The sequence below is a fragment of the Typopeltis vanoorti genome, chromosome 3 (assembly GCF_054136105.1).
Source record: "Typopeltis vanoorti isolate ZY-2024b chromosome 3, IOZ_Tvanoo_1.0, whole genome shotgun sequence".
NCBI classification, from domain to species: Eukaryota; Metazoa; Arthropoda; class Arachnida; order Uropygi; family Thelyphonidae; genus Typopeltis; species Typopeltis vanoorti.
Genome location: NC_143551.1, coordinates 121,137,662 through 121,397,641, shown reverse-complemented (window position 1 = coordinate 121,397,641; position 259,980 = coordinate 121,137,662). Strand labels below are relative to the sequence as shown.

General features: G+C 36.4%; 1 protein-coding gene across 1 annotated transcript; it reads left to right on the top strand.

Annotated features, from left to right (window-relative positions):
• The first annotated feature begins 56,342 nt into the window (after positions 1-56,342).
• On the top strand, positions 56,343-259,176 carry LOC150108524 (cAMP-dependent protein kinase catalytic subunit alpha-like). The gene is made up of 11 exons (XM_090415947.1): positions 56,343-56,388; positions 59,032-59,079; positions 85,468-85,529; positions 125,223-125,351; positions 141,151-141,234; positions 164,741-164,823; positions 185,712-185,838; positions 206,078-206,173; positions 236,938-237,060; positions 254,191-254,355; positions 258,825-259,176. The coding sequence occupies exons 4-11, from the start codon at positions 125,289-125,291 to the stop codon at positions 258,963-258,965; spliced, it is 882 nt and encodes a 293-aa protein (XP_090272073.1). The 5' UTR covers positions 56,343-56,388; positions 59,032-59,079; positions 85,468-85,529; positions 125,223-125,288; the 3' UTR covers positions 258,966-259,176.
• The last annotated feature ends 804 nt before the right edge of the window (positions 259,177-259,980 follow it).

Sequence of the window (259,980 nt, the reverse complement as noted above, 5' to 3'; positions counted from 1 at the left end):
AACTGGTATCGAATCAAAGATAGCTGACTCAAGGCTATCACTAATTAAACGGCACTCAGTGAAGAGACGGCTCAACAAGTGCGGTCATCTCGTGGTACCCAACACAATATATTTAATGTCGGAAATAGTGTGGGTTCTACGGTCGATTTTCTTGAATTTACGGACGAAAAACCCGAGTTTCCGGGAGAAAAAAGCCGATTGCCCATGCCACAGATAGACTGACTCGGGAACCGGTCGAAAAAAAAAAAGCTTAGAAACATTTCCTCTAGTCGCCTACTAGACTGAAACCAAATCTTTCATCGAACGGCCAAGCGCCATTGTGTGCAAATGCCACATCCAATGAACTATACAGGAAATGCAATAATAATAATAATAATAATAATAATAATAATAATTTTTTTTTTTTTTAATTTTTTTTTTAAACATTTTATTATGTCTCAGTATAAATTACATACAATAATAATATTTACAATATTTACAATAAGGTTTATACAGAATTTTTGAATTTAGAATATAATAATAATAATAATAATATTTTTTTTTTTTTTTTTTTTTTTTTTTTATAAACGACTTATTTGTTTTTACAATGAAAATGATAAGGTTTACTATCACACAGAGTATCTGCACACACACAATGAAAAACATATTATCTTTTCTGTACAGTACGAAAATTCGATATACAAAATGCAGAGTACATTTTATAAATATGAATATACATTTTTTTAAACTAGCTAAATATGGATTGGCACCAATGTGCACACAATTCGTGATACAATGCAGTAATGCAGCGTACACACACAATTCAATAATAATAATAATAATAATAATTTTTTTCTTTTACATTTTATTATGTCTCAGTATAAGTTACATACAATAATAATATTTACAGTATTTACAATAAGGATTATACAGAATTTTTTTTATTTTATTTTATTTTTTTATGTCTCTGATGAATTGCATACATAGTTGCTGTAGTAATTATATGTATATAATATTTATAACGCATTACAAGTGTGTATAACAGATACTTGCAAGTTAGTAATTTTCTTCCTCGAAGCTTAGCAGAGCTTATCTAAGGAAGATAATAGATGGCAGAGGGTGGTGGTTTCATGGTTGTGTTCCTATAGTGGTCACAAGCCAGGTGTTGTTTTTACTGTTTGTTGGTACGTGCTTGAAAGACTTCGTCTGCTATTACAGTTTAACTTCTTTTTTTTTTTTTCTTTTTTTTTGTGCAAATAGGGTTGGATTTAGACATGGTGTGTTTGTTTCTTTGTGTTCTTGTAGTGGTGGTTTTTTGAGAGGGGGGGTTGTCGTAGGTTTGTGTGTGTGTGTGTATGTGTGGTGAGGGGGGGAAAGAAACAGGAATTGCTCTAATTTTCATTCTCACTATAATATTTATATAGTGCCTGTTTCAGCTCTCTGTATGTTCCTAGGTTTTTGTTGTTGAACGGCAGTTTGTTTATCATGTCAGGTACGTAGAAGTTTCGGGTGGCCTTGCCGTGGTGATTGTTGTACTTATATGTTATGTAGTTTGTTGACTGTGGTTTTGTTATTTGATATGTTGTTCTGGTTACTCTATATGTTGGGCTGTAGTAGTGTTTTAACATGACTGTGTAGTGGCGTAAGTGTTTCACCTTAAATATTTTGTGTTTTGTCCATGCTTCCTGCATAAGAGTGGGTTGTTCCCAGAATATCAGTTTTATCATTTTATCTTGCAACCATTGTAGCCTGTTAAGTCTGTAGTCTGCGCAGAATGCGTATGATGTGATTGCATATCTTAAAATGTTTTCACATAATGCTTTATAGATTAGTATTTTTATGTGGGTTGGGGCAATGTCTTTTAATCTGTATAGTTTGCTTGCTATTATCCTAAGCTTGGTATGTAGGTAGTTTGTGTGGCTATTCCAACTTTGATCTGCATCGAAGTGAAGTCCAAGGTAGCGTGTTGTTTTCACCTGTGTGATGTTTGTGATTTTAGGTTCTGCACTTTGTGTATAGGAGGATGAATGTTTGATAGTGAGGTATTTAGTTTCTATGGGCAGGGTTTGGGGATTTTTGAATATCATTAGCTTTGTTTTTCTAGTGTTTATATATATGCCGTTTTCGGTTAACCAGTTAGTGATTTGATTGATGTCGTGTTGCATATTTTTGTAAGCGATTTTTGCAGTGTTGTGAATGGATACTATGGCAGTGTCGTCTGCATACTGGAAGATTTTACTTTTTAGGGGGAGTTGGCTTATGTCGTGTGTGTATATGTTAAATAGAATGGGAGATAGGACAGCTCCTTGCGGTACTCCACAGGTTACATGTACCTCTTTGCTGTGTGCTGATCCTATACGTGTGATGTGCTTTCTGTTTTTCGTGTATGCTTTAAACCACTGGAGTAGACGACCTCCAATTCCGATATGGGTAAGTTTCGTTAACAAGGTTTTATGTTTAGTGTGTCAAATGCTTTTGTTAGGTCAATGAATACCACCAATGTTATTCTGTTTTTATACATTGCAGCGTTTATTAGATCTGTGAAATCTTCCAGGAGTGTTGCTGTTCCTTTATTTTTTTGAAAGCCATATTGTGTTTTGGGTATGATTTGAAATTTTTCAACGTATGTGGAGAGTTTCTGATGTACAATGCGCTCCATGATTTGGTTGATTACAGGCAGCGTGGCGATAGGTCTGTAATTACTTATTATGTTTCTTTTTCCCTGTTTGTGTATGGGTGTGATTAATGCAGTCTTCAGTGTTTCAGGTATGTGTCCCGTTTCGAAGATTTTATTTAACAGTTTTTGTATAACTGGAAGTAGGTCGGTTGAGTGTTTCTTGATGTCTTTTGGTCTGATTCCGTCTATCCCCGGTCCTTTGTTAGGATTAATTTGTTGAATTGCCAGTGATAGTTCTTCTTTTGTTACTGTGGGGAACCACATCGACTGGGTTGCTCGTGGACCTAGTGGAGAATGTTCGTTTGTGTGCGGAAAGGTTGTTTCTTGTAGCTTTTGGACAGAGTTCACGAAGTACTGATTAAAGTTGTTTGCCAACTGTTTGAGGGATTTGGGGTCGCAGGCAAAGCTGTGTTTTATTGTTTCTGTGGCAGTGGTTCTGTGTATACTGTGTAAATAATAATAATAATAATAATAATAATAATAATAATAATAATAATAATAATAATAATAATAATAATAATAACAATAATAATAATAATAATTATTATTATTATTATAATTATAATTATTATAATAATATAATTATTAATATTATAATATTATTATAATAATTATAATAATAATTATAATTATAATAATAATAATAATAATTATTATTATTATAATAATTATAATAATTATAATAATAATAATAATAATAATAATAATAATAATAATAATAATAATAATTATTATTATTATTATTATTATTATTATTAATGAAGCCTATGTAGCTCAGTGGATGTGGCGTCTGCACACCATGGCGCTTAACCACACGAATGAAGATTTCTTGGTTTCGAATCTAGTCGGCGACCAGAAGAAATTTTTCTAAGCCTTTTTTCGACCGGTTCCCGAGTTAGTCGATTTCTGGCCCGGTCAAGCGCGTTTTTTCTTCCAGAAACTCGGGTTTTTCGTCCTGTAAACTCAAGAAAATCGACCGTAGAACCCACATTATTTCAGACATTAAATACGAGTGTTAGGATTAGGGAGCACGAGATGGCGGCACTTGTTGAGCCGTTTCTCTTCACTGCGTACCGCTTAATTAATGATAGCCTTGGGCCATCCATCTCTGATTGGGTACCAGTGGAGATTGAACTGCCTACTCAGTCTCCAAAAGTTAGATAGGGATAAAAACGGCTTTGCCTACTCCCTATATACGGGTAATAAAAAGGCGCTACCTGATTTTTTTAAATTATTATTATTATTATTATTACATGACCTACAACAACTCTCTACATCCCCACACCTTTCAACAACTCATACGGTTCTTTTGTGAGATCACATCAGATATCCATGCAATTCAACAACCTACCAAGAAAGTTAAAACACTTAGATAACTACAGAACATTAAAAAACGAACTCTGGAAAATATACCAACAAAGTTAAGAAACCATTAACACTAATATACACATCACAAATCACCAGCATCCAATGTCTACATCCCATACATAAACAGTAGCAACAACAACACAAATAGTGAAGACTAAATCCCACTCTCTTCATAAAAGCTAACCCAAGCTTCGAAGTAGGTGGGATTAACTTGCCTCACTCATCTACAAGTAATCCTTATAAGCAAATGCAGAAATTTGTATGTATAATCACTCTTTCTCAAACTTAAAAAGTAATAAAAAATTATACAAAAAATTCTGTTTAATCTTCATTGTTAATATTAGAAGAACATGTGTTGTAAATACATAATATAAAGGCAAAAAAGTATTATTAAAAATTTTAATTGAAATCCAATTAGGAATTGCAGCACTTAGTGCTGAACTCTGTAAAATTATAAGGTGCAATGTCACACAAGATGTTTATTGTATGTATAAATATTTTTTAGCAATTATTATTATTATTATTATTATTACTGGAAACTCCAAGGAGTCCTTATACTCATCGAGGGAGGTCGTAAACATCATGTCAAGAACCACTCAGCATTCGCACAGTATCTATCATACTTTGCTTTGAACTCATTCAAATTCATAGCACCCACAACTGATTCTGGCAGCTTATTCCACTCAACCACCACCCTCCGAGTAAAAAAACGAGTTCTAACACCCTTGCTAACTACAGTCTTGCTCAGTTTCATGGGTGGCCACTAGTTTTCCACCACCAGATCGGTTCTGAAAAATGTCCTCTGAATTAATCGCGTAAAATTCCCTCCGTAATTTGAATGTCTCAATTATATCACCCCATTTCGCCTACCAACTAATTTCTGTATCCCACAGCTCTGCAACCTGTTCTCGTAAATTTCATAGACCAGCTGTCATCTTGGTCACTTGCCTATGGATCCTTTCTACTTCCTCCCCATCAAGAAGAAAACCTGGCTCAAAGATCTGGCCAGAGTAGTGAAGATGGGGTCTTATTAAAGCTCGATAAAGAGGAACAATAACCTGCTTGTCTCTGCTCGACAAAGTATTCTTCAGTAACCAAGTGATCTGATTTAGCCACTTTTGCTATATGTCCCCTAAACTTCAACTCCCTGTCCACCAACACTCCCAAATCTCTGGCTTTGACATTTTCTTGGGCTACAAATCCACCAATGTGGTATACTGCTGCTAATTATTTCACCCCAAGATGCATAACCTTAAATTAACATCCATTCTACTTAGCCCATTCTGACAATCTATCCAAATCATCCTGCAAAAAATTTTGACATCCTGTGCATTCATTATTGCTCTATCCAACTTTGCATCATCAGCAAATAAATGAACAGTTCCTCTCAGATCCTTTCCTATATCATTAATGAACAAATTAAATAGCAGTGATCCAAGAACAGAACCCTGTGGCACACTGCTAGTCACAGACCTTCTTTTGGACTTTACTCCTGAATAAACTACTCTCAGAAATCTCTCTGTCAACCACCCAACTATGTATCTCACCAATCCTATATCCATGCCCATGTGCTGCACTTTTCTGATTAGAATTCCATGCGGTATCCTGACAAAGGCCTTAGCAAAGTCCAGCAGTATCACTGTAAACCCACTACCCTTATCCAGTTCAGCAGTCACTGTATTATAAAAAGTGAGCAAGTTACTTAGGCACGATCTACCATTCAGAAAACCATGCTGCACACAATACATTATCCCATTTCCATCTATCCATTCCTGTATTTTGCTCTAGACTAATTTCACCAATACCTTGACAATGACTCCTGATATGCTGATCGATCGGTAATTTTCAACAACAAACTTGGAGCCTCCTTTATGCAATGGAACTGTTTTCCCCTCTTTCCATACCCTCGGGACTAACCCAGAGCTGAACAATATGGTCAAGGGCACTAACAATTCCTTTGCCGCTTCACGTAAGACGAGCTAGTATACCATCTAATCCCACAGATGTATTCACATTAAGCTTCTGCAATATGCTATTCCCCTCCATTTTATTCACCTCTATTTCTGTATAAACCATTGGTTCCCTCATTCCTGCAATATTACCTCCTGGATGATATACTCTTGCAAAGTGTTTGCTTAGTAATTCTACTCTTTCAACTTATCCAGTTACCTCCCTACAATCGGAATTACTTAAAATCATTCTGACATATACATTTTTTTCTTTTACTTGCAGCATATCGAAAGAACTGTTTGCGATTATCTTTAGTTTGCGTAGTTAATTTCATTTCAAAATCTGCTTTTGCTTTTCATACCACACTAGTTACCCATCTGGCCTATGCTTTGTATTGTTCTTGTGCCTGCAGGTCACCTTTCTCCTTAAATTCCCTTCACAATTGTTTATTTTATTTTATTTTATTTTTCTTTTTTTTTTTTTTTCTTTTTTTTTTTTGCAGCTCAAACTTAATGGTGTTATTCGTCCATTTAGTTATTTACTCTCCAGACTCTTGGTATGCAGTCCGCCATTACTTCCCTCAAACGCCGCTTTACCCATGCACTATGAATATTCAGTCCTTGCAGTTTTACATGCCATGGCACTGATCCAAGCTATTTCCTAAACTTGTCATACTTACCAGCCCAGTAAGTCCACATGTAATCTGTCTTAATTGAAAATTCCACACATTTAGCCACCTCTCAGGCCAAGACCTTATGATCACTCTCACCAATTGGTGACAACGTGGTCATATTCGTTATAGTTAAATTCTCAGATGCAATTACTAGTAATTGAATAAATAATAATAATAAATAATAATAAAAATAATACTATTTACATTAGAAAGTAAATTATACTGAATAAAAAATTATATTCTTGCCAGAATTCTCTACATAAAATTAAGCAAACAACGTTTGTGCGTGAAGTATCATCACCACTATATTTCTTGTATTTGGAAGCCAATGAATTTGAATTATTTTCCTCAATATATCCCACTATTCTGTGCAGAGTGGGATATCGAGGATATTGAGATATTCCTTTCAGACATCTATGTTGCTATGCATTATAGATATGCAGACCAGTTTCGAGTTTTATTGAGGTCTCATCAGAGCTAGCCAGACTCACGAAAATCGTATTCTTCGACTCATCCATTCCATAGGATGTTTCTGATTAGGGCACCATAATTAGGGATCCCACGAATAAATGGGTCTACTAGAGTAGCGGCCGGTGAAAAGTTTAAGTGGGGGTCTGCATATACACAATAAAAATAAAAAATATTAAAAATAAAAAAATAAAAAATTATTTTTTTCCCTAATCAGTAACCAATTTATTAAGAAATAAATTAACATATTAAAAAATTGCTTTTTTAAAAATATTTCATCCTCACCATGAACAAACACCAATAATAAAAGTTTCGTATCTCACAAAAATAACGGAAGCACAGATACAACTGAGCACATACAACGTCTATAGCAACTGAGCTGTGAAAGCTCCAGACTAATGTTCTCTCTAATTTTTGCAGGCTGATGTGCAGATTATAAACATTTCGCGTGCAAGTTTCCATCGCAGATTCAATGCATGTGGTCAGAGCCAGCGCTAGGGTCTTTGCCGCTCGTGTCTATCTAAGCACCCCTGTAACGATCCGGGCGTGTGTGGTTTTTTTACGATAATAAAAATTTAAATTATTTGAAATTTCTTAAATAAATTTTGACAAAATAGCAACACGTTGGTTCGCTAAATGTAACCAACTGGGGGTGTTGACTAGGCAGGATAATCGTTAAAAGCCCGAATATTCAAAAAAATTCTCAAAAGTTAAAGGAAATTTTGATAAAGCCACTTCACTTTAATCGTTGAATATAATGATACAGGGATTATAGCCTTCTCAAAAATTTTTACTAAGTTTTATAAGTGGAACTATCTTTTAGGAAAATAAAAGAAACTCAAGATAGATGAGAAAATAAGAAAAGAATTCAGAAATAATTAGAACATTTAATATAAGTATTCAAAAAATAACATCCTTACAGAATAACAGAAAATAAATTAAATTACGTAAATATACTTGAAAATTTTTTTAATTAAAATTTTAGGGTTTTTGATTTCATATTCACAAAATTAGAAATAATGGTCTTAACGTCTAATTCCGCACATATATCATTTTCAATAGCTATTAACACCAAACTAACAAGCCTTTTTTTTTTTTTTTGTGACATACTTGTTCTTATGTAGGTTTTAATCAATTTCAACTTGGAAAAGGAACGTTCACCGCTCGCTACACTAACAGGTAAGATTAATAGTATTCTTAAAGCAATTGAAAAGTTAGGGAAAGATAAATTATTGGACACAATAAAATTAAGAATATCGAAAGGGTTTGGAATATTTAAATAATCCTTCCGAAAAATATCCCGGAAAGCACATAACTCGTCATATAGTTCTATTGCATTTACATCTTTATTGTCGCCGTCCTTCAAGAGAATCTCTAAATCGTCACAATTTTTTCGTAAATCTTCTTTATTAATTTGTAGTAATCTATACAAGAAATTGAAATTATCATAATATGTTTTTAGTTGTTCAAACCGTTCTATTAAACGTTGCAACGTCTAGAAGTGTATAAAAACACATCCACTCTAAATTTATTTTCTGGCGATTGTGGCGTTTCGTCATGATGCTCGTAGTCAAATTGTCGGACTTCCGTACCAGTTTTAAATTCTTGTTCTCCGTCCTCTTCACTCAGTTCTTTTGCCGTTTTAGAACTTCTTTAAAATTTGTATCTAATCGATACTCTTGTAAGAATATTTCTAAGTTTTCGATAGATTCTAAACCAAGTGTAATGTTCATATTTTTGTCTTGAAGCATTTTACTCACAGGGTTTATTCTGTTAAGTAAATCATGCCTAGTTATAAGAGAGCAAATAAATTTGTAGTCCTTTATTTTAGCACATAATGTTTGTGCTTCATGCTGAGTTTCTTTATTAAAATTTTCATTATTTAAAATTTCAAAAAGTGCATCGTAAATTTCTCGTAACTGATATCTTAGAGAGCGGATTCCCATCGTGTTTCTGCTGGCTGTTTCAATGTTAATTTTTTTACGAACTTTAAAAGGATTTCCCAAGAGAATGAAAAGAAATTGTATATTTCTTGAATAATTGCAAAGAAACTAATTGTATCTGCATTCACTTTGGCTACATCGTTAATGATCAAATTTAGAGTATGAGCAGCACATGGCACGTTAAAAGCTCGAGGATTTTTGTTTAAAAGCAAATTTTGGAGCCCATATTTTTTCTCTTTCATATTTTCCCTTGTGTCATACCCTTGACCGCGCATGTCTTCAGTGGGAATGTTTCATTTTTCCAGTTGTTCCATTATTGTTGCACATAAACCACGTCCTGTGGAATCTGATATATCTGCAAAACCTAAAAAGTTTTCCCTGATCTTGACAATTCCATTCTCAGAGGAAACAAAGCGAATAATAATGGTCATTTGTTCTGTTTTACTTACATCAGGTGTGCAGTCTAAAATTATGGAATAATATCTAGATTTTCGAATTGATAATAAAATTGTATCCCTGATTGCGTTACTTAAAGTTTCCATTATTTAATTTTGACTGTCTTTACTCAAATAGTGTATTCTATTGTTTCGTTGTAGGGCCCTTTCAACATGATTTTCCATAATGGGATCAAACTTCGCAAACAGTTCGACTAATTTTAAAATATTGCCGTTATTCCTTTCATATAATTTATCAGATGATCAGATGATCCGCGAAAAGCTAAGTTTTGGCTACCAAGGAATTTTATAATTTCAGTCAAGCGTTCTAAAACACTCCATTGTTTCTTTTCCATTGAGTCTGGCAATTAATAGTAGTATTGTTTTTTAAATTTTTATCAACTTCCTTCCATTTTAAGAAATTTTTCATGTGAGTTAAACTAGTCATGTCTATGCAAAGTTGTACTTACATTTCTCCAATCGTTATAACCTTCTACAAGACTACTTGATTCGGCAGGTGCGAAAGGTTTGCAATAAAAGCAAAAAACACAATTTAAAGTTTCGGAATAAATGAGCCATGTTCTTGGCACGAACTCACCGTTTTTCATTTTTCTATTATAATACGTGTCGCCAAATTTATAACCATATATATCTCTGAGATATATTATATTTTTCTTTGAACAGGCCCCATTTCGATTAAAACAACTCGTAATTTTTCATCAATATTTCCCCATTCACCTGGATCTTCTAAATTTACAGAGATTAACAATGTGTTAGTTTCGTGGTCAGCTACAACTAAATCTTCTAGCTGTTTTTCACTTAAATCACACGTCTTGTTATCTTGCTCATCACACGTCTTGTTATCTTGCTCAGTAGTTTGCAATAGTACTTTCATGCAAACTGGATGATGTGCACGGTTCTTCAACTCTGTTTTCTGATGTATCGAGTTGGTTACAATCTGCATCAGAATATTTTAATATTTTGACAGATTTATTAAGAGCCCCAGTTTGTTTCTTAACATCTGCTTCTTTCGTAGCATGACGCTTACGATTTTGTGCGCCGGATAACTTTTTTTTTTTTTAATTTTTGATTCCATTTCTATTTTATACCCACAAGAAATTATTACACAACACGACACAGAGACGAAATAATAGCCCGCACTGCGCTACTGTCAGTAGCCTACTCAGATGCATACCATATGACTGGTTAACTAGCAACAAATGTTTTGTATGAAAATTCGCTTCTGCGCATAAAAACCGTTCACCATTTCCCTTTAGATAGACTGCAGCAGACACAACATTCTGTAAGCAAGCATTTAGCCTGCCATCACTGCAAAACTGTAAACAGCCGGCTGATCAAAGAGGCGGCAATATACAATTTTTTTTTTAATTTTTATTCGGTGTATCCAGCCTTATTTATTTTAATATTGATCATTCTAAGAATTTTTTGTTTTCATGATAAAAATTTGTTTCTTAAAAATGAACTTATGAACTGTACCCCGGCGGCAACGCCTCCTTCGTAGAGGCGCCCGCATGCTCCACATGCCCGCTTCCGTCGGCCCTGCATTTGGTACATTGTGCTCACAACTAAGAAAGTCCCAAGCCACAAACTTAATCTGATATGCCTGAAATTGGTGACAAAACCTTTGTCAAAGTATATTGTACGTTGCATCTAAATATTTTTATAAGAGCAACCTAAATGTTTAATACTTCAGCTACTTAAATTCTGCATATACCTACAGTTAATTAAAAAAAAAAATGTCCAGCTGTTCAAATTTAAACAAGTCTTCCGTTCTTTTTCTGCTTGAATTTGTACAGCGATATTCTAAGGTTTTAGCGCACTAAAATCGCTAACGTAATATTTTTATATTAATGGTGCCTCTTTTCGTCTAGCTATATATAACTTGTAAAAGTATGAGCACTAACTAAATTTGCTTAAATCCTCGTGACAACAAAAATCCATCACCTTCTGCACGACTTCAAGTGAGTGTAATGTTTAGACAGCAGATAAACACTAAACAAACATGTTTCTACAGTTCAACCAGCTGAATTGCAGAAACATAGTTGTATAGTGTCAACTGTCTAAACCAGGGGATCGCCAAAGTTATTTGCCCGTCGACCGCTTCAAGAGTTTCTTGACTTTTTATCGACCCCTATATTTTACTATTAGGTAATTATAATAGGACAAGCAAAAAAAAAAGACGCTTATGTGAGTTTTTAGATTGTTTATTTTATAGTTACAGTGTTTATTGTATGTATAATATAGCATATATTATTATATTACTATTACTACTACTATTACTATCACTATCACTAGTAATATCACTGGTATTACTACCAGCGCTGCTCAACTCTTCAACATAGAGAAGTTTAGTTCGTGAATGAATAACGATTGAATTATAATATGTATGTTGATGAATTTTAGAACATTAACGCTCACTTGTATGTCGATGCGAAAAAATGAAACTGGGATCGAATACTTGTAAGTATCAGTAAATAAGAACCACGCACGTGTTGCAATCTCGCTCCCACTGCGCCGGCCGGCAGGAAGCACCAACATCCGTTTATTGGTAAATATGTCATTTTGGCCTACTTGATTGGCCTCAGTAACTATTTTCATGACCTTACTCCATCTTACAGGTCCTATTCATGGACCTGTAAGATGGAGGTACTAATCCCACGATTCACTCTTAATTGCGTTGTCATTCCCTCCATGTCTTTTGTCATGGAGGTAATCCAAGTTAACCGAATTAAATATTACCCATACAATGATGTCTTATATTTTTCTGTCGATCCCTGAGCCCAAATCAACCCCTAACAATATCATATCGACCCCTTTGGCGACCACTGGTCTAAACAGTACACTCACTTGAAGTCGTGCAAAAGGTAATGATTTTTGTTGTCACAAGGATTTAGCCAAATTAATTTAGTCCTCGCAATTTTACCAATGTGCTTTCCATTATGTGATAGTAAGGCAATTAATGTGAAGTCATTAGCCTCTAGTACAAGTAACCCAGTCGTGAAGAAACTCCACATGCAAACTTGGTTTGCTTGCACTTGATTAAAGGATTAAAACAAAAATATAATTTCTTGGCATCTTTATAGTATTACCAAGTAAAAAAATATTTCAACATATCTCTCTCTGATATTCAGTAATTCTGGAGTGGAGACATTGGATAAACTACTAAATAAAATAAGTGACAAATATGTTTTATTATATAATTCGTTTAAGAGCCTGTTTAGCTCAGTGGATGTGGCGTATGTCTGGAACCTCGGTGTCCTCAAATATAATTATATTTTCCTTATTTCATTTAAATCCCTTGCTGTGAAAGAAACGTTTGTAAATCTTAAAGAATTGGATGTATGTAAACGTAAATGCAAAATTCTACCAATATCTAAAAATCGTAAGCTAGATATTATTATACACTGGTTATCCCCCCAAATCCCAAACAGACTTGTGTCAATGCACTTCGAAAAATTTGGAAAAATCGAATGGATTGAACAAGTCATCAGTAACACCAGGGACAAACGAGTGGGCACATGTCCTTTCCAACAAAAGAAAAGTAACAATCACCTTGAACGAAGGTACCAAAACTGAAGAAATACCGTATGTCATAAAAGTTCAAAAAATGACGGGAATAGTAATCATCCCAGGAGCCCCCCCCCGCATGCTTTCACTGCAGGAAGATTGGTCACTTAAGAAAAGAATGCAGTGCTCCGAAATGCGAGCAATGTAATCGAATTATCAAATTGGCCATAACATGAAAGAATGTCCTGGGCAGACATACGCGTCGACGTTAGCCAATCGAACGGCTGTAGACCAGTCAAGTACACAAAATGAGCTGGAAAAAGCAGACGATGTTCAAGAGAACAACTTAGAAGACATGCAACTGAAAAAAGTAAACGAAAAAAATACATCCGAAGATATTAACAAAAAAATACCCCCAAATAAGCAACAAGAAGAGGGAACACCGTGTGTTACCTCTGAAGAAAATATATGTAGAGAGAACATTACAGAAGAAAAAAAAAAAAAAATGCCGGAAAAGATGAACTGCAAGAAGCAACCTCTCAGGAACAAAACTGCAGAGAAGACATTGCAGAAAAAAAAAAGAATTTGTCAAGAAGAATGATAAAGAGGAGCTTATAAGTCCGGAAAATCTGGGGCGAAATAAAAAAAAGCCCAAGTGCTTTCACCCCAAATAGAATGAATAAAATTAAATTTACGCCTAATGTAAAAGCAAAAAGAGAAAAAGATAAAGTAAAAACTCAGAGAGGAAAGATCTGCTGATTTCGAAAATTATGAAGAAACCAATTAATATAGTGAGCATTAATTGCAATGGGCTAAACAGCCAGCAGTCACAGAAATTATTAAGAAACATGATACATCAGAACCACACAGACATTGTAATGCTACAAGACACGAGACTAAACACTGACTCAGAAACAGAAAAAAAATTTCACAGAAGCCTGCAGTGTCATTACTACATCATTGGCGAGCCAGCACAAGGTAATGGCATTGCAGGATTATCAACACTCATAAGGAAAAAAAGCAACATACAAATAATATCGCACAGCACCATAATAGAACACAGAGCGCTCGAGGTTGAAGTGGTCTGGGGAGATCAAATAGTGTCGTTAATCAATCTACGGCCCTACTAATCACAACAACAAAAAACACTTCTGGGAAACACTTGGAAATAAAATGCTAAACATAAAAAATATCATAACAGCCGGAGACATGAACTTTACTGAAAACAACAATAGACAAGGAAATTAAACACACTTCAACAAAGAACAACTTCACACACATAATACAACGATGTAATATAAAGGACACATTTCGCATACTATATCCTACAAGGAGGGAGTATACACATTTTTCCCCCACCAATGCCTCACGGCTAGACCGAATATACATAAGCCAGCATCTAAAGTCCACTGTTAAGGAATTAAGGAAGTTTGCCATGCACCACTAACTTTTAGTGACCACCACTTGGTCAAGGCTAAACTGTCCCTGAGACCTTAGACAGCAACACATATACTAACAGAAACTACCCGCTATGGAAACTAAATAACAGCATTATTAACACAGATCAATTTACATCGGAAATTAAACAAATACTAGACAATATTAAAAAAATAACAAATGTAACGGAGGCATGGAACAAATTTGAAATACAAGTAAAAAAAAGCCGCCATAAAGATAGGGAAACAAAAAAAAAAAAAAATACAACACAAACAAAGAAAAACTAAACATAATTAAAGAACTAATGCAGAAGTACAACACAAACAGAACACTCCCAGAAAATAAAATAGCCATTAATGCACTCAAAGCAAAATTAAAACAAATTGAAATAAAAGAGGCTGAAGGGGCCTGGGTTCGCGCTAAAATAAAAACAATGGAACAAGATGAAGGAAGGACCAAAGCTGTGTGACTCTTTGAAGTGCAAAAAAAAAAAAAAAAAAAGAAGAAGAAAGCGCAATTTAATAAAATAAAACACGAGGGGTTAGAAATCGAGGGAGATGCAAATCTCCTCTTTCCACTCACAATACACGAATACGTTCTCTGAAAAAGAAAATGACGAAACAGAAACACAAAACTTCTTGACACAACTACCAAGACTCACAGACAAGGAAGCAGAACCAATCACGCCAACCGAATGCAAGAAAATCATAAAATCCCTATCATTACACAAATCCCCAGGACCCGACGGCCTCACTGCGGAGTTTTACAAAACGTACTACCCCATGTTTGAGACACTATTTGTGAAAATGCTATCCGAAATACACAACTCGGAGAGCATCCCAGAACATTTCAACCTCGGCTACATAGCACTAATACCAAAAAAGAAAGACACAGCAAACAATGAAGAGACACAATGGAGAGGAATTACACTCCTCAATACAGACCAAAAAATTTTAACTAAAATGATTTCCGAAAGAGTGCAGAGACACATAAACCAGATCATATCCAAATCCCAAACCTGCGGAATAAAAGGCCGAAAAATAGAGGACAATATCCTTCAAATTCGATGTATATACAAGCACAACCAGGCAACACAACAACCATGTCTACTGGTAGGTCTCAACATTGAAAAGGCCTTTGACTCAGTGAGTCATCATTATCTACGTCAAAGCTGCAGGTTTTGGGAAAAAATTTCAGAATCTGATTTCAAATATTTACACCACAGCAGAGTCTCGCCTAATCATAAACAAGAAACTGTCTGCACCAGTCAAAATTAAATGCTCGGTCAGACAGGGAGAGTGTCTCTCTATGATCCTCTTTGGTCTCGCCTTAGAGCCGGTGATACGAGAAATATCGAAGCATCCCGGCATAGCGGTCACTCACATAGGAGGTGAAGGAACAACAAAAGTGCTCGCCGACGATGTAACACTAACCGTAACTACAGCCGAGTCCTTCACACTCGCATACAACATACTCAAAAAATTTGAAAAAGCGTCAGCACTCAAAGTAAACCTGCACAAGTGCCAAACGATGTTCGTCGGCAGGTGGGTAAAAAGGCCTACCGTGCCGAACGACATAAAAATAAACAAACATCTACCACTTCTGGGGATCGTCACAGGGGAACAAATCCAACACAACACACAATGGGAGCTTGCACATACAAAAATAACCAAGAAAATTACACTGATGAGACACAGACAACTATCACTAACAAGTAAAGCTAAAATATGCAATCAATACTTACTGTCTAAGATATGGTACCTCATGAACAATACTAACTACAATGGTCAAGAAGTAGACAGAATACACAGAGAGTGCGCAAATTTCATCTGGGGTTCCAAATACGAACCCATCAGATGATCCACAATATTCCATGACATTGAGGCGGGAGGACTCGGCTTAATAAACGTACACCTAAAAACTCTAAGTGCGATAACAAAAATCATAGAGAGAGCTTACACAGAGGAAAAAGCATGGAGCGCATATATAATACATTATATGCAGAAGATAATGCCCGACGAAGTAATATGTTCCCTTCCGCGTTCGAGTGGCAAAACACCAAGAATGTTCCACGAGATTGCGGAAGGTTACAACTTTGTTAACAAATACATAGGAATAAACGAATTCTTGAAGATGATGCCTAAAGCAGCACACATCAAACTCACACGCACAATTATACCAGCACCACAATACCGGGAGATTGAAAGAGGGACATTAAGACTATCAAACGTACTTAAAAAAGCTTTCAATCTGCCCACCCAAAATTAAAAACATCATTCTACTACAAAGTACACCATGCTTGTTTGCCCACCAAAATATGGTGCACAGCGAAAGGGTTCCCTCGTCAAGGCCCAGCAAGATGTCATTTTTGTCCCCAACCAGAAACACTTTACCACTTAATGATGTGCTGTCCTCACACCTCCCGAATATGGAACACGGTTCAAACATTCATAAAACACAAAGAACCCTTTACAGAACACACATTATACTGGTTAAACGAAGGTAACATTAACACAACTAAAGCAATCATCATTATAACAACCATGTACTCGATTTGGACATACAGATGCGACAAAATTTACGGAAGGGAAACAGGACCAGACATACTCAGGAAAATAAACAACATATTAAAAGAAACAATCACAGATACCATAAACAGAAACAAAATAACAAAACACCAATGGCGGCAAATAGGTCTCATCTCAGAATTCGAAGAACAACTGCAAATCATAGAGGACCCACCGTAAATAAAAAAACAAACAAACATAAAACACACATATACACGATAATATAAATATACATAAGTGAAAGAAAAGCGTATTGTAAACTTTTTTCATTAAACTGTATAACCACTTGTACATTAATTGCTTTATGCTATAATTAGTTGTAGTTCTGTGCATAATATTTGTCACCTATAGAGGTTGTAGTTTAGTTTTATGTATCAAAAATGTCAATGACAGTCTATATAATGGAAGAACTTGATGACATTTTACTGATCCGGTGGGTAACTCAAATCTCTGCCAAAATGTAACTCTCTCTCTCTTGCTATGTTAAAACAAACATTACATATGTAATATAGAGAGTTGCAATCTCAAAGTGATAATAATGAAGGAATAAACCATGTAATGATATGCAAAAACAAGTTTTAGTAATTATATGTTAAGAATATTTATGATATGTAAAGTAACTACATGTGTATGTATAAATGTGGTATATGTAAATAGCACTTAACACTTCATGATAAGTTAATAATGTATAATCCAAACTATATCTGTATAATCCACACTGTATATGTATAATGTACAATCCAAAATGTATATGTCAAGTCAAACATAACAAAGGTCTGTAAAGAAGTGTCTCCGAAAGAATAATTATATGTATTATAGGTAAAATAGTCATATGCATAGAAGACGTAGTATATGTAAAGTAATAATAGGTATATATGTATGTATATACATATGCGTATATGTATAAATATGTATATTTATATATGAATATTGTCAGATTAGTTAACAATATAAAATCCATTGTTGTATATTTTAAAACAAACCTTACATAGGTTTAAGGAAAAGTGTCTCCTCACAAGAGATAATAACATAGATCGATTCCCATATGTAACTGGAAATATACCACAAAAATATAGGAATTTCATTATAAAAAGAAATATGGAAATAGAAACGTGACTGGTAACTGGTAACTTAAATTCATAATACAGAATTCCGTGGATAGTAAAGTTATGTTACATTAAAAGAAAAATACTGCTCAACTCATGTAAAACGGACTCTAGGAAGAAGCAGACACTGAGCAGATGATGATGTTAAAAATAAGGAAAAATAAATTGTACATAATATATATTATTAAGATATCAAGAAATATAAATCAAAATGCCAATTAGAATAAGCATTCTATGTACAAATGTATATTCTATGTACATATATATTGTAAATAATTATATATATTTATTTTGATTGTACATACATGCTTTAGGGTTAATAAAATATACTCAGTGGATGTGGCGTTTGCATACAACAGCGCTTGGCCGCACGAAGGAAGATTTGGTTTCTAGTCTAGTCGGCGACTAGAAGAAATTTTTCTAAACCTTTTTTTCTACCGGTTCCCGAGTTAGTCTATCTCTGGCACGGGAAAGCAGGTTTTTCCTCCCGGAAACCCGGGTTTTTCGTCCTGTAAACTCAAGAAAATCGACCGTAGAACCCACATTATTTCAGACATTAAATATATTGTGTTAGGGTTAGGGACCACAAGATGGCGGCACATTTGAGCCGTCTCTCTTCACTGCGTACCGCTTAATTAGTGATAGCCTTGGGCCATCTGTCTCTGATTGGGTACCAGTGGAGATTGAACTGCCCACTTAGTCTCCAAAAGTTAGATAGGGCTAAATGGCCTCAACTACTCCCGTATACGGGAATAAAAAGGCGTTAGCTGATTTTTTTTATATATATATATATAATTCGTTTTTTCCATACTCTAAAATTATGACTGTAGCCAGAAGAAGGCTCGTTTGCATGCTCCGCTATATCACTCGATAATAAACTTAAGTTGAAGTCTACTTGCCGACTGGAGAACCTTTTTCCAAGCCTTTCTATGACCGATTCTCGAGTTAATCGATATCTGGTACGGAATGGGTCGTGTTTCTCCCATATACTTGAGTTTTTTTTGTACGGTAAAATCAAGGAAATCGGCCACAAAACTTGCACTATTAGAGACGATAAGATTATCCTGTTAGGGTTGAGTACCAAGAGATGGAAGCTCCTGTTTGCCAATGTCTTCATCGGTCGCCACTTATAATTAGTATAGTCTTTGGCCAGTTATCTCTAAATGGCTACCGGTGGAGAATGAACTGCCCCGGTCTGTCTCCAAAAAAGAAAGATAGAGTTAAAAGGCCCCTCCTAATCTCTATAAGAAAATAAAAGCATTATCACTTTTTTTTTTTTTTTTGAAATTAGAAATTTCGAAAGCAAAAGTATTGTGCTCACAGTTCTTTTATAATAATTTCGTGGATTGCTCAGTATAGCTGAGAAGTGCCGTTTGCAACCGAGCCCCAGAAAAAATAAGTTCTGTGTGTGTGTGTGTGTGTGTGTGTGTGTGTGTGTGTGTGTGTGTGTGTGTGTGTGTGTGTGTGTGTGTGTGTGTGTGTGTGTGTGTGTGTGTGTGTGTGTGTGCGTGTGTGTGTGTGTGTGTGTGTGTGTGTGTGTGTGTGTGCGTGTGCGTGCGTGCGTGTGTGTGTGCGCGTGCGCGTGCGTGCGTGTTCTTTTTAACAGGTATGTGCACACGCAGGTAAAGGGGATAATGCTCCATACCCATGAAGATACTGAAAGCTAAATCCATACAGAACCGCAGAACTAACATCTGATTGGGAGTATATTAATACACTTGTTATGCATTAAAACAAAAATATAATTTCTTGTCTGGTATAATAATTTCTTATGTACTATAATTATTTCTTTTATAATAATTTCTTGGATTGCACAGTATAGCTGAAAGAAATTGCCTTTTGCACCCTCTGTGCTAGGGGCCCCCGAAAAAAAAAATTAAGTTCTAGTCTAGTCTAGTCTCTGACTAGAGGAACGTTTTCTAAGCTTTTCTACGACAGGCTCCCAAGCAAGTTAGCCGATCACTGGAATGGCAAGCTGGTTTTTCCTCTGAAGACTATGGTCTTTAGTCCTGTAAACTGAATAAAATAGACCATAGATCTCACACTGTTTCAGACAATAATGTATTGTGTTGGGGTTAGGTAAAACTGCCCACTTAGTCTCCAAATATACAGGGCTGAAGCGGCTAAAAGGGCTTGCTTACTTCTTATAAGGGAATAAATGGCATTAGCTGACTTTTTTTAAAAAAAATTTCATGTCTGGTATAATTAGCGCTAAAAAAGTGTTTGCCCTAATTAATTCGCAGGTCTAGTCTAAATACTCTTTTAATGCTTACTTCTGAGAACTGTTGGCAACATCTCCATCATTAGTTGTCACTAGTAGCTAACCGCTTGATATTGATGATTTACAAAGCAGCGTGAAGAGAGCACGCACACAGCTACCACTATCTCAAAATCCTAATCTTTGACACTCATGCTTTTTTCTTAAATAGCACAGGTTATTATTATTATTATTATTATTATTATTATTATTATTATTATTATTATTATTATTATATAATGATAATAATAATAATTTATTTATTTTATTTATTTATTTATTATTATTATTTTTGTGTGTCTCAGATGAATTGCATTACATAGTTGCTGTAGTAATTATATATATATATATAATATTTATAACGCATTACAATTGTGTATAACAGATACTTGCAAGTTAATAATTTTCTTCCTCGAAGCTTAGCAGAGCTTATCTGAGGAAGATAATAGATGATAGAGGATGGTGGTTTCATGGTTATGTTCCTATACTGGTCACAAGCCAGGTGTTGATTTTACTGTTTGTTGGTACGTGCTTGGAAGACTTCGACTGCTATTAGAGTTTAACTTTTTTTTCTTTTTGTGCAAATAGGGTTGGATTTAGACATGGTGTGTTTGTTTCTTTGTGTTCTTGTAGTGATAGTTTTTGAGAGGTTTTTGAATAATAATAATAATAATAATAATAATAATAATAATAATAATAATAATAATAATAATAATAATAATAATAATAATAATAATAATAATAAATTCTTGAGAAAGTCACAGACCTCATTATATGTAGCACAAAGTGCTGAACATAGTAAAATAATATACTGAATAGATGAAGATGATCATTGTACATATGTAAATATTTGAAAGAACAATAAAAAAAAAAATTCTTGAGAAAGTCACAGACTTCAAAGTCTATACAAATAAAAAGCTCGGAAGATATAGACAGGTTGCCAGAGTGAAACAAAAGACTCCAACTTAGTTCAAAAAGAAGATCTCAACACAACAAAAATGAATGTGAACCATCAGATAGATGTAATTACACCAGAATACATCAGTAATTGTACTTTCGAATCGCTTGATGCATGGAAACAAAACACAGTAGAAGCGAGAGGTCTCTCAATCTTGCATATTAACATCAGAAGTCCGAAAACATTGGTTATTTTTACAGGCTTATCTGAGGAATTACACTGATATTATTGATATATTGGTTCTTACAGAAGTATCCATAACTAATGACGAAGCGACTGCTTTCCAAATTCCAGGCTTCCAACAACATAGATCATGCCGCCAAACAAAAATAGGAGGTGGAATATTAATATTTATCAAACAAAAATTAATAGCAAAAGAAACGGCCTATCAGTTTGAGCATGCTGAAATCCTCTGCCTCGAAATCACTAATACCACTAATACACAGCATCCCATAATACTAAATGCTATTTACAGGCCACCAAACCAAAACATGATAAAATTCTTGCACGAATTCAACTGCTGGCTTTCAAGCCAAGAAATATGCTTATGCGAACACCTAATGATAATCGGCGACATAAACATAAATATTGCAAACGAAAACCAGAACAACACTGTACAATACCTAGACACATTATCCATGTATAATCTAATACCAACAATAACATCATGTACTAGAGAAGAAATATTCGGAAATACTATCACTGCCGCCTGTCTAGATCATATAAACGTCGGAGCACTACCAAATAGTTACTTCATCAGTCATAAAGTGCAAAGTAGCAGACAATTACTTCACTGCTCTAAACCTGCACACCAAGACAATATCCATGCAATATCCCACAGAAGAAAAGCGACAGAAAACAATAATAGACGAAGAAATAGTCAACCACGAAATAAGAAAAACAAACTGGGATATCAGATTCAGCAGATTTCTTATACAACAACATTAAACTCACACTGGAGGAAATATATAAGAAAGCTACAAAGAAAATCCGAATTCGTTCAAAAACAATACAAAATCCTTGGATAACACAAAACTTAATAATAGAAATACACAGAAAGGACGTTTTATGGAAAGAATTAAAGCGATATCCAAATAACACAACTTTAAAAACTGAATATAAGATAACAAGGAATCGCCTTACAACACAAATCAGAAATGCAAAAAGAAGCTAATACAGAGACAAACTGACCTCTGCACAAAGCAACATGAAACAAACCTGGCATCTGATCAATGAGATGCTAGATTTTGTTTCGAACACCACCGCCTCCGAAACCATATAACACAGCTTCAAGAAAAACGCAAAACCTATCCAACAACTAGCAAATGACTTTAACCAATACTTTGCAGACTCCATCCAAGAACTGCACAGAAATATTCCCCCAATCACAAAACGAGACCCTCCACTTGAACCACAATCAAAACAGGCATTATGGTTTCCAACCATAAAAGAAGCAGAACTTCTCTCTGCAATAAATCAAATCAAACCAAACAAAGGCCCAGGAATAGATGGTATCAGACCTAAAGATATAAAGCAACATGCAAGTAGTTTAAGTCCTATCCTACTAAAACTAATAAATAAAATATTTAAAACAGGACAGATACCAAGTATGCTAAAGATCACCATAATCACACCCATATACAAACAAGGAAAAATAAATTTATTCAGCAATTACAGACCCATAGCAACATTACCAATTATCAATCAAATTATGGAGCTGATCATACTGAAGAAACTCACAGCATACACTGAGATCTTTAATATTATCCCCAAAACACAATATGGTTTTCAGAAAAATAAGGGAACAACATCTCTCTTGGAAGACTTTACAGACGTAATTAATACCGCCTTAGACAAAAACAAAATTGCCATGGTAGTCTTTATTGATCTAACTAAAGCATTCGATACACTTACACATCAAACCTTGTTAGAAAACTGAGGCATGTTGGAATAGACGGGCCTCTTCACAGGTGGTTTACAAACTACCTTCAAAATAGAAAGCATATCACACGTATCGGGTCAAACCGAAGCAGAGAGCTACCAGTAACCTGTGGAGTGCCACAGGGAGCTGTACTCTCCCCAACTCTTTTCAACATTTACACGCACGATATTAATCAGCTACCACTCAAAGGTAAGATATTCCAATACGTAGACGATACAGCAATAATATCCATCCATAATAACGCAAGCACAGCCCAAACAAATATGCAACATGACATAAATCTGATCATAGACTGGCTCACGAAAAACTCCATACACCTAAACTCAGAAAAGACAAAATTAATGATATTCAGAAATCCACTGACACGACCAGTTGATAACAAATATATAACCATCCAACATCTACTTTCCAACACAAAAAACACACAGAACAGCAAAACCACTACAATCACTCAGGTTGAAACAACACGATACCTTGGAATTTACTTCGATGCAGATATGAACTGGAATAGCCACATAAACCATCTACACAACAAACTCCGAACAATAAGTGGCAAACTCTACAGGTTAAAAGACATAGTTCCTATACGCCTAAAAACACTAATATACAAAGCACTATGCCAAAATATACTAAGATACGCTATAACAACGTATGCTTTTTGTGCACCCTACAAATTAAATAGATTAATGTCGCTACAATACAAAATGACAAAACTGATCTTTTGGGAACAAAGAGAAAATAACGACCTTATAAACATTGCAATGTCAGAACACAAAATACTGACAGCAAAACATTTATGTCACTATGCAGCCTTGCTAAAACATTATTTCGATGCTAACTACAGGACAGTTAGAAATACATACCGTATAACAAGACCTAGGACTACCAATTATATCACATATAAATACAATAATCACTACGGAAAGGCCACGCGAAACTTCTACATTCCAGACATGATAAATAAATTACCTTTTGAATACAGAAACCTTACAAACTACAATAGCCTGAAAAGAGCTGTAAGGATATACTATGAACCAGAAACACGCACCCAAAATACCATACAAACTTAATGAAACACAATATATTCGTTCAGGCTTCCAGTTCAGCGATGCATCAATGCATTCCAAGTTATTGTGCGTGCGTGCGTGCGTGTGTGTGTGTGTGTGTGAGTGCACGCTCGCGAATTTCTCAATCCCAGATTTCGTAGCTTTCCAACTCAGCAAAAAAAAAACAATTTATAATAACCAACTAGTGTCATCCTCAGATAAGCTTACATATAAGCTTCGAGGATGAAAGCAAAGAAATTAGTTCTCATCCAAGATGTATCATATGTAACCAAATGCATGTAATGTACGTATCACATGAAAAACCAATGTATGTAACATATGTATTATATATAAACCAATGTACGTAATGTAAGTAACATATGTAAACAAATGTAAGTAATGTATGGTATGTAATCAAATGAATGTAATGTATATAATAACTGTAACAAATGTATAGAATGTAATAAAAAAAATAAATAAATTAAAAAAAATTATTTTAAATGTAAATAAAAAAAAAATTATTAATTCCCAACACAGCAAAAAAAAAAAAATGTGTGTAATGTATATAATAACTGCAACAAATGTATGCAATGTCATAAAAAAATTCTTTTAAATGTAAATCATGAGTTTAAACTATATGTCTGTGAGAATTAGGAAATATAATATTTAGATTGCATATGTGTAAATACTGTTGTATAATCACACCTTTTCAAACTTGAAAAAAAATAGTAAACTACAACATGTAATATAATACTACTTATGTAACTCTGAACAATATAATTGCAAATTATTATTATGATTGTTATATAAAAAAAACTGTTATCATCATCATTACTATTTAAATCTCATTATATGTAGCACAAAGTGCTGAACCTTGTAAAATAATATACTGAATAGATGATCATTGTACATATGTAAATATTTGAAAGAACAATAAAAAAAAATCATTATTATTATGGGCAACTCCAAGGAGTCCTTAGACCCATTGGGGGAGGCCCTAACATCATGTCAAGAACAACTATTCAACATTCACACAGTATCTATCATTCTTCACCTTGAACTCATTACAGTCATGGTACCCACAACAGACTCTGGCAGCTTATTCCACTCATTCACCACTCTCCAAATAAAAAACCTAGCTCGAACATCCTTGCTAACCACACTCTTGCCCAGCTTCCATAGATGGCCCCTAGTCCTCCCACCACCAGTCCTATTCTCAAAAATATATTCTGAATTAAACTTATAGAAATCCTTCAGTAATTTGAATGACTCAATCATATCACCCATTTTCTGCCTATCAATCAATTTCTGCAACCCACAAATCTTCAACCTGTTCTCATAAGGTTCATTCCATAGACCTGCTATCATCTTGGTCACTCGTCTCTGGATCCTCTCCACCTCCTCTCCATCAAGAAGAAACTCTGGCGCCCAAATCTGGGCACAGTAATCTAGATGGGATCTTATCAAGGCTCGATACAGAGAAACAATAGCCTGTTTGTCTCTGCTCGTCAAAGTATTTTTCAGCAACCAAGTGAGCTGACGAGCTGATTTAGTCACTTTTGCGATGTGCCCCTAAACTTCAACTCCCTATCCAATTATATTATCCGTTTTTCTAGGATACATGGTCAAAATAAGAATATTTGAATATCTTACTTTGTCGACTAATACGGATGTGGCTATATATATATATATATATATATATATATATATATATATATATATATATATATATATATATATATATATATATATATATATATATATATATATATATATATATATATATATATATATATATATATCGAAAAAAGAAAACGAGGGAAAGGCCACAGAAAAAGTATCTCTAGTGGACCATTAGAATTGAACCAAGAAAGTTTTTCTACTGGTGACATTCAGCGTTATTGCTATAACTGTATATCCTTAAGCAGTCATCTTTAGAAAAAAAAAAATGGCTGCAGAAAAGAGAAACGAATATGCTTGAATCACTGTGATGGAAAAATAGATGAAACGAGAGTTAGAAAACTTCTAAAGTTAAATTATAGCAAATATCAATTCAAAAAGAATTTGAAAGGCAGGGTTGAATAATGCATCAACTGGAAGTAGAACTTTAGAGGGCTAATGTCAACTGGCTAAAGAGTGACAACCACATCTCACGATTACATGAGACTTAGTTGATGAAAAAGTGATAAGATGGTGTTTTTCAGCCACAGAAAATTTGGATATTATACTCTACAAGAAATAATATTCTTGTTTCAGTCCTACACCAATGCTCAAACGAAGTTTTCAATGAATTACGATAGACTAAGATTGTTGATTTCGCATTATTTGGCATGATATCCATACTGGAAAAATATCACAGCAAAGACAGTCACGTAGACCTTCCTCAATTCGATGCAGGTCTCATCAGTGGGAACCAGATCGAGGAAGACACCAAGGAAATTTCAGTGTCGAAGTTATACATTTTCTACACATAAGTAGCAAAGTGGTGAATGGTTATATTTACAAAACTGTGGATTAGATAGCTGTAGAAAGCTTTATAACCTATCTAAAAGTTTTACTTTTAGATAGGTTATAAAGCATATTACACTTGAAAAGAAACTATTCTTATTTAAGTCCTTTACCAAGCGTAAGTAAACAAAGTTTGCAGATGAAGCATCTTCGCGATTAGTCTACTTGTTTGCAATCATTGGGAGCAAGATCCCAATGATTACATCTTGATGAGGCCAGGCTGGGTAATTAGCCTTTATGTGGTATTTTTGAATTATAGGATACTGAGGCACTGGATGTGAAGTTAACAGCTTGGGGGGTAGACGTCATGATACGTCATGCACAAGCATTGTTTGATTACTCTGATAAATTATTTAAAAAGAATATAAGAAAATAATACAATTTTTTTATCAAGCACAATTATTTTAAACAGCTTTGAAAAATATCTTAAATAATGGAGTAACCAAATGTAAACGTACCCCTGGAGATTGTAAAAGGATGGCAGAAAATAGATGTGCAACCTTATTAAGGAAGAGATCCATAACAAACAGATTATATTGAACGAATATCTTGAAAACAAGAGTGAGAAGAGTTATGAAATATATAAAGCGCAGGGACGAAAAGGTGAGTGTATTGTATGGAATGTTAACTTAGAGTATTAAAAGAAATTTAATGTGTAGGCAACCTCCAAAGAATTTTATCATTATGCTACAAGTAAATGAAAGCATGAAGGTGTAAGAATAAATTTCCTAAATCTACACAGAACCCTTGCATAAGAAAGAGATGGGATGGGAGCATACATGGATTACAATACAAGGGGGGATGGAGAGATAGCGGCGAAGGATTCTAGTGGTATTGCATAATATGGATAAGAATTCTTCAGTACGGATAGATATGATATCAGCACACATGCTAAAGGAATGTACAGTCGAAACCACTAGGCCTTTGACATATTTGTATAACTTGAGTCCTAGTTCAGGAAAGATTCCACATAATACAACGACAGCTAAATTGGATAAAGGTAATAGATTTACAGTGATGGTCCTAGACTTTGCACAAGCATTTGACAGGATATCACATGGAAATCTAATCAATAAACTGCAGCACATGATGATGGATTTAGGGTTCATGAGGTGGAAAGAGAATGGTTGATGGAGAGATATCAGAAAGTAGTTTATTTAGGAGTAAAGTCCAGAAGAAACACTGTGACTATCGATGTGCTACAGGGCTCTGTTCTTGGACTGATACTGTTTAATTCGTACATTATTGAAATAGGAAAGGATATGAGAAGAACTGTTCAGTTGTTAGATGCAAAATTGGTCGAGCAATAGTTAATACAGATGATATTAAAATTTTGCAGGATGATTTGAATTGACTGACAGTCTGGGGAAGGAACAGTGGATGTCATTTTAATGCGACAAAGTATAAGGTTATATATTTTGGAGTGAAAAATTAATAACATACCACATTGATGCATTGATGGAACTGTATTTCAGGAAATTGACGAAGCCAGAGATTTGGGAGCGTTCATAGATAGTTAAAGATAGGACACTTAGGAAAAATTACTGAAGCAGCTCATTTGATTACTTAGTTACTGAAGAATACTTTGATGAGCAAAGACAAGCACTTATTATTCCCAACCTGACTACTGCGAGCAGATCTGGTCACCTAGGTATCTTGGCAATGAGGAAGAAGTGGATAGGATTCAGAATCGAGTGACTATGATGATAACATTAAGTTAATACGAATATGGATATATGGATATTCGTATATATGGATATACGAATACGGATACGAAACTCGGTTACAGTTTCGGTATCTTGGCAATGAGGAAGAAGTGGATAGGATTCAGAGTCGAGTGACTGTGATGATAACATTAAGTTATATATTTTGGAGTGAAAAATTAATAACATACCACATTGATGCATTGATGGAACTGTATTTCAGGAAATTGACGAAGCCAGAGATTTGGGAGTGTTCATAGATAGTTAAAGATTATAGGACACTTAGGAAAAATTACTGAAGCAGCTCATTTGATTACATAGTTACTGCAGATTACTTTGATGAGCAAAGACAAGCACTTATTATTCCCAACCTGACTACTGCGAGCAGATCTGGTCACCTAAGTATCTTGGCAATAAGGAAGAAGTGGATAGGATTCAGAGTCGAGTGACTATGATGATAACATTAAGTTAAGGGGATAATAATTCCCTCATTATTTTAAAGCCGGATACGAAACTCGGAGATCGAAATCTAAGAGTTTCATGCCGAAGAACTATCGGCGAGTCCAAGCGTTAGTCAACACCTAGGTAGTATAACACTAGAGCAACTCGTGTCAAAGGTGGAGCAAGCTCTATCCCTATCCTTAATATTTTCTCATAATGTAAAACGCAGCTCCTAGGAGATGTATTGCTGTTTTACATTATGAAGAGAAGTCTCTACCCAGACCGGTTTAGACCTTTATTGAAGTCTTATCAGTGAATAGGTAGACCTGGAATACCAAGGTTTAAGTGAACCGAACTTACATATACCCCTACTAACGAATTGCCAGACCGGTGTACCCATATATTATTATTATTACGATAAAGAGCTAAGAGGCTATTTTTCCGCGGCATTAACTCTTAGAATTCGATCTCCGAGTTTCGTATCCGGCTTTAAAATAATGAGGGATTTATTATCCCCTTAACTTAATTTACACCGCCAGAAAAATAGCCTATTGTCTCTTTATATGATGATAGCAGTTCAATGGAATGAACCTTATGAAAACAAGTTGAAGATTTATGGGTTACAGTAATTGGTTGACAAGCAGAAAATGAAATTGTGTGATTTGATTGAGACCTTCAAATTACTGATGGGTTTTTACAAGATTAATATACAGAGGAACTTTTTCAGCACAGGTTTATTGGTAAGAGAACCTTGTGCTATCCCTGAAAACTGAGCAAGAGTGTAGTTAGCAATGGTGTTAGCTCTAGATTTTTTGCTTGGAGATGCAGCTTCGAGAGAGGCGAATGAGTATAATATGTTGCCAGAGTCTGTTGTGGATTCCCTAATTGTGAATGAGTTCAAGGCAAAGAATGATAGATGCTGCGCAAATATTGAATAGTGCTTAATATGATGTCAGGGCCTCTCTTCTTTTACTTCTGCTCCCATTTCTATATGGGGTCGCTGTTCCACTAGTTTCTATTGTAGACTGCATCTTTGTCCAAGTTTTTTTCCTTCAGATCTTCCTCTACATTATCTTTTCATCCCTTCTATGGGCTTCTTCTTCTTTTCCCTCTTTGTATTTCCATCAGCATGATACTACGTCCATCATATTTTTTATTTCGCCTCATTACATGTCTATACCATCTTAGCCGTGCTTCTTGTATTTGTTTGTAGCTACAGTAACCTTTATAGTACCTCTAATGTGTTCATTCCTCAACTGGTCTTTCCTTGTTACTCCACACAGATAGTGAAGCTTCCTCCTTACTGTAGTATTAATCTTACTTTCATTTACCTTCTTCATAGGCAATGCCTCTCTAATCCATATAACACTGTAGGTCTCAGTACTGTTCTGTATATTTTTCCTTTCAATTTCACTGGAAATTTTCTATCACCCAAAATTTCAGACATTTTCCAATTTTTCCATTCTGCCTGAATTCTGTTAATGACTAACCTTTCCTCTTCACCTTTCCTATCCACTACTAAACTGAATATCGCAGAAGCTAGCTAATGGCTAGCTTCTGAGATATTTTAAATCGAGGTTCATTTCGCCAAGCTATAATTAGCCGTTAGTAACTCATGGTGGGTTTTCGAAGCTGCACCTCCTTCAAATTTGGAAAATTGTGAATTATCTGGAAGGTGTTTTCTGTCTATATTTGTTCCGTCCCTTATGTACCTTATTATTATTAATATGTATTATTTTGTAAAAAAAAAAAAGATCGTTTTTCCAAACCATATCCTTTAAATTTTTAACTCTGTCCGTTGGATTTAATCGTCTAATAGATCTGGCTTTTTTTTTCTTTTCATTTTCAGGCAAGAAAAATAGCTTACTTTCTTCTTCTTCTTCTTCTCCTTCTTCCACTTCTGTAAGCATGAAGCAACTAAGGCAACGAGATCGATGTATTCATGTCTGTTAATCGCATTTGTTCTTCTGATCGGTGTGCATGTGTTGTAAAATAAATAACCAGAGCTTTCGGAAAGAAAATTCAAAAACTAACTAAGCACAGGTCTCTTTAGTTGAAGTGTCTTTATCAGCATTATTTGCGAAATAGGAATTCAATCCTTTTCCACGAAGATATCATCGCTTTTTTTTTCCTTTTTTTTTTAGTTTTATGACATATATACCCTTATGGGTTTCACAGAATATTATGACAGCAGCTCTTTCATAAATGATTTAATTTTTAATGTAGTAACATGAAAAAGTTACATGATTATAACTTGCTATCAATAATTTCCCACAAATTAGCATATTATGTGCCAAAAGTCCAATATTATCCAATATTATATTTCATCCAATCTTTATATTTCTCTTCCCATTCCCGAATTTTATTTTTAACCACTATTACCAAGTTACTAACTGGTCTGTAATTTGCTACTTCTGTCTCGGAGCCACCTTTGTGTAATGCACTATCCTACTATCTTTCCACTCTTTTTGAGCATTGCTAAGACTGAAACTTAGATTAACGAACTTCGTCAGATGCACTGCCAGTTTTCTTACACATTCTAGTATCACATTGACCAACATGCCGTTTTTAACTACTATTCTATTTACATTGATATTTTTTTAATATGCAGTTCATCTCCATTTCTCCTACCTTCAATTCTCACATTAGTCTTCGTCAACTAAATAACTGCAGAGTCTCCAACTGAATGATACACCTTTGCAAAGAGATCACTTAGTAACTGAACTAAATCTTCTGCCACTTTCCTACCCATGGTTTGCTCTCAAACAACCCTAACCACATATAACCACGTATTTAAATGTCTTACCCGTTATAGAATTCATCGGCTTAATTCGGATTAACATGTTATTGGTTCTTTTACGATTACAATTGTTTCTGTTTTCTTTGTTGATATTTTCATGTTAATATTGCTGTAGATCTGTTGTAATGTAAATAACTGCTTTAGGAAGCGTCTTCATTGGGGCTAAGTAATATGTAGTAAATCATCAGCATATCCAACCAAACATAATTTTCTTTGGTCCGTTTAATTTCTTTGTTTCTTAAATTCTGTTATTACTCCATTCCTAATCATGTTAATTAAAGAAATGCATAAAGATTCACCTTGTCTGATTTTGAATGGGATTTTCTGCATGCTTCTATCGAATCGTCTATTACTAACTTTTCTCTTATAATACGTAATATTAAAAAAAATGCCTTCTGCAATATATATGAACAGTACTACATTTGGTTGCCGTTCTCTAGCCAAAAGGATATGGATTTAATCCTGCCATGGGCATGAAGGTTTGTGATTGTTTTACTATGTGTAGAAAAGCATCTGAAACCTACCATCCCTCCTCTAGCAGAGGGCGTCAATCCCTAAACCCAATAAGTTACAAGAGTGACCATGTAGTGTCCAGTGACGTCATATTTTAATAACTAACTACATTTTGAACTTTGAATGAAATTCTCTAGAGGGCGTGTGAAAGGTTTATTGTTATTTGTCGAACACAACAGTAATTTATGCTGTTGAATGTTCGGTGCGTTGTTAGATTAGCTGTATCAAGGAAAAATGTTATTAGTGAAAATAATTTATGAATGTTTTGATTTAATTGTACTTTATTGCAGTGATTATGTTGCAAGCATCAACTGAAATATATATGCTCTTAATATTAACAGAGAGATTAATTACTTGTTATGAGCTTAAACTATTCTAAACTTAAGCGAATAGAGGGAAACCATGGGAAATAGTTGTTCTAGGAATCCAAAGTCAGAAGGTGATGGTAAGATTTATTCACAGTAGCTTAATATAGAGTCGAATTTACCCTTTATTTTTAGCATTTATTATTTAAATATTTCAGTTAAACGTGGATATCATAGCCGAACCAGTTGCCATTATTAATTCACATGTGAATTAATAATGGCAACTATCTTTTATTAAAATTACATTTCACCAACAAAACAGCCACTTCTTTCAAACTGTAGTCATGACGGTGCGAAATAGCCCACAAATCATATATCCGAGGAGTTTATTTTGCATTGGAGAATATCCTTGTAAAAAATAGTCAGTGTGTCTCAGCAATGGAAAAATATAGATTTTTTCATTGCTGAGCATATTTATTTTGCTTTATTTCTCTACGGTACCGGTCAGTGCAATAATAATCGGTTAATATTAGCTTTTAGGTACCTTTCACAAAAGACTTTCAGTAATTCCATATCTTCCAGCAGAATATAATGAAATTCGATAAGATTTCCTAATTTTTTTAATCAAGTGTCATTTTAATTTTGCTTTCATTTGAACTATTTGCAGTAACACATGGCCAAACAAAATTATTTGTCTAGAATATAAGCTAAAAATGATTGAAGCTCAACACAACGCGTTCCAATTTTGGAGAAACATGTTGGATTTTTACAGTACTGCATTTCGGTAGAGTGCTTTGAATGACGTAACTTTCTCGCAAGCGCCTTTGATCTGGAGGACAGCGAAAATGTCGACAACTGAAAATCCTACTCCAGACATTTCCAGGCAGTATTTTATGTAAACTTTTTAAATTTTTGCTTGCCTTCTTTTTGTGCACTGGTTAAGGTATTCTCTGAACAACAGACTGGGGTTGGAATTCTACCATAGGCAGAACGAATGTTGGTAATTGTCTTTAGAGGGGGGGGGGATGAATACCATCGCACAATATGGGACCACTTTCTTGTTGATTGGAGCCCTGAAGTGGCTTGAAAAAAGTTCTATATTCAGTCTTTAGAGTGAGGCTTGAGAGCAACAGTGACAGTGACTCACTTTGTTAAACTAATTCATTAGTTGACCTCTACAATTTCCTGCTGCTGCATGGCTATCAGTCACCTATTTAGAAAAACTAATTATCTGCTAATGCCTTTATTTCTCAAAAGGCAAAGAAGAAGCTGCTTATCCCTAATTAACTTTTGAAGATTGCAGGCAGTCAAACTGCATCCCTAGTCAATCACAGATAGCTGGGCCCAAGCCATCGGTATTTTCAGTGATTTAATAAGCAATGAGTCAATGGAAAGTTGATTGAAACATCTGCCGACATCTTGTGGGCCTTAACAATGAAACAGTGTTGGTTCGACATTCGATTTTCTTAAGTTGCTGGATTAAAAGCCTGAATTTTCAGGAGGTAAAAACTCTACTTCCCCATGTCAGAGATAAAAAAAATCCTCTTTACGGTAACTAGAATTGAACTTATAATTGTCTTTCTTCAAGCAGCCTAACCCTATGAATGCTAATACCATTTCCACAGTGCATCGCATTCCCTCTACCGAAAAATATTTCAGTTATCTAATATTCGGTTATACAGCGTTTTGTGATCCACCATGAGGGCTTAACATTAGATTTTAGTAAGTCGGAATCTTTAATTTTTTCAGCTGTCATGCATCTTTAGAACTATTATCTCTTAAAACTTCAAACAGTGTTGATCACTTAGTGTCTGTACTAATAGTATCTACAGTAAAAATGCAAATTATAATAACTTTTGACGCTTAGAAAATGAGATTGCTGCCTTTAGTCATTGACCTGAAATGTTAACTTCACCATTTGTAAAAATTTTTATTTTTATTTTTATTTATTTAATTATAAAAAAAAAAAATCAAAAACTCAGCTAGTGCTTTTATTTCTTATAAGGAGTAAGCGAGGCCGTTTTAGCGCCTAACTTTGGGAGACTCTGGGCAGTTCATTATTTATTTATTTTAATCTATTTTTGAAGTGAGAACCACTAAATGTCTGTCGTTTACACTCTTGTCCATTTATTTATTTATGCTTAGGGCTATATGAAACTGGTTAGTGAAGAGTACAATCACAATTTCCAGAAACAAATGATGAAAATCTTAACATATAAAAGTTCGTTACATAAAAGGCACAACCAGCTTTCTAAGTCTTTCCTTTAAAAAAAAAAATAAATAAATAAATATAAATAAAGCAAGAGTAACTTGTCATAATCAACCAAGGGGCAATTATCGTCCTACTGTAACAGGTATGACAAGGCTACATGTTCTCACAACATAAATGTAGCTGTATCCTAGGTTTAATTAGAGAGCAGTTGTGTCTTGTGTGAGAAAACTTGATCCATTAGAGGGGCCTATTTCATACTGCATCATCTTCTAACATGAGCAGGAGTTCTGTTGATACCATGATGAGGACTATGAGAGTGACTACGAGAATAACATCTTCGTGGTGAGACAGGACCGTGATCTTCTGTTTCCTTCATAACCACCGCCACATCAACTACAGGTCAAGGTCCAGGCTGAAAAATCAATTTAAGGCATCATCCGTCACTTTGTGGATGCCCTGTAGGCCAACACCGTGAAATTGGCGCTTTGGGCAGTCGTACACAATATAAGTAATCGTCTGAGCCACTGGAGAACGATCACAATAAGAGTGACCTGACAGCCCCATTTATGTAGAAGGTAGCCACATCTGCCCTGACTAGTTCTGATCCTGTTTATTGATGACCAAATCTTCCTAGAAAGATCAAAACCAGGCTGTGGAGCACAGGGATCTTCTACCAGGAAGCCTTTTTTTGGTAAGTTGTTGGACCAGTGTTCTCTCCATATGTCAGATCTCGATGGCAGCGCAGTTGCAGAGAGTTGTCCATGAAGTTGTCCAAGTTGACTCTTGTCCATGAAGATTAGAAAATCGATATTTTAGGGAGGGATGGGATGAGAAATAGTCCTGTAGGACGATGCTTGTTTCCTGAGGGCCTTGTTATGTGCTGAGTACAAAATTGACATTCTGATGTTCCATCTCCCAAACTGTGCTTCAGATCAGTGGCGCACCCAGAGGGGGGCCAAGGGGCCCGGGCACCTCCCCCAAAGAAAAGGAAAAAACACTAGAAAAATTTCCAAAAATCTTTTCCTAATTAAAATTCATTTTTTTTATTTATGTTGTGTGCTACTTATGAATTAGCGATCACTGCAGATGCTCAGTTATAGGTCGTATGCGATGTGTAGTGTGTATTCGCAAAACGTCTACTCAACTCGCCCCCCCAAAGGTTAAATCCTGAGTGCGCTGCTGCTTCAGATAACGCCTGTTGGCAAAGTCAGCGCCATGTCATTTCCAGATTGGCCCTTTTAAGGCATAACAGTTGCTCGAGAATATCTCATAATAATCATTATTGTATTTCACACCTCCAGGGAGTCCAAACACTCATCGAGGGAGGACTCATTTACAACTCTGTCTCCACCACTCAATGAGGACTCATTTACAACTCTGTCTCCACCACTCAGTCCACCAACTAACCTCAACTACGCCAACTCCATCTACCGCCGACCGACCACCACCACCACCACCACTATTAGTATTTCCACAGACAATCACAAACATCCATGCCTGTGGCTGGATTCGAACCCGCAACCTTTTGGTTGCGGGTTCGAATCCCGGTGGTTAGCTTATCCACTCATCATGACATAATACGTGTATGCAGGTCCGGATTAAAGGTTGTTGTGGACCTTAATCTACAGCTTTTAAGAGCCCCTCTGCTGAGTAAATTGTAGGTAATATACTGAGAAGGAAACTCCTTGTGATGGCAAATGGTAAGCTGCAGCTTGTGTAGCTTTATGCGTAAATTCTGCCCTGCGGCTATCAGTGTCTATTGAAATATTATCGTAAATGTACCCGTTATCGCACCACCATTCTGAGCTCTACATCTAGATTCACACTTATGTTATTTAGCATTTACTTTATCTTGACAAATATCTTCAGCTTTCTGTAAATCGAATTGACAAGCTGTAATACGCTGCCCCAAACCACAAATCAGCCGTGATGGCCACCTTTCTCTTTAGAGAGAGAGTGCGGGGGGAGGTATTCTGGCAGCCCAACAGTAAAAGTCAGATCATCTCGTAGACTACCTTCAGTGTAATATATATATATATATATATATATATATGTGTGTGTGTGTGTGTGTGTATGTGTGTGTGTATGTGTGTGTGTGTGTGTGTGTGTGTGTAGAAAGTTTTTTTACCTTGGGTATATAGTATATTGAACATACCAAGCAATTTTATAAGCTAGGTTTTAATCCTTTTTCCCAAGTAAGCAAACAGACAAGTAAGTCAAGTTTGCGCCTCTGCACGTAGTACAAGTTCGAGACAACTCGTGGTAAAGGTGGAGTAAGATCCGATCGCTTTCCTTAGTATTTTCCCCTAATGCAAAGCACATCCCCTTGCGGAGATGTATGATGCTATGTATTAAAGGCAAGGGCCACTACCCAGACCAGTTTCTGGATCAGTACATCGCTTTGCTCTGCTATAATCACTTCGTCTCCTTTGTTGCCATTCTCTTTCCGTCCTTCTACACCCTGCTTCTCAACCTCTCTCTCTGACTCTTAGTGGTACTAATTTTGTAAACCGTATGCACTCGTATTAAACAGCAATCGCTCCAAATGACCAACAACAAGCCTATTCAAATGCATCCCATCAGCTTTGATCCATTCTAACTTCCCTCCGCCTGACGCAATTCAGCCATCTTGTCATTCAGTGGCATTGCTCTCTCTTTCTCATTTCACTACTGTCATGTTTGCTTCCCACTTTCTCAAAGCCACTATTATCATTCACATCCTGCAACAACTTATTCAAATTCCTTTCCACATTTTTTGTCTTTCTATTCAAGTCATTGGTGCCCACCGCCACAACCACTAATTCTGACTCCCATTCTCTCCTTATATGCAGAACATCTGATATTCGTTTTATTGTACCACCTGTAAAGCATGTCTTGAGCACTTTATTACCACACCTTTAATGATTGAGTCACCATATCAAGCAACCCAATCATCTTCAGATACCTGCTTCTTCTTAACCTCTTTGTCATTTACATCAGTTATCTCTTCTTTAAACATTCGATTTCCTCCTACATTTAACCTGACTCTTTATTAACTCTTGGCTGAGCTCTTCCACGTCATTCTATTATTACCGTCGCAAGCACTTCCATCCATTTTCTAAGTATTCTTGGTAACACCATTCTCATTTTTGGAATCTCCTAGCCTTTCGTCACACTTCTCATATATCATAATACGTTCCTTTTTTATCGTTCGATCTAACTCCGTAAACCTTTAACGTTTTTGAACGCATACATATAACATTTCTCGCCTTATCCACTGCGAAAAGTCCAGGGATATTATTTGTCTTTTCTTTCTTTCTTCTTCATCCCCCCCACCTCGTTCTTCCTGTTGGTATATGAGTATGTTCGCATGAAGATATTCGCCTGTAGATATAACACGTAAAAACTCACTCTATAGTGTATCCTAGGAGGAATCTGACTTCAAGTTATGATTTCTTGTGTGGTTTAAAATAAAAATTCATATCAACACGTGTCCGAGTATAGAGGTAAGACAATCAATTCTATAAGAAATTAAATATTTCTTATAGAACTGGAAATTACAAAATATTTTATATTGAAACGGACTCTTAAATTCGAAAATCAGTTATTTTAAAATCAATAAATCATCAACAAAATGCTGCATGAGCTTATAGTGGTGGAGCTAGAGCATTTGCTGCCCGGTGCGATCCCTGAGTTTGCCGCCCCTCTCAATACACAACAGAAATACTACAAAAAGTCCAAATGTGTATAGGGAAATAAATTAAAACACTATTTGTTTTTGAAGTAAAACTTTAATTTCAACATTCTTAAATGTTATATTTCTTGCTTTTCTGGCAATGACATTGCAAAATCGTCGCTGACATTGGCGAATTCTATTTCATAGTAATATAGACAATTCTTAATCAATTTTATTTAGAAAAATTCCTCTCACAACTAGCAACACTTACAGCAATTGTGAGGAAAATTTGCAGTAGTATTGCAATATTTGGAAATGAATTCTCGAGACTGAATTTTAGAATTAACTGCAAAAGTTCAAAGTGTCGCCCGGGGCTCCCCCCCCCCTCCCTAGCTACGCCTCTGCTTATGCGTATACCAAAAGGTAGACAAATGAATGGATCCCAGAATCGATGTCAAAGTTAAACATTTCTTAAAAGTATTGACAAAGAAAGTTAATATACTTTGGACATGTAGAAAGAATGGAAGAAAGACTCATCTCAAAACAGTAATACAGAGTAAAGTTTCTGTAAAAGGGGAAGCGGTGGACCCTTTTTTGAGATGGATGAATAGATTCTGTCTGGAGTGTCTTCGGAGAGTTGAAGCAGCAAGAAAAGCCTAGAGGAGAGAAGCATCTGGAGAGAATTTGTGTGAAACATCACCAAGGTGCGGAGTGCCCATATTTCACTCTTCTGATATCCTGGGAAATTATGAATATAGATGAGTTTATGACAGCTACTTCTCTCCAATGGTCTAGAAATCAAGAAAACCACGTGTATATCACGTGATTGCTGTCACCTGGGGGGGGGGGCATGATGCTACTAGTTGATTGACATTATGTTTACGAGGGTGTTTGCTTTTTTTTTTTTTTTTCGTGTAAGGAATAATGCCTTGTGAAAGCACGATCTGTTTTTCTTTCTTTTTTTTCGCGGTTTTTAATGGCATCATTTGTGATATTCCTGTAGGTGTTTTTGTGTCGGCAGGTAGTATATTCATTTCACTACTTTAAACAGTGGCGCACCCAGGATTTAATCTGGGGGGGGACGAGTTGAACGGATAAAAATATTTTTATCCATTAACTACAATTCATTAAATTTCATTCATTAAATAAAATTCATTATGTGATTATAAAAATTTATTTAAAGAATAAAATCAAGTTTTCTTTTCTTTTTACAAAGCTCTTGAATTATTTCAGTCGTGGTTACATTAATCTCTCTGTGTATATACAGCAAAGCCAGTCCGTTCAATCGTGATTGTGTCATGGTAGATCTTAAATAAGTTTTTAAAAGGCGTAAGTTAGAAAATGACCCTTCACTGACGCATGTTATTACCGGAAGCGTCGCAAATATTTTTAATAAGTTATAGATGTTAGGATATATCATTTTGTCACACTTTGAAACTGCATCAACGGCATTTTTGCATGGAGCTATTGCAAACGGTTTTTCAAATTTCTTATACTACAACTTGAATTCGGCGTTCAAAATTGCTGGATTTGTAAGGCATTTATAAGGCAGATATAAGGCAAATCACCGGCATAAAATTCACACAACTGACGAAAATCTTCCATTGCACTTACTGTTGGAGCATCTTTTCCATTTGGTAGAAGAGAAAAGAAAAAAAAAATCAAAATGTTGCTGTGCCGAGTGAAACGTTCCTGAAGTTGAGTCAATATTTGATCAATAAATTGAACGAAAATAGTTCTCCTGAAATACTCTGAATATGGTTGATTTTGATGTTCTCTACCTCCCCTCAAAGTTTTTAAGTAGAATTTTAAACCACCCTGTATATACAGGGTGTCCCAAAATTCACGCAAGAAGTAATTTTGATAGAAAACACAGGTTTTTATTTAAAAATTGTAATTTCTTATTGATTCATAAAGTATACAGTATAGGGTTATGCATGGAATAGCATATCGAGTAAATGGCCTCCACGGCTTTACTGGCACATACGCACCCTTTTGTCGAAATTTTCCATGACCGTGTTGCATAAATGTGGCTGAATTTCGTTGATACAGCGCTCAATTTCCTCCTTCAAGGCGTGGGTGGTCGTGGGCTTGTTGGCATAAACCTTAGACTTCAAAAAACCCCAAAGAAAAAAGTCCAACGGCGTTAAGTCACATGATCTGGGCAGCCAATTCTGATCACCAAAACGGGAAATTACACGACCAGGAAATGACTCACGCAGTAATTGAATTGTTTCTCGGGCTGTAATGCATGTGGCACCGTCTTGTTGAAACCACATGTCGTCCACATCCATATCTTGCAATTTAGGCAAGATATGGATGTGGATTATCATGTCGCGATAGCGAGCACCATTAACTGTTATTGCCTTACCCGCCGCATTTTCGAAGAAGAATGGACCGATGATGCCTCCAGCCCAAAATCTGCACCAAACAGTGACACGTTGTGGATGCATTTGTTTCTCAACAATCACTCGTGGATTTTCTGAACCCCAAATGCGACAATTTTGCAGATTAACGAAGCCATCAAGATGAAAATGAGCCTCATCGCTGAAGATGATTTTGTTCGAAAAATAAGCATCACTTGTTGTTGTTTCATAATCCATTCAACGAACTCTATTCGCTGTGTGTGGTCAGTAGGCTTCAGTTCTTGAGTCAATTGAACTTTGTAAGCATAAAGATGCAAATCTTTCGTGAGAATACGCTGCAGAGAGCTTCTCGAAATGCCCAATTCAAGACCACGGTGCCGAATTGATGTTCCTGGACTCTCAGCAACTATCTCACGAACTGCTTCGATGTTTTTTGTTGAAGGACGGCCAGAGTGTATAAGATCACTAATTGATCCAGTTTCCTTGAATTTTATAATTAATCTTTTCACAGGTGATGAAGTTAAATCACTATTCCGACCATATTTTGTACGAAAATTGCGAACTGTAGCTGCCACACCTTCATTATTTTTAAAATATTGCTTAACAATGAAAATGCGTTGTTCTTTCGTGTAGCGCTCCATTTTTAATAACCCTGAACTGTCAGCTGTCACGCTGTCTTTTTTTTTTTTTTTTTCTCGTTGGCAACACTTTACCGCACAAATGGCGCTAAATTTATATATATATATATATATATATATACTAAAAATAGTGATCAGAGCTTATTCCACCTTTACCACGAGTTGCCTAAGACTTGCACTACGTGCGGGTCACCCAGACTTGCACTACTTGCAGGCGCAAACTTGTCTGTTTGCTTATTTGGGAAATGGATTAAAACCAGGTTTATAATTAAAATAGCTTGGTATCTTTAACGTATATTATACTCAAGGTAAAAAACTTTCTACATATATATATACATATACATAAAAACCTCGCTTAACGCTATTCATTAATCCAATTAATGCGCGCTAATCGAAAGCACGTTAAGCGAATACAATAGACAATAGGAAATATTATAATTCATACATCAGTTAATGTAAATTTGAGAAAAAAATTACAGCATAAGCTATAGTAGAGGACAAAAATCATCAAAGTTAATAAAAATCATTTGCTTAAATTTTTATTTAATGTCTGAACATTTGATTGAGCTACTTTAAAAAAAAAGTAAGTAAAGATGTTTGAATCATGCTCGACTTTTCATCTTGTTATGCAATTTGCGATAGCTGACGATCGCTTTATCAAGATTTCGGCGGACTTCGAAGCTTCGTTCCATATCAGGATCAGCATCAACCAAAATTTCCTTAGCATTAGCTCAAGTTCTTTTTCATTTAGCTTCTTAAGGTCGTAACATTCTCTTCTTGTTCGCACTTCTTATCTTCTTCTTTATATGCACGCTGTTCTTCTACTTGTAGATCATTCTCTCTTAACTGTTATGAATAGGAATCGAGCAAGTTTTTCACATCTTCATTATCCAGTTCATTAAATCCAAGTTCTTTTCCAATTGTGCTGATTTCTTCAATAATGTTAGATCTTGGATTTTGTGCACGATAAATTAAATAGGCTTGAATTTAAAGTTGCCTTCTGCGTTGCCTCCTAATAAAAGTGTAAGACGATCTTTAGATACTTTGTATTCCGATTGAGATGCTTTAGTTTTAGCTAGGAAAGTTTTTGTTGGCATGTGGTTACAAAAGAAACCAATTTCGTCGACGTTGAATGTTTGCCGATCGTCATAATCACCCTCTTGAATTATTCTTTGCAATTCTTCAGGAAACTTGGCCACAGAATCTTTATCAGCACGAGCAGATTCCCCAGTTATTCTTACGTTATGCAGTTAGGTTCGATTTTTAAAACGTCAAACCGTCCTAAACTCGCAGTAAAGCTTTCACATTCCTCTTGAAATTTGGTCTCTTTCAATGAGGTAAAAATATTGAGAATTTTTGTCTGAATATTCCCTGTACTAAGGGGTATTCAGACAAAAATAGCAATAATAAACACAATATAACAACAACAACAACACAGAGCAAATCACCGCACCCACTTATAAAATGGAAAAAAAAAAAGAAAAAAAAGGGAACTAACGCCGTAAACAGTTCCATATATTTGTTTCGTACCGAGAAGCATAAAATGTCAAGAGAATGGTCGGAATCATCTGCAGCAGCAACTTTTCCTTGTTCTTTGTATTCTTTGCTCTTATTTAATATAGTCAAAACTGTGGACTCGCTGTGTCCCAGGTCTCGCACAATGATTGTATTAATATACTAGCGCCACTTTCATGTCTCATGTGTCCACTTGTTATTTGTTGATGTCAATGGCATCGGTATGGTTTCTTGCTTATCGGTATTTCAATTTTGTCTCCTATCTGTTAATGTTTCTGAGGGTTTCCTTTTGATGTCCACGTCAATGCTGAAATTTCTTCAATTGAGGTTTTCGTTTTTTCTTTGGTTATTTCTGCAGATGATTCCGACATTCTCTTGACATTTTATGTTTCTCAGTACGAAACAAATATATGGAATTGTTTACGGCGTTAGTTCCCTTTTTTTTCTTTTTTTCTTTTTTTTCATTTTATAAGTGGGTTTGATGATTTGCTCTGTGTTGTTGTTGTTGTTATATTGTGTTTATTATTGCTGTTTTTTTTGTTAATTTTATTATATTGTTTTTATTATTGTTATGTCTTTATGTCATTTGTGGTTGCTGTTATTTAATTTTTTTAAAGGTTGATATTGCTTTCTTATCGCCATGGTTAATTGTCACGTGATAGCCGTCACTCCGGGTGAAGCCGAAACTGTTTAGCTATATTCACAGTTCTTTGGTCATTTCAATGTGGTCATGAGTCTCCGTAGCTCAGTCGGTATAGACGAAGCTCTTTGGTCGGAAAGACCTCCTGGGTTCGATTCCCGTCCTCCGGAACCTTAGAACGGGAATCGAGCTGATCTCTTTCGACGAAAGGTGAGTTAGCTAGTTTCATACGAAGGTATGGGTTTTCTTCACCCGGAAACTCGGGTTTTTCGTCTCCCAGAACATGCAAACCGGCCTCGTGAACATGCACGGATTACAGTCAGGAATACTTAAGACCCAGCCATAGGCCTGATTCGTCAGCTATGCCGGTTCCAAGCTCGGATAAAATTAGGGGAGATTGAGATGGTGCTGTACCTCTCCGTAAAAGGGGATCACGACCGTTGTATCATCATACGAAATAAATAAATAAATGTGGTCATCATTGTTCAAAATTATCTGATGCACTGCATACCTATCATTAATCTCCTGTGCGTTTATTAACGTTAGCCTTCATGTAACCTAAGATATATCTGTATCATTATGGAAATACATAACCGGTTGTGTTAATAAAATGTTTCTTTAGGAACATCTGAAAGCACCACGCAGATCAAATCGCAGAAATTAAGATGTTTCTACACTAAGACGATCATAGAACATGTATAGTCTGATTAATTGGTTGGTAACAATCTCACGCCACACATTTACTGAAAACAGGCGTTGAATTACCCGTTTCATTTGTTACAAGATTTTCACAAGCTCATAAATGCTCCTGGCAAGAACGTTTACCCCATCCCTAGTAAATGTTGCTTTATAAATAAAGGGCATCTTCGACAAAAGTTCATTCATGGATCATCAATTTATCTTTTCAAAGTGCTATGCTTCTTGAAAATTGTATATAAGGAGAACGGTGTTATAAAAGAAGATGTATGTAAAACGATGGTACACGAGGAGAATGCTGACCAGAACAGGACAAGGGTCGGAAAAGAAAAATGATCAACATGGTATAGAAGGCAAAATCAGATTATGAGAAGAAATTAGCAGAGAAGTCCAAATCCGGAAAGATTTGGACTTCTCTGCTAATTTCTTCTCATAATCTGAAAATAGTGAAGTTACTGATTGGCCACTTTTTCAAGTGCATATCATTCAGGTGAGATTATAGTATTTTCCTGACATATATGACAGTGACTGAAGTGAGAATAGAGAATGATGAATTGGAGGTGCTTAGGGTATTGCAGAATCTCAACGTAAATACCGCCGTGGGATTACATTGGATACCAGTTCACGTTTTACGAGAATGTGCAAGATAACTGGCAATGTTTCTAACCAGGCTATGTAAGTGTAAGCTCTAGCAAAAACCCAAAGCAGTGGAAAGAGGACAAAATAATTTCTTTGCATAATAGGTTCGGGGAAATTTGATGCGGGGGGGGGATGTGTCTGCAGGAAAATTATTATAGACCAATAAATATCTTAGTAGTCGTAAACACTGGAAAAAGTGTCAAAGAGGAGGTTTAGGAATGGGTGGATAAGAATATGATAAGCTATGAGGGATAGAATGGCTTTCTAAATGGTGGATCACGCTTTAACTAGTTATTAACTCTTTTTTTTATATAAAGGGACAGCTGAGTTGGATAAAAGGAATGGTTACATGATGATGGTAGTAGCTGATGGACAGACACCAAAAAGTGATATATGGAGGAGAAAGCAGATGTCTAGTGGTATGTTTCAAGGCTGTGATTGGATCACTGCTGTTTAATTTGTACATAAATAATACAGGATATAATTTGAATGGAAATGTTCAGTTGTTTCATGATGAGATAAAATTGGATACGGTAATAGTAAAGCAAAGCAATGCAGAGATCTTGCAGGGTGATTTAAATTGGATGTTAGTATGAACAAAACATAATTGGCTTCAGTTTATTGCAGAGAAATGAACAGTTATGCATTGTGAGACAAATATGAGTAGATTATAAGCTGTTCACCACACCACTATACTCCAGAAAATCCCTAGTTTCATCAGAAAACTGATGAAACTAGGGATTTGGGGTTTAGTAGATAGAGAGTTGAAGTTTAGAGGACATACTGCTAAGGGTGTATAGGTAGCAAGCAGAGATAAAGAAGTTATCATTTCTCCTTACAAGACTTTGATATGTCCATATCTAGATTATCGTTCTCAGGTCTAGTTACCTTGATTGCTTTGTAATGAGTAAGTAGTAAGGATCCAAAGATGTGAGTAGCCTGTGGATGTTCCCTATGAAGATAGATTGAGAGTTTGTAGGTTGCAAAAGTTCGTTGATATGCAGAAAGGGGAAATATGATAGAAGCATTTAAGTTACGTAAAGTTTTATAGGAATGATGCGGGGAAATGTGTCGTCAGTTAGCTAAAGAGTGAGGGAAGGGGGGGGGGAGAAGAAGAAGCGCTCATCCATGGAAGTTTAGTAAGAGTGTTATTACCAAGAGCTTGAGGTCTAGATTTTTCTCGTGGAGAGTGGTGAATGAATGGATTTCTGGAGTCAGTTGTGAGTACTTTGTCTGTTAATGGGTTCAAGGAAGGATACCATATACATTGTGTGAATAGTTTGTATCTCATACAACAAGCCTCCAGACTTGTTGTATGAGATTGTATGTAAAATAATAATAATGATACGGTGCTAGCCCGCCCAAAGAAAGAGCGTCATAAGTTCTATTCTACTCGCCGACTGCTGGAACTTTTTCTAAGCCTTTTTTTCGACTAGTTCTAGAGTTAGTCGATCTCTGGCACGGACAAGCGGGGTTTTTGTTTTCCCCGGAAACTAGGATTTTTCGTTACTTAAACTGAAGAAAATTGACCGTAGAACCCATATTATTTCAGACATTAAAAATATTGTGTTAGGGTTAGGGACCACACTAGCCGTCTCTTCTCAGCATGCCCTTTAATTAGTAATAACATTGGGTTTGCTATCTTATTGACTACCAGTGGAGATTGAATTGCCCACTCAGTCTCCAAAAGTTAGATACGGCTAAACCGGCCTCGCTACTACATATAAGGAAATAAAAGCCGTTAGCTGCATTCAGAGTTTTGTTCTAGTCGCCGATTAGAGAAGCTAATACTAAGAGAAGCCTTTTTGCGACCGGTTCCCGAGTTAGTCGATCGCTGGGATGGGCAAGCGGGTTTTTTTTCTCTCTCCCGGAAACTCGGGTTTTTCGTCCCGTTAACTCCAAAAAAAAAAAAAAAAAATCGTTCGTGCATGCAAATATATATGATTGGAAATAATTGATCATATATGTACATGCATGGATGCATATTTATAGAGATAAATAAAAGTGCATTATTTTCTGGTTAGCATGTAGAAGCGAATCATGCGCCCACGGACAACCACTCCATGTGCACGTTTTACATTTTAACCTTTTTGATGGGGGGGGGGGGGGGCTTTGTATTGGTGTTTGAGAGGAATTCATTATGGTTTTTATTTCAGTAATTTCCGTCTAATTTTTATAATAATAATAATAATAATAATAATAATAATAATAATAAAATTCCATGATTCATTTTGAAAACTGGTTTTATATGTTTCTTCCTTTCTCTATTATTTCAGCTATAATGATATTAAATAAGAGTGATGATGTTGGATACCTGGACAGATCCCACAGTTTATTCATTTCCATTCTAACTTTTTCATTGATTTTTACAGCTATTTCGTTGTTTGATACATATTAGTTATTGCTGTGAGTAACTGATTTGCAATGTTTGTCTTCTTATGATCCGAGCACCTTAAGACTTTGTTAAAGGCTCTCATGTAATTTACAAATGCTGTGTGTATGGCTGTGTCGAATTCATTGCTTGAGGATTTTTAATGTAGATGACGAGTCAATACATGATCGTCCTTTTCGGAAACCAGATCATTCTTCAAAAATTTATTTTGTTCTTACACCATCTACTAATAATTGTCTGGACACTTCAGCAATTTACAATTGATACCAGCAGGTGAACCCTTTGAGGGAGACTTTCCACCAATCTACGACAGACATCAGGTGGAATTTGTCTCCATTCCTCCATCAAAGCAGCATTTGTTAGAGCACCGAGTTCAGCAAAAGATCTAGAATGTGCTGCTCTGTACCTTAATCGCTGCTCCAGTTCGTCCCACAGGTGTTCGATGGGTGGAGGTCAGGACTATGCGCTGAAAAGGGCAGTCGTTTAACACACATCTCTTAATATCATTCCATAATAACACCTGCAGCTTTGTGGAATGGGATATTGTAGTGTTGAGTGTAACACAGATCCGTAAAAACTCTGTGTAGGCGATACCTGATTATCCAGAATATCAAGGTACTGGCTATCTTCATGAAACCACGAACAACGGCCTGGTGGTCCCACTCCAAACCAGCTGAATGCACCCCACACCATTACTCCTCCACCACCAAACTTTACTGTGCATACAACATGCTGTGGTAACAAGCGTTCACCAGGCTGCCTCCACACCCACACCTTGTCATCAGACTGGAATCAAGGTTTCACCTGTTTCCAGTCTGATGGCAAGGTGATTGATACATGATTCGCTCCAGATTATCGTTTTCCACTAGTCATTTGTCCAGCTAACATGCTCTGCACAGGCCAGATGAGCCGCCTTGTTCGTTGCTTGGATGCCGCTGCTCTTCCGTGGAAACCCAGTAAATGGAGTTCTTTTCGTACAGTATTAATGCTCACCATGGTGATACTGGCTCTGGAACTCATTGTGTACAGTCTGTGCGCCTGTAGCCGTTTTTTGTGTGCCACCCATTTTTAACAGCCTCATGTTCCTGTCATTCGGCGTCTGCTCTGGGTGTTTTCCTGCACTAGTGTTTCCAAAAACATCTCCATTTGTTGATCACATTGCCAACAGTTAATTTTGGATGCTCCACTTGAGTGGGAATGGCACGTATGGACCCACCACCAATGCGACAGCCCACGATGATGCCTCTGTCGAAATCGCTGAGTGCACGTCGTATTGCCATACCAGCTGTGTTCAACTGCTACGATAAAATACTGCTTCGTACATCGGTTTGTGTGTTATTAACAAATATGGAATGTTCTATAACTTCAAATAACAGGAGTGTCTGGACAGTTATTGGGTTTTATTGTGTTTTTTTAGCTCAGAGTAATATAGTATATTAGTGTAGATTTTCGTGTTTTTAGGATATTTAGTATCTTTATAACATTTTTATTGTGATATTGTCGGCATGGTTACCAAAGCGACGAACGATGGCCCGCGATTTGAATTTGTGAATATTCATTGCACTGTATGTGAAATGTAATCGTCGAGAAAATTAAAGAATATGTGGAAGGAAATTGAAACTGGAGAAAGAATATTAATTAAGTGTATTAAAAGTGAATTTCTGGTAGGTGACGAGAACGCAACAAATACCGACAATAAGATGGAAAATGATGGATGTTAATGTCAAACGTGCGGCCGAGGAAATATAGGAGAACGAAATGGATATTAATAAAGAACTAACGCGCTTAAATGTTTTCCTTCCTAGGACAAAGTGCGAAATTGAAAAATTGCAGAAGCCAAGAGTTAAGAAAGGCTGAAAAAAGAAGGAAGCAGGTGATCCGAAGGAATAACAAAGAACGACCGAACAAACAAGAAAAACAAGTTAAGGAGAAAATTATGTATGGAGACTTAATGATCAGTCGAGTACTTAACGAAAGTGTGACAAAATCGTGTTTTCAGGGTGCAAAATTTCAAGACATTAGCCACGCCATCCGGATGCAAAAAGGAAAGTCGAAGGAAATGATTGTCTTGGTTGGTACAAAAGATTTGATAGGCGAGAAGTATCTTATGATGGAGGACGGAGTTGTTAGAAGAGGCAAAACTGAAATGCAAGAAGGTGAAGATTGTAAACCTCCTACCACGCTGTGACGGAAGTGAACTGACGAGGAGGAGGAGGGCATTGATAGTGAATGAGTCTATATGCAGATTGTACAAAAGGAATTGTGTAGAATTTGTGGTCTCTGTTTACCTAAAGAAGGATGTATACAATGCTAATGGACTGCATTTAAATGTTTTTGGTGTTAGGTGTCTTGAGAGAGCTTTGTTCACCGAGTATGAAGTTCATATTCAGGGAAGCTTAAACAATTAGGGTGGAGCAAGTGAGTTTATGTGAGGACACCCGTGAAGTGAGTGTGAGAATGACCAAATGAGGAATCTAGTCTCTCAAGCAAAATATTGAATAGTGTAGTGAATTCAGAAAGTAAAGGTGGGTGTGGGATTAAAGGGATGCTGACGTTTCTTTATACTAATGCCAGAAGTATCAGAAACAAGAAGGATGAGTTTTTGGCAGTGGTTAGTGCAACCACGCCAAAAGTTATAAACATTAGTGAAACTTGGCTAACAGCAGATGATGTAGTTACAAGGACTGAATGTGCAAGGTTTAGTATTTTCAGGGAAGATAGACAAGATAGGATGGGGAAGGAGAACACTGCTGCTGATGATAGCAGGTGAATTGCAACCAAAAAGAATAGGAGACAGACGGAAGGGTGGCTGTTCATTTGAAGTAATGTGGTATGAGATTAAGGTCAGTATGACAAAATGCACAGTTGGTTGTTGGTATTGGTCAGGGAGTACCACACATGATCTGGAAGTCATACATCACCAAATTAGTGTAATGAGAACAGGTCAGGTGATTATTATGGGGGACTTCGCCAATGGAGATATAAACTGGAAGGAAGGAAGATCACATGACAGGAAAGAAATAGAATTTTATACACTTGCTGAAAGATAATGACTTAAGGTAGCATGTGATTGAGGGAACAATGGGTGGGAGAGTATTGGACCTGGTCATAGGATCAGAAGCGCTATCCATAACAAAGGTAACAACATTGCCTCCAATTGGTGAACATGTGATCTTGTCTTGGGAGATTGTAAAACACGAGGAATATTCAATCAAGGAGGGGGGTATTTGTGGAACTACAAGGTAAGTCAGTGATTATGACATGCTTAGGAAGAAGCTTAAATCTGTATCATGGCATAAAACACTGAAGAGTAAGGATGTTATTAATGCATGTGATATGGTTAAGGATTATCTAGAGGAAGCGATATTAAATTGTATACTTTGGGTAAAGAGCCTGTGTAGCTCAGTAGAAGTGGCGTTTGCACTCTACAGCGCTTGACCGCACGAAGAAAGGATGGTGGTTCAAATCTAGTCGCCGACGAGAGGAAATTTTTCTAAGCATTTTTTCGGCCGGTTCCCGAGTTAGTCGATCTCTGGCATGGGCTAGCGGGTTTTTTCTCCCGGAAATTCGGGTTTTTCGTCCCGTAAACTCAAGAAAATCGACCGTAGAACCCACACTATTTTCAGACATTAAAAATATTGTGTTAGGGTTAGAGACCACGAGATGGAGGCACTAGCTTGCCGCCTTCTTCACTGCGTACCAATGAATCATTGATAGCCTTGGACTAGCTATCTCTCTGATTGGCTACCAGTGGAGATTGAACTGTCCACTCGGTCTCCAAAAGTTAGATAGGTTAAACGTCCCCGCCTGCTCCCTATACGGGAACAACATAGGCGTTAGCTGATTTGATTACTTTGGATAAGAAGAGTAAATCGGGTAGGAGTTAAATGGACGAGAAATATCATTAAGCACGAGCTGCAGAAGAAAATGCTCTGGAGGGTATATAAAGAGAAAGGTGACCAGAAAACTCAGCAAACACCTACGGCAAGAAAGGTGACCAGCATGGCACTCAAGGCAAAATCGGATTATGAGAAGAATCTAGCTGAGCAGTCCAACGGAAATCCCTAAGGGTTCTTTCGTTATGTGGCAAGTAAGAGAAATAATGACGATGGAATATTGAGCATAATGAGTGATGATGGTCACGAGGAGACAGAAGCAAATAAAATAGTTGAGTTCCTGAGTGACCATTTTGCAAAGATATATCATCCTAGTTAGGTAACTGCTTTAACCTATGTGACAGACACTAATGTGGGAACAGAGGTGGATGAATTGGAGGTTCTTAGGATATTGCAGAATCTCAATGTAAATACAGCTGTGGGATTAGATGGCATATCAGCTAGGGTTATCGAGATTGTGCAAGGAAACTGGCAATACTTTTGACTTGTCCATTTAATTTAAGTCTCAGGCTTGGTAGATTGGCAAGGAAGTGGAACGAATGCAAAATAAATCCTTTGCATAAGGAGGTTCTAAGACTACCAATCAGCATCTCATGCGTGGTGGTAAAGATATTAGAAAAATTGGTAAAAAAGAGAATTCAAGAATGGGTGGATAAAAATATGATAGTGTATGACGAGCAGCATGACTTTGTGAAGGGTCGGCCTTGCCTTAGAAATTTAGTCTGTTTTTAGAATAGAGTAACAGCTGAGTTCGATAAAGGAAATAAATGGCTATATGATGATTTTTCTGGATTTTGCAAAGACATTTGACTGAATATTACATAGAACTCTGTAATGCAAATTAGAACAAATAAATGGGATGAATATGATATTGGTTATGTAAATAAGAAGATATGAAAAAGTGGTATATGGAGGAGCAGAATGAAGGTGAAAATATGTGACTAGTGGTGTGCCACAAGGTTCAATGCTGGGACCATTGCTGTTTAATTTGTTCATAAATGATAAAGGAAATAACCTGAAAGGAAATATGCAGTTGTTTGCTGATGATGCGAAATTAGGTAGAGTATTAGTTAATCAAGGCGATGTGGAGAGTTTGCAGGATGATTTAAATTGGCTGTCAGTATGGGCAAAAGATAATGAGTGTCTGTTTAATGTGGAGAAATATCAAGTTCTGCATTTTGCGAAAAATAGATTACAAGGTGTATCACATTGATGTCACTGTACAGAAATAGATAATGCTAGAGATTTAGGGATGGTGATAGAGAGAGAGTTAAAGTTTAGAGGATATATTTCTAAGGTAGTCAATAAATTACTTGGCTATTGAAGAACACGTTAACAAGTAGCGATAAGGAAGTTGTTATTCCTCTTTATAAGGCCTTGATATTCTAACATCTGGATTACTGTGCTCAAGTCTGGTCCCCTGGATTTCTTGGGGATGAGAAAGCGATGGAGAGGATTCAGAGGCAAGTGACCAAGATGGAGAATAGCCTGTGGAATGTTCCCTATGAGGATAGATTAATGGTGTGTAGATTACAAAAGTTGGTTGACAGGAGAAAAAAGATTGGGATATGATAGAAACATTTACGTTACGTAAAGGGTTTTATAAGATTGATACAGAGGAAATGTCTCAGCACTTGACTAGAGGGACCAGAACAAGGCGTCATCGCTTTAAGTTGAATAGAGATGTGGTTAGTAGAGGGTGTGAGGACTAGATTTTTTGTTGGAGAGTTGTGAGTGAGTGGAATGGGTTGCCAGAATCTGTTGAGAGAGTGCTTTGTTAATTGGTTCAAGGAGAGGTATGGTAGATTGTCTTCCGCGATGAGTCTTCGGACTTCATGGAGGTTCCCGTATGATGAAGATGATGATGATAATAGTGTATGATTTAAGATTTCAACTTAATATTTGTGTATATATCTTATAACCAATATTTAAAAGACTTGTTACTCTATAGTTTTCACAGGTGCACTTATCGCCTTAATTGACAACACGACGTTTCATCCTAATTGACAGGATTTCTTCAGGTGTAAATCAGGGGCGAATATTCCAGGTGTGCTAAGTGTGCGGTGCTCATCCACCGAATAGCAATATCATGGATATTATATTTCTCAATTTATTCCCGTTAATGACTCTCCTAATTGTTCCCTGGCTTCTCGCGATTCCAAAAATTAAGCACAATATACTAATGCTTCATTGCCCTCACCTCTTCATGAGGGCAATGAAGCATTAGTGCTTCATGAAGAGGACACTTTTCCAAGTGTAAACATTACATCATATTAGCGTTAATAGCCCTGGTGTGCTTTCAAAATACGTACAACTTTGAGCCCTTTGAAAAGATGTAAAGAGGACTCAGCATGTCAAATTCTTAGCGTTCTAGTGGTTTTAAGGCGAGGAGGGTGAGCTCAGAGATAATAACACTTAGCAGCTGTGATTGGTTATTGTGTTAACCAATCCAATTCAACGTTGTCATTTGTAATGAGTTGCTGTTTTTGTTTTCTGAGTTTGATCTGTTTTGCGTGAGTGAAGTGTGAACTAACGTGGTAGGTAAGTTATATTTATATATAATATAGGCAAGTTTTTAATATATAATTTTCCCCATGTTTATAATGGGAAACAGTGTTGACGATCTACTGAATGTCCCGTTTTCTGCCAGAACTTTTGTGGATTGTATGACTGTACTCGAAGGTACTAAGCATCGTCCTCCTCCTCCTCTTCCAAATTTAAGAGTATGCACAAAGATGCAAAACTGAGTGTATGAGACACCTTTATTTCACAATACAGTACAATAGAATGGTTAACCGGATGTGAAGTACGGTCAAGACTTTTTTTGTTGGCTTTGTTTATTATTCTCCAGATAGAAAGGCGTTTGGAATAAGCATGGATATTCTGACATTAACCACTTGACAGCAGCAGTGCAAAAACATGAGCGATCCCAATCACATGTTCAATCATTTTTAAATGTCAAGATGTTTGGGAAAAAAAAATTGACACTCTCATTGACAAACAAAGAAAAATTGAAGTTATCCGTCATAATGAACAGGTAAAGAGACATTTTAAAAAGATTAATTGATGCTGTATGCTATTCGGCTAAGCAAGGGCTTCCTTTCAGAGGTTATGATGAGTCTAAAGAGTCAGCTAATCGAGGAAATTATATTGACTTTTTGAGTGTGTTTCGTGAGTCTGATCCTGTTTTAGAGTCATTTAAAGGATTCGACTGTATTTCAAGGAAGTTCTTCCACAGTACAAATTGATATTATTATTGCTGTATCTGATGTGGTTAAAGATGCTATAAAAAAAAGAAAAGAAAGAAATTGCTACCGCTACATTTGTGACCATTATTCTCCATGAAACATCTGATGTCATGTCAAAATCGCAACTATCAATTGTTTTCTGTTTTGTCAATAATTGGCAAATACACGAAAGGTTCATCGGATTGTAGACGTAAATCATGATAGAACGTCTAGTGGTCTTTTTAAACATGTCATAAAAGAGTTGAGGAATTTAATATCAAGGACAAGTTATTCGGACAAAAGTAGGATGGTGCGTGCATGTGTAATGCAATGAGTGGCTATATTAATGGCTTACAGAGGAAAGTTATCGAGGCATATCCTTTAGCAATATTTACACATTGCTATGCTCATGTTTTGAATTTAGTTCTGAAGCAAAGCATCTCGAATATCAAGGAATGTAGATTGTTTTTCCATACTATCAGTGCATTGGCGGCATATTTTTTCTAAATCATCGAAAAATTAAATGCTTTGTAAGATTTTGTCGCTAAACAGTTACCCCCCGTCACACCAACCAGATGGAACTTTACTTCCCGTTTAACAGGCACACTAAAATGTCACAGAAATCAACTCAGGTGAATTTTTTGAACACATAGTGGATAATTCTGGGGAATTGGACGTAGATGCTGTAATCAAAGCTCGTGGTTTTTTTGCAAGATTTTCAAACAATTTTGTTGCTAGAATTTTTTTCTGTTTTATTTGGCTATACTGAATAATATACTGCAAACTTCATAATATAATATGTCATACTCTTCTAGAAAAAAGTGCATGACACTATGAAGCAACTTAAGAATGACAGGGTACATGACTTTGATGATATTTGGGTTTCTGCATCAAAGGAGAAGCATGCAGTTGATGAGTTGAGACCTAAGAGACGAAAAGAACCAAAAGAGACGGAGAAGAGTGTGCCTTCGATTATGCCAGGAAATAGTCGACTGTTTGTGCCTGGAGATGGAAGAAAGATACTCTTCACTTTCGAAACTTGAATTTTTTCAACCCCTTTGTAGTGAAAGATATAGTCAGTATGCGAAGACGTTTCCTGATGGTATTTTAGAAAACTTAAAGTATTTCTATGGCTTAGTTGTTGACTACATTAGCTTGAAAAATGAACTGAAAGTACTATTTTCTTCTGCAGAATTTGCCAAGAAACCACTGCATCACCTATTAAAATTCATGCAAGAAAATCAACTTCAGGTCGCATTCAAGAAAATTTATAAGTTAGCAGAACTTATCATGTCGATTCAGAGCGCTACTGCTACAGCCGAGCGTTCTTTTTCAGCTATAGAGGACAAACACAGGAAAGGCTATGCCGTCTAAACTTAATCGCTATTGAAAACATTGATGATGGGACTGAAGGGAAAACCTTCATTTTATGATGATGTGCTAACAAAATTCCTAAAGAAAAACAGAAGGTTGGAACTTGTATAAATAAAGTAAGTAAAACGAGTTATTTCAGCCTTTCAGTCGGAAAAATGATAATTTTCTAAGTGATTACTTGGGAAATTTCCGATTTCTGTCTGAATTATATATGACTAAAGGGCCGCCGAGAGAAATTTTCGGGCCCGTGACAAGTCTGTGGTCCGGGCCCCACTTAAAAAAGTGTATCACTTTTGTTTATTAAAAAAAGTCATATAAAACATTAAACATTTATTTAAAAAAAGTGTACAATAAATTCAAAATTCGATACATTACATACCATACAAAATACAAACATTAAATAAAAGATAATTTTTAAATTTTTATTGTTTATTATTAAATTTTTATTATTTAAATTATTCTTTATCTTCAAGGTATAAATTGTCCCTAGTGCTTATTTCAGTGGTCACTTCAGAGTTAGCTGCTGCAGGTCCAGGTGAAGAAGATTTTTTATTACTTTTGTCAGCAGTTAAACTATTAGCACATTGTTTACTTGAAATTTCAATATCTTGGTGTTCTGTCTTCCAATATTTCAGTAGTAAATGCTTGTTTTTTTAAATCTTCTTTTGCCTTCTCACGATCCGTTTTCTCCTTTCGTTTTTGATTTCCAGATTTATGATGATACATTTCTGTTGGTCAAGTGTAGCTCAGTGGATGTGGCGTTTGCACACCACCGCGCTAGGCCGCACGAAGGAAGTCTTGGTTTCGAGTCTAGTCGGCGACTAGAGGAAATTTTTCTAAGCCTTTTTTCGACCGGTTCCCGAGTTAGTCGATCTCTGGCACGGGCAAGCAGGTTTTTCGTCCTGTAAACTCAAGAAAATCGACCGTAGAACCCACATTATTTCAGACATTAAATATATTGTGTTAGGGTTAGAGACCACGAGATGGCGGCACATTTGAGCCGTCTCTCTTCACTGCGTACCGCTTAATTAGTGATAGCCTTGGGCCATCTGTCTCTGATTGGGTACCAGTGGAGACTGAACTGCCCACTCAGTCTCCAAAAGTTAGATAGGGCTAAATGGCCTCGCCTACTCCCGTATATACGGGAATAAAAAGGCGTTAGCTGATTTTTTTTTTTTTATATAATTTTAATAATTAAAAAATCAAATTAATAAGAATACTTACTTTAATTTTTTAGTGCACGGCCTACAATATATACAGTTGCATACTTTACAAACAATCACAAAATCTTCGTCTATCAAAATACTAACAAGAATGAAGTGTTCTGGCAGGGCACATTACTGTGAATGCAATTACTAGCTAGTGCTAGTGCATCCGACTGCAACAACCTTGCACAAACATCACCCGCTATAACTACTGCGATTCGCGTCGAGAGAATCATTATCTTCCGGACACTCACGGTGAGCAAAAGAGCGTAGCCGTCTGTCTAAAATAAAACACAGTATCATTCTCAATATGCCATTATCCTTTATCATTGTTATATTATTATGAGAATTAAAACCATGCATTATAAAGACAGTTGTGTGACACGGCGGGGCCCGAAGGTCGGGCCCTTTTCGATGCTGGGCCCGTGACAAAAGTCTCAGATGTCACCCTCCCCCCTCTCGCTGGCCCTGTATGGCTGTATTAAGAATTGTATTAAAATTCAAATTATACGTGTCTCACTCTGGTATTTGCCATTGATAATCTAACCTCACCAGCACTGGCCCGAGCAAATTTTTGAGTGTGGGATTTTTTTTTCCCACCCTTTGGTCGAAATTGTATGTGTATATATAAAAATTATATATATATAGTGAGGGAATAAATAATAAATAAATAAATTAAATATTTTTGTTTATTATATAATGAGAGTACATAATTTTAACATAATTTATAAATATTACATAAATCACATTAAATATGACAAAACAAATATGAAAACATCAAAATTGAGAATTAACAATTTTAATTTCAGTAGACTCTCGACTATCTGGCCTAATGTGGCAGAAGGGCCACATCATTTCAGCAATAAATCTATTGCTGAAATATCTTTTTTGATCACCATCAGACAGAAAAATTTCTAAGTCGAAACAAGCTTTTTTTACTGCATCAAATTTTAAGTTACCAATGTTAAAGAGAAACCCAAAAATTGATTCATATTTATATAGCTGTTCAAATCTCTCAGTAATTGATGTTATTGCTGAATCAAGAATTACATTAAAAAATTAATTTGAAACTGTTACTCAAAATTAGTAACTGATTCGTTGGGACATTCATAATCGAATTGAGTTTTTACATGTCAAGTTCGTGTGCTGTCGTTAGTTGAGAAATCAGCATTTAACCCAATATTTAGAGCAAAGTTATGGGCATGGTGCTTAACTTTCAAAAAATTATTTTCGCTTTTGTATGATGTCAAGAATTTTTTCGTCACATCTAATGATTTCAAGGCGTCCATAATATAGCAAGAGATATTTTGCAATTGTTTGCTAGATGCATTGACTTCACATAGAATGTCATGCCAAACAAATGTGCCAAATATAAACTTAAAAGAATTATTTTTTTTTGCTAACGAACTAGCTTCCAATTTTGTTTTAATGCCTTCTTGCCCAATTAAGCTGTCATCTTCTGTGATGAAAATTAAAGCTGCATGTATTTCTTTTACTTGATTTCGTATTGCTTTTACAGCTTCAACGCGACTTTCCCAGCAACCTTTTTACTTTAAAAAGGTTTTAAAGTAAAATTTTGGATGTGGTTTAGAGGAACATCCCATTGATGACTCGATGAAGAAAAGAAATTATAGATTGACTGAATAATGTCAAAAAATAAAACCGTATCTACATTGCAGCTTGCTGCATCGCTCAATACCAAGTTCAAGGAATGCGTACAACACAGAACAAAAAATGCTCTAGGATTTTTGTTCCTTAAAAGTGCTTGTACCCTTGCATTCTTCCCCTTCATATATGACCTGTTGTCATATCCCTGACCACAGATATTTTGAATATTTAAGTTTTTTTCCTAATAATTTTAAAATTACTTCAGCCATACCACTTAATGTTGTATTATTAATTTTAATAAAATCTAGAAATCTTTCCTCTATTAGTATAATATCTTGGGTTTCTTCATTTTTTTTCTTTTATAGAAACATATCTTACAATTAAGGACATTTGCTCCTGCCATGAAATATCAGGTGCAATCAACAATTATTGAAACATACTTAGCATTCATTATTTTAGATACAATTTTTTTAAATTTCATTACTCAATATATTAATGATTTCATTTGGTATACATTTCTCTAAATAATGAACGTGAATGTCATTGTTTTTTATGTGTTCTACATGTTTTTGTAATATGCTGTCAAATTCGGTGAATAATTCAATCGGTTTCAAACATTTTCCATTATTATTTATATATAGAATATCTGAACTTCCTCTGAACTCTATGTTTTCTTTTGCAAGAAATTTAATAACTGATATTATACATTTTAAAACATGCATCCAGTGTTCTTGTTCTTTTTTGAGTAATTTTAGCTGATGTTGATCAATTGTAGTTTCATTTTTTAAACGCTTTTCCAAATCAATACGTTATTCGAAATTATTAAAATGTTCTTGAGATTTTTCATGATGCTGAAAAACTTGAGGCATATGTTTCAAATCATTATTTCCTTCCAAAATTAAGTTCATAGTTCGAATATTAGAAAATAATTTGCAGCAGAAACAAAATACTACATTTTTTGAACTTGAGTAAATTAACCAAGATCTTTTAATGGTTTTTCCGTTACTCAAAATCCTATTATAATGTGATACATGAAAATTTCTATTATGCTCATTGCATGGAAAAAATTCTCTTTTGATTCAGCAGGAGAACCTCATTTTACTAATATATCAATTATTGAATTGGACAAGTTTTGCATAAAGCTGGATCATCAAAAAGCTTGTAATTTAGTGTTGAGGTATTTGTATTTGAAGTCGAAGCTATTGGGATGTTTCTCAAGAGTCTGATTATCATCATTTGAATTTTCAGACTCATTGTCAGTGGGGGACGCCACAGGAATGTCGCTTTCACTGACTCTTGTTTCTGATAATTTCAAAAATCTCTGCAATTGATTTTCTTGCTGAGCTCGAATAACTTCTCATTTTGCTTGTCTTTTTCGGTGATGTGACCAGAAAGGGTTTTCATTTTGTTTCTCTGGTATGCCATTTTTGTCTGTTTCTGAAATCATAAAAAAACTTTATTTTTTTTCATAAAGTATGTGCCCAAAACAAAGTAAAAAATTTAGAATTCAATTGTCATTTGCCAAGTCTTGCCCTTCAAAATTCACATTCAAAATTGAAATTATTATTATATTATTAAAAAAAAAAGAAAAAAAAAGCAGCTAACGCCTTTTTATTCCCGTATACGGGAGTAGGTGAGGCCATTCAGCCCTATCTAACTTTTGGAGACTGAGTGGGCAGTTCAATCTCCACTGGTACCAATCAGAGATAGATGGCCCAAGGCTATCACTAATTAAGCGGTACACAGTGAAGAGAGACAGCTCAAATGTGCCGCCATCTCGTGGTCCCTAACCCTAACACAATATATTTAATGTCTGAAATATTGTGGGTTCTACGGTCAATTTTCTCGAGTTTACGGGACGAAAAACCCGAGTTTCCAGGAGGAAAAACCCGCTTGCCTGTGCCAGAGATCGACTAACTCGGGAACCGGTCGAAAAAAGGCTTAGAAAAATTTCCTCTAGTCGCCAACTAGACTCAAAACCAAGTCTTCCTTCGTGCGGCCAAGCGCCGTGGGGTGCAAACGCCACATCCACTGAGCTACACAGGCTCATTTTTATTATTTATTATTATTATTATTATTATTATTATTAAACAAGACCTCATGGAGTCAAAGAATCAAGTTTAAGACTACCGTGTCTTAAACACATTCAAACTCCTTGCAGACACCACACTCTCAGGCAAGGCATTCCAATCACTCACAACTTTGCACGAAAACAACCTGCCTCTCACTCCCTCTTTATACAGTTTCCAGGGATGACCTCTGGTTCTCCCCTGATCTCCCACTATTCTCTGTAGAACTTCTCCACCATTGATCCTATAACAACCCCTTACCAACTTGTAGGTCTCTATCATATCTCCCCTCTTCCTTCTCTCCACTAGACTCTGCAAATTACATCTTTTCAATCTTTCCTCATACTCGACATTCCAGAGGTCATAAACTACCTTAGTCAGTCGCCTTTGGACCCTTTCCAACATCTCTTCATCCTTCTGAAAACCAGGTGACCAAATCTGGGCACAATAGTCCATGTGTGGCCTAATCAAAGCCTTATACAATGGAACAAGAATCTCCCTACTTCTACACGTCAGTGTCCTCCGCATCATTTCCAGAAGTCTTTGTGTTGTCTTCACAATTTTGGCGATGTGTCCCCTAAATTTTAGATCCTTATCCACTATCACTCCCAGATCTCTTATTTCCTCTACTTCCAACAATATATTCTCACCAAGCATAAATTCTGCATCTCATCTTTGTTTTCCAAATTTTAGAACCTTACATTTTGCAACATTGAACTCACATCTCCATTTGCTTTCCCAATCACTCAATTTATTCAAGTCTTCTTGCAAGGCCACAACATCTTCACTACTCTTTATGGTTCGTCCCAACTTTGCATCATCTGCAAACAACTGAATATCTCCATCCAAATCTTCGCCAATATCATTAATATACAAGTTAAATAGTAATGGCCCTAAAACAGACCCCTGAGGCACTCCACTAGTGACTTTCCTTTTCCTGGATATTGCACCCCCATACACAACTTGTTGATACCTATCAGATAGCCAGTCTCCAATCCAGTGCAGCAATGTAATATCCAACCCCATCTGCTCTAGTTTGACTGTCAACTTATCATGAGGTACTCTATCAAAAGCTTTTGCGAAATCCAAGTATATTACTGTGTATCCTTCTCCTCTGTCCAAGGAAGCAGTCACTTTATTGTAATAAGTAAGTAGATTACTAAAACATGACCTCCCTTTAGCAAATCCATGCTGTCCATCAAAGATTATACCATTGTTGTCAACTCAACACTGGATCCTAGTTCTCACAAGCTTCTCCAACAACTTAACCACAACACCTGACATACAGATAGGCCTATAGTTTGATGCTTGAGTTCGATCACCTCCTTTATGAAGTGGCACAATCTTGCCCTCTTCCACTCTTTAGGGACTTGACCAAGTGCAAGACTCGTATTAAAAAAAAATGTCAAGGCAAAATGATGCTGCAAAAAATATAAGAAGCATATCACACTGTTTCGTCTATCCAAATTCGAAGTGGAATTTAAGAAAACGAATATCGTAATATACACCTATGTTTCAGACTAAATATTTGGATAGATCAGCGTTTCTGAAACTTCAGATATCCTTGTACCCCTTCTTTAATTTTCATATCAAAATAATAATAATAATAATAAATAAATAAAAATATATTTCATTGTATATGTCTGTCTTATTTGAATTTAGATGTACATTTAAACAAAAAAATATGATTTTATTTTTAATTGAACAAAATTTATTATAAAGATACTATACATTTTTACTTAATATAAATAATTTATCATCAATGAGAGGTGAAATTGCTTATTTCTATATCTGCTATATTGCTTTCTTTTGTGCATTTTATAAATCCAGTCTTTAACCAATGATCCATACTTAAGAATTTGAAAGCTAAAAAAATTACCATATTTACTTGAATATAACTCGCACTTTTTTCCCAAAATTAAAGCTAAAAAATCATGGTGTAAGATATATGTGGGGATTTTCGGAAACTAAAGTTTTCAGAAAAAAAAACTGAAAATGGGTATGACTTACCAAAAAGCTTCTATTCTCCATCACTTCTGTCCTCAAGAGCTGTTTCCTTGTGTGCAAATGCAAGTCAAACTTATCTACCCAAATAGAGTTATCTTCTTTCCCATTTTATGAAGCAAAAATTACCAGTAATTTAAGACACTTGAGATACGTAATGAACAATCCTTGACAAATTACTAATGAGAAGTGAAAGATGTGCATGATTGTAGCCCAGTAGAGAAAGTGCAGCTATTAAGAAGTGCATATGATTGGTGCGGTATTATCAAAAGATCGCATGACCCAAACAAAAAGTGAGCTGACAATTGAATGGAAATGCTAATTCTCTTTAACCGATTTCCATAATATCTGAAATACATTCACTATATATTTCTTAGTTTTAACACGTTCATGACATGGTAGTGTCAAGCAAAACCATATGTTGCACGAGCAACATGTGGTTTTGCTTGAGTCTATACAGCAGTTTCTGTTGGAGGGAATATGTGATTCATTAGTTAGTGTTTATATCCTCAGTTGTCTCGAATTGCACTGTTTGTTGAGAAATATATTACACAGTCTGCAAATGTCTGTGAACCTTATTCAGTAACATGATAAAACTAATTGTTTTTTGTGTGTCTGCAGTATAGTTGCTGTTGTGGAGGGCGTATTGTTTAGTGCAGGGAGCGAGTTATCGCTTCAACATGAAAGTTGGGGCGATAGTGACTCCCAATTTAAGTAGGAGAATTAATGCATAATATAATTTAATATATATAGACTATAAAAGTTTATGAAATTCATATCGTATGATACTTTATGGGTTGTTTCCTTAAGTATCTAATAAGTGGATTCTAAAATGAAAAAAAGTTTGTTTATCAAGTGTATATAATAACATCCCGTCAATGTAATCTCCTGCCCCCATGTTTGTGTATATATATATATATAAATCAGCTAATACCTTTTATTCCCATATAGGGAGTAGTTCTGCATGGTTAGCCAAGTGGCTATGTTCTTTGCAATCATATGCTTGGAGAAGGAGTGTCCTAGGTTCGATTCCCGTCGACAACATGAGGAGCTTAAGGATCTTCCTAAGCCATAGCCAAGTTAGCTGGTCTTGGGCGTGGACAGTAGGGTTTTTTTCCCCAGTTTATCCTGAGGATTTTCCTCCCACAAAGCAGGCAAACCGGCCCCATGAACACACACTTCGACAGACATGGGATACTACCGGGAATAAGGAGCAACCAACCTATTCTGCGGGATTATTGGTTTTGGAAGCTTACGCAGTAAAATGTGTAGGCTTGTGCGAAAGCATAACATACAATGACGATGACGATAGGAAGTAGGCGAGGCTGGTTTAGCCTTATCTATCTTTTGGAGACTGAGTGGCAGTTCAATCTCTGGTAGCCAATCAGAGATAGCAGGCCCAAGGCTATCACTAATTCAAGTGGTACAAGTCCTGCCATCTCATATATCTAGCTGTAATACATTTTTAATGTCTGAAATAGTGTTGGTTCTATGGTCAATTTTCTCGAGTTTACGGGACGAAAAACCAAATTCTGGGAGAAAAAACCTGCTTGTCCATGCCAGAGATCGATTAACTTGAGAACTTGAGAACCGGTTAAAAAAGGCTTAAAAAGTTCCTGTAGACCAGAATCGAACTCATCACACCGCTCTTTCTTCGGCAGTCTGATGCTAAGTTTTCAATATTTTCTGGAAAGTAAAGTATAGTTGAGGCTGTTTTAGTCCTGTGTAAGTTTGGAAGATTGTAAGGAAGTATAATCTCCACCAGTAGCAGTCAGAGATGACTCGTCTTAGACTATCACTAATTATGAATGGCATCCAGTGAAGACAGGTAAACAAGTGCCACCATCTACTAGTCCGTAATATACTACAGCTTCCACTACTTGTAAATAAAGTAGTGGCAAGATGTGTACAAAATGTAAAATAGTTTGTTTATCAAGTGTATATAATAACATCCTTTCAATGTATGTTCTATATCTGTTTCCAAATTTGTAGGAGCTGCTGTATACTATCATCAAAGTGTTGCCTGTTGATATCAGTGATAGTGAGACCTACTGGTTGAAGAACCTCTTTCTTACACATCACAAAGTCACAGACCTCTGAGGGGGTGGGAATTCTTTCATTTTGATATATAAGTCAAAGGACTCATATCTGGTGAATATGGAGGAGAACGCGCCTGCATATTTAATGAGTTCTACATTTATCCATTGTTCTCAAGAGGAGTTTCCTAATTTACTTTGATATATTGCTTGTTGGATTTCTTGTAATGTTTTCTACCTGTATAATTAGTAGTAAGCATTATATCTTGTTTGTGTATAGATCTAGTTAATCCTATGGAAGTTGGAATTATTTGAAGAAAGACATTCTTCAAAACAATACAAAAAAAAGTATTTCAAACTCTTTATTTGAGCTATCATCTAACTCTTTATCCTGAGTTAGATGATTTCTGGCATATACCAGTGTTTTTTTTTTTCTCCCATAAATTCAACAAAATCGGCCATAGTACCCATACTATTTCATACAATAACATACTGTGTTAGTAGTATGGCCAGCTAGATATCAGCACAGATCTGCAATACTCTCTTCGCTGAATGCCATTTAAAATGAGTGATAATCTTTGGCCATCTATTTCTGATTTGTTAAAGGTGGAGTTTAACTACCATTCAGGCTGCAAGCATTAGGGTTCAAGCAGTCAGTTTCAACTACTCCCTATAGAAATAAAGGGCGTTAGTAAATTTTTTTTACTATTTTGTCATAAATTCTGGAAGAAGGATAACCAGATTTTTGCTTTGATTATTTCAGGTTTAACCTTTTCTTTTACTTTCTCACTAAACTATACTTTCTTCAAGCATCTAAGCAACAATTCATCTTACTCCAACCAACCATTCAAGGGCAGTCCATTAGGCATGTACAGATCCTTTCATCCATAAAATTCACTCCACACATCTACAAACTGTCCACCATTCCTCCTGCACCATATTCTCAATTGTCCTCTCACCATTGTTCATCACAGAAGAAAGTATTATCAAGAGTCTTGTACATAGAGCTCATAACATCTGCTCTTCTGATTCCCTTTTGTTAAATGAATTGAATAAAATTAAAAGCAATCAGATGTGTAATGGATAGAACAAACTACCATTCAAAAAAAGTATTAATAATTATCATCATTCTACCAAACTACAATCTGATACGAAAAGAACTTCATCTTACCTTAAAGGAACTTTGGAACAAATAGCATGCATTCTTCATAAACTCTATGTGCTTTCCTCAGACTAGCTCAGAAACAGTCTTCTTTCCTTCATCAATAAAGGATACATTACTACCTCTTTCCTTACCAGGTGTTTATCAAGTACCCTGCTCATGGCATCTTTGCTATTTTGGGCAAACTGGCTTCTCTTTTGGAATCTGACAAGTTTGGCCTTGTTTCTAATGTTATTGCTATCAGGCATAGCACATTCTTTGGAATCAGACAAAACTTCTTCATTCCAGAAAGTTCAAATTTGATCATCTTTCTTTGATATGCGAAATGCTACAAAATCGTCCGAACCTCAACTGATCAGACTGCATGCCAGTCTCCAAGTTTTGGGAAGTGATCACTATCGTTCATAATTTTTTTTAATTAATAATTGTTTTCATTTTTTTTACCAACACAAATTTTTACAATTGTTCCTTTGAACTCTAATAGTGTATTGATGTACTTCAGCTGCAACTGAGACACAAGCTAATATGTCCATGATTTATGACTTGTTATTGTGATTCATGTTGTTGGATTAAAATATATAAAATATAAAATATATAATATGTGTAACCCATGAAAGTTATTTAAAAGTCTTAGTGTGCATTTTCCATTAAAACTATTTATAATGTAACATTTGATATAATTGTAATTTTAAATGTAATTATGTAATAAACTGTAATAAATTATGTAATAAATGTAATTATAAATGAGGTACCCTCAGTCACACACCAATTGGTGAGAGTGATCATGAAGTGATTACCTGGATGGTTGCCAGCAGTGTGAGGACCTCTATGAGAAAAAGGGTATATGTGGAACTACAAGTACATGGGGGGGGGGATGATTATGAAGAGCTCAGGAGACAGCTTGCAGGTGTAGCATGGAATGAGGAGTTAGCTGGTAAAGAGATCAGTGCAGCTTGGGGGATTTTCAAGAACTATCTAGTAGAAGCAATGTCTAAATGTATTCCAAGGGTCAGAAGGTTAAATAAAGTAGGTGTGAAATGGATGAAACATGTGATACAGGGAAAAAGGGCATTATGGAGGCAGCATAAGAGAAGTGGAAATAACCAATTCCACGAGGACTACAAAGACCAGGCAAAGCGGGTAACTTGGTTGGTGAGGATAGCTAAAGAGAGGTATGAACAGCATTTAGCTAATGAAGCCAAAAAGAATCCTAAGGAGTTCTTTCAATATGTAGCCAGCAAAAGAAAGAATGATTATGGAAGGATGACATTGACTGGAGAAAATGGTGTGAAGACAACTGTTGCAGAAGGTGTGGTTGAGATACTTATTGAGCAGTTCATAAAGGTTTTCAATCTTGTGAATGTGACTTCATGGAGAGATTGAGAGCAGTTGATGATGGGGAGGAGAGAGACTGACTGTAAGTGAGCAAGAGTTGTATGGGGGAGTTGAGCAAACTAGATGTTAATAAGACTGTGGGACGTGATAATATATCACCACATCAGTTGATATCTGCCTTGACATATTTTTTTAATATGAGTCATGCACTGGGTCAAGTTCCGAAGGAGTGATTTTGAGAACTAGGATCCAGAATTGTGTTCACAACAATGGTATTATCTCTGATGGACAAGCATGGATTTGCAAAAGGGAGGGCATGTTTTAGTAATCTTCTTACTTGTTACAATAAGGTACCTACTTCCTTGGACAGAGGAGAGGGATACACAGTAATATACTTAGATTTTGCAAAATCTTTTGGTAGATTACCACATGATAAGTTGATAATCAAACTAGAGCAGATGGGGGGTTGGATATGTTGGATATTAGATTAGTGCATTGGATAGCAGACTGGCTATCTGATAGGTATCAGCAATACAAAGTATTGTGTATGGGGGAGCAATATCATGGAAAAAGAAGGTCACTAGTGGTGTGCCTCAGGGGTCTGTTTTAGGGCTATTACTATTTAACTTGTATATTAATGATATTGGCAAAGATTTGGATGAAGATATTCAGTTGTTTGCAGATGATGCAAAGTTGTGAAGAACTATGAAGAGTAGAGAAGATGTTGTGGTCCTACAAGAAGACTTGAATAAATTGATTGATTGGGCACAGGAATGGGGATACGAGTTCAATGTTGCAAAAGTGTAAGGTTTTAAAATTTGGGAAACAAAGATGGGATGCAGAATTTATATTTGGTGGGGTATATTGTCGGAGGTGGAGGAAATAAGAGATCTTGGGGTGATAGTGGATAAGGATCTGAAATTTAGGGGACATGTTGCCAAAATTATGAAGACATGGACTACTGTGCCCAGATTTAGTCACCTGATTTTCAAAAGGACGAAGAGATGTTGGAAAGGGTCCAGAGGCGACTGACTAAGGTAGTTTCTGACCTGTGGAATATCAAATATGAGGAATGATTAGATGCAATTTACAGAGTCTAGTGGATAAGAGGAGGAGATATGATTAAGACCTACAAGTTAGTAAAGGATTGTTATAGGATCAATGTTGGAGAGATTCTACAGAAAACAGTGGGAGATCATGGGAGAACCAGAGGTGATTCCTGGAAACTGTATAAAGAGGGTGTGAGTAGGGGAGTCAGCAGGTTTTTTGCATGCAGAGTTGTGAATGATTTGCCTGAAAGTGTGGTGTCTGCAGAGAATTTGAGTGTGTTTAAAGCACAGTATGTATGATAAAGGACCATTATATTATTCCAGTATGATAAAAGGACCTCCTAGATGAGTCTCTGACTCCATAGGGTCTTGGGTAATAATAATAATAATAATAATAATAATAATAATAATATCTAATTACATCAACGTGCAGTACTTTACATTTACAAACATTGAAATGACAGCCATTTTCACACGATCACAATTTTCTCTTATTCAAATCATTTTACAAGTACTGCATATCAGCCACATAATAAACAACTTGTATTATGAGAGTATAGACTGGAATGAAGAGACAGCGTTTGAGAATAAGGAAAATGAATTTGTCGAGTTCTTCAGACACAACAGTATCAAGCAGTATGTAAAGGAGGACACGTGAGAATCAAGACTTTTAGATCTGATCATTTCATCAGAGGATGTAATTGTGAGTGGCGTTTTATACTTCCCTTTAATTGATGGGAGAGTGATCATAAAGTGATCCTGGGTTGTGGCTAGAAATATGAAGACTGCTGTGAGGAACCAATATATGTGGAAGTACAAGGCTGGTGATTATGACAAGCTTAGGAGACAGCTTGGAGCTATAGCATGGAATAAGGAGTTGAGCTGTAAGGAAATAAATACTGCTTGAGAACTGACAAAGAATACATAACAGCTCAATGTGTGAATGTATTCCAAAGGTCAAAAGGCTGAATAAGTAAATGTAAAAATAGATGAATGAGGGGATTAAACACCAAATCTGAAAGAAGAAGGCACTTTGAAGGTATTCACAAGATTAATAACTATTGCATGAATAAAGAATATATTATTATTATTATTATTATTATTATTATTATATCAGGTGACTCCAGGGAGGCCCTAAACATCATGTCCACACAACTATACGACATTTTCACAGTATCTATCATACCTTGCCTTGAACTTGCTCACCGTCATAGCACTCACAACAGACTCAGGCAGCTTATTCCACTCATTTACCACTCTAAAAGTAAAGAACCCAACTCTAACACCCCTACTAACCACACTCTTGCCCAGCTTCCATAGGTGTCCCCTAGTTCTCCCACCACCAGTCCTGATCTCAAAAATATCCTCTGAATTAATCCTATAGAATCCCTTTAGCAATTTGAATATCTCAATCATATCTCCCCTTTTCCGCTTATCAACTAGTTTCTGCAACCCACAAATCTTCAACCTGTTCTCATATGGTTCATTCCATAGACCTGCTATCATCTTAGTCACTCGCCTCTGGATCCTCTCCACCTCCTCCCCATCAAGAAGGAACCGAGGTGACCAAATCTGGGCACAGTAGTCGAAATGAGGGCTTATCAAAGCTCGGTACAGAGGTACAATAACTTGCTTGTCTCTGCTCGTCAAGGTATTTTTCAACAACCAAGTGAGTTGATGAGCTGATTTAGCTACTTTTGCAATGTGTCCCCTAAACTTCATCTCCCTATCCACCAACACTCCCAAGTCCCTGGCCTCATCAATCTCCTGGAGTACAGTTCCACCAGTGTGGTATACTGCTGCTAATTTTTTCACCCCAAAATGCATAACCTTACATTTTGTCACATTAAATTGACATCCATTCTCCTTAGCCCAGAACTCCAATCTATCCAAGTCATCCTGCAAGATTTTGACATCTTCTGCATTCACTATTGCCCTCCCCAACTTTGCATCATCAGCAAACAAATGAACTGTTCCACTTAGATCCTTCCCTATATCGTTAATGAACAGATTAAACAGCAGTGGTCCAAGAACAGAACCCTGTGGCACACCACTAGATGTGCCACAGGGTTCTGTGGCACACCACTAGGTGTGCCACAGAACCGTCTTTTGGACTCTACTCCTGAATAAACTACTCTTTGATATCTCTCCATCAACCACCCACCTATCCATCTCGCAAACCCTATATCCATTCCTATGTTGCGGTTTACAGATTAGAATTCCATGTGGTATCCTGTCAAATGCCTTTGCCAGGTCCAATAGTATCACTGTAAACTTCAGAAAAAGTGATGATTCACTTTTAATGAGTCATCCTATTTCTGACCCAACATAATGTAACGTTAAAAGCCATGGATATGGACATGCTTATGCCTACCAGAAGAAAATGTGCATCTTGGTAACTCAGAACTGTGTCTGAACATTTTCTAGTAGATATTAAGTAATTTTTGAGAAACCCATAATTTAAATAGATAATGTTTGTGAATTATTTAACAAAGGAAGATTATGCATAAATGCTGAAAAGATGATATATGTATTGAGCCATGTCAAAAACAGTTCGGAGCTGCGGTGACCAATCGGCCGCCGCTATGTGCATGACGTAGTCACCAAAAGAGGGCGCTCACATTAGCTATATAGGTTTCAGAGTGGAATTCAATCGCTCTCTTATTTTCTGTTCCTGGTTCCTGATCGAAGTGCTGGATAGCTGTGAAGCTTGCCACCGTGCCCAGCAACATTTCCCATTGCTGTACGTGCCATGTCGACCATAGCCACAACTGAGGAATGTGGCCAGAGTTCCAGAAAAGGGCCGTTGGTTAGCCATGCCAATGTATAAAATCAGCGAAGAGGAGAACCTCTTTCAAAAAGAATAGAAGTATGTCGCAGACGCCATAAGAAATATACGGTGAGGAAACCTGGAAGTCTAGTTAAGGAAGTCCCAATAACTACCAGAAAAGCAAGAACAGTAAGATGCAAGCTTTCGTATTAAAATTGAATAATAATCAAAGAGGGTATAAGAAACAGAACGTTAATGAGCTCCATATAGTCAACTTCCACTTTGTATCTAAAGAACTGTAATCTTTTGGACATTCTGTCTACATCTAAAGAGCAAGTGACACCCTGAGCTTAAGCTGAGCTGGGAACCAAGGCTTCGGAGTGTTTATGTTAGAAGAAACATTGTTATCATTGTATTAAATTTGAATTTAAATATTAACTGAATTTTTGGGGAGGATAAAGCCTGAACATAAGAGAGAATATTATCTCATGTGAATTTTGCAAGATGGAGTACATCTGATATACTTCACACTAGGATTGTGGAATGTATCTATGTATATATATGCGTTATTCCTATATATATATGAACTGAGCAACTCAGTAGAAATTAACCGAGTCTGAACGTAGTTATACAAAGAAGAGTATGAGATTGATAGTGTAAGATTTTAGAGTAAACCTTTTGGATACATTAACTAAAAAGGGGGGGAAGTTCAGGCTCTTTAGAATTGAAATCTCTGACCAAAGTGTGTATATGTATTTTGTCTAAATAAATGTATTCCTTTAATTCAAACCTCATGAGTCTGTCATTGTTCTGAGAATTGAGTTACCACTTGTTAAATTTCGGACCATGCATAATTAGTAGGGAAATCCATTAGCAACTAAGAAAGAGGGACCACGGCTGCAAACCACTTGATCCCTATATTGTTTTTTCAGTAGTTTAAAATTGTGTGTCAGAATTCAGTTGCCGGCTGGCGCAGTCGACTTAAAAGAATATAAATTTGTCGGCAACGGAATAGCACAGAGATAAGTAAGATAAGTAAATAAATAATAAACTAATAATTACAGAGCAGTCCATGATGTAACAAAACCCATTACCCTTATCCAGTTCAGCCGTCACCTTGTTATAAAACTTGAGCAAGTTACTGAGGCATGATCTACCCTTCACAAAGCCATGCTGTCCCCTGTACAGTATCTCATTTTCATCAATCCATTCCTGTATTTTTCCCTTGACTACTTTCTCCAAAACCTTGACAATGACTCCTGATATGCTGATCGGTCAGTAATTTCCAACCATAGTCTTGGATCCTCCACAGAGATAAGTAAGATAAGTAAATAAATAATAAATTAATAATTACAGAGCAGTCCATGACGTAACAAAACCCATTACCCTTATCCAGTTCAGCCGTCACCTTGTTATAAAACTTGAGCAAGTTACTGAGGCATGATCTACCCTTCACAAGGCCATGCTGTCCCCTGTACAGTATCTCATTTTCATCAATCCATTCCTGTATTTTTCCCTTGACTACTTTCTCTAAGACCTTGACAATGACTCCTGATATGCTGATCGGTCGGTAATTTGCAACCATAGTCTTGGATCCTCCTTTATGCAGTGAAACTATTTTCCTCTCTTTCCACACCTTCGGGACTAAACTAGACCCGAGACTCAAATTAAACAACATGGTCAAGGGCACTGATAATTGCTTAGCCGCTTCACGCAAGACCTGTGCCGGTATACCATCCAATCCCACAAATGTATTCACATTAAGGTTCTGTAATAGACTATTCACTTCCACTTCGTTCATCACAATTCCAGTATAAACTAATGGTTCCCTCATTTCTTCAATGTCACCACCTGGATGATATACTTTTGCAAACATGTGCACTCAGTAACTCCATTATATCGACTGATTCAGTGACCTCCTTACCATCGTCATTCCTTAAAATCATTTTGCCGTGTACAGTTTTTTTCTTGCTTGCAGCATATTGAAAGAACTGTTTGGGATTCTCTTTTGCTTGCATAGCTAGTTTCCTTTCATAATCCGCTTTTGCTTTTTTTTACCACACTCATTACCCTTCTGGGGTACACTTTATACCGTTCGTGTGCCTGCAGGTCACCCCTTTCTTTAAATTTCCTCCACAGTTGTTTCTTTTTTTGCAGCTCAAGCTTAATGGTGTTATTCATCCATTTAACCCCTACTTGTTTTACTATTCGGACCCTAGGTATACAATCAGCCATAACCTCCTGGAAATGCTCCTTGACCACTTCCCATGCTCTATCGATGTCCAGCCCTTGCAGTTGTACATGCCATGGCACTGATCCAAGCAATCTCCTAAGCTTTTCATACTTGCCAGCATGATAATTCCACATATACCCTGTCTTAATTGAAAATTCCACACCTTCAGCCACCTCCCAGGTCAAAACCTCATGATCACTCTCACCAATAGGTGGCAACATGGTCATATTCATTGCAGTCAAATTCTGAGATGCTATTACCAGGTCAAGCACTCTCACACCCCCTAGTATTTTCAATTACATGCTGTCTCAGATAGTTATCCCTTAATAATTGAATAAAATCTATTTCCTTCCTCACATGTGTCCTCTTCTCCTTCCAATCAATGTTACCATAGTTGAAATCCCCCATAATAATTACCCTCCTTCCACTCATTTCATCAGATATATGCCTCCCATGATGAGTCTTTAGACTCCATGGAGGTCTGGTGTTAATAATAATAATCATGTGGAATGTTCCCTATGAGGATAGATTGAAGATGTGTTGACTGCATTAGTTGATTGATTGATATGAGAAAAAAAAGAGTTGATATGATAGAAACATCCAAGTTTCTTAAAGGGTTTTTATAAGACTAATGCAGGAGAATGTTTCAGCACTTGGCTAGAGGAGCCAAAAGAAGAGGTTAACCCTGGAAGTTGAATAAAGGTGTGGTTAGTTGGGTGTGAATACTAGATTTTTTGTTTGGAGAGTTGTGAATGAGTGAAATGGGTTACCAAAGTCAGTTGTGAGTCCTTTTCTGTTAACGTGTTCAAGAAGAGGTATGATAGAATGTGGAGATAATTTGGCTCCCCACAATGAGTCTTCAGACTCCATGGAGGTGCCCGTACAGTAGTAATAATAATAATAATAATAAAGAGAAGGGTAGGAGAGTGATTCAGTTGGTAAGTACAACAAAAGTGCCATTCCTGCAGAAATTAGCAAATCAGACTTAAGAAAAACCCTTCTGAGTTTTTTTCAATATGTGGCAAGTAGAAGGAAGAAAGATCATAATAAGATGCTGTTAATGGATGAAAGTGGGAGACTAGTAACTGCTACATAGGACCTAGTCAAAGTGTTCAGTGAGCAGTTCATGGGGTGTTTCATCCTCAGTGTGAAATCAGAAACTCAAGTGTAGAGAACGAAATAAGAGAAGACTTAATGGTGAATAGGCAAGAGGGTATATGAGGAGTTAAGTAAGCTACATGTCAATAAGGCAATAGGAATTGTGACGCCTCACCATGTGTCTTAATGGAATGTTCCAAGGAGTTAGTATCAGCCTTGGCCTACCTGTTTAACAAGAGTCTTGCAAGAGCACAAGTCCCAAAGTAGTGGAAAGAAGGCAAACTTTTTCCACTTCACAAAGGTGGTGATAATGCTAAGTGAACAAATTATAGGCTGATATGCATACCTGGAGTTGTAGTTAAGGTATTGGAGAAGTTGGTGAAATACAGAGTACAAAAGTGGGTTGATAACAGTAGTATTATTTGTGCTTGTCAGCATGGGTTTGTTAAAGGGAGGTTATGTTTTACAAACTTACCTATGCACTCTAACAAGGTGACATATGCATTGGACAAGGGAGATTCATATAGAGTGGTATACTTAGATAGATTGCCACACCACAAGTTAGTCACTAAACTGAAGCAAATGAGATTATTATTGTTATTATTATTAACATCTGACCTCCATTGAGTCAAAGACTCATCGTGGGAGGTACACGCTATTGCTCATCCAACCGTGCTTTAAACTGATTCACAGTGTCTACATTCACAACACACTCAACAAATGCATTCCACTCACCAACCACTCTGAATTCAAAGAATCTTCTCCTCATTCCTTTGTTGATACCCTTGCTATAAAGTTTGCAGCGACGTCCTCTTGTTCTACCCTCCCTCTCCCATTCTATGAAAAAACTTCTCCATGTCAGCCTGATAACAACTTGTGACTAGCTTATATATCTCAATCATATCTCCCCTCTTCCACTTATTCACGAGGCTCTGCAGTTCACATTCTTTCAATCCTCGTATTCCACATTCCAAAGACCACCGACCATCTTTGTGAATCTTCTCTGGACCTTTTCCAACATATCCTCATCACCGTGAAAACCTTGCAGCCAAATTTGTGCACAATAATCCATATGATGCCTGATTAAGACCTTATACAATGGCATCATAACCTCTTTATTTCTGCATGTCAGGGTCCTACACATCATTGCCATTACTACACGTCTTCACAACATGTGCAATGCGGCCCTGAATTTCAAGGCCTTGTACACCGCCACTCCCAGATCATTCATCTCTTCTATTTCCTTTAAATTTTCTCCACCAAGTGTATACTTTGCATCCCATGATTGCTTACCAAATCTCAAAACCTTACACTTTGCAACACTGAACTAATAGTTCCACTTACCTGCCCATTCATGCAATCTCTTCAAGTCCTCCTGTAATGCCATAATATCTACTTGACTCTGCATTGCTCTTTCCAATTTTGCATCATCTGCAAACAGCTGCATGTCACTAATTAAACCCATCCAAACATCATTAACATACAAATTGAACAAGAATGGGCCAAAAAACCTGACCCCTGTGTCACACCACAAGTGACCTCTCTCTCTCTCTCGTGATGCCACACCCCCATATACAACTTTCTGATACTCATCCGACAGCCAGTCATTGATCCAACTCAGAAGTCTGTTATCCAATCCTATCTGTTTCAATTTATTTATGGCAGTCTATCAAAAGCTTTTTGCAAAATCCAAGTACACCACTGTATGTGCATCTCCCCTGTCCAAGATATTTGCCACCTTATTATAGTACATAAATTAGTAAAGCATGATCTCTCTTTAACAATCCCATGCTGATAACCATAGAGAATATTTCTGTTATCAACCCATTTCTGTATCCTACTTCTTTCCAATATCTCTAGTACCTCCACCACAACTCCAGATATTCAGATTGGCCTATAATTTGAAGCTACAGCCTTCTCACCACCTTTATGCAGTGCAACAATTTTACTTTCTTTCCATGCCCTTGGAATCTGTGCTGTTATGTGACTCTTATTAAACAGGTATGCCAATGCTACTGCCAATTCCCTTGAGACACGTGGTGATATGTCATGAAATCCTATCACCTTATTGACAACAAGATTATTTATTTCCTTCTGTTCACTCACAATTAAGTCATCCTCTCTTATGTCCTCTATACTTAAGTTCCTCATGATTTCACCCTGATCAGGATGAAAAACCTGTATAATTGATCACTGAATACCTCAACAATGTCATTGTTTCTTCTACTTGCTACAAATCTAAAAAAAAAAAAAAATTGGATGACAGAGTAGTGAGTTGGATTGGTGAATGGCTATGAGATAGGTATCAGCAGTACCGGCGACAGGGTGTAGCATTGAGGCAGCCTGCCTCATGGCGTGGCTTAATAAGGGAGCTCGTTCAGCCATATTGCAGTAGTAGCTGCGTCGCTATGCTAACAATTTCTGTTGCGTAGTAAGTACGGAAAGAATTTTTACCAAGCTTAAACTGATTAAAAATTATTTGCGAATAGCAATGACCCAAGAAAGATTGATTGGTCTGGCAACTACATTGATAGAGGGGGACATAGCTTACAATTTAAATTTAGAAGAGCTCATAAAGTTTTATTGTGCAATATCCCCATAGAACAAACATTTGATTAATATTATTATTTAATCATTTTGCATTAATTTTTCTCTTGTAATAAAAGCAAAATTGCAATTGGAAATTTTCTTATATTGTTGTCTTATAATCTATCAGGGAAGATATTTAATTGTTTGCCTCAGTGTGCGATCTAATCTGGTGACGGTCCTGGGTCAGCAAGTTGTATATGCGAGGGCATTATCTCGAAAGAGGAAATTCACTAGTGGTGTTCCACAAGGGTCGGTTTTGGGACTATTGTTATTTAATCCATATATTAATGATATCTGGATAGACTGAGTTGGTAATATTCAACAGACGATGAAAAAATCAGAAGAGTAATGAGGAATCAAACAGAAGTTGTAGCCTTAAAGGAGAACTTGAATATTAATTATTAATTTTACAGCTGTTTTGCTGTTTTCGTTTAGGAGTGCCCTTTTTAATGTCATTGGCTTTTTACTCAGGAAATCTTAGGTTATTACAGATGTATTTTAGAGACAAATATATGCAGAATGATAGAGGAAGAAAATTCGCAAATACCTTTTTTTTTTGGATGTTGTTGGTTGTCTTCTTTGTGCATACTTCTACTGTTAGGCTGTTAAAAGGGGAGAGGGTTTTGAAAAAAGTGGGGTGGTTGGGGGCAATGTGGGAGAATTAATTTGCAGAAACCTGTTTTTTTAATATAATATATACATATATTATTAATTTTAAGAGCCCTTTTTTTGGAGGGGGAAGAGATGAAAGGGGGGTCTGAAAAATAGAAGTTGGTTTTTTTTTTGAGGAAGGGTAAGGATTTATGGGAAAAGGGGGTTCGGGGAGAGGGTTAACAGGGTGTGAGCCATTTTGACTGTGTGTCATCATCAGAACTTATGGGAAAAGTGTAGGCTATGTCATGTCGGTTTGGTGTTTCTGCCTTTGAAGTGTTTGTGTTAGCACCTGTTGGTCGAAGTTGTGACCTACTTTTTATGTTATGGAGCTTCCGACACTCGGAGATTTTGTAGGATCGTGGACATTGATTGAGGTTTCATCACATTTTATGGCTATTGTTTCCAATATTCTAAGCATTGTTTCGTTGTCTTGTCTGTCTATTATTATGGCCTTGTTGATTTGCAGGGTTTGTTTCTGTTCAAGGGCATGAACTGCTATTTCTTTTTTTTTTCCTGTACTTTGTATTCTATTTTTCTTTTTGATGTTGTGTTTTTTAGTGTTTAAATGTTCTGGAATAGGAATGTTACAGTCATGGAAGTGTTCTTGTAGTCTTGCGCATAAAGACCTGATAGTAGATGTTGAAAGTTTATTTTTCACTTGGTCAGACTATAATAAACTTAGTTTAATCCTTTATCCAAGTGTGTGCAAACAAAGTTTGCACCTGAAAGTATCTTCAGGACTGCGGTAAAAGTGGTACAACACCGGGCAACTCATTGCAAAGGTGTAGCAAGCTACCAACACTCCTATTGGCAGCTCCTATAAGAGGAGATGACCTTGCTAATGCTTCTGCCTGGTATCTCCATTTGGGCCTGGCTCCCACTGAAGAGACCTCAATAAAGGTCGAAACTAGTCTGGGTAGTGGCCCTTCCCTTAATGCATAACATTATATATATATCCACAAGGAGATGCGTTTTGCATTATGGGAGATACTGATAGGAGTGTTGGTAGCTTGCTCCACCTTTGCAAGGAGTTGCCCGGTGTTGTACCACTTTACCCCAGTCCTGAAGATACTTTCAGGCGCAAACTTTGTTTGCACACACTTGGATAAAGGATTAAACCAAATTTATTATAACCTGATAGTAGAATCTGTGTAGTAGTTATCGCAGTCTTTTTGGTAAGGAAATTTGTAGACTATATTGTGATGTTCTATAATTTTTTTGTGTGTGCGTGAGATTTAGTGGGTTTTAGAAGTGTTGCCAATTTTTGTTTTGTAGTGAACACCAGTTTATAGTTATTATGTTTCAAAATGTATTTGTAGGCTTTATATGTGTTCTGGGTGTATGGCAGTTTGATAACTTTTTGTGTTGGAAAGTTTGTTTTGGCTATTGGATTGTTCTGATGGGCTTTTGCTGTCCTGTTTGCATAATTTATTAGTTATGTAGTATAGTTGCGATTTTTAAAAATCTGTGTTAATTTATTTATTTCTGTGTTGAGATAATTACGGTTAGTTGAAAACTTGTAAGCATTTATAAATGGTGATAGGATGACCGATTTTTTAACTTTTTTTCTTCCTCTATCATTCTGCATATATTTATCTCTAAAATACATCTGTAATACCCTAAGATTTCCTGAGTAAAAAGCCAATGACATTAAAAAGGTGCACTCCTAAACGAAAGCAGGCAAAATAGCCATAAAATTAATAGTTTTTAAGAGGAGTAACATGGGAATTTTCCCAGAAATAATACCTATATGGACTTGAATATATTGTATTAGTAGATAACAGTATGGAACTGTCAATTCAATGTTGCAAAGTGTAAGGTTCTGATTGATGGATAGACAACAATGGGATTCAAAGTATACACTTGGTGGGGAAATTTTGGAGGAAGTTGAGGAGACGAGACCATGGAGTGGTGGTGGATAAGGATCTGAAGTTTAGTGGTCACATTGAGCAAAGTTGCAAAGACTCATCAGATTATGGCAATGATGCAGAGGACGTAACTTGTAGAAATAAAGAGGTTTCTGGTTCCATTGTATAAACCTTGTATTTGGTTCCCTGGTTTTCATGGATATGTTGGAAAGGTCCAGAGAAGATGGACTAGTAACTGGCCTTTGGGATGTGGAATATGAGGACAGATTGAGGGAATGCAGTTTGCAAAGCCTTGTGAATAGAGGAAGAGAGGGGGATATGATTGAGATATTTAATTTGGTAGAAGATTGTTACCAGATTAATGTGTGAAGAAATTTTTCATAGAATGGATGAAGGGGATAGAACAGGAAACATAACCTGGATGTTGTATAAGATGGGTGTGAGCAGGGGAATAAGGAATAGGTTCTTTTCATGGAGAGTCATTAGTCAGTGGAATACTTTGCCTGACACTGTGGTGAATGCAGATACATTGAATGAGTTTAAAGCATGGTTTGGTGCGCTTTGTGTACAGTCTTTGCCTCCCACAATGAGTCTTTACATTCTGTGGAAGTCTAGTTTTAATAATAATAATAATAATAATAATAATAATGAATGCTATCTCTGTCACCCTCAAATTTATCCCATACTTCCACATACTGAAGGTTATTACTCCTACATCCTAGTTTTCTTGCCATTCATAATTATCACTCTCTTCTCCTTAGGTGTCTGCTATTATACCTTACAACATGATCACAACTCTCTCTCTCTCTCTCTCTCACTTTTCCACTTCATTGTCTCTAGCAATACTCTCAAATCCTGCACTGCACTTTTTTCTCTTCCCAGCCTGAGTGACTGTTCTTATTGTTCCTTCCTTCTCCCACCTTCAAAGTTGTTTTCTCTCTCTCTCTCTCTCTCTCTCTCTCTCTCTTAACATCCTTCACTCATAGAGTACTTATACTTCATTATAACTTTTAACTTTCCACTGTCTCATTCATTTTCAAGTCCACTTTCACTAGCACTCTTTCTCTCTTGGCACTTTTTTTCTTGGCACTTGGCACAATTGTCTATTTCTTCTTCAAATTCTCCATCTCACTCTGCATTACATAAATTCCTTCCTCACCTTACTAATTCCTTTTTAATAACCTCATTCATTTTCATATCTTTCATATCAACTTCATTATCAGTAATATTTCATCTCTTTACCACATTCTTTCTCCTCTTTCTTACCAATATCCAACTGCACGTTGTTATTCCACCACTATCATTCCACATTCATATTGTTCCTCTTTTGCTGTATCTGTATCATATGATGTAATTCATGCTACTTAAGATTGCTTCTTCTGCAACAAGTTCATATGCTTTTTTCCCCATCTTGCTTATATGCTGCTGTTCTTTCACATTAAATGCTTTTACTTAATTAAAAAATAAGCACTTGTTCCCAAGTGCTTTTCACTTTAACTTTTGCTTCCTTCACCAACAGTCATTTGTACACCATGACTCAACAATTCAGACTCCATTTGAATAGGAAATTTAAAGATTAAAAGATCAACAACTAATTATCATAATCATTAACACATTTCATGAAAACTAAAAGTCTGAGTACACATGCTGTTTGTTTGTACTTTCTTAATGATGTTTTGTGTGCTTCATCTATGATTTATGCCAGTTGTTTGTATTCTATCATCAATGTATTATTTTTTTTATTTTATTTCCTGCCATTTCCTCTGTGATTTCCCAGGATTTCCTTTGTTGTTTTCCCATGATTTCCTTTGTTTTGTGGGAATGGAGTGTTAGAGATCAATCTTTTTTTCCCCTAAATTCAGAATAGTAAACCAAGTATAATAATAATCCTGGTGTTTAGGCTCATATGTTGATTCTACAGCATCATATATTGATTAAGGAAATTAACTGCTTAGATTTGATAATTAAAAATATTTAATTACTCATTCCTGTGTTTCACTGAAGTCAAATTGGCATCATCAGAGATTAATATAATGGTATTAGACATGTGCAAGCAGGCACACTTGAGTAACAAAGATGAAAACAGGGGAGATACAGGAAGACCTGGAGTCCCACAATTTTGCCACCTTTTGGCTTTGGTTGGGTGTTCTTGGCCATTGGGCTGACTATCTGCAGATGAGGGTTTTTGATATGAGGGGCAGTTTGAAACAACCATAGTTGTTTAGGTTGGGATAGTTGGTAAGAGTTGCAGTAGATTTAAGGAAAAGCCTCTTGAACTTAAATTTGTTTTGGTGGAGTAAGGTGGCTTTTTTCCCCGCCAGATCCTATGCCGGATATCCAGGGCATAGCTTACTAACCCTGAGATGCTGTAGTGCTGGAATCAGATGTAATTCTGGTACTCTGATTACAGATATTGGCTGTCCTACCTGTTTATTCGTTATAAAAAAGGTTGCAGCTGCAGGGTACCTGGTAAACTCCAGATAAATCCATAGGTTGTAGCTGGTCTTTGGAGGAGCAGATAATGGTTGCTAGCTTTTTGTGTGGTTTATAATTGGTCCCAAGATTATGTTTTTTTAATATTTTGGCCACCTTTTCTGAGATGTCATGGATATAGGGAATGGTGATGGATCCATCACCATATATCTGATGTATCCATATACCCCTCAAATGGGAAACCCTCATCTGCAGACAGTCAGCCCAATGGCCAAAAATATCCAACCAAAGCCAAAAGGTGGCAAAATTGTAGGACTCTAGGTCTTCCTGTATCTCTCTCCTGTTTTCATCTTTGTTACTGAAGTGTGTGCCTGCTTGCACGTGTTTAATACCATTGTATTAATCTCTGATGATGCCGATTTGAATTCGGTGAAATGTAGGAATGAGTAATTAAATATTTTTAATTATCAAATCTATGTTGTTAATTTTCTTAAACAATATACGATGCAGCAAACCATGTGCTATAACAAGCTATTTCTATAGTCATTAGAGAGTTTGCTCTGGTGATCATCTGTTGTGTTGACAAATTACTCATTGAACCAATCCCCACATACCATCTCCAGCAACTTAAGAATTCTCTTGAATTTTCTAGTATTTTTTGCTTCCTCAGCTAATCTTCTTTTCAACCTAACTTTTCTTTCCTCACCTTCCTATCCCCTACCTTACATTCTTTGCTCTACTGAGAAAGACAATTCTTTTTTACTTCTCTATTACATTCTCCATAATTCTTACATAATTCCATGATTCATTCCTTTCACGGGATTTGAACCTGCAGCCTTTTGGCTGGAGAGCAGATATGCTAACCACTCGGCCAACCAGGCTGACAAATTATAGCAAAGTGACAAGTGCATTGGACATGGGGATTGTATACACAGTAGTATATTTAGATTTTGAAAAGGCCTTTGATAGGTTGCCACATCAGGTTTGCATTTGGTTTGGTAATTGGCTGTCTGCTAGGTATCAGCAGGTTGTGTATGTGGGTGCGATATCCCAGAAGAGGAAAGTCACTAGTAGTGTGCCTCCAGGGTTATGTTTTGGGGCCATTATTGTTTAATTTGTATGTAAATGACATTGGCAAGGGTTTGAATGGTGATATACAGTTGTTTGCAGGTGATGCAAATTTGGGGAAAGCTATAAGAGGTAGAAAGGATGTTGTAGCCTTGCAAGAAAACTTGAATAGACTGGATGAATGGGAACGTGCATGGGGATACCAGTTCAGTTTAGCAAAGTATAAGGTTTATTAAATATTAAAATATTATTAAACAAGACCTCAAATCACAAGATAAAAAGTATAAGGTTTTAAAATTTAGGAAACAAAGATGGGATGCAGAGTGTAAGATTGGTGGGGATATCTTAGAGGAAGGTGGAGGAGATGAAAGATCTGGGGGTGATGTGGATAGGCACCTGAAATTTTGAGGACATTTTGCTAAAATTTTGAGAGCAGCACAAGAAATTATGGCAATGATATGGAGAACACTGACATGTAGAAGTAAGGATATTGCAATTCCATTGTATAAGGCTTTGATCAGACCACATATGGATTTTCTGTGTTGCCTGTTTTTCAAAAGGATGAGGAATTGTTGAAGAGGGTTCAGAGATGATTGACTAAGTCTGTTTTGAGTCTCTGGATTATTGAGTATGAGGACAGATTGAGAGAATGCAAAACTGCAGAGCTTAGTGGATAGATGGAGGAGAGGAGGATGTGATCAGGACATATAAGTTAGTAGGTTTACTATTTTATCAGGTTAATGTGGATGAGATTTTTCATAGAAAGGCTGTAGATAGGAAGAGAACAAGAGGCAGTCCCCTGTAAGCTATAAGCAGGATGTGAGCAAGGGGCAAGGTGAGAAGTAGGTGGAGTGCATTGCTTGAATGTGTGTGTCAAGTGCAGAGACAGTGAATGCATTTAAGTCATGGTATGATGAGCTATGTGTGTGTGTGTGTGTGTGTGTGTGTGAGAGTGGGACCTCCTGCAACGAGTCTCTTGATGCCACAGAGGTCTGATGATGATGATGATGATGATGATGATGATAATAATAATAATAATAATAATAATCATATAATAATTATTAATATATTATCATGATTATTTTTATTATTATGTGGCACCTTCAAGGAGTCCAAGAACTCTTTGTGGGAGGGCACTCTACTCCACTCTGCTACACACATCACACCAGCTCCCATACTACTTACTTCGCCAATTAACATAATAATGGTGTACTCCATCAACACCATCTATTACCTCCAACCACCAATAACAACAGCATTTTTTGTTGATAATTGTGTGTTCTCATGGCTGATAATTGTATACAGGATGAAAAACCTGAGTTTCTGGGAGAAAAAACCCAGCTTCCAACTCCATATGAGATTGGCTTACTCATCTTCATTTGGAAAAGCCCATATAAAGATTTCTCTTCTCATGATGACAATTGAACATAGGTCTTTTTCAATCTTGTCATTGTCTTTCTAATTATAGAAGTAATGCAAAGTGTTGCGTCTCTTGTGGTTTGCTGTGTGAACTTCAGACCTCTGTCAAAATTAGTGCAATTTCTGGCCTGGTAGGCCAAGTGGTAAGAGTACCCACTCTCCAACCAACAGGCTACTTCGAATCCCATTGTGGGAATGGATGTTTGTGATTGTCTTTAGGTGGAAGATGAATTTCATTGCCTGGTATGAGACCCCATCCTGCTTACTGGAATTCTGAAGTGGCATGAAAAAGTTCCGTGTTTGGTCTCTAGAGTAGGGTATCCAGACTATGTAAGAATAAATAAAAAATATAAATTTCATAAAAATAGAAAAAAAATTTCTTAGTCCACCCATGGTACAAAATATACTATAAGCTTGCATATAACCTTTCATGGGTGGGATGACATAAAGAGAAAAAAAATTCCAAATCAGTTCTACATCTTAAACTACAGTTCTAACAATAATACAGTACACAGTGTTTTTTTTTTTTTTTTTTTTTCACTCCAAGTTCAATATTTCATATTGCTGAACTAAAACTTTTTCCTGGATATAACATAATATTTAACTCATAGCTTTAGTTGTTTTGATTGTAATTCTAGCTATGCCAAGCCATGCTTGTAGCATAAAATTTAGATACATCCCACTTTAAGCCACACCATGTTCAAATTTACCCCATATTGATATTAACGATATACTGTTTTAACATAATATAATCTACTATATTAACAATAATAAAAGGAAAATGCTATCATAGTTGTGGGTGTAAAATAATCATGTCAGTTCTTCTATTTTATGCTCAACTGTGCTTCTTTGAACTTGGAAATATGGAACTCGAACTCAAATAACACATGGCACAATATATATCTTAATGCTTTTGCATCAAAATTTCTTGTTCATTTTCTGAAGTGATTTAATATTAAATTTCAAATTAATTTTTATAAATAGCTTTCAAGTATTGTATATAAACTTTTGCAGTGGAAGAGTACTTAGTTAAAGCCAGAGAAAAGTTTGAAACGAAATGGGCACAACAACTTACTGTAAGTTCATTTTTTTTTTTTACTCCAAAAAAACAGTAAGTGTAATTTATGTCACTCATAATAGAGTACTATATTCTCTGTTATTTGCTTTCAAACTTTAGTAAAAATTGTTATTTATTATTTTGACAAATGGTCCCTAGGGAGTGGAAGGAAGGCAAAGTAGTTTCTTTGCTTAAAGGTGGCTCAAAAACTGGTAGTTAAAAAGGACCAATCACCATCTCAGGAGTGGTGGTAAAAGTATTAGAAAAGTTGGTTAGAGACAAAATTCAAGAATGGGTGGATCAGGATATTAAAGGTCGATCCTGCCTTAGCAATTTATTAACTTTTTATAATAGAATGACATCTTAGTTGGACAAAGGAAATGGCTACACAGTGGTACTTCTGGATTTTGCTAAGGCTTTTGACAGGATATCCCATGGGATACTGTTGTGCAAGTTGGAGCTGATGGGGATGGATACTAAACTGGTGATATGGACAGGAGAATGGCTCAGGGAGAGATACCAGAAGGTGATGTATGGAGGAGCAGAGTCCAGGATGAGGCAGGTGACCAGTGTTGTGCCTCAGGGCTCTGTACTTGGGCCATTGTTGTTTAATTTGTACATAAATGATATAGGAAATGGCTTAAAGGGAAATATTCAGTTGTTTGCTGATAATGCAAAGTTGGGTAGAGAAATAAAAAACCAAACTGATGTTGAGAGTTTGCAGGATGATTTAAATAAGCTGGCAAAATGGGCAAAAGGTAATCGATGTCAGTTCAATGTGGAAAAGTGTAAAGTTATGCATTTTGGGATTAAAAGATTACCAGCTGTGTACTACATTGATGGAACGATACTCCAAAAGATTGATGAGGCTAGGGACTTAGGGGTGTTGGCTGATAGGGAGATGAAGTCCAGGGGACACATTGCTAAGGTGTCCAAGATTGCACATAGGATTACTTGGTTATTGAGGAACATACTAACATCCAGAGATAAAGAGGTTATTATTCCCCTTTATAAAGCATTGATACTTCCACATTTAGATTACTGCACTCAGATCTGGTCACCTGGATTTCTTGGAGATGAGGAGGTTGTGGGGAGGGTTCAGAGGAGAGTGACTAAGTTGGTAAGTGATGTAAAAAATGCTCCTACATTGATAGATTGAGAAGTTGTGGATTGCAGAGGTTGGTTGATAGGCAGAGAAGAGGGGATATGATAGAAACATTTAAATTTCTAAAAGTTTTTATAAGATTGATGCAGTGGAAATGTTTCAGCTGTGTGATAGTGATGGAAGAACAAGAAGTTATCCCTGGAAATTAAGGAAAAGAGTGGTTAACAAGGGTGTGAGAATGAGGTTTTTTGCCTGGAGGATGGTGAATGAGTGGAGTGCATTGCCTGACTCAGTTGTGAGTTCTTCGTCTGTAAATGAATTCAAGAAGAGTTGTGATAGATATTATTTTGATAGTCTGGGTCTCCCACGATGAGTCTACTGACTCCATGGAAATACCGGTAATAATAATAATAATAATAATAAATTATTTTAATAATTAATGCATTTATCAATACATATATCACTTTTATGTTTTGTAAAATGTTTTCATTGTGAGAAAAGAACAAGAATTAAAATTTCAGTACTACATCTTGAAATGTGTGTGTGTGTGTGTGTGTGGTAACAGTGGCCATCTTTTTAACATAGTCACAAAAATGCTAGGATAAACACTATTGGAAATTATTAAAAAAAATATTTAATACAAGTAAGGATAACAATTTTTCAGACTTTAGGAATTGAAAGGCAATTTTTATAATATAGTCTGTTTGATGTAGTAGGGTGTCAGCACTTTCTTTGAATTTATAAACCCTATCACATGTAGTAATTTGATAATGTTTTGAAGGATCCCATGCTTAGTGAGGTTCAGTTCATATTTTTAGTAAATATTTGTATTAATGAATACTATCATGTGTAATAATTTGGCATTGTTTCAAAGTATCCCATGGCTGCTAAGATCCAATTCATTTATGAGGTTTAATAATAAATTTAGTCTAATCCTTTATCCAAGTGTGAGCAAACAAAGTTTGCACCTGAAAGTATCTTCAGGACTGGGGTAAGGTGGTACAACACCAGGTCACTCCTTGCAAAGGTGGAGCAAGCTACCAACACTCCTATCTCAGTATCTCCCATAATGCAAAACACATCTCCTTGCAGATATGTATAATGTTATGCATTAAGGGAAGGGCCACAACCCAGACTAGTTTCGACCTTTATTGAGGTCTCTTCAGTGGGAGCCAGGCCCAAGTGGAGATACCAGGCAGAAGCATTAGCAGGTCATCTCTACCTATAGGAGTTGCCAAATGGTGTGCCACCCCTTTTTAATAAATTACTCTGGATTTAGAGAAAGATGTTGAAAGTTTATTTTTCACTTGGTTAGAGTATAATAAATTTAGTTTAATCCTTTATCCAAGTGTGAGCAAACAAAGTTTGCACCTGAAAGTATCTTCAGGAATCTGTAAGGAGATGTGTTTTGCATTATGGGAGATACTGAGATAGGAGTGTTGGTAGCTTGCTCCACCTTTGCAAGGAGTGTCCTGGTGTTGTACCACCTTACCCCAGTCCTGAAGATACTTTCAGGCGCAAACTTTGTTTGCTCACACTTGGATAAAGGATTAAACTAAATTTATTATACTCTAACCAAGTGAAAAATAAACTTTCAACATCTTTCTCTAAATCCAGAGGTTTAATAAGTTCGGTATAACTCTGATGTTCTGAAATGTTTTTCATCTCATCTACCTCTTGAACCAAAATATGATAAGTCATAGGAATATGAAACTTGATATTCATTAGGTTACAATAATGGACAAAAAATGTCTTTAGGAGAAGATAAGTGGTGGAATTAGTTGATTGGTTTAAAGGTAGAAATGAGTTGAAAACATATAAGAAAATTCTAACTAGTGGTGTGCTGCAGAAATGTATTCACAAGATTCTACAAAATTTGTTATTTTGTTATTTGTTAATGATATTTCATGTGGATTGATAGGAGAGTTAAATATCAGTCATTGTGTGGGCTGCAGCAAGTTAAGTAAATTTTAGATTTAAATGTGTTCTAATATTCTCTAAATTGTAGATTAATTACTGCTGTGAGATATTTGTGTGTGGAATGCAGTGTTTGAATAAATTTGTAAGGTGATATTATCATAAATTCGTTGTGTTTGTTAGCACACTGATACAACACAGTGGTGAAAGGAAAATCATTGCACAGGTCTGTGTGGAAGACAAATAGAGTAAATGAAGTGGATTTCTCAAAAATGGTGCAGTGCCATGAATGTGATATATGCATGGGAAGATGGGGCAGATATTATGTAAAAAAAACTGAATAACAGAAAAGAATGAGTGTGGGTATGTAGGAAATCCAATATTCTGATTCATAATGATACTTGCTTAAACATTAGTTTATATAGTTTAAATATGAGCAGGGAACATGGCATCATGACTGACACAGCAGTTGAAGATTGCACGAATGTTCAGAAAGTGTGTGAAAGTGGTAGCGAGGGAAAAAAGTTTGATTTATGATAAAGCAGGCAATAATGGCATTAAAAACAGAGTGAAATTAACAATAACGTTTGCAATGATGATGTTAAAAAACAGAGTGAAATTAACAATAACGTTTGCAATGATGATGTTAAAAAACAGAGTGCAATTAATGGTGAGGTGGAGATCTTGGTTGATGGCAAACAAGTCTGTGAGACTGCCAATAAAATAGCAAGATGAATGATAGTGAAAGAAGAACACAAGATTTGAAAGCTGAGTTGGTGAAGATGAGGCAAGAGATGAAGTGGATGCAGAATGAAATGAAGAGAATTCGAGATACGTATGGAAGAATGAAGAAGAGGAAAACAAATGATTTTGGTGTGAAAAAGGTAAACGAAAGACCCGCAAGTGGCATTGTATGGGGATTCGATTATTAGAGGTGTGATAAAATGCACGAGCTTTGTTTCCCTGGAGGTAAAATTAATAGCGTGACTAAGCAAGCAAAGCAGTTGATAGTGGTAGTAGGGACAAATGCCTTGACTGGGAACAAGGAGAATGTAAGATTGGATATCAGGAGGTTGTTGAGAAGGATAAAAAGATAATAGTATGATAGGAAACATAGTCTGTGTGCTGCACAGATATGACAGTGATGAGATGAGATAGAGAGCAAGAATTATGAATGATATGTTAGCAAAAATGTGTGAAGAGAAAGGAATGCTGTTTGTTAATATGTAGGATGAGTTTGAAGGAAGAATTGAACTGTATGACAGGACTGTATTTGAATAGTTTTGGGATGAATCATTTCGAGAGACTGCTGCTGGCAGGGAGATTAATGAGTGCAGAGAATGAGCAAGTAAGAAGTGCTGTGAAAGAGCAGGAGGGTAAGAAAGGAGAGATTGAAGTTGTGCTTATGAATGAAGCATTGGATAGCATGAGTGTAGAGAATGAGAGAACAAATGTACAAGACAAACAGGATAAAAGAGGAGTCTCAAGGTGGACAAGGGAAACACAGTGTGAGAAAGGTTGATGCCCCAAAAGGATGTGAATGCATGCGCGTGTGTGTGTGTGTGGGGGGGGGGGGGGAGAATGACCTGGGATTGTAAGGAAAACAGTTGGATTTGGAAAGGGCTCTAGGATGAGTAAGGAGAATAAGAAATGGCTAGAGGAAGTATGGAGAAGTTACGTCTAATAAGTTGTATCATTAAAACTTGTTATAGATTCAGAATGAGCTGTTATGTTACGAATGATAGAAATATCAGAAACAAGGGAAATGAAATTGTTGCATTGATTAAGTTTGTTCGTTCAAAAATTTTGAAATAAGTGAGACATGGTTGGATGAGGAGACCATCCTGACGGGAATAGACATGAAAGTATGATGTATTTCATTAAGACAGAAAGAGTAAAAACAGAGGTGGAGTGCTACTGATGATAGAAAAGAGTTATTATTATTATTTCACCCTCCATGTAGTCAGCAAATTCATTGTGAGAGGTTCATTCAACTGACAACGTATTTATCATACCGAATCTTAAAATCCTTAACACTTCTTGCATTAACAACACATTCTGGTAATACATTCCATTCACTGACAATTTTTTTAACACTTTAACTACTCTTTAACACTACTCTTTAATACCCTCTCTTCACCACACTCTTACATAACTTCCAAGGATGATCTCTGGTTTTTCCCCCTCTTGCCTTCTGCTCTTTTTATAATCTCAGCTGGATTAATCCAATAAAATTCTCTCACTAATTTAAATATCTCTCATATCACCTCTTTTCCTCCTGTTCACTAAACTCTGCAATCAACATTATTTGAACCTCTCTCTCTCTCTCTCTCTCCATATCCAGCAGTCCAAAGTTCTGATATTGTTTTAGTCACTCGCCTCTGTACCCTCTCCACTGATTCCCATCATTGACATAAAGAATCTTTATGTGATCTCTTTCGACGAAAAGTGAGTTAGCCGGTCTCTTAGAGAGATAGTTTTTTTTTAAAAAAAAAGAGCCTCCATAGCTCAGTCAGTATAGATGAAGCCCTTTGGTCTGAAAGACTTGGGTTCGATTCCTGTGCATGACAGGAGAAACCTTTATCTGGTCTCTTTCGATGAAAGGTGAGTTAGCCAGTCTCATATGGAGGTAGAGGGTTTTATATCCCAGAAACTTGGGTTTTTCGTCCCTCAAAACAGACAAACCACCCTGTAGAATATATGCAATTTGCAGACAAGAATGCTTGGAGACATAGGAGTAACTGCCTTATCCTCGTATTGTGGTTAGGAAATCTAAGGATACTTGGAAGGCCATGGGCGCTTAAGTACCTGTTAAAAGCCACTGATAGATAATGGATGGTTAGAGTACTTCTTATCATAGCAGCACTATGATTATGCAGCCTTTGCAACACTTGCAATATACCCATAGGCCAATATGCCAATAGGCAAGAGGGGAAAAACCAGAGGTCATCCTTGGAAGTTATGTAAGAGTGTGGTGAAGAGGGGGTGTTAAAGAGTAGATATTTTACATGGAAAATTGTCAGTGAATGGAAAGTATTACTAGAATGTGTTGTTAATACATGGAGTCTTAAGGATTTTAAGATTCGGTATGATAAATACACTGTCAGTTGAATGAACCTCCCACAATGAACTTCGGTCTACTGTTAACTCCTAAATCCCAAATCGCATCCACCTCCCACAGTGCTATACTGTCAGTGTAGCACACAGCCTTATATATCTGCACTCCAGAATGTAACACCTTTCACTTATTAATATTAAAACTACAACCCCACTCCTTTGTCCAAGTCAAAAGTCTGTACAAATCTTCCTGAAGGGAATTAACATCAGCAGTGCTACTTATAATTCTCCCCAACTTTGCATCATCAGCAAACAACTGAAGATCCCCAGTCAGTCCACATGATATATCATTTACAAACCAGTTAAACAGCATGGGCCCAAGAACAGAACCCTGGGGCATGCCAGTGGTTGCCCTTCTTTTTTGAGACACCTCCATCATACACAGCCTGCTGGTATCACATTCAGAGAATAAAACTCTGATCCATCTAACCAATATACTATTTATTCCCATCCTCTGCAGTTTGTACACCAACTTATCACGTGGTACTTTGGAGCTGTAACATGGAATAAGGAGTTGGGCGAAAAGAAGATCAGTGCTGCTTTGGTGATATTCAAGAACTATCTAATAGAATCAATGTTTAAATGTATTCCAAAGGCCAGAATATTAAATAAGGTAGATGTGAAATGGATGAATGAATAGATTAAGCATGTAATACAATGGAAAAAAAGGCATTATGGAGACAAAATAAGAGGCGTGGCAATAATCAATTCCATGAGAAATATGAAAATCAGGCAAAGAGGGTGACTTGGTTTGTAAGGGTAGCAAAAGTATAGCATGAGCAGCAGCTAGCTAATGAAGCCAAAAAAAAAAAAAAAAAAAAAAAAAAAAAATCGCAGGAAGTTCTTTTGATATGTTTTACCTTGATTACCTTGATGGCCCTGTGTTTCAACTCAGGATTTTTCCATGAGTGCAGGTCACAAAGATGCCTCCAACGATCTCGATCTTGAGCCTCTCTCTCTCTCTCTCTCTCTCTCTCTCTCTCTCTTCCATGTTATACCAATAGATTTTCACTAGTGGATCTTCCCATCTTGTAGGTGGTCTTTCTGGTTTTCTCTATATTCTTGGTTGCTAGTTGAGTATTCTATATGTCCATGTTATCTCTGAGTCTGGCTACGTGACGTGCCCATCTCATCTTGCTTTCATATACTGCAGTTACCACATCTTTTATGCTTGATCTCTTTCTTAGTTCTGTGTTTCTAACGTTCCATTTTGCTGATGTTACAAATCCTGCGTTCTATTGCACACTGAGTTATTCTGAGAGTCTCTTCTTCTTTTCTTGTCGTGTTCCATGTTTCTGATCCATATGTGAGTGATGGAAGAATGCTACTATTAAATAGTTTTGCCTTCACAGAGATGTCAAGATTTGGATCAGTAAGTGTTTCTTTTAGTCTGTTGAATGATAGCCATGCAGCTTCTTTCTTTCTTGCTAGTTCTTCAGATAAATCGTTATTAATTTTTTATTGTTTGACCTAAGTAATTGTAGGAGTCAACTTGTTCTATAGGGATGTTGTCAATACATAGGTGACTGTCACTTATGTAGGTGTTTTTGATCCATTTTATTTTTTCTAGATTCATTTCTAAGCCTATCTTACTGCTGTTTGTGTATATTTTTTCACCCATTTCTTCTAGGTCTTTTGGGTTGTGGTATATCAGTACTAGATCATCAACAAAAATAAGGATTTGTAGTTTTTCACCGTCTATGCTTATTCCTCCATTTAGATCTATTTTTTTTCAGAATGTATTCTCAAATACTGGTAAATAGATTTGGGGAGATCACATCAACCTGGTGGACTCCTCTCTTTATATCTATATTTATAGGTTGATCAACTAGGTTATTTGTGTGGTCTGATTTTTGTTAATTTCTTTTATCATGTGGATGTGAGTAGGGTCCACATTTATTTCCAGTAAGGCACTGATGACTACATTGTGTTCTATAGTATCAAATGCTTTTTTAAAATCAATAAAGAGGAAACATAGAGAGATTCAGTATTCTCTGCATTTTTCTGTTAGTTGTGAAATGACCTGGATATGATCTATTGTGGAGAAGCCTCTTCTGAATCCTGCCTGCTCTCTACTGGAGTTGTCTTCGAGAGTGTTTTGGATTCTGTTCAGTATTACTCTGCTCATAATTTTATATATCTCAGAGGGTAGACAGATTGGACGATAGTTTTTTGTCTTCCTTGTTCCCTTTTTTGAATAGAAGTATGGTTTTTGAGATCTTCCATTCCTCTGGAATCTTTTTCTTTCTTTCTTTGAAGTACCATGTGAATCTGGCAGCCAAGGCTTTGAAAATAATTGGTCCACCTTGTTGGATTTCTTCAGCCTTAACATAATCAAGTCCTGAGGCTTTACCATTATAGTTCGCCCATCGATTAGAGGTCCCTCGACACTTTTGCGCATGTCAGAAAAAGGCGAATCCATTCCGATAATAGGGTAGTCAATCTGTCTTCTGGGATGTGTTTGTTTATTATTACAGGTGGGAAAATTCAGCTTTTCTTTTACGAGCATTGTAGTTTTTAAAGTGTAACTATTTTGCTTGTATAACAGTTGGAAAGATGTACTTAGAGTATTAACAAAATTAAAAAAGGATAGCATAAAACAAAAATTTAACTAAGTTTATTTTTAAGAAAGTTTTCTATAAAATAAAAATAATTATAATGAAAAACAGAAATTTTTTCAAATGAACTTAGATATTCTAAACTTACAGTTGAGAGAACTAAGACACTTTAATGTCCTAAACTGATTAATTATTTATGACTTGTTGTGAGTCTTTTAACAAACCCATTCAAAAAAAAAAAGGTTGGAAAAAAATACCATTATCAAATCCTTTTAATCTTCGTAGTCATCTGAATCACTGTCCGAATCGCCATCACTTTCCTTAAACTGATCACCAAAGGTTCGCATAATTCTTCGATAATTCCATCTCCGTCCCAATACATATTTTCCAATGAGGTGACATGAAAGATATTTTCCCCAGTTTTGAAATGTAATACTTGTTCTGAAAGCTTAAAAAGTTTTGACATGTCAATATCTCCAGTTATGTTGCGATGGCGAATGAAACTTTTCACTTCTGCCCAAACATACTCAATAGCATTATTATCGCAATGATATGGTGGTAGCCTCAAAGCTAGAAATCCATGCTCTTTGAGCATTGTGTCGAATTTAAATAGTTTAGTTGTGGACGAGTTTCTTTTGACCAAATTAAGCAATTCAATTTTTTGCATATCTGGGGAATGAGAAATGTTATTTGCAGAGGGCCAATCCATAAGAACTTGCTTCTTATTAGACCAATTTGGAACTTTGTTTATCGAATAGAATGATATGAAGCGTTATCAATTATAACAACAGCATTTTTAGGAAGGTTTGGAATCAGTTTTTCTTCTGCCCACTTTTCGAAGATCGTAGAATTCATTTGCTTATGGTAATTGGCTTTGTATAGTAAGTTTGAATTCGGTAAAAAAAAACCATTTCTCCACCTGCATACAAAATTATTATGCGCTGCGAGGCATTTCCGGTTTGTAGCACTCCACATTCTTCTTTATACTGCCAACATTTTCCATAAGTTAAATTACTATCAATCCAAGTTTCATCTAGATACACAATTGGTCTTTTCTCCTCCCTGAAACGTCTTATTGTTCTCAAATACTACGTTCTAGATAAAACAATGTCACTTCGCTCCATGAGAAGTTTCCTTTTATCCTGGGACTTTTTAAAACAAAATCCGATTTCATGAAGTATTTTCCTTAAAGTTTCTCTTTTCCAAGGAAAATTAATTTTTTCTTTAAGCACAGGAATCAATTTCAGAACAGTTGGCACTCTTTTCTTGACCACGTAAAATTCGCGAATAGTTCTTCTTATAACATCTACATCAAAATCATTCAAAGCTACGGTTTCAATGGTTTTCTTTACTGTGGCGCTTTTTTTTAGGAGATTTAAATTTTGGCTTATCTTCACCTTTTGATTCCCTACGAATTCTTTTAACAGTCGACCCCAATACGCCTGCAATTGCACTTGCACGTGTTATGACTTGAGAATGGAGAACAAGGAGACGATTCTTTTTCGCAGAATGTCAGCACATTATTCAATATTCTTTTGCAAGAGTTACTGAAACTACAGTCAACAAGTTCTGTTGTTAAACAACAACAGAACTTGTTGACTGTACTGAATCCATCATACAAATTAATAATAAAAAAATAATGCGAAAAAGCGACAACAAAAATCAAGCTAGTACTAGTACAGCGACAGACAAGAAAACACGTGATTTTGCATGTTGGCAACCAATTCTTACATCCTTCATTTCTTTCTCCCCTTCAGCATGAATCGACTATTCTTGGCAAAATGCCAAGGAGAGATCTACAAACGGTGGGCAAACTATACTCATTTTCTTAATGGCATGTTCTATTTCTTCTGGAAGTAGATCAGGTATACTGCTTGGTTTTGCAATGATAGGGTCTGAAACTTGGCACTTAGTTGCATAGAGATCATTATAAAAATTCTGTACAATTTCTTCTATCCTTTGTCTATTAGTATGTTTTTCTCCATTTTGATCATGTAAAGCAGATGGAATTGACTGTTTAAAATTTAAGTCTTTCTCAGTTTCTCAAAAAAACTGTAACAGATGTTAATAAAGATGAAAGTGAGGTGAGAGTTGCAGAAGGAAATGAAATTGAGAGAACGAATGAAACTGGAAATGGCGTGATGCAGGAATCGAAAGTGGAAAAAATCGAAAGAATCAGTGATAGCGAAAGTTGGATGCATGTTGGACAGAAAGTACAGAAGCACAGAAGGATGAATGAGAGTGAAAGTGAGAAGAGGGGTGTTGAGGGTTAGAAAATTAGAAAGAATGAATGATACAGAAAATGTGACACGAGATACAGAAGTTGAATTGGATTGCTTGAGGAAAGAGACAAAATGGATGCAGAATGAAATTAAGAAAATTCAGGTAAAAAATATTAAAACTAATCATGATGGCACGAAAGAGTTAACAAAAGATGAGCGAGTGACGTTATATGGTGACTCCATTATTAAAGGTGTGCTGGATGATAGGATGCATGCATATGTTTTCCTAGCAGTAAAATGAGTAGAGTGATTGAGTCATTCGATATGAGGAGGGAGCGAGCAAAGGAGTTGATGGTTTTAATTGGCATGAATGATTTGACAGAGGACAAAGAGCAAGTCAGAATGGATGTCAGGAGGCTGCTTAGAAGGATAAAAGAGAATAGTGTGACAGGAAGGGTAGTCAGCACGTTGCCTAGGTATGAATGTGGTGAGATGAGGCAGAGAGCAAGGATTATGAATGATATGCTGGCTGAAATGTGTGAGGAGATGGCAGTACAGTTTGTTAATGTGTGGAATGAGTTTGAATGAAGAAGTGAACTGTATGGGAGCGATGGACTGCATTTGAGTGGTTATGGTGTGAGTCACTTGGAGAGACTGCTGCTGGAAGGTAGAGAAGTGAGTAGAGTGAGAGAGAGAGAGAATGAATCAGATCAAGCAGGAAGTGATGTGGAAGAGCAGGAGAGAAATACAGGAGAGATTAAAGAGGTGGTTATGAATGAGGAAGTGAGTGGCATGAGTACAGAAAATGAGAGAATGGGTGTGCAAGGGGAGCAGGGAAATGGGGAGGCTCAGGGTGGACAGGGGTACACAACGTGAGAAAGGTAGATGCTCCGAGAGGAGGTCAGAGCATGTGTAGACAGGAAAGAAATGGGATGACCTGAGATCAAGAGGAAACAGTTGGAATTGAAAAGGGTTTCAAATTGAATAAGCAGAAAGGGAAATGGCCCCAGTCGAGCATGGAGAGATCACATTGAGTGAATGGTATCAGTGGAACTAGCTGTAGATCCAGAAATGAGCTGTTGTGTTTGTATACAAATGCTAGAAGTATAAGAAACAAGGTGGTTGCATTAATTGCATATGTTCACAAAAAGATTGTTGGGATAAGTGAGACATGGTTGGAAGAGGACGACATCCTGACAGGAATAGAGATGGAAGGGTATGATGTGTTTTGTGAGGATAGAAGGAGTAAAAAGGGAGGGGGAGTGCTATTGATGATAGAGAAAGAGTTATGTCCATACAAAGTAGAGATGCAAGAGGGAAATAGTGCCAATGGTTTTGAGGTGTGAGATAGAGGTGAATGGAATCAAATACTTGGTTGGATGTTGTTATAGACCAGGTAATGTGGATGGTGGCGATAATGAAATGTATAATCAAATTAGTCAAGCAAATAAGAAAAGGGTGATCAGTATGGGCGATTTTAATTATGGCAATATAGACTTGAATGATGAGATAGCAACTAGAAGTAAAGAAAATGAGTTTCTTGAGTTTTGAGGGATAACTACCTCAAACAGTATGTAACAGAGGGCACATGAGGATTGAGGGTCTTGGATTTGGTCATCTCATCAGAGGATGTAATTATAAATGAAGTGTTAAATCACTCACCAATTGCTGAGAGTGACCATGAGGTGACCATTGGGTTGTTGCCAGCAGTATGACGACCTCTGTAAGAAAAGGGTATATGTAGAACTCCGAGGGGGAGGGTGATTATGAAGAGCTCAGGAGACAGCTTGCAGGTGTAGCATGGAATGAGGAGTTAGCTGGAAAAGAGATCAATGTAGCTTAGGGGATTTTCAAAAACTATGTAGTGGATGCAATGTCTAAGTGTATTCCAAGGGTGAGAAGGTTAAATAAGGTAGGTGTGGTCTTTGTAGAACAATTCCATGAGTTCTACAAAGACCAGGTAAGGAGTGTGACTTGGTTGGTGAGGGTACCTAAAGAGAGGTATGAACAGCAGTTAGCTAATGAAGCCAAAAAGAATCCTAAGGAGTTCTTTCGATATGTAGCCAGCAAAAGAAAGAATGATTATGGAAGGATGACATTGTTAGGAGAAAATGGTATAAAAACAGCTGTGTTGCAGAATGTGTGGTGGAATGAGCAATTCATAAAGGTCTTTCAATCTTGTGAATGTGACTTCATGGAGAGATTGAGAGCAGTAGATGATGGGGAAGAGAGACTGACTGTAAATGAGCAAGAGGTGTATGGGGAGTTGAGTAAACTAGATGTTAATAAGGCTGTGGGACTTGATAATATATCACTGCGTATTCTGAAGAAATGTGCCAGAGAGTTGACACCTGCCTTGATGTATTTTTTTAATACGAATCTTGCACTTGGTCAAGTTCCTAAGGAGTGGAAGGAGGGCAAGATTGAGCCACTTCGTTAAGGAGGTGATCGAACTCAAGCATCAAACAATAGGCCTATCTCTGTGTCAGGTGTTGTGGTTAAGTCGTTGGAGAAGCTTGTGGGAACTAGGATCCAGTTGGGTTGACAACAATGGTATTATCTTTGATGGACAGCATCGATTTGCTAAAGGGAAGTCATGTTTTAGTAATCTACTTACTTATTACAATAAAGTGACTGCTTCCTTGGACAGAGGAGAAGGATACATAGTAATATACTTAGATTTTGCAAAGGCTTTTGATAGAGTACCTCATGATAAATTGATAGTCAAACTAGAGCAGATGGGGTTGGATATTAGATTAGTGCATTGGATTGGAGATTGGCTATCTGATAGGTATCAACAAGTTGTGTATGGGAGAGCGATACCCAGGAAAAGAATGTCACTAGTGGAGTGCCTCAGGGGTCTGTTTTGGGCCATTACTGTTTTGTGACCATTACTTTAATCTTCACCTATATTAATGATATAGGTGAAGATTTGGATGGAGATATTCAGTTGTTTGCAGATGATGCAAAGTTGGGACGAACCATGAAGAGTAGTGAAGATGTTGCGGCCTTACAAGAAGACTTGAATAAATTGAGTGATTGGGCATGGAAATGGAAGTGTGAGTTCAATGTTGCAAAATGTAAGGTTTTAAAATTTGGAAAACAAAGATAGGATGCAGAATTTATGCTTGGTGAGGATATTTTGTTGGAGGTGGAAAAAATAAGAGATCTGGGGGTGATAGTGGATAAGGATCTGAAATTTAGGGAGCACATAGCCAAAATTGGGAAGACAACACAAAGGCTTCTGGGAATGATGCAGAGGACATTGACTTGTAGAAGTAGGGAGATTCTTGTTCCGTTGTATGAGGCTTTGATTAGGCCACACATGGACTGTTGTGCCCAGATTTCGTCACCTGGTTTTCAGAAGGATGAAGAGATGTTGGAAAGGGTCCAATGGCGATTGACTAAGATAGTTTCTGACCTCTGGAATGTCGAGTATGAGGAAAGATTGAGAAGATGTAATTTGCAGAGTCTGGTAGACAGGAGGAAGAGTGGGAGATATGATAGAGATCTGCAAGTTGGCAAGGGGTTGTTATACGATCAATGCTGGAGAAGTTATACAGAAAATAGTGGGAGATCATGGGAGAACCAGAGGTCATCCCTGGAAACTGTATAAGGAGGGTATGAGTAGGGGAGTGAGAGGCAGGTTTTTTTCGTGCAGAGTTGTGAATGATTGGAATGCCTTGCCTGATAGTGTGGTATCTGCAAGGAGTTTGAATGTGTTCGAGGCACGGTATGATGAGCTGTGTGTGTGTGTGTGTGTGTGTGTGTGTGTGTGTGTGCGTGCGTGCGTGCGTGCGTGCGTGCGTGCGTGCGTGCGTGCGTGCGTGCGTGCGTGCGTGCGTGTGATAAAAGGACCTCCCAGATGAGTCTTTGAATCCATGAGGTCTTGGGGTAATAATAATAATAATAATAATAATAATAATAGTCTTCTGGAATTCATTTCCTTAGTAACTTACACATCATTTGGTATTCTAGAAAATTTTCTTCAGTTCTTTTCTCTTTTTCATAGTTCTATAGGTTGAGGTGAGAGTCGTTCTCTTTTCTTTTGTTTCACAGGAATTTCCGATTTTTTTTGCACTTGTTGAATTTATTAATAAAGTCAATATAGTCATCATTTATGTAACAGTTCTTAATAGTCCATTCGGTCTCTTCTATGTACTTCCTGAACTTGTGGTAGTCTATTAGTTTCCGTTGTCTTTTGTGGTTTGATGTTGCCCTGATATGTTGTTCTTTTTTGTGGTCTATTCTTGTAATGACTATGAGGAGTCTGTCGTTGTTGAAGTATGTTGTATATATTGTACCAAATTTTGTACCAGTCCTTTACAGTCTGTTAAAATATAGCCAATTTAATTTTTTGTGTCTCCATTTGGTAATTACCAAGTCCATCTTCTTCCTGGGCATTTGTTGAAAAAAGTGTTCATGATAAAGAGTTGTTCAGCTGCAGCAAATTCAGCTAATCTCTCTCCTCTTCTATTTCTTTCTCCCAAGCCATGTGGTCCTATAAACTTTTCGTTTTCTTTTCCACATCCTATTTTGGCATTAAAGTCACCACCAATGAATGTATATGTTGACTTGTAATTTAATGCCTGTTCAAGATTCATGTAAAAATTTTGTATTTCTTGATTATCAGCTACAGATGTTGGCGCATAGCAGGATATTAATTTTATTGTGACACTTCCTTTATAATAACATTCTCTAATGAGATGATCAAAGCCAAGAGCTTTAATCCTCCTCTGCCCTCTGTTACAAATTTAATCTTCCTAAGGTAGTTGTCCCTCAAAAAAACTCAAGAACCATTCAAATGTAGTCGATCCCTCTTATAGAGTTCAGTTCTTCCTTCAAACTTACTCAACACATTAACAAATTGCACTCTTTTCTCAGCACTCATTTCTGATAACATATCATTCATAATTCTTGCTCTCTGCCTCATCTCATCCTGTCATATCTGTGCAAAACACTGACTACATTACCTATCACACTGTTATCTTTTATCCTTCTCAACAACCTCTTGATATCCAGTCTTACATTCTCCTTGTTCCTAATCAAGTCATTTTTCCCTACTATCACTACAAACTCCTTTGCTCACTCAGTCCTCATATCCAACACCTCAATCACTCTATTCATTTTACCTCCAGGAAAATAAACCTCGTGCAGCTTCTCGTTTACCACACCTCTAAAAACTGAATCCACATACAATGCTACTTGCAGTTCTTTCATTACTTCTTTCATTCTGACATCATTTGTTTTCATCTTCTTCACTCTTCCATACATATCTACAATTCTCTTCATTTCACTCTGCATCCGTTTCATCTCTTGCCTCATCTCCACCAATTCAGCTTTCAAATCTTGCATCATTTTTTCACTGTTGTTCATCTTGCTATTTTATCACTAGTCACACACGTCTTCACTGCCAATCCCACTTGCCACCTACCATTAATTGCAGGCTGTTTTTTTAATCTCATTATTGCCCATCATTAATTTCACTCTGCTTTTTAATGTCACATAAATTATCACCTGCTTTATCGTTGATCAAACTTTTTTTTCATGCAGTCATTTCCATGCACTCTCTGAACAATCACAAATTTTCAACTGCCATATCACTAATAATGCCAAGTTCCCTACTCATATATAAACTATTTAAACTCATATTTAAACAAACCTCATTGGTCTATCAGAATATCACATTTCCCATACCCATATCTAACCCACTTGTCCATATATAATATTAAAAATGAAAAATATGTTTATAAAGTTTCCTAGGTGGAGTCATGTGAAAAAGAAATGATATGGAGCACATTTATCATTTACTACCTCCTTATCTCTAAGAACAACAACAGATAATGCTGTGGTTGTAACATTTTACACAGTATTGATTAGAGACTACAAGTGATTCTATTCACAAATTCTGTTCTATTCTTACACACAGATAGCTTATCATTCCATGCCTTAAACGCATTCACATTCACACTTCTTCTTGTTCTTCATCTCAGCTTCATTCCCACTCAAGTAGGGTTCCTCAACAGAGCAATCACCTCCATTCGGTTCTCTCTATGGCTATGTTGCCCTCTAGTCTGAGGACTTGGAGGTCACTTCTCAAGTTGTCCAGTCATCATTATTTAGGTCTCCCAGTACCATTTGCCTGGTGGTTTCATCTCCAGCACTCTCCTTCTCACACAGCTTTTGTTTTGCTGCATCACATGATCAAATCACCTCAGCCTTGATTCTCTAATCTTGCCAGATGTTTGAGTTACCTTCAATGCTCACTGCAAGTCACAACATTATAATTTCAGCTATGTTCATTTGCTTCTCTCATCTCTTGGTCATCTGCTAAGTCTCTATATCTGCTATATCAATGCTGGTCTTATTGCCATTTTGCAGATCTTTCCTTTTAACTTACTAGATACTTATATCACACAAGATACCTGAAATATTCTTTCAGTTTATCCACCCTCATTGGATCCTCCTACTGGGTCCTAAGTATAGGTATCCATCACTTTGGACACATTATCCTAGGTATGTGAACCTAGACACTTGTGGCATGTCTGTGCCCTGTAATATTATACTCCCTGCTACTTCACTACAAGACATGTACTCTGTCTTATTTCTACTGATCCTCAAGCCACTATCTTCCAATGCTTTCCTCCATTATTCAAATCTTTCATCTGCTTTCTGCTTAGACTTTGTGCAAATTCTCACATCATCAGCAAACATCATTGCACGGGATGATTCAGTTCTTGGTTTCTATCAATACATTCAATAGCATGATAATTAAGAAGGGACTTGAAACTGATCCTTAATGAAACCCAACTTTTACTGGAAATGCCTTAGTGGTTCCTACTCCACATCTCACCCTTGTTTTTCTACCATCATACATGTCTTGTACAAGATATACACTTTTCTGGTAATTTTCTTTCTCATGCTTCTCCATATCTCTTATTATTATTATTATTATTATTATTATTATTATTATTATTATTATTATTATTATTATTATTATTATTATTACGGGTATCTCCATGGAGTCAGTAGACTCATCGCGGGAGACCCAAACTAGCAAAACAATATCTGTCATATCTCTTCTTGAATTCATTTACAGATGAAGAACTCACAACTAAGTCAGGTAATGAATTCCACTCATTCACCACCCTCCAGGCAGAAAACCTTGTTCTCACGCCCTTGTTAACCATACTCTTCTTTAATTTCCAGGGATGACCTCTTGTTCTTCCATCACTATCACACAGCTGAAACATTTCCCCTGCATCAATCCTATAAAAACCTTTCAGTAATTTAAATATTTCTATCATATCCACTCTTCTCCGCCTATCAACCAACCTATGCAATCCGCAAGCTCTCAATCCATCAATGTAGGGAGCATTTTTTACATCACTCACCGACTTAGTCACTCTTCTCTGAACCCGTCTCCACAGCCTCCTCATCTCCAAGGAATCCAGGTGACCAGACCTGAGCACAGTTATCCAAATGTGGAAGTATCAACACTTTATAAAGGGGAATAATAACCTCTTTATCTCTGGATTTCAGTCAGGGCCGGTGCGAGAGTATCTGACGCTCCTAGGCAAAGAAAATTTAGCTGGCCCTATACAATGCCTCTATGCAGCAATTAGTGCGTCATTTTTTTCGATACCAAAATTCGATTAGTGCACCCATATACATCTTAAAAATAAATTTTACAGATTTTAAAAATTTTGTCTACACATTTTTATGCCTAACTATTTTAAAAAATCACTCACCAGAATGAAATAATTTAGTTACCAATTTAAAACATTTTACAAAGTTATTTTTAATGGCATACTACACTACTTCCATGTACACTATGTATACCAGGGTTTCCCAAACTGTGTTCCGAAGAAGTTCCTGGAATTTGTCATTTTAGTTTTCTAAGCATTTTTTATGAATAAATATTTTATAGTGGAAATATTCTGAGGAGAATATTTCTGAGGAGAAAACCAAACTTTTCGTTAATTGTAGACATGTACTTGAATTTTTTATCAACAGATGCAATTGCTGTATCAATAATTGGAAAAATAAAAATCTACCTTAAATTTTTGTTTAAAATCTGTTATGAATTCATCCTCTTCTTCATACACAAATTGTTTCTTTTTTTTTTCTAAGTCTAACTGTTTCTTGTTCAAAATTAGGCATTACACCTAAGACCTCTGCGATTTTTTCCACATCTGTTAACATCTATTCAAATTCATCCTCCTTTCGGATTTTCATTAAGAAATTCTTTGTATCATTAATACAATTTATGACACCATTTATATCAAGGCTTGTATTCTGAAGTTGTTTACTTGTAAAGTTTATTTCAAAAAGTATATTATACCACATTACTAAGGATGCGATGAATTTGAATTTCCTTAAAGTTTTAAGAGGACTACGTGCATCTAATTTCATGTTATTTCCACTTAATCTATATAAACTATCATCTTGAGATATTTCTTGCAGTGCTTAGCAAACATCGGACAAATTATATCTTAGGGGCTTTAATGAGTCAATTCGACTCTCCCATCGTGTATCACAGACTGGTTTGAGTGTAAAATTACTTATGTGTCTTTTGAGGTATTCCCATCGACAAGGCGAACCGGAAAAAAATACATATAGACAATGTACCACATCAAAAAATGCTGTGACATCTAAAGTATTAGCAGTGCAATTCACTACTAAATTTAATGAATGTGAACTAAAGGGTACATACATTGCTCTTGGGTTAATATTTGAAATTCGTCACTGCACACCTTTTACATCACCTTTCATATTACTGGCGTTATCGTACCCTTGACTTCGTAAATCTTGTATTGGTAATGAAAATTTGTCTAGAGTTCCTAGTATTTCATTTGATAAAAATTGTCCAGTGGTATTTTTTATTTCTATAAATTCCCAAAAGTGTTCTTTTATAGAAACCGTGCTTTTACTAGTGTCTACGAATCGAAGTACTATGCTCATTTGTTCCGTGTGACCAATATCGGATACAGTCAATAATTATGGAAACATATTTTGTGGCAATAACAGATTCTAAAATTTTCTTTTTTATCGCATTGGCGAAGATGTTTATTATTTCATTTTGAATATCTTTTCCAAGATAATGCACATATGTATCTTTATCTTTTATTCTTCAAAGATGTTCATTCATTACTGGATCAAACTTGGCTAGAATTCGACAAATTTCAAAAATTTTCATTTCCATGTGAAAACAAATTCCTTTGTTCCTCGAAATGATAAATTTTGAATAGCTAACATCTGAATTTGTTTTCACATGGAAATGAAAATTTTTTGAAATTTGTCGAATTCTAGCCAAGTTTGATCCAGTAATGAATGAACATCTTTGAAGAATAAAGGATAAAGATACATATGTGCATTATCTTGGAAAAGATATTCAAAAGCAAAATGCAGAATCTGTGGATTTGGAATACTATAAGCACAAACGCTGCATTGTCTTGCCGTTAAATAGTCTTCGAGTATAATGAGTCATTGAAAATTTTCTATTATTGTTGTCTTTCGGAAAATCAAAATTATGAATCTGTTCAGGTCCATGTTCAACTAATAGTTGACGTAATTGATTGATACTGGAAAATTTTACAGGACACCAAGTTGCTGGATCATTATAATTTAAATTTGTAAAATCAAATCCTTTTATGATTGGATCTGTAGAACAACCAGCTTCAGAATCAACAATATTCATATGATCTGTAGATTTCTCCTTCGATGTTTTAATCCAATTTTTGGTATCTGTAGAATTCTCCTCCAATTCATTAATCAAAACTATAGACGAATTATCCAACGAATAATCTTCAAGATTTTCTTCTTGTATGCGATTATGATCTTCTTGGCAAAGATATTTTAAAAATTCACTTTCTTGTTTTTTCAAACTTTCTTCCTTTTCCGCTTTACGTTTGCAATATTGAAAACCCGATTTCTTTTTATCCATTTTTAAAATCCAGTAACTGAAATACTTATAAATAAAAATAAACTTAATTATAAAAAATATGAACTTTAAACTATTCAGTAATTCACAAATAAATTTTTATACATTTACTTAATGAAGTATTTATCAATTATATATACCTTATAAGTTATAACCATATAACTTATCTATCATACATTTATAATCTAATAATTCAACAATATCGTTTTCTGAACATAATTGACAAATTTCTCAAATGCATCTGACTTAACAAATTGCGTAAATATTTTTAATGCGTTTAAGTACAGAAAATGAGCGTTCACCACTAGCATTACAAACAGGCAGTGGCCAAGGCAGCATTTATACTTTTGGAGATCCGAGGCACAACATCATTATGAGGCCTCAAAAATAAGCACTTTTTTTTAGTTTATTGAAAATAAAAGTCAACATTTTCATGATAACTAATTTTAATAACACAATACAACATTGGTATACATATATTTGCATTTTTAAAAAAGTATAAAAATAAATCAGTTCAAATTTAAATTTAAAAAAATTAATAACTAAAAGTTTTTTTTTTTTTACTTTGGTTTTAGCAAATATATCTATAATATCATCATAATTAATCGAGTCCATTATATCTGATTCAATGCATAATAACGACAAGTCACTTGTTTTATTTTGGTGCAAGTTGCTTCTTAAATAATTGCATAAATAAGGATAAAAGTTTTTTTAAAAAAAAAAAAAAAGAAAAAAAAAGAATTTAAATGCAATCAAATCAAGCTTGCTAATCAAGCTAAAAATAGGAACTTCATCAACTGTAAAGTTCAGATATTCTCACTAAAATTAAAAATTTTGAATTTACGGTAATAAAAATTGTAGCAAAAATCATTATATTAATAGAATTACAACATGGATCTAAATATAATATAAAACGTTTCAGTTTGCAGTAACATGCACAGTATGCCTCCCTGGTTGACAGAATGGTTAACGTGTCTGCTTTCCAACCACCCAACTTTAGGTGAAAGGTAAGTTCTGTCGTCTAGTGCAAGACTACCTTACTTACTGGAGGCCTGGGATTCACATAAAAAGCATATAATATATATATATATATATATATATATATATATATATATATATATATATATATATATATATATATATAGGCAGGGCTGCATTTATACTTTTGGAGGCCCGAGGTGCAACATCATTATGAGGCACTCAAAAATAAGCATTTTTTTTAGTTTATTGAAAATAAAGTCAACATTTCCATAATAACTCATTTTAATAACACAATACAACATTGGTATACATATATTTGCATTTTAAAAAAAGTATAAAAATAAATCAGTTCAAATTTAAATAAAAAAATTAATAACTAAAATTTTTTTTTTTTCTGGATTTGGTTTTAGCAAATATATCTATAATATCATCATAATTGATCGAGTCCATTACATCTGATTCAATGCATAATAACGACAGAAGAGAGATAGTTACTTGCTTTATTTTGGTACAAGTTGCTTCTTAAATAATTTTTTATTCGTTTCAACATTGAAAATGAGTGTTCAGCACTTGCATTTGAAATAGGCATCGTCAAAAATATTTTTAAAATTGTTTCTATGTTCAGAAAAGTAGATCTTAACATCGTTTATAAATTGTACATATTTTTAATTGAAGAATTTTCTTCCTTTATCATTATTAAAAATTGCTTAACTTCACCAGTAAATTTTTCTGGATATCAGTCCCATAAGTTTGTAAAATTTTATCAATACTCATCTTGTACTTGTCTTGATCTATATCTTCCTTCAAAAAAATGTCAAACATATCTAATATGTCGAAATAGCTTTTTGTTCTTTCATTGATTTCCAAAATTAGCTTATCGCAAATGACATTAAAAGTGTTCACAGCGAAATTTTCTTTCCCATGTAATATAATCTCATTGTTAGATTGTGAAACTTCGTCACTCATTTTGTTTGGTTTTTTAACTCTTTCCTTTTTCATCTTTAAATTTTGTCTCATCTGTTAATAAATTCTCTTCTTCATTTACAGCAGCAAAACTATTTCTTATATCTAAAATAAAACTAATTAGAGTGTCACAAATTATTAGCTAAAAACAAATCCATATCTTGTAGAGATTTACTAATAGCATTTATTCGTTGTAAAATTTTGTCCCACATTTAAAATTGTTACAAAATTGAAAAAGTTAAAATTGCTGTTTCTGGTTTGTCAAAATGTTCAGCCAATGATGAGCTCTCTAATTTAGAAATAGGTTTTTCATGAGGAGAAATGGATAGTTCAAGTAATGCGTCTTTAATTTGTTTATATCCACGTTTCAAGGCCAATATGGCGTCAGCTCTTGCGGACCACCTCGTTTCACTTAGTCTTTTAACTGTTAAAGATTTTTTTTCTAAATGTTTAAGGAGTATACCCCATCTTCTTGTTGAAGATGAAAAGTAATTATATACATTTTGAATAAAACTAAAATATTGCACTGCTTCCGGACAAGATTCCGCGGCATAGTTGCTAATTAAATTTAAGGAATGACTAGAGCACGGTATATAATGACTACGTTTTGACTACGTTTTTTCAGCCTAGCTTGTAAACCTGTAGAGATACCTTTCATGTTGGCAGCATTATCATAGCTTTGCCCTCTGCACAATTTTATATCCAAAGATAATTCTTCTAATTTTTTTAATACTACCTCTTCTAAATATAAGGAATTATGTCGTGTAATTCTGATGAACCCAATAAATGTTTCTCTAATGTCAAAATTTGCAGCAACATACCTACATATCATAGCTAGTTGGTCATTATGGGCAATGTCTGCCGTTGAATCGAATATTATTGCAAAATAAGGAGCTTCCTTAATTTCTGATTTTAATATATCTCTTGTTTTTTTAGCTATTAATGCTATGAATTCATCACAAGTATGGTAAGAAAGATAATTTGATCTGCCAGAACCACAGTTGGCATACATTTTTATGTGAAGTTTTAAAATATCATCAAATTCACTTAAATAATGTAAACACGATAAATAATTTCATGTTCAAGAATCAGAAAAAATATCATTTGTATTTCCTCTAAATGCCAGCCCTAGTTTATTCAGTAACTTAATGGTAGCTATTATTCTTTTTAAAACCTCTCTCTCCAATAATTTTCTTCAGATTGTATTTATTTGGTCAATTCAGAATCAATTCGACTATTTACAGAACTTGATTTTCTTTTGCGATATGTGCATATCACTCGTATATGCTCAGTAGAATGCTCATGATCAAATAAGGTTCGTGTTATATTTCCCCAGTCATTAAAACCCTTCATTAAGTTATTATTTGACTTAGAAAACCATTTTCAAACAAAGCAGTAAATTGCTTTGCTGGTTTCTGAAAAAATTAGCCACTCTTGTTTCTCCTTTGTTCCATTCGCCTTTTTACAGTAAAAATGTGATATATTTACATTTCTGATATGTATTCTATTGCATTCTATGTATTATTTTCTGGGGCATATTTATTAAAATATGCTTGATAAACTGTTCATTAATAGTAAATGGCCACACTGCTATATCGGTATAATAAGATATAGCTTGCTTGCTGATAAGTACAGACTCCGATTGAAAATTTTCTTCAGAATCCTCTTGATTTGTTTCGTTTACTTCTTTCTCTCCTTCTATGTTTTCCACATCATTTTGATGTTCTTCATTTTCACTTTCATCTCCTCCTGATAATGATACCAATGTTTCGTTTTCATTCCGAGAACTATGAGGTACAATTTCAGTTCTCTGAAATTCTTCATTTTCAGAATGCAAGAAAGACAAAATTGTCCCCTTTTGACTATTTAGCTGTTTTTCATTTTCTCTAAGTCATTTTCTTTGACCAACTCCGGATTCAAATTTTCTTGGCATAATTATATGTATTAATCTATCAAAAGCGAAACAAATATTTATTAAATTCAAAATAAACATATAAATAAAATAAACAATTACGTTAAAAGCTTAAAAAATGCAAAAATAGAAACTAGTATCTTGGTTTTGTTAAAATAAACGAGTAACAGTAAAATAAGAATAATAATTAATTGACTAATATATTCTAACCGACTGCGACAACTCTTTAACTATACAATTAGGTATATACACTTGTATACAGTATTCTGCTTTACAAGTACTAGTCAAATAACGGTAACTAAACTATCAGGTTAATTACCGTTTTTTGGAATTTCCTTTACTGTTCTACGATATTTGACCATTTTTGGTGCACAATTTATTTATTGTCTCTTCCCAAAAATATAAATGAATTTCACATGTATACAATAAATATTAATATTTAAAAAATCTTGGTAATATTAAAATAGCACCCTTGTGAGTCATTTTATATAAATAAATGACTAACTTATATCGATGGATTATAAATAATTATGCAACTTCTATGATACTTTATATTTAATATTAAATTTTCTAAATAGTTTAAAATCTTTTAATGTAATTCTAAATATATATATTATTTGCACTTTTAAATATTCCATGTAATTGAATCATAATTAATTTAAGGAAAGATGTAATTAAAATCTTTCTCTGAAAGATTTCAATTGCAGTGTTGATTATTGATTTTGAGAACGTTGATTTTGTTTGATAAGCTTCATTGACAAGCATCATAGTTGCTACAAAAATTCTGAATACCGAAAAAATATTAAAAGGTATGGTAATAATTTAGTATGAGGATAAAATTTTTTTTATTTAAAAACAAAGCATTTAAATGCAATCAAATTAAGCTTGCTAATCAAGGTAAAAATTGGAACTACATGAACTGTAAAGTTCAGATATTCTCACTTTTTTTGAATTTACGGTAATAAAAATTATAGCAAAAATCATCATATTTATGGAATTACAACATTTATTTATTACAAGATTTATTCAACTCCAGCTTTAATTTTTTTAAATTGCAGTAATAAGCATAAAAATTCCAGCTTTAGTTAAAATGTAGAGGCAATAAATAGTAACGATAACTTGCTATGCTTGCTAACATCCACTTTTTTACTTGACATTTTACCCTAAAATGACTAGAATATTGATGCACAACAAAAATGAACTGAAAAATCAATTTAATTTATAAATAATAATAAACTTGAAATCCAAATGCTCTATTTATGTGATATAGAAACTGCTCTTGTCCAACTAATTAATACATATAGCAGCAGTACACAAAAAAACCTCTGTTGTCTCTGGAACGTGTTTCAAAATGATCACAAAAACTTTCTTTAACTAAAAAACTTACTCTGTTTACAATTTCCAGTTATTAAATTTCTAGTATACTTGCAAAGAGCTTAGTTAACTCTCTATTAAGTTACTTTTACAAACTGTATATAAACTTCAAATATGCCACTAGATTCTCTTAATGACCCTTCTTGTTACTGTTAATCTAAATCTTAATTATCCAACTTAAACACATTATAAGAGGAATTGTACAAAGGTATATAAATCTTACAAAAGCTCTGTATCGCACATTCAGTCAAAGGCCTTGCACAAAAAAAAGTTCTAAGGCAATTCTCTCATCTCAGATCTTGAGCTTCCTTCGGGAAATCTGGCTTCAGAAATATCTCATTGGGAAAATAGCAGAAAATAGCGAACTGTGAACTGCGCCCTGCAGTATTCATATACAGCTCCGGCAGAAAGCTATTCTCCCACAGTGAAAAGAAAAACTTCTGAGTGAAGGTACTTCAGGTAATTTGTCTCGCCTTTTCTCCTCTGCTTGGGCTCACCAAAAATGCTTGGACTACCGCCTCCTTTTTCTGCCGCCTCCACTAACTCGAATTGCCGCCAACTGTCAACCGGGATTCCTCTCAGGCTTGGAAGCTTTTCTACGGCAATTGGAACATCTTTCAGCAACTCAAAGTCTTCTTTTAAAACTGGAACCGGGAAGCTCCTCTCTGGCAGCATCTGGAAACGGGAAGGCTCTTCTCTAGACTTCTGGATCCGGGAAGCCCTACATGCTTGGCTCTGTCCCCTTTTATTATGCCTTCTCTGAGACCTTGCACGAAGTTTGTACCCCCCGAAGAATTCGGCATGATTCTTTTATCTTAAGTTTCAAGTTCAGCCCGCTCTTTGTTCACTTCTGTGCCTTCTTTTGATTGTAAGTTGCCGACTATCGGAAAGTTGTTTGAAACTTTCTGACTGACTTCGGAGGTGTTTACGTGCAGAGCTTGTAAGCCTTTCTCATACACACAAAATTTAATAAATAACCTTTCTAATGCCACCATGTAGATCTATTACATACAGCTCCGGCGAAAAACATTGCCTTTGTTTTTAACACTCTAACATATTCTTATTAAAGTATATACAGTTAATTTCCAAAGGGCTATTTACAAAAATATCTAATACAAAATATACAGAGACAAACAAGGTTATTTTTTACAACATTCTTATGGGACTTGACCTAAGTAAATATTCGATGTAATGTGCTTTGGAATATTTAAGCTACAATCGGGTTTTTACAATTAGTCTAAATAGTCCAGCGAAAACCATCTGTGACAAAATGAAACTAGTTTATTTATTTAAAAATGCAAAAATACAAATTTATTAAGTATATCTTTATAAAGTTCATAATTAAAAGGACGACTCTAATAATAATAATAATAATAATAATAATAATAATAATAATAATAGATTTCTACAGATGTGTCTCATCTTGTTTTGGAATTATCAAGTTATTCTGAAGCATTATGAATTTTGCTATTTTATTATTATGCCGCTAATATTTCTTCAAATGTGGCACTTTTTACAACAAACTGGCTAAGTTATGTTGAATATATCTGTTCACAAATATACCCAAAATTCCTTTGACCAAATAAAAAGGCAGCATTCTATCTGTTAAAATGCAATTTATCCCCCCTGCCATCAACGGATTATTATAGTTATGTGCACTGTATTTCTTGGATTGACCCTTTTTTGAAGAGACACAATTTACTTATTGTGTCTCTTCCCAAATAAATACGAATTTCACATGTGCGAAAATAAATGATCAAAATGTCTGTTTGCATTGGAAATATTATGTCAAATATTTATATTTTTTAAATAACATTTATTGAAATAAATATGACATTTTGCTTCCTTTCCTTGCAAAATAAGATTACATGGGTTGCACATTTCAATTTTAGGAACGATTTTTTTAATTTATTTTTATGAACAACAAATGGTGTGTTAAACTGCATTACTTGGGGTTTGTATTTTATCAGATTCTACGCCTTTGTCTTTTGCTTAAAACTGCAACAGTACAATTACTTTGGAAAAATAACGAATTCAAACAAAAAGAAAGTGTGCACATGTTATCTAGCAGTATTTGTGTGTATGTGTGTGTGTGTGTGGTGATAATTTTGGGAAGTGGAAGTTAGCCATTAAAGGCGAATTTATTCTATTATGAAAATTTTGGAAAAAAAATTTCATTTTGACACATGTTTCAAAAGAAAAACTGTAGGGAAAATATTGCTACTTCAAAACTGCCGCATAATATCGAAATTAGCCAAAAATATGTACATAACAGTTGACTTCATAACTGCTGTTTATTTTGATTTGTAGTGAGCGATTAGGGGGGGAAACCAAGAAAGTTGCAATGCAAAAACCAACAGATTACATTATAAAAATTATGCATTACATGATATGATTCAAGATTTATGTATGATAACTAACCTTCGAACTAAGATTATGAATAAAATAGGAAACTTAATTTGGAAACAGATGGAGGCTGTATTAATTTTTAGATTCGGATTTTCAAGAATTTATAAAATAATTGTGAAAAAAATAATTATCTTCAATCAAGTTCTTGGAGAATTTTAAAATGTATTGGCGATTAAAATAATTTGCAAAAAAAATTGATAGTGACATTAATCTTCCAAAGTGATACAATATGAAGTGAAGAAAGGATGAAAGGATTTCTTATTTTATGCTTGCATTAAAAACTACAATTATACAATAAAAACAAGCAGCAAAATGAATATAACTCATAGGTATTTAGTCTGATGTAAGTTAGATTCCAGTTACCAAGAAAACGGAAAGCAACTTCGTTTCTTGCTGTAGGCAACTGAACATAGCTACTATATACGCCAAGTAATCTAGTTAAGTGTTCTTTTCAGCGTGAAGGATTATCGCACCTTCTAATGGACATGACGATCAAACTACATTTCTTATCCATGTTCTTTCAATATGTGGACAGAATATTATCCAGGTTTTCTGAATGTATATACACGTCCAGCAAAGAAATGGTACGCTTACATACATGGATTTTATGGAATACAAGAGTTCCTGTTAGTTTTATATAGTTTTATATGTAGCAAAATCTGGTGCTCCAAAGTCTTGGCGCCCATATGCGATTGCCTAGATTCACCTAATGATAAAATCAGCCCTCATGTCAGTGTGTTCCTCAACAACCAAGTAATCCTATGTGCAATCTTGTACACCTTAGCAATGTGTCTCCTGAACTTCATCTCCCTATCTACCAACACTCCTAAGTCCCTAGCCTCATCAATCTCTTGGAGTACTGTTCCATCAGTGTAATACATAGCTGGTAATCTTTTAATCCCAAAATGCATAACTTTACACTTTTCCACATTGAACTGACATCCATTTCCTTTTGCCCATTCTACCAGCTTATTTAAATCATCCTGCAAACTTTCAACATCAGCTTGATTTATATTGCACTACCCAACTTTGCATCATCAGCAAACAACTGAATATCTCCCTTTAAGCCATTTGCTATATCATTTATATACAAATTAAACAACAATGGCCCCAAAGTATAGAACCCTGAGGCACACCACTAGTCACCTGCCTCATCCTAGACTTTGCTCCTCCATACACCACCTTCTGGTTTATCTCCCTGAGCCATTCTCCTGTCCATATCACCAGTTTAGAATCCATCCCTATCTGCTGCAATTTGCATAACAGTGTTCCATGGTGTATCCTGTCAAAGGCCTTAGCAAAATCCAGAAGAACCACTGTGTAGCCAGTTCCTTTGTCCAACTCGTATGCCATTCTATTATAAAAAGTTAATAGATTGCTAAGGCAGGATCTACCTTTAACAAAACCATGTTGGCCTCTATAGAGTATCATATCCTGATCCACCCATTCTTGAATTTGTCTTTAACCAATTTTTCCAATACTTTTACCACTACTCCTGAGATGGTGATTGGTGTGTAATTAACTACCACAGTTTTAGAGCCACCTTTATGCAAAGGAACCATTTTTGCCTAACTTCCACTCCCTATGGACCATACCAGAGTTGAAACTTAAGTTAAATATCCAAGTAACAGGAGTTGACAATTCCTTTGCACATTCACGCAACACCTGAGCTGATATTCCATCTAAACCTACAGCAGTGTTTGCATTTAAATTTTGCAATATATTAAATACCTCTGATTTCTTAACTTCAATTCTCACATTAGTTATTGCTACAGGTACAGAGACATCCTCACTTGGGTCATAGACTTTTGAAAAGTGATCACTGAGTAACTTGACTATTACATCTGATTTTGTCACCTCAATACCATCAGCACCCACTAAAGTTATCCTTCTGAAGTCATTCTTCCTTTTACTTGCCATATAGTGGAAGAACGCTTTAGGATTACCCTTGATGTCATTGGCTAAGGTTTTCTCATAATCTGATTTAGCTTTTCTTACTATGCTGGTAACCTTCCTAGCTTGAGCCTTGTACTGCTCATGGGTGTACTGATTGCATTTCTCCTTGTACATTCTCCATAACATTTTCTTTTTTTTTTTGCAGATCAAGCTTCATACTACTGCTCATCCATCTAATGCCTACCTTGTTTGTCTTCCTGACCATGGGGACACAATCTGATATTGCTTTCCTCAGATACCTGCTGATTTTATCCCATGCACTGCTAACATCTTTCCCCTGCAACATGTTCTGCCATGTGATGGCTGCAAGCCCACTCCGAAGCTTGTTATAATTGCCTAACCTGTAGTTCCATATATAGAGGGAATCTGCAATTTTTGTATACCAACAAGAAGCATTCGAAATAAGAGAGAAGAATTTTTGGCATTAGTCAGTGCAATCTCACCAAAAGTTGTAGGCATTAGTGAAACTTGTACCCCTTCTTAACAGAAAAATCCACAGATTTTGCAAGCTCCCAAGTCAATACCACATGATCGCTTTCACCAATTGGAGGTAATGAGGACACCTTACTTATGCATATATCCTCCAAACCAGTAACCAGGTCCAGCACTCTCACACCACGTGTCCCTTCAGTTATGTGCTGTTTCAAGTAATTATCTCGTTGAAGACATATGAACTCCATGTCCTTTTTGCTACATGATATTTCCTCCTTCCAATTGATATCACCATAATTAAAATCCCCCATAATAATCACTAAACCTGCACTCAATGCACTAATTTGCTGATGCATGAATTCAATATCTCTCCCTGTACCCCCTGGTCTGTAGCAGCATCCAACTGTATATTTGGTTACATTGGTCACTATTTGATGCATGAATTCAATATCTCCCCCTGTACCCCCCCCCCCAGGCCTATAGCTTCATCCAACTGTATATTTGGTTGCGTTGGTCACTATTTGATGCATGAATTCAATATCTCCACCTGTACCCCCTGGCCTATAGCAGCATCCAACTATATATTTGGTTGCGTTGGTCACTATTTCACACCAGACCGCTTCAAATGAACCCCCATTCACATGTCTATCTTCTTGATATACTACTTTCTTTGGCTGCAGCACATCAGCTATCATCAATAGTACTCTTCCCCCTATTTTATCTTCTCTGTCCTCCCTGAAAATACTGTACCCAGCACATTCAATTCCAGTGACCACATCTGCTGCTGACAGCTAAGTTTCACTAATGCCTACAACTTTTGGTGAGATTGCACTGACTAATGCCAAAAATTCTTCTCTCTTATTTCGAATGCTTCTTGCATTGGTATACAAAAATTGCAGATTCCCTCTAGTCAAAATTCCCTATCAAAGGCCTTTTCAAAATCATGAAGGCCACAAAACTTTTCTACCTTTCTTCCAGTACCTTTCAATGAGCTGTCTTAGAGCAAAGATGGTGTCGGTTGTTTCTTGGCCAGTCATAAACCCAAATTGTGTTTTGCTGATTGACACCAAGTCTCACAATCTCTCAATTACGCTTTCCCATATCTTCATAGTGTGGCTCATGAGTTTAATTCCACTGTAGTCACTACAGGACTGGATATTACCTTTGTATTATATATTGGAACTAGTATACTCTCTCTCCACTCACCCCTCCATGTGGGGCACCTGTTCGTGGTGGAGGGGACCTCCCAGTGATGGTTCTGGCCCTTTTCATTCTTCCTCTTTTTCTTTGCTTTTCTTCCCTTATTCTTTGCTCTACTTCTCCTGAGTCTTTTTCACTATCCTTTTTCCAGACCACCATCACTGGGATCCAACGCCCTGCCACTGTGTTTGCCATGCAGTGCGACCTGTGGACATCCGGAAAGGGGGGATCCTGGTAGTCTTGCACTACTTTGGCCCCTGCTTCGGTAAGACAGGTGGTCCTGGATGGCCCAGCCAGGATCAGTCGGATAATGGGCTTGCCTGCAAGGGTCAACGGTGTTGCAGTGTCTCTCACCCCCACGGGCCCGGGTCGGGATCCTAGACCTGCTGCAGTGCCGGTATAGTGTCCAGGATAGCCCTGGCGTTCCACTCCTGAGCGCATTTTTTGCTTGCTGGGTAGTGGGTGTCCACGTCCATGTGTGGCTCCGTGGTGGGTGGGACCTTTGGCACCAAATTAAAAATTCCTTAAAATATGAATTCTTCATCCTTAAATGTTTCAGGGACCCTAGCAAAGTCCCTGATAATATAGACACAGCATATGGGAACAGAAGTAAGAAACAAAAGATATCGGATACTAAGAAAAATGTACCAACCTTTTTTAATCATTCATGCAACAGGTGAAAAACCAATTGGGAAAATGTCGCCCTTCTTTATCCAAAAAGGTTTAGAAGGACTGCAGGATCTCCCAAAACTGTCAAGAAATTGCGTTCTGGTGATATCCTCGTGGAAACAATGTGCAAACAACATTCCGAGAAACTACTGTGAGCAACGACAATGAGTGGAATACAAATTGCAGTAACACCTCACAGAACACTCAATTCCAGTAGAGGAGTGATATCAGAATAGGATCTCCTTGAGGTTCCTGATGATGAGATATGTTCAGAGCTTAAAGATCAAGGAGTGACGGGTGTGAGGTGCATCCTGATACGCAGGGATGGTCGCCTGGTCTCAACCAAGAACATCATCCTTACTTTTGATACACCTAGGCCTCCAACATCTGTAAAAGCAGGGTATCTCAGCTGTCCTGTTAGAATATATATCCCTAACCTGCTGAGATGCTTTAAATGTCAAAGGTATGGACATGCCCAAACTGCCTGTCGTGGTTCTACTACCTGTGCTCGATGTGGTAGTAAAGAACATGAAAATAAATCTTGCTGTGAAAAAAAAGTTAAATGTGTCAACTGTCATGGAGATCATCCAGCATACTCTGGTGCATGTCAGAAATGGAAAGATGAAAAAGAGATACAAAAAATAAAAACAGAACAAAACATTACATATTAGGATGCAAAAAGAAAGCTAGCCACCATTACACCTGTTCTACAATCCTCTTATGCTGAAAAAGTAACAATTAAAAAAGTGCCAACAGCAACTCAAACATGTATGTCTATTCCACCATTTGATAATTTCACCATATCTGAACTTTACGATCGTAAGTGCTTCTCTGTTGAGCGCATTAATCACAAGACCAATGGCCTTACTCCAGAGACAACTGCAAAAATGGTCCCATTCAATGAAAACTCATCTGTCAAAAAAATTATGGTGGAGACTTCACTCAAAGATAAACCACCAGACACTCGCACAGAAAAAATGGATACCTCGATACCCACTGAAAGCAAACTAAGCATACCAACTGACCCTAACACATTTGATGTTTTGAACACTCTACCAGAGGAAGAGATGGACACTGGCCGTCCGTACTTCCCTAAAACAGTGGATAAATATAAATCTGATAAAGGTAAGCCCTCAACCTCTCGAAAACCAGACAAGTCAATAAAATCAAAACAATAGGAAAATTTTTACAATGGAACTGTCATGGGATCTGCCAGAATATTGACGATATCAAGATGTTGTTGCAGAAACATGAACCTTTCTGTTTCTGTCTACAGGAAACTTACTTAGAACCCAATGAGGACCATACCTTTAGGAATTTCACTGTTGTACGTAAGGATAGAACTGGAGATGGTCCTGTTTATGGAGGAGTAGCTATCCTATTGGGCAGTCATACTCCTTTCCATCAGGTCCAGCTTAATACTTCTCTGGAAGTGGTAGCGATTCACTTCTCTGTGGGATTCCTTATTACAGTATGTTCAATTTATTTACCACCAAATGCTGAGTTAAATGAAATTGATCTTGATAACCTTATCTCGCAATTGCCTGAACCCATACTTTTGATGGGTGACTTTAACGGTCATAATACTCTATGGGGTAGTGCCAACACTAATAGACGAGGACGAAGCATTGAAAAAATTCTTGATAATAATAACCTTTCCCTTCTAAATAATAAACTCAATACTTTCTTCCATATGCCTACCCACTCATATTCTGCAATTGATCTTACAATCTGTTCCCCTTCCATTCTTCCACTGCTCATGTGGGACGTCGAAGAGAACATACATGGAAGTGATCACTTTCCTGTTCTTTGTACAATGTCTTCGCAGGAACCATGTTCACCCACACGGATACCTATATGGAAAATGAACGAGGCTGACTGGAACACTTTCTCTCATCTTGCAGAATTTAATGCTGATGCCATCAGTCAAACACCTATCAATGAAGCTGTAAAATATACAACAGAATGCATTGTCCAGGCAGCAACAACCTCCATCCCAAAAACATCATCTCGATTTCCAGTCTATCCAAAGCCTTGGTGAAACCCAGAATGTCAGACAGCCAAAAAAGATCAACACAGAGCATGGAGCATATTTCGTAGATACCCCACCACATCAAATTTAATAACTTTCAAGCGTGCTCGAGCCAGAGCACGTTTTGTAAGACGTCAGAGTCAAAAACAATCGTGGATCCAATTTACTACATCAGTTAATCAAATGACCAATCCAAAAATTGTATGGGATAAAATCCGGAAAATGAAAGGCAGATATAATACACATTGTTTGTCCACCTTAGACTATAATGGAAGTGTTCTTTCTGATCTCAAAGCTATTTCAGATACTTTAGGAGAAACTTTTGCTAAAATCTCAGCAACAGCTTCATATTCTCCAGAATTTTTAATGCTGAAAGAGCAGCAAGAGAAACAAAGGCTTAATTTTTCTACCAACATTCTTCAGCCATATAATCAGCCATTTGTCAAGGAGGAACCAAAAAGAGCTCTCCTACAATCTCACCCTAGTGCAGTAGGACCTGATGACATCCATTATGAAATGATAAAACATCTACCATCATCTTCAATGGATCTTCTTCTCTTATTATACAATAGAATACTTGCAGAGGAAGAGTTTCCAAATTCTTGGCATAAGTCAATTGTCATTGCTATCCCAAAACCAGGAAAAGATCCAACATAAGCAAATAATTATCGACCCATTGCTCTGACCAGCTGTCTTTGTAAGATACTGGAGAAAATGGTTAATGCCAGACTTCTCTGGTACTTAGAAAGCAACAGTCTTCTTTCCAATACACAATGTGGTTTCCATAGACATCGATCAACTTTAGACCATTTAGTTCGGTTAGAAACATGTATAAGAGATGCATTTCTGAAGCGAGAACATCTTGTCTTGGGTTTTTTTTTGACATGGATAAAGCTTATGACACAACCTGGAGATATGGCATATTAAAAAACCTCTATAACCTAGGTCTCAAAGGACACCTCCCTATATTTATTAAAAACTTTCTATCCAAGTGAACTTTCCAAGTCAGAGTGGGAAGTACGCTATCTCAACCATATTTTCAAGAACAAGGTGTTCCCCAAGGCTCTGTCTTAAGTGTAACCCTTTTTGCTATAAAAATCAACTCAATCATTGAACAGCTTCCTCCCATTGTAGACAATGCTCTATATGTTGATGACTTCACAATTTACTGTCACTTACATAACATGAGGGTAACTGAAAGACAACTTCAGCAAGCAATTGATCATGTCTCTCTGTGGGCTCTTAATAATGGATTTAGGTTTTCAACAGAAAAAAGTATCTGTGTACACTTCTGTCGAAAACACACTCATCACCCAGATCCTGAACTAAGAATGGGACCTACTGTTATTCCAGTAACTACAGAAACCAAGTTCTTGGGACTCATTTTTGAACAGAAAACTCACATTTCTAGCACAAATTCATCAACTAAGAGAAAAGTGCAAAAGAACTTTGAACCTCCTTCGCTCTCTATCCTCTACTGAGTGGGGTGCTGATCGAGCTTCATTGTTCCATCTTTATCTTGCACTTATACGTTCAAAGCTGGATTATGGGTCCCAAGTCTATTGTTCGGCAAGACAGAGTAACCTACGATGGTTGGATTCCATCCATCATCAGGGTATACGGATAGCTACTGGTGCCTTTCTCACCTCACCCACTCCAAGCCTCTATGTAGAAGCAAATGAACCGGCTCTATCACTTTGACAAAAACAGTTTATTGAGGCCCGGCTCCCACTGAAGAGACCTCAATAAAGGTCGAAACTAGTCTGTCAAACTAGTCGAAACTAAACTGGGCTGTGGCCCTTCCCTTAATGCATAACATTAGACATATCTGCAAGGAGATGTGTTTTGCATTATGGGAGATACTGAGATAGGAGTGTTGGTAGATTGCTCCACCTTTGCAAGGAGTGCCTTGGTGTTGTACCACCTTACCTCAGTCCTGAAGATACTTTCAGGCACAAACTTTGTTTGCTCACACTTGGATAAAGGATTAAACTAAATTTATTTTACTCTAACCAAGTGAAAAATAAACTTTCAACATCTTTCTCTAAATCCAGAGTAATGTTATAATCTTTAGTATGGTACAGTATGACCTTTGTAGTTTTTGTACCAAATAAACTATAAACCAACCAACCAACCAACTTCCCACTGTCCACCCTGTAACTGCCTCTCAACAGTTCATAAGTCTTGATCATATCACCTCTCCTTCTATCCACCAAAATCTGTAGTCCACATTCCCTCAGCCAGTTTTCATAATTAACATTGTACAGTCCTGAAACCATCTTTGTTATCTGCCTCTGCACCGTTTCCACAGTTAATTTATCCCCTTCAAATCCTGGAGGACAAATTTGAGAACAATAGTCTAAGTGTGGTCTGATCAGGGTCTTATACAATGGAATGATAACTCTTCTATCTCTGCAGGTCAGCATCCTTGTCAGTATTTCAGCAGTCCTCTGGGTTACCTTCACCACTTTTGCAACGTGCCCCTAAATTTCAATTTTCTATCGATCATCACCTCTAGATCTCTTGTCTTCCCTATTTCCTCAAGTACAGCTCCTCCAATCTAGTATGCAGCCTCCCATCAATGTATCCAAAAAACTTCAAGACTTTACATTTTGCTGCATTAAACCGACACTCCCATTCCTTTGTCCATCTGTCTAGTTTATTCAAACTCTTGTAGGACTGTCACATCTGTACTATTACTAACAACCCTTCCCAGCTTCACGTTATCTTCAAACAACTGAATATCCCCTTGCAATCCATTGACAATGTCATTGATATAAAGGTTATACAATAAAAGTCCCAGTACTGAGCCCTGTGGAACCCCACTTATAACCTTCTGCTTCCTTGATATTGCCCCACCATACACAATACCTCTCTGATACCTATCAGACAGCTATTCCTGAATCCGGTTGACTAACCTGGCATCTAAACCCATGTGCTGCAACTTAAATATCAGCTTATCATGTGGCACCCTGTCAAATGCCTTTGCAACATCCAAAAAAAAAAATGGCAGTGTATGCCTTTCCCTCAACAACTACTCTTGTCACTTTATTATAAAAGGCAATCATATTACTTAAGCAAGAGCATCCCCCCCTAACAAATCTATGTTGATTCTCACAGATAACATTACCTCTTTTTCACTTGCAGTTCCTGTTTGATATTGTTTGTCATCCAAACAATGTCAAACAGGATTGTCATCCATTTTACACCAAATTGTCTGCTTCTTCACTCTTGGAATACAGCTTACTATTGCTGCTAACAAATATTCCTTCAACATTTCCCAAGCACTAATGATATCCTGGCCTTCCAATTCCACCCTCCATGGAACTGGAAGGTGGAATTGGAAGGTTGACATCTAAGACTATTATAATCACTCACCTTATAATTCCACATGTTCCCTTTTCTTTGATATTCCTGCATGTCTATTCATCTGCCATGTCAAAACCACATGGTCACTCTCTCCAGCTGGAGGGTGGGTGGGGAAGAGAGATGTCATCTCAGTTATTATCAGCTCTTCTGATGCTATGACCAAATCCAAAACTCTTGAACCTTTTGTTCCATCTATTACATGTTGCCTAAGACATTTGCCCCTCAAGAATTCTAGAAATTCCATTCCCTTATTACTACATGCATTTTCCTCTTCCCAGCTTATACTGCTGTAATTAAAATCTCCCATAACAATCATTCTTCTTGCACTTGCCAAGTTCAACTGCCTAAACATCTCCTGCTCCTCACCTTCTGTACTCTGGCTTGAACAACACCCCACTAAATATCTTGTCTTGCCCACCTCTACCTCACACTATATGCTTTCAAAACCATTAGTGTCACTGCTTTCCAAAGCCTCCACCTCTTAGAGGACATAATTTTGGCACCTGTTTAACATGAGTCTTGCAACAGGACAAGTCCCAAAGGAATGGAAGGTGGGAAAAATTGTTGCCCTTCACAGAAGGGAGGAATAAGACTGAGGATACAAATTATAGGTCAATTATAGGACATAGTGTTTGTCTGAGGTTGTTGTCACGGTATTAGAGAAGTTGGTGAGGACTAGGATTCAGAAATGGATTGATAATGATAAAAGAATATTCTTTGGTCAGCATGGATTTGTTAGGCAAAAGTCATGTTTATGGATCTGAGTTGGTGAGGAGTTTTTACTAGATTAATGTGGAGTACATTTTTCATAGCATTGAGGGTGGCAAGAGTAGAACTATAGGACATCCCTGGAAATTGTATAAGGAGGAGGAGGAGGGTGAGTGCAGAAACTGTGAAGGTTTAAGGCACAGTATGATGATCTTTTTGCATGAGAGAGTATGAACCTCCCATGATGAGTCCTTTGATTCCACTGAGTTCAGGTGTTAATAATAAAATAATAAAAGTGTACTCCATACATTGAAACCATCCTATCCCATTATCCCTGCAGCACTCGTTCTAGTTCCAGTTCAGATCTTTTGTTGGCTGCCTAAACTTCCTGTTCTTTGCTCTACTGCCCATCTGAGACCATCCCTTCTTTAATCCATCTTATCCTCTGAGGTTTTCTAATTCAGCACTCCACACTTGATCTAGCCCTAATCAGCAGTCTCTCTCTAAATGCATGTTCTCCTTCTTAGGTGCAATTTTCTATTTATATAAATCCTTTTACCACCCAAAACAACTCACATTCTCTACACGTTCCAAGTCTTCTGCCCATTCTAGGCTGTCATCTCATTCATCAGTAATGCTACATTCTCAGTTCATCATAATATCTAGGTAGCTTGTTCATTTGCATCACCTATAACATCTCTCAAAACCCTTCACTGTTCATTTTCCGTTTCAAAATCATCCATGGATTACCATAATAAACAGTGTAAATTTTATAAGACAAGAATTTAAATTTACACTATAAATGATACCTATTCATTTGAATATTGTTTCTAAATTTTATTTAGGATACAGGCTGCTTTAAAGATTTTAAGGTAGCAAGAACCTTAGGTACAGGATCATTTGGAAAAGTAATGTTAGTGGAACATAAAGAGTCAAAAGAATGGTATGCATTAAAAATCATTTCTGGTGCTAAGGTAAGTGCAGTGATATAATTAACAATTAAATATTCGTTAAGTTTTTCTAAATCTAGTTTTGATTTAATTATGTTTTTTAAATTCATAGTTGTTTTTTATTTAGGTGGTTACATTCATTTTTTTTGTTTTATCATTCAGAATTTATTTTCTTCCAATATTTTGAATGTAATGGTTGGTGTTAGACATTTGGAGTGACTGATGCTTGAAAAGGGAGAATGCACAGAGAAACAATAAAGCTAGTGTGGATAAGGATCAGAGAGAGAGAGAGAGAGAGAGAAAAGGGGGGGGGGGAAGGTATAGAATGTATAGCATCTAAAGGGAAGCAAAATGGTGAAGGTGAGGTAGCCATGAAGAATGCTATATGACCCCTGAACTTCATCTTCCAATCTACTAAAATCCCAAGATCTCTAGCCTGGTCAGTTTCTCCCAGCAGAATGCCACCAATATAATATGACATTGGATATCTCAACATGGAGTGTATATCTTTACATTCTAATGTTGAATTGATAGTCAATCACATGCCCACAATCTGCAAGTACTGGATGTCATTCATGTTTACCCTAACCATCTTTCAACATCAGCAAATAGCTGTATCTTTCCTGTCAGATCCTTCCTAATGTCATTAATGTAAATATTGAATAACAGCAGACCAATGACTGAACCCTGAGGTACAGTGCAGGTCACTTTATAATCTGATAGTTTATAATCTAATCCCTTATCCTCTAACTTATGTAACAGCCTTCCATGCTCTATCATGTCAAAAGCTTTAGCAAAGTTCAAAAGTATCATGTGCATCCAGTTTTTTTGTCTAACTCAGCCATAACATTATTATAAAATGAGAGCAAGCTACTCAAACATGACCTTCCCTTAGTAAAGTGCTATCTACAAAAAAAAGGAAGAGCAGTTGGAAGGTTATTAGGTTATTATTAATAATTTGCTTCTACAGGTGCAATATTGATTTGTGTGTGTGTGTGTGTGTGTGTGTGTGTGTGTGTGTGTGTGTGTGTGTGTGTGTGTGTGTGTGTGTGTGTGTGTGTGTGTGTGTGTGTGTGTGTGTGTGTGTGTGCGTGTGTGTGTGTGTGTGTGCGCGCGCGTGCGTGTGCGTGCGTGCATGTGTGCGTGCACACGCATGCATGCATGCATGCATATTGGTATTTGAAGTATAGAAAATTTTTATCAAATACACTCTTGTTGGTGTACATGGCATGACATGGTTAAGATAATGATAAGTATAAAATCTTTGTGGACATCATTAGGCCAAGCTGATTAACTGATACAAATTTTTTGGGAATAGTTCAATGTTGAGATGATAGTGTGTATATCATCTAGAGCAGTGGTTCCCAACCTTTTTCCACTTGTGTACCCCTTTAAAACTCATTTCTATAAACTGTACCCCCTTGTTTTTAAATACTGACACTTTTGTTCAGTGCCTATCTTAAGGTCTCATTTCCTCATTACCTCATTTCCACTATTTTAGTGGAAATGAGGTAATGAGTTGAGAAAAGAAAATTACCACACTAAAAGTACAAACCACAGATTTAATTTTACAATATTTGTAACACAGAAATAAGTATAGCTTCATGCTAATTATTGATAATGATGATCAAGTATTTAACAAACTTTTTATTTATTATTATCAATAATATTTATTTGTGTTATCTGAAAAGTCTGTAATAATTGGTATACAGATCACTAGCCAACTAAAACATTGTTTTAATCAGCTAGTGATCTGTACTAAGAAATTATCATTTCTTAGTAATATGTGATTGTTCTGGAAAGGAGGATGGGGTGACAAAAGTGACACATGAACTGTGCATAATGATTGATAAAAGAGTAGTTTGAGGGAAGGATTCATAGCCATGCTAATTCGCTCACATTTGCTAATGTGAGCTAGTTTTGAAGTGTCTTCATTAGTGGTGATTCAAACTTAACATTTATTGTTCCATAACTAATGTTTTGCATTTTGTTTACTTTACTTGTTTTTCCGCCATTGCTGATTATTTTTCATGTACCCATGAATGGCCCGTACCCCCAGGATACGTGTACCACCAGTTGGGAACCGATGATCTAGAGCAGGGGTGTCCAAACTACAGCCCGTGGGTCAGATGCAGCCCACAATATGATTTTATTCGGCCCACCAATTGGACTAATTTTTCAATAAGGATCTGCAAAAAAAAAAAAAAATCTCTCTTTTTTTTTTTTTAAATCTATTTGAAATCTATTTATATTAATATCTATTTATATTAATGCATTTGAAATCTATCAACACAGGGTGCTGATAGATTTCAAATGCATTCATTAAAATTGTGTTCAAAATATAGTCCCGAATAGCAAAAAGTAACCGTAATCCAAGTTACGGTCTTTCTAACTGTAAAAGGTCAGTTAAAATGGACTAACGAAGAAAAAAAATTGGAATTTTACAAAATTTTACAAGCAAATTTGAAGAAATTTGGTTGTAAATTTATCTCTATTTTTGGGACAATGTATCTTTGTGAACAAACTTTTTCCCGAATGAAATATATCAAGTCAAAATACAGGGCAAATTTATCTTATGAACATTTGAAATCGCTACTTGTAATTAGCCCTTCAAAATTTGAACCTGAGTTTAATAAGATTTTAAAAACACAAACACAGTTACATCATTCACATTAATGGTTTTATTATAATTTGTGATAAAAATATGAGAATTTGCTGATAGTGTTCGTTGTCGTTAATATACGATAATTTAATCTCACATACTCTGTAATCAGTTTTTATCTGCTTTCAATAAAACTCGTATATCTAGTTCTAGAGTTTTTTTTTACTACGGCCCACTGAACAGTGCTGAAGTACCCAATGTGGCCCTCACGGCGAAAAGTTTGGAGACCACTGATCTAGAGGAATGGTGAAGATATATATATTGAGAGATATATAAGAGAAATGCATATAAAATGAATTATTAATACAGTAATCGATCATGGACGAATTATAATTTTTACCATTGATTATTATATTTGATTAACATGATTTTGATATACATGGTAACATCCAGGGATTAATTAATCACATTAATCAAGGGATACCTGTACCATAACAAGGTGACAAATACCTTGTACAGGGGAGATGCATATACAGTGGTGTACTTAGATTTTGCAAAAGCTTTTGATAGACTGCCACACGACAAGCTCTTAAATAAATTGAAACAAATGGGATTGAATAACAGACTTCTGAGTTGGATCAGTGACTGGCTGTCGGATAGGTATCAGAAAGTTGTATATGAGGGTGTGGTATCCCAAAAGAGAAAGGTCACTGGTGGTGTGCTGCATGGATCAGTTTTGGGGCCATTCTTGTTCAATTTGTATGTTAATGATATTGTGATGCATTTAGTTGGTGATATGCAGCTGTTTGCAGAGGATGAAAAACTGGGGAGAGCAATGCAGAGTCAAGCAGATATTATGACCTTACAAGAGGACTTGAATAGATTGCATGAATGGGCAGGTAAGTGGAACTATCAGTTCAATGTTGTGTATTTGGTAAGCAACGATGGGATGCAAAGTATACTCTTGGTGAGGAAAATTTAAAGGAAGTAGAGGAGATGAGAGATCTAGGTGTGATGGTGGACAAGGACATGAAATTCAAAGGCCACATTGCACAAGTTAGGAAGATGTCACATTGGATAATGGCAATGATGTGGAGGACCCTGACATGCAGAAATAGAGAGGTTATAATGCATTGTATTAAGGCCTTGATCAGACCTTATATGCATTATTGTGCATATAAGGCCCTGAGTGCATACAACATTGCCGGGTTTTACATGGTGACAAGGATATGTTGGAAAGGGTCCAGAGAAGATTCACAAAGGTAGTCAGTGGTCTTTGGAATGTGGAGTACGAGGACAGATTGAGAGAGTGTAAGTTGCAGAGCCTTATGAATAGGAGGAGGGGGGGGGATATGAATGAGATATATAAGATAGTCAGGGGTTATTAGGTTCTTTGCATGGAGAGTGGTTGATGAGTGGAATGCATTAGCTGAGTTTGTTGTGAATGTAGATACATTGAATCAGTTTAAAGCACGGTTGGATGAGCATTGTGAGCAATAAAATGTGTACCTTCCATGATGAGTCTCCAACTCCATGGAGATCAGATGTTAATAATGATAATAATAGTAATAAATTAATATTGAAGAGGTTTTTCATGGAATATTGGAAATCGCAGGGAGGAAAGGAGAGGAGAGAACAAGAGGTCATCCCTGGAATCTGTAGAAGGAGGGTGTGAGCAAAGAGTGAGAAGCAGGATGTTTTTTTTTTTTGCATGGAGAATGGTGAATGATTGGAATGCATTGCCTGAGAGTGTGTGGGGTCTGTAGGGAATGTAAATGTGTTTAAGGCACAGTATGATGAGCTGTGCGTATGACAGGAAGACCTCCCAAATTGAGTCTTTGACTACATGGAGGTCTAGGAATAATAATAATAATAATAGTAATTTCCCTTTGTATACGTGCGTAGAGGCTTAAGTGCTGTGAGGACCTCATGTTGGAGGCTTAATGGATTTTTTACAACACTCAAAAAATTTTTTTTTGAGTGTTGTAAAAAATTCATTAAGCCTCCAACATAATTTCCCTTTGAACTCATTCATTGACAGAGTACTTACCATGGATTCTGGCAACTCATCCAACCCATTCACCATTCTCCAAGCAAAAAATCTAGTCATCATACTCTTGCTAACTGCACTTACAATTTTCAGGGCAACACCTTATTCTCTCCCTTCCTGTCATATAATGAAAATTTGCTTTTGTATCTGTTTTATGAAACTGCTAAAGGTTTGTTCATTACAAAATAAAAATTTTGTAAACAAACTTTCAGTCCATCCACATAGTGATGGTTCCATCATCCCATCACTATCTTTTTACATGTCTCTTCTTCCTCTCCACCGATTCTTTATTCCAAAATAACTCAGGTGACCAGATCTGTGCAATAGTCTAGATGTAGCCATATGAAAGCCTTATAAATAAGAGATAATAAAGAGATATCTTCTGGTATGGTTGGCTGAGAGGTTAGTCTAATCTAATCTCCAACCAACAGGCTGTTGGTTTGAATTCCACCATGTAGCATTGATGTTTGTAATTGTCTTAAGTTGGAGATAAATGCCATTACTTGGTGTGAGACCACACCCTTCTGCTTATTAGAGGTCTGAAGTGGCTTGAAAATGTCCCATGTTTGTTCTCTACGAGAAGTTTCTAGTTTATGTTAAAAATAAACAAAAATGTATAAAAATGAAATCAATGTAAAAAAAAAAATAGAACAACATCCTTAACCCACCCACGGTACTAATGTACTGTAAGTTTACAACTTTTCATGGTAAGAGTCACATAACAAAAAACATAAAAATAAAAAATAAAATAAATAAAAATAAAATAATAACAATAATCTCCTTATCTGCTTGTCAGCATGTTCTTCAACAACCGGGTAATCCTATGAATTACTTTGGCCTCCTCTACAATATGTTCTCTCAACTCCAACTCTCTATCTGTAATCACCTCCATATTCTTTATTGTTTTCATATCTTTTCATCCCAATGTGCATACCTTTGCACTTGCCACATTAAATTGTTAGCAGTTATCTTTTCCCATACTACTACTCTATTTAAATCATCCTGTATGATCTCTATATTATCTTTTTTAATGATAGCTTTACACAGTTTTATGTCATCAGTAATAACTAGATATTTTCCATAAATCATTTCATTGATGTACAAATTAAATAGCAGTGGCCTGAGTACAGTGATACCCTGCATCAGCTGCCTTCTCCAAGATTCAACTTTTCTTTATATACAAATTGATGTCTGTTCATCAGCATCTTCTTATCCAGCTTGTTATAAACAGCTTCATATCTATACCTATTTGCTCCATTTTATTTAACAGAGTTTCATGTGGTATCCTACTGAATCCCTTTGCATAGTCTAGCAACATCATTGCATAGCCATTTCTTTTATCTAACCCAACTATTACTTTATTAGAAAAGTGAGTAAATTAATAATGCAAGACCTACCCTTCACATTGCTGTGTTGCTTCCTTTAGAGCAGGGGGGGTGGAGAACCTTTTTAGTATCAAGGGTGAAAATTGCTCATTTAAAAACTTCCGCAGGCGACTGGCAAATTTTAACTCATATATAGTGTGTGTGCAATATATATCTCAATAAGTAAACGTGCAACATTCTCATCTGATATGGTATCTTTTAATTACAATTGTGTAGACATATAATTATAACAATCAAGCAAAGGCTATATTTAATTTATTTAAAAAATTATATTTATTTTATTTTAACTGAGAACTTTATTAAAGCAATAATAGCATAATAAATATTTCATCAAAGTTAATGAAGCTTACCTTTAATCTTAAACTTTTTAGTGAGAAGGTTGAAACTGATTTTTTTGTGAAAGCTTAGAAATATTAGCTGCCCTTGATGAGACAGCTACTCGTAGTTCATTGGCGAGATTTTCGTCAGTGAGTCTTGTACAAGGGCGATTTTTTGCCAGACTTAATTTTGAAAAAAATTGCTCACATTGATAAGTAGTAGAAAACTGAGAAGTTATTTTCAAGACATTATTTTTTAAAGGAGGGAATTTCTCAGAATCAATAGATTTGTAAAAGTCCAATATAGGCAGATTACTATATTTTGATCTCAAAGTGTTATCACGCGGTTATCAAAGTGTTATGCATTAGCAAAGGGGTGAATTGAAATAAACCCGCGGGCAAAATTTCGCTCGCGGGCGAGGGGTTCCCCACCCCTGCTTTAGAGTGTCATATTCCCCTGCAATCATTCCTGAATTCTGCCTTTGACCAACTTCCCCAACTTTGAAATACTAATTGGTCTATAATTTTCTGTCTGAGTTTTGGAGCTTCTTTCATACAATGGAACTATTTTCCCCTCTTTTCATTCCATTAAGAACTTATCTGAATTGAAGCATATCAAACACCTTTGTCAGAGGCACTGCCAATTCCCTTGCATACTCTTGTAATACACAGGCTGATATCTATCCCATCTAATCCAATGGCCATATTCACATTAAGATTTTTCAATATCCAAATACCTCCAGTTTCTCTACCCATATTCTCACATCATTCCTTGTCACTTGGCACTGCAGTATTTCCACCTGGATTGTACACCCTTATAATATGCTCATTCAGTAACCCAACTATTTCATGTGCTTCTGTTACCTTCTATTACCATCAACACATTATCTTTCCATAATCATTACTTCCTTTTACCCACCGTTTGGAAAAATAACTCTTTGGGATATCCTTTGGCCTGCTTGACTAATTTCCTCTCATAATCTGATTTTACTAGGCTTCTCTTTGAGGCTTCCTCCATAGCCTGCCTAATCATGCTCTGTATTTCTCATACCCCTCCTTTTTTAACTGAAATTCTACTGGCAATGACTTTCTGGGTTAAGAGTGCATGATTAATCCCCCATCCCCTCAGTCAAAGCAATGCAGTTAACTTGATAATTGACAAATTAGCTGATGCTCTCGTCAGGTCCAGCACTTTTGAATCCTAAGTCTTCTCCATCACACTCTGTCTCAGCATCATGTAATGAATTAATTATTTCTGAGGTAGCTGTATATAAGTGATTATTTTATACAGTTGTTTAAATGCCATTCCTTTACCTCTTTTCAATCTGTGTGTCCACAGCTACAGCCCCCATAATAAAATTAACACACAATGCTACAGCATGTCATCACATCTTTCTTTGTGCTACTTGGCCTATAGCAGCAATGAACTGTATATTATGTTATGTGTTCTCTGTCTTACACCAGAAGATAGCCTGAAATGTAGTACGTTCGACATCACTGTCGTGCTTTTTTTTGGTCATTTCTTATGTTGTCATTAGCAAAACCCTTCCTCTGTCTTTTTTGAAAATACTTCTTACACTATATCATCCTTCATCAATGAAGTCTCACAGATGTTTGCAGCTTTTAGTCAGGATGAACTAATTAATACCAAAAACTTTCTTACTCAAGGGCTTCTGATACTGGTATGCATGAGTTATAGTATCTTCACAACCACTGTTAAACCTTGCATTAATTATCCCATTCAATGTGGAAGCTGAGAAGCTACATTTAGCTTTCTTTGACCAGTTACTTACTCACTTGCTGTATGGGTGCCTGCACACACCTGCCCACATACCTTGAAGAGCCCTACCCTACCCTTCCCAGCTGAATAGAGAAGCTATATTAAGTATTTTTTGATCATTCTTCCACTCACTTATCTCAAGAGTACCTGCATACCTGAATGTGATAGTGTCCTTAACTTTGCACTTCTAAACTTTCACTGAACAAAAATTTCTCCAGACAACACCTATCTCACATCTAGTCAAGTACAATACATCACATATCCATAAGTTCCTCCATTCATCAAATTCACTTTACACATCCAGATACTACATGTCATCCTTCCTGCACAACCTGCACATTGACTCATTTGTGATCATGTTCCTTCTTCTCATTTCACCTCTATTATACCATGGCAACAGACTCCAGCAGTAGTTAATAAAGATCATGTAGAGAGATTCTGTGGAATGATTTTTGGATAAACTTACATTGTGAGCAAAGAATAATGGTTGCCAGTTCAATGTGACAGAGTGTAAGTTTATGCACTTTGGGCTGAAAAGATGTATCTTACATTGATGGAACTTTTCTGCAACTAAGGATTTGGAGGGTGAATGCAGACAAGGAGTTGCATCTTAGATCTTACACCAAAGCTCACAGAGTATATTGCAGGATATGCAGAAAGTTCACAAAAAACAATTCATCAAATGACAATTCATTTCATAGAAGGGCAATTTACTGAAAAAAAAAATTTTAATCAATTAATCAAATGAACAATTAATCAAAAATTCATCAAACAAGAGCTAACAAAAAAAAGCAGTTTATTGAAAGGCAATTCCTCACAAAAGCAATTTGTTGATCGACAATCCACTAGAAACACAATTCATGCAAAACAAACGGTTCATCGAAAAATCACAGTTCATCAAAACTGCAAATTACCATCAATCAAAACTACATATCACAAAATGAATTATAAGGCAATTTCATGAAAACAGTGATTGATTTTGAGAAGTAGTGAGAAGTAATTATAATGAAAAAATATTTATATCAAGTAGCAACAGTGTTTTTGGACATAGTACTCTGTCATGTCATCACTTCACTAGAAACAAAACCTTCGAATAATTCTCAGGAGTATCATATTATACTGAGAAGTTAAGGCTATAACATCCTCCTTCCCCTTGAGTATATCCGAGTATTACACTTTTATAATTTAGGTGTTACACTGAACTAATAGCTACAGTAATTCGCACTAGTTTTAGTTCATCCTAATCAAGTGATAGAATTATCTTTCTCTTTACTCAGTGCCTTCAGAAATGTTATTTGACTGCTCTATTACTGTTTTGCTACTATTCAATTTTATGATTTCACACTACTAGAAATAACAGTATTTCTTTCTTTCTTTCTTTTTTTTTATCAAAATTGAAGTTAAAATACTTCAGTCAAATATGTAGAACAAAATAAAATTATTTTCTTCTGAACAGGGAGTATAGATACCACATTAATAAAAAAAAGCAACTCGCCATCTTTGACTTGGAAGTGGATTTAGATTTGCATATTATGTTTTATATGCAAGGAACAGCATTAGTTTACTAAAGGAAGGTTATGTTTTAGCAATTTGCTCATATTTTATAACAATGTTATGGCTAAACTGGATAAAGGGAATGGATACACTATGATACTGTTAGATTTTGATAGGGGTGCCACATGAAAGGCTGTTGAATCTAGTTTTGGAATATAAATTCTTGACATGAATAAGTGGATGGTTGGCAGACAGATTTCAAAAAGTGATATATGTTGGGTGTGAATTTTCTAGATTTAAGGTGATCAGTGGTGTACCCCCAGAGTTCAGTTCCTTGGGACCATTGTTGTTCAATCTACACATTAATCACATTAGGACGGGTCTAGCAAGGAGGTGTGAAACTGTTTGCTGCTGCTGCTGATGATGATGATGATGCACAGATAGGCAGGGCAATCAGGAATGCTGCTGATATCCAGCTTACAGAATGATTTGAATAGGCTGGAAATTTAGGCAAATGAAAAGGGCTATCAGCTTAATGTTAAGTGTAAAGTAATGCACTTTGGCACAATGAGATTTCCAATAATTTAGCAGGGTTATGCTACAAGAAACTGATGAGGCTATGGATCTTGGCATAATTGTGGATAAGAATTTGAAGTTCAAAGTCACATAGCAAAAATTACAAATACAACTCAGAGGATATTTATAATGCTGAAGTGAACCTTAACATGTAAGGATAAGGAAGTCATTTTTCCTCTTTACAAAGCCTTGATACACCTGGACTCCCGTGTAAAGATTTTGTCTCCTGGGTTTTAAGGGAATAAAGAACCTGTGGAAAGCGTGCAAAGAAGAATTACAAAGATTATATTGGGATTATGGGATTTAGATTATTAGGACAGATTGTGAGTATGTGGATAAGTCTGGTTAACAGGAGAAAGAGGAATGATGTGATAGTGTAAATAGATGCAAAGTGTAAGGTCTTGAAATTTGAAGAAGGGTGGAGGAGACAAGAGATTTTGGAGTGGTGGTAGTAGTGGACAAAGACTTGAAGTTTAGGGGTTATATATATTGCTTAAATTGTGAGAACATCACAATGGATTATGGCAGTAATGAGTAAGATCTGAACATGTAGAAGCACAGATGTTATAGTTTCCTTGCTGTTAGATTTTGACAGCAAGGAAAACAGCAAGGCATTGATCATGCCTTATACAAAGCACATATGGACTACTATGTGAAAATCTGGACTTCAGGTGTGTGAGGATGTCATAGAGAGGATCTAGAGAAGATTCACTAAGTCAGTGTCAGGTCTCTGGAATGTGGGATATGAATATGAAAACAAATCAAGGGAATTTATTTTGCTGTTTTGTGACTAGAAAAAGAAGGAATATGATAGACAATTAGGACAGACAGGAATATGATAGATAGTTGGTGAAGGGTTGTTACCAAACTAATATGTGGGGGATATTTCGTAGAGTAGAGGAAGATGAGGGTAAACAAGAGGTCATCCCTGGAAGCTCTATAAGGCAGGAGTAAGGAACAAGTTCTTGCATGGAGAGTGGTTGGTGAGTGGAATGCATTGAGTGAAAGTGTGGTGAGAGTTGAAATTATGAATTGGTTTAAGGAATGCGTTAGTGATCTTTTTGTGTGAGAATGTGGACTGCCCATGTCTTTTGATGCTATGAAGCTGTGATATTAATTGTAATAATAAATGAAAATTCTTGGGGTCTTGGAGAAAGTAGTCAAGGGAAAAATACAGGAATGGATTGATGAAAATGAGATACTGTACACGGGACAGCATGGCTTTGTGAAGAGTAGATCATGCCTCAGTAACTTGCTCAAGTTTTATAACACAGTGACGGCTGAACTGGATAAGGGTAATGGGTTTACAGTGATACTGCTGGACCTGGCTAAGGCCTTTGACAGGATACCACATGGAATTCTAATCTGTAAACTGCAACATATGGGAATGGATATAGGGTTGGTGAGATGAATAGGTGGGTGGTTGATGGAGAGATATCAGAGAGTAGTTTATTCAGGAGTAGAATCCAAAAGACGGCCTGTGACTAGTGGTGTGCCGCAGGGTTCTGACCACTGCTGTTTAATTTGTTCATTAATGGTATAGGGAAGGATCTAAGAGGAACGGTTCAGTTGTTCGCTGACGATGCAAAGTTGGGTAGGGCAATAGTGAATGCAGAAGATGTCAAAATCTTGCAAGATGATTTGGATAGATTGGAGTTCTGGGCTAAGGAGAATGAATGTCAATTTAATGTGACAAAATGTAAGGTTATGCATTTTGGGGTGAAAAGATTAGCAGCGGTATACTACATTGGTGGAACTGTACTCCAGGAGATTAATGAGGCCAGGGACTTGGGAGTGTTGGTGGATAGGGAGATGAAGTTTAGGGGACACATTACAAAAGTGGCTAAATCAGCTCATCAAATCACTTGGTTGCTGAAAAATACCTTGACGAGCAGAGACAAGCAAGTTATTGTTCCTCTGTACCGAACCTTGATAAGACCTCATCTCGACTACTGTACCCAGATTTCATCACCTAGGTTTCTTCTTGATGGGAAGGAGGTGGAGAGGATCCAGAGGTGATTGAACAAGATGATAGCAGGTCTATGGAATGAACCTTATGAGAACAGGTTGAAGATTTGTGGGTTGCAGAAATTGGTTGATAGGTGGAAAAGGGGAGATATGATTGAGACATTCAAATTGCTGAAGGATTTCTATAGGATTAATTCAGAGGATATTTTTGAGATCAGGACTGGTGGTGGGAGAACTAGGGGACACCTATGGAAGCTGGGCAAGAGTGGGTTAGCAAGGGTGTTAGAGCTGGGTTCTTTACTTTTAGAATGGTAAATGATTTGAATAAGCTGCCGGAGTCTGTTGTGGGTGCATTGATAGCGAATGAGTTCAAGGCAAGGTATGATAGATACTATGAGAATGTCGAATAGTTGTGTGGACATGATGTTTAGGGCCTCCCTTGATGAGTCTAAGGACTCCCTGGAGTCGTTCGTTATAATAATAATAATAATAATAAAGTTTATATAAAGCTAAATTTCAGAACTATGGTATATAAAACCTCTCTGCTAGCTTAGATTTTTTAATTTATTATTTATTATGACAATGAACAGTTTATTCTTATGTGGCTTCTGCTCATGAAAGGGTGGATATTTTTTTGGATATTGATTAAGGATATTTTTTTCATTTTTATTAATTTTATTTATTTATTTATTTTTTATTTTATATATTTATTTTTATTTTATTTTATTTTATATATTTATTTTTTATTTTTGAATTTTATTAAGGGTATGGAGAGCAGTATGCCTGAGGAGTGCTTGGCTGGTGGAACAATAGAGAGAGTGGCTTTAGCAATAAAGAGAGAGCATGATGCAGAAAAGATGATAGTTATGGTGGGTACAAATGACCTGAGTGGTAGTATAAATCAGGTAGCAAAAGATTTAAGAACATTGTTAGATATCGTGAAAAAGAAAAGTGTCAATGGGAGGATAGTGTGTGTGTGTGCTGCCTCATTTTGACAATTATGAGTTAAGTAGACAAGCGATGATAATGAATGATATGATTGCAAGAATGTGCAAAAAAAAGAGGTCTGGAATTTGTTGAGGTCTGGAGTGTGTTTGAAATGAAAAGACAACTGTATGCAAGAGATGGGTTGCACCTGAACATGGAAGGTCATAAGCGATTGAAGAAGTTACTGTTTTCTGAGCAAGTTGAAAAAATTGGGTAGGGAAACTAAAATTGAAAAGGTTGAGTGTAAGAGGCAGAAACTTAGTTCCTTTGCATAAAGGAGGCTCTAAAACTGCGATAGTTAAATACAAGCCAATCACCATCTCGGGAGTGGTGGTAAAAGTATTGGAAAAGTTGGTTAAAGACAAAATTCAAGAATGGGTGGATCACGATATGATACTCTATAGGGGCCAACATGATTTTGTTAAAGCTCGATCCTGCCTTAGCAATTTATTAGCTTCTTATAATAGAATGACATCTGAGTTGGACAAAGGAAATGGCTACACAGTGGTACTTCTGGATTTTGCTAAGGCTTTTGACAGGATATCCCATGGAATACTGTTGTGCAAATTGGAGCAGATGGGAATGGATGCTAAACTGGTGATATGAACAGGAGAATGGCTCAGGGAGAAATACCAGAAGGTGATGTATGTAGGAGCAGAGTCCAGGATGAGGCAGGTGATCAGTGGTGTGCCTCAGGGCTCTGTGCTTGGGCCATTGTTCTTTAATTTGTACATAAATGATATAGGAAATGGCTTAAAGGGAGATATTCAGTTGTTTGCTGATGATGTGAAGTGGGTAGCGCAATAAAAAATCAAGCTGATGTTGAGAGTTTGCGGGATGATTTAAATAAGCTGGTAAAATGGACAAAAGGAAATGGATGTCAGTTCAATGTGGTTGGTAGGAAATGGCTACAAAATACCAGAAGGTGATGTATGTAGGTACTTTATGCAAAGTAGTTCCTTTGCATAAAGGTGGCTCTAAAACTGCGGTAGTAAATTACAGACCAATCATAATAAATTCCATCTCGGGAGTGGTTGTAAAAGTATTGGAAAAGTTGGTTAAAGACAAAATTCAAGAATGGGTGGATCACGATATGATACTCTATAGGGGCCAACATGGTTTTGTTAAAGGTCGATCCTGCCTTAGCAATTTATTAGCTTCTTATGATAGAATGACATCTGAGTTGGACAAAGGAAATGGCTACACAGTGGTACTTCTGGATTTTGCTAAGGCTTTTGACAGGATATCCCATGGAATACTGTTGTGCAAATTGGAGCAGATGGGAATGGATGCTAAACTGGTGATATGAACAGAAGAATGGCTCAGAGAGAAATACCAGAAGGTGATGTATGTAGGATCAGAGTTCAGGATGAGGCAGGTGATCAGTGGTGTGCCTCAGCGCTCTGTGCTTGGGCCATTGTTGTTTAATTTGTACATAAACGATATAGGAAATGGCTTAAAGGGAGATATTCAGTTGTTTGCTGATGATGATGCAAAGATGGGTAGTGCAATAAAAAATCAAGCTGATGTTGAGAGTTTACAGGATGATTTAAATAAGCTGGTAAAATGGGCAAAAGGAAATGGATGTCAGTTCAATGTGGTTGGTAGATAGGGAGATGAAGTTCAGGGGACACATTGCTAAGGTGTCCAAGATTGCACATAGGATTACTTGGTTATTGAGGAACACACTAACTTCCAGAGATAAAGAGGTTATTATTCCCCTTTATAAAGCGTTGATACTTCCACATTTGGATTACTGTGCTCAGGTCTGGTCACCTGGATTCCTCGGAGATGAGGAGGTTGTGGAAAGGGTTCAGAGGAGAGTGACTAAGTTGGTGAGTGATGTAAAAATTGCTCCCTACATTGATAGATTGAGAGCTCGTGGATTGCAAGATTGGTTGATAGGTGGAGAAGAGGGGATATGATAAAAACATTTAAATTACTAAAAGGTTTTTATAAGATTGATGCAAGGGAAATGTTTCAGCTGTGTGATAGTGATGGAAGAACAAGAGGTCATCCCTGGAAATTAAGGAAAAGTGTGGTTAACAAGGGTGTGAGAATGATTTTTTGCCTGGAGGGTGGTGAATGAGAGGAATGCATTGCCTAACTCAGTTGTGAGTTCCTCGTCTGTAAATGAATTCAAGAACAGATATGATAGATATTGTTTTGATAATTTGGGTCTCCCACAATGAGTCTGCTGACTCCATGGCGATACCTGTAATAATAATTTATACTTTTCCAAGTCTGGAAACCCTGCTCTAGAGACCAAACATGGAACTTCTTTTTCAATTCACTTCAGGCCTCCAATAAGTGGAACAGTGGTTTCAGACCTGGGAACGAATTTCTTCTCCCACCTAAAGATAATCATAAACATCTATGCCCATGGCAGATTCAGATCCACAGCCTGTTGGTTGGAGAGCAAATACACTAACCACTCAGCCAACCAGCCCAGCTATTAGTAAGATATCATGCTATAAGTATTGAGATATATATATAATAATTTGGGAATACTCATAACAAAAGATAAATTTTATCATGAGCATCCCCAAGTGGAATGCTCATAACAAAGTCAATATAACATATCAAATCAACATTACTTATAATTTTATAATGAATTTATTTGAGAAGGATCAGCTGTTACACATTTGTAGGTTCCATATGAAGCAAGTGCAGCAAACACAGCAGGAAAGGAAGATTTCACATTGTATTGAATTTCCATTTATAGTAAAGCTTGTTTTTAGTTTTCAGGTAATTAAACAAATCTTCAGAAAAGATTATTTTATGACTTTAACTGTCTTTTGTATTTACTTATAAATCAATGTTTTATGATATACAGGGTGGCCTATAAGTCACTAAAGGGGTTTAGAATATGATTAACGTTTTTGATTAATTTTTATTTTTTCATGTATTCTAAGGAACATTTGGAAAATTAATCATGGAAAAGTTCAACACAACAACAAACCAAAATCATGAAATTTTAGCTAAATTCCTAAGGCACATTTTTGGCAAGTGAATAATTTCACAAATATATGCAATTAATTGACCATCATGTTTTCCAAATGTGATGTCTCCCGACTTCTTCCTGTGGCATTACCTAAAGGAAAACGTGTATGTGAACAAGCCCAAGACAATCCAACAGCTGAAGGAGAACATTTATGCAGAAATTAGAGTGCTGCAGCCAGAAACATTAACAGCTGCCATGAAATATGCTGTAGAAAATAAGATGAAAATGGAAGGCATTTATATGATGTGGTTTTTTTCATAACTAATTAAAAAAATCTCCAGGTTCTGTATTTCATTATAACAAAAAATATTAAAAATAATTAATAATTAAAAACAGATCTAGGAGAGAAGTTTCCAATTATAGACCAGTCTGTATAACTGCAGTTGTAATAAATTTAGTTTTATCCTTTATCCAAGTGTGAGCAAACATAGTTTGCACCTGAAAATATCTTCAGGATATTTTCAGGTGCAAACTACTTAAGGTAGTTTGCTATGAATTGCCCGGTGTTGTACTACCTTACCTCAGTCCTGAAGATATTTTCAGGTGCAAACTTTGTTTGCTCACACTTGGATAAAGGATTAAACTAAATTTATTATAGTTTAATCAAGTGAAAAATAAACTTTCAACATCTTTCTATAAATCCAGAGTAATTTAATAAAAAGGTGGCATACCTTTTGGCAACTCCTATAGGTAAAGATGACCTCGCCATTGCTTCTACCTGGTATCTCCACTTCTGGGCCTGGCTCCCACTGAAGAGACCTCAATAAAGGTCGAAACTAGTCTGGGCAGTGGCCCTTCCCTTTAATGCATAACATTACACATATCCATAAGGAGATGTGTTTTGCATTATGGGAGATACTAAGATAGGAGTGATGTTAGCTTGGTCAACCTTTGCTATGAGTTGCCCGGTGTTGTACTACCTTACCCCAGTCCTGAAGATATTTTCAGATGCATACTTTGTTTGCTCACACTTGGATAAAGGATTAAACTAAATTTATTATAGTCCAACCAAGTGAAAAATAAACTTTCAACTGCAGTTGTAGCCAAGGTGATGGAGTCATTGGTTAGGAATAGAATACAGGATTAGGTTGATGGACATAGCATTTTTTATTATAATCAGCATGTATTTATTTTAGTTTCTGTTTTAGCAATTTACTTGCATTTTATGATAGGATAACGAATATGTTAGATAAGGGAGAAATCACATGTAGTTATATTCTTGGACTTCGCAAAACGTTTGATAGATTACCATATGATAAGTGTACAAACTGCAGAGAATGGGAATAGATGGTATATTGGTTAGATGGATCAGAGATTGGCTCTCTGAACGATACCAGCATGTTGTGTATGATGGAGCAGTGTCTCAAAAAATCCAGTGGTGTGCCCCAGGGTTCTGTTCTTTGGCCATACTGTTTAACTGGTTTGAAAATGATATATCATGTGGACAAACTGGGAATCTTCAATTGTTTGTTGATGATGCAAAGTTGAGAAGAATTATAAGTAGCACTTCTTATGCTGAATCCCTTCAGGAAGATTTAAATAGACTTTTTACTTGAACAGAAGAGTGGGGGTTGTAGTTTTAATATCAATAAAGGATCTGTGGTCGGTCTGGCAAAATGAAAAGAAAGAAAATGTCGACGTATGTGAGAAGTGTCGGGATAGGCTGGAGCGTTTAGGAATGGAAGCTGACATCGGGACCGTAGCGGAAGAACTTCGGCGGGAGTTTATGAAAATGAAAAATGACCTTCATCTTCTTCATGAGGAAGTGGAAGTGATCGGTAAGGAGATACTGGAAGTTAAAGCTGAGTTTAATGTGTTAAACAGAGAAATTAGGACTATAGAGATTACTTTAGCTGAAGTAACTAGAACAGGATTACATATGGGTGAGTCTTTGGTGAATGATTCAGTAATAAATAGTATGGGAGTGATTGGGAGTCAACATAATAAAACCACAAGTGGCCAAGAAGAAATGAGATGTAGTGAGAGTGGGGGGGTAAGTAATAGAGAGTTGAGTAATGAAGCTGGGAGAGTCATGCTGAATAGTGTAGAGAATGAGTCCATGAGTGTGAACTTGAATGAAGTTAATAGTGGTAAAATATATGGTGATTCTATGATTAAGGGTATGGAGAGTGGTATGCATGAGGAGTGCTTGGCTGATGGTACAATAGAAAGAGTGGCTTTAGCAATAAAGAGAGGGCATGAAACAGACAAGATGATAGTTATGGTGGGTACAAATGACCTGAGAGGTAGTATAAATCGGGTAGGAAAAGATTTAAGAACATTATTAGATATTGTGAAGAGGAAAAGTGTCAATGGGAGAATAGTGTGTGTGCTGCCTCGTTTTGACAATTACGAGTTAAGTAGACGAGCAATGATAATGAATGATATGATTGCAAGAATGTGCAGAAAAAGAGGTCTGGAGTTTGTTGATGTTTGGAGTGTGTTTGAAGGAAAAAGGCAGTTGTATGCTAGAGATGGACTGCATCTTAACATGGAAGGACATAAGAGATTGAAGAAGTTATTGTTTTCTGAACAGGTTGAAGTTATTGGGCAGGGAAACTAATATTGAAAAGGTTGAGTGTAAGAGAGAGAAACTTTAGCACTGATTGTGTATTTATTGATCCTTACAGGCAGAATAAATTGCAGAAGAGAGGGGGAAAAAATCGGCATAGGACTACGGTAGTTAGTGACTTATATATCAGTTCTAAAGCCGGTACAAGATCTAGAGGGAATCTGCAATTTTTGTATACCAATGCTAGAAGCATTAGAAATAAGAGAGAAGAATTTTTGGCATTAGTCAGTGAAATCTCACCAAAAGTTGTAGGCATTAGTGAAACTTGGCTGTCAGCAGAAGATGTGGTCACTGGAATTGAATGTGATGGGTACAGTATTTTCAGGGAGGATAGAGAAGATAGAACAGGAGGAGGAGTACTGTTGATGATAGCTGATGTGTTGCAGCCAAAGAAAGTAGTATATCATGATGATAGACATGTGAATGAGAGTTCATTTGAGGCAGTCTGGTGCGAAATAGTGACCAACGCAACCAAATATACAGTTGGATGCTGCTATAGGCCAGGGAGTACAGGGGGAGATATTGAATTCATGCATCAGCAACTTAGTGCAATGAGTGAAGGCTTAGTGATTATTATGGGGGATTTTAATTATGGTGATATCAATTGGAAGGAGGAAATATCACGTAGCAAAAAGGAAATGGAGTTCATACATCTGCTACGAGATAATTACTTGAAACAGCACGTAACTGAAGGGACACGTGGTGTGAGAGTGCTGGACCTGGTTATTGGTTCAGAGGTTATGTGCATAAGTAAGGTGACCTCGTTACCTCCAGTTGGTGAAAGCGATCATGTGGTATTGACTTGGAAGGTTGCAAAATCTGTGGATTTTTCTATTAAGAAGGGGTATGTACGAAACTACAGGTTAGGCAATTATAACAAGCTTCGGAGTGAGCTTGCAGCCATCCCATGGCAGAACATATTGCAAGGGAAAGATGTTAGCAGTGCTTGGGATAAAATCAGTGGGTATCTGAGGAAAGCAATATCAGATTGTGTCCCCATTGTCAGGAGGTCAAACAAGGCAGGCATTAGATGGATGAGCAGTAGTATCAAGCTTGAACTACAAAAAAAGAAAATGTTATGGAGAATTTACAAGGAGAAGGGCGATCAGGATACCCATGAGCAGTACAAGGCTCAAGCTAGGAAGGTTACCAGCATAGTAAGAAAAGCTAAATCAGATTATGAGAAGACCTTAGCCAAAGAGATCAAGGGTAATCCCAAAGAGTTCTTCCGCTATGTGGCAAGTAAGAGGAAGAATGACTTCGGAAGGATAACCTTAGTGGGTGCTGATGGTATTGAGGTGACAAAATCAGATGTAATAGTCGAGTTACTGAGTGATCACTTCTCAAAAGTCTATCACCCAAGTGAGGATATCTCTATACCTATAGCAATACCTAATGTGAGAATTGAAGCTAAAGAATCAGAGGTATTAAATATATTGCGAAACTTAAATGCAAACACTGCAGTAGGCTTAGATGGAATATCAGCTCGGGTGTTGCGTGAATGTGCAAATGAATTGTCAACCCCTCTTACCTGGATATTTAATTTAAGTTTGAACTCTGGTATGGTCCCTAGGGAGTGGAAGTTAGGCAAAGTGGTTCCTTTGCATAAGGGTGGCTCTAAAACTGCAGTATTGAATTACAGACCAATCACCATCTCAGGAGTAGTGGTAAAAGTATTGGAAAAGTTGGTTAAAGACAAAATTCAAGAATGGGTGGATCAGGATATGATACTCTATAGAGGCCAACATGGTTTTGTTAAAGGTAGATCCTGCCTTAGCAATCTATTAACTATCCATAATAGAATAACATCAGAGTTGGACAAAGGAACTGGCTACACAGTGGTACTTCTGGATTTTGCTAAGGCTTTTGACAGGATACCCCATAGAACACTGTTACGCAAATTGGAGCAGATGGGAATGGATATTAAATTGGTGATATGGATAGGAGAATGGCTCAGGGAGAGATACCATAAGGTGGTGTATGGAGGAGCCGAGTCCAGAATGAGGCAGGTGACCAGTGGTGTGCCTCAGGGCTCTGTGCTTGGGCCAATGTTGTTTAATTTGTATATAAATGATATAGGAAACGGCTTAAAGGGAGATATTCAGTTGTTTGCTGATGATGCAAAGTTGTGTAGTGCAATAAAAAATCAAGCTGATGTTGAAAGTTTGCAGGAGGATTTAAATAAGCTGGTAAAATGGGCAAAAGAAAATGGATGTCAGTTCAATGTGGAAAAGTGTAAACTCTTGCATTTTGGGATTAAAAGATTACCAGCTGTGTACTACATAGATGGAAAGGTACTCCAAGAGATTGATGAGGCTAGGGACTTAGGGGTATTGGTAGATAAGGAGATGAAGTTCAGAGGACACATTGCTAAGGTGTCCAAGATTGCACATAGGATTACTTGGTTGTTGAGGAACACACTGACATCCAGAGATAAAGAGGTTATTATTCCCCTTTATAAAGCATTGATACTTCCACATTTGGATTACTGTGCTCAGGTCTGGTCACCTGGATTCCTTGGAGATGAGGAGGCTGTGGAGAGGGTTCAGAGAAGAGTGACCAAGTTGGTGAGTGATATAAAAAATGCTCCCTACATTGATAGATTGAGAGCTTGTGGATTGCAGAGATTGGCTGATAGGCGAAGAAGAGGGGATATGATAGAAACATTCAAATTACTAAAAGGTTTTTATAGGATTGATGCAGGGGAAATGTTTCAGCTGTGTGATAGTGATGGAAGAACAAGAGGTCATCTCTGGAAATTAAAGAAGAGTGTGGTTAACAAAGGTGTCAGAACAAGGTTTTTTGCCTGGAGGGTGGTGAATGAGTGGAATTCATTGCCTGACTTTGTTGTGAGCTCTTCATCTGTAAATGAATTCAAGAAGAGATATGACAGATATTGTTTTGCTAGTTTGGGTCTCCCGCGATGAGTCTACTGACTCCATGGAGATACCCGTAATAATAATAATAATAATAATAAGTGCAAGGTGTTGCATTTTGGAGTGCAGAAATATAAGGCTGTGTACTGCATTGATGGTGTCATACTGTCGGAAGTGAATGAGATTAGAGATTTGGGAGTGATGGTTGACAGTAGACTGAAGTTTAGAGGGCATACTGCTAGTTGCAAAGGCTGCACATTGTAGTGCTGCTATGATAAGAAGTACTCTAACATGTAAGGATAAGGAGGTGGCTGTACCTTATACATTGGTCAGACTACACTTGGACTATTGTGCTCAGATCTGGTTACCTGGTTTTCAATATGATGTGGAGACATTGGAGAGGGTGTAGAGACGAGTGACTAAGACAATATCAGGATTTTGGAATGCTGGCTATGGAGAGAGTTTGAAGAAATGTGGATTGCAGAGTTTAGTGGATAGGAAAAGAGGTGATATGATAGAGACGTTTAAATTAGTGGATGTTATCAGATTAATCCAGATGGGATTATAAGGTGAGAGGGAAAACACCAGAAGTCATTCCTGGAAGTTATGTAAGAGTGTGGTGAAGAGGGGTGTAATGAGTAGATTTTTTACATGGAGAATTGTCAGTGAACACATTACCAGAATGTGTTGTTAATGCAAGGAGTGTTAAGGATTTTAAGATTCAGTATGATAATTATGTTGTCAGTTGAATGAACCTCCCACAGTTTGTCTTCCGACACCATGGAGTGTGCAACAATAATAATAATAATAATAATAATAATAATAATTAAATGTTTAAACTGCTTCCTGACTTATGGACCATCCTGAATAAACATTGTGTACTTTATTAGGCTTAGGTGGCAAATAACGATTGTCATCAATATTTAAAAAATATTGATGACATAAACCTCAAGTTATTTCTTCTTCCAAGTATTTTGTTGGTGTTACACCAAGATATTCTAGCCACTGATTTAATTGCTGTGTGGACATATGTACTACAAAACAAAAAATCAAAATTGTCCTCTAGCTTTATATATGTTTTCAATGTTGTTTACACGGGATGTGTGGATTTATTTTTATATTAAGTCAGAAAGCTTTTTTAGATGTTCTGAACATACAGTAGATACAGAACATACAATCTTCAGTCTGTCCTCAGTGAGCATTCCATGAGTGAAATAAATATTGTTTAATTTGAGAATAATTCTCTATAGATTAAACATGGTATGTTTTCAAACCACCTCAGAGTTAGCTAGGTAATGAAGATCATCCACCAGTTTTATTTCCAAGCAAAAAATCTAGTCTGCATATCCTTACTAACCCACACTCTTTTACTTCCAGCATAGACCTCTAGTTCTCTCCCTACTCATTATGCATTGAAAAATTCTTTGGTATCATATCAATCTTATCAAACTCATTTAATAATTATATCACATCTCTTCTTTTCTGCCCATCAACTAAATAACTAAATTTTGCATGCACTTGCACAAAATTTAGTTATTTACACACACAGTCTTTAGTCTGTCCTCATTGGGAGCATTCCACAGACATCATTAGTAACTTGATCTCTTTTCTCTGGATCCTCTCCATCACCACCTCATCCTCAAGAAACCCAGGTAATCAAATCATTGCATAGTAATCAAGTTGCAGGGGTAACATAGCCATAAAAAGAGATATAATAACATCCCTCTCTCCACTTGTCAGTGTGGGTTCTTCAATGTCCAAGTAAACCTTTAAGCTGTTTTGATAACTTTTTCAATTTGCCTTCTAACCTTCAACTGTCTATGCACATAATCCCTAAATCCCTGCCATTTCCACTTTCCAGCAATCTACTATCATCATTGTAATAAAAAAAAGTATGTAATCTTTTCATCTCAAAGTATATATCCTTATGCTTTACCACATAACTGATAACCATTATCCTTTGCCCAGACTGCTAATTCATATAAATCCTCCTACAGGATATCTACATCACCTTTACCAACTATACCAACTATTGTCCACCCAATTTTGCACCATCAGAAAACATCTGAATATTCCCTCTTAAACTGGGGGGGGGGGGGGAATAGTCTCATTCAGAAATGAACATTGAACCATTCTTTAAACTTATTCACCATTTTGCACTCACAACACTTTCAGACAATGCATTCCACTAACCCACCACTCTCCATGCAAAGCACCTATTCCTCACTTTTCTACCTTCTATCTTTATACAGCTTCCAGAGATGGCCTCTTGTTCTACCCTTGTCTCTCTCTCTCTCTCTCTCTCTCTCTCTCTCTACTTTATGAAAAATCTCCACATTAATTTCATAACAACCCCTACAATTTATACATCTCAGTCATAACCCCTTTACTTCTATTCTCAACACTCTGCAACTTGAGTTTCCCCCAATCTGTTCTCATATCCCATATTTCATGGATGACACTGAGTTAGTGAACCTTATTTGGACCCTCTCTAATATATCCTCATCCCCTTGAAACTCTGCAACCAATTCTGTGAAGTTGTCCATGTGTAGCCCTGATCAAAGCCTTATACAAGAGAACCATAACCTCTTTGCTTCTGCATGTCAAGGTCCTCCTCATTATTGCCATAATCCATTGTGATGTTCTTACAATTTTAGCAATGTAGCCCCTAGATCGTCAAGTTTCTGTGAACCATTATTCCAAGATCTCTCATCTCTTCCATCTTCTTCAGGATTTCTCCATTAATTGTATACTCTGCATCCAAACCTTGCCTACCAAATTTCAAGGGGATGATTCTCACATTATCACTTTAATGTGATAATTATTAAAGTAATAGCTCCATTCATTTGCCAGTTCACATATTCTGTCCTGCTGCTCATAGTTCTTCCTAACTTTGCTCCATTGAAACAACTGTATATCTCCAGTTAAACCTATCCCAATATCATTAACATACAAGTTAAACAATAATGGCCTCAAGACAGATTCCTTCAGTACTCTGCTAGTGACCTTCCCCTTTTGGGATACCCCTCCTCCCATACACAATCTTCTGATACCTATCTGACTGCCAGTTACCTATCTAATTCACTAGTCTCTTCCAGTCCCATTCTTTTCAGTTTAGTTACCAGCTTGTTGTGTGGCCAAATTCGTCACCTTGTAGGAATAAGCAGATTGCTAAAACATGATCACTTCTAACAAACCTATGCTCACCATCATAGAGAATACTGCTATTATCAACTGCAAACACACAGATTGGCCTATAATTTGTAATCCCAGTCTTACTCTCTCCCCATCCCCCCTTTGTGAAGCAGAACAATTTTTCCCACTTTTCCACTCCTTTGTGTTGGATTCTACTTCTTCTCAATCTATACTTTTGATCCGACATGATTACTATTACGATGTTCTTAACTAATTGATAAGTTGTAAGTTGATTTCTAATTCAAATATAAAGAAAATTTATATTTAAAGACTGCGCCACTTTATATCTGAATTAGTTCAAGAATTGAAGATAAACCAACTCTCAACTACCCTTCCTTTATATGTTGTTATTATATATACTGGCTGAGTATATTTAACTTACTTAATTTACCCACTTTAGTTCGAATATTTTATGAACGGTGCAGTAAAAGAGATTCAGGCAAAATACAACCTTGATTAACAAAAACAAACATTTAATTTTAGAATCACAAATTTTACATTTAAGTTCAAAACACTAAATAAGTTAATATAAACACTTCAGCCTTTCTGATAATACTGTCATACAAACTCAGACAATGGTAAATCTGTTATCTCTAATACAGTCTTCTCACAGTTCCTTAAGTTCCAATTACAATAAAATCACAGTAACACCTCTTTACAAGTAAACACTTTTAAATTTACACTTCAGCTAATCTCTGCAATAGTTACTGTTAATATAAGGAAATTCTAGGATGAAACACACTCACATCTCTGCATAGGAATATTAATGGTTGTAATGTTCTTACCGATAATCTTCTTTCTTCATCTACTTATACGGAAACACTTTTTATAACTGTAAACACTTTAAATAATAAACGGCATTCATTAAAACAAATCTTCTAAGCAATAACTGAATTAATCAACAGTTACAATACACATAATCAAACGTTCTTGCATGAAGTACTACTGATCACTCATGAATTAAGGTGACACACAATAATTCCTTGACTTGAAGTTTTATATGCACAGTTGTCCATTCCTCCGGCATTCAATTAATCCTTTAGGCACTATAATTCTAAACACAATCATTAAACTTCAACTTTACAGCCTCTACTATTCTCTAGTTACTCCGTGCTATGCTTAAAGATTCCGTGTGTCCTTGAAAGGTCGGTCTTAAAATCAAATCTCAACTATAGTATCACTAGTCATTTAGTAGTCACTCAGCTGTCTTCCGTAGCTATAATTGTTATTCTACAACTTATTAGCTAACTGCTTCTCGACTAGTAGACTTTACTTAGCTACTTGAGTGATTTGCCGACTCGCTATTACCGCACTCTGATTCCCGAATGCTGAATGCCCCGATTCCAACCGAATGCCAATCCCTTCTCTCTATCTCTCTTTTAATTCTTTTTCCAGCGTTCCTAGCTTATATATCCATTCTTCCCGCCTAAATTGTTCTCGTGCTCTCTTTTACTAAAACTCTTTTCAATAAACTTTCAGCATTTTCCCTCACGCACTGTTCCAAACTCGTGCTCACTCACTTACATACGTCTCCATGACAACAAAACAAAATATAATAAAATTAAGCTATTGCATAACGTTAAACTTCTACAAATAGGAATAAATAGAGAATATTTACATTTCAATTAATGTGTAGTTAAAATATCAAATATAAATTCTTATAAAATTAACATAGCAATAAATAAAATAGCTTAATAATATTTAATACAGAGTCTTATTACTATTAACACATATCTTTGATTAAATAATTAAATATTAGATAAAATTAAAGGTAGTTATATGAATATTAAATTATAAACAAGTGATTTACATTAATTATTAATTACAAGTCTAGCCTATGTGATGGAAGATCATGTTGAATTCTGAAGCAAATAATAATTTCTTAAATCTCTATATATTCAGAATCCAACATTTGGAACTTGCCTTGTTGCAAGACTTGTGATAATGCTGTTTAATCTGTTCATTAACGATATAGGGAAGGATCTAAGTGAAATAGTTCATTTGTTTACTGATGATGCAAAGTTAGGTAGGGCGATAGTGAATGCAGAAGATGTAAAAATCTTGCAGGATGACTTGGATAGATTGGAGTTCTGGGCTAAGGAGAATGTCAATTTAATGTGACAAAATGTAAGGTTATGCATTTTGGGGGTGAAAAGATTGTCAGCAGTATACCACATTGATGGAACTGTACTCCAGGAGATTGATGAGGCCAGGGACTTGGGAGTGTTGGTGGATAGGGAGATGAAGTTTAGGGGGGGCACATTGCAAAAGTAGCTAAATCAGCTCATCAACTCAGTTGGTTGTTGAAAAATACCTTGACGAGCAGAGACAAGCAAGTTATTGTACCTCTGTACCGAGCCTTGATAAGACCTCATCTCGACTACTGTGCCCAGATTTGGTCACCTCGGTTCCTTCTTGATGGGGAGGAGGTGGAGAAGATCCAGAGGCGAGTGGCTAAGATGATAGCAGGTCTATGGAATGAACCATATGAGAACAGGTTGAAGATTTGTGGGTTGCAGAAACTAGTTGATAGGTGGAAAAGGGGAGATATGATTGAGACATTCAAATTGCTAAAGGGATTCTATAGGATTAATTCAGAGGATATTTTTGAGATCAGGACTGGTGGTGGGAGAACTAGGGGGACACCTATGGAAGCTGGGCAAGAGTGTGGTCAGCAGGGGTGTTAGAGCTGGGTTCTTCACTTTTAGAGTGGTAAATGAGTGGAATAAGCTGCCTGAGTCTGTTGTGGGTGCTATGACTGTGAGCGAGTTCAAGGCAAGGTATGATAGATACTGTGAGAATGTCGTATAGTTGTGTGGACATGATGTTTAAGGCCTCCCTCGATGAGTCTAAGGACTCCCTGGAATCGCCCGAAATAATAATAATAATAATGACTTGGTTTTAATCCTTTTTTAATCTTTACTCCACCTTTACCATGAGTTGCCTCAAACCTGAACACAGTTCAAGAGCAAACTTGACTTATTTGTCTGTTTGCTTACTTTGAAAAAGGATTAAAACGAAGTTTATAAAATTGCTTGGTATCTTTAACGTATAGTATACCCAAGGTAAAAAACTTTCTGCAGCTTTCTCTCATCCTGAGATTTTTATTTAATAAGGTCAAAGCAGCTTGTGGCAACTTGTTTAGGTAAAATTTATAAGCTCTGCATTACTTCAACCTTGGCATCTCTTGGTCTGGCTCCCACTGACGAGATCTCAATAAAGGTCAAAACCGATTGGAAGCTTGGATGATGAATGGCAATGCTATAGCCCATGAAATTTTAACTGAGGCTCAGCTGTTGCTGTCACCCAGGTCCTGAGTGGGGAGGTAATGAATGGCAATGCTGTAGCCCATGAGGTTAACGAGGCACGGCTGTTGCTGTTACTCCTCAGATGAGATTATGAGCAAATGAGTGGCTCTGCTCAGTGGGGTGAGCTTGCCATGGTGTAGAGCCAACCAGTTCTGAGAGTTCTTCTCAGTAGCAGGGTGAGATTGTTACTGAGGGGAACAAAGCCGAGTTTTTGGAGTTTGACCTGTACTTGAACATTCAATAAAGGTCAAAACCGGTCTGGATAGTGGCCCCTTCCTTTAATGCATAGCATCATACATCTCCACAAGGGGATGTGCTGTGCATTAGGGGAGATACTAAGGAAAAGTGATCAGAGCTTACTCCACCTTTATCATAAGTTGCCTCACACCTGAACATAATTCAGGCGCAAACTTGACTTACTTGTCTGTTTGCTTACTTGGGAAAAAGGAAAAACCAAGTTTATAAAATTGCTTGGTATCTTTAACGTATAGTATACCCAAGGTAAAAAACTTTCTACATGAGCCTAATTCATAACCGTAACAGGCCACTAGGCCTAATACATAAAGGAGGAAGAAGAAGAAGAAGACATTAATAATAGCGGGAAAGGTTTTAATATGATATTCAGTTGTTTGCAAATGATGCAAAGTGGGGAAGAACTATGAGAAGTACAGCAGATATTGTGGCTTTAGAAGAAGAGACTTGAATATAATGAGTGAATGGTACAAGAGTGGGATTAAAAACTGAATGTTGCAAAGTGTGAGGTTTTAAAAATTGGAAAACAAAGATGGGATGTACAGTTTACACTTGGCAGGAATATATTGTTTGAGGTGGAGGCAGGGCCACCGAGAGAAATTTTCGGGCCCGTGACGTATCTGTGGTCCGGGCCCCACTTAAAAAAAGTGCATCACTTTTGTTTAATAAAAAAAAGTCATACAAAACATTAGACATTTATTTAAAAATAAATTCAAAATTTGATACATTACATGCCATACAAAATACAAATATTAAATCAAAAGAGAATTTTTAAATTATTATTCCCTCATATGCCTCATCCACTTCCTCACTTTATGGTTAGCGAAATCTTTAATCGTCTTCCAGAACTAAGCGTTCTTGCAGGGAACATTACTGTGAATGCAATTACTAGCTAGTGCTAGTGACTGCAACAACCTTGCATGAACGCCTATTCATGCAAGGTTGTTGCAAATTTGTGATCCGTGCCAAGAGAATCAGTGTCTTCCAGACACTCACGGTGAGCAAAAGAGCGTAGCCATCTGTCTAAAACAAAACACAGTATCATTCTCAATATGTCATTATCCTTTATCATTGTTGTATTATTACGAAAATTAAAACCATGCATTATAAACACAGTTATGTGACATGTCGGGGCCAAACGGTCAGGCCCTTTTCGATGCCAGGCCCATGACAAAAGTCTCAGATATTACCCCCCTCTCAGTGGCCCTGGGTGGAGGTGATAAGAGATCTGGATGTGAAGGTGGATAAGGATCTAAAATTTAGAGGAGACATTGCTAAAGTTGTGAGGACAACACAATAAATTCTGGCAATGATGTGGAGGACACTGACTTGTAGAAGTTAGAAGATTATGGTTTCATTGCATAATGCTTTGATTATAAACATATATGAACTACTGTACACAGATTTTATCATCTGGTTTTCAAAAGGATGAAAAGGGTCCAGAGGCAATTAACTGAAGTAGTTTTTTGTCTATGGAATGTTGAGTATGAAGAAAGGATCATGACATGACATGACATGACATGACAACAAAAGGCATATACTGCCATTTTCTTGGATTTAGTGAAGCCATTTGACAGGGTGCCACATGATAAGCTGATATTTAAGTTGCAGCACGTGGGTCTGGATGTCAGGTTGGTCAACTGGATTCAGGATTGGCTGTCTGACAAGTATCAGAGAGTTGTGTATGGTGGGGCAGTTTCAAGGAGGCAGAGGGTTACAAGTGGGATTCCATAGGGCTTAGTACTGGGACCTATATTGTTTAACCTTTATATCAATGATATTGTCAGACGATTGCAAGGGGATAGTCAGTTGTTTGTGGACGATATGAAGCTTGGAAGGGTTATTAGTAATAGTGCAGATGTGGTAGCCCTGCAAGAGGATTTGAATAAGCTAGACAGATGGGGAAAATGAATGGGGGTATTGGTTTAATACAGTGAAATGTTAGGTTTTGAGGTTTGGGACACATCGATGGGATACTGCATACTCTGTTGGAGGAGCTATACTGGAGGAAGTAAGGGAGACAAGAGATCTGGGGTTGATAATTGATAGAAACCTGAAATTTATAGGACATATTGCAAAGGTGGTAAGGTAACCCAGAGGATTGCTGCAATAATGAGGACACTGACCAGCAGAGATAAAAGAGTTATCATTCTGTTGTATGACTCTGATCAGACCACACTTAGACTATTGTTCACAGATTTGGTCCCCAGGATTTAAAGGGGATAAATCAACTGTGAAGAGGGTACAAAGGCGAATAACAAAGATGGTTTCAGGACTGTCTGATGTTATGAGGATCGGCTGAGGGAATGTGGACTGCAGAGTTTGGTGGATAGAAGAAGGAGAGGTGATATGATTGAGACTTTTAAATTGTTGAGAGGTGGTTACAGGGTTGACACTTGACACTGGGGAGTTCTTTCACTTGGTTGAACAGCATGAAGGAGTGATGACAAGGGGTCATCCTTGGAAGTTATGAAAGGGAAACTGTGAGCAAGAGGGTGAGGAGTGGTTTCTTTGCATGGAGGGTGGTTGAACCATGGAATGCATTGTCTGATAGAGTGGTAAGAACGAGAACAGTCAATGAGTTTAAGGAGTGATATGATAGACTTTGTGTTTCCTAGGAAGGACCTCCTGCAATGAGTCTTTTAATTCCATGGGGCCTCAATAATAATAATAATAACAATATACTATACATATAGGATTAGCTACCCCATTGGAGCATTAATAAGGTTTCCAAGAAGCCAAATTACTTGTGCATGGGAAGCTATTGAGCCTATCAGGCAAAGGAAGAAGATACTCAACTCAGTCCAGTTATAGACCATATTGATTCTCCTACATATCGCATAACCAAATTTTTAGCAAACCTACTGAAATTCAAAATACAAATTTTCCTATAAAAATTTTTCCATACAATCCACTGATCTTATGGTGAGCTTTGATATAGTCTCCCTATTTATGAAAGTACCTCTCAAGGAGACATTGTACCTACTTTCTGAAACATTCCCACAAGATATAGTAAAACTATTCGAATTTGTGATGCATTCTAGGTACTTTGTTTGTTAAAATTAATTCTACACCCAAGTGGAGAGAACTGTCGTGGGAAGACCACTCTCCCATTTTCTAGCCAACAGTTTTTCAGCGCATCTAGAAGACATCCTTTTTTCATCCATACACTCTTAACCGTCATTTTCGGTTTGGTACATTGACGATATTTTTGCTGTGTGGCCTCACAATAAAGAAACTTTACCAACATTTTTAGTTACTATAAATACTTTACATCCTCATATCAAATTTACTATGGAAATTGAAAGAGACAACAAATTCTAGATTTTTCTAGACATTCTTCTCATTGCTCACAATCAGGTGCTTTAACCACATCAGTGTAACCCACTTTCGCTGGATGCTACATTCTTCGACAATCTGCACCCAATCCTTCTCAAAAGACAGGAATTATAAAGTCTTTAACTTGACGAGCTAAGACTAATTGTTCGACTCCTCATCAATTACAGGACGAACTCTCGTATACCGAACAACATGTTGAAAGTTTTTTCACTTGGTTATACTATGATTAATTTATCTTTAATTTATATACCAAGTGTGTAAGCAAACAGAGTTTGTGCCTGAAGTATCTTCAGGACTGGGCAACTTAAATATAGAGGCTAATGACTTCACATCACTTACCTTAGTATCCCATAATGAAAAGCACATATCCTTTCAGACATATATAATGCTATGCATTATGGGAATAAAGTTTGAAACCGGTCTGGGCAGTGAGCGTCTCATAATGCATAGCATTATACATGTCTGAAAGGATATGTACTTTGCACCCTTCAATAAAGGTTGAAACCAGTATGGGTAGTGAGCCTTTCCATAATTCACAGCATTATACATGTCTGAAAGGATATGCGCTTTGCATTATGGGATACTAAGGCAAGTATCCCATAAGATGTGAAGTCATTAGCCTCTATATTTAAGTTGCCCAGTCCTGAAGATACTTCAGGCACAAACTCTGTTTGCTTGCACTTGGATAAAGGATTAAACTGAGAATATAATTCCTTTGCATCTTTAATTCATCAAACAATATATATGAAATTAAATGGATTCTCATAAAGGACTATGCAACATCTGTTTGACTCCTACAAACCTAACTTAAAAAACAAGGAAACAGTACATGGAGTTCCAATCCCATACATCTCAGGCATTTCAGAACCGATTTCCATAATTCTGAAGAAATATGGTTTAGTGGCTACTTTTTTACCTATCAATAAACTCTCAACTTATTTCCCCCTCTTCAGAGATAAATGCTCTCCGATGTCTCTCCTGGATGTATACCAAGTTCCTTGTGACTGCTGTCTATTCTACTTCGGACAAACTGGACGCTCAATAGAAAAGAGCATGCAACAACATCAATCATTTATTTACCATAGGAAATCTGATAAATCTGGATTAGTTTAACACAGAATAGACACAGATGACAACATTCTTTGGTCTGCAACATGCTTACTACATCGCTGTCAATAAAAATTTGAATGTTTATTTAAGGAGAGTGTTGAAGCCTTGTTTCACTGCCCGAACTTGAATCAGAATGACTGCCTATCGTTAGCAAAAATAGGGAAAAGTCTTATTAATTATATGAAGAACCAAAGGCTTCAATTCGGCGACATGAACTTATTTAAGTTAAGGGATATTACATCCCATATTGTTTCATAGCCGAATAAGAAACTCAAAGAGTTTCATGCCAAATATAGAAACTATATAAAGTTCGGCGAGTCCAAGCGTAAGCAAATACCTGGATAGTGCAACATCTGACCCATTTGGTAGTGCTACACTGAGGCAACTCATAGTAAGGGTGGAGCAAGCTCCGATCACTATTCTTGGTATTTACCCATAATGTGAAACCTAGCTCCTAGGAGCTGTATTACTGTTCTACATTATGAGAGAAAGTCACTACCCAAACCAGTTTCAACCTTTATTGAGGTCTCATCAGTGAGTAGGTAGACTTAGTAATACCAAGTTTGTAGCAAACAGAACTTACATACCCTACTATGAGGATAGCCAAGAAGGTGTCCTAATAAATTATTAATTATATGAAGAGCCAAAGGCTCATAGTAGGATATGTAAGTTCTGTTTGCTACAAACTTGGTATTACTAGGTCTACCTACTCACTGATGAGACCTCAATAAAGGTTGAAACCGGTCTGGGTAGTGACCTTCTCTCATAATGTAGAACAGTAATACATCTCCTAGGAGCTAGGTTTCACGTTATGGGTAAATACCAAGAATAGTGATCGGAGCTTGATCCACCCTTACTATGAGTTACCTCATAGTAAGGTGGATCAGGATGTACACTACCAAATGGGTCAGATGTTGCACTATCCAGGTATTTGCTTATGCTTGGACTCGCCGAACTTTATATAGTTTCTATATTCGGCATGAAACTCTTTGAGTTTTTTATTCGGCAATGAAACAATATGGGATGTAATATCCCTTAACTTAAAATAGGGAAAAGTCTGATTAGAATAATGCATCAAGTGTTTTTTTTTTTTTTAATACTTGCTATTAAAACCAAGAATGGTATTTTATGAAGTCATAAGGTCATAAACATTATGAATTATATATATATATATGTATTCTTGAGCTTCTACTCGGTTGTTATGGTACATTTTAAAAATAAATATTAAATGACTTTAAACCGAGATAAAATATTAAGTTTTAATGAAAATGAGTTTTCATTAAAATTTCAACTAGTTTCAGCCTTTTACAGCCTTCATCAGGTATCCACTAAAGATAGAACACAATAATAAAAATTGAAGTTACAAAAAAACTGAGAATTCCAGGCAAAATGCAATACATAATTGACACAAAAACGTTGCATTTTTCAAGTTGTTCTATCCAACGCATCATTGTTTGTTATGTGTGTGCTTGCAAGTTCTCATGAACGCCAGTATTGAACAAATGCAGCATGGCTATCAGGGATGTTGTAACTCAAATTGCTGTTCAAATGTTCAGGATTAAAGAGAATTTCCCTGTACTCCACGATTTTTCTTTCAAACTCATCACTGCAGCGAAAAATGTTTTCGGATTTATCCCAGCAAACTGAGTGACTCTGTAGATCATCATGAGGATTGTTTGAGAAAAGAACATGACTGGATAGCGCAGATGCATATGATCTTTTATAGGAGATGCTCCTCTATACGTAGTTCAATAGATTTGTTAGTCTGTCCAAAATAAGGAATATTACAATCGCACTATAACTTGTATACACCTGGATATTTCAGGTTGTGATGAATAGGCTTTGGATGGCTTATAAGAGAATGGACTTTAGGAAGTGTAGTGAAAAACGTCCTGATGTTGTATTTTTTAAGGACTTTAGCCAATTCATTGGAGACTGAACTAATGTAAGGGATGGAGATGCTACCTTTAAAATTAGTAGTTTCCGTAGTACACTGCCTAGAAGAATCCAGAAGAAATTTCTTAATCGTTTTTTCAGAATATCCATTTTGTTTAAAGATAAGAGAAAGGTGATTAATTTCTTTTTGGAGCTCATCTAGTTCATTGAAAAGAGAGCGTGCTCTGTGTCCTAAGGTAGAAATAGTTTCAGTGGAACTATTTCTACCTTAGGACACAGAAATAGTTTGTATATTACGGTATAAATAGTTTTGTGGTGGAAAGTGATGAGATTAACAGTGCAGATATCTGTTAGTATGAGTGGGTTTTCTGTATATAGAGATTTTAAATCTATCAGAGCATCATGTAAGAATTACATCCAGGAATGGAAGGCAGTTATTTCGTTCTAGTTTGGCAGTGAATTTTATATTAGAATGCTGGTTGTTAAGATGATGAAGAAAATCCATGAGAGATGTGTGCCCGTGACTCCATAAGATAAAATATGGAGTCACGGGCATTATTATTATTATTATTTTGGGCAACTCCAAGGAGTCGACAGACTAATTGAGGGAGCCTCTAGTCCTCCCACCACCACCAGTCCTATTCTCAAAAATATCTTCTGGATTAATCTTATAGAAACCCTTCAGTAATTTGAATGTCTCAATCATATTCCCCCCCCCCCCCTTTTCCACCTATCAACCAATTTTTGCAACCCACAAATCCTCAACCTGTTCTCATAAGGTTCATTCCACAGTCCTGCTATCATCTTCGTCACTCGTCTCTGGATCCTCTCCACCTCCTCTCCATCAAGAAGAAACCCTGGCGCCCATATCTGGGCACAGTAGTCTAGATGGGGGTCTTATCAAGGCTCGATATAGAGGAACAATAACTTGTTTGTCTCTGCTTGTTAAAGTATTTTTCAGCAACCAAGTGATTTGATAAGCTGATTTAGCCACTTTTGCAATGTGCCCCCTAAACTTCAACTCCCTATCCACTAATACTCCCAAATCCCTGGCCTCATCTAACTCCTGGAATACAGTTCCACCAATGTGATATACTGCTGCTAATCTTTTCACTCCAAAATGCATAACCTTACACTTTGCCACATTAAATTGACATCCATTTTCCCTAGCCCAGTCCTCCAAACTATCCAAATCATCCTGCAAATTTTTGACATCCTGTGCACTCACAATTGCTCTACTCAACTTTGCATCATCAGCAAACAAGTGAACACTTCCTCTCAGATCCTTTCCTATATCGTTAATGAACAAATTGAAAAGTAGTGGTCCAAGAACAGAATCCTGTGGCACACCACTAGTCACAAGCCGTCTTTTGGGCTCCATTCCTGAATAAACCACTCTCTGGTATCTCTCCATCAGCCACCTTCCTATCCATCTCACCAACCCTATATCCATCCCCATCTGCTCCAGTTTACTGATTAGAGTTCCATGTGGTATCCTGTCAAAGGCCTTGGCAAGGTCCAGTAGAATCACTGCAAGCCCATTACCCTTATCCAGTTCGGCCGTCACTGTGTTATAAAAAGTGAGCAAGTTACTGAGGCATGATCTACTTTCACAAAACCATGTCCCCCCCCCCCATACAGTATCCCATTTTCATCTATCCAATCCTGTATTCTTCTCTTGACTAATTTCTCCAAGACCTTGACAACGATTCCTGATATGCTAATCGGTCGGTAATTTACAACAGCAGTCTTGGAACCTCCTTTATGCAGTGGAACTATTTTACCCTCTTTCCACTCCCTCAGGACTAACCCAGACCCGAGACTCAAATTACACAAAATGGTCAAGGATACTGACAATTCTTTAGCCGCTTCACGTATGACACGAGCCGGTATACCATCTAATCCCACAGATGTATTGACATTCAGGTTTTGCAATAGCCTACTCACCTCCACTTCATTCACCACAATTCCTGTATAATCTATTGGTCCATTCATTTCTGCAATGTCACCACCTGGATATATTCTTGCAAAGTGCTCGCTCAGTAATTCAACTATATCAACTGATTTGGTTACCTCCCTACCATCAGCATTCTTTAAAATCTTTCTGTCATATACATTTTTTCTTTTACTTGCAACATATCGAAAAAACTGTTTAGGATTCTCTTTAGCCTGCATGGCCAATGTTCTTTCATAATCCTTTTTTGCTTTTCTTACCACACTCGTTACCCCTGCGCTTTATACCGTTCATGTGCCTGCTGGTCACCTTTCTCCTTAAATTCCCTCCATAGTTTTTTCTTTTTTTGCAGCTCAAGCTTAATGGTGTTATTCATCCATTTAACCCCTACTTGATTTATTATTTGGACTCTAGGTATACGGTCAACCATTGCTTCATGCAAATACTTCTTAACCACCTCCCATGCACTAACTTCTAGCCCTTGCAGTTGTACATGCCATGGCACTGAACCAATCAATCTCCTAAGCTTGTCATACTTACCAGAACAATAATTCCACATGTACCCTGTCTTAATTGTAAATTCCAGCTTTAGCCACCTCCCAAGTCAAGATCCTATGATCACTCTCACCAATTGGTGGCAACGTGGTCATATTCGTTACAGCCAAATTCTCAGATGTAGTTACTAGGTCAAGCACTCGCTGACCCCTAGTATTTTCCATTACACGCTGTCGCAGATAGTTATCCCTTAATAACTGCATAAAATCCAATTCCTTCCTCCCATGTGTCCTCTCCTCCTTCCAGTCAATGTTACCATAATCTCCCATAATAATTATCCTCCTTCCACTCATTTCTTCTATTTGCTTATGCATATTATCTCCACCATCTATTCCATCACCTGGTCTATAGCAGCACCCAACTGTATATTTTGTTCTGCTAGTTTCAATTTCACACCAAATAGCCTCAAATGCGCTATTTTCTCTATCCTGCAGTTCCACTTCTACTCTTCTTGGCTGCAACTCATCAGCTATCATCAATAACACTCCTCCCCCCATTTTATTCTCCCTGTCACTCCTGAACACACCATACCCCTCACATTCAATCCCACTAGCTGTGTCACCTTCTGTCAACCATGTTTCACTAATGCTAATAACCTGTGGTCTGGAAGTGCCAACCAAGGCCAAAAATTCTTCCTTTTGTTCCTGATACTTCTGGCATTTGTATACATGAATTGCAGAAGCCGATTTGTCCCATCCCTATTTTGATGCCTTATACTAACTATCCCATTCTGATTCGTGGTCTTTCCTACTCGTTTGGGCATATTACACACATTCACATACTCAACTGTCTCCCTAGAATCAGCATATCTACTCCCCCCCCCACCCTTAATAACTCTAGTTTCCTTGATTCTGCACATTCACTTCCACTACATTCGACAACACCTTTTCAAGTCTCCATACACCAAATCCATTCAAATGTAAACCATCCATTTTATATAAATCCTTTCGCCCATCGAATTCATTCCACAAATTCCACACCACTCATCAAACAAAATTCACATATAAAGTCATTAGCAATTATGGCCCTCCTTCTATACTCTTCACTGTCATACCGCAGAAACAGACTCACCATCCTAACTCTCTCACTCTTCTCTTTTACTACTTCAAGCAGTTCCTTCACATCCTCACTCATAGCCTTTTTGTTTCCTTTCAAATCATTTGTACCTGTTATCATTATCAATTCTTTCACCCGCTGCTTTTGCATTCTAATTGACTCGCTTACATTCTTAATGTTTGCACTGGGTTGGTATGATTTTGTTAAACTCTCAATTAACATACCTCTTACTAAGGAATCTCCATACAACACACGCTCTTTCATTTTGTTTAAACTCACTATCGTACCCTTATTTTTTCTATCATACTTTTGCCGATTATTAGTTGGCTATATATACATTATATATATATTGTGTGTATATATATATATATATATTATTATTATTATTATTTTTATTTTTAGTTATGATTAACCTTTTCCTCAGTTATAACACATTATATATATATATATAATAATAATAATAATAATAATATATATATATATAATATATATATATTATTATTATTATTATTATTATTATTATTATTTTATTTTTTAGTTTATTTTTATTTTTACAGTTATGATTAACCTTTTCCTCATTTATAACACAACATTACTGGAAATGTAATGTTGTGTTATAAATGAGGAAAAGGTTAATCATAACTGTAAAAATAAAAATAAACTAAAAAATAAAATAATAATAATAATAATAATAATAATATATATTATTATTATTATTATTATTATTATTATTATTATTATTATTATTATTATTATTATTATTATTATAACACAACATTACTGGAAATGTAATGTTGTGTTATCAAAAGTTTCAAATTGAAATATATGGTCTAATCAAATAAATATTACCTTTGCCTTGTGTTTCCCTGTAAATAATTCAAACACTTTTTATGACTGTCTGCAATCAGTTTCTTACTTGTTTCTTATCATAACATTGATTATTCTCATCTACAGAACTCGTTCTAGAATAAGGAGGTTAAAGCCATACAACTCACTATATTTCAATTTTTATTTTTATCAGAAATAATGGTTTAGTAACCCATTATATTTTAAGATTAAATAATAAAATATTATTTGTGAATTCACTATTCATAAATATATTCACATGGATATTGACATAATCTTAAATCTTTACAGGAAAATTGTTCTTTGTATTTAGTACAAGAATATGTAACTGGTGGTGATGTATATATTCACTTAAGAAGAAAGGGAAAATTTAGGTAAATAATTTGCCATATTTTGAGTGAGCTTTTAAGGAACTGTTCTAATTATTATTATTATTGTTCACTTGCCATGAAGTGAGTTAGTCTTATCATGGGAGATCACTTTAGTTGTAATAGCGTCATATCTCAAAAATCAGTGTCACACTACCAGCTTTTCTGGCAATGTGCTCTACTTTTCTATATCTATCTATCTATATATATATATATATATATATTTTTTTTTTTTTTTTTCATCTCACTTCTGCAAAGTTATAAACTGATTGATGATTAGTAATCTGGTCTAGACACCAAACATTTAAAAGCCACTTCAGCCAGTAAACAGGGTAGTGGTGATGGTCTCACATTGGGCAGTGACATCATCTATCAAGTAAAGATGTTCGGAAATATTTACACTTTGTAGTTTGAAAAATGGATATATCATCTACTCAATCAATAGATTTCCCTACCAGATATAAACACATGCATGCACACAACTGTAACATCTTTCCTCTCCAAATTATTAGCATTTTTATATTGATTTTCAAAAGGCAAAGGAGAGAAATTAAAAGAAATTAAATAACATCAAATGACAGTTACACTTTATTGATCCATTGTCAAATATGTTGGCTGAACATTCCCACCCTACAGGTCCCCCATTTGCATCAAGATGATTTGGCTGGGTCATTATCCAAACCCTACACTTGCTTTTTACTTATAACTCCTGTATGATGATATACAGTTTTCTGATGTGAAACAAAAGATAACTATCAACTAAGATGGGAAGCAGTCCAGAAGTTTCAGAAGATCCACTGTAAACATGCCTTGAATTAGGAGGATAAATTGCATGGAGTTAAGTGGATAAGTAAATCTAAAATAATAGCAACAAAAAAAAAATGTTTTGGGAGAAATATCAGAAGTGTGATAAGCAGGGTGTCTTAATGAGCTGATAACGCACAACATAAGCCTCTGTCAGTCAAATATCAAGCCCACTTTCAAGTGATAGATTCGTGTCCAGTCCCATGTGTGTCAAAAAGACCCATGACACTTTGTTTAAATCTCTCCAGCTCTTTCTCCATCAAATACATCTTTCCAGATTTGTATGATGTCCAAATGTTTATAGTGAGTATACAGTGAATGGATTTCTCTGACTACATAACTAATTTTTCACCACATTTCTGTGGTATAAGATTTGATGTATTAGTGTTCCCATATGCTATAGCATTTTCAGCAATTTTGGCAGTAGCATCCATGTGGGTTTGAAGCAGTTGCATTTAACACGTTGACCGCCATATGAATCAAATAGGATTCACACTGCATTTTTTCAATGCGTTGCATGAATCATATTTGATTCGCATAAAGATTTTTCTTTCAGGCCTCATAGTTCACCTGTGATTCATATCTAAATGAAATGCTTATGGGTAATGGAAATGTGGGGTCTGGTAAACAGGTTTATATAGTAGAATTTCAACTACATGTACAACAGGTGGCCTATTATAGGGGTTTTATTTTTACCTGATTTAGGCGAAATTCTAATGTTGAATAAAACAATAACAATGGTGCTAAATATTTATTTATAATATATGTCATTAGAAATGTGTCAAATCATAAATTTTTCTTCTAAAAAATTGAAAAACTAAGAAAGAAAAAAATGACAAACAATAGACAAATAGATATGAAAAAATAATTAGGTAAAATTATTACTAAACAATTACAAACTACAGTTATGCACAATAGTAAAACAGCGAACACAGTAAAATTTTTTGCACTGAACACATTTCCACCATGTTTGTGTCACCTTAGATGTTGCATATTTTCTATTATGTTCTTCGGTTAACTTTTTGTAGCAAGATGTATATCTTCTCCTATTACTGGTACCAACCTCTTCTAAAATATGTTTTTCCTTGTCTGAAGTCGAAGTGACATTATTCTTCTTTGGTGTAATTCCTAATAACTCTTTTGTGATTTTTCCTCTAAATTCTGTGATGCTAATGTTTTTATCAGTAACTCGCTTATATACTATAAAAGCGTTCACCACAGCAGAACCTAAAAGAATTTCAACTGTGAGTTTTCGGTACCATTTCACACTTCTTCGAAGACAAAAAGCATAGGCTTTTATCTGATCGGATAGATCAATAAAAGCTTTGCTTTTGTTATAGTCCATAAAAGCTTTGCTTTTGTTATAGTCCATAATAGCTTCCGGCTTTTGCACTTCATTACCATTTCTTGCTGTAAGGGATTTCATTTTGCTTGTGTGTTTTGTTGATAATATAAGCACTTCACGTTTATCGCAACATTTTATTACCACCATCCCTGTGTCACTTTCTTTACCAATTATTTCACCCTTTTTTAATTTCTTCTGGGCAACATCCTGCGGAATTCCCTTTCAATTTTTTCTCAAAGTGCCTACAAGGTGTGTTTGTCTATTCAAAAGTTTGTGTGCTAATTCAATATTGGTATAATAATTATCTACAAATATTGTGCGTCTATGGTCAAGTAAATTCTCACAAAGTCCCATAACAATTGAAGTTGGAACACTATTAGTGGTATTGGTCTTTTCTGTGCCGCAGTATATCTTGAAATCATATGTATATCCATCTTCAATATACAATTTGAATTGTTTTATGCCAAATTTGTGTCGTTTATTCTTGATGTACTGACGAAAGGCAAGACGACCTCGGAAAGGAACCAAAGTTTCATCAATGCAAATATTACTCGAAGGCGTCATTATTTTCTGGAAATTTTTTCTTATATGATTTATGAGAAGTGTAATTTTATAAAGTCTTTCAGAAGTATTTCCACCCTCGTCTGTGAAGTGCCAGTTACTGAGAAGAAGATCGAACCGATTCCTTGACATAACTTGTTTGATTTCTGTAGAATAGAGGATGTTATTCGACCAATAACACTCTAATTTTGGCATCTGCACTAAACCAAACCAACTTTGCAGACCCCAAAATATCTTCATTTCATTGGGATTTGTGTTTTTCCACTTTCTTATCCTTGCTTTTAGTAAAATTGTCCAAAATTTTGGTTTGTTGATGAAGGACTGTCCTTCATCAACAAACATAAAAAAGAAGTTTACAGGCTGTTTATCATGCATTTCTTCAATAACATTTTGCTTTATTCCAAAATTATTATCCACAAACTGAAAATGTTTTAGATTATCACCTGTAATTTCATTCCATTGTAGGTCGGTTGAATTCACATTTCCAAGTATTTCATCTGAGGAAGAATCATTAGTCAAATGCAGATTTCTTATAACATCATCAATTGTTTGTTCTACAGAATGAGCAGCAGTAAACTGAGATGTACTAGGAGCGAAAACTTTGATATTACCAGTTGTAGATACTTTTATTCTCTTTCTAGCAATGAGAGAATCAGAATCTGAAGACACAGAACTAAGATCACTTCCATTGTAACTTTCCGATGAATATTCGTATGGTTTGTCATCAGATAGAACTTCATTTATCAAGGCTTCTAAATGACGTTGCTCTTTTTCGGTCTCCCAAATTAGGGCAATTTATAACAATAGTTATCATTATAACAAATTTATTCCACTGGACAAAACACTATATGCATATAACTATTTGTAAGCATCATAGATATGCAAGTTTGACCTTGTGTGAAGGGCGAATCACGTGTGCACCCTCAACCCAGTCAGTAAAAGAATTCTTCTTAGGCTGCGCGGTGCACACGTGATTCGCACTTAACAAATCTATTTAGCTGCATGAAATAGATAAAAAATCATAAAATATGATTATTTTATGTTACTTTTAGCAAATTGTAAAACAAAAAGAGGTTTGCCTGGGGGATCACAAAATTTTTTAGCATTATGGCGGTCAATGTGTTAACACGTTGACCGCCGTATGCAGCTAGGTTGCTATTCTTCTGCTACATCAAAAACCTAATTTCTAGTTGTTATGCAGATGATGTATTCATCATTTTGTCAGATTCAACATAACAACTAAAATAATTCACAGGGCACCCGAACAGTCTACATTCACATGTGCATTTCATTCTTCACCTCTTGAAAACAACAGGACCATGCAATTTCTGGGCATATTTCTAGAAGGTTCCAAAGAGAACAAACTCAGTTATTCAGTACACAAAAAAACCAACACACACTGGACGATACATCCATAAATCATCTCACCACCTGCACAAAAAATGGGAATGATTAAAATGCATTGAAACAGAGCATACAATATCACAAAAATATAGAAAAGAAATCGAAGAACTTAAATACCTCAGCCACATCTTACTCAAAATAGATATAGATACATAACAATCAACAAGTTCTTGTAATCCCTATCCTCAGACAATGAAAAATTAGCAAGAGTAAAGGTGTGATAATTCTTTCATGTAACGAACAAAATATTTAAAATGCTTTGACAACATGGCATAAAAGTAGCATTCATTAATAAAATCTCCAGATTTTTACATCCTGCTAAACTGCCTTATCCACCCCTTAAAAAACAATGGTTTATAAAATCCACTGTTTATGTTACATGTGTTATCTTCAGTGAAGTGATGATAATCTAGTGCACCTGTGCACAATATTCCAAGTGAGGTGTTATTAAGGTCTTGTAAAGAGGCAAAATGACTGACTTATCTTTGCATGTCAAGGTGTGTTTCAGCATTGCAATTATTCTCTGAGTTGTATTTACAATTTTTGCTATATGACCCTTGAACTTCAACATCCTGTCTACTAAAACTCCAAGATCCCTAGCCTGATCAGTTTCTTCTAGCATAATCCCACCATATAATACGACATTGGATTTTTAATCACAAAATTTGAAAATCTATTTTCAAATTTTGCACTTTGTGAAAAATGTGAAAGCACTTTGAAAATTTGAAAATCTATTTTCAAAGTGCTTTATTTTACATTTATTAACATGATACGAGAGACATTTTCACATGCCCACAATTCTCGCCTATTCAAATCATTCTACAAGTGCTGCATATTATTATTATTATTAACACGTTTGCTGCCAACTACGAGTATACTTGTAGTTGGTAAACCAGCTATACAAGCCAGCCACGAGTAGACTTGTATGACGCTTACCGCCAGCAACGAGATTACTGTAATGACCTTGAAGAAGTGAAAATGCTTGGCTTGTGGAGCTAGTATCAAAACTGTGTATTCCCATAGATGGTATATGCTCTGCACAAGCCAACTATGAATATACTCGTATGATGCTTACCGCCGGCAACGAGATTACCGTACTGACCTTGAAGAAGTGAAATTGCTTGGCGTACGGGAACAGACTATGCCGAAATTGTGTGGCAGCGAACATGTTAACATTTGACCTTGATGGATTCAGAGATTCATCGTGCGAGATGGACACTATTGCACACGCAATGTTCATCCAACTGTGTTTTAAACTGATTTAATGTGTCTACACTCAGGCAATGCATTCTACTCACCAACCATTCTCCATGCAAGGAACCTATTCCTCACTCCTCTGCTCATGCTCTTCTTATACAGTTTCCAGCGGTGGTTTCTTGTTCTACCCCCCCCTTTCCCAGTCTAAGGAAAATCTATTTCATGTTAATCTGATAACAACTCCTGACTAGCTTCTATGTCTCAATCATATTACCCCCCCCCCCATTCACGAGGCTCTGCAACTTACTTTCTCTAAATCTGTCCTCATACTTTGCATTCCAAAGACCACTGACCACCTTTGTGAATCTTCTCTGGACCCTTTTCAACATATCCTGATCACCATGAAAACCTGGCGACCAAATCTGTGCACAATAATCCATACAAGGCCTGGTCAAGGCCTTATACAATGCATCATAACCACTCTATTTCCGTATGTCAGGGTCCTCCACATCATTGCCATTATCCAATGTGATGTCTGCACAACTTCTGCAATGTGGCACCTGATGTTCAGGTCATTGTTAAGAAACGTACGTCAGCGGCGCGCAGGACTTCTACTACTACAAGAAAGGCCGGCTCAGCGTTGGATTTTTCGCAATGGATGCGTTGCGGAAACTGCTATATGTATGCACCGAAAAATGTGAAGGATCTGTGGTCGGTCTGGCAAAATGAAAAGAACGAAAATGTCGACGTATGTGAGAAGTGTCGGGATAGGCTGGAGCGTTTAGGAATGGAAGCTGACATCGGGACCGTAGCGGAAGAACTTCGGCGGGAGTTTATGAAAATGAAAAATGACCTTCATCTTCTTCATGAGGAAGTGGAAGTGATCGGTAAGGAGATACTGGAAGTTAAAGCGGAGTTTAATGTGTTAAACAGAGAAATTAGGACTATAGAGATTACTTTAGCTGAAGTAACTAGAACAGGATTACATATGGGTGAGTCTTTGGTGAATGATTCAGTAATAAATAGTATGGGAGTGATTGTGAGTCAATATAATCAAACCACAAGTGGCCTAGAAGAAATGAGATGTAGTGAGAGTGGGGGGGTAAGTAATAGAGAGTTGAGTAATGAAGCTGGGAGAGTCATGCTGAATAGTGTAGAGAATGAGTCCATGAGTGTGGATTTGAATGAAGTTAAGAGTAGTAAAATATATGGTGATTCTATGATTAAGGGTATGGAGAGTGGTATGCATGAGGAGTGCTTGGCTGATGGGACAATAGAAAGAGTGGCTTTAGCAATAAAGAGAGGGCATGAAGCAGACAAGATGATAGTTATGGTGGGTACGAATGACCTGAGAGGTAGTATAAATCGGGTAGGAAAAGATTTAAGAACATTATTAGATATTGTGAAGAGGAAAAGTGTCAATGGGAGAATAGTGTGTGTGCTGCCTCGTTTTGACAATTACGAGTTAAGTAGACGAGCAATGATAATGAATGATATGATTGCAAGAATGTGCAGAAAAAGAGGTCTGGAGTTTGTTGATGTTTGGAGTGTGTTTGAAGGAAAAAGGCAGTTGTATGCTAGAGATGGACTGCATCTTAACATGGAAGGACATAAGCGATTGAAGAAGTTATTGTTTTCTGAACAGGTTGAAGTTATTGGGCAGGGAAACTAATATTGAAAAGGTTGAGTGTAAGAGAGAGAAACTTTAGCACTGATTGTGTATTTATTGATCCTTATAGGCTGAATAAATTGCAGAAGAGAGGGGATAAAAATCGGCATAGGACTACGGTAGTTAATGACTTATATATCAGTTCTAAAGCCGGTACAAGATCTAGAGGGAATCTGCAATTTTTGTATACCAATGCTAGAAGCATTCGAAATAAGAGAGAAGAATTTTTGGCATTAGTCAGTGAAATCTCACCAAAAGTTGTAGGCATTAGTGAAACTTGGCTGTCAGCAGAAGATGTGGTCACTGGAATTGAATGTGATGGGTACACTATTTTCAGGGAGGATAGAGAAGATAGAACAGGGGGAGGAGTACTGTTGATGATAGCTGATGTGTTGCAGCCAAAGAAAGTAGTATATCATGATGATAGACATGTGAATAAGAGTTCATTTGAGGCAGTCTGGTGCGAAATAGCGACCAACGCAACCAAATATACAGTTGGATGCTGCTATAGGCCAGGGAGTACGGGGGGAGATATTGAATTCATGCATCAGCAACTTAGTGCAATGAGTGAAGGCTTGGTGATTATTATGGGGGATTTTAATTACGGTGATATCAATTGGAAGGAGGAAATATCACGTAGCAAAAAGGAAATGGAATTCATACATCTTCTACGAGATAATTACTTGAAACAGCACGTAACTGAAGGGACACGTGGTGTGAGAGTGTTGGACCTGGTTATTGGTTCAGAGGTTATATGCATAAGTAAGGTATCCTCGTTACCTCCAGTTGGTGAAAGCGATCATGTGGTATTGACTTGGGAGGTTGCAAAATCTGTGGATTTTTCTATTAAGAAGGGGTATGTACGGAACTACAGGTTAGGCAATTATAACAAGCTTCGGAGTGAGCTTGCAGCCATCCCATGGCAGAACATATTGCAAGGGAAAGATGTTAGCAGTGCTTGGGATAAAATCAGTGGGTATCTGAGGAAAGCAATATCAGATTGTGTCCCCATGGTTAGGAGGTCAAACAAGGCAGGCATTAGATGGATGAGCAGTAGTATCAAGCTTGAACTGCAAAAAAAGAAAATGTTATGGAGAATTTACAAGGAGAAAGGCGATCAGGACACCCATGAGCAGTACAAGGCTCAAGCTAGGAAAGTTACCAGCATAGTAAGAAAAGCTAAATCAGATTATGAGAAGACCTTAGCCAAAGAGATCAAGGGTAATCCCAAAGAGTTCTTCCGCTATGTGGCAAGTAAGAGGAAGAATGACTTCGGAAGGATAACCTTAGTGGGTGCTGATGGTATTGAGGTGACAAAATCAGATGTAATAGTCGAGTTACTGAGTGATCACTTTTCAAAAGTCTATCACCCAAGTGAGGATATCTCTATACCTACAGCAATACCTAATGTGAGAATTGAAGCTAAAGAATCAGAGGTATTAAATATATTGCAAAACTTAAATGCAAACACTGCGGTAGGCTTAGATGGAATATCAGCTCGGGTGTTGCGTGAATGTGCAAATGAATTGTCAACCCCTCTCACCTGGATATTTAACTTAAGTTTGAACTCTGGTATGGTCCCTAGGGAGTGGAAGTTAGGCAAAGTGGTTCCTTTGCATAAGGGTGGCTCTAAAACTGCGGTATTGAATTACAGACCAATCACCATCTCAGGAGTAGTGGTAAAAGTATTGGAAAAGTTGGTTAAAGACAAAATTCAAGAATGGGTGGATCAGGATATGATACTCTATAGAGGCCAACATGGTTTTGTTAAAGGTAGATCCTGCCTTAGCAATCTATTAACTATTCATAATAGAATAACATCTGAGTTGGACAAAGGAACTGGCTACACAGTGGTACTTCTGGATTTTGCTAAGGCTTTTGACAGGATACCCCATAGAACACTGTTACGCAAATTGGAGCAGATGGGAATGGATATTAAATTGGTGATATGGATAGGAGAATGGCTCAGGGAGAGATACCATAAGGTGGTGTATGGAGGAGCCGAGTCCAGAATGAGGCAGGTGACCAGTGGTGTGCCTCAGGGCTCTGTGCTTGGGCCAATGTTGTTTAATTTGTATATAAATGATATAGGAAACGGCTTAAAGGGAGATATTCAGTTGTTTGCTGATGATGCAAAGTTGTGTAGTGCAATAAAAAATCAAGCTGATGTTGAAAGTTTGCAGGAGGATTTAAATAAGCTGGTAAAATGGGCAAAAGAAAATGGATGTCAGTTCAATGTGGAAAAGTGTAAAGTCATGCATTTTGGGATTAAAAGATTACCAGCTGTGTACTACATAGATGGAAAGGTACTCCAAGAGATTGATGAGGCTAGGGACTTAGGGGTATTGGTAGATAGGGAGATGAAGTTCAGAGGACACATTGCTAAGGTGTCCAAGATTGCACATAGGATTACTTGGTTGTTGAGGAACACACTGACATCCAGAGATAAAGAGGTTATTATTCCCCTTTATAAAGCATTGATACTTCCACATTTGGATTACTGTGCTCAGGTCTGGTCACCTGGATTCCTTGGAGATGAGGAGGCTGTGGAGAGGGTTCAGAGAAGAGTGACCAAGTTGGTGAGTGATATAAAAAATGCTCCCTACATTGATAGATTGAGAGCTTGTGGATTGCAGAGATTGGTTGATAGGCGAAGAAGAGGGGATATGATAGAAACATTCAAATTACTAAAAGGTTTTTATAGGATTGATGCAGGGGAAATGTTTCAGCTGTGTGAAAGTGATGGAAGAACAAGAGGTCATCTCTGGAAATTAAAGAAGAGTGTGGTTAACAAAGGTGTCAGAACAAGGTTTTTTGCCTGGAGGGTGGTGAATGAGTGGAATTCATTGCCTGACTTAGTTGTGAGCTCTTCGTCTGTAAATGAATTCAAGAAGAGATATGACAGATATTGTTTTGCTAGTTTGGGTCTCCCGCGATGAGTCTACTGACTCCATGGAGATACCCGTAATAATAATAATAATAATAATAATAATAATCACTCCTAGATCTCTCATCTCCTCGACTTCCATTAAAGTCCTCCACATCATTGCCATTATCCGATGTGATGTCTGCACAACTTCTGCAATGTGGCACCTGATGTTCATGTCATTGTTCAATATCACTCCTAGATCTCTCATCTCCTCGACTTCCATTAAAGTTTCCCTGCCAACTGTATACTTTGCATCCCATCATTGCTCACCAAATCTCAAAACCTTACACTTTGCAACACTGAACTAATAGTTCCACTTACCTACCCATTCATGCAATCTATTCAAGTCCTCTTGTAAGGCCATAACATCTGCTTGACTGCATTGCTCTCTCCCCAGTTTTGCATCATCTGCAAACAGTTACATATCACTAGTTAAACCCAATATCATTAAATACAAATTGAACAACAGTGGCCCCCAAACTGATCCTTGTGGCACACCACTAGTGACCTCTCTCTCTCTCTTTTGGGATACCGCACCCCCAATATACAATTTCTGATACCTATCAGACAGCCATTCACTGATCCAACTCAGAAGTCTGTTATCCAATCCCATCTATTTCAATTTATTTAAGAGCTTGTCATGTGGCAGTCTCTCAAAAGTCTTTGCAAAATCTAAGTACACCACTGTATATGATCTCCCATGTCCAAGGTATTTGTCACCTTGTTATAGTACATAAGTAAGTTAGTGAAACATGATTTCCCCTTAACAAACCCATGCTGATAACCACAGAGAATACTGCTGTTATCAACCCATTTCTGTATCCTGCTTCTTACTCATCTCTCCAGTAAGTCACCGCAACTCCAGATACACAGATTGTCCTGTAATTTGAAGTTACAGCCTTATACCTTTATGCAGTAGAACAATTTTACCCTACTTCCACTCCCTTGGAACTTGTGCCATTGTAAGATTTTTATTAAACAGGCATGCCAATGGTACTTCCAATTCCCTGAAACATTCCCTTAAGTTGCATGGATATATATGTTATCAAATCCTATAGCCCTATTGACATGAAAGTTATTTATTTTTATTATGATTATTATTACGTGACACCTCCAGGGAGTTCAAAGACTCATCGAGGGAGGGCACCTACAGTTCTCTGTCTCCAGCACTCAATTCACTACAACAAACCACAACCATCATCAGCTACACCAACATCATCTACCACCCACCACTACTAGTATCACTCTCCTGATTTTTCTCTTAATCTTTTTCTTCTGATCTCTTGCATGCTTCACACACACTGTACTTCCATTGTACTTTCATCCAGCAACACTTTCTCTAGTGCACTCATTCCATAGCCATTAAATGAAACTCATCACTCCTGTATAATATCATTCTTTCCTCAAACACTGCCATACATCCACAAACTTCACTCCCTTCTTCTCAGACAGCTCTGCTAGCATATTCATGATTTTGGCTCTCCATTGCAACTCATCATCGTCATACCTCAGCAACACACAATCTTTCCTACTACACTGTTGCCTTTCACTCTTCTCAATAGTCTCCAATCGTCCTCACATCCTTATGTCCACTTAGATTATTCGTCCCTACAATCATGACTAACTCTCTTGCTCGTTTCTTCCTCAAATCCAACGCCTTAATTATCCTACTCATTCTTCCATCTGATTAACAGACCTTATGGACTCTCTCAGTAAGTAGCCCTCTAATTATGGAGTCTCCATATACTGCTATCCTGGAATCACTTATCACCTCCTTCCTCTTTTTTCTTTCATTCTGTTCTCTTGCACAATTTCATTAGGTTCCACTAGATGTCTAACATCACTCCATATATTGCTCATTTCATTTTTTATTTTCAATAACTGTTTCATTAAAATCTTGCATTCCAACAATTTCACTCTCTATCACTCCTGCAATCTCGCCACCTCATTCTGCTGCACCTTACTTCTGTTTCCTTATTCGATACTTTTTTTCACTCCCTGCACTCCCGATTACCTTATCTATCTTCGCATCATTGGCAAATAGGAGCATGTCGCATGTCGAATCCTTCCCAATGTCATTAATGTACAGACTGAATAGCAATGGATCAAGGACCTTGAATTTTACCAGATTATCTCCCCCCCCCCCAATATACTGCTTTTTGATATCTGTCAGTCAGCCAGCCACTTATCCATTCCAGCAGTTTAAAATCCAATCCAATATTATCCAATTTATGCAACAGTATTTCATGCTGTGTTCTGTCAAAGCCTTAGAAATCCAAAAGTATCATGGCATATCCATTCCCCTTGTCTAACTCAGTAGTAACATTATTATATAATGTGAGCAAGTTGCTAAAACATGCTTTTCCCTTAGTAAACTCATGCTGTTCATTGCAAAGTAGAGATTCTCTGTGAACCCATTTCTGAATGTGAGCCCTAACAACTTTTTCAAAATCTACACCACCACTCCTAAGATACTGATTGGTTGATAGTTGGATGCATCAGTCTTTGCACTACCCTTGTGCAATGGGATTACCATACATTCTTACAACTCCTATGGAATCTTCCCTGTTCTGAGACTCAAATTATATAGCCAAGTCAAAGGAATTTCCAGTTTAGCTGAACACTCTTTTAGTATTCATGCTGATATCCCATCAGTTCCTATTGCAAAATTCTTATTCAGTTTGTGCAACAGTTCTAGTACTTCCTCCTCATCCATGAGTTTCCTCATTAGGTGAAGAGGCAGTGATGAGCTCAATGTTGCATATACCAGATTGATAGATTTTAGCAAAATGTCTGCTCATTAGTTGAACAATCACTTCTGCATCAGTCATTCACATACCATTTGCATTCAGTAGAGTTATTCTTTCAAATTCATTCTTTCTTTTACTTGCAACATAACAAAAGAATTATTTTCAGTTGTCTTTAACTTACAGAGCCAGTTTCATTTCATACTCAGACTTAGTTTTCTGTCTCTTCTGGCCTGCTGCTTATAATTATCATAACTGTCATCATCCTGTGGTGAAATGAGGCGGAGAGCAAGGATTATGAATGATATGCTGGCTGAAATGTGTGAGGAGATGGGAGTACAGTTTGTTAATGTGTGGAATGAGTTTGAGGGACGAAGTGAGCTGTATGGGAGTGATGGACTGCATTTGAGTGGTTATGGTGTGAGTCGCTTGGAGAGACTGCTGCTGGAAGGTAGAGAAGTGAATAGAGAGAATGAATCAGATCGAGAGGGGAATGATGTGGAAGAGTAGGAGAGTAAGACAGGAGAGATTGAAGAAGTGGATATGAATGGGGAAGTGAGTGGTATGAGTATAGAAAATGAGAGAATGGGTGTGCAAGAGGAGCAGGGAAATGGGGAGGCTCAGGGTGGACAGGGGTACACAGTGTGAGAAAGGTGGATGCTCCGAGAGGAGGTGAGAGCATGTGTAGGCAGGAAAGGAATGGGATGACCAGGGATCAAGAGGAAACAGTTGAAATTGAAAAGGGTTCTAAAATGAAGAAGCAGAAAGGGAAATGGCCCCAGTCAAGCATGGAGAGATCACATCGAGTGAGTGGTATCAGTGGAACTAGCTGTAGATCCAGAAATGAGCTGTTGTGTTTGTATACCAATGCTAGAAGTATAAGAAACAAGGCAGATGAAATGGTTGCACTAATTGCGTCTGTTCACCCAAAGATTGTCGGAATAAGTGAGACATGGTTGGAAGAGGATGACATCCTGGCAGGAATAGAGATGGAAGGGTATGATCTAATCCATACAAAGTAGTGATGCAAGATGGAAATAGTGCCGGTGGTTTTGAGGCAGTATGGTGTGAGATAGAGGTGAATGGAATCAAATACTTGGTGGGATGTTGTTATAGACCAGGTAATGTGAATGGTGGTGATAGGGAAATGTATAGTCAAATTAGACAAGCAAATAAGAAAAGGGTAATTATTATGGGTGATTTTAATTATGGCAATATAGACTGGAATGAAGAGATAGCAACTGGAAGTAAAGAAAATGAGTTTCTTGAGTTTTTGAGGGATAACTACCTCAGACAGTATGTAACAGAGGGCACAATAGGATTAAGAGTCTTGGATTTGGTCATCTCATCAGAGGATGTAATTATAAATGAGGTGTCAAGTCATCCACCAATTGGTGAAAGTGACCATGAGGTGATTACCTGGATGATTGCCAGCAGTGTGAGGACCCCTGTGAGAAAAGGGTATATGTAGAACTACAAGGGGGTGATTAGGAAGAGCTCAGGAGACAGCTTGTGGATGTAGTGTGGAATGAGGAGTTAGCTGTAAAAGAGATCAATGCTGCTTGGGGGATTTTCAAAAACTATCCTAGTAGATGCAATGTCTAAATGTATTCCAAAGGTGAGAAGGTTAAATAAGGTAGGTGTGAGATGGGTGAATAAAGAGATTAAGCATGCACTACAGAGAAAAAGGGCATTGTGGAGGCAGCATAAGAGAAATGGAAATAATCAATTTCATAAGGTCTACAAAGACCAAGCAAGGAGGGTGACTTGGTTGGTGAGAATAGCTAAAGAGAGGTATGAACAGCAGTTAGCTAATGAAGCCAAAAAGAATCCTAGGGAGTTCTTTAAATATGTAGCCAGCAAAAGAAAGAATGATTATGGAAGGATGACATTGATTGGAGAAAATGGTATAAAGACAGCTGTTGCAGAATGTGTGGTGGAGATACTTAATGAGCAGTTCATAAAGATCTTTCAATCTTGTAAATGTGACTTCATGGAGAGATTGATAACAGTTGATGATGGGGAGGAGAGACTGACTGTAAGTGAGCAAGAGGTGTTTGGGGAGTTGAGTAAACTAGATGTAAATAAGGCTGTGGGACTTGATAATATATCACCGCGTATTCTGAAGGAATGTGCCAGAGAGTTGACACCTGCCTTGACATATTTTTTTAATACGAGTCTTGCACTTGGTCAAGTTCCTAAGGAGTGGAAGGAGGGCAAGATTGAGCCACTTCATAAAGGTGGTGATCGAACTCAAGCATCAAACAATTGGCCTATCTGTGTGTCAGGTGTTGTGGTTAAGTTGTTGGAAAAGCTTGTGGCAACTAGGATCCAGAGTGGGGTTGACAAAAATGGTATTATCTTTGATGGACAACATGGATTTCCTAAAGGGAGGTTATGTTTTAGTAATCTACTTACTTATTGCAATAAAGTGACCGTTTCCTTGGACAGAGGAGAAGGATACACAGTAATATACTTGGATTTCGCAAAGGCTTTTGATAGAGTACCTCATGATAAGTTGACAGTCAAACTAGAGCAGATGGGGTTGGATATTGGATTGGAGACTGGCTATCTGATAGGTATCAACAAGTTGTGTATGGGGGTGCGATATCCAGGGGAAAGTCACTAGTGGAGTGCCTCAGGGGTCTTTTAGGGCCATTACTGGTTAATGGCCAGTTGTTTGCAGATGCAAAGTTGGGACGAACCATAAAGAGTAGTGAAGATGTTGTGGCCTTGCAAGAAGACTTGAATAAATTGAGTGATTGGGCATGGAAATGGGGATGTGAGTTCAATATTGTAAAATGTAAGGTTTTAAAATTTGGAAAACAAAGATGGGATGCAGAATTTATGCTTGGTGAGAATATATTGTTGGAGGTAGAGGAAATAAGAGATCTGGGGGTGATAGTGGATAAGGACTTAAAATTTAGGGGACACATCGCCAAAATTGTGAAGACAACACAAAGACTTCTTGGAATGATGCGGAGGACACTGACATGTAGAAGTAGGGAGATTCTTGTTCCGTTGTATAAGGTAAACATTAGGCCATTTGATTAGGCCACACATGGACTATTGTGGCCAGATGTTGGAAAAGGTCCAAAGTTGACTGACTAAGGTAGTTTCTGACCTCTGGAATGTCAAATATGAGGAAAGATTGAGAAGATGTAATTTGCAGAGTCTGGTGTACAGGAGGAATAGGGGAGATATGATAAAGACCTACAAGTTGGTAAGGGGTTGTTATAGGATCAATGCTGGAGAAGTTCTACAGAAAATAGTGGGAGATCGAGGGAGAACCAAAGTCATCCCTGGAAACTGTATAAGGACGGTGTTAGTAGGGGAGTGAGAGGCAGGTTTTTTTGTGCAGAGTTGTGAATGATTGAAATGCCTTGCCTGAGATTGTGGTATCAGCAAGGAGTTTGAGTGTGTTTAAGACGTGATATGATGAGATGTGATAAAAGGACCTCCCAGATGAGTCTTTGACTCCATGAGGTCTTGTGGTAATAATAATAATAATCCTTATGTGCACAGTACTCCTTCACACATCATCTTTTTCTCATGAATCTCTTAGATTACACATCTGTTTCACTCCTACTCTGTTTGTTGTTCAAACTCCAGGGACACATTCTGATATAGCATCATTTAGGTGCTTTTTTAACACTTCCCATGCACTGTCGATGTCTTTTCCATTCAACAACTTATTCCATGGCCCAGAACCCAGAACAAAGCAATTCTTGCTTTGTAGTTCAGCATGTAACCTTTTCTGTATGGAACATTCATAAACTTAGTCACTTCCCATGTGAGTATTGCATGATCACCAACTGGAAGAAGAATAGTTATGTCTTTAATTGACCCCCCCCCTTTCTGACACTATAATCAGATCCAACACTTTTTAACCATGAGTTCCTTCTGTCACATGCTGTTTGAGGAAGTTGTCTCACAATAAGCTCAATAAATTCAGTTTCGTTCTTTTTTGTGTGATTTCACAGATACCCAGTAAATGCTCAGATAATTAAAGTTCCCCATTATGATTACTTTTTTTGCACTCATCATATTTATGTATTGATACATTTCTTCATCACTAGCAACTGATCCACCAGATCTGTAACAACACCACACTATGTATTTAATCTTGTTTAGATTCTACTCACACCAGATGGCTCAAACTCACTGCCACATTAAAAGCTGTTACTAGTATTGCAGTCATAGGCCTCGACTCTAACTGGATTCAGGTCATCTGATATCATTAGCAGATACCTCTCCCCTTCCCTCTCCTAATCTGTCTATGCTTTCTAAATATACCATACCTTTTGAACTCGATACCAGGTAGTATGTCTGCTTCTGATATCCAGTTCTTGCTAATGCCTACAATATTAGGTAGCAATATATTAACCAAGGCAACAAACTCTACTCCTTTGTTTCTGATACTTTAGCATTCATGTAGACATAATAAGTTACCTGCATGTTCTTTTGTAAATTCTTGTCTGTGGTCAGCATGACACAGTTTGATAACTAGCAGATCTATGTTCTTATCTAGTTCCTTACTTATGCAGACATCTTTACACATGCTTGATAGATCCGATCCAGACAAACACAGAATTGTTCTCTCTCCATAATCATTTCCATAACAATAATCATTCTCATCATTAAAACAGTTATCTAACATTGTCGCTCCTACATGATTCCAATATTATTTCCTTATTTCCTTGACTTGGACAAAGGAATGTGGTTGTAGTTTTAATATTAATAAGTTCAAGGTGTTTTAAAGTGCAGAAATAATAAGCTGTGTGCTATATTGACAATGCTTTGCTGTAGGAAGTGGATGAGAGTTGAGATTTGGGAGTAATGGTTGACAGTAGACTGAAGTTTAGAGGGCTTATTGCTAGTGTTGCAAAGACTGCACACCATAATGCCTTTGACAGGATACCACATGGAATTCTAATCAGTAAATTGCAGCATATGGGAATGGACATAGGGTTGGTGAGATGGATAGGAGGGTGGTTGACGGAGAGATATCAGAGAGTGGTTTACTCAGGAGTAGAGTCCACAAGACGGCCTGTGACTAGTGGTGTACCACAAGGATCTGTTCTTGGACCACTGCTGTTTAATTTGTTCATAACTGATATAGGAAAGGATCTGAGAGGAACAGTTCATTTGTTTGCGGATGATGCGAAGTTGGGTAGGGCAATAGTGAATGCAGATGACGTCAAAATTTTGCAGGATGATTTGGATAGATTGGAGGTCTGGGCTAGGGAGAATGGATGTCAATTTAATGTGGCAAAATGTAAGGTTATGCATTTTGGGGTGAAAAGATGGGAGGCAGTTTACTGCATTGGTGGAACCGTGCTCCAGGAAATTGATGAGGCACGAGATTTAGGAGTGTTGGTGGATAAGGAATTGAAATTTAGGGGACACATTGCAAAAGTGGCCAAATCAGCTCATCAAATCACTTGGTTGCTGAAGAATACGTTGACAAGCAGAGACAAGCAGGTTATTGTTCCTCTGTATCGAGCCTTGATAAGACCTCATCTCGACTACTGTGCTCAGATTTGGTCACCTAGGTTTCTTCTTGATGGGGAGGAGGTGGAGAGGATCCAGAGGCGAGTGACCAAGATGATAGAAGGTCTGTGGAATGAACCGTATGAGAACAGGTTGAGGATTTGTGGGTTGCAAAAATTGGTTGATAGGCGGAGGAGGGGAGATATGATTGAGACATTCAAATTACTGAAGGGTTTCTATAAAATTAATTCAGAAGATATTTTTGAGAACAGGGCTGGTTGTGGGAGGACTAGGGGACATCCATGGAAACTGGGCAAAAGTGTGGTTAGTAAAGGTGTTAGAGCTGGGTTCTTTACTTTTAGAGTAGTGAATGAGTGGAATGCGCTTCCTGAGTCTGTGGTGGATGCTGTGACAGTGAATGAGTTTAAGGCGAGGTATGATAGATACTGTATGAATGTCGAATAGTTGTGATGAAAATGATTTGGGGCCTCCCTCGATGAGTCTAATGACTCCCTGGAGTTGCCCGTAATAATAATAATAATAATAATAATAATAATAATAATAATAATGTCACTGTGATATGAAGTACGCTGACATGTAGGTTAAGGAAGTGGTTGTGCCACTGTATGAAGCATGGCCTAACCACATTCAGACTACTGTGCTTGTATTTGGTTATCTGGTTTTCATTGTGATGTAGAAACATTAGAGAGGGTCCAGAGAAGAGTGACTAAGACAATATCAGGACTCTGGAATGCTGGCTATGGAGACAGGTTGAAGAGATGTGGATGAAGAATTTGGTGGACAGGAGGAAAAGATGCGATATGATAGAGACATTTAAGTTAGTGAAGAGATTTTATCAGATTAATTCAGAGGAGATTATAAAAAGAGTAGAAGGCAATAAGGTAACAACCAGAGGCCATCCCTGGAAGTTATTTAAGAGCATGGTTAAAAGGTAGTTGTTCAAAGTTTTTTCAGTTGGTTTTACTATAAATTAAAGATGCCAAGAAATTATATTCTTTGTTAAATCCTTTATCCAAGTGTAAGCAAACAAAGTTTGCACATGAAGTAATTTCATGACTGGGCTACTTGTACACAGAGGCTAATGACTTCACATAAATTGCCTTAGTATCCAATAATGCAATGCACATTTATATTCTTATGGACATGCATAATTTTATGCTTTATGGGAAGAGCCATGACCCAGACCAGTTTCGACCTTTGTAAAGGTGAAGGGGGGAGGTCTCCAAAAATTCAAGCGATTCCTCAGATCACCCAACAATGAGTGACTGAAAGGATCATTTAATTCAGCAGTGGTTCCACTCTCTGACAGGCTCACCTTGCCACACAGAAGAACCCTCAGCAGTGGCTCTGCTCAATGGCAGGCTCCTCCCAACACCAAGCAGAGGTGCTCATAACCCAGGGAAAAGCATCCACCGAAGCAGCTACAAGACCACTTCAGCAGACTTTTCACTTCATTGTTTATATGTGGGGAGGTCTCTAAAAACTTGGGTGATCCTTCTGATTACCCAACAGTGAGCAACCTGAATGAGCATTTAACTCAGTGGCGACTGCTCAGTGACAGGCTCATCCAACTACTGAGCAGAAACACTGATATTCCAGAAAAAATCATCCACGATTCAACCTCAATAGAGGCTACCCCAATGGACCAAAATCCCTGGATATCAGCAGCACTCTCAAGCCCTTAAGAGAGTAAAAATTTCATCCAGGACAGCAGACTTCCCACTTCAGCAGAACTGTCTGTCATGTAGGGCTACCTCCTAAAACTCATGCAATCCCTCAAATTTCTCAAAAATGGGTGACCCAAAGAATCATTTAAATCATTAGTGACTCTACTCAGCAACAGGCTCACCCTGTTTCTGAGCAGAGCCTTCAGCAGTGACTCTTCCCAATGGCAGGCCCACTCTACCACCAAGCAGAGCAGCTTGGTATCACTTCTGGATCTGGCTCCCACTCATGAGACTTCAATAAAGGTCGAAACCAGTCTACATAGTAGCCCTTCCCACAATGCATAGCATTATACATGTTTGTAAGGATATGTGCGCTGCATTATGGGATACTAAGGCAATTGATGGGAAGTTATTAGCCTCTGTATACAAATAGCCCAGTTGTAAAGTTACTTCACTTGCAAACTTTGTTTGCTTACACTTGGATAAAGGATAAAACCAAGAATATAATTTCTTGGCATCATCTTTAATTATTTGCAGTTAAGAAGGGTGTAAGACGTAGAGAATTGTCAATGAATGGAATGCATTATCGGAATATGCTGTTAATGCAGGGGGTGTGAAGCATTTTAAGATTCAGTACAGTAAAATGTTCACCCATGATGAGTCTGCTGACTCAATGGAGGTTGTAATGATAATAATATTGTTACCTGGCAGCAAAAGTGTTAAATATCACATGGTAAAATATTGTAAATTAAATGAGCTGGGAACAGCATTTTATTTGTAACGGTGAGAGAATGACTGTGTATTACATATCACCAAATTAGGTTAAGTGTTCTCTAAAATGAATAACAATGAATGGAGTCGTCAAACCATAACTTTTTCACAAAAATCAGAATGTTGATAATGACACATATATATGGGTTTGAGTTCTCTCTTCCCATTTCCAGGCAGTAATAATAGAAAATTATCACTATAAATTTGATTAATTAAATTTGTCATATTTTTATTATTAATTTGATTCGATTCAAAATAACTAAATGCCATATTTAATTTGTTTCAGTGAAATGCAAGCAAAATTTTATTCTGCACAAGTGGTTCTAGCCTTTGAATACCTCCATTCAATGGATGTCATATATAGAGATTTAAAGCCAGAGAATATTTTGTTAAATAAGGATGGCTATATAAAAGTAAGTGCTTTTTTTTAGATTACTCAATTAACCCCATTTATTTTCTTGAGGAAGTCAATTTGTTAGTATCATATTTATGAAGTTAGAGGTGTAAAACTAACAAACTAACATTTCCAAAGAAATGCATGTTTGTTAGTTTTGGAAATTGTTTAAATGTAAATATATTGGAATTTACAAGCAGCATAGTTCCAGTGGAACATACACTGAGCTTGAAATGAATGTGCTTTTTTTGGGGGGGGGGAATAGAAATACATGAATTCAAAACAGTTTTATTTTACATTTTGTGCTTTATAATTCAAAACAAAATTCTTCTTCTTTTTCCTTTCATGCATCTAGGTGAGGTAGACTGTTTTCATATAAAATCAAGCATTTCATGAAAGTTGATTTGGTGAAGATGGGGCAAGAGATGAAACATATGCAGTGGAATGAGAAGAATTATAGATGGAAGAATGGAATGAAAGATGTGATAAATGATTCAAGAGTAGCTTTATGTGGGAATTCAATTAATAGTGGCTTGGCGAATGAGAAGGTGCACAAAGTTTGTTTTCCTGGAATGATTGAGGCATTGGATATAAGGAGGAAGCAAGCAAAAACACTGTTAGTGGTATTAGGAATGAATGATTTGGTTTGGAACAAGGAGAATTTGAGAATGAATAACAGGAGATTTAGCCTTAACCAACTTTTCTAATACCTTAGCATCTACACTAAAGATAGTGGATACTGACTAGTATAATTGCTATCTCTCCCTCTCTCTCTCTCTCTTTTGAATCCTTCTTTACCTAATGAAATTCTCGTGCCTTTTTTCCACGTCCTTGGGATCCTGTCCATTTGTTCACATTTTCTCATAGCACATGTGCAGCTATCCATCTTATTCCATTTATGTATTCAGATTGAGATTGCAGTCATCCTGAGCATCTCTCCAATTATCTACCTCAATTATTATAACACTCACTGTATTGGATTATATATGGTGGCAAAATGATTGCTCAATAATTCACCTATGTCTCTTCCTGATATCACCTTCTTATAATCTTCATTCATTAATGTTATCCTTCCATAATCATTCTTCCTTTTACTTGCTACATAGTGAATTTCTCACTTAACCTGATTTGTACTTTAATATCCTGCTGGTCTTTTTTTGCCTTTTGGGTAATTCCCACTCATGAAACTTATAGTGTAAGTTTACAACTTACACTATAAGTTATAAACTTATAGTATATTAGTATCAATGGTGGGCTAAGAATTTTTTCTTTTTTCTTTAATTAAATTTATAAATTTTTTGTAATAGTTTTGTATTTATTTATTTTTACATAATCTGGAAACCCTGCTCTACATACCAAACATGGAACTTTTTCAAGCTGCTTCAGGTCTCAAAAAAAAGGCAGGGTGGTGGTCTCATACCAGGCAGGGAAATACATCTCCTGCCTAAAAATAATCACAAACATCCATGCCCACAGCAGGATTTGAACCCATTTTTTCCCCTTTTTTTTTTATCAATTATTCTGAATTGTTAAACTTATTGTTTGACCATCAACATTAAGAAATGTGAAAAGACAGAAGCATAGATAGTAAGTTAACTTTTATTACAATAGAAATTTTGATTTGACTATTATTAAGTATGGGTAGAGATAGTTATTATTATTATTATTATTATTATTAAACAAGACCTCATGGAGTCAAAGACTCATCTAGGAGGTCCTTTTATCTCACACACATCTCATCATACCGGGTCTTAAACACATTCAAACTCCTTGCAGACACCACACTCTCAGGCAAGGCATTCCAATCATTCACAACTCTGCACGAAAAAAACCTGCCTCTCACTCCCCTACTCACACCCTCTTTATACAGTTTCCAGGGATGACCTCTGGTTCTCCCCTGATCTCCCACTATTCGCTGTAGAACTTCTCCACCATTGATCCTATAGCAACCCCTTACCAACTTGTAGGTCTCTATCATATCTCCCCTCTTCCTTCTCTCCACTAGTCTCTGCAAATTACATCTTTTCAATCTTTCCTCATACTCGAGGAAATTACATCTTTTCAATCTTTCCTCATTCCAGAGGTCAGAAACTACCTTAGTCAGTCGCCTTTGGACCCTTTCCAACATCTCCTCATCCTTCTGAAAACCAGGTGACCAAATCTGGGCACAATAGTCCATGTGTGGCCTAATCAAAGCCTTATACAATGGAACAAGAATCTCCCTACTTCTACACGTCAGTGTCCTCCTCATCATTCCCAGAAGTCTTTGTGTTGTCTTCACAATTTTGGCGATGTGACCCCTAAATTTTAGATCCTTATCCACTATCACTCCCAGATCTCTTATTTCCTCTACTTCCAACAATATATTCTTACCAAGCATAAATTCTGCATCCCATCTTTGTTTTCCAAATTTTAAAACCTTACATTTTGCAACATTGAACTCACATCCCCATTTGCTTGCCCAATCACTCAATTTATTCAAGTCTTCTTGCAAGGCCACAACATCTTCACTACTCTTTATGGTTCTTCCCAACTTTGCATCATCTGCAAACAACTGAATATCTCCATCCAAATCTTCGCCAATATCATTAATATACAAGTTAAATAGTAATGGCCCTAAAACAGATCCCTGAGGCACTCCACTAGTGACTTTCCTTTTCCTGGATATTGCACCCCCATACACAACTTGTTGATACCTATCAGATAGCCAGTCTCCAATCCAATGCACTAATCTAATATCCAACCCCATCTGCTCTAGTTTGACTGTCAACTTATCATGAGGCACTCTATCAAAAGCTTTTGCGAAATCCAAGTATATTACTGTGTATCCTTCTCCTCTGTCCAAGGAAGCAGTCACTTTATTGTAATAAGTAAGTAGATTACTAAAACACGACCTCCCTTTAGCAAATCCATGCTGTCCATCAAAGATTATACCATTGTTGTCAACCCAACTCTGGATTCTAGCTCTCACAAGCTTCTCCAACAACTTAACCACAACACCCGACACACAGATAGGCCTATAGTTTGATGCTTGAGTTCGATCACCTCCTTTATGAAGTGGCACAATGTGTGTTATGTGTGATATTCTCACATGAGAGGTTTTGTTGAATATGTGAAGCATAATGATGATGGTACTGAGGAGGAATATATGCTCTCCATTTGTGAACAGTTCACTATAAATGCAGAATTAACACATATGGTATAGATCTTAGCAATCCAGTATATTGCAACATAGCAGCTGAAAACTTTGCGACAAAAATGACAAGACAGGTCTGGCATTAGTTAACAACATTGCTAAAATATAAATGATATTATAAAGGAGGGAAATCATTAGAAGAAGGAGCTGTTCTTTAAGAGATACTTGTGCCATGAAAGGTTTCTTTTATCGTATGGTCTAAAATACGCTTACTTCATCGAAGTCAGTATAAATTTGAACATTTGTTAAAAGAAAGCACTGAGGGGCCTTTCTTAACCATCCAAACTTAAATCAGAATAACTGCCTCTCTCTATCTAAAATATGGGAAAGTCTTATTCTAATCACATGCCACTGTTGTTGTTGTTTTTATTTTTTTAAATAGTTAATGAATAATTAATATTGTAATATTCCCTCAGTTATAATTTTGTGTTGTTTTGTGTATAACATCACACAGTTATGTATAACATTACTACCTTGTAATTAACTGTCATTGCCAATGATGACCTGTAATATTCAGGCTGATATATATGGCCTTAAATAAATACTTATTCCTTGCATTTTTTGAGTTAAATAAAAAAAAAAAAAAAAAAGAAGGAACTGGTGTACCAGAAACTGCAGAGGACATTCTCGTGAGGTAAGCAGGTAGTAACATAGAGAGAAAAATAATAAATTTAGTTTAATCCTTTATCCAAGTGTAAGCAAACAAAGTTTGTGCCTGAAGTACCTTCAGGACTGAGGCAACTCGCAAAACTACTTGTCTTAGTATCTCCCATAATATAAAGCACATCTCCATGCGGACATGTATAATGCTATGCATTAAGGGAAGGGCCACTACCCAGACTGGTTTTGACCTTTATTGAATGTTCAAGTACAGATCAAACTCCAAAAACTCAGTATCGTTCCCCTCAATAACAGGCTCACCTTGCCACTGAGAAGAACTCTCAGAACTGGTTGGCTCTACCCCGTGACAGGCTCACCCACCACCGAGCAGAACCGCTCATTTGCTCAATTATGTCATCTGAGGGGTAACAGCAACAGCCGTGCCTCAGTTAACTTTATGGGCTACAGCATTGCCATTCATTACCCCCCCCCCCCACACACACACACACACAGGACCTGGGTGACAGCAATAGCTGAGCCTCAGTTAAAACTTCATGGGCTACAGCATTGCCATTCTCACCCAAGCTTCCAACCAGTTTCAAACTTTATTGAGGTCTTGTCAGTAGGTGCCAGACCCAGAGGTGGTGATACTAAGGTGGAAGCAATGGAGAAGTCATATTTACCTATATGAGTTGACAAAAGGTATCTCACCTTATTATTAAATTACTCTGGATTTAAAGAAAGATGATGTTGGAAGTTTTTTCCCATTTGGTTAGACTATAATAAATTTAGTTTAATCCTTTATACAAGTGTAAGCAAACAAAGTTTGCACCTGAAGTATCTTCAGGACTCAGGCAACTCATGGTAAAGGTGGACCAAGCTCTCATCACTACTTGTCTTAGTATCTCCCATAATGCAAAGCACATCTCCTTGCGGACATGTATAATGCTATGCATTAAGGGAAAGGGCTACTACCCAGACCGGTTTCAACTTTTATTGAGGTCTCATCAGTTGTAAGTTGTAAATATGACTTCTCCATTGCTTCCACCTTTGTATCACCACCTCTGGGTCTGGCTCCCACTGACGAGACCTGAATAAAGGTCAAAACTGGTCTGGGTAGTGGCCCTTCCCTTAATGCATAGCATTATACATGTCCGCAAGGAAATGTGTTTTGTATTATGGGAGATACTAAGACAAGTACAGATGAGAGCTTGGTCCACCTTTACCATGAGCTGCCTCAGTCCTAAAGATACTTCAGGTGCAAACTTTGCTTACACTTGGATAAAGCATTAAACTAAATTTATTATAGTCTAACCGAGTGAAAAAACTTCCAACACAGAGAGAGAAAATTATTCAGAATTTGAAGAATTATTCAAATTCTGCCGGTATTTTTGATTTTATAAGTATTTTGAAGACAAACTGGTATGAAATAGGTGAGTTTAGTGGAATTGTTTCTAATTATGATAATTTACCAATGTTATTAATAATATGATAGATATCGCAGCAGACAGCACCGTTACAATTTATAGAAATTCCATGATGTGGAGAGCTGGAAATATATTAAGCAGACTTGACTATAAGAAAGTTGCTCAAGTATGCTTGCCTAGTAAGAATGTTTGGGTTCTAAATTATGCTATTTATAAGTAAAATTAAAGGAATTCTGAGGTACTCATATTAGTATGAACAAATAACTTAAACTAGGATTATATAGGAAATTGGAAGAATATTTTTAGGGTCACTTAATGGTCAAAGATGAGTAACTGGAGGGAGATCTCTGCATAACCTATAAGGAATGCAGAGAATTGACCAGGCCTTCTAACTCAGTGGCCTTCCACAGAGCTCAGTACTGCAACCTCTACTGTATAACCTTATGTGAATGATATTTTCAATGGATTTTAGGGAGGTTGTCATTTGTTTGCAGATGATGTAAACTTGAGGGCTATTAGTAATAATATAGATGTTGTTCTTCAGGAGGATTTTGAATAACCTGAACAGGTTGACGAATGAATGAATGGGAATATCAGTTTAATGCAATTAAATATAAATTCTCTTGAATTTTGGAATCCACTAATAGGAGTTTGCATACTCTGTTGGTATAACTATACTAAAGGAAGTGAATGAGACAAGGAATCTTGGGATGTTTGAGGGGACATATTGTGAAGTTGGTAAGGGTAACCCATTGGATTGCTCTGATACTGAGAAGGTTGTTGATCATCAGAGATGAAAGAATCATGATTACCTTATATAAAGCCCTGATTGGACCACATCTGGATTGTTGTGCTCAGATCTGGTCACTGGGATTTGAAGGGAATGAAATAACCTTTGAAATAGTATAGATGCAGATAAAAAATATCATGACTGTAAAATGTTGGCTATATTTATATATTATATAGACTAAAGGGATGCAAACTGCAGAGTTTGATACATAAAATATGAAGGAGTGATATGATTGAGACATAAGCTGTACAGAGGTATTTTCAGTATTGATGTTGGTCAGATTTTTTGTATAAGAGAACAACGGCAGGGAAAAGGACTCCCATCCCTGGGAGTTGCAAAAGGAAGTGGCAAGTAAAAGGATGAGAAGTGTCTATTTTGCATGGAGGGTGGTTGGATTGTGAATTGCATTGCCTGATAGGTTGGTAAGAATGCAGACAGTGAACAAATTTAAGGAATGGTATGATAGACTTTGTGTTGTCTAGGATGAGCCTATAATGTTGAATTTTGTGATTCCATTGAGGTCTCGAATAATAGTAATAGTAATAATAATAATAATAATTACTTTCTCTTCAGTACTTCAACTAGTCTTTACTACGTCTTGACATACAGATATGTATAAATTCACATGGAGAGAACATATAAGACATTTAGAGAATTTAGAAATGAACCCTATAAATATACAAATGGTACAGAATAAAAAAAAAATTGAAAGGGTTCTAAAATAAACCAGACAATAGTGATCCAATGTCAGAATCCAGTGAACATGTTGAATGATTGACTGATTCAAAAAGAGAGGCTATGTGCTGATTTGTTTATAAAGATTGGAAAATGTGAATTGTGTGTTGAACTCCAGATGTTAAAGAGACAGTCCTGGAAAAGAAGAAATCATATCAAAATTTTGGCAGTAAGTCATAAATGTGCTGAGAAAATATACAGAAAAATTAATTCCACTTGTGACCTTCCTTTTCCTTGATACTGCTACCTCATACAGAACTCTCTGATATCTATCAGACATCCATTTTCCAGTTCAGTTCAATTCAGTTCACTAACCTGATATCCTTTTTTTTCCTTGATACTGCTACCCCATACACAACTCTCTGATATCTATGAGACATTCCATCTCCAATCCAGTTCATGAACCTGATATATAAATCCATTAGTTGTAACTTAAATAGTAGCTTATCAAGTGGCATCCAATCAGATGATTTTATAAATCCAAAAATTTGCAATATATGCCTTTCCCAGTCAGATTACTGAAACCATGCCATTTAAGAAATCTGTGTTGACTCTCACATATAACATTACATTCATCTTCTCAGTTTTGTATATGATCTCTCACTAATTTCTCCACAGTCTTAATAGCTACATAAGAAATGTAAATCGATGTATACTTTGATGCTTCCATCAACCCAACCTTTGTGTTGTGGTACTCTCTTACCCTCCTTCAACTCTTTGGTCTTTTTTCCAGTAGCTAGACTTTCATTGAACAGCCAGGTCAGTGAAGCAGTGAGTTTTAAGAGAATATTCCTTAGCATATTCTCTTAAAACGCATAGCAAAATCCTATCCAGTCCATCTACTTTATTGACTTAAGAGGGATACTTATTTGAAATGCATTCTCCTTGTGCACTTCTGAATCTTCAACTCTCCCCATCACTTTGGGAATAAAACCTGCTTTTCCAGGAATGAAATACACCAATAAGAGTGATCATTAAACAGTTCCACTATATCATCTGCTTTGGTCATTCCCAACGAAAGGGCCATTCGTTCCCGATAATTGTTCCTCCTTCTGGCCACATAAAAAAATTCCTTAGGATATTCCTTGGATTTTGATGCTGGTCTCTTCTTGTATTCTATTTTTGTCTTCTTCCTTACTATATTAGTTACTTTACTAGCCTGAGTCTTATATTCCTTATGCAACTACTCTCCACCTCTCTCTCTTTCTCTATACTTTCTCTATAACCTCTCTCTTTCATCTGCAGTTCTTGTTGGATTTCATTAGTCTACCACTTTACACCAATTTTCACTAATGATCTCTCTCTCTCTCTCTCTCTCTCTCTTCAAATTCTGGCGAAGAGAATCATTTGAATAATGGCGAAGAGAGCCAAATCATAGTTGATTTGTGTCTCCCATGGTGAGTCTCCGAACTCTATGGAGATGTCGTAAATAATAATAATAATAATCAGATAATCTGATGCTAAGACCAAATTCCAAACTTGTAATCTTCATGTTCCTTCTACTATCTGTTGCTTAGGTCATTTGTTCTTTGAGAATTCAAGAACTTCTATTCCACAACTACTTGCTATAATTAAAATCTCCCATAAAGCATGATCAGTCACTTTGCATTTGCCAAACATTTCTGGCTCATTACCCTCTGTGTTCACTATTGTATAGCAACAGTCACTAAATATCCTGTGTGTGAAGTCCACCTGTAACTCTCATCATACACTTTCAAAACCACTAGTGCTGCCATTTCTTTCCATATTCTCTGCTGTGAGAGGACACAACTCATTGCTTATCATAGTCCGCGTGGTTAGCGTAGTGACTATGCGCTTCGCAACCATATGCCTGGGGAAGGAGTGTCCTAGGTTCGATTCCCATTGCCGACGTGAGGACTTAAGGATCTTCCTCAGCCATAGCCAAGTTAGCCGGTCTTGGGTGTGGACAGCAGGGCCCCCCCCTCCCCAGTTTATCTGGGGTTTTTCATCTCGTAAGCAGGCAAACCGTCCCCATGAACACACGGCTCTACAGCCATAAATACTTAACCCCCCATGAGGGGGCTCATCTTGCCCCAATAGGGATGGGGGAGAAAAGGGAGGGAACTCCATACAAATAAATAAATAAATTGCTTATCATAAATAGCACTCCATCACTTTGTGTACACCTCCATCTTGCCAAAATATGCTATACCTTTCAGCTTCTATTCTTGGTGGCACCTTATGTCAACCACATTTCGTTCATTCTAATAACTTCTGAACAGGTTGACTCTTGGTGTCACTAATTCATTCCCTTTATTCCTAATACTCCTCATATTTGTATAAAGAATGTATAATGCATCAATGTATTATTAGTATTTTTAAACCTGTTATTGTTCTTCCCCCTTTCTACAGACTCTATTTGTGCTTGATATACCATACATATTCACATCTCCCAAGTGACTATTCCCACAAGAGTCCATCCCTGCTGCCATTCACTTTGGCAAATCTAGTTTCCTAACCCTAACACTATGACCTGCCAGAGAACAATTCTTTATAGATGCCTGGATCCTTTCATGTTCAAATGCACCCCATCTCTTGCATACACCCCTCTCTTTCTCTCTCTCTCTTTCTCTCTATTGTTAGCAAATGTATTCCAAGCTTCCACATATTTCAGACATCTCTTTTGACACAATTTCACTATCATGTCATTCATTATTACTACTCTTCTCCTCAGCTCTGCATTATCATATCTGGAGAATATTCTCACCAGTGGCAGCCCGTACATAAGCACTGCGACTGCAGCACCCCCAATGAAAAATTTAAAATTTGTTTGTGTTTATAAATAATAACAATGCTTACAACATTATATAAATGCAATACAACATGTTAAAGGTTACAGCTTATGTTTCGACAGTGATTGACCAGTTAATAATTGGAATTGTTCGATTAATACTTTAGATTACGAAACAAATACACTGTGATCTGCAGTGTCGATATTATCACGTTGCAGCCAGTCTCGCCAATTGCAGCCAGACTCGCTAATAATCGTTTGCACTTGTGATTGCAAGTTACAAGTCATTCCGAAAATGCTCGGTTTGGCAGTGTATCATATGTTTGCATGCGTTATTTCTGTGAGATACAAAACTTTTATTATTGGTGCGTGTTTGTAGTGAGGGTGAACTATTTTTTGCAAATCTTATTTTATAAATATGTTATAATAAATAACATATTTATTATAGATACAAGGCTGAATTATGACGAGTGTCACTGTTGAAAATATGAAAAGAATTATATTTTTTCAATTATCGTTACACGAAACAAATACACTGCAATCTAACACAGTGTAAGAATTATCGCGGTTTGGCCAAATGCAGCTAGACTCACCAATATTCGTTTGCGTTTGTGATTGCACGTTACAAATCATTCTGACACTGCTCAGTTGAGTAGTGTATTGTATGCTTGCGCACGCTATTTCTCTGAGATACAAAACTTTTATTATTGATGTTTGTTTGTGGTGAGGGTGAAATATTTTTAATAAAGTAATTTTTTAACATTTAAATTTATTTATTAATAAATTGGTTACTGATTAGAAAAAAAAGATTTTTTTTTTTTTTTTTTTTTTGTATATGCAAAAAAAGTTAAAATTTTTACCAGCTGCCACTAATTCTCACTGTCTTCCCTCTCACACTTTGGTATTGCAAAATTCCTAACAATAACAATAGATCTCTTACCACTCGATTCTCACTACCTCTCAGGTCATTGACACTTATTATTAACTGAGATAAGCAGTGAAAAAACAGTGGGAAAAATATTCAATATGGAGTTCAGAAGTTTTACAGTCACTACACTTCACAACACAGAAAGCCCGAATAGAGGGTCATATTCCAAATGATGGAAGTATAATTATTATTATTATTATTAACACCAGAATGGGTGTCAATCATGGGATGTATACACTGTTACACACAAAGCCCATCAACCCATACTTTAAACTTATTTGATGTATCCACATTTACTACAATGTCAGGTATTGCATTCCACTCACTAACTACTCTCCATGCAAAAATCCTGCTCCTTATGATCTTGCTCACACCTTCCTTTGCCCATTCTATGAAATATTCCTTCTGCATGAACCTGGTAACATCCTTCACTAACTTAAATATCTCAATCATCCCTCTCTTCCTCTTATTCATGAGGTTTTGAAGACTGCATTTCCTCAGTCCATCTTCATATCCCAAAGACTAGTTACCACCTCAATCAGTCTCTAATATGTATGTCCTTTCCCTTTCCAATATCAAATTTTTTTTTTTTATATGAAAAAAAAAAAAAAATAGGGAACTAAATCTGTGCACAATACTCCATATGAGACTTGATCAAAGCCTTATACAATGGAACCAGAACCAGAACCTCCTTATTTCTTCACATTAGAGTCCTCTTTATCATTATCATAATCTGATGTGATGACATCCCAACTTGTACAATGTGACCTCTGAACTTCAGATCCTTGTCCACCACCACTCCAGCTCCAAGGTCTCTTGTCTTCTAAACTTCCTCCAAAATTTCCCTACCAAGTGTTTTCTTTGCATCCCATTGTTGCCTACCAAATTTCAGAACCTTACACTTTGCATTATTGAACTGACTGTTCCATACTGGAAACAGACTGCATCTTTAAGAATAAATAAAGAGACCCAGAAGAATTCCAGTTCAGAAAGGTGTGAGACAAGGCTGTGTCTTGTCTCTGATTCTCTTTAACCTGTACACAGAAGAAATAGTTAATAAAATTAGTAACCTCAAAGGAATCACTGTAGAGGGGGGAGGTAGAAATATTAATAACCTAAGATATGCAAATGACATTGTTCTTCTAGCTGAAAACAAATATGACCTTAAGACTCTTATAGATGAAACCTTCAAGTACAGCGAACAGTATGGCCTCAGTTTCAACTTCAAAAAGACCAAAATCATGATAATTTCAAGAGAAAAGGAAATACAAAAATATCCATCAATATTGAAAAAAAAAAAAAATGGTGGCGGCATTGTCATTCCATGATTTTAATTTGGATTTCAGTCGGTTCGTTAAGTGTGAGGTCTGTTATATGTATTCCTTCGATTACATAAATGATTTGTGGATGTTTAGTGCGGATGGAAGAAGGGTGTGTGCGAAATGTGACCTGAACGAGGAATTGATGAATGCGAATATGAAGTTGATGACAGAAAGTGCTAGTACCGATTGTGTCGCGAGTGCACGTTTGAAAGAGAAGGATGGTGAGAAAGACAGCCGAAAAAATTTTAAAAAATCAGGAAAAAAGAAAAACAGCGATTTGACAACCGTAACAGATGTTAAAAGGGACGAAAGTGAGGCGGAAAGAAACGAAATTGAGAGAACGAATGAAAGTAGAAATGGCGTGATGCAGAAATCGCAAGTTAAAAAAATCGAAAGAATGAATGATAGCGAAAAAAGAATGACTGATGGCAAAAGTTGGACGCATGTTGGAACGAAAGTACTGAACCAAAGAAAGATGAATGACAGTAAAAGTGAGAAGAATGATAGCGAAAGTTGGACGTATGTTGGACCGAAAGTACGGAAACAAAGAAAGATATGTGAGAGTGAAAGTGAGAAGAATGATAGTGAAAGTTGGACGTATGTTGGACCGAAAGTACGGAAACAAAGAAGGATGAATGAGAGGGAAAGTGAGAAGAGGGGGTCGAGAGTTAGAAAGATTTAATGATAGAGTGAATGTGTCGCGAGGTTCGGAAGGTGAATTGGATTGGATGAAGCAAGAAATGAAATGGATGCGGAATGAAATTAAGAGAATTCAGGTCAAAACTATTAAAATAAATCATGATGGCATGAAAGAGTTAACAAAAGTTGAGCGAGTGGCGTTGTATGGTCGAGAGTTAGAAAGTTAGAAAGATTTAATGATAGAGTGAATGTGTCGCGAGGTTCGGAAGGTGAATTGGATTGGATGAAGCAAGAAATGAAATGGATGCGGAATGAAATTAAGAGAATTCAGGTCAAAACTATTAAAATAAATCATGATGGCATGAAAGAGTTAACAAAAGATGAGCGAGTGGCGTTGTATGGCGACTCCATTATTAAAGGTGTGCTAGAGGATAAAATGCACAAGGTATGTTTTCCAGGTGGTAAAATGAGTAGAGTGATTGAGGCATTGAATATGAGGCGGGAACGAGCAAAAGAGTTAATTGTAATAATTGGTACAAATGATTTGAGAGAGAACAAAGAGCATGTCAAAATGAATGTCAGGAGACTGCTTGGAAAGATAAAGGAGAATAGTGTGACAGGAAGGGTGGTCAGTGTGTTGCATAGGTATGATTGTGGTGAAATGAGGCGGAGAGCAAGGATTATGAATGATATTCTGGCTGAAATGTGTGAGGAGATGGGAGTACAGTTTGTTAATGTGTGGAATGAGTTTGAGGGACGAAGTGAGCTGTATGGGAGCGATGGACTGCATTTGAGTGGTTATGGTGTGAGTCGCTTGGAGAGACTGCTGCTGGAAAGTGGAGAAGTGAATAGAGAGAATGAATCAGATCGAGAGGGGAGTGATGTGGAAGAGCAGGAGAGTAAGATAGGAGAGACTGAAGGAGTGGAAATGAATGGGGAAGTGAGTGGTATGAGTATAGAAAATGAGAGAATGGGTGTGCAAGAGGAGCAGGGAAACGGGGAGGCTCAGGGTGGACAGGGATACACAGCTTGTGAAAGGTGGATGCTCCAAGAGGAGGTGAGAGCATGTGTAGGCAGGAAAGTAATGGGATGATCAGGGATCAAAAGGAAACAGATGGAATTGCAAAGGGTTCTAAAATGAAGAAGCAGAAAGGTAAATGGCCCCAATCCAGCATGGAGAGATCACATCGAGTGAGTGGTATCAGTGGAACTAGCTGTAGATCCAGAAATGAGTTGTTGTGTTTGTATACCAATGCTAGAAGTATAAGGAACAAGGCGGATGAAATGGTTGCACTAATTGCGTCTGTGCACCCAGAGATTGTCGGAATAAGTGAGACATGGTTAGATGAGGATGACATCCTGACAGGAATAGAGATGGAAAGGTATGATGTGTTTCGTGAGGATAGAAGGGGTAAAAAGGGAGGGGGAGTGCTATTGATGATAGAGAAAGAGTTATGTCCATACAAGGTAGAGATGCAAGAGGGAAATATGGGGCCAGTGGTTTTGAGGCAGTATGGTGTGAGATAGAGGTGAATAGAATCAAATACATGGTGGGATGTTGTTATAGACCTGGTAATGTGGATGGTGGTGATAGTGAAATGTATAGTCAAATTAGACAAGCAAATAAGAAAAGGGTAATTATTATGGGTGATTTTAATTATGGCAATATAGACTGGAATGAAGAGATAGCAACTGGAAGTAAAGAAAATGAGTTTCTTGAGTTTTTGAGGGATAACTACCTCAGACAGTATGTAACAGAGGGCACAAGAGGATTAAGGGTCTTGGATTTGGTCATTTCATCGGAGGATGTAGTTATCAATGAGGTATCAAATCATCCACCAATTGGTGAAAGTGACCATGAGGTGATTACTTGGGTGGTTGCCAGCAGTGCAAGGACCCCTGTGAAAAAAGGGTATATGTGGAACTACAAGGGGTGTGATTATGAAGAGCTCAGGAGACAGCTTGCAGGTGTAGCATGGAATGAGGAGTTAGCTGGAAAAGAGATCAATGCAGCTTGAGGGATTTTCAAAAAATATTTAGTGGATGCAATGTCTAAATGTATACCACGGGTGAGAAGGTTAAATAAGGTAGGTGTGAGATGGATGAATAAAGAGATTAAGCATGCAATACAGAGAAAAAGGGCATTGTGGAGGCAGCAGAAGAGAAGTGGAAGTAACCAATTTCATGAGGTCTACAAAGACCAGGCAAGGAGGGTGACTTGGTTGGTGAGAGTAGCTAAAGAGAGGTATGAACAGCAGTTAGCTAATGAAGCTAAAAAGAATCCTAGGGAATTCTTTCGATATGTAGCCAGCAAAAGAAAGAATGATTATGGAAGGATGACACTAATTGGAGGAAATGGTATAAAGACAGCTGTTGCAGAATGTGTGGTGGAGATACTTAATGAGCAGTTCATAAAGATCTTTCAATCTTGTGATTGTGACTTCATGGAGAGATTAAGAGCAGTTGATGATGGGGAGGAGAGACTGACTGTAAGTGAGCAAGAGGTGTTTGGGGAGTTGAGTGAACTAGATGTAAATAAGGCTGTGGGACTTGATAATATATCACCGCGTATTCTTAAGGAATGTGCCAGAGAGTTGACACCTGCCTTGACATATTTTTTTAATATGAGTCTTGCACTTGGTCAAGTCCCTAAAGAGTGGAAGGAGGGCAAGATTGTGCCACTTCATAAAGGAGGTGATCAAACTCAAGCATCAAACTATAGGCCTATCTGTGTGTCAGGTGTTGTGGTTAAGTTGTTGGAGACGCTTGTGAGAACTAGGATCCAGAGTTGGGTTGACAACAATGGTATAATCTTTGATGGACAGCATGGATTTGCTAAAGGGAGGTCGTGTTTTAGTAATCTACTTACTTATTACAATAAAGTGACTGCTTCCTTGGACAGAGGAGAAGGATACACAGTAATATACTTGGATTTCGCAAAAGCTTTTGATAGAGTACCTCATGATAAGTTGACAGTCAAACTAGAGCAGATGGGGTTGGATATTAGATTAGTGCATTGGATTGGAGACTGGCTATCTGATAGGTATCAACAAATTGTGTATGGGGGTGCAATATCCAGGAAAAGGAAAGTCACTAGTGGAGTGCCTCAGGGATCTGTTTTAGGGCCATTACTATTTAACTTGTATATTAATGATATTGGCGAAGTTATGGATGGAGATATTCAGTTGTTTGCAGATGATGCAAAGTTGGGACGAACCATAAAGAGTAGTGAAGATGTTGTGGCCTTGCAAGAAGACTTGAATAAATTGAGTGATTGGGCAAGCAAATGGGGATGTGAGTTCAATGTTGCAAAATGTAAGGTTTTAAAATTTGGAAAACAAAGATGGGATGCAGAATTTATGCTTGGTGAGAATATATTGTTGGAAGTAGAGGAAATAAGAGATCTGGGAGTGATAGTGGATAAGGATCTAAAATTTAGGGGACACATCGCCAAAATTGTGAAGACAACACAAAGACTTCTGGGAATGATGAAGAGGACACTGACATGTAGAAGTAGGGAGATTCTTGTTCCATTGTATAAGGCTTTGATTAGGCCACACATGGACTATTGTGCCCAGATTTGGTCACCTGGTTTTCAGAAGGATGAAGAGATGTTGGAAAGGGTCCAAAGGCGACTGACTAAGGTAGTTTCTGACCTCTGGAATGTCGAGTATGAGGAAAGATTGAAAAGATGTAATTTGCAGAGTCTAGTGGAGAGAAGGAAGAGGGGAGATATGATAGAGACCTACAAGTTGGTAAGGGGTTGTTATAGGATCAATGGTGGAGAAGTTCTACAGAGAATAGTGGGAGATCAGGGGAGAACCAGAGGTCATCCCTGGAAACTGTATAAAGAGGGTGTTTGTAGGGGAGTGAGAGGCAGGTTTTTTTCGTGCAGAGTTGTGAATGATTGGAATGCCTTGCCTGAGAGTGTGGTGTCTGCAAGGATTTTGAATGTGTTTAAGACCCGGTATGATGAGATGTGTGAGATAAAAGGACCTCCTAGATGAGTCTTTGACTCCATGAGGTCTTGTTTAATAATAATAATAATAATAATAATAATATAAAAGGAAATAAATTAGAACAGGTGCAAATATACATATATCTTGGACACTTGATCACAGAGAATGGAGGACAGAAGATGAAATTAGAAAAAGGATTGAAATTGTAAGGTACTACATCCTCTGCAGCAGTTACCATGCTACCACTTTCATCCATTAACATCATCTGGCCATAATCATTCTTCTTTCTGCATGCCAAATATCAAAATACTCCATAGGATTTTTCTTGGTCTGATTTGCTAATCTCTGCTGATAGTACTTTTGTTGTCCTAACTCACTCTCCTAGTCTGATTTTTATACTCTTTGTGCACTATACATCTTGTGCTGTCTCCAAAAGTGCCATCTTTTTCCAGATTTCATACTTAATCTCTTTATTCATGCATTTGACATCTACTTTATTCAGCAATTTGACTTTCAGAATATATTCACTCATTGATACTGTTAAGTATTCTTTGCCAATTTCCAAGCAGTATTTATATTGCTTTTGAATTCAGAAAATCAGATGAATCCATCCTGAAAAATAAAATTTTTGATATAGATTATTTGATATTGATAGAACAAGCAAAGCTAGTATGGTAAGGGAAGCCAGCAGTGTGAGAGTGTTCGAGCCAATTTTAGCTTATGGCTTTAGCAGTAGATTTAAAACAGAAAAAATTGATCGAAGATTAGAGACCACAAATGGCAATTCTGGGAAAAATTAGGTGAATAACAGTATCAGTGAGAGAATGATATGAAAAATGAAGCTATTAGAACAGAATCTGATATCATTAGCATTTCAGAATGTGTGAGCTGAGCTCTCTAAGGTGGTATGGCTACGTAAAAAGAAAGCAGGCAAAAAGGCTAGAAAACAAGTTTCATGATACATAATTTTGATGGTAGGAAGAGACTAATGAGAAGGCAAAGATCTACACAAACTGATGCAGTTAGTAATTCTTTAGCAGACTGTAATATATAATCTGACAATGCATTGAAGTCTTGATAATTAATTATCATAGTATCCTGTGCACCTCACACATTATGCAGTTTGCGTGATTGTGAATTCCTCAATTTATGAGATTAATTTTGAGTAGTAGAATGCGGTTTCATAAAATAACAACATACATTTTAGTGATGACAGTTTCATTGAGGTAAGGCCATAACTACTATGACATATTTGGAAAATTCTAGGAGAGAACACCAAACACTACAAGAGAAAGAAGTGAGTATCGGACATGATGTTAGAAAAGTAGAGAACAGCAGGGAAATCATGTCTTGAGGATTCAATTTTATTTTTACACTAATGCATGAATTAAAAAAAATTATGTGGTTTAATTTAGCAGCTGAAGATACTAAGCTGCACATAATAAGAGTTACTGAATCTTAGCTTAATGAGGATGCTCTTGATCAAGAATTACACGAGTTGACCTATAATGTTGTCAGTTGAGTCCAAGTAAGAAGAAAAATAGGAGAAGTGTTATTACTTGTAAGGAAAGATATAAATTTTGAAATTGATGAACCATTAAATATGTGGCAAGGAATTTGGAACAGTATTGTTGATAAATTACAAGCTATAAAATTAAGAGTGGGAGTATGTTATTATAGCAAGAAATCCAGTGGTATACATAGCAGCTAGTTCAATGAGTTAAGAAAGTGCAAGTATAATAATAGGTAATTTTAATATTGGTGATATTGACTGTGTAATTGAACTGGCATTAAATAGAATAGGCAGTTTTTCATGAATTGAAGATATCTTTTTAAAGCAACATGTATATAAACCTGCTAGGGATAGCATGCTTTTTAGATTTAATATAAGTATCACAGGAACTAAGAATTGGTCATATCATTTGCTTAAAGATATAGTGAGATAGTGACATTCAACCTCAGCATGGGAATTAAAATTAAGGGAAGAAGCTGTGATCGGGATGTTGCAAGGCTAGAACTTTAAGAAAACTAATGTTGAAAACCATAAAAGAATCAGAATTTATAAATCTGAAGTTGGAATTTACTGAAATGAATAGTAATAGTTAATTGAGAAATTTTATTCATTCTATCATAATCAGATGTCTGAATTTATCCCAGGAAATAAGTTTAAAAACAAAACCTTTCATATGTTATATGAAAAAGCTTTGAGAAGAGAGAGAGAGCATCAATATGAAAAATTATCTGAAAAGTATGATAAATATTAAAAAAAAAGTTAGTATTAACTAAATCATTCATTAATGACTATAAAGAGTTTTGATAGATTATGTAAAAAAAAGAGTCAAACAGAATGGAAATTAGGGTAATCAGGTAAGTTCCATGTTTGGTCTCTAGATCATGGTTTCTGGAACAGGTAAAAAATAGATAGAAAATTACAAACCAAAAAAAATAAAATTTAAACAATCCTTTAACCCCCCCCCCCAAAAAAAACTCCTACCCTGTTTTATTCTTCTAACTCTGGGTATAGAGTCTGATACTGCTTCCTTTAAACACTGCTTGACTACTTAAATATAAAGAGCCAACAGGCTTCATTTTGGCGATATAAACATTAATTAAATTAAGGGGGATATTAGATCCCACATTGTTTTAAAACCGAATGAGAAACTCAAAGATTGGAATCAGAGAGTTTCATGCCGAATATAGTAAAAAAAAAAAAACTATAAAAGTATCGGCGAATACTAGCGTGAGCTAAATGCAAGTAGTCCTAGAACGTAGTATAAACACGGGCAACTCATTGCAAAGGTGGGTAAAGTTCTGATCACTATTCTCGGATACATTTCCTAGGAAATGTGTTTTTACATTATGGAAAATACCAAGAATAGCGATCAGAACTTTACCCACCTTTGCAATGAGTTGCCCATGTTTGTACTATGCTCTAGGACTACTTGCATTCAGCTCACGCTAGTATTCGCCGATACATTTATAGTTTTTTTTTTAATACTATATTCGGCATGAAACTCTCTGATTCCAATCTTTGATTTTCTTATTCAGTTTTAAAACGGGATCTAATATCCCGTTAATTTAATTACTGCTTGACTATCTTAGATAGTCAAGCAGTATTTAAAGGTCAAGCTATCTCTTCCATGCACTGCTAACATGTTTACTCTCCAAATCTTCATGCCATAGAACTGTTACAATCTGGCTCCTCAATTTGTCATAATTACCTACTTTGTAATTCTACATGACTGGCAGTCTTGCAGATCAAGACTTCATGATCGCTCTCCCCCATTTAAGGTAATGTTGCTACCTTGGTTAAAACCAAGTCCTCAGATGCTATCACCAGATCCAGTACTCTTGAATCCCCTGGTTCCCTCCATTACATGCTATCTCAAGTAAATATCTCTTAGTAGCTAAATAAATTCCATCTGCTTCCCTCCCTGAGACCACTTCTCCTTCCAGTCTATGTCCCCACAGTTGAAATCCCACATAATAATTACTCATCCTGTGCTCATTGTGCTAATTAGGTGATGCATGCCATCCACAATCTCCCTTACAATGCAGATAACATGCATCGACTAATCAGCTTATCACGTTTAAAAAAAAATGAATACATACAATTAAATAGCAATGAACAAAAACCAGTAGTACTGTTATCATTCCTCTACTGGGACTGTGGCACTAAGCCCAACATGAAAGGTGGAATTAAGCCTAAGATCAGAGGTTTGGAAAGTGGGAGTATGTTGGTTCCAGGTTAGACAATACAAAAATTATTGTATATTATTTAGTACAATAATGTAATAATTAAGAATTAAAATTCCTCTATTTTTGAAATCTGAGCTTTATTTTAATATTTTTTAGAAAACTGTATACTATAAAAATTTATATAAGAACAAAAGCATTTTTTATTATGCAGTTGACAGATCTTGGATTTTCGAAAAGGGTAAAAAGTAGAACCTGGTCTACTTGTGGCACACAAGAATATCTTGCTCCAGAAATATTTCTTTCAAAGGTAATGCCTTTTTTTTTATTTTCCTTTAATTCTCTAAGTTCAATGTCATATCTTCACATAATAGTGCTATTATTACTGGCCAGACACCTCTACTGAGTTCATGCTCTAATTATGGAAGCACTTTTTTACAACATTCACAAAACATATTTTTGACTCCATGGAGACCTGAATAATAATAATAATAATAATACATGCTGTGAGTGTTGGAAGAAGAGTTTCACAATGAAGAGTGCTGTTTTCCCACTAGCAATTTATTCCTAGCAAACTAGCAATACTTATGAGAATGTGACAAAAGCATGTTTTCCAGGTTCAAATATAAAGGATGTTAGTGAAGCTATAAGTTTGCAGAAAAAAAGAAGTGGATGAATTAATTGTAATGAAGAGTAAGAAAGTAAAGATTGTGAGTCTGCTGCATCAGATTGGTTAGAATTGAGAAAAAGCCATGATTGCCAATGAGTCAATGAGAATATTGTGCAGGAGGAATAGTGTTCAGTTTATAGATATGTGGAATGAATTTGATGGATGTATGGACCTGTAAATGCCCGTTGGACTGCACTTAAATGGTTCTGGAGTTAGGCACTTGAAGAAAGTGTTGTTCAGTGACAGTTTGGAATCAAGCATGTGTGTAACCATACCTGGCATAGATAAGTATGAGAGCAAGAATGACTATGAAGAGCTGGGTGCAGTTTCCCAGGTTTTCAGTCTGAATGGGCAGGTAATGACATTATGTAAGTGTAACTGTGGGGCCAAGGGAATGGTGAAATGAATGTACATGAATGCCTAAAGTATCAGAAATAAAGGAGAGGAGTTTTTAGCATTGTCAGCTCAACTTGGCCAAAAATTATTGGGATCAGCAAGACCTGGTTGTCAGAGAATGATGTAGTTACGAGGGTGGTCTGAAATGTTCTCGGCCTAACAATGAAAAAACGAATTTATAATGTCAGAATTATTTTTATTTTTCAACATAATCTTCATTAAGGCTAATGCATTTATTCCGGCAATGCTCTAGCACCATTATCCCATCCCACAGGGATGGGATAATGGCATGGTTCTCAGTAAGATCTGCAAAATCTGGATAATAGTATTCTCAGTAAGATCTGCAAAGTACCCCTCTACAGCTGCAATCACCTCTTGATTTGAAGACCAGTGAGGAAGAGTTTTAGTTTTAGGAAAAGATAGAAGGCAGAGGGAACCAAATCTGGGGAATAGAGTGGATGTTCCAACAATTCATAGTGCAGATCCCTTAATTTTTCCGTTGCCAAAAAACTTTTGTCTGCAGGTGCATTGTTCTGATGAAAAAAGATTTTTTTCTTCTGCAAACCGGGTCTTTTCTCACGAACTTTTTTATCTACTCTGGTTAAAAGATCGGAATAAATAATATCCCCCAGTTATTGTTTTACCCTTTTCAAGATAATTAATAAACAAAATGCCTTTGGCATCCCAAAACACAGATGCCATGACTTTTCCTGATGATGGAACCAACTTTGTCTTGTTTGATGCTGAACAATTGGCTACTGTCCACTGTTTTGACTGCTGTTTGGATTCTGTGTGTAATGATGAATCAAAGTCTCATCCATAGTAATAAATCGATAAACCCATAAACTTTTATGAACTTCAAATGAATTTCATTTGATGTTAAACCTTCTTTTACAAAGAATTTTATAACCACATGATACTCAATTTTATCCATTTCAAGGGATATAGACAACAATTTTGCTTCAGACAGCTGTATAAAATAAACTACTTCATAGAATGACTTGTAGTTTCACATAGATGCTTATGACAGATGTACCAACTTAGAAAAAAAAAAAATCTTGTCCATAGTATTGCCATCTATGGTTAAGGCTGAGAACTATCCCTCATACAAGGATAGATGGATATTGTATTTTCATAGAAGACAGAAGAATAGGGCAAGAGGAGAAGAGGTATTATTAATGATAGCTGAAAATTTTCAACCAACAAAAATAGAAATTAAGGAAGATTGTAGATCTGATGGAAATGGTTCATTTGAGGCTGTTTGGTGTGAGATAGAGGCCAGTGGAACAAACTATATTGTTGGTTGCTGCTATAGATCTGGGGGTCCAGGAGAAGATGGATGACATACACCAGCAGATTAGCACAATGAGTGCAGACCAAGCAGTTATCATGGGAGACTTCAACTATGGTGATATAGATTAGAAGGAGGAAAGGATACATGACAAAATGGAAATAGAATTTATAAAATTAGTAAGGAATAATTATCTGAAACAGCATGTGACAGTAGGGAGCAAGAGTTTGAGTGTGTTGTATCTGGTAATAGCATCAGAAGATCTATCTATAACTGCAGTAGCAACTCTACCTCCAATCGGGGAAAGTGACCATGCAATTTTGTCCTGGGAGGTTGCTCAGCATGTGCAAATTTCAATCAAGAAAGGGTTTATGTGGGACTACAAAACTGGTGATTATGCCAAACTTAGGAGACAACTTGGAGCAGTGCCATACCGGCCTGGTTGGCCGACTGGTTAGCGTATCTGCTTTCCAGCCAAAAGGCTGCGGGTTTGAATCCCGCCACAGGCATGGATGTTTGTAATTGGCTGTAAAAATACTAGGCCAAAGTAAATCCAAAAGAGTTTTTTTTGCTACATAGCAAGTAATAGAAAAAATGATCATGGAAAGATAACTTTACTCAGTGCTGATAGTAGGAATGTGACATTAGCAGAAGAAATAGTTCAGTTACTAAATGATCACTTTGCATGGGTATAGTGTATCATCCAGGTGATGAAGTTACAGTGACTGAGGTGACAGAGACTGATGTGAGAATTGAGGTAGATGAACTGGAAGTACTCAGTATATTGAAAAATATCAATGTGAATACAGCAATGGGCCTGAATGTTACATCTGTGCTTGTGCTATGATAATATTCAAATGAACTGACAGTGCCTCTGACGAAGTTGTTTAATCTAAGCCTCAGATCTGGCAAGGTTCTAAGAGAGTGGAAAAAGGATAAGATGGTTCCATTACATAAAGGTGGCTCCAAGACAGAAGTAGCAAATTACAGACCAATTAGTATCTCTGGAGTGGTGGTTAAAATATTGGAAAAGTTGATGAAAGTAAAATTCAGGAATGTGTGAATAGCAATATGATACTTTATAGGGGACAGCATGGCTTTGTAAAAGGTAGGTCATGCCTCAATAATTTATCATTTCATAATAAGGTGACAGCAAAATTGGATAAAGGAAATGGCTACACCATGATACTGTTTTCAAAGACATTTGACAGAATATTGCATGGAAAACTATTACATAAGTTGGAGCAAATGGGAATAGATATGAGGCTGGTGGCATGGATGGGGGGGGGCTGATAGATAGACATCAGAGGGGTGGTGCATGGTGGAGTGGAATCAAGGCAAATGAGGGTGACTGATGGAGTGTCCCAGGGCTCTGTGCTAGGACCACTACTCTTTAACCTGTACATTAATGATATAGCAGAAGATTTGAAGGGGGGGGGGGATATTCAGTTGTTTGCCAATCATGCAAAACTAGGAAGGGCAATAGTTGATAAAGGTAATAATAATAATTGTGGAAGGAATATAAACACCAATGTGATCAGCATACCCATGAGCAGTATAAGCACAAGCAAGAGAGTAACTAGTATGATAAAGAAGTAGATATTGTACAGGATGATTTAAATAAATTGGCAGTGTGGACAAAGGACAATGGTTATCAATTCAATGTTGTAAAATGTAAGGTAATGCACTTTGGGATGAAAAGATTACATACTGCATATCATATTGATGGTACTAGTTTAGAGGAAATTAATGAGGCTAGGGATCTGGGAGTGATGGTGTGGTGGATAGAGATTTGGAATTCAGAGGACATACTTGCAAGAGCTGACAAAATAGCTCAGAGGATTACTTAGATGCTGAAGAACACATTGACAAGTAAAGCTAGGGAGGTTATTATTCCTCTTTATAAGGCTATAATTCAGCCATATGTTGATTACTGTGCACAGATTTGGTCAGCTGCATTTTTTGGAGATTGGGAGGTGGTGGAGAAGATTCAGAGACAAATAATCAAGCTGGTGACAGGTCTGTGGAATGTTCTCTGTGATGATATATTGAGGGTATGTGGGTTGCAAATTTTAGCAGACAGGCAGAGGAGATAGGATATGATAGAAACTTATAAGTTGCTAAAGGGATACTATAGGATTGACACAAAAGAAATTTTTCAATACATGGGGGGGGGGGAATAGGGTGAAAACAAGGGGTTCACACTTGAAAGCTGCTTAAGAATATGGTTAGTAAGGGTGTGTGGACTAGGTTCTTTACTTGGAGAGAGGTGAGTGAGTGGTGGATTGCCAGAGGTGGTGGTTGTGAGTGCCCCAAAAGTGAATAGGTTTAAGGAGATGTATGATAGGTATTGTGTTAATGGATAGAATGGGTCTCTCACGATGAGTGTTTTCACTCCATGGAGTACCCATATAAATAATAATAATAATAATAACTTATTTCACTCATTCACCACAAATATGAGGTTTCACTCATCTAGTGACATATCTGTTATGCTGTCTCCTAAATTCATTCACACTTTTCATATTTACAACACATTCTGGCAGTGTATTCCACTTACTAACCACTTTACATGAAAAATATACTTGTTTCCTTTTATACAGCTTCCAGGGATGATCTCCTGTCCCCCCCCCCTCTTTCTCTTTCTTCCACTCTTTGTATAATATTTTCTGTTTTAATCTGGTAAAATCCTTCAGTAACTTAAACATTTTTAATTTGCATCCCTTCTACCTATCCTCTAAAGTTCTAGTGCTGTAACTTTTATTTCTTCAAACTCTCTGCATATTCAACATTCCAGAATCCTGGTTATTGCTTTAGCTATAACTTTCTGAGTTATAGCTAAATTTGCTCAGTTGATTCAGAATCAACTGAGCAAATTTAAGCAAAGCAGTTCAGGTGGAATTAAATTTTTTTATCTAGTGGTACGAGCACTTATGTATATTTGTCTTTATCATAGCAGAAGTTTGGTTTGTGGTCTTTACAACTCTTGCAGTACGCCCCTTCAATTTTGCATTTCTGTCAGCCATCATCCCCATAACTTGAACCTCATCTGCTTCCTGGATCCAGCACAGTTCCACTACTATGGCACACACAACATTAATTACCATTTCAACATTATTAAGTGTATCGAAGGCCATAAATCCCACTCATCTGTCAAAATGAAAAGCCCAATCACAGCAGACAACTGAAGAACAAACATTAACAAATAAGTTGAACATCAGTAGCCCAAGAGTAGAACCTTGTGGTATGACACTGAGTATATTATCCTTTTCTGGGATGTTGCTTTTCCCCATACACAACTTGCTAGTACTTGTCAGACAACCAATGTTCAATTCATTCCACTCTCTCTCTCTCTCTCTATTTGGTGATAAAGCTTTTCATAGATCTGAAACCTCATTCAGCTTCATCATCATCACAAATTGCAACATCACTACTATCATCTTGGCATTGAGCATGTTCTTCCAGGCCACTCAGCATCTGCTTTAAAATTTTAGGTAGAAGTTCAGTTTAACCAGCAGAAAATAAACCTGAAGTACTATTTCTCCTGCTCTTGAGAATGTTCATAATATGTAGTGGTTCAAACATTCAGCTGTGCATCTTAAAAAAAAGTTGCAGCAAGATATTTTTGCCTAGTTGGAAAGTATATTTCACTTGACAAAAAAAAATTTATGTTCTTGTTTTCATCTATATTTTTTACCTAAGCATAAGCAAACTTGCCTAGTTGGCCAGGTGGTTAATATACCCACTTTCTAACCAACAGACTGCAGGTTTAAATATTACTCTGGGTATGTACGTTTGTGTATGTTTTTAGGTAGGAGATGAATTTCATCTCCCAGCATGAGACCACTGCTTCACTTATTAGAGGCCTGAAGAGGTTTGAAAAAGTTCTATGTTTAGTCTCTAGAACAGGGTTTCCAGATTATGTAAAAATATATATAAAAAAATATTAAAACTATATTGGTCCCTCATTGGGGGATGAGGGATCAAAAGATCAGTAACACAATAATGCCATGTGTGAACGAATGGTTAAGAGAAAAAAGGAATCTGTTAACAAGTATAAATGAATAAAAAAAATTTATTGTGTGTGTGTGTGTGTGTGTGTGTATGTCTCACGCCCATGAAAGGTTGTAAACCTGAAGTTCATTAGTACTGTAGATAGGCTAAAAATTTTTTTAAGATTTTCTTCAAGTTTATTTATTTATATTTGTATTTTAATTTTTCTCATAGTCCATAAATCTCCTCTAGAAACCAAATTAGGGCTTTACAAACCACTTCAGGTATTAAATAAGCAGGACAGTGGTCTCACACCAAGCAGTGAAATTCATCTACCACCTAAGAATAATCATGAACATACATGCTCACAATTAGATTTGAACCTGCAGCCTGTTGGAGAGTGGATATGTTAACCACTTGGCCAACCAGGTTGGCAAATGAATGAAAAATAAAAATGAATAAGTAAAAAAAAAAAAAAAAAAAAGCTTTAATCCACCTGTTGTACTATAGGTTTACAACTTTTAACAGGTGGGAATTCTATTCAAAATAAAAGTTTCTATGTGAATATCTTCATAACCGAACTACTCATTCATATTGTTCGCTCACCGATTAGAGATCCTTCGACACTTCTGCGCATGTCAGAAAAAGGAGAATCCATTCCGATAATAGGGTAATCAGTCTGTATTGTGGGATGAGTTGTTTATTATTACAGGTCGGAAAATTAACTTCTCTTTTATGATTATTGTAGTTAACTATGTTGCTTGTATAACAGTTGGAAAATTTTACTTATAAAGCATGTGATTTCACGTGTTGGCGACCAATTCGTACGTCCTTCATTTCTTTCTCTCCTTCAACACGAATCAACTATTCTTGGCAAGACGCCAAGCAGAGACCTACAAATGGTGGGCGAACTATACATATATATGTGTATGTATGAGGAAAAGTAGAGTATATGTATATATGTATATATATATATATATATATAGATAGATAGATAGAGAGAAAGCAGTTGACTTCACAGTTTGCACTTTGTATATTTCTTCTTGAGTATAAGACACTTTCCTGCTCATTAAAAAAACTTGCTCCATTTATTAAGGTAGCTTAGTATTTCCACATAGCTAGCTCCCTTTGATGTGCCCAAATGAAGGTCATACAGAGAACATTAGCAGCTATAATGGGCAGAGCAGCAGTCTGTTTAGGTGAAGAGCTGAATACTGAGGAGCTATTATCTGCAATTTAGGGGGGAATCGATCCATGTAGTGTCTCTTTCAGCTACTAGTCCTTTCTTGTACCAAGCAGTGATATTCTTTCCTTTTATAGGGGATTTTTGCTGTTGGCATGATGTAGCCCGCTACTTAGATTGCCCTCCCCACTTGACGGTAAGTTTTCAGTAGCTCTGTTGACTTTGCATCAGCAACGAATGACTTTTTTATTTTCATCTTTATTTTTGCTGGCAGCCTCCGTAGCTCAGTCGATATAGACGAAGCCCTTTGGTCAGAAAGACCTGGGTTCGATTCCTGTCTATGACGTGTGGAACCTTTATCTGGTCATCTTTTGACTAAAGGTGAGTTAGCCGGTCTCATACGGAGGTAGAGGGTTTTTTCACCCAGAAACTCGGGTTTTTCGTCCCTCAGAACAGGCAAATCGGCCCCATGAACACACATGGATTACAGTCAGGAATACTAATGACAATATGTGGAAGAGATAGGGTCCTCACCACAGGTCGTTATGCCTGTAGTTAACCATGAGTCACATCATGGTAGTCAGCTTCCTAGGTAGGAGATGGCACATGAATGGGATGGGATTTTTGCTGACAATGTTTAATGACTGTGCAGAATTTTCTTCACTGGCAGGCTTTGCCTATGGGATTTCTGCTGGTGGTTTGGAATTTTTTTCTAATAGGATTATTTATAGAGTGACTTTGTTCACTTAATAATTTTCTCCCTTTTATCTTTTTCTTACAGATCACTCAATTATGGCTTGACTTCTACCTCATGCAAGAATCCTTGGGTTCAAAGAGAAAGAGAGAGAGAGAGCATGTGTTGGAAAACATAGTTTCTAAGGCCTTGCATGCAAGTAACAGAGTGTATTTGAACAGGAAAAGAGTATTATTATTATTACTACCTAACACAGCTAAGAAGTTCAAGAACTCATTGCAGGAGGTCAAGCACTCATACCACATAATCCACAGTCACCATTATTCAATCCTCCATCTAAACTGTCGCCATCTACAAACTGTGCCACAATAGTGTTTTCGTCTGTTAATTGCATATATTCTCTAGACAATTTGCTTATATGTGAGATGAAAATCCAAGTTTCTGGAGAAAAAAACCCTGTTACCTCTGTATAAGATTAGCTAACTCCTAACTTACCTCATAAAGTCCACATAAAGACTCATCTTATTATAATGAGAATCAAACTTAGGTCTTTTCAAATTGAAGGATAAATTGTTCATCATTCTTCCAATTATATTATGGAGGCAGTTTAAAAAAACCTTACTTTCCCACACTAAAGATCAATTAACTTTGAAATTGACAGAAAAGGTGCAGAAAAACTTCCTTTAGTGTCAGCAACTATTCAAACCTATAATGATCTTTCTTCTGCACTGCATACCCACCATCATAGAAATTACCACTAAGCTATGCAAGTGAATGATTATCATTAAAAAATTTTTACATGTTTAAAGAAGTTTGTGTGAGCAAGTGGATATACTGAGTCTGAGGAAACTGAGTTGCAAAGATGAAAAGTAGCTAAAAATGGCCTCAGTAACTGTGGCACAGGAAGGAGTGACACTTCACAGAGCAGAGATCAGAGAGAGCGGTAATAGGTATGCTTCTCCTACAGTGAATGGAAGATCTTGAAGCAAGATATCAATAATGCATGGAAGTTGTTTTTATATGTGAATTTTGTATATAGTATTAGGTTAAGGATTAGATTATCCAAGAAACTTGATCTAGAGATCAAATGTGGAACTCTTTTATGCTTCTTCAAGCCTAACTAGAGTGGTGGTCATGTACTGTAAATGAAATTCATCTACCCTTTAAAGCCATTCACAAACATCCATGTCTGCAGTGCAATTAGAATCCACAGCCTTTTGGTTGGAGAACAGAGACATCTATCGGCCACCCAGACTGATGATCAAGTTTGCCATCAGAAATTGCAAACTGTATATGTACAGTAAGAAGAATAAATTAATTTGGAGTGAAAGGAATGATTCATATTCAAACAGAAATTTCAGAGGAGAAGTTATATTGAAGATATAAAGCATGCATAAAGACTCAAGCCAAGAAAAAGATACAGTATAATATGGAAGAAGGAGTTAGAATATGAGAGGAAATTGGTGCAGCTGGCTAATCAAAAATTTGAGGAGTTCTTTGTGTATTTGTGTGCATGGTCGCGAGATTGAAGTGCTGGACAGAACAGAAAATATACATGAAAATTGTGTGTGATGTAACAGCAGATAGGATTGAAAGAGAGGTTAAAAGTGACACTACTGAGAGAGAGAGAGAGAGAGTAAAAGTGTTGATTGAAAGAATAGTAGTAGTATGATGGATGTAAAAAATGAAGAGTTGGCTGTACTGAGGGAGATAGCTCAGTTACATGGAGGATACAAAGGATGAAGTGGGAGCTGCAATGAATGTAGAAACATCTGGCGAGTCTGTCAGCTGATATCAGAAAGAAAGAAGTGTGAGATAAGAAAAATGAGTGCTTGACTAAGAGAGAAGGAAAGATCAAGGAGCAAGTCCTGTACAGCAATTCTATCATTAAGAGGTATGATAGGCAAGAGATTGACAAAATCATGTTTCCCAGGTGCAAAAATTAATGATGTTAATGCTGCTATTAGAGCAAAAAAGGGTCAAGTGAAAGAGTTGATCATTTTGGCTGAAATAAATGATTTGAAAGGAGAAAAGTATGGGTTGTGGGGAAGACATAAAAGAATTACTGGAAGTAGCAAAAGAATGAGAAAGTTAAGATAGTGAGTTTGCTGCTGCAGTATGACAGAGTTGAGAAGGAGGGCCATAATAGCAGATGATTCGATGCATAGGCTATGCAGGAGGAGTGGTGTGGTATTTGTGAATGTGTGCAGTGAGATTGACAGACAAAAGGACTTATACAAGAAGGATAGTTTGCATCTGAATGGATTTGGTGTTCAGAGTCTGGTAAAAATGCTGTTGAATGAAGTGAAAATGGATGTGCAAAATCAGTGAAACTAGAGCTTTTAGGGAGGGGGGCTGTTGAGGGGATATTATTGTTATTATTATTATGTGACACCTCCAGGGAGTCCAAAGACTCATCGAGGGAGAATGTGCCAACAGCATTGAACGATTGAATCCCTTCCGACTACTAACCGCACTCAAGCTTGCTTAACTTTGCTGAGCCATTAGTAGCAGAGGCTCTACCAATTAGTCAACAGGCAGCTGAGTGCAAGAATATGTATAATATACCTAAGTTACTATGACTGGTAACAATCCAGATTGGGATAGTTAATATAAAGCATCAGGATAGCAGTAGGCCTAAGGGGCTTTTACACTTTATGTACACTAATGCCAGAAGCATTCGGAACAAGGGGGAGGAATTTTTGCCGTTGGTTAATTCATCCTCTCCAAAGGTTATTGGCATTAGTGAGACATGGCTGACAGAAGATGATATAGTTAAAGGAATAGAATGTGAAGGGTATAGTGTTCAGGATAGAGAGAAAAGAATGTTTGGAAGAGTGTTATTGATGATAGCCAATGAACTGCAACCAAAGTAGGAGTTCAACTGCAGGCCAGTGAAAATAGCACATTTGGGGCTATCTGGTGTGAAACAGAGGCCAGCAGAACACTGTACAGTTGGATGCTGATTTATAGAACAGGAAATATAAAAAATGATGGGGATAAGCATCAGCAAATAGGCTAAATGAGTGGAGGACAGGTAATTATTATGGAGATTTCAACTATGAGAAGATAAATTGAAAGGAGGAGAGAACACATGGGAGAAAGGATATGGAATGGAATTTATTATGCAGTTTCTGAGGAACAATTACTTGAAACAGCATCTGATGGAATATACAGGGGTTTCAGAGTGCTCGATCTAGTAATTGCATCTGAGAATTTATCTATAACCAATATGACCTCTTTGCTGCCACTTCATGAGAGTGATCATATGGTCTTGACCAGGGAAGCAGCTAAATATGTGGAATTTTCAGTTAAGAGAGGATATATGTGGAATTACAGAGCTGGTAAGTATGACAATCCTAGTCGATTGCTTGGATCAGTGCCATGGCATGTGAAACTGCAAGGGCTGGATGTTGATAATGCATGGGAAGTGGTACTTCCCATGGAGTACTTGAAGGAAGTAATGGCAAACTGCCTACCTAGAGTCATGAGAGTAAATCAAGTGGGAATTAAATGGATGAATATCATCACATCGACATGGAGGAGATTTTTCATAGAATGGGAGAGAGAGAGGGGGGGGGGTAGGACAAGAGGTCATCACTGGAAACTGGATAAGGAGAGTGTGAGCAGATGTTTACATGGAGAGTGGTTGGTGAGTGGAATACATTGCCTGAGTGTGGTGGGTGTAGACACAATGAATCATTTTAAGGCACAGTTGGATCAGCATTGTGTGCAATAGTGTGTTCCTCCCACGATGAGTCTTTGGCTCCATGGAAGTCAAATGTTAATAATAATAATAATAACTAAGATGGAGCTGCAAAAAAAAAAAAAAAGTGGAGGGAATTCAAGGAGAAAGGTGACCTGCAGGCACATGAACAGTACAAAGTATAGGTCGGAAGGGTAAGCCAATGTGGTAAGAAAGGCAAAAGCAAAGTATGAAAGGAAATTTGCAGTGCAGGCCAAACATTATCCCAAACAGTTCTTTTGATATCCTGCAAGTGAAAGGAAGAATGTTTATGGCAGAATGATTTTAATCAATGCCGATGGTATGGAGGTAACTTAATCAGTCGAAATAGTAGAATTATTAAGTGAACACTTTGCAAGAGTATATCATCCAGGTGGAGATATTGCAGTAATGATAGAGGCAAAGACTTATATGGAAACTGAGGTAAATGAAATGGAGGTGCATAGCATATTACAGAACCCTAATGTGAATACCACTATGAGATTAGATGGTATACCAACTCAAGTTTTACGTGAAGGTGTGATGTCAGTGCCCTCGACCACATTGTTTACTCTAAGTCTCGGCTCTGGGTTAGTCTCAAGAGGGGTGGAAAGGGGAGGGAATAATTCCATTGCATAAAGGAGGCTTCAAGACTGATGTAGCAAATTACTGACTAATCAGCATATCAGGAATTGTTGTCAAGGGTCTGGAGAAGTTGGTCAAGAGCAAAATACAGGAATAGATAGATGGAAATAGGATCTGTATTGGAGAAAACATGGTTTTGTGAAAGGTAGGTCATGCTTCAGTAACTTGCTCATGTTTTTTAATACAGTGACAGCTGACTTGGATAAAGGTAATGAGTTTACAGTGATACTTCTGGACTTTGCAAAAGCCTTTGATAAGATATAACATGGAAATCTAATGAATAAACTGCAACACATGGAGATGGATACTGGGCTGGTGAAGTGGATAAGAGAATTATTGATGGAGAGATAACAGAGAGTAGTTTATTCAGGAGTAGAGTCCAGAAGAAGGCCTGTGACTAGGTGAAATGACAGGCAGTTTACATTTCTTAAATTAATTTAGAGAAATTAGTATTACTGCATATGCAAAATTGGCTATCTTTCAGACAATCAATCTTCAATTCAATGGATTAGTCTAATATCCAACCACTCTATTTGACTATCATCTTGTAATACAGTAAGCTATCAAAAGCCTTTTCAAGGTCTAAGTAGACTACTGTGTATCCACATCCCATATCCAATGCTGCTGTCACCTTATTGTAATAAGTAAGTAGATTACTAGAACATGACCTCCCTTTAGCAAATCCATGGTGTCCATCAAAGATAATACCATTGTTGTTATCTCAATTCTGTATCCTTCTCACCAGTCTTTCCAACACTTTAACCCCAACACCTGACTCACAGATTTGCCAATAATTATGAATTCTGTCACTTCCTTTATGAAGGGGTACAATCTTGCCTTCCTTTCACTCCTTTAGAACTTGACCCAATGTAAGACTCATATTTAACTAATATGCCAAGGCAGATGTCAATTCCCTGACATATTCCTTCAAAATATGCAGCGATATATCATAAATTCCTACAGTATTATCAAGTTTGCTTAATTCCCCATAAACCTCTTCCTCAAACTCATTGTCAGTCTCTCCTCTTCCTCATCCACTGCTCTCAAACTCTCCATGATGTCACATTCACAAGCATGAAACACCTTTATGAACTAGTCATTAAATATCTCAAATATATCCTCCACAGAAGTTGTCCTTATACCATTTTCTCCAATCAATGTCATCCTACTATAATTGTTCTTAGTTTTGCTGTCTACATATCAAAAGAACTTCCTGCAAATTTTTTTTTTTTTTTTTTTGTTGGCTTCATTTGCTAACTGCTGCTCATGCTGAACTTTTGTTACCCTTACAAACCAAGTCACTCTCCTTGTCTGTTTTTTGTATTTCTCATGGAATTGATTATTATCCCTCCTCTCATGTCTCCATAATGCCTTTTTCTATTGCACACTTAATCTCTTCATTCATCCATTTCACACCTACCTTATTTAATCTTTGACCTTTGGAATACATTTAGACATTGCTTCTACTAGACAGTTCTTGAATATCACCAAAGCAGCATTGATCTCCTTTCCACCCAACTCCTCATTCCAGCTGCATACTGTCTCCTGAGTTTTTCATAATCACCAATCTTGTAGTTCCACATATACTCTTTCCTCACAGAAGACCTCACATGGCTGGTAACCACTCAAGTAATCACTTCATGGTCACTCTCAGCCAACTGGAGCAAGATTTGGCACCTCATTTATATAGAGAATAACATCTTCTGATGAGATGATCAGATCCAAGACTCTCAATCTCTGTTACATACTGCTTGAGATAATTGTCCCTCAAAAACTAGAGAAACTCATTTTGTTTTACTACCAGTTGCTATTTCATCATCCCAGTCTATATTGCCATAATTAAAATCACTGATAATTATCACCCTTTTCCCATTTGCATATACATTTCCTGGTCCCTATTCTCCACATTACCAGATCTATAGCAACATCTGATTAAGTATTTCATTCTATTCACCTCTATCTCACACCATGCTGTCTCAAAACCATTACCACTATTTCCCATTGCATTTCTACCTTGTATGGATACAAGGTAGAAATGCAATGGGAAATAAGCGAAAAAAATTGATGGAATAAGCGAGACATGGTTGGATGAGGACGACATTTTGACAGGAATAGGGATGGAAAGGTATGATGTATTTCATGAAGATAAAAAAAAGTAAAAAGGGAGGTGGAGTACTTCTGATGATAGAAAAACATTTATGCAAGGTAAAAATGCATAAATCTTTTTCTATCATCAGAAGTACTCCACCTCCCTTTTTACTTTTTTTTATCTTCATGAAATACATCATACCTTTCCATCCCTATTCCTGTCAAAATGTCGTCCTCATCCAACCATGTCTCGCTTATTCCATCAATTTTTGGGTGAACAAACTCAATCGATGCAACCATTTCATTTCTCTCATTTCTGATACTTCTAGCATTCGTATACAAACATAACGGTTCATTCCTGGATCTATAACAAGTTTCACTGATACCACTCATTAGACATAACTTCTCCATACTTCCTCAAGAGATTTCTTATTCTCCTTACTCATCCCAAGAACCCTCTTCAAATCCAACTGTTTTCCCTACAATCCCATGTCATCCTACTTCGATTATAAGCACCACTTCATATTATAAGCTACCCACTTCGATTATAAGCACCACTTCAATCTCTCCTTTCTTACTCTCCCATTCTTTCACATCGCTTCTTACTTGCTGAGATTCATTCTCTGCACTCATTACTCTCCTTTCCAGCAGCAGTCTCTCCAAATGGCTCACACCAAAACCATTCAAATGCAGTCTATCACTGTTTATAGAGTTCAATTCTTCCTTCAAACTCATTCCAAACATTAACAAACTGCATTCTTTTCTCTTTCCACATTTTTGCTAACATGTCATTCATAATTTTTGCTCTTCACCTCATCACATCATTATCATACCTGAGCAACACATTGACTACGTTTCATATCAGTTATCTTTTATCCTTCTCAACAACTTTCTGAGAAGGAGAAAAAATAATAGTTTCTGATACTTTTAGCCTTTAGATTCTTCTTGTTCCCAGTCAAGTCATTTGTGCCTACTACCAACTCCTTTGCTTGCTTAGTTTTCGTATCCAACACCTCAATTACTTTATTCATTTTACCTCCAGGAGAACAAACCTTGTGCATTTTCTCTTTTACCACACTTCTAATAATCTAATCACAATACAATGCCACTCGTGGGTGTTTAGTTACCATTTTCATACTGACATCTTTTGTTTTTGTTTTCTTCGCTCTTCCATACATATCTACAATTCTCCTCATTTCACTCTGATGTGACGAATTTACTTGGCTATATGACATTAATTAAAGTAATTTAATGACTAGAAGCTGAGAGATACTAAAATAGGAATAAACTATTTCTTGTTTGAATGTGTAACTAGTTGCATCTTCTTAGAAGTCTTCATCAGGTACATGAAAAGAGAAATACAAAAATATACATTACAAGAGAACAACAGCTATAAATTAACTTGCAAACATATTGCTGACATTTTAAGGCATTCTGGATGATGGAGTATTGTTGGACATTCATGAGGGTATTTGATGCACCCGATGAAGTCTTCTATGAAGACAAAACTAGTTGTGCATTCAAATAATAAACATTTTTTTAATATCTTTTTTAAAAATTTTAACATCTCTCAGCTTCTAGTCATTAAATGACTTTAATTATATATATTGATAATCATTACTGATTCAATCTCAGCATTGCCCTGATGAGACCTCAATAAAGGTTGAACTCAGCCTGCATAGTGACCCCTACCCACAATGTATTGCATCCATATCCAAAGGGAAGTATACTGTACATTATGGAAGATTAAGGTAATTGATGTGAGGTTAACAGGAGGACAGTTTGAAGAAACTTCATGAACAAACTTTGTTTGCTTATACTTGAGTAAAGGATTAAACAAGAATATAATTTCCTTGTTAAGTATAATGTACTTTCTAACCAAGTGGGGGGGGAAAAAACTTTCTACAGCTCAAAGTAAGGCTGTTCCAGAGAACAGAGGCAGATGGAATTAAAAAGGTGAGGAAAAGTAGGTTTCATGAGTTTGCATGGATGGTTGTGAATGAACATTGTTAGCTGCACCATGACACTTCGACTTGTATAACATTACATATGATACAAAGCTGGAGAAAAGAAGATTATTAGGAATGGTGTTGGTGTACTAGCTTTTCAGAAGGATTTAATTTTTTTTTTTTTTTGATATAGTTTATATTAATGTTGATATAGGTATATTAACTTTGTTGATATTGGTATATTAATACCTATACTATAGGTATTAATATACCTCTAGTATATTAATGCTAGTACTTGGGGTGAGCTAAAGGTTAGATAATCTGGAAACTCTGCTCTACACACCAAACATAGAAATTTTTTCAAGCCTCCAGTTAGCAAAAGTGTGATTTCACAACATTTTTTACATCTTCATAAATCATTCTAATTATCAATCTCTAAGTGAAATTTGATGTTCATTTTACACTGAGGCCTCATAAGCAAGGTGGGGTTGGTTTATCTCAGCCTACTGGTAAAAATCATCTAAAGACATGCTTAGAGAAATTTTCTGTTATGATTACAGTGGAATTCAAACTCACACCCTATGGGTTGGAGAATGGACATGCTATCTGCTCTACAAACCAGGTTTTCAAATAGATTGGAAAGGTGGGGAAATAAGGAGGGAGGGTATGAGTTTATAGTATAGTGTAGGATTTTAAAATTTTTGGATTCAGATATGGAGGATCATATATTCTGTTGGTGGGACTATAATGGAGGAAGAGTCAAGAGATCTTAGGGCGATAGTAAATAGGGAGTTTAGATTTTAGCAGGTCTACGGAATGAACCTTATTACGACCACAAATTGGATGACAGAAAAGGATGATATGATTGAGACATACAAATTAATGAAGAGTTTTTACATGATTAATACAGAGGAAATTTTTCTGAACAGGTCAGGTGGTGGAAGAATTCGGGGCCATCCTTGGAAACTCAGCAAGAGTGTATTTAACAATGGTGTTAGAACTAAATATTTTGCATGGAGAGTGGTGAATAAGTGGAATAGGTTGTGAGAGTTTGTTGTGGGTATCATGACCATAATGAGTCAAAGCAAAGTGTGATATATTCTGTACAAATGTTGGATAGTGCTTGGCATGATGTTTAGGGCCTTCCTCAATGAGTCTTCAGACACCATGGAGTAGCCCATAATAATAATAATAATAACTTACAAGTTTCTATCATATCCCCTCTCCTCTGCCTGTCAGTAACTCTGCAACCCACATACCTTCAATCTGTCCTCATAAAGAACATTTCACTGACCTGTCAATAGTTTGGTCACTAGTCTCTGAATCCTCTCCACCACTCTCGATCCCCAAGAAATGCAGGTGACCAAATCTGTGCATAGTAGTCAACATGTTGCCTAATCATAGTCTTATAAAGAGAGATAATAACTTCATTCTTTCTTGTCAGTGTGTTCTTCAGCATCCAAGTAATACTTTGAGCTATTTTGCCAACTCTTGCAATATATCCTCTGAATTTCAAATCTCTCTGCACCTTACCATCACTCCCAGATCCTTAGCTTCATTAATTTTCTGTAAACTAGTACCATCAATATTTATTATTATTATTATTATAATTAAGAGCAACCTCCAGAAAGTCAGGAACCCATCAAGGGAGGCCATAGTATTCACACTAGTTGTCATATCTGTTCTTGAATTCATTCATGCTACTTGCACACACACACGCACGCACGCACGCGCACACGCACACACACACACACACACAAAAAAAAAACATCCAATGGCAATCCATTCCATATATGCACCAGTCTATGATAGTAAAATCTAACCCTCATCCCCTTCTTGACAGCATTCATTCTGAACTTCGATGGATGCATCACATCATTTCCCCACCCTCCATGAAAATGTAAGTCTCAATCATATCACCCCCTGTTTCTCCTATTTGCTAGTGTTCTGCAGCCTACAAATTCTCAATCTGTCTTTATAATCTGTATTCCACAATCCTGATATCATTTTTGACATTCTTCTTTGTCAGAATCACCACAGATATCAAAAGACCAGAACTGTGTGCAACAGTCCAAGTGAGGTCTTATCAAGGCCTTGTAAATAGGCAAAATGACTTCCTTATCTTTACATATCAAAGTTCGTTTCAGCATTACCATTATTTTCTGAGTTATATTTACAGTTTTTGCTATATAACCTTTGAATTTCAACTTCCTGTCTACTAAAACTCCAAGACCCCTAGCCTGATCAGTTTCTTCAAGCATAATCCCACCAATATAATATGACATTGGATATCTAATCACACCAAAGTGCATGGCTTTACATTTATTAACGTTGAAATGACAGCCAATTTCACATGTCCATAATTCCAGCCTATTCAAATTATTCTGCAAGTGCTGCATATAAGCTGCACTTCTGATTACCCTACCTATCTTTGGTCATCAGCAAATAGCTGTATATCACATGTGAAATTCTTCCCAATGTCATTAATGTACAGATTGAATAACAATGGATCAAGGACTGATCCTTAAGGCACACCACTAGTTGACTTGAATCTTGCGGATTCCCCCACCCCCATCCACTTTTTGATATCTGTCAGTCAGCCATCCTCTTATCCATGCCAACAGTTTAAAATACAATCCAATATTATTCAATTTATGCAACATTATTCCATGCTGTGTTCTGTCAAAAGCCTTAGTAAAATCCAAAAGTATCATTGTGCATCCATTCCCCCCTTGTCTAACTCAGTAGTAACATTATTATAGAATGTGAGCAAGTTGCTAAAACATAACCTTCCCTCAGTAAACCTATGCTTTTCATTGCAAAGTAGAGATCTTCTGTCAACCCATTTCTGATTGCGAGTCCTAACCAACTTTTCCAAAATCTTTACCACCATTCCCAAGATACTGATTGGTCTATGGTTGGATACATCAATCTTTGTATCACCCTTGTGCAATAGGATTACCATACATTCTTTCCACTCTTGCAGACATCTTCCCTGCTCTGAGACCTAAATTATATAGCCAGGTTCACAGGAATTTTCCAGTTTAGCCGAACACTCTCTTAGCATTCGTACTGATATCCCATCAGTTCCTATTGCAAAATTCTTATTCAGTTTTGCAACAGTTCTCTTACTTCCTCCTCATCCATGAGTCTCCTCATTCGGTGAAGAGGCAGTGGTGAGTTCAATGTTGCATATACCAAGTTGATAGATTTTAGCAAAATAGCTGCTCATTATGTGAACAATCACTTCTGCATCAGTCACCCGCATACCATTTGAAAGAATAACTCTGCATTCAGTAGAGTTATTCTTTCAAATTCATTCTCTCTGTTACTTGCAGCATAACGATAAAATTCTTTTCGGTTGTCTTGAACTTTTTAACTTGCAGAGCCAGTTCTTTTCATACTCGGGCATAGCTTTCTGTATGACACTTGTGACTCTTCTGGCTTGCTGCTTATAATTATTGTAACTTATATTATCCTTATGCATGCAATATTCCTTCCACATCATCTTTTTCTTACGAATCTCTTACTTAATAGATTAACATCCATATCACTCCTACTCTATTTATCCTTTGAACTCTAGGGATATTTCTGATATTTCATTATTTAAGTATTTTTTAAACACTTCCCATGCACTGTCAATATCCTTCCCATCCAGTTACTGATACCATGGCACTGAACCCAGCATACCCCTCAGGTGGTCATAATTTCCTGCTTTGTAGTTTAGCATGTAACCTTTTCTGAATGGTACATTCACAAACTTAGCCACTTCCCAAGTGAGTACTGCATGATCAGTCACCAACCAGAGGCAGAATACTTAACCCCCCCCCCTCTGATACTGTACTCAGATCTAACACTCTTTGACCTTGAGTTCCTTCTGTCAAAGATTTAGCATCAGATATTGGCCTACCTGTTTAACAAGAGTCTTGCAACAGCACAAGTTCCAAAGGAGTCAAAGGAAGGCAAAATTGTTTCACTTCACAAAGTTGTGATAAGTCTAGGGTAACAAGTTAGAGGGTGAGCTGTATATCTGGAGTTGTAGTTAAGGTATTGGAGAGTTTGGTGATAAACAGGTACAAAAGTTGGTTGATAACAGTGGTATTCTTTGTGCTTGTTAGCATGGGTTTGTTAAAGGGATGTCATGTTTTTACCAACTTGCTTATGGGATTGGGCAAGGGAGGTGCACATATGTTGGTATACTTTGATTTTGCAAAGGTTGTTGAAAGATTGCCAAACCACAAGTTGGTAAACTGAAGCAGTTGGGATTAGATGATAGACTAGTGAGTTGGATAGGTGACTGACTATCAGATAAATATCAGCAAGCTAATCCACTATCTCAAAAGAGGAAAGCCACAGGGATCTGTTTTGGAACCATTATTATTTAATTTGTACATTAATGATATTAATGATTTGTACATTAATTTGTACATTAGGCGGAAGAGGGGTGATATGATTGAGACATTCAAATTACTGAAGGATTTCTATAAGATTAATCCAGAAGATATTTTTGAAAATAGGACTAGTGGTGGGAGGATTAGGGGCCATGCATGGAAGCCTGGCAAGAATGTGGTTAACAAGGGTGTTAGAGCTAGGTTTTTTACTTGGAGAGTGGTGAATGAGTGGAATAAGCTGCCAGAGTCTGTAGTGGGTGCTATGACCGTGATTGAGTTCAAGGCAAGGTATGATATATACTGTGTGTAAGTCGAATAGTTGTTCTTGACATGATGTTAGGGCCTCCCTCGATGAGTCTGTTGACTCCTTGGAGTTGCCCGGAATAATAATAATAATAATAATAATAATAATAATAATAATAATAATAATAATATTGGTGCTTAAGGGTCAAAGCTGTATAACTGAGAGAAGACCTCCACATAGCCTTTAAAGGAATGCAGAGAACCGACCAGGGCTTCTGACCTAATGTCCAATCCTCACCTTCTCGTGGTGCACCCTGTTGAGTATCTACTTTGATACTGAACGAACGAGGATGGGCTGGCAATTTGGGATTTAGCCGACCAAATTGTATTCTTATTGGTTAAACCAAAATAAAAAATGAGGGTACAACATGACAAAATTTCATGCCGGCTGGGGCGTTGCCCGGTTAAACAAGGCCCCCGTTGTTTTCGCCAGGGAACCAGGGCGAACAGCGAAAAGTCAGCTACTGGAACAAATCTGAAAACAAACCCCAACTCAACATCACCAGAGTTAAAGATCGGTACTATCAACGTAAGAAGCCTGAATGGCAAAGAAATGGAGCTAGCTGAGGAATTAGATAAGTACCAGATCGACATAATAGGGGTGACTGAAACAAAAAAGACCAAAACTGGTGAGATCTTTCTGAGCAATAAATACAAAATGTTATATTCAGGCAATGACAATCAAGGAAAAGAAGGAGTAGCCATAGCATTCAACACAAAATACGAGGCTAATCTTCTTGAATGGCAGTCAGTCTCAAGTAGAGTAATGTGGGCAAATATGAGAATGGGGAACTGGACAATGAGACTTATTTGTGCCTATGGTCCCAAAGAAGGTTCTACTAAGGTAGAAGTGGAGGAATTTTTTGAGGCTTTAGAAAAAGCAACTGACACAATGAAAAAGGAAAAGTTGGTCCTTGTTGAGGATCTAAATAGCAGAGTAGGAAATGATTGTGAGACATACAAAAATATTTTGGGAAAATTTGGAGAAAAGAGCAAAGCTAATAATAATGGCAAATATCTGTTGGATTTCTGCTCAGGACATGGACTGGTTATTACTAACACCATGTTGCAACATAAAAATGTGCACAAATTCACATGGAGAGAAGAGGCTAGGAATAAGAAAAGTCTCATTGACTATGTTATTGTTGATAGTGATGTTTTCTCCTTGGTGCAGGACACCAGAGTGTACAGAGGATTTGAAATTGGAAGTGATCACTATTTAGTCTTGAGCAGGATAAAATTGAATTTCATATTGAAAAGAATAACATGTAAGAAAGTTTTAAAGCGAATAAAAGTTGAGCAGCTCTCAGATGTGAACTGTAGACTAAAATACAGAAATATTATTGAAAAGAAAATGAAAGAGTTTGAGAACAGGAATCAAACCTTGGAGATTCAGTGGCAAACTCTGAAGGAAACATTGATTGATTCTGCCAGAGAGGCATGTGGTGAGGTTTTGTGCAAGGATAAAAAAATCAGAACTCCCTGATGGACACAGGAAGTTAAAGAGGCAGTGAAGGAAAAGAAGAAAGCATATCAAAAGTTCCTGGCAAATAAGTCAGCTTTTACTCTTACAGAATACAGAGACAAATGTAAGAAAGCTAAACAGTGTGTAAAACTAGCTAAACAAAAGTAATGGGAGGACTTTGGCAAGAATATAGAAAATAAATATCAAGAAGGTGGCAAAATATTCTGGAGGTTGTTGAAGAAGCTTAGGAATGGAGGAAAGAGTGCTGTAAAAGGAATTAGAGATGATAAAGGTGAAATGAAAACAAGAGAAAAAGATATCCTTGAAGTATGGAGTAATTACTTTGAAAAACTGCTAAATGAAACAAGCAGTGATGACAGCACAGTGATAAAAAACACTGACCAGGCATGCAGTCAGGAATACATATCCATACTTGAAGTAGAAAAAGCCATCAAAGGCTTGAAATGTGGAAAGGCAGCAGGAGTAGATGATATTCGACCAGAAATGCTGAAGTATGGTGGTATAAGAGTCTTACAGTGGCTGCACTGCATAGTTCAGAAAGCCTGGACAGAGGGACGAATTCCCGATGATTGGAGTAGAGCTCTCATAGTACCCATATATAAAAAGGGAAATAAAACTGAATGTGAGAATTACAGAGGTATTTCCCTACTGAGTGTTCCTGGCAAGATCTATGCAAGTATACTTGAGAAACGGTTGAGAAGAATTGTGGAAGAAAAGCTTGGTGAAGAACAAGCTGGATTCAGGCCAAATAGAGGCTGTCAGGATCAGATCTTCACTTTACGACAAATAGTCGAGAAAGCATGGGAATATAACAAAGATCTGTATTTAAGTTTTGTCGATTTGGAAAACGCATATGACAAGGTGCCAAGAGAGAAGCTATTCAATACGCTGCAGTTATATGGTGTCAATGGGGCATTATATCAAGCAATACTTAGTCTTTATTTAAGTTGTGAGTCAGCAGTTAGAATTGAAGGAAGTACAGGAAGATGGTTTAATGTTAAATCTGGTGTGAGACAAGGATGTACATTATCTCCTCTGTTATTCATTATCTATATGGATCACATTATGAAGGAATGTGGTATTAAACCTGATATCAAAATTGGAGATGTTAATGTCAGCTCTTTGCTTTATGCGGATGATGTTATACTTCTAAATAAATCCGCTAAAAGTCTGCAAGATTCTCTGACTAAATTGAATAGCTGTTGTAATAGATATGGTATGAAGGTCAGCAATAAAAAGACAAAGACAATGAAAATAGGCAGAATCATTGAAAATGTCAACTGTGTTGTGAATGGAGAACCAGTAGAACAAGTAAAACATTTCAGCTACTTAGGCACGATTTTTAGTGAAGATGGTAAACTAAATATAGAAATAGACAACAGAATCAGCAAAGCTGGTATCGTGGGAAGTCAATTGAATAAATTCATATGGAATAAGAAAGAAATTAGTCGGAACACTAAATTAGCTGTATACAAGACAGTGTTCAAACCAATTTTAACTTATGGATCTGAGAGCTGGGTCAGAAGTAAAACACTTGACCAAAGACTAGAGACTGCAGATATGAGAGTCCTGAGAAAGATTAGAGGCGTGAACAGATGGCATCAATGGCAATATCATATTAAAAATGAGGATATTAGGAAAGAACTTGACATTGTCAGCATCCAGGAATGCGTTAGCAGAGCTAATCTCAGATGGTATGATCACTTAAATAGAATGGGAGAGGAAAGATTAGCAAAACAAGTGTTCTCTGCCAGGTTGGCAGGAAAACGACCCAGAGGAAGACCAAGATATAGGTGGATTGATACAGTACAAAGTGCCTTAGACGATAGAAATATAAGATCTGATAATGTTGGAGTCTTGACAAGTAACATTGATTTGGAGGAAAATTGTAGATAGGAAGTTAGTAATGATGTAATTTTTTCATGTAGTACTGTCATATCCTGTACACCCCTTGAGGGTACATGGCAGGAATTTGATGATGATGATAATAATAATAATAATAATAATAATAATAAATGATATTGGGATGGGTTTAACTGGTGATATACTACTGTTTGCAGATGATGCAAAACTGGGGAAAAGTGTGAGGAATGATTGATAACAGTGGTTATCAACCAACTCAAATGTTGTGGCCTTAAAGAGGACTTGAATAGATTGTAAAAAAAATTTTTCACATACTATATATACAGGGTGTTCGGGATAAATTTGACATATTTATAATTAATTATATTTTTCCGTAAGTTACATGTATTAACACACACTTCTCTTCATTTAAAAGTTTGGACCCTTCTTCATTCATATACAAGATGTCAGAAAGGATGGATAGCTGGAACCCACCTGAATCATGGAAGAGAATAACTTGTATCATGATGATTCGTGCCCGCCATCAAAATAAGGATATTACGACTGCTGCCCAATGCTCCCTGAATACAGTAAAAACAATCAGGCATGAACTAGAGACTTGCAATGGTGACTACGAGGATGTAGCAAGAAGAAAGATCCCTAGCAGACGATCTGATTGCGTTCGTACAGCAGAATTCCTCGCAAATCTGCAGCAACAGGTGTTGAAGAACCCTGGCATTGGAATTCGGGCTTTGTTCGTGGAGTTGCTAACTGTAGTCAAGCCCTGGATAACAAGGGTAGCCAATGGTAGGCCGTATGTATGGCAGCAGGATTCGGCCCCTTGCCACACCTCTGGGAAAAGTCAAAAATGGTTGTCTGAAAATTTCTACGACTTCACCAGTCCAAATGTTTGGCCTCCAAACTCCCCAGACCTTAACCCCATGGATTATTTTGTATGGGGCGCAGTTGAAAAAGACACCAATCGCACTTCCAGTAATACAAAAGCCCAGTTAATGGATAAAATTAAAACAGTTTTTGCGGCCCTTCCCAGGGAGACTGTAGCATCAGCTTGTTCGAGGTTCCGAAGCAGAATTGAAGCTGTGATCGATGCTAATGGTGGTTATTTTGAGTAAATCTTGTTGATAGTATTGTAATTAACTCTGCCTGTAATGTTTTTTTGTCAATTCATTAAATTTAATAGATACAAAGAAGATTTTCTTTTTCCTTACGAAACTGTCAAATTTATCCCGAACACCCTGTATATATATATATATATAGTATTATTATTATTATTATTATTATTATTATTCAGGCCTCCAAGGAATCAAAAGACTCATCGAGGGAGGTCCTTCCTAAGACATAAAGTCTGTCAAGACTCATCGAGGGGAGGTCCCCCCTGAGAAACACAAAGTCTATCATACCACTCTTTAAACTCACTGACCGTTCTCGCTCCCACCACTCCATCAGGCAATGCATTCCACGGCTCAATCACCCTCCACACAAAGAAACCACTCCTTACCCTCTTGCTCACAGTTTCCTTTCGTAACTTCCAGGGATGGCCTCTTGTCATCACTCCTTCCCGCTGATCAACCAAGCGAAAGAACTCCCCAGTGTCAACCCTGTAACCACCTCTCAACAGTTTAAAAGTCTCAATCATATCACCTCTCCTTCTTCTATCCACCAAACTCTGCAGTCCACATTCTCTCAGCCGATCCTCAAAAATATCCTTGTACAGTCCTGAAACCATCTTTGTCATCCGTCTTTGTATCCTTTCCACAGTTAATTTATCCCCTTCAAATCCTGGGGACCAAATCTGAGAACAATAGTCCAAGTGTGGTCTGATCAGAGACTTATACAACAGAATGATAACCCTCTTATCTCTGCAGGTCAGTGTCCTTCTCATAATAGCAGCAATCCTCTGTGTTACCTTCACCACCTTTGCAATATGTCCCCTAAACTTCAGGTTTCTATCAATCATCAACCCCAGATATTAACTAACACTATATATTTATCGTTTAAGATAGTGTGGATTTTGCAATCGATTTTCTTGAGTTTACAGGATGAAAAGCCCGAGTTTCCATGTAAAAAAAAATTACTTGCCCATGCCAGAGATGACTAACTCAGGAACCGGTTGAAGAAAGGCTTAGAAAATGTTCCTCTAGTTGACAACTAGATTTGAACCTAGATCTTCCTTTGGGTGATTGAGCGCTGTATACAAACACCATATCCACTAAGCTATACAGGCTCCTCTTAATAATAATAATAATTATTATTATTATTCCGTGTAGCTACTTGGTCAAATACCTTTGCAAAATTCAGCAGAATCATCATGTAGCCATTTCCTTTCTCCAACTCAGCTGTCACTCTATTATAAAAAATTAGTAAATTACTAAATCAGGACCAACCCTTTTGCAAAGCCATGTTGCCCTCATAGATTAACATATTCTTATCCACCCATTCTTGAATTCTCTTTTTTGACCAATTTTTCCAGTACTTTTACCACCACACCTGAGATACTGATTAGTCTATAATTTGCTGCTGCAGTCTTAGAATATCCCTTATGAAAAGGAATTATTTTGCTCTCTTTCCACTCCCTTTGAACTCTTTCAGAGCTTAAATTATTAAAGAGCTTAGTCAGAGGCATTGACAATTCCTTTGCCCATTCTCGCAAAACACAACCTCACTTATATATATATATATATATATATATATATCCTTGCAAAGTGGTCACTCAGTAACTCAACTATTTTATCTGTTTTTGTCATAAGGTTATTCTTCCATAGTTATTATTCTTCTTACTTGTTACATAGTAAGAGAATTCCCAAAGAAACCTTCTTTGGGATTTCCTTTGGCCTGCTTGGCTAGTTTCTTCACACAATCTGATTTTGCCTCTTCATTACTATACTGGTCATCTTTTTTACCTGATCCTTCTAGTGTTTGTGAGTTTGCCGGTCACCTTTCTCCTTATATACTCTCCACAGCATTTCCTTTTTCTGCAGCTCATGCTTAATGATATTACTCATCCATCTAATTCCTATCTGATTAACCTTCCTTACCTTAAACATGCAATTTAATATTGCTTTTCTATATGCTCCTTAACTATCTCCCATGCACTACTAGCATTCTTCCCTTGCAGGATTTTATACCATGGCACAGCTTCAAGCTTCCTCCTAAGCTCATTATAATTAACTGCCTTGTAGTTATACCCCTTCTTGACAGAATATATCTCATTTGTGAGGAATATTCAATCCTCAAAATTGCAAATCTATCATGTCAAGGCTGCATGGTAACTTTCTCCAATTTGAAGCCTATGATCAAATCCAATACTCTTGCACCCTGATTCTGATACATCACATATTGCCTCAAGTAATTATCTCTCAGTAGGTGTATAAATTCCATTTCCTTCCTTCCATCTATATCTCTATATTGGAAGTCCCCATAACAATCATTCGATCTGCACTCATTGCAGTAATTTACTGATGCATGTCTTCCAGATCATTCCTGGAACCACCTGGCCTATAGCAGAAACCAACCATATATTTTGTCTTACTAGCCTTGATCTTACACCAGATAGCCTCGAATGAACAGCCACCACCCTTATGCATATTTCCTATCTTTTGGCTGCAATTTATCTGCTCTCACCAGCAGTATCAGCACTTCCCGTTATTCCATCTTCTCTATCTTCCCTGAAAATGCTAAACCCTTCACATTCAATCTCTGTAATAACTACATCATCTGCTGTTATCCAAGTCTCACTAATGCCTATAACTTTTGACAAGGTTCCACCCAATGGCAAAAATTCCTCCCTCTTGTTCCTAATACTTCTAGCATTAGTATATGGAAAATGTAGCATCCCTTTAGGTCCCCAGCCACCTTTACTTCCTAAATTGACCACCCTATTCAATAATTCTGCTTGAGAGACTAGATTTCACACATGTTGGTCATTCTAACACTCATTTGCCTCATAGATGCCTTCACACCATCATTGCAATATGACAGAGCCAATTTATTTAAATCATTCTGCAGAATCTCTACATCACCTTTATTAACTATTGCCTTCCCCAAATTTTACATCATTAGTAAACAATTGAATACCCATACCATAAATCATTCTTTCTATCATTAAGGTACAAATTAAAAATGGTGGTCCTAGTACAGAGCCTGAGGCACTCCACTCCACTCCAATAGTCAGCCTCACTCTCCAAGATTCCAAGAACATGGGGATGACTATTGGAGTGAACAATTCCTATATCTATTGAAGTGGACAGATCCTGTATCATCCTATAACACTCCACTACTTACCACTCTCTAGTGTCTTTTCATCAGCTGCCTCTTTTTTATGCCAAGCTTCATATCCATTCCCATTTGCTCCAACATATGTAAGAGTTTTTGTGCAGTACTCTTTCAAATTTCTTTGCAGAATCAAGTATCATGATATATTCATTTTCTTTATCCAACCCATTTATACAACATTAGAGTATTTATACAGTATTGGATGCCAAATTAGAACTTTAGGTCTTTTTCCTGTTATAATTGTTTGCTATACTCATTGTCTGTGTATTATAACAGGAAACTGTGCTCTGAAGGTGCTGGTTCGAAATAATCCAGCAATATATAAGCTAGTTAATAAACATCTTTTTATGATTTATTTTGATGTTGTGTTGTAACACCATGAAAAGAAATCAATTCCAGTCTAATGGTTTCATTTCTCTTTGCTGGGGTATATATTTAAAACTCAGCAGCCAGTATAAAGTTAGAAAATCAGAGAAAGAATTCAGCATTGAGAGAGGAATGAGGCAAGGAGATCCTATATTATTCAAGTTGTTTTCTGCTACATTAAAAGAAGTCTTTAGCAATGGGAAAACTCATGGAAAAACTATGAAATTAACATCAATGGAAAAAAATCTCGATCATTTATGTTTTGCAGATGGCATTATTTAAAGATTAACACAACCAAAAGGGGTTTAAAGATTAACATAACTAAAACAAAATTTATGAAAAATATTTTTCTTGGTTAGTTAGTTAGTTTTAAGGAAAAACAAAAAAAAGAAATAAATAGAACAATCACACAAGGAAAAAACATTTTGGCTGCATAAAGATTATCTGTCAAGAGATTTGCCTGTATACTTAAAAAGAAGGCTATTTAATATGCGCATTATTCCAATGTTTATTTACCTATAGAAGTGATAGATGGAGACAATGACTGAAAAACAGGAAGACATGTTGCATGCAGTCTGAAGAGCATTGGACAGAAAAATGCTCCACATTTAAAAAAAAAAAAAAAAAAAAGGCATGGTTGGCCGAATGGTTAGCGTATTCACTCTCCAGCCGTGGATTCAAATCCTGTTGTGGGCATGGATGTTTGTGATTGTCTGTTAAAATACTAGTGGTGGTGTTGGGCAGTAGATGGCATAGATGATGCAGTTTGCCGTAGTTGGTGGATTGAGCGGTGGAGATGGAGGGCTGTAGAGTAGGTGCCCTCCCTCGATTTGTCTTTGGACTCCTTGGAGGTGTCATGTAACAATAATAATAATAATAATAATAAAATGGGATAGCATTAGAAATAATAGAATTTGAGAGATGACTGGAGTAGAGGATATTGTGAAGTACTATATTATAAAGCATATAAATAGAAATGGGCTGGCCATATTAGCTGATTGACAGATGAAAGGCAGACAAAATTAGGCAATGAGTGGATAATACCGAGAAAGGAAAGAGTCTTCCTTTTTCCTTCTTTCAGAAAGGTCACCAAAGAACAACATGGAGAGATGAATCTACAAGAGTTTAATATGAGATTGTGGACATTGTCTAAAAACAGAAGGAACTGGAAAGTGAAAGGGGAGGTCTATATCCAGCAGTGGATGGAAATAGACTAAAGAAGAAGAAAAAGAAGAAGATATCCAGGAATACTACTACTAATGTGAAGGTGTGGGTTGAGGATTTGGTTGCTGCAACCATTTGGACATCACTAAAGTACACTGCATTGTGGTGGCCTGAATATCATATTCATTAGCATTTTGAATTTCCAAGATTTAGTTACAGTTAGATACTGCAATCATGTTGGTTATCCCAAAAGTAGACTGTCTAGCTTTCTTTTTAGGCCTAGAACAAGGACTCCGTGTGGTCCCCCTTTTCTTATTTTTGGCTTTACTTACTAGTTAGTAGTGTCTACATGCTCATATTACTATATGTATATATCATTTCCTAAATATTCCAAATTTGATTGGATGAAATATCAGAAATTACAGTTAATATGTTGAGTCTATTATATCCAATATGCTGTACACTGCTTTCCTAAAATATGAATATGATTGATAATCAGTATATAAGTTTGCATGCAAAAACTTAAACCTTTTATTCAAATTCTTTTTTCTTTTAATACAAATTTTTAAAAACATTTGAATTCATTTTTGCTATAGGGGTATGGAAAATCAGTTGATTGGTGGGCATTAGGCATTTTAATTTATGAATTCTCAGCTGGTTATTCTCCTTTCCATTCAGAGCGTGGAAACCATATCCATGACAACGCTCAAGCTGGGAAGGTGAGTATAGCATTTCTTTGAAATGTGATAGTTTACAAGCTTTGCCTGCAAATTTGCTATATGGACAAATAACCACATATGTAACAGAAATCATTTTAATAGCTATGCTGGCAATTCTTTCAATTAAGCAACTTTTATTGTTATTGTTATTATTATGTGACATCTCCATGGAGTCCAAAGATTCATCGAGGGAGGGCACCTACTCTACACCTCTCTGTCTCCATAACTTAATCCACCAACTAGTGAACTGACATTACCATCATTATCATCTACACCAAAGGCATCTCCACCACCACCACTAGTATTTTTGTCTGTAAATTGTGTGTGTTCTCATTTGTATGCAGGATGAAAAACCCAAGTTTCCGGGAGAAAAAACCCTACTCGCTCTGTATGAGATTGGCTAACTCACCTTCAACTGAAAAAAAAACCATATAAAGAGTTCTCTTGTCATGACGAGAATCAAACTTAGGCCTTTTCCAATCAAAGTGTGCAAAATACCATAATTCTTTCAATTACACTACAGAGGCACTAGAAAACTCACCAACTTGCTGTAATAAAATGGTTTTAAAATGATTTCATGACAAGTCATCAAAAACAGTTAATTGAAAGATAGTATCAAAAAGCATTTCTTCAAAGACATTTCATTGAATAGAAATTCATCACATAATTCACTGAGTGGCACATCGAATAAACACTCCACCAAACAATGATTCAGTAATCAATTTATTGAAAAACCATTTCACTGATAATTTTCAATGAATTCCTTTTAATAATTCATTAAAAGTTATTTTCTTGTAGAGCACTGTTTGAAGATTTTCATTAAAATCACCTAAGACACACACAGCATATATAGTTAATCTGTCATTAAAAGTTTCAGTTGGTCATTGATGCTATTAATATGACCAAGAAATTTTTTCTTGTTTTATCCTTTATGTGTAAGCAAACAAAGTTTACATGTGCAATACATTAATGACTAGGCTACTTGTATATAGAAGCTGCTAATGACCTCACATTAATTGCCTTTTTATCCCATAATGCAAAGCACACACCCTTTCAGATGTGTGTGTGCATAATGATGGAAATATAACGAGGAAGATCTCTTGTTATATTTTTATAGACGGGTAATATTAAGGGCTCTACTCCAATCATCTGGAATTCAACCTTCTGAATTATGCAGTGCAGCAACTATAAAACTTTTATACCTCCATATTTTTGAGCATTTCTCATTCAATATTCATATATATTTCTCATTCTCTTCTTGTTTCACTTAGCAATCTTTTAAAGTAATTACGCCAGTCATCAAGAATGCTTTCATTGGAATTATGGCAGAAGCTGCGAGGCAGGTGTATTATATCTGTTAATTACATTTTTTTTTTGGCCTGTTTGTTCTTTGTGAAGAACAACTGAGATTTCATGAAGAAATATCCTGCCACCTCTGTATCAGCTAACTCATCTTTAGTTGAAGAGTCATTATAATACTTCTTCTTTCATCCTGAATGGGATTTGGAGAGATATTGCACAAGACATTATCTCTCCAAAAACAAGAGGGCATTCCTGGAAGCTGTGTAATGTATTGCTGAGCATTAATATGGAAGCTGTTTCACATGAAGCATGGTGGTGAAGTGAAATATAGTGGAATGGAATTTGTGTAAAACTGAATATGCCCTTTGGATTTTGTAATATGATATATACTCATGGTTATTTTAATGATATATTTATTAATGAAAATTACAAGTTAATTTTCCATGGAATGTTAACAGCAGACATCTGTGTACCATTCCTTATCTCATCTGCTGTAAGTTAAGTCATTTTCCACTTGTATGAATTAACTATCTACCTATTAATAGTGTCCACGCGGTTAGCCGAGTGGCTATGTGCTTCGCAACCATATGCCTGGGGAAGGAGTATCCTATTGTCCTTAAGCTCCTCACGTCGTCGATGGGAATCGACGACGTGAGGAGCTTAAGGACCTTCCTCAGCCATAACCAAGTTTGCCGGTCTTGGGCATGGACAGCAGGGTTTTTTCCCCAGTTTATCCTGGGGTTTTTTCCTCCCGCAAAGCAGGCAAACTGGCCCCGTGAACACATGCTTTGACAGACATGGGTTACTACCGGGAATAAGAAGCAACCAATCTATTCTGTGGGATTATTGGTTATGGAAGCTTACGTGGTAAAAATGTGTAGGCCTAGTTTTACCACATGCAGGACACGGCTTTCAGTGATATAAGAAGACTTGTACTGCTGACAGCCATTTATTTTCTTGTGCACATGTTGTTCATGTGACAGTTTGCTTGTCATCTCCTTATTTATAGAATAGGGATTTTTATCTGACTCAAGTAAAATATATATCCTTTCCTTTTAGAGAAGCTTGTGAATGGATAATGAATTTTTGAGTGTAATGGAAGGGAATAAACTGGTTTAAAAATATTTTTCTGACTGTGTTTATTAATATACTAACGTATTTAAATAGTATAAAAAGTATAGAACCTAAGTACAGGTTCTATGCTTCTTAACAGAAAAACATTAGACTGATTGCGGTTTCTTTGAATAATGTTTGGAATTTTTAAGGCTATTTGAAGGAGGAGTTATTGCAATGAAATACTTCCCCAAGCAATGGCATCAATGTCAGTTTTATTTATTTATTTATTAATTATTATTTTTTGTATACAGATGCCAAGAGTATTAGGAATAAAAGGAACGAGTTTTTGTCATTGATTGACAGTCTCTCCAGAGATTGTTGGTATCAGGTAAACTTAGTTACCTAAAGAGGATGTTCTGACAAGGATAGAAATCGAAGCGTATAGCACATTTCAACAGAATAGGGAAGGTAAATTATGGTGGTGATAAAATTCATGATAGGAGATGAACTGTGTGCTCTTTTAGGATAGAGAATCAGAGCAGAAATGACACTAATGGATTTGACAGTATATAGTTATCATCATCATCATCAAATTCCTGCCATGAAAAATTTGCATCATTACTAACCTCCTATCTACAATTTTCCTCCAAATCAGTCTGTTACTTGTCAAGACTCCAACATTATCAGATCTTATATTTCTATTGTCTAAGGCACTTTGTACTGTATCAATCCACCTATATCTTGGTCTTCCTCTGGGTCGTTTTCCTGCCAACCTGGCAGGGAACACTTGTTTTGCTAATCTTTCCTCGCCCATTCTGTTTAAGTGACCATACCACCTGAGATTAGCTCTGCTAATGCATTCCTGGATGCTGACAATGTCAAGTTCTTTCCTAATATCCTCATTTTTAATATGATATTGCCATTGATGCCATCTGTTCATGCCTCTAATCTTTCTCAGGACAATCAAATCTGCAGTCTCTAGTCTTTGGTCAAGTGTTTTACTTCTGACCCAGCTCTCAGATCCATAACTTAAAATTGGTTTGAACACTGTATTGTATACAGCTAATTTAGTGGTCTGACTAATTTCTCTCTTATTCCATATGAATTTATTCAATTGACTTCCTACCATACCAGCTTTGTTGATTCTGTTGTCTATTTCCATATTAATTTACCATCTTCACTAAAAATCATGCCTAAGTAGCTGAAATGTTTTACTTGTTCCAGAGGTTCTCCATTCACAACGCAGTTGACATTTTCAACGATTCTGCCTATTTTCATTGTCTTTGTCTGTTTATTACTGACCTTCATATCATATCTATTACAACAGTTATTCAATTTAGTCAGGGAATCTTGCAGACTTGTAGCAGATTTATTTAGAAGTATAACATCATCCGCATAAAACAGCTGACATTAACATTCCAATTTTGATATCAGGTTTAATACCACTTTCCTTCATAATGTGATCCATATAGATAATGAATAACAGAGGGGATAATGTACATCCTTGTCTGACACCAGATTTAACATTAAACCATCTTCATTCAATTCTAACTGCTGACTTACAACTCAAATAAAGACTAAGTATTGCTTGATATAATGCCCAATTGACACCATATAATTGTAGCGTGTTGAATAGCTTTTCTCTTAGAAAAAGAGAAAAGTGTCATATGCCTTTTCCAGATTGACAAAACTTAAATACAGATCTTTGTTATATTCCCATGATTTTTTTAACTATTTATTCTAAAGTGAAGAGTGATCCTCAGAGCCTCTATTTGGCCTGAATCCAACTTGTTCTTCTCCATGCTTTTCTTCCACAATTCTTTTCAACCGTTTCTCAAGTATACTTGCATAAATCTTACCAGAAATACTCATTCGGGAAATACCTCTGTAATTCTCACATTCAATTTTATTTCCCTTTTTATATATGAGTACTATGAGAGCTCTACTCCAATCATCAGGAATTCGTCTCTCTGTCCAGGACTTCTGAACCATGCAGTGCAGCCACTGTAAGACTTTTATACCACCATACTTCAGCATTTCTGGTCGAACATCTACTCTTGCTGCCTTTCCACATTTTTGGCCTTTGATGGCTTTTTCTACTTCAAGTATGGATATGTATTCCTGACTGTATCAACCGTTTCTCAAGTATACTTGCATAAATCTTACCAGGAACACTCATTAGGGAAATATCTCTGTAATTCTCACATTCAGTTTTATTTCCTTTTTTATATATGAGTACTATGAGAACTCTACTCCAATCATCAGGAATTCGTCCCTCTGTCCATGGCTTCTGAACTATGCAGTGCAGTCACTGTAAGACTTTTATACCACCATACTTCAGCATTTCTGGTCGAACATCATCTACTCCTGTTGCCTTTCCACATTTTTGGCCTTTGATGGCTTTTTCTACTTCAAGTATGGATATGTATTCCTGACTGTATCAACCGTTTCTCAAGTATACTTGCATAAATCTTACCAGGAACACTCATTAGGGAAATATCTCTGTAATTCTCACATTCAGTTTTATTTCCTTTTTTATATATGAGTACTATGAGAACTCTACTCCAATCATCAGGAATTCGTCCCTCTGTCCATGGCTTCTGAACTATGCAGTGCAGTCACTGTAAGACTTTTATACCACCATACTTCAGCATTTCTGGTCGAATATCATCTACTCCTGTTGCCTTTCCACATTTCAGCCCTTTGATGGCTTTTTCTACTTCAAGTATGGATATGTATTCCTGACTGTATCAACCGTTTCTCAAGTATACTTGCATAAATCTTACCAGGAACACTCATTAGGGAAATATCTCTGTAATTCTCACATTCAGTTTTATTTCCTTTTTTATATATGAGTACTATGAGAACTCTACTCCAATCATCAGGAATTCGTCCCTCTGTCCATGGCTTCTGAACTATGCAGTGCAGTCACTGTAAGACTTTTATACCACCATACTTCAGCATTTCTGGTCGAATATCATCTACTCCTGTTGCCTTTCCACATTTCAGCCCTTTGATGGCTTTTTCTACTTCAAGTATGGATATGTATTCCTGACTGTATGCCTGTTGAGTGTTTTTTACCACTGTGCTATCATTGCTTGTTGCATTTAGCAATTTTTTGAAGTAATTACTCCATACTTCAAGGATATCTTTTTCTCCTGTTTTCATGTCAACTTTATCATCTCTAAGTCCTTTTACAGCACTCTTTCCTCCATTTCTAAGCTTCTTCAACAACCTCCAGAATATTTTGCCACCAATCTAATATCCAATGCACCAATCTAATATCCAACCCCATCTGCTCTAGTTCGACTATCAACTTATCATGTGTTAATCTATCAAAAGCCTTTGCGAAATCTAAGTATATTACTGTGTATCCTTCTCCTCTGTCCATGGAAACAGTCACCTTATTGTAATAAGTAGATTACTAAAACATGACCTCCTTTTAGCAAATCCATGCTGTCCATCTAAGATAATACCATTGTTTTCAACCCAATTCTGGATCCTAGTTCTCAAGCTTCTCCAACAATTTAACTATAACACCTGACACACAGATAGGCCTATAGTTTGATGCTTGAGTTCTCTCACCTCCTTTATGAAGTGGCACAATCTTGCCCTGCTTCCCTTCCTTAGGAACTTGATCCAGTGCAAGATTTATTAAAAAATATGTCAAGGCTAGTGTCAACTCCCTGGCACATTCCTTCAGAATATGTGGTGAACAACTGTCTTTATACCATTTTCTCCAATTAGTGTCATCCTTCCGTAATCATTCTTTCTTTTGCTGTCTTTGTAGTCCTCATGGAATTGGTTATTTCCACTTCTCTTATGCTGCCTCCATAATGTCCTTTTTCTCTGTATTGCATGTTTAATCTCTTTATTCATCCATTTCACACTTAATTTATTTAACCTTCTCACCCTTGGAATACATTTAGACATTGCATCTACTACATAGTTTTTGAAAATCCCCCAAGCTACATTGATCTCTTTTCCAGCTAACTCCTCATTCCATGCTACACCTGCAAGCTGTCTCCTGAGCTCTTCATAATCACCCTCCCCCTCGGAGTTCCACATATACCCTTTTCTTACAGAGGTCGTCATACTGCTGGCAACAACCCAATGGTCACCTCATGGTCACTCTCAGCAATTGGTGAGTGATTTAACACTTCATTTATAATTACATCCTCTGATGAGATGACCAAATCCAAGACCCTCAATCCTCGTGTGCCCTCTGTTACATACTGTCTGAGGTAGTTATCCCTCAAAAACTCAAGAAACTCATTTTCTTTACTTCCAGTTGCTATCTCATCATTCCAGTCTATATTGCCATAATTAAAATCGCCCATAATAATCACCCTTTTCTTATTTGCTTGACTAATTTGATTATACATTTCATAGTCACTACCATCCACATTACCCCGTCTATAACAACATCCAGCGAAGTATTTCATTCCATTCATCTCTATCTCACACCATACTGCCTCAGAACTACTGGCACTATTTCCCTCTTGCATCTCTACTTTGTATGGACATAACTCTTTCTCTATCACCACCAAAAGCACTCCCCCCTCCCTCTCTTTTTTTTACCCCTTCTGTCCTCACAAAACACATCATCCATCTCTTCCAGCTCTATTCCCTTCAGGATGTCGTCCTCATACTATAGACCAGGAAATGTTTAGACAAATTAGTTTTGCAGGTGTTAAGCAAGTGATATGATGGGGAACTTTAACTATAACAATTAAAACTGAGCACAGGAAGCATACGGTACTAAGAGAACTGAATTATTGGACTTCTTAAGGAACATCTGTCTCAGGCAGCAAATGGTGGAGGACACAAGGATCAAAAGTTTTGTGTAATTGGTCATAGCATCAGAGGATCTGATTGTGGCTGAGATGTCATACTTGCCCCAGTTGGTAATAGTGACCATGTAGTCCTGACTCGGAAAATGAATAGGCATGTAGAAGTATCAAAGGCAAAAGGAATTCATGTGGAATTATAAGCCAGGCAGTATCTCAGTTACTCTGTAGTAACTCAGCATAACAAATAGACTGAAGAGAGGAGACGTGATAGAAACAAGTTAAAGGGATCTACAACACAACATAATTAAGATTTTTCAGCTATTAGGGTGATGGGTAACTTGGATTCATCCTGAAGCATGTGAGGTCCAGGTTCTTCTTATAGCATGTAGTGTTTGAAATGGACTTCCAGTGGATATTATGAATGCATCTTCATTGAATGTTTTCAAAGAAAAATGCAATAGGTATTTAAGCACTGTATGAATGGAAATGACCTTCCTCAGTGAGTCACTAACTCCCTGGAGGAGCATGCATAATAATAATAATAATATGAGTTACTTATGTGCAGAAAAGCTAATGTTATTATTATTATTATTTGACACATCTAGGGAGTCCCAGAGTCATCGATTGGTGGATGAGGATGAGTAGTCTCCACTACTCATCCTCATCCACATCGTCTACACCAACTCCATCTACTGTCCACCACCACCACTAGCATTTTCACAGACAATCACAAACATCCATTCTCACGGTGGGATTTGAACCTGTAGCCTTTTGGCTGGAGAGCGGATACGCTAACCGCTCGACCAACCATGCCAGCAGCTTACATCAGTATAGTGAGATGAATTGAGAAGGATAGACAGTGCATACAAATTGGTGTAAAAAAACATCTGGAAGAAGTGGTGGACAGCTATATACCAAGAGTTAGATATATAGATATATAAATATATTTATTAATTTATTTATATTTACTTGTAATATTTAATTTTATCATCAACAATCCGATACAATTATCTTATTTTGTATAAAAAATAATAAAAATCCATCTTGTAACACTTAGGAGGGCAAAGGACGCTAGCAGCACTGTGTTTACCACAGTGTCATATTGCTACACGCTACAAGCATATGCACGTCATAGTGAGATGCGAGCTGTTAGAGTAATGCAGCACTGTCCGTCATGCAGTTCCACTCTTGTTTATATGTGCTGATAGAGTGTTCGTAGTGCTTATCGTGTTTACTCCATCTCCTTAAATATTTGGACATTACAATTAAAGACACAAGATTTCTTATAGTTTTTATTTTAGAACATTATTGGGGTTATGATAAGGATTTTATTTTTAGTAATTTTGAATGATACTAAACTGTATAATTTTATCGATAATAAACAATATTTTTTCATGAAACAAAACAAGAAGAATATATTTTATTTTTAAGTAATTTTGAATTATACCAAACTGTATAATTTTATCGATAATAAGCAATATTTTTTCATATTTACCAAAATTATGGTAAATATTATAAATATTTACCATAATTTTGATATTTTATCCAAACACATATACACTGTACTTACAGTGTGTATGTATATTTCGAAAGTTGAAGTACCCCCATGATTTCAAGCCACGAGCAATTTGGTCCAATTCTCACAAACAAATATATAGTATCCTTCAAATCATTCCCAATATCATTATTATTGTAAAAATTGAACTGTAACGGTCCTAAGAACAATTGAATAAACAACTGCTTATTGAATCCAGTTCTCACCTTCCCAAGGTGCATCCTGTTATTAGGTACACCAAGCAGATACCTAATAACAATGATGGATTGGTAATTTGGGGCTTACTTAACTAAATTATGTTCTATACTGGTTTAAACTATAGACAGATATGATGATATAGTATGTGGATGTTATTACTACAACTAGAGAGTTGTTCAAGAAACAAGATCCTGCTGCTTTCATCAGAGAGTGCCCATATGAACACTGAAAAGTCAGCTACTGAAACAACCTCAGAGAATTGAAGACTGGCACCATGAGAAATCTCAGTTGAAAACAGGGAGCTAGCAGAGGAACTGCAGAGTTTGACATAAACAAATTATTGTATTAAAGTTTAAAAAAAAATTGGTCAAGAAATCAATTTCATTTTATAAGAATTTAGAATTAAGTTTTGTAGATCTGGAAAATACTTATGATAAGGCACCAACTACCTTAAACTCTACTTATGTTGTAAGTCAGTGTTTAGAATTGAAGGAAGTAGAGGGAAATGGTTTGATGTAAAATCAGATGTAAGACACAAGTATACTGGCATTAAAACTGATATCAAAATTGGAGATAAAAACTAATCTCTTTGCTTTATACAGATACAGTAACTATCTGGGTGGTATCATGGTGAATGCCTTAGTGAAATCCAGTGATATAATGGCATATGCATTTCTCTTATCCAGCTCAATCATAACTTAAAAAAAAAAAAAACAGGAATAAATTGCAATCAAAACAGCATAGTTCTACCTATTATGCAGACTTATCATCTTTATTATGCAGAACTTAATTGCCTTTCTACTGTCCATTCACAGAGATTTGCATATCCGTGTGAAAGAGTGACATGAATTAGTAAGACACAGGTCATTAATCAGTATAGTCAAAGATTTTTAGGGATTTCTTAGAAACACCACACCAAGTGTGTGAACACTAGTCAATACTTAAAATAATTTGTAATGTGTACAGAATTAATAGTTAAGTAACTCTTACAGAGAAAACCTAATTTCTTAAATGCTGATGAGATAATATGATATGCTTATTCCAAGAAAGATTGGAGGTTAGAATTATCACAAGAAGAGAGTCCTCATTCATCCTCTTAAATAAAGATTTGGTTACTATCAAATGTTCTCATAAGACAAGACTGAGAAATTTTTTTTTTTTTTTTTTTTAGTGAAATAAGACACAGTTAAGCTTGACCAGGATCAAAGTTAACAATGTTAACAGAGTAGTTTAAGGAATTAGGGATACAGAAGTACAGATGTTAGAAGTTTTGATGACGTGTGTAGTGGAGATAACCTTTTCTGTAAGGTTTGTCAAATGAAAAGAGGAATGCAGTGTATACTGTCATTATTAGAACTTGGATGGGATTCACAGCCATATGGAAAAGGTGATGGATATTATTATTCAGGATCCTTAATTTATTATTATTCAAGGCTGTCCTTAAACTCATTCACTGGCAGCACTCTCACTTTCCTCTCAGGCAACGCATTCCATAATCCAACTACTCTTCATGCAAAACAAGTCAAAAGACTGAATAAAGTATGTGTCAAATGAATGAATAAAGGGATTAAGCATGAAATGTGGAAGAAGAGGATACTCTGGAGACAGCACAAGGATGAATAAAGGTAGAAATCAATTGCATGAGTATAAAGAGCAAGCCAGGAAGATGGTTCATTTGGTAAGAACAGTAAAACTACAGTATGAGTAGAAAATAGCAAATCGGGACAAGAAAATTCTGTTGGCTGCAAAATAAAAAAATAAAATAAAATAATGTATATAGCCTCTGTAGCGCAATTGGAAGAACAACAGTATGTTGCTCCCTTCAATCAAACAAGGCCTAAATTCAATTCTTGTGATGAGAAGAATCTTTATATGGTTTTTTTCAATTGAAAGTCAGTTAGCCGATCTCATATGGAGGTAGCAGGTTTTTTCTCCTGGAAACTCGGTTTTTCATCCCACATACAGACAAACTGGCCTTGAGACACAATTTACAGATAAAAAATAATAGTGGTGGTGGGCAGTAGATGATTATAGTGACAGTTCACTGTATTTGGTGGATTCAGTGGTGGAGACGGAGAGTTGAAGAGTAATTGCCCTCCCTCAATGAGGCTTTGAACTCCTTGGAGGCAACACGTAATAATAATAATAAAAACCCCTGGACTGTTTTTCAGATATGTGGCAAGTAGATAGAAGAATGATTATGGTAAGATGATGTTAATGGGTGAAAAAGGAAGAATAGTAACTGCTGCAGAATATATTGAGTATTCAGTGAACAATTTATAATGGTGTTTCATCCTCATTAGGATGAAATCATGAAAAACAAGTGTAGAGAGAACATAGGAGAGGATCCTAATTGTGAGTGAGCAGGAGGTATATGAGGAAATAAATAAGCTTGATGTCAATAAGGCGATAGGATTTGATGACATATTATCATGTGTCTTATGACGTCCAGCTAAATCTGGATACGATTCTATAACACCTATTGAATAACATGGATAAAAAGTGCAATTTGGTCACCATTTCATCCACCTTGGCCAGTAGGGAGGATAACGAAGGTTCCATGGAATTTGCATATCTGTTTAACAAGAGTCTTTCAACAACATAGGTTCCAAGAGAGTGGAAAGAAAAAATGTTTTCACTGCATAATGTGGTGATAAGGGTACTACTAATTATAGTCTAATTTGTATATCAGGAGTTGTGGTTAAGGTATGGGAGAGGTTGGTGAGAGAGCTAGGCTACCAAAGCAGGTTGATAACAGTGATATTCTTTGTGCTTATCAGCATAAATTTGTTAGAGAAAGATCATGTTTTACTAATTTATGTACTATAATATCGGGAAATAAGGACGCTTCAAGGGTTGATGTTCCTCCTGATAAAACATGGAATGTTACAATTTTGATTCTCTGATAATGAACAATGAAGAACAATGAATAGATGTGGAAAATTAGAAAATCTCAAACAAGAAATAGACAAAGGAAAAATTGATATCATAGGGCTCTGTGAAGTCAGATGGGAAGGAATAGGTGATTTTTATAGTGATGAAGTAAGAGTAATTCACTCAGGTGGAGATAAAAAGGAAAAAGAAGTTGCACTTGTTTTTAATAAAAGAACAGCAAAGAGCATCATTAGCATAAAATGTCTGAATGACAGGATTATGATAGTAAAATTGAAGACCGAACCTGTGAACATAACAATAATGCAGGTATATATGCCAACAAGTGACCATTCAGATGAAGAAATAGTGTGAACAATTACAAGAACTAATTAAGGAAGAAAAAAGAAAAGACTATATGATTATAATGGGAGACTGGAATGGAGTTGTGGGAGAAGAAGAAGAGGATGGGAGTGTAGTAGGAAGATATGGACTAGGTAATAGAAATGAGAGAGGGGAAAGGTTAGTGGAATTCTGTGAAGAAAATAAGCTAATAATTACGAATACTTGGTTTAAAAAATCTAAGAGAAGACTATTCACATGGAAAAAACAAGGAGATAAGGAAAGGTAACAAATTGATTACATTATAGTAAAGATACAGCAAAGATACAAGAATAGCATAAAAAATGCATGCACATATCCTGGAGCTGATATTTACTCTGACCACAACCTACTATTAATAGAAATAAACATGAAACTACAGAAAATAAAAGAAGCTATGAAAAGGAAAAAATGGAACTTGGAGAAATTAAAAAATACCAGGGAATTTGGAAATAGATTGGAGAAGAATTAGAGGAAACAAATTTTGTCAAAACTGAAGATTCAGAAAAGAAATGGGAATAAGTTAAAGAGAAAATAAAGAAGATTGCAGAAGAAGAAATTGGATATGTAAGAGCTAAAAGAATTAAAAAAAAACTTGGATAACTAATGAGATGATTTCCTCTAATGGAAGAAAGAAGAAAATGGAAAAATAAAGACAACCCAGAAGGGAAAATACAATATAGAACCCTGAATGACAAATTGAGAAGGAAAGCAGAAAGAAGTAGAGAAGACTGGCTTAAAAACAATGTGAAGAAATGGAAAATTATGAGAAAGTGGGAAGATACGATCTTTTCTATGAAAAAGCAAAAAGCATAAATCACAAGAGAAATGTTATTTGAGCTAGAGGCATAGAAGATAAGAATGGAGAAATCATAACTGAAGAAGATAAAATCCTAATGAGATAGAAGGAATACATTGAAGATCTATATGACAAGGAAAGTAGGCCAAATGATTTGCCATTTGAAGATATAAAGAAGATAAATGAAGATGATCTAGGCACAGAGATTTTGAAGACAGAAGTAGAAATGGCTGTTAAAGAACTAAAATATGGAAAGGCAAAAAGAATAGATGAAATGCCTGCAGAATTCCTGAAACAACTTCAGAAGAAAGTAACTGAAGAAATAATAAATTTAATTTATAACAAAGGAGAATTACCAAAAGATTTTATGACCTTAATATTTATACCTATATCAAAGAAAAGTAATGCAGTGAACTGCAAGGATTTTAGAACAATAAGCTTCATTTCCCATACATCAAAAATACTTATGAGAATCTTAACATGAAGAATTGCATCTCAGGTTGAAGAATTTCTCGGAGAAGATCAGTTTGGTTTCAGGAAGGGTATGGGAACAAGAGATGCGATTGGACTGTTAAAAATAGTAGGTGAAAGAGGTCTGGAAGTGAATAAAGAAGCTAATATCTGTTATGTAGATTTTGAAAAAGCTTTTGACTTTGTAAAATGGGATAAGATGGTGGAAGTAATGGAAAAGATTGGTATAGATTGGAAAGACAGAAGGCTAATTATTTCAATATAATAAGTTTAGTTTAATCCTTTATCCAAGTGTGAGCAAACAAAGTTTGCACTTGAAAGTATCTTCAGGACTGGGGTATGGTAGTACAACACCAGGCAACTCATTGCAAAGGCAGAGAAAGCTCTCATCACTCCTATCTCAGTATCTCCCATAATGCAAAGCACATCTCCTTGTGGATATGTGTAATGCTATGCATTAAGGCAAAGGCCACCACCAAGGGCCGTAATGCATAGTATTACACATATCTGCAAGGAGATGTGTAATGCATATGAAAAATGCATATGCATGAGAAAATGGAATTTATTCAGAAATAAAATGGACAGAAACCCAAAGAAAAGACTAATAAAATGTTATGTGTGTAGTGTTGCCCTCTATGCAGATGAAACTTGGACATTGAATAAAGAAGAAATTAAGATTTTGGAAAGCTTTGAGATGTGGATTTGGAGAAGGATGGAAAAAATCAAATGGACAGATAAAATAACTAATGAAGAGGTCTTAAAAAGAGTAGAAGAAGAAAGAAGTCTGTTAAGGAGGATAAAAAGAAAGAGAAACTGGATTGGACATATTCTGAGAGGGAATGGAATCATCAGAGATGTCATTGAAGGAAAAATAGACGGAAAAAGACCCAGAGGAAAAGGAAAACAATGCTAGATGACATGCTGAATGGAGACAGGTACACAACCTTGAAAGAGAAGGCTCAGAACAGAAGAGAGTGTAAGGAAAGTTTTTGCTACTAAGAGAACCTGCTTAATTGCAGAATACTCAAGCAGAAGTACTATAATGAGGTGACAAATGACTTGGACAAGAAAGAAGCATACTTTGCAAAAGCTTTTGATAGACTGTCACATGACAAACTGAAACAGATGAAACTGGATAACAGACTTCCGAGTTGAATCAGTGACTGGCTGTCAGATAGATATTAGAAAGTTGTATGTAGGGGCACACTATTCTGAAAGAGGAAAGTTACTAGTGGTGTTCTGCAGGAATATGTATTGCACCACTGTTGTTCATTTGTATGTTAATGATATTGGGACGGGTTTAACTGGTGATATGCAATTGTTTGCAAATGATGCAAAATTGAGGAGAGGAATGCAGAGTCAAGCAGATGTTATGGCCTTACAGGAGGATCTGAATAAATTGTATGAATGGGTCTGTAAATAGACTTGTCGGTTCAATGTTGCAAAGTGTAAGGTGTTGAAATTCAGTAAGCAATGATGGGATGCAAAGTATACTCTTGGTGGAGAAACTTTAAAGGAGGTAGAGGAGGAGGAGATAAGAGGTCTGGGAGTGGTGGTGGTGGACAAGGACCTGAAATTCAGGGCCACGTGGCACAAGTTGTGAGGTCGTCACATCAGATAATGGCAATGATGTGGAGGACTCTGACATGCAGAAATAGGGGTTATGATGGCACTGTATAAGGCCTTGATCAGGCCTCATATGGATTGTTGTGCACATATTTGATCACCAAGTTTTTTATGGCAATGAGGATATGTTAGAAAGGATCCAGAGAAAATTCACAATGGTGGTCAGTGGTCTTTGGAACCTGGAATATGAAGACAAACTGAAAGAATGTAAATTGCAAAGCCACATGAATAGGAGGAGAAGGATGGGGTATATGATTGAGACATAAGTTAGTCAGGGATTGTTATCAGGTTGACATGGAAGAAATTTTTCATGGAATGGGGGGGGGGGTAGAACAAGAGGCCACCCCTGGAAACTGTATAAGGAAGGTGCAAGCAGAGGAGTGGGCTCTTTGCATGGAGAGTGGAATGCATTTCCTGTGCTGTGATTGTGGACACATTCACAGCACAAGAAATTGTCGCACACAATGAGCTTTGTGTGTGACAGTATGTACCTCTCACAATCAGTCTTTGACTCTGTGAAGGTCAGATGATAATAATAATCCAATGAAGTAATTTTCCAATCCAGTTTATGGTCACTCATCTCTAAATATCCTTGCTATAGCAACGCAAAACTATATATTTCATTCTCTTATCCTTCACTTCACACCAAGTAGCTTCAAATTCACTATCTCCAAAGTTATCATTGCAACTGCCTTTGGGGATTGCTCCCTTTAATTCCTCTATCCTTAATAACTTTAGATATCAATCTATGTAGAGTTATATTTTGCTATAAAAAAAAAATATATATATATATAAATTCATCTTTTTTTGACTGACTGAAACCAAGAAAATAGATAAGTTAATTTAATGGAGCACACAACATGTTTTGTCAAAAATGACTACTTCAGGTGTGGTAACACTTAAAGCAAATTAAAAAACAAAAAACCATAAAAACACTGTGCTATTATAATAACAGACTTGTGAACTCAAGTTAAGTTTGAGTTGTCATTATAGTCTGTTCTGTAGTTCTATTGTTGTGCAACTGCGAGTGTACATCACACGTATGCCAGTACCTAATTGCAGAACTATGCGAGTCAGGTAGACTATAACTAAGATTACTGTTGATATGAGATGATCTAGGGCAATTTCTTTGGATGCAACATCGTACATATATCTACTCTATATATATAAAAGATAAGCCGAAATTTAAAACGTTTTTTGTCTCCGGCTTACCAGCCCGGAACTCAGGGGGTTGGGTATATATACTAGGGGGACTGCGCCAGGAGGGGGTCATCCCCCTAGTGTGTGTGTGTGTATATTAGGGTTACTAAGTAATTTTATAAACTTAGTTATTTTAAAAACTAATTTACATATATATATATATATATATATATGGGAATAAATTTTTAACTTGGGTATATTGTATATTAGGATAACCAAGCAATTTTATATGCTTGGTTATTTTAGCTCCTAATCCCAAGTGTGCAAACAATTAAGTTTGCGCCTGAAACAAAGTTCAAGTCTAAAGATGGTACAACACCAGGGCAGCTCATTGTAAAGGTGGTTAAAGCTTTGATCACTATTCTTAGTATTTTCCCATAATGTAAAGCACATCTCACTAGAAGATGTATACTGCAATGCATTATGGGTGGGGTAGTGACCCCACCGGTGAAACCGGTGAAACCGGTTTCACCGGTTTCACCGGTGGGGTCACTACCGGTCTGGGTAGTTTCACCGGTCTGGGTAGTGACCCCACCCATAATGCATTGCAGTATACATCTTCTAGTGAGATGTGCTTTACATTATGGGAAAATACTAAGAATAGTGATCAAAGCTTTAACCACCTTTACAATGAGCTGCCCTGGTGTTGTACCATCTTTAGACTTGAACTTTGTTTCAGGCGCAAACTTAATTGTTTGCACACTTGGGATTAGGAGCTAAAATAACCAAGCATATAAAATTGCTTGGTTATCCTAATATATATATATATATATATATATAAAATCTAATCAAAATTTCAATTTACTCATGTAATGACCTCATGATGAAACAAGTAGCTTGCACATATTTTATTATTATTTAAAAACTTTGTCTTCCAGATACAATTTCCTGGCAATTTTTCTGCAGAGATTAGACATTTGCTAAAAAATCTACTTCAGCTTGACGTTACTAAACGATATGGAAACATGAAACGTGGAGTGAAAGATATTAAGAATCATCCGTGGTTTGCTTCTCTTAATTGGATTAGCATTTTTCACAAGACGGTAATATTTTTAGTGTATTATTTGAACAGTTATTATACAAATATAAATGAAACTTGACTGTCATGCTATTATTATTATTATTTATTATTTTTATAAACTTTATTCTGGCATCTCTATGCAATCAAAGATTTGTGACAAAAAATCCATACTAAAAGGCTCATATTAACCATCACCCTCCATGCAAAACAATCTAGCCCTTACAGCCTTGCTTCCAACACTCTTTACACAATTTATAGGAGTGATCCCCCTGTTCTCTCCCTTCCTGCAAAGTACTGAAAAAAATTATTCTGTATATCAGTCCTGCAAAACCTTTTTAATAAATTACATTTCTCTCATATCCTCTCTTTTCCATCTATCAATTAGCCTTTATAACACACAGATTCAATCTGCCTTCATAAGGAGCATTCCATAGAGCTGTCACAATCTTTGGCAGTTGCTTCTGGATCCTCGCAACTATTTCCTCATCCCCAAGTAATCCACGACCAGATCTTTGCTTGTCAGTGTGTTCTTCAACATCCACATAATATGATGAGCTGTTTTGGCCATCTCTGCATCAGCCCATAAAATCTTTTTAGCGACTTAAACGTTTATATCTTATTCCCTCTTTTCTGTCTTCTCTGCAGAGAAGATACAAGAAATAAGAAAGCTTCAAAGACTCTGTGATTGTTGATAGTGATATCAGCATGCTCGTTCAGGATACAAGTATGTAAGAAAGTTTTAAAAAGGATTAAAGTTGAGCAGCTTTTACAAGTAAACTGTAGACTTGACTATACAAACAAACACTATTGAAGAAAAAATGAAACAAATTGAAAACAGGAAACAAACCTTGGAGTCTCACTTTCAAACTCTGTGGCATTGATTGAAGACATTGATTCAGCTAGGGAGGTATGTGGTGAAGTTGTCTGCAAGGATAGAATAATGAGAACACCAGTGGACACAAAAAGTTAAAGAAGCAGTCCTGGACCGCTTCAACTTTTTGGACATACCAAATGTTCTAAGCAAATAAGTTGACAGATGCTTTAAAAGATGCTGAGAAAAATGTAAGAGCTACGTTACGTGTAACAGTAGCTAGACAAAAGTCATCAGAAGACTTCGGTAAGAATATGGATATAAGATGACATGAAAACCGAAGATAAGGATATCCTAGATGTCGGGAGTAATTACTTTGAAAGACTGTTAAACAAACCAAGCAGTGACTGTTATAGAAAATTTTCAGGAGGAATGCAAAGAGGAGTACATACCAATACTTGAGGTGGAAAATGCTGCCAAAAACTTGCAATGTGGAAAGACAGCTGTGGTAAATATATTCGACCAGAAATGCTTAAGTATGGAGATATAAAAATTCTGCAGTGGCTACACTGCATAATTCAGAGGGCCAATAAAAGTGAATATGAGAATTACAGGATAATTTCTCTACTAAGTGTTCTAGGTAAGATTTATGCAATCATACTTGAAAAGAGGTTGAGAAAGATTGTGGAAGAGAAACTTGGAGAAGAATAAGCAGGGTTCAGGCCAAATAGATGTTGTCACGATCAGATTTTCACTTTAAGACATAGTTGAGAATTCGTGGGAATATGACAAGGATCTGTACTTAAGTTTTGTAGATCTGGAAAAGGCATATGACAAGGTGCCCACAGAAAAACTTTTCAAAGCACTACAATTATATAGGGTGAATGAAATATTATACAGAGCAATCCATAGTCTATATTTAAGTTGTCAGTCAGCAGTTAGAATTTAAGGAAATACAAGAAGATAGTTGGATATATAATCAGGGGTAAGAAAATAATGCACATTATCTCCACTCTTATTCATCATCTATATGGATCACATTATGAAAGAAAGTGGTATCAGACCTGATATTAGAATTGGATATGTCAAACTTAGCTCTTTGCTTTATGCAGATGATGCTATACTCCTAAACATATCTAGTGCAAGTTTTAGGATTCACTAACGAAACTGAATAAGAGCTGTAACAAATTTGGCATGAAAATCAGCAATAAAAGAGATCAAAACTATGAAAATAGGCAGGAGCATAGAAAAATGCAGCTGCATTCTGACTGGAGGTCCTATAGAAGTAAAATTTTCAGGTATTTAGGCACAGTTTTTAGTAAAGATGGCAGTTTAAATCTGGAAATAGACAACAGAATAAGCAAAGCTGGTACGGTGGGAAGCCAGCTAAATAAATTTTTTATCGAATAAGAAAACATCAGCATCACTTGGTTATAATCCTTCCTAACTTTGCATCATTAGCAAAGAACTGAATAGTCTTTTCAAACCATATACACTATCCTTACCAAATAAGTTGAATAGTATGGACCAAGAACAGGTTGTTCCATTACTTTTGCACTTGGTCCTGAACAGCCTAGCTGGCATTATTTTAATTATGTTGTTTTGCCATAATTTTGGTATTCATCAATTACAGAATAAAGTTTGCCATTCCTTTCTCATTTGATCTGCACTGAAGTGGATATTGTACTAACTAGGTGTCATAGGAATGCAATAACTGATTCCTGAGCCAGTATTAATTAGTAACCCAAACAGATTATTCATGTTCTTTGTTGGCTATGGACATTTCTTCCCAATTTTCTAGTTTTAATTCTTATAATAAAAATGTAGATAAATTTCTTAGTTATACTATGATGTAAATGAGTGCAAAATTAAATACAGGTATCCCTTGCTTAACGCAGGATTTGATTAACACGGCAAAATTAATTGCGGAAATCCCTTGATATACGCGGCATGAGTTTTGATTAACGTGCCTTTAACCCTGCGGAGCTTGCAGCTGATCCGACAGATACATGAAAAATGTTTTATATAAATATTCTTACACAATTCAGTGTATAGCTTGGAGGTCATGAGTTAGCTGTGCATTCATATGTTATGAATGATATTCAGCACTGTTTTTTGCTGTCGGTTTGGTTTAACACGTTATGAAAAGGTTTGCGATATTTGACAGTAAATTGTATCTGAGAGATACCACGACCTCCGATGTCAGTATAGTATGTTTTTTTTTAATATTTTTATTCTTTGTTCAATAATTTCTAGATTGTAGCTGAAAATAAATAAACCATCATGTATTACTGAAATAGAGAACCAAAGGCTTATTTATCATACATGTCCTCTAGATGTGCTTTACATTATGGAAAATACTAAGGAAAGCGATCTGGAGCTTACTCCACCTTTACTACGAGTTCCCTATAAGGTTGGTTATGCTTGCATCTGCCGAAACTTTTAGTTTTTATATATTCGGCGTGAAACTCTTGTAGTTTCTACATTCAGCTATGAAATAATGTTGGATTCAATATCCACTTAATTTGTACCATCATGTATTATATTTGCAGTGTTTTCTTTATGTTTTATTGCTTGTTTGCCGAAGTCTGGAGAGTCATTTTGCTTATCATAGAATTTATGCCGATAAGAAAAAAAATTAAAACTGTTCAAACGACTCTTGATAACTTCTTTTGATTAAAAAAAAAAAAAAAATTGCAGTAAATAATGTAGGTATTTATTAAACATTTAATTTGCATTCATTTTTTTATCTTTTCCTAAAAGAGTACCATATAAAACTAATTATTAATACAGTAATCGATCATGGATGAATATTAATATTTATCATTGATTATTAGATTTGATTAACGCGATTTTGATAAACGTGGTAACATCGAGGGATACCTGTATATGGATGTAATATCAATGACATTCATAATGAGTTTAAGTTGCGGAAATGATTTTCATCACCACTTAGTTTATTAATAAAATATCTGAAGTGGAAACAACCATGCTTGGTTTTTGGAGTACATATATATAGCAACCTGTAGCAAAAATGATTGAAACTTATAAATAGCATATTAGTATCCTGGTACTAATATACTATAGGTTTCATTTGTGGGCTGCCATTAAAAAAAAAGAAAAAATTTTGATTAATTTCCCAAGATGATTCTCTACTCAAGCGAAACATGGACCAGATGAAAAACGAATTCAAACAGCAGAAATGAAGTTCCTCAGAAAAACAGCTGGATATACCAAGTGAGATGAGACCACAAAACAAATGAAATCTTACAATCCCTGAAAATAAAACCAATTAATTACTACATAAGACAGTATAAACAAAAATGGCTAGAACATTTAAATCGAATGGACAACAGCAGACTACCAAAAATATTATACAGATACAAAATAAGTGGAAAAAGAAGAATCGGAAGAACAAGAAAGAGATGGCATGAGACCGGAACAGGCCACTTGGCCTAAATTTCAAGTTAGGAAGAAGAAAGAAGAAGATTTTTTGAAGTTTTGTTATTAGTAGATAACATAATGATAGATTGATACTAGTACAAAAAAAGTTAAACCCATTTCCTGTAGACATATCCTTTGTATGTCACTGCTATTTATATATATATAAATCTCTATATTAAATAGATTTTATATTTAATCAGTTATTTTATTTTTAATTTATTTTTTGCTGTTGTTAGACCAAAGCACCATTTATTCCAAAGATAAAACCACCAACTGAGCCAACTCATTTTGAAGAATATGAAGAAGAAGTAAAATATTTATATCAAACAGAATTTGGAAAACAACCATTACAAAAAAAAAGCACCAAAACTCAGTGATTAAATGCATAACTATCATAAAAACTCAGAACATATAAGAAATATCCAGACCAGACTATAAATATTGTGATTAAGTGTTAAGAAAATGTTTCATTATAAAATACAGAAAGATTTAGTACTTTACAGCACCGAATGTATACAACATTATCATTAATAACAGAAAAAAATCATTATAAAGATATATTTATTGAAAAATCTATACAGATGTAGAGTTAATGCCAGAAATAAATCAGTTGAACCAGTCTGAAATAAAATGTGAAGTTTTCAGTAATTCTCTTTATATAAACTTGCTAATTACTAATCATTACAATAAGATTTAATTTTATTCAGTACTTATATGATATTAAAATATTGAAATAATTGTAATATATAGAAAAAAATAAATTCTTGAATTTCTTTATTGTACATTTAAATTTGCCGGCCTGGTTGGCCAGGTGGTTAGCGTATCTACTCTCTAGCCAAAAGGCTGCGGATTCAAATCCTGCCATGGTCATGGATGTTTGTGATTTTCTGTGAAAATATTAGTGGCGGTGGGCAGTAGATGGCGTTGGTGTCTCACTGTAATTGGTAGATTAAGTGGAGATGGAGAGTTGTAGAGTAGGTGCCCTCCCTCAATGAGTCTTTGGAATCCTTGGAGGGGAGATGTCACGTAATAATAAATTTGCAGTGTGTAATAAAATAACATTCCTTTACTTAAACTTAATATCCTGATAGAGCATTAAAAAAGAAAGATTGGATAACTGACAAAATTCTCTCTCTTATGGATTGATGCAGATCATAAAAAATCATAGTCCAACAAAATATAAAGAGGTTCAGAAAATTATTAAAGACAAGATCAAAGAAGCAAAAGAAATCTGGATGAATGAAAAATGTAAAGAAATGGAATTTCAGTTTTAATCTAAACAAAAAGCTGAAAGAGACCTCAGGTATATTTAAGAAAAAACAACTATGTATCCTTCAAAACAAAAAGGAAGAAATAATATCCAAAAAGATGATAAAATGCAAGAATGGATGA

Coding starts and splice junctions, on each gene's coding strand:
- LOC150108524 (XM_090415947.1), top strand. CDS start 125,289: ATGTTAGTGGAACATAAAGAGTCAAAAGAATGGTATGCATTAAAAATC. Junction 206,174..236,937: donor CAGAAATATTTCTTTCAAAG/GTAATGCCTTTT, acceptor TTTTTGCTATAG/GGGTATGGAAAATCAGTTGA. Junction 254,356..258,824: donor TTAGCATTTTTCACAAGACG/GTAATATTTTTA, acceptor TGCTGTTGTTAG/ACCAAAGCACCATTTATTCC.